The sequence below is a fragment of the Pagrus major genome, chromosome 15 (genome assembly GCF_040436345.1).
Source record: "Pagrus major chromosome 15, Pma_NU_1.0".
In the NCBI taxonomy this organism is placed as follows: Eukaryota; Metazoa; Chordata; class Actinopteri; order Spariformes; family Sparidae; genus Pagrus; species Pagrus major.
The window spans coordinates 5,735,505-5,994,727 of NC_133229.1; the positions used below are offsets into that span (position 1 = coordinate 5,735,505).

Sequence of the window (259,223 nt, forward strand, 5' to 3'; positions counted from 1 at the left end):
GCCCTTGGAGAGAGGCATTTAAATCCGCAATAACGACGAATGGACGAGGCGCTTCTCAATCTGACGGCTTTTCTGGCTCTTTCACGCCAAAAGCCATGGCAGAGACGGCGTCGTGTGCAGCCTGGCGAGGCTGCCAGTGATATGAGGGGATGGTGGTAAACACAGCGACAGTGAGAAATGTTCCCAGCCCTGCGACCTCTCTCAGCCGTCTTCCATTCAGGGATCCCGGAGAATCGATTTCACTTTCTTTAAAGCGCCAATCGACTGTGACAAAATAAATAAATGACACACACAGACACACACACACACAGGAAGATATCTAATTTGAATCTACACTCAGCTGTCGCCGCAGTGCCGAAGACTACATGTTCTTGCGGGCGTTTTCGTTGTCAATTCTGCGTAAAAAGGACGAGCGCTCGGGTGGATGTCACCGTCTCCATTCGGTCCCCTGCAGCCCTGGCACGGAGCGGCCAGCTGAGAGCGCCTGTCAGATCCGCTCCAGAGGAGAGCGGGGAGATTTACAGGTAGGAGGGCGGAGCGAAGCGCTAATAATAAAGATGGACAGAGGGGCAGTAATACCGCGACGATGTTTATTCCAAGTGCCGACCGACCCGCCTCTCCTCTGCTGCTGCTCGGGTGTATAAAAGAGGTAGGCTACAAATTGCGCCTTTGCGTCTCTAATGCGCGCCAATGACGCACGTCGCAGAGACACGAAGAGGCTTTTTGAAAAGAAATCGATCCGAGATAAATGCAATGATTGTAGCTTACTATATAAACATCACAGCGAGTGATGAGTCCCCATGGGGATCTTTAGGATATGAAACGACAATAAAGCGAGGTTATATTGACACTGTCGGTCCCTGTGGAGAGGTTGTTGTACTGAATTTTCATTAAGGATAGTGCCACAGACTCTTTTCAATTACAGAGTCTGTGGCTTTTCATCCATGGATGATGGGCGGCCCTGTTTTCATTTCAGGAGAAATGAACTCACACACACACACACACATACACACACACACACACACACACAGAGGGAATGTTATGAATGTCCTTCCTGGTCAATTACTATAATATGCTCACACTTTTAGCTCACATGTTAGGTCAGAAACAGGTGTGGATTGGTGATGACGGTGAGGCATGACTAGGAGTAGTTTATGGAGTAGCCAGCCAGACCCAGCGATATGGGGAAACAGCTGGCCCCGGGGCCCTGAATAACCACTGACCCCTGAGCACCAGACCAGGCAGGTGCACACAGCCACCTGTGTCACAAGGCTCCAGACTTCTTGGAGGTTGTTTGCAATAAAGCCTCAATGCTTTGCCCCCCCAAGTCCTCCTGAATGCGTCCAATAAGTGACAGTTAAAGGTTTATGATTTGATCAACACATATCTGAGCCCGTGAAGTGTGTAAATATGACACCTGATCCCGAGCACAGATTATGTGAAAAGTAAACACGCCTAAGTAAGGTGTGAGGAAGCTGCGTGATTTATGTGCAACAGTGGTAATTTATTGTGTGGGAAATATTCCTGCTTCTACAGAAATAGCTGCTGTAACACAATCTTTTAACCTGGGGAGGGGAGACGAGCTGTAAAACACTGAAGACAAGGCAATCTGTAAATTATAGCGCTCCAGAGTTATGAATGTCTATGCAAGCATTTTGACTTCACATAAAATACAAGCAGCGCAGGCCAACACTGCTATCCACCATTTGGTTAGTGTGTTGGGTCTGAGTGGCAGCGCAAGAAACTGGAGTGTTTCTGACATTCCCACTGATTTTTGGTGCCCAGTTCACAACAATTTTGCTTCATTATGAGCCTGCAGCTAAACACCGAGATCAAAATCAGACAGCCAAAACAAAGCTTCTGCTGCATGCACTGTGAAGCTTGATTTATGACTTGTGGTACAGCTGAACAGCATCTGATCACACTGACTGTCAGGATGGGCCCTGAGCTGCAGCCCTGAAGTTGTCCTCCTGCTGGTCAAATGGTGAACTGTCACATTACACGCAAATGATGCTGTTCTACAGCAGCCCAACAGGAGGATCCACTTACATTTTTTTTTTATATGACAACATTTTGAAGGTGACACCACCAATGGTACATATTAAAGGTGCACTGTGTAGTTTTGGGGAAGATATTTTAATCAGAAGAGAAAGATCTTCATTGACTGATTTTTTTCTGCCTAAACAATCTAAATAAACAAACTCTCTTTGTTTTCATGACTGAATAAACTGAATAAACAAGCTGACCTTAAAGGACAACACAGTTTCATACTGTTTTACTGTTCTGGGGACCTTATTTTCCAACAGCTTGTTTATTCAGTTATGGAAAAGATAAATATTTATTTTTGTTTGTATTATTACCTCATTCTGAGTTTGATTTATTCTCCAAAACTACATAGTGCTCCTTTAAAATGTGTTATAGCAGTATAAAGCCTTTTGTGGCTCCAGAGGAAGCTGCTCTTGGTTTTCACCTGCCTGCCTCAGTGTCTGCATTTGTCTCCCTTTGAGTTAAATCTGACAAAAAATCAGAGAGATATCCAACACAACGTCACAATATCAAACCGACATAATAGGTCTATTGTCAGTGACTTAAGATTTGGTCTATTTTATTACATTTACAGTGTCAACTAATGTGTCTGGGGTCCACAGTGTTATATACTATATCAAAACTTGTTGTATACAAGTTGCTAAATATCTCTGGAAAGTTGCATGTTAGTGACTCACTGTACCTTTCTCTTTGGCCAGAAGGATACTGTGCTAACAAGGGCTTCAATGTGATCATATCCCTTTGAGCAGCTGTAATCCATCCTTGAACTCCAGTATCTTTTTGGAGACATAGTAAAATAAATCCGTAATGACAAATCCAACAATGAATGTCTTCTGTGATCATTTATTCATTTTCTTTGTTGAAAACCATCATTGTTGTTGTTAGCGTGATTGTTAGCCGTTCTTTTAGTGCGTTCATGCACAACACTGTCAACCTATATGGTTGTTTTTCTGAATATATCCCCTTTTTTAAAACATGCATTTTCCTCCTTTTGAAAATCTGGCGCTTACATTACATTGACATCGCTGGAGGCTATTTATCAGATTACATGCAGCTTCCTCTGGAGCCACAAAAGGCTTTATACTACTTTTTCACTTAAGCAGTAGTACTATAGTAGACCTGTAAACACACTTTAATGTGTAAAATTGGTGGCATTACCCTTAAAAAAAAGAAATTAACATTTTTGCTCTAACTTACGGAAGCCCTAAAGGGCCATGCGTTCATACATTTTATTTCCTCCGTTTTCCCGTGATAACGAGTTAATTTCATTTGTTTTCTCGAGTTATTATCTCGAAATAACAACTGCCGTTTTCCCGAGATAACAGGATAATTTTCTCGAGATCTTGAGAAAACAAAACGATAGTGTAGTATATTAAATCATTGCAGGAAACATCATTCAGTGTAGCAATGTCAGAGAAGCAGGAGCGTATCGATCACCACGTCACATATCTTTTCAATCAAGGCCTGACACAGGCTGAAATAGCATTATGCCATTACAGATAATATACACATAAGTGTGCATAATCTAAAAAGACGGTTAGCAAGGCTTCAGCTATATCGGCGGTGCAATCTAAGTGAGCCTGATGTCGTCATTAACTACATAGCTGACCAGCTATGTAGTTAATGAGGAGATCTCGAATTAATTATATCGTTATCCCCGAAAAACAAAGTTTCGTTATCTCGAGAAAATTATCTCGTTATCTCGGGAAAACGGCAGTTGTTATTTCGAGATAATAACTCGAGATCTCGAGAAAACAAATGAAATTAACTCGTTATCACGGGAAAACGGAGGAAATAAAATGTATGAACGCATGGCCCTTTAGGGCTTCCGTACTAACTGAAGTAATCAGGAAATACAGTAATAAAGCCAAGATTAACAGTGCCTCATGATGATGAGATGTTTAATTAATTAATGCTCATCTTGAGTGAATAAGTGATGTTATTCGCAGGAAACACTGAGGTGTAAATCCCAGTAAGTCCAGTTAACAGAGGCCTTCCATTCAGAGCAATAATGTTTATTCATGTTGTCGATTCACACAGAATTACAAATATATCTGCATATAATTTATGCTGCATAGTAGTATTGTCTGACTAATGGGAAATTATTTACATTTACAGTACATAATGGAGCCTATTGAGTTCCAATCTTAAGCAACAATAAGCCCCGGAGAGGTCATAGAAAGTGAGAGCGTCAGCAGCACATGCTACATACATTGTGTGTCATAGTAAATCTCTGCTGGTGTTTATTGCTGGCCACAGCAGAAGGGACTTGAATTGATCATCCCCCATGAAAGGCCAGCTGTTGGGCGAGTGGCTCCTGTGGGCCAGCGGAACTTCTGCTGTAGGGTTGTGCTGACAGATGAGGAGATTAGCATGAGAGCAGTCGGCTGGTCATCCCGCAGGACGTTTGCAGACATTAACATGCAGGAGAAGCAGCAGAGGGCCGAACCGGACCAATTCAACCCATCATGCAGAGAGATGGGTAAAGGCCACAGCTTGCCGACTCGGACTACAAAGATCCTTCGCTGTCAGACTTAAGACTTCTCAAGTTCAGTTGAGCTGTCAGCAGCTGTCTTGAAACAGACACCCCAGCAGGAGGGCTGGAGACCCTACCCCTTTCTAAAACAGGCGAGAGGGTACTTGGAGGACATTAAGGATTGTAGCATGGCATAGCAAACATGCACCGACAAGTGTAAGAGATGTAGTGTGAAGGAATTAGTGACCGAAACCTTGAGAAACTCTGGAGAGCCTTAAGTAAAGTCACTGTGGTTTTATTAAACAATGAATGTTCTCAACTATAAGAAGTGAGTTTGCAGCATGAGACATGGTGGATGTTTTGGAGGCACGGGTTGCTCTCTTGCCCCAATGAACCTGACAGGCAGCTGGAGGGTGGTCATTCACTGTGACATCATTGGCCAGAGGACCATGTGAACCCGGATGCGGAGCTCAGAGGAAACAACCTCAAGCTACAGGCGTCCGCCCAATCAACCAGCAAGATGTGGTGCCGCCACAGGCTGTCCAATTGCATGGAAAAGAACTCTCACAGAATACTGCAGAAATAAAGAGAAAATATGGAATAGACTGTATATAACATAAAGTTGGGCCCATATTTGTCAAACTTTTAAGAATTGCAATAAAAGAAACAGTTCACCCAAAAATTAAAATTCAGTCATTGTCTACCCCGCAAAGCATTTCTCAAGATTAACTGCAAAACAGTGTTGCAGCATTATTTCCTGAGGTAGCTGGGGACTTGTTATAAAATGTGAAAAAACAAGTGAAAGAAAACAAATGGCTCCATACAGCTTAATCCAAGTAATTCAAATTGATTTGAAAAGAGGTTATTAACACCATATAGGTGCGGTCGAGCTTGTAAACGCATGTTAGACAGGGTCTGTGCTAATGCTTTTAGCTTAGCAGCTACAGTGAAGATTTCACCTTAAAGGAGGGTGTGAATAACATTTGTTCAAATCAATTTGGGATCTCTAGGCTTCCAGAGACCTGGATAATGTAGTTATGTAGTTTGTAGTTTACTCTCCCTACAGATCTGGAGCTGCACCAAAATGACTCATATCTGCTTGGGTATACTTGTAAAACTATGAAAGATGTGTTAAAACCGTTGGTACTGTTTTGAATCCCCATTATCTCATCTTAACTAGTTGCAGGTTTGTATCCCTATTTGTTACAGTGTAGCAGCTGAAAAAAGACTATCCTCTTTGAAAACATATTTAAACCTGCTAGCTCCAGATTTTTGGTGGTGTTCACATCAATCGTACTCACTCATAGATACCAGCCACCTAAATATGCCTTATTATTTCATCAAGGTCCATAAATTATTCCCTGAGAAATGCTGACAAATACTCTATCTTGCAATGTTAAAAAAAAGTGAGAAAAACAATCCTGGATCCAGACCAAAATGTAATAGGGTTTATTCTGGTCCAAGGACCATCCTCCATCCAAGTTTTGTGGAAATCCATTCATTAGTGAGCACAATCCTTATCTTTATTGTATGAGTGTATCGGGCATCATAGAATCAATGTTCTGTTGTGAGAACAGAACACATTGAACTGTCATTGTAAAACATGATGCATGACTGTGGAGCTGCTGAACAACAGATACAGAGCCGCAGCGTCTTTAAGTGTATATAAACCCAAGAATGCAGCTGTCTCAACTCTGAAGCAAGGCCACGTCTTTATCGCTCGCTCCGAGATGGTGGCAGATATTGTCACACTACCTTATCTCAACTCAGGAATTGATGGCTATTTCATCGGCCACTTTTTCATTCACCGCTTACGGCAAAATGGATTCACTTTCATCATTATACATCTCTGAAGGACACAGTCACATTTCAGCGAGACATTAAAAGAAAATTTGCTCTCATCTCTGCTTTCATCCTCTTCTTTAAAGCATAACCTAAATAATAAAGGAGGACACAGAACGTCCTCTCGTCTCACTTTGACATTTTTTATTACAGGATGTGGGAGGGGGGACAAAAATTTCAAGCATTACACAGAAAATTTTACGAAGACAAATAACTGAGACTGAGTCCATGTTGTGATACAGAAAATGAGTTTTATTCTCATGTTAATGTCTCAACATACAAATCACATTCTTTTTAATAAAAGAAAAGTTCAATCAGTACCTGGCATCTAGACCCTTTCTAAAAATACAACTATTTCACGTTGTATCCCTCTGTCTCTCTCTCTGTCTCTCTCTAACATATGCTATCTACTCAGAAAAATAGTAACATTACAGTTTACTTCTGCTTACTCTTTTTTTAGCCCCATAGTCAAACTTGTGGACCAATTTTCCTTTGAAAAAACTGTGCAAGAATAGATCCCTTTTTAATAATTCAAATAAGAAGTGATCCTTTTTTGTTCTAATTAAGAATTAAAAAGGCCATCGATGAAATGAAAGGAACTGATGTGAGAGATAAAAACGTGAATTAGTTACAGTAGAAATTATAGTACCTTTTTTATCGTCAACTGGAAACCTAGGAACAGTTAAGTGTTTAAGGTTAACAGGTAAACAAGTGCAAAACAGAAATAAAAAGGATAAAGTTGCCTTAGTGGATTTTGGCACAATAAGATACAGGATATGCTTTTTTTTTTCTCGAGGAAGGGCAGAATATTTTTTTGTCAATATTTTTTGCTTCCTGAATAAAAAAATACAATTAAATAACAATGAAAAGTCACTAACATTTAAACAGATCAGAGGAAAATCCTTTAAGATATTACCCTGCAAAATTTTGCTTCATAGTGTCTCTTTTAATGAGTACATCGATAAGTGACTGACAACCAACCACGAGAAAACAAAAATAAACTAAAAAAAAAACAAAAACATGCTAATACCTGCTAAGACATGACTTAACCGCCAGACGTTCCTAGGCATATGACCTAGTGAAAATACATGTAATATATATTTATATATATATTTGTTTTTTTTCTCAGTTGTATCTGCATACTGTATATGTTATACTCTATATTGTTGTTAAATATATGTTAAAGAGATAGAATGATAGTTACACAGTGGTCTGTCTAGCCCTGGAGTGCATTCTGAGGAGTTAACCCGTTGGCCGCCTCTTCGGCCTACCCTCAAATCCTCGCCATTGTCATGCGCTCTACACAATACTGGTCTCAAATCAGCCCCCGAAATCATCTAGCCCCTGATGTGTGAAATGATGCATTGGATCCTCAAAGACAGACTCTTAAAAATCCTCTTAACGTTCTGGCTAGGTGATCAGGGGCTGGTTTCAGATCAGGCTTCTTCTCCGAAGGCACTTCCGAAAGGCCCATAAACTGTCCACACACCCAGCTACTATAGAAACACAATGCATAGAGCAAACATCGATGTGTTTTGAGTTGTCAGTAAGACCGCAGCTACATACTTCAAGAGGTTTGATGCTTTTTGCACATTTGTGATGAAAACATCACGTGAGGAATGTGATGTCTGATCCTGGCATTCCATTTCTATAGCATCGTACTCATGCTAACAAACAGCCGTGATTCAACTCAACTGAAATTGTCGTTACAACAGTCATTTCTCTCTCACAGTCACACACACACACTCACGCACGCACAAAAACAAACACACACACAATTAGTTGTCAGTCGTCGTCAAATGGGTGCATAATTCTAGGGAAAACCACGGATGGCATTTGGTACACGGGTGGGTCAGAGGGGGCTGAACTTCATTAGTGTTGAGGTTTGTGTACACACGGAGAGGGACACGCATTCAAGCAAATACTGAACACCAATAGTCAGACTTGTCTTTTGACTGTAAACGGACGCTTACTATGCAGCATTACAATACACCACCAGAGACCCTTAGGGAAGACTGAAGGAACTTTAACGCGGAGATCCAGTGCTACTAACCTGCTCCGCAAATAAAAAGGAGGCTCTGATTATAAATCATAACAAAAAGACAAAATAAAAAAATATCAATAATTTACATAACTAGCTTGCTGTAGTGTACCTATTGGTATAGTGTGAAAGGGTTAATTAGTGTTTGGGGGAATGGAGGTGAAAGCCGCAGCTTGCTGTAGTGGCAGCCAGTCTCCTCTAGGGGCAGCCGAGTGGAGTCCACAGGACTTTACTTTGTTCTTGATCAACTATAGTCATGATCTGAGTGCAAATGTACGGGAGGGTGCCGCCTTGGACAATACCTGCAAAGAGAAGGTCACTCTTTGGTTGATATTGTAAATACATATTATCCATGTTATACGTTTGTTTTTTGTTTTTTTAATGATGTTTTGATAGCATACGAACCTGTGAAGAACTTGCTGTACTCCTGCTCTATCTTCTGTGCACTTTCAAATTGCTCCTTGGAATGTTTTTGAGATACTTTGTCCCGCAGATAAACCGGATCTTTCTGCTCCCTGTGGAACAAAAAGGGGACATTCATCAAATACTGTAGAGGTATGAAACCACTTATCTGTCTTTTATTTTGATTAAGTCCAATTAAGATTTTATCAGCCAGTGAGGGAATCTTTTCTGAAAATCAGTCACAAAATAGGCAAACTTTGTCTGTTGTTCATTAGGTATTGAAATACTTCTTTAAAAGGGAAGACACTACAGGTAAACATTTGGACTAATAGATATCAACTTAACTTTACCAGTTGGTTACTTGCATTAGGGCAATTATTTTTTTGTATGAAATTTTTTCTGGTATTTTTTAATTCATCCTCTACACTCTTTCCCTGTGAATGTAGTATAAAAGGACTAAAACCTTGTTTCATTTTTGACAAACAAATGACAAATTAACCTTGTACCTTATACCTTAAACATGCAAATTGAGCTTAAATGCATATAGTATATTTGCAGAACAGAAATCTGAATATATTTTGGGATATTCTTCTTTTCCCTAATCTGATAGACGACATGATGTGAAAGCCCAAAATCTCAAAATGTATCTATGCAAGTGTTGTCACCTGTAGTGTCTCCCCTTAAATAGGTCACAATGTCTGATGAACCCTGGCACATCCTGGACATTTCTAAACATACAACAGACACCAAGTGAAGAAGAGATACAGCACTTAAACTGAAGGACTTTATTTTTAACACAAAGACAAAAACCGGAATGTTTCACCAGCTGTTTGGGATTATGCAAGAGTTTGTGGTGGGGTGGGGCGCTTTGACAGACACGCCAAAGGGTTCATGGTGAGATGAAGGCTTATTGCGCTCCATCCACACACATACATAGGGAGTGCATATGGCACTGTGCTAGGACAGTGTGGGCGGTTCAAAGAAACAATGAAGGAAGATGTTTGTGCAGGCTGCTACTTACTTGATCTGCTTGGCGTTTTTGTAGCGGACGAAGACAACTATTGGATAAATGTGAACGCTGTGGAGCCTTTCGATGGCGTGCGGGGCAATGTCGAGCAAACAGTGACAGCCCTGCATCCAAAAACAAAACAAAACAAAACATGACTTTAACAGGCAAACTTAATTGATTTAAAAGTCATGACAAACATTACATCCAGCCAAAGGACTGCAGTTGAAAAATAGCCAGCTGGCTAACACTGGCACGTGTACAGAGATGTTGATTACTGTGAGCTATGGTTTGGGAATAAATCACTAAAATGGACATTTGCTGTCAGGAGCAGGAATCTTGCTTTTCATTTATCGATATCTAAGACTGAAGTGCTGCGAGGCTGATAGCTTATCTTGGGCACACGCTGAGATAAAAAGACAAATTGAACCTACTTTATCTATTCTGATAAAATCTGAAGAGAATGAAAGGCACTGACTAAATACCTTATCTGTTATTTCCTTTATAGAAGCAACAGTGGTCACATCAAAATGGCCACTCCTGCGTTTGTAGTCGATGAAGAGGCAGTCTTTGACGCCCCTCTCGATGGCTTGCTGGGATGCCTTCATCACCTCTGCAGACGTGACAGAAAGAGTCGGAGTAAAGAAAACAGTCTATAGGACACGGCATGGATATTTCTAAAAGATGCAGTGTTAAAAAAACTAAAACAGTCCACCCATGTCTTCAACTTTGAAGTCGTATTTCGTTTAAGAGTTAACAAACAGCTATTAAGAACTTCGGTAAACCATTTGCTTTATTCGTAGGACTGACAAACATCTGGATGAGGTCGACTCACCCAGTACACATCTGCAGAACTTCCCGGGAGACTCTTTGACCAGCATCTCCTTGGCGGGGTCAGTAAGCGGTCCGAGGATGAGTACCGGTCGTGGAGAAGTGCACTCCACCTTCTGGACTCGCTGGTATGCCAGGCTCACACAGTCTGATGCAAACAACACACAGATCAGTCAGATATCATACGTTTTGCTGCTATTTTTCAATCCAAAACATCCAAACCGTTCCTCTCACCATCAAGGAAGGGGATGGAGTCTGTGCTGATGGCGTCCAGAGCCACCATCTCTTTGCTGTCTTTGGAGCTGCTGCGCTTGTGTTTCTGTTTCCTCCTGAAGAAGGATCTGCGGGCTGCCGCAGAGAGAGTCTTCCCGGAGTCTTCCTTCATTTCTGTCACGCTGTGTCTGCGGTAAAACTCTTGGTCCATCCTACACCACACATAAAAAAGATTCAACAAAGAGGAATCACACAGAAAATGGCTGCATGTGCATCAGCGTTAAAAAGGGCTAGGACTGTTTGATAGATGTCAGGAGAGAATGTGTGCATTAAGATGAGAGTTAAGGTTCATTTAGTTTAATGCTAATGACTCAAGCTTGGTTGGACAAAATAACAAATATAAAAATATAGGAGGAAATGTGTTATTTCAGAATTCAGTATTAGTATAGAAAGTATTATAAACATATAAGAAAAAGAAACTTGGGGTAAAACCTTTACAGGTCAGAAATTTCACAATAAGTAGGTGGTAATTACTCAGCATCATAATCAAAATTTCTTTGAAAATACCACAATAATGACTCAAAATGATTGAAAATGACCTTTTTCCATTTTCTTCCAACAAGCAATAAATAAATAACTGGTAATTTCTTAAATCATTTTTTCAGGACACTTCTGACTGGTTTCTGCTTAACTTCAGCTGATCATGCCAAACTAACTAATGTTTTTTGCTTGAACTTGAGTGAAGTGGTGTGAAGACATTATTTTTAGACTCAATAGGCAATTGAAACTTTTAAAATGGGAGATTAATCACTTGATTCTTGATTATGACGTTGTATTTGTCAGTAACTACTAATTTATGGTCGCTAACGATAAAAAATTCTAGGCCATTTAGTGTTGTTTCAAAGTTGGACTGATCTGCAGAAATGATACAAATCGGTGAAAATGTAAATAGTTAAAAAATGTACTTCAGTATTTATTGACCTGCAGAAGTTGGACGTTGTAAATTGTAAATGAAAATGACATGATCAGCAGAAGTTAGGCAGAAACCAGTTGGAAGTTTCCTGGAAATGTATTTATTTACTGCTTATTGTAAAATAGCAGAACATTCTTATTATATCATGTTGCTGTAATTTTCATTTAATCTGTAAAATGAAGTGTAACCAAATGTTGTTCAGTAGCATTAATGCATGTCTGCAGAGTCACACGATCAGAGGATGACAGGACTGAGCATTAAGGACAGTCCACAACATATGGAAGAGAAGGGACATTACATACGATGCCTACATTTGTAGCAGTATGGTGTAGATTGTTGCCACAGCTGTTACAAACTGTCTGCTAAAATGTAGGTGTGTAAGCGTGCGCTACATTCTCCACCCACATGTACTTGCTGGGGATCTGCCCCCTCTGGATCTGCTGCGCGTTCTCATCTAGCTGCCAGGCCATCCAGGTCCCGAAGCTGCCCTTTGGTAAAGACTCATCCACGAACAGGATGTCATCCTTCTTAAAACTGAGGTCCCCCTCGGCCTCCCCCACCCGGTCGTAGAGTGCTCTGGTGGGGAGGGAGAGACAAAGATAGATGGGGAGTTAAGCAGAGCAGGGCAGGACGAGGGAGAATAAAGTTGATAAAGTGAAAAAGGAGGTGAGATATCAGACGAGAAAGGTGTGAAGGGGAAAACATAAAGGATCAGGGAGATAGAAAGGAAATGTAGAGAAATCTATTGACAGAACAGGCCTTGCTTGCCTCCTGTTGGAGCCTCATAAGTCACTGCCGAGCAGCCTATCTGTGACAGCCAGCCAGGCTGAGTGTATTAACTGCCGATGACATCACAAGCCCGCTTGCCTATATGACAAGTGACTGCGGCAGCTGCAGTAAAACGCCCCAACAGGCTCCCAACAATAAAACGTGACTATTTTAGCTCTTCATTTTCCATCCATATACAATGTATTTCTAACAGCCTGGAAAACACCCAGCGCTAAAACGGACACAGTGTTGGGTCTGGTGTGTAGTGAGCAGAGAGATTAGATAACCTAAATTTGTGGTGTGATTAGCATCATTGCAGTCACACAGTGGATCTGGGACATAATTGGTTAGATGAGAAAGATTCCAGCTTGTCCAAGGGGCGCTCCAGTGGTGGTTCTATATATAGCGGCAGCACGGACAAAGATGAGGCTGCATGGGGAAAATTAGTGCGGTGCTTTCACAGAGCTGTATCACATTAACGCCCAACAACATGATCCATGTGCGTGTGTATATATGCATGTACCTAATATAAAAGCCATCTCCGGGGACGTCTTTGAGCATGGTGAAGTCATCTGGACGATGCTGCACCTTGAGCGTGACCGTCTCCGCAGGCTTCAGCATCTCCACGTACGCCTCTTCTGCCGTCTTATTCTTCATATTCACCGAGTTGTACTGAAAGACAAGAGATGACGAGGAGAGAGTGAACTTCAAACCATGAAAAATAAGAAACTCTGAGTGAAATCTGAGCGAGTGTTTACGCTCCTCTGTGAAATCATTTGCCGTGCCGGTGAAGGTTCCACTAGACTACATTTCCTCCGAGCTTTCAGCCGTATTAAAGTGTCGCAGTATTGATTTGTGCCATGTATGTGCGGAAGAAAACAAACAGGATGGAAGATTGAAGGACAGACTGATGCTGCGCGGCCTGATGACAAAGCTGCGTGGCAATTCAGATAGCAGGCCCTTTGTGGCGGAGGGCTGAGTGGGAGCATGCCAGGAATCGTCTATTATGAGTTTGCGGTGCTCTGGATAGATCAGCAACGTGGAGCGAGAGCGGACGTAGATGGGGAGAGGATCAATGAAGAACAATGACAGGCAGGAAAGAAATGCCAATGCCTTCTGTCTGGGCTCAAGTCTACCATATAAGATGTTGGAAAGCTTGGTGTGCTGTTAAAGAGTTTAGTTTTTAGATCTCTTCAAAAAACTGATATTTACACCTACAACTGTTTACTGCCTTACAAAAATCAACAGCTACTCCATTTGTGAAACTGAATAAAACTCCCACTTAAAAAGATCTGTCTCTGCAGTAACTCAAGAATCAAAAACCTACATAAATCATCACCTGTTGCACGGTGTATTGCAGTGTCTGTGCATTATAACAACTATGAGGCAATATATTGTATGTATGCACATGTGTTTGAGTCCGTACCTCCAGAATGAGGTCCCCAGGTAGCAGCCCATCGGAGCCTCTGGCAGGACTGTCCTCATCCAGGCTCTCTATGTAGACGCCCCGTAGGTTCCCTCCACAGAGCGTGACTCCCACCTCCACCCCAGGCCTGCGCACCGTCACAAGCCGTGGCTCAGCCATCTTCCTGCCGCCCTCAGACGGCATTCTACAGGACAACGGGTGGTCCGTTAGAGCAGCGTGTCTACAGGTATCAGACGCTTAAATCTAAAGGTTTTTAAAGCCTTCGCAAGATCATTTTTAACTAAACTTATGACTGATTTTCAGACAAATCATCTTATTCAAGCATTGCAGGCAAGAATAAAGGTAAGTGTGCAGAGGTAGGTTTTATGTAGGAATATGCTTATTTAATGACTGATATTTATAAAATTGAATTGAAGACATTGAAGACATTTTAAGGACCTGCAGACACTCTGTAGAGATTTTCAGAAGTGTAATGGTGTGGCACTGGGGAGAGAATTTCTCTCATACCAAATACATTATGATGATGGGGTGTTTTCCTTCTTTTTATCAATGTTTGTGTAGCCCATTACCTGATGAAATTTCTGGGGCTGGTAGTGGGTGTGGTCTGCTTGGAGGAGGGAGTGAGCGTGCCCTCGTCCTGTTCGCTGAGTGTATCGATGGTGGAGTGATTGTCGGGGGTGGCGGCTCCGCTACCCTGGGGAGTTGACTGAGTGCTGACTGGCTCCAGGCGGGAGCTGCAAAAAGTGAAAAATAGGAAAGATTTGGCTCCATCAATAAAATTACATTACACAAAGCTTCAGATTTAATGCACGTCACTGTAGAGGAATTACTCAAATGGCTTCCTGATCATCTGGGCATGTCGAACAGCTTTATCATTCTGACCCATTCCATAAATAGCTCAACTAGAAAGTGATGCAAGATGCAGGTTTTCCCATTTGCTCCCTTGTTCTCTGCTTTGTTAGAGCTATGTGAAGTTTTACATGGTTAGTATTATTTGTCACAATAACCAATCAACTCTAATTCAGAGAAATCTTATCAAAAACCTATGTTATTTGTTTCCATTATAAAATGAATAGAAGCTGAAATTCTTTGGCTCTCAAAATATTGGTAGCAGATTCTAACATTTGTTGGGCTCATGCACATTGTTAATATTTAAAGAGGAACAGCTATACAGTTAATTACATCTTTATACTTAGCACCTGGGTGAACAACTGCTGTTCAGAGATTCCTTTATGTTCATTCGGCAAAAAAAAGTGTGAGTGCAATGAAAATGTATCATCTGGCATTAAAAAAACCAACAACTTCTTACAGATGCATTTACAGGACACCTGGCCGCATCAAACAATATAAATATCCATGTAATTCTTTAACTGAAACACTTACTGAGAACTGATTCAGAAATCAGTCAAGTAGCACACCTGAGAAACAAACTCCACACTGGAACATCTCCTGTTTATTACTACATGAATCATCACGTTACCTGGAGCGAGAGTGGTTGCCCAGCTGGTACATGTGTGGGTTGTACTGGGCCATTATGGTGATGGTGTCACACTGCTGGCCGATGATGAGACGAGCTTGCTGCTCTGTAGCGTTCCGCAAGTTGATGCCATTGTACTAATAAAGGAAGAGAAGTCTGATTAGGGAGAGAGTCTTAGACAGATGAAATTTAGCTAGTAGCTAATTCTGGTACGGCTGAGAGCCGTGCACTGTCCCTGTTAAATGAACAAACAAATAAATAAATAATAAAACAATATGTGCCCACTGCCCAGTCCATTCATGGGTTTAGGTCATTAGAAGTAATTGGTGAAGAAGATACTCATGAGAGTAGACAAAGGATTTGTTTTACATCCATTTTTCAAGTCTCAGAAAAAGAGTGCATGCTCCATCTTCTAAAAGATCAGACAGCCATTACTTGCCTTGCAACACTGGTAGTCCTGTTTGCAATATAGATGTGCCAAAGCAATGAATGATTACAATGAATATGTAATGATTACATATGTGGATATGTAATATAACTAATTCATATTAATGAGTTTTTTGTTTTCATCTAAATAATGCATGATGCAGTCATTCTCAACACATCATTATACTGAACAGTTACAGGTCAATGGGATGTGATTTCATCTTTAACCTAGTGACCTTTAAGCTTTACCTAGTGATAAAAGGGGAAACAAGTCTGGACAAGATTTCCATGATTGTCTTAGAAACAGATATGTTAACAGATGGATTTATGACTCTTTTATGTTTTTTGAATTACTGTAAAAAATGGCCAGTGCACATTGCTCTAGAGCAGGCAACTTACATCATGGCCTGGGTGTTTAAAGTTCCCACATTTTGCTGTTTTTCAGGTTCATACTTTTATTTTGGGCATCTATCTGTCTGAACACTTTGTGAACACTCTCTGCTCTGATTGGTCAGCTCACACAGACCTCAGCAGGCACAGCACACTGCATTTTCACATAAGCTCTGCTGGTGATTTTTCAACCACGGCTATGCTGGGGGCATTAATGAGGACGGTGACTGTATAGTCGTGACATCACAACCTTACACAAGTCCTGACAGCCCAGTTTAAAAGGCACCAATTCTAATTAGGGGCTGTGTGGATTTCTCCGTGGACTGAGCGTTCTGATACTTTCACAGTATTTATAGAGCACCTAGACCTGCTAAATAATCAAAAAAGACAGGAAATCTCACAATATGCGACCTTTAATGGGGTTGGGTCCACAACCTTATGGGGTACTTGCTGGTTAAGTCTTGGTAGGATAAATTCACCTCCTACTCCGTTTTTCTTTTTTTCTTTTAACTGAAACGGTGTGCCACCCACAAGCAGAGTATTTGCCCTCTTGTAGAGACACTGCAACAGAATTTCAGCTTGCACAGCCATTTTATATTTAGTGAAAACACCCTTTAATTAAATGGATTTCAATATTAAAATACTGGGAACTGTGACAACACTAATGAATACAGTCTTCCAAAAAACAGAATTAAAGTGTTGTTGTCAGCAGAATGACTGAGCCTTTGACGGAATCATGTATTAAGTCAGTCATATTAATCAGTTATAGACTACTCCTGAATTTTTCTGCTCTGACAGGCATCTGGTATTGCATTTGTATTCATGCTGATTGAAGCTGTGAGCTTTCCCACATGCAGTAGGTTGTTCATACCTCCAATAATTGATCTCCATACTCCAGTCCTGCCTGGTGGGCGATGCTACCTCCAGTAACTTTAGAGACAAAGATCCCTCCGTTCTCCCCACTGACGATGGAGATGCCCAGAGGCTCCGCACCTTTGTGCACGATGACATTGCGGGGTTCCTCCAAGTATGGCCTGGTGGGAAGGAGAAATGAGTATAAATGAAAAGCATCCAAGAAAAGCGGTTACAGGATACCACGCAGGATCAAGTTGAGAGGGTGTGGTGATGGACTGACCAACTTATTTACAGCTCTGGAGAGTTAGTTGCTACCCAGGCTTTTGCTTCAAAATCATATCTGGTCAGAATTATAAAAATCATCAATAGAAAGAAGAAGCTGTCCCCTCCCCAGGCCTGTAAATTGATCATCTGCACGCCTGGCTTAACAGAAGAAACTGGACTTGTTTGGAGTACAGGGAGAGTGTGTGCAGCATCATAAAAAGCACAGGCAAGTGAAATCCCTTCACATGAAGGAGATTTGCATGAACTTTGTGGGTCTTCATAACAAGTTGGCTTTGGACATGGCAGACAGTTCTATGAAGGCAGATAAGAAGAATGGATTAGCAGCCAGAGACGAGGGTAAACAGAGTGGTGGTGTACAAACAAGACCATGACCCTGAAGCTCCAGGCTGAATAATAACAGTAATAATAATAATACCATTGCATAACATACATACTGCACGCTAAAGGGTGACTTTAATATACACATGCATATCGGCCATGTCGTCATCAGAGGGCATGGACGCTGCATGCAATATCTGAGGTTCAAGTGGGTTTTCCGACATGGAGGGAGACAAGTGCAGACATATAAACATAACACTGTACCTTTGAAGTTCAGCAAGTGTAGCTAATCCCATCTTTATAGTGTGCTTCCTAAGGCACTGACACTGTGGCATGCAAATGACTAGCAATCTAATAATCAAACCACACTCTTGTGGAGGGAAAAAAACATCACAAATTCTCCTTTTGCATTCTTGCTCTTCTGTGTTTTCTACCCAACTGCACTGAAGCATGGGAACGACGTGAAGTCAGGGGAAGGGTGGAAGGGGGGGCATTCCCTTGATTTTAGCACTTTGAGCGAGAACGAACCTGAGGCTCCTGAGAGAGGAGAACCTTGGCCTTGCAGCCAGAGGAATCCTTAGAAAAGATCGGTTACGGTAAAGAGATCTGGAAGCGGAGGGTTGCAGAGAGACAGGCAGGAGGAAGATAAAGAGGAGAATGGAGGACAGATATCATACAGAGACAGCAACAGTGAGAAAGACTGAGAGGTGTCAGTGACACAAAATGGGACAGAAATGTTGAAAATTCCCCAGCAGATCATTGCTTCTCTCTCTCGTTCTTAAAAGGCTTCTGATAAAGTATTAAAAAGAGTTTTAATAGGATTTCAATCTGAATTTCAATGAGGGATTGCACAGCTATGACCGTTATAGACCTGTTGCCTGGCAACGCCTTTTGAAATAGCCTAGGAGGATCCCAGAGGGCAGATGTAGGCCATATAGTAGCTGCCTCTGAAGTGATCCTTAAAATCATTCTCTCCATCATTCGCCCAACATCTACACCATCAGTAGAGCCATCCTCTCAGTGTCCCACCAGTTTGATCAACTGGACGATGATCTGGTTAATACTGCGAACAGGTCAGCTGTGAGAGGCAACTTTCAGTTTTTAATACCAGATCAGGAAATTTGGTCAAAAATATGTGAGAAAATGAATTTGCAGCAGCGGACAGTATCACGATAGCGCCCAGATGTCATCCAGCTGGGCATGGACAGCACTGTTATATTGCTTTTAACCCTCTAGACCCCAGTAGACTCAGTTCACTGCAAACACTAACTTAAAATAGCATTTTCCTACTCAATCCAAACAAACATCTATCTCAAAAAAAAGAAAGACATTGACAATCACAACTTGTTAATTATTATTATTATTTGTTAATTATTATTTAAAACCTCTTCTTTTATTCACCTAATGGCACAGGTAGATTTTTAGACCAAATTTGACGCTTTTAAGAAACACCAGAAAAATAACAACAAATAGAACTAAAACTGTAAAGAACTATGAAGGAATGCATCTCTGTCTACCTAAATGAAGAGACAGTAATTTCATAAAGAAGACGAGATCCCCAACCTTTCCTTCACATTCTGACAACAAAACAAATTCTTTACTGAATAAAGCTCTAAATCAAAAATTAATTCAAATCAATTAATTATAGTAAAAGTAATTTTATATCTCACAATGACTCTATATACTCTATATATATTTATATGTGGAAAAGTCACCGCAACCCAGTCGGTGCTCCCTATTGAGTCTTTGGTAAGCTTCCCCCGAAAAACAGCGTCCCTCTCCCACAGTGAGAGACAGCCAGGTCCCACCGTTTACTGAAGGTGATTATGTGATGCGATTTTGAGCCAAAAATTTGAACACCATCTTTGTCACTATTCACGATGCTTGGAAGGTCAGGATCTCAATCGTAACAAAGAAACTACAGCATCCACAAGCAGAGACATTTTTAGATTTACAAGAGGAAAAGAAACCACAGATCTCAACATTACAAGTTTATTTCTGGTTCTGATTATTGATGAAACCATCTACTATGCAAAGGTCAGGATTTTTTTTCCCGTGTTTAATACACTCTCAGGCGCTATAGTGGGTCTGGAAGGTTAAAGTGTTTTGTCTGTGAGCAGTCGTTTTCATCATACCTGTCTTTCCTGCGCTCCCCTATGGGCACAGGGCTGACTGAGATCCGAGGTAAAGTGGAAATGGAGCCTTGTGATTGGCTGCTGGCGAACGAGGATGTCTCCAGATTGAGTGGTGATTGTGGAGGAGTGATGAGACTGGGACTGCTACACTCAGAGTGTGAGAGGGAGCCTGGATTCAGGGGAAGAATAAGACAGATTAAGATGACATTTACATCTCACATGAAGACTTTAATCTGATTATAACTGCATTCACACCATTCTGTGATACACAGAGCTTTTATGTAGGACAGTAAACACCTCGTCTTACTTGTCCTACATCCAGAAATATCCTAACACTTCATTTTCACGCTCAATGTAAAAAGATATGGCTCTAACTACCTGAGGAGGAGCTCTGAGTAATCAGATCTTGAATTGCCTGGAGACTATTTACAACTGGACACATTCTTTTTTTGTCTAAACACTATCTGACCACTTAGGATGCGTCATAATTTGGTGGTAACCAAAGACTAAAGACTCTGACAGGCTCAAACTCAGGTGTTTAAATGAGATTTCAATTTCATCTTTCAATATCAAAGTGGCAGCTGTTTTTCTTCTGCCGGTTCTGAAAAACCTCAATTTAAAACTTTCATCTTGCAACTCAGTGAACCTGACAAAGTAAAACCTGGGGGTCATGACTTGAAAATGATGGCTGGACCCATAGCTGCTGGTTTGCAGTTTGACCTCAGGTGCTTGAGTATTTTAATACCAGTGTGGTGAGTGAGAGCGGTACCTCTGTCTGACCCCAGCATGGAGCGGGGGTAGCGGGGAGTGGAAGGGATTTTGATCCTCTCTGTGCGGTACTGGACATTATTGGAAGAACCTGGCAGAGGGATGAGATGATACAGGAATGAGCGCTGTGACATAATATTCAAAAAGAGACAAAAGGGACATCGAGTCTGTGACCTTTAAGTGTGTGTGTGTGTGTGTGTGTGTGTGTGTGCTTGCGTGCGTGCGTGCCAGACTGACCGAGCCGTGCGCTGGAGGGCAGTGAGTTTGTACCGTGTGAGGCTCTGCTGCTGCGTGACGAAGAGGATTCAGAGTAGTCGCCTGCGCGCTTCTGCTGGCTCAGGTCCAGGCTCAGACGACCCTGGTGTTGTGGGCTGCAAAAGCCAAAAAAAAAGAAGAAAACATGCCTTAGGAAACACTAATTATGGATACAATGCTTGCAATTATTTGAACATTCATGATATTGTAAAAGTCCAGAGTTAATTAAATCGATGGGCTAAGCCAAATCACAGCGGCACAAAAAGAGCAACAGCAGGAAATTATTTTCAACCAAACCCGAAATTTAATTATGTAATTTTGCCTTTGGGAAACAGGCTAATTAAAAAATATTAGTCATCGTAACAAGCCGGTCAGAAACAGACAATTAAAGAGCCTGTGACGTAACCGCCGGTCTTAAAAAGGGGGGTCGAGGAAAGGTGAGTGTGAAAATGAAGAGTAACCTGGTGTGGGTGTGCTGGTGACATATCTGGGAGGCGACTGATGGACAGTTGCTGGTATGAACGCGGTGGCTGCGCACGGTGTACACTGGATTCCTCATCACAGCCGTCACAGCGGGGCAAGGGGACAGACCCCGGTGGGCTGAATCTGACAGAGCATAGACACACCGCCATGTTAGAGAGGGGGGGAGTCTATGATTATGGTGAGAGCAGGAGTTTATGTAAGCGTCGGAGAAACTCACTGGGAGGTAGGGTGCCGTTGTAGACTGTGGGGACGAAGCCGACGCTGTGCCTATGGGAGCGGCTCGGGGAGGAACGCAGCATGTCCCTGGGCTCTGGTGAGTGCTCGTCGTTAGAGTAGCTCTGTGATGAATGACAGAAATAAACGGTTACCATTTCACCCCCTGCAGGGTAACAAAACACCATTATGTCTTGGGAGAAATTCTCTACCCTACCAGACAAGTACCATATGAGAAAAATGACAGAATGAACATCCCACACTGGTAAAATGAACATTTATCCCCCCGCTGCATTCTCCTGTGTGTGTCGGGGGCCTGAGGACGTAGCCAGGCATGGCTGTCTGAGCCCCAGGCACTGACTCAGCTCCTGGGTCTGGTGGCTGTGCCGGTGCAGAGGCATCAATCACTCCGACACGCTGGCTAAGAGGCAAGTCCCAGAGGCATTACTCTGACGGGGCTGTAAATTCTATTACAAAATGGATGCTTTGGCCCACTGGGATGATTTGAAATGTTGGTCCTGTTCTGAATTCAAACTTAAATGCATCATGTTCTCATATCTTTATCAGAGAAGCTTCTAATCAAACTTCCGTAAATTGGATTTTAGAGGAGGATATGCACAACATAAATTTTTGTTTGTGGCCTTAAATGCACTCACTTGGAAGGTGGGAAGAGTGATGGTCTGGGGGGTCATCCTACGTCGAAGAGCGGGAGCAGATTTAGGACGCGGCCTCTTCACCTCCGGCTCCTCCCCTCTAGTTCGGCCAATGTCCTCGTCACATGACTTCCTCGAAGTCAGGACCTTGCCATCGAGGAAATAGTGGTTTCCGTTCCTGTCTCTTTCTCGCTCGCTCCTATCTCTGCTCTCCCCTGCTGCCATGGAGATGGCAGCCTCTCCCTTGCCGTCTGAGGTGATGGTGCAGTCGGAGGCAGAGCTGCTTTGATGCTTGTGTTTGAACTTAAAGGAGTCACTGCGGGTAGGCGGGGTGGGAGGGGTTGGGGTCGGGGTGGATGAGGAGGAGAGGGACTCTGTCTTTGAAGGCTGTGGGGAATGGGAAGATGCCGCGGCAGCCGTGGCTACTGCTGCAATCTGATTGGCTGCCATGTACTCCATCTTAGAGGAAGGTGTTTCGGGGCGTTTGAAAGTGTCTGGGTCAAAGATGGACTTCCTCTGCTTGGGTGATTTGTAGATGGAAAGCTGGGCTGCTGCCGTGACTGGACTAGTGTTATCTGGTGCGACTGACATGCCTCCCACCATCATCTTGGGCCACGTGCCCCCGCTGTGCTTCTTCTCCAGGGTTGTTTCCATTGTGATGCAGTCTGAGGCAGAGACGGGGTCAAAGGGCAAGGAGGAAGGTGCCTTGTTGTACGGACAGCACTCCTGGAAAGCACTGGGCCCATAACGACCAGTGCCCAAGTCTGAGGCCGGCCGAAGGCCAGTGGCGTGGAGGGAACCTGTGGAGAACGGCTTGCTGATGTCGCCGTACACCTCGTCAGATTCACCTCTGACCTTCCTCCTCTCCCCAGAGATGCTACTTGTGCTGGTGCTTCCAACATCAGGGCAGAAGATGTCAGTCTGTGTGGAGCTGTTGTGTTTGAGGTTGCGGCTGTTCCGCGAGTGGATCTCAGACAGGTGAATGCGCCCGTTGGACTTCTCTGATGACTCACGCAGACTCTCAAAGATGTTCTGGCCTGATGTGCTATGAGGGAAGAACTGTGAGGAGGGTAGAAGAAGGAATTAGCCACCAAATGATACGCTGGCAAATGAACTGGTCATAGGGTGTCACAATTCTCTTAATCCCTGATTTTGTATTTCATTTTTAATTTTAATTTTTTTACAGCACTAATGGCTATGAAATAACTATTATACCTAGTCATTTACATTTTCAAATTCTTCTTTAAAACATAGGGGTATTTCACAACAACTTGACTTTATCCAGGTGGCTTTTTGGGGGTTAGGGTTAGGCAAGTTCAAATAATAATCATCAAAAATAAAGAATCCAGAGTATCTCGAATATGTCTTGATAAACCTTCTTGCCAAACAAATCAATAAAGGATCTCTGGTACTGTCATCAGTTCTGTGCAGTTTGTTTTTTTCCACCATGAGTAAAACCGCTTCCCAAGCAAATCAATAAAGGATCTCTAAAAAGTAAAATAAAGCCAGCATCTTCAATGCTGTCGGAGTTACTCTGAGTACCAGATAGGGGTGGAGAGAAAAAAATACCGGGACAATTGCCCAAAGCTTTTGATTTTGATGCTTGAAATTGAAAGCTTGAATTTAAATCGTGACGCCCCTAATTGGTAATGTGTTAGATAATCCAGTTGAAGTTGTAAAACTGCTATGTAGGGCATGCAAAAGTAGAAAGAAAGGTTGTAAAGAGTTTCGGCACAGGTGAAGAAGAAAAGGAGCTCAGAAAATGAGACGAGTTTGGCCCACCTTCATGAGAGAGAGGCTGAGAGAGTCCCTGCAGCTCCTCAACAGAGCCTCACACTCTGTCACAGATTTGTTATCCAGAGCAATGCCATTTATCTGGGGAGTAGAGAAAGACATTGGAAATAAGGACAGGTCCTTCAGCACTGAAGCAACGCACGTTCGTCTTTTTGATCCTCCTCTGAGGCGTGTGTGCATGTCTTGGGTGGCAGTATTATTAAAATAGATGCACATCTATAAACACGTACAGGTGACATATCTCCTGAACATGAGCGTGCCGGGGGCCTGAGATGCATCTCACTCTGCTGCGGCATGGAAACCACAAGAAATCTAGGCCAGCACATTTCAGTCTGAAGAAGACTCACGCTGCAATCCGCACATTTCCATCACAATGGTCTCGACTTGAGAAGAATCTTTTTTCTCAAATGGTCGGAGATATTAAAGGGCAAAGTGAGTGATATATTATGGCAGAGACTTATTAGAAAATGAGAGAAGAACTTTCTGCTTCAACCTAGAACACGTCTGAGACGCTTTAATCCAGAATCTCTGATCTCACCTCCGAGCCAAGGAGTGCAGCTAACGACATCCAATTGCATCCCATGCATATTTCATTGCAGATTCAGCACTCTGGACTCTTTTTTGCATTTAAGCATTTAATAAGTTATATATAACCCGATACACTGATGTGATTAACATCCACAAGGGCATGATAAAATACGATACTCTCCCACGATTGAGATCTCTTAGCACATCATCTGTACTTACCATTGCTAATTGTGGTTGCAGCTGAGCTATCATCTGGCATATCAGTTCCCTGGCTACATGGAGGAGACGGCTATGCTGCTAAATGGTGAGCGGAGATATCTAAGTCCTCTAGGATTTAAAAGGTAATGCAGAGATTTCATGCTTATTTTAAACTAGCAGGGGAGTTAAGATTGCTGCAGCTCCTGGCCCTATTAGGGTCACTTTCTGAATGACTGAGATGCACGGTTCCATTTCTGGTATTTGCCTTTTGTCCTTCTTTCCCTTGAGTGGGAGAATATTGCAGCTGTGTGTGTGCGAACACAGCTCCACCTAGCCCTGTAGAGCTGCAAGTTTCTGGAGGATTTAATCAAAGCAGGAGACTTTCCTATTTCGACTTCACATACTTAACTAAATCCCACCTTATCTGGGAGTTTGGAGTGTGGATACTAAGGCCTGGATTAGAAAGCCAAAGGCACCTGTGTGAGCTGTGCTGAGGTTGATGTGGAGGAAGGCAGTATAAAAAAAGAAATTTAAAGAGGATTTCTAACAGGCACTCACAGCGATCAGTCTGTCCCCCACTGTGAGAGAACCTTCTCTGGCTGCTGGACTGCCCTGGACGATGGCGGTGACGTAGACGCCGCTCTCCAGACCAATCCCACTGTCTGAGGTTGAGAAGAGAACAACAAGAAGCATAAACTACCAGACGGCATTTAAATCTATTTATAAGCAGTCTAAATAATGTAGCACTCTGATGCACCTTTGTGTCCCACGAGGTTGATGTGAACGGGAGTGACAAGCCTTCCTCCCAGAGACTTCCTTCTTCGTACCACCATGTTGATCAGCCCTCCGCCGTTAAGCACAGCCTTCACCACCTGCTTCCTGTCCTTATTGGTCAGGTCCATGTCGTTGATCTTCAACAACCAATCATTCACCCTGGAAACACAAAGAGGATGGATGATGAGGCACTTGATAAACAGTTAGGCCAGAAAAAGGGCACATGATAGCTTCTTGAGGCGTACCTTAACCTTCCATCTGCGATACTTCCTTTGTCCACCCTTGTAACAAATATCCCACAATCCCCCGGTAAATACGGATCATTTACCCCTTCAGCGATATCAAACCCAAGTGCCTTCAAATCCATGTCATCCTGTAAAAAAGCCAATAATATAAATGTCAGTAAAGTCGCTCATTTTGACAAACTTATTTCGATATCATCAAAGTTTTGGCAGTCTTTAGAGCTCTGCTGGTGCTCAGCAGACTGGCGTGTCACCAAATCACTCTCAGTAATAAAAGCTGAGCACTGCTCTTACCCTGTCCTTCTCAAACTCCACCACCTCTGTCTCCCACTCCAGGGAGTCCGTGTCGATGGCTGAGTCGTGAGAGCTGTGGGCCATTAGCTGACAGAAGCGGGCCTCCTTCTCCAGCTGGCTTTCCATCTTCTCCCTTAACAAAAGAAGACGTCGCACACAAGGTTAAATGTCAGTCGCTTGAGGAGGAACGGGCAGAGCCACAGAAAGAAAGGGTCACACACAACCAGTCTGTATACTGGGCATTACAGTGTGCATTATTATGGATGTAGAATCCAGCGATAACATTGTAGACATGTTTTGACCTTCTTTTTTTTATGTCAAAATAGACTCAAACTCACATTTCATACAACCTTTCTCACACTTCTGTTTTGTGGTTTAGGGAATCAAGTTTATATTTACACAGAAAAAAACTAAAAGTAGAATGCACACAATGCCCCACTGTCAGTAAGATATATGGTGTTCTACTGAGGCATGCCTTGAGGGTAGCTGTGACATTAAAACCCCAATCTTGCATTGTTCTTTACAGAGGATGAAACTCTCAAAGTCACAGGACACTGCAGAATGACTCAAAAGTGGTTGTCATATACACTTCATCCAGCAGAGGGAGCCTTTACATACAATATAAACACATGTATATGCAGGGAGGTACAGAGAGACAGTGAGAAACCAAACGTGTGTCCAAAACACTGCTGCTTTTTCGGGATTACACTTTTAATCTGGGCATGAGGAAATGGCGCCAGGCAAAACAAATGAGCGCCATGATGTCTCCAGCGGCAGCATATCACACCCTGCCACACACTGAGTACAACAGCTTATAGAGACAAAGAAAGTCAACAAACACGCAGTCAGCCAAGTAGAGGCAATAATGTTCTGTGCTCGCTCGAATGTAGAAGGATTTTCCTTGTATACAAGTGTAATTAACATCATGATTGAGGCTTCAGAACCAGTTCGAAGACTCACTTTAGTTCTTTGAGCTCTCGCAGCGCATCGTTCTTCTGTTTCCTCATATCGTCCAGATTACGCAAGGCATCAGCCAGATCGCTGACAGCCCGGTCACGTTCCCGCCGCAGGTTATCACACAGAGTCCTGGAGAGGGAGAGGAGAGAAGCGTATTAGGAGGAGCAGGTATTAGCCGGTTATTCTCGAAGATCTACAGCTTTGCGTGAGCCCTCCAGCTCTGTCAAGAGTCTTTAACAAACCCACACACACAGAGACTGACCTTATGCTCTCCCTCTCCGCCACTATTTTGTCCCTCTCTTGAAAGGCCCAGTCCCGTCGACATTTGGCCACCTCAGCCTCCTGTGTGGCCTCCTTCAGCTCCTGGGACATGGCCTCGTACTGTTTCCTCAGCATCTCAATCTCCTTGTTGGCTCGTTCCATGTCCAGGGTGGCAGAGTCTTGTTTCTAGAGACATTGAGTAAACATGAATAAGATTATACATTATTCATAGCATTTGCATTTGTTAGAACATGCTACAGTTTACAGCGTCTGGTGTGAAAAATGCTGAATGAAATATTAAAAAACGTAGAGACTATCCAGATGTGTGACTTTAAAACAAACCACAGCTAATTGTCGAGTATAAAGGTTCACATGGCCTGCAGAAGGACTGTTAAGAGGGCCATCTAGTGGGCACATACAGGTGTAACCGAAATCTGCTTGAGGGTCAGTCCTGACATCCTGTAACCATGTGCCTAACCTTTGACCTCATACTGTCAAATCCAACGTGCGGTGTGTTTGTTACCTGTCTGGCCTGATAGTACTCTCGGAGCAGCTGATCCCTCTGAATGATGGCCTCCGTCCTCTCCTTGCGGGCCACGTCCCTCTCCTCCCGGACCATCTCGATGTCCTTGCAAGCCTGGCTCAGCTCCTTCTGAGCCTCCGCCTTGTCCTTCACCTCGTGGCAGTACTTCTCCAGCAGCTCGTTCCTCTCGCAGATGGCCCTGTCGCGGTCCACCAGTGACGAGTTCAACTCCTGTCACAAAAACAAAGTGTGGGGGGGGGGGGGGGGGGGGGGGCACAATGGAATGAGGGCATCTCAATACTGTGAGTCATTAATGCAATGTGAAAATAATATTTGAGGGCTGATGCGGTGTTATCCAACACTAGTTGTGAATCTCTTTTGTCTGTCAACCAGAGTGTTCAGAAATGTTCTTCAAAAAAGCCGGCGACAGGGCTGAACTATTTTTGTCCAGTGTTCTGTGTGAAAATAGCCTTTGATCTGAAAGTAGATGTCTGGCCAAAGTCATGAACAGACACCTAAAAAACAGACAGGCACATTTTGAAATGGAAGGAAAGTTTGCTCAGTAACTCTGAGTAAGACAGAAAGTCTCTTGGGGAAAGCTGTGACTGATGAGTAATGACAAGCACAACTTTATTCCAAAAAGCTTCATATCCGACTTTTAAAATAAAGTCTAAAGTTATAGGAATAGTTTGGAAACATGTACTTCGGCAAATATATACCTGAAGCAAGCAACCGTTTAGCTTAGCACAAAGACTGGAAGCAGCTAGCTCTTGTTTAATAAATTTGTAGAAAAACTGAACTGTAAAAACAATATTTCACCATTTTATTAGGTGTTGTGAGCTCAACTATTTCTTGGCATGGACCAGTAATTTCCTGGAGTTCTTGCTGGGTGCATGGCAAATGGGCCCAGACAAGAATTAGTCCAGTACATTACCATTTTGGATAAAAAAAACAAATACATAAAACAAGAAAGGTTGGACATAGCCAGGCTAGCCATTTCGCCCCTGTGCCCAGTCTTTATGCTAAGATAATGCTTACCAACTTCAGGCTCCAGCTACAGATTTACCAAAGTGACATGAGAGTGGTACCAATCATCTCATCTAACTCAGCAAGAAAGCTAATAAACATATTCCTCAAAATGTAGAACTACTGCTAGAAGTTTTTCATTCAACGTGTCTCTAATATATATTGTGTACTGTTTGATATTTTTCATACATTTTTTTGGCTTGATGTTTTTGACATCTATATCTTTCAGGTTAAGCCTCCATCTTCTTCATGTATAATAATAGTGCATCAGCTGTATCTGATTCTGACTCTTCAGCCTCATACCTGTCTGAGTGCCTCCAACTCTTCACTGGCCACCACCCTCTCTGAAGACGTGTTTTTCAGTCGGGCCTCGGCCGCCTCCAGTTCCGTCTGCAGCTTGTCCAGCTCCTTGATCACCTGGTCCCGCTCACTCATGATGAGCCGGTACTCGTTGAACACGGAGTCCCTCTCCTCCTTGTACTTCTCGCAGTCCTTGGATGCCTTCAGCTGCAGGTTCTTGTAGCGCGTGACCTCTGACTGCAGTCGCTCCATCTCTCTCTGCAGCTCCTTGTTCTGAGCCGAGGACTTGTTCAGCTCCTGCTGCACCGAGTCGAACCTGGGAGGGTGCGGAGGAAGATTGGGATGTTTCAGTGAACACTTTTACGTGATACCCATATAAAGTGATGTTGGCTGCAGCTTCAGTGTCACTCATATGAGTACTTGTTACTGTGTGTGTGTGTGTGTGTGTGTGTGTGTACAGTTGCTGGGTAATATAACATGATTTTCCCTGAGTTTCATCTGATGTGATTGGCTGACAAATTCTCTCACCTCCTCATCGAGGTGGAGTACTGCTGCTGGTAGTGCATGGCCGAGTCTCTCTGTTTGAGCAACGCATCCATCTGCTTCTGTAGCCGCCGGTTCTCCTCCTCGGCCTGCTCCAGGCGACTCAGGTCTGTGTTGTGGTTCGCCACCTTCTCGCTGTAGCGCTTGCTCAGGGCGTCATACTCCTTCTTTACGCCCTCCAGCTTGTCCATCGCGGTGTCATACAGTTTGTTCAACACCTCTGATGAGCCCTTCTCTCTCATTACCTGAGGAGGACAACAAAAGTCATATATAAAGTCATTATAAAACTGCTGATGGTGTTCCTAATGTTGGTGCCATCAGATGAAATCCACAAAGCCTGTGTTTGCTGTGCCACACCTTAGCAGCAGATGGCATCAATGTGTAGGCAGGATTCTATTTTTACATCACAAGCAAATCCTGTGCCAGCTCAAACAATGGCTTTTTTAAGAGTAACTGCAATTTAGGCACGGAAACAAAACCCCAAATTTGGCCGGCAAAATTAGCTGTTTTATGTGTAGAGTGTGTCCTTCAGCCTGCATTATTCATTCCCTGTGAGACTGGATGTCTCATTATTGCAGGTTTTGCTGATTTAGTGCCTCCTGATTACTGACAGGGCTGCTCTGACCCGAGGGCTGAATTGACCGCGTCTACACAGCATATACTGCTTATATACTGATCTTGTAGCGACATGGTTTGGGTCAGTGTGCCCTTTGCCCGAGCCAAAGCCCTTTCCTTCTGCGCTTGCCCTTTTCTGAAATGCACTGTGTGCATTTCCCTCTGCTTGGCTGCCCTGTGCTCTTAGCTACGGCAGTGTTCCCGTGGGTGCTGTGTGAGACAGTACTGCACAGTCGTCCAATACGGGTCACCGCACCCTTGTGCTGTTTAGAACAAAGTATTCAGTGCACAGAAGAAAACAAGCAATACTGTTTGATGTTCAAAAATGAATGACTTTGAAATATGAAGAGGTGAAACTCCCTCAGCACTTTTAATAATGTGTGATGCTGCAGCACAGTAACAAGCAGTTTGATTTTGCAGATTGCCTCCAGCATCTGTTCCAACCAAGTAAATCTCTGAAGGCAATTCATGCCCTTATAACATCTGGGCAGCTACAAGCATATGTATGTGCGTGTGTGTGTGAGAGTGTGTGTGAGTGAGTGGATCGTACCTGCTGTTGCTGCAGCCGGAGGTCAGCCAGCTCTTTCTGGTCTTGACCGTGCAGTCGCTTGAGCTCCTCGCAGTTCTGTTTTAGGTGGTTGTGCTCTCTGACAAGTTGGGCGTTGTCCCTCCTGAGTGTCTCCATCTCCTCCTTCAGCTGGGTCTGTTCGCCCAGGACGCGGCTGTGCAGCATGCTGGAAAAAGTGGGACCGTATGTTTATGTATAGGGAGATACATGGGAGAATAATACATGACAGAAAGCAAACTTTAAGCATGTGCAATGGCAGCCTCAAGTTTCCACATCAGACTTGTATAAGTTGCAAACTGGATCAGGATGAATAAGGGTTGCCAGGTTAATAAACTCATGACAACATCTGTGTTACTGATTAAACCAGGCGTTTTACAAGAAAAAATGCTCACCATTTCTGGAGCGTACTTTGAAGTAGGCTTGCCATAGAAAATGCAATGCATTCAGTGACTTTAAGATTGCAACTACAGAGCAAAACAACAGTCGTTTTCAGTATTTGTTGACAGTGGATCAGTTTGAAATATGTCAAGGAGTGGTTTTATACAGTAGGAGTAATGGAACTGAAAGTTGCTGAAGAGATGAAGAGCTGCAGGCGACAAGCTGCGCCAACCAGCTGTAACCAACTGCTTTTGCCTCATTAACGTTATCAGGTTCCCTTTTTGTATCTGGTTTAAATCCGAAATAATGTCAAATAGGGAAAATGAAATGTGATTCCTGCTTCTCTGTGCTGTGACTCTGCTGCTGCAGACACTTAAAAGTAGAGGCGGTGGGAAAGTAATGCAATTGGTGTATGCTCAAGCACTGTGTAACACCAGTCAAACCGACTGCTGTGCCAAGCCTACTATAAGCACAGAGAAAATGTATATTTTTAGCAGGTGAATGTGAAAAAAGCTTTCTAGTGTCAAACCCTGCATATCCATCATTCTACACAGTGAAGCTCTGCAGGTGATATGCAACATGTAAAACTTAAAAAATGAACTCGTTTCAGACAGTATCATGGAGGTGGAGGCTATCAGGAGGGGCCCTGCCTTACTGATAATGAACGAGACAGCTCAGAACAAACTGACTTTGCACGCCAATATTTACATTATTTTTATTAAGCTTGAGTCAATGTACTTTTCTTTTAGCCAAACGCATACAGTTATTTATATACTGTATAAATGTCTACCTAATGAGGAATTACCATCTTAAATGTGACAACTTGTCTTTTGCTTCCCTCATTTTGGAAAATAATTCTAACTGGCTACACTGTCTAACAGCTAATACACCGTATGATCAGTTTCTATGCTCCAGAAATTTTGCCTCAGCTTACGAGCTGTTAGGCTGAATTATTCAATCACATAAATGCCTTTATTTCCAAGCTTTGAAAACCGTGCATGCTTATTCATTTATTTATTTATTTATTTTTGTAGTGCCAATTCCCTTTGAATGTGAAAGCCAGCTGTAGCTCCGAGGGATGTTCTTTCAATTAGGTTAATTGCAACACCATGCCAGTATTTGCAACAATTCCGGTAAAACAATGCAATAAAACGTAATTATTTCTACGCTGAAAAGCAGCAGGTGGCAGGTGACAGGATGTTCATCCTACGCTTACAACACTGGCACACCAGTCCAGACACACATTCACGTGGAAATCTGAGGAAGTAGGTGCACTGCTTGTACACTACATAATACTACATAAAAGAGTCCCAGACAAATGGATACGATGTCATAAGAAATACTTACTGGTAGAAGTCAGCCTCTTTTACAGCCTCCTCGCACCTCTTTAGTGTTTTGGTGTGCTGGTTCTGGAGAGACTGCAGATCTGCCATGGCCCTCATGCACTGACTTTTCAGACGCTCATAGTCATGACTGGCTTTGGAATTTGGCCTTACGGAGAAAAAGCAGAAAGGAATCAAACAGTCTACCCAGCAGCAGCCTTGTACGATAGTGTGGCTCAGACAGGAGGATAGAGAAGACAGGGTTGACCTTGTATGACAGTTCATAAGATGGGAATGAAATGTTCAACTAAATGTAAACAGCATTAAAAAAGTATGCACTGGTGTAAGCAAACAGCCTTTGTATCATCTGTTGCACAAGAAACATCTGGTGAGGAGAGCACATTAAACTTAATTAAGCAGCCAGTGTCAGTACCCTGTGTCTGTAAGGTAGAGTCAAGACAGCAGAGAGTAAGTGGATGAAAACATGGCAGCCAGAACTGAGGACACTGACATCATGACTTTAGCAATCTAGAGAGAGTAAACATTACCAATCATAAACTTTGCTGCTCTGAGAGCAATGAATCATAGGTCAAAGTCAATAGTCTGGCCTGATGCATTTAATTTGGGGATAAAGAAAACATGTATAATTACAGTAGACACATTCATAGACATCAGCCAAATTAAAGTGTTACCAGAAGGGAAATAACAGTAACAACAACAACAACTTGGCAGCAAGGACAGGATTTGCACCTGCAGTCGTCGAAGGTGGTCCCGGGCGATGCCAACGCCAGACGCTTGCGGAGCTCGTCCCTCTCCCTGGTCACCTGGCGGAGCTGGAACAAGATTGTGTCCAGGTTGTCGCCGGATGGCCGGTTGTCGTTGATGGCTGGGGGTGGGGAGGACGCTTCACCGTTAACAGGCGAACCTGCGACAGTGAGCACATTACCGGAGGCTGGGACTATTGATCAGCACACACTGGACAAGTTCCTCAGAAGTAACATCATATAGAAGTAGCTCAGATGCCACTAAATTAATCAATTTGAAATTAAAAATTTGAGCACTATAGCTTGAAACAATTTCAGGGCTGCAACTAACTTATTTCCATTTTCGATTAGTGCGTCAATTATATTCTTGATTAATCAATTAGTTGTTTGATCTATAATATGATAGAAAAGGGTGAAAAATGTCGACTGGTGTCTTTCAAATCCCAAGATGTGCCCTCAAAATGTCTTGTTTTTCCACAACCCGAAGATATTCAGTTTATTGTCATAGAGGAGTAAAGACACCAGAAAATATTCACAGTTAAGAAGCTGGAATCACAGAATTTTGACTTTTTTCTCCTAAATTTCTCGAACTGATCAACTGACTATTAAAAGAGTTGGCAACTTATCAATTAATTGACTTATCCTTGCAGTTCTAGACAATTTATCGAAGCATTAAGATTACCCAGGCAACCAAGAGTTAAATCCTGCTCAGCGGTCAAGGTAGCAACTCTGTGCTATGCAATTTCTACATAATCTGGTCAAGGTCTGTTTTGTGATAATTTGCTGTAAATTTACAGGATTGGATCTTGAATTTACAAGACTACACCATTTGTAATCTCTGGCATGAGAATGAAAGGCAGAAAGAGGAGATAGGATTTGGACTTGATGATGTTCTGTGTGGCTTAAGTGTATCCACATACTCTTTGGTTAAATTGAAGCACCTCGAAAGCCAATGAATTTGAAGCCTTTGTAAAAGAACCCCACACTGAAATACTTCATCTATATAGTTGTTTTCTTCAATTCAATTTCTTTACCCTGGCGTTGTGTATCCATTACGAGATCTGGTGGTCCCATTCTACCTGTCATGACCGAGATTAAAAAACAGAGGAGGATTCGTCATTGAAGTCACGAGGTCATTCTCTTTCACTGTGTGTCCTTCCCAACAAAAATTATCTATCAGCATTGTTTTCTTTATTAAAAAGAACACCCATGGCTGGAAATCTGAGGATTATGTCCATCTTTGGCTCAACATTTGGCCCTTTTGGAGGTTTATGTAACACAGCTGAGTCATTTGGATCTTTGTCAAAACAAGGAAAAGGCAAGCGTGGCTTCCTCAAGGAAAGGGAAAGACACAAGGGGAGTGTTTTTGCCCCAATCCCAAACTCTGTAACCCAGCAGACAATTGAGATTACACAAAAAATCAGTGTAAACACGATCCCACGTGTCGTAATTCAGCCACGGTGATGGCATTTACTATGGTGTGTTTGGAGATAGTACAGAGCCTGTCTGACCTGGCGTGACACACACAGCATTAACAGGCATCTTGGGTCATTATACATACCAACACTGCTGAGGGAGCTGCTGCTTTCCGAGTCGGATGGCATAGTGGAGAGAACGCTGTATGTGGAACCTGCCAAGAGACAAAGGCCATGAGGAGAGATGCATTCGGGAATAAAGCCTCGATAGATTGATTAACCAATTACACACAAGCCTGAATTAATTGCCTGTACAATGTGGAAAGAGGTGAATATTACACAGTCAGCTTCATATTCCCTGCACAGCTGTATGATAAATTTCGATGCAGGGTTTATACTTGGAATAATAACTTCAACACTCCCTCTTAGCGGCTCTATATTATCGCTCCGCACCGCCGTTGTCATTAAAACCTCCTCTCCCTCACTGTGCACTCTGCCTCGCTTTTGATGTATAGTCCCTGTATGTTTCTGCTACACAGGCAGAATGTCACGGCTGAAATGGGATTTTCTCTTTTTATGTCAAGCACATGGTGAGAGAGAGGGAGAGAGAAAATGATTCTCTATCTGAATAGCTGTACGCTACACACTGTTAAGCTGGCGGATATTTCACACAGGCGGCCACAATCCATAGGAGAGAGTATGCAGATCCCCATTATACTGCAGAGTCCCTGCTCCAAAGGGCAATGTAAACATGGTGGAGAGCACTGACAGAATCTTTTATAACACACATCTTAGACTTGTGCTTACTGGAGAAGGCATCAACCATTGTATTGCACACTGAAAGCTCAATTTCTTTCCTTATTTTTACCAAATAGTCGGGTTTAAACTGTTTTCTAAGTAGAGTTTACAGCCCCACATATCCACAATTGCTGTGTTAGCTACTGTAATAAGACACTAATCACCACAATTAATAGTGAATAAGGTCCCCTTAAAATCAGCACAGTTTAGAAAATGCCTCCAAAAATAAAAACTGAAAAGAGAAAAGAAGAAAAGAGATGATATGCTGAGTCTTTCTATGTGAGTGGAAACAGTGCTAGCACTGCAAATGGTACTTTCTACACGATTTTTCACACCAATCTTCAAATTTATTTAAAAAGAAAAATCTGATTTTTATAAATACAGATTTGTCATTATTGATAAGCCTGCTGATTATTTTCTCAATTAAAACATTAACCGTTTAGTCTCAAAAAATGTCAGGGCCACATCTTTAAATGTCTTGTTTTATCTTGCCCACCGACCAAAACTCAAGGTATTTAAGAAAAAAACAGCAACAATGTAATGTGAGATAAAAACTGAATATTTAGAACAACAATCTGAGCTTTAAATTTAAAAGAAACACAGGATAATATCTACATGATATCAAGGAAATGGGGAAAAAGAACAAGGTGTGAACATTTCAGAAGATCAATAGTTGCATCTCTGGAGAACATAACAGTCTACGACGTCGTTATCATACCCACAATTAAGAGTAAATACTTCTGTCTATGTCAACGCGGGGCAATACATTTAGAGCATTCCCATGTATTTAGGCTTTACCCTGAAATTGTACAGTTTTGGAGAAATATTCGACAGACTGTCAAAATTATGGGTGATGACACATCCAGGTCATGTATAGTACTGTACTTTGATAATATTACAGTAGATATTGTGTTAAGAAGGTGCAATGTCAGAATTAGCCACCTGTCAAATTCATACTCAAAACAAAGAGGGTGCAGCATATCACCAGAGTTAAACTGGTATTCATACACATTCCACTGATAATGTTAGTTAATTCTGTCTTCAACTTAAATTCGTACATATTGCCAGATTAAGAAAAGACAGATATTTGCTAAAAGTCAACTTACTAAAAGGCCATTATGAAGAGATGCTACGAGGCTGAACCACCGATGTAAATTTAATGGCTGAACATTGTGAATGAAATCTATGATAATGGACAGTTAACTTATAGGATAAGAACTCAAGAGGAATAATATCAAGAGAAATGGTTGAAATTGACAATGTTTACATGTCAACAACAATAACAGAGAATGAACCACTGAATATGGAATAGATGGGAATAGATGGGTTCTGTGGAGACGGGGCAATCCAAATCTTTACACAGCAAATTCTCACATGGGAGAAGCTGGAAACACAGTATGTTTTGCTTTTTTACTTGAAATATAGCAAAAGAATAATCAATAATAAAACGTGTGCAGAATAAATTTTTTTCTATTGGAGGCTGATTATTCATCCAATTATTTCAGCTCCTAATAAATGATGGGAAGTCAATAAATGATGTACACACTGATAAATAGACTAATTTGAACCTGCATGAAACAGCCCCCTGAGGCACAGATAATACTAATGTAATGTGATAAATGCACACTAAACACATGGACAGAGGCCTTGCTGTGTACAGGGTTTAAGAGAGCAGAGGAATGGTAGCTGACTTTGTCAGCAGCAGGCAATAGATTGACACCAACTGTTCTAGATCTCCATCTCTGTCCTTGCCTCCCCACTGGGTTTAGGCTACAGCCCTCAATGTGTGACAAGGCCAAGCCTAATTAACTATGAGCTCTGTGCGACTGAGCCACTCCATCTTAGGCCCCGCAGACAGAGGAGAGGAGAGAGGGGCAAGAGGGGAAAAGAGGCGAAGGCATGGAGCAGAGGAGGACAGATGAAAGGAGATAGCCTAACTAAGTCGCAAAAGAGATAAGGAGGGAGTGTGTTTGAGAGACAAAGAGGGAGAAAAGTAAGAGGAGAGACAGTGAGAATGAGGAGAAGGGCGGAAAGGCTTTTAATCTGTTCTGACATTCCCTGATGCTTAACACTTTTACCCTGCGAAGTGCTCCGAGCACGCAGCTTTGATTTCATATTGTTCCATCAGACATGATGAGAACCACTCAGGGGCTGCACAGCATTAGTCCTCTACAATCAACTCACCGCTTTACAAAAGGCTCCTGCTCATTTGCATGGCTGCACTGAAAAGCAACGAATGACTTCTTGAACCTTGTGTGACTGACGGGTGTCTTAGTTAAAGACACTGAGAGGTATTATGCCATCTCAGCTGCAGGATTAATAAGCCTATTTTAAACTACTGCACAGAGTCTGTAAAAGCCAGAAAAAGCTGGAACATGTAGCTTCTTTAACGTTCCATCCCTTGATTTGGAAACAGAAACACTCAAATGAATTAAAATCCCAGTAATCTCTGCCACTGAGGACACTCGCATAAAAAAAAAAAGAAAAAACACAGCTCTAACTCCCACGAAAGAGGCAGTTCTGGGACAATCCTTGGCATCTCGCAATCTGATTTGGCTGCAAGGACAAGTACGTGCACCACAAATTCCCATATTTAGATCAGTGTCATAGGCTGATTAGTTGACCCCGTAAGCGCAGCAACAAACGCAGCATGGACTGCATGTCAGATACAAGGCCGCTATATCTGGCGGTCGATTGGTCAATGGCATTAGCCTTTTCCAACAGGCTTTTAATCATCAATAGCAATTAGCACCAGCCATAGCCAGTGAGGCTGATCATTTGTAAACAGGTTCACTGTGTCAATAAAGCATGCATCTATTAGGGTAGCATAGATCTGATGATCTACAACGGGAGAATGCACCAGTCACTGCCAAAAAAAAAAAAAAAAAAAACTGAGCAGACCTGACAAATCATATCCAACATTCAGATTCAATTCTGACTCGAGCTGCAACAATAATACCAATAACAGATGAGACTATTTTGATCATCTATTTGTTTCAGTAATTACGCAAAGAAAGTCAAACAGTTGCTTGTTGTAGCTTCCTAAATGTAAGGAATTGATGCTTATCTTTGTTATTAATTCTGGTAAATTAGGAGTCTTTATTTTGAACTCAAAAGAAGCACTCTGAAGATGTCTCTTTGGCATTAGTCACTGTTTTTTGACATTTTATAGACTCAACGATTGATTAATTGTGAATATAACTAATTATTAATTGAAAGAAAATAATCGTTGGTTGCAGACATATTTCTAACAGATGGACACATCATAGCGGATCTCATCAAGAGCTATTAGATATGATAATATGAAGCAAGCATCTGCTACCGACTTCCGTCAAGGGATGCACTCTAAAAGGTGAGAAATATTCAGTGGAGAACCTGAGGCGACTGTAACAAAGGCCCGTCGCTGTGATCTAAATAGGTCAGGGGAGTGCTCCCTCTACCTAAGGGGATCCACCTCCCCCAACTCTCCCTTCCGCTTTCCCTCCCAATCAAGCGATGTGCTCAGCAACCAACAGTTGCTTCAGACAACCAGATTATGTTCTCCAGCACATAAAGCAAGATGACACGCGTTGCCATGGTGAAGCTGGATGAGAGGAATAGTAAATCCTACAGCATGGTGGAAAAAGAAGAAGAAGATCCTGAGGTTGGGGGGCTGGTGGAGGAGAGCCTTATCAAAGAGAGATGCGAAGTCTGGCTTCCACCGTCGGGTGAGACTAAATTATTCATCAGATCCGGAAAAATTCTCTTATCTGACAATGAGTGCGTCTCCCAAAACATTAAACACATACGATTATGATCGCAATTGGACTCTGCTGCTGCTTCAAACTTTCCTTTTATCAGAACACGTTGACAAGCCTTGAAACTATGGATTCCACGCAGCCGAGGTGTCTGATCTGTTCCCGTGAACACAAGAGACACAATTTTCAGGGCCACTTGGTAAAAGAGCAGCATTAGCATTCCAAAAATAATACTGTGTGCTATTCTTTATTAGCCGCTGTCAGCTCTTCTCACTGTCAGTGAGCAACAGTGATTAAAAAAAAAAAAGAAGTCATGCACCAAGAGGCGAGCCTAAATAGTCTTTGTGGTCTTTCTCCTTTTGTGTCCTCAGCTTCACAACCATTAAAACTACAGAAGCGCAAATAATAGCAACACTAATAATACGGTTGAAAACTACCCACTCATTTTACAGTGTGCTTAAGTGAAGCTGAGGGATGTGTCAGCAGTACGCCAGAGAGCAGAAAGCATCTCTTTTACTCTGACATCCCAGGCCTCTAAATCCTGCCGGTGGTTGTGTTCACAGTATGGAGGATGTAGTTTGAGTTAGAGATGTACACAGCATACCTACTCTGTGTCAATAATGGCTGTAATACCTGAACTAAGGATATTCACTGATACTGGAGAGGTGAGAGTGGAGAGGTGGCAGTAAGATGGACTTTATGATCAAAGTAGCCTTTTTAGTCATCTGGCCTCGTCTTCCTAAATTGTAGAGAAGGAAGAAGAATTCTCATACTTTACTTTAGGGCTGCAAAATGACTTGAATTATTATCAAAATCACAATATGGTCAAGAGCAGTATCCAAATCATGGAGGCTGCAATTTTTTGATAAAGGTTAAATGTGTGACATAACAGCATTATAATGAAGTAGTGTAGGACCGCAGGGATGCCCTGACCTCAGTAAGAATGCATCATATTTTATAAACTAATCACATGTTTGTATGTGAAAATAATTATATCTGTGAAATAAATGAAGTAAAACATACAATATATGCCTGTTTTACAGTTACAATATAGCAACAGTGACAGAGAAACAGTACTTACACAGCACTGTTCCTGTATGGCTGAATAAGGCAGACATCATTGCCATTCTGATCCAGCATATTTGAGCGTCCTTATTTTAGTTGGGACGCTTCACTAGGATCAATGAAATGGAGAGGAAGATTTGACATTCCTTCTCACACACCTGTACCATCTCCAACACCTCAGCACAAAACCAAGACCAGTCAACAGAAACTGTGGTGACTTAATCAGCAAATCTGCACAGAAACACAACATAAATTCCCCTGTCCAGTCCTTTCCCTCCACTCTGGGACTTCCAGTAAGCCATGTAGTGGGCCCAACTTCTGTGCAGCCAATGACACCACCGGCCAAGAGTCTGGGCAGTGTGCCAGTGAAAGCCCTGCTGCCGGGCTCAGGGATTGATCATCTGATTTAAGGAGTCTACACTAAGCATAAACATGAAGACATCTAACATGATGAGTCCATGAGGCCTGATTACTCCACCGCACGCACATCGCCTGACTCACAGCTCCATGTTCATCGAGGCCTATGGTCAAACCCACCCACTCTGTTCACTCATAGGTCCAAGTCGGCCCTGTGGCATGTCTCAAAATAAGATCTGTGATACTGTTGTAGTCCTTTAGTCATTTTGGATTTGTGCAAACAATCTTGGACATGAAGGGGATGCATAGAGGAAGACCATAAAGATCCTGCCAGAACTGCTGAGCAGCACCAAAGTCCAAAAAAAGCCCCTGAGTGCAATCCAGCCCAGCCGATTATCAGCATGCCATAATGGGCTTTCTCTCTGCAAAGAATGCTAGCTCAGCATAAATGAGACATAATTTCTTTTTGAACAGCTTGCCTGTGCCAAGGGTTGGGTCAAAAACAAAAAGGTTAAAGATGTCTGCAACACGTCCTCCAAATGCTCCACTGCTACATACCGTAGCTCGTACAAATAAAAGCCAAAACGCTGCCAAAAAGCCCGTCTGTGTGGAGTAAACCCACTATTGGAATTTGGGCAATCTTTGTGACATTCCTTTCATGTTTAATCACAGAGGAGACTGCGTTGATCCACAAAAGCATTTTCATAGGGTGTTGAGATAATTCAGTGATTAAACAGCACTATACTTTTTTAAAAGGTCACCGAGAGAAAAGGACGCCAGTGTAGAAGAAAAGTCTACATAATCATAAGTGAGACCGTGAACACTGCGGATATGACAGGTAGGTCTTTTCTACTGTATACAGCAATTATAAGCCACACTGCAGTCCCAGATATCCCACATTAATGTAAGCTTGGTGACACATCTGAGTGATTCTAGCTCTTTTATGCAACTAAATAATTGTACCTTTTTAATTAGGTATAGGAGGCGTCATATTTCTGACAAGTGAGTCATCCTAATGCTCCAAAACAACCTACGAACTGTAGCAGACAAAAACCAATCATCCAAAAGTTCTCATTTGGGATTTGGTTCCCAGTCATGCCACTGATATAACAATATATGTGAGCTGATCATACTTCTGAGCATTCCTATCCTTGCTTGTTTGTTGAAAGGTGCATGAAATGTAACTAGGGCTGCAACTTACAATTATTTTCATTATCTGCTCATCTTTACTGTCAAGATTAATAGATTGATTGTTTAGTCTATTAAATGTATTGAAAAATACTCATCACAATTTCCCAGTCAACTACAAATTGCTTTCTTTTTTCAACTTGCAGTCCAAAAAGCCAAATACTTTACATTTACCAATGCCGTCATAAATTACAAATACAAGCAGCAAATCAATTAACTATTAATTCATTAACTTATCAAACAAGAACAATTAAAACAATTACCAAAATACCTGGCCTATCTTTTCTGTCAATGAATCAACTAATCGTTGCAGCTCTAAATCTAATCCCAAAATAGTTAGCCAGAATCTTCTCTTGTCATGTGGCCCATCTGTAAACTAGAATGGCACTCTGGAGAGCACATACCTCTGCCAAGGCCCAACAGTCCCTTGTAGTGATCACTCATAGACACCAGCCACTTAAATACGCCTTAAATAAAAAATAAAAAAATACAGGATACAAAACAAAGTGAGGGTCTATTCTAGGCCAAGACCCATCTTTCATCCAAGTTTCGTGTCAATCTGTTCAGTAGTTTTTGTGTAATCCTGCTCACAAACCAACCAACAAACTGACAAGGGCGAAAACAAAATCTCCTTGGTGGAGGTAATAAAAGAGGAGGTACCAAATGCAGTAATCATGGCCATCACCATCACAGTCACAGTCATTTGCTGGTGATTACAGAGGACAAATTTGATCTGGGCTCTGGTGCCAAAGACTGAAGGACAATTGACTGCAGGTGTTAGCAGGACAGATATAGAAGTTGAGAAACAAACAGATGGTAAGACGAGGGAAGTAGAGAGAGGGAGAGAAAGCTATGATGTCATGATGGGAGGAGAGCAGAGGAGAGGAGGGATAGACAGAGAAGAAACAAGAACAAAGCATAATACAACAACAAAAGAAAGAAAGTAGGAGTGGGGGTAATGGTGAGGAGGGGAGAAGCTGTTTATTTCCATGACTTCATAGCCCTGGTAAACATTTAGATGCTGGCATTTCCTCTACCTTGTGGGGTAATTAGGATGTGGAGGAACATGTGTAAAATGGTAATGAAGTCCTGTTGCGCAGTACAGCCTCCTGGCAGTGGTTCACACACACTCAGAGCGTAGAGAAACCTGCCATCAGATATTAATGCTAAAGTGAAAAAATATACAGTTTTTACACTAGAAAGAAGCAACACAATTCAACTGGACCAATAACACCAGCAATGTCCCGGTCAAGTCCTGCAGTCAACCTCACATCTGCCTGCAGCATCTCAGGCCTGGATTGGATTTATTGAGCAGCATTACTGACAGTAAACCCTATACCATTAACACTGCATTACAACTAAACTAAGGCCACGACCCATGATTTAATTATTGATTCATCTAGATTCTTCTTTCAATTTTTTTGGATCATCGTCTTTAAATTACCCATTTTGTACATCCAGGACACGAAAGTCTTGGATCCAAAAATATTTTAAGGAGACACATTATGCCCATTTTCAGGTTTATTATTTTATTATTATTATTATTATTATTATTATATTGGCCTGTTGCTACTGCAGCGGGCATGGCCAGTTGTATAGAGATGCTGCAATGTAATAAAACTCACACCAACAACTCATAAAACACAGTCTACTCAAATGTCATCAATCACACCTAAGCGGAGACATCGGTTAACAGCAGATGAATTGATGGCTTCCTCTACACACTGAGAAGAGAATGAAGTCAGGATGAGGTACCAAGGGTGTTGAGGGGAAAGAGAGAATGGGCCGATGAGGTGACGGTGTGCGTCACTGAGTGAGTGACACTGACAGACAGAGAGAGGGAGAGAGAGAAAGTGAGGCCAAGTCCAGCCCATGGGAGATATTTAAGAGCAGCGGTCGTGACAAGAGCGTCAGGGTCGTAACTCATTCTGTCTGTCCACTGTGGTTTATGGAGTGGGACAGAAACTGGTTGACAGAGAGGAGAGGAGAGAGACCCCCCCCCCCCCCCTCCTCCACACACACACACACACACACACACACACACACACACACACACACACACACACACACACACACAGGCCTATGTCCTAGGCTGCTGTACACAGAGCAAGCTGCTGACTGGGCACTTTGGGCCTGCTCAACTTCTCAACAAAAGGCCTGTTGTCTCCCTCTCTCTTGCTCCCCTCTTTCTATCACCCTCCTCTGTCTCTCTGGCGTGTCCCTCCATTTAAGTGTGTCGAGAAACTAAACCACTCGGCGGAGGGGGAAAGAAACAGAATGAGTCGGCGAAAAGAGAAAGAACGACAAAACAGTTAAAAAGGGATGGATGGTGGGTCAGAGCAAAAAGACAATAAAGCAAAACAAGAAACCAAGTAGATGAGAAAAATGAAGTTGAACAGACAGCAGAAGAAGAAGAGTGTGGACGTTGCATCCTGTCAGGGTGAATTGTGTTGGCCTTCTCTCAGAGTGAGCTTAAATCACTGTAACGGTCCCTTGAATCTGAAAGGAGCCCCGGATGGGGGGTGTGTGTGCAGGTACATCTCTTCTACAGCTCTATTCCTCCAGGTAGAATATTGTCTATGTAGCGCATGGAGGAGATGAGCACACAACCCCAGGCATGTAATCAGCTTGATTGCAGCCGCCGCCTGGATTTATGAAATGAATTCAATTCTGTTTGAGAGCACAGAAATGTGCTCTCGCTCTGCAACAAAACTTCATCCCCGGCATTCTGAGTGAACGCTCCGCTCGGCAGTTTAATCAGAGTTAGAGAATTTGTTCAAAAAAAAAAAAGAGGGAGCCACAGTCCCCGAGCATGCTGGTTCACAAAACAGGCTAAATAATGAATGATTTGTTTGCATGTTCTCTACAGTAAATGTGTCAGAGTTTGCCAGCAAAACACTAATAATTTAGCGAGCCCGGGCTTTAAACAACTGAGCATTTCTGTGTGCATCTGTATGCTTTTCCTCTGGGGTGGGGAGAGGATGTTACTTTGGAGTTTGGATGATTTCATAAGTGTGCGTGCACGGAGGCTCGGCTGGCAAACGATGCGCATCTGAGAACAAGAGCGAGGCAGGCGGAACGCGAGGAGGTTGACTTGAGTGCAGGTTGCTATCAGCGGGACTCATCACACACCCTCTCTCTTCACACACCCTGTTCACAGACGCATGGGGGTTCTCAAGATTTCATCCCTATGTGCTGTTCCTACCAGCCTCTTTTGCCTGGAGGTACTCTGTGTGAGTGGCTTGTCTTTGGTCTCTCACAAGTGTGGTTAAAACGCTGTAATCGCATCAGCCCGAATCACTACACTAAAGATAATAAGAAGCACATTAAAAACAACACTTGAGTTGAAACAGAAGGAGCCAAGAGCGTGGCGGCTCATGCAGGGGACTGTGGAGGCACGATAAAGCGTGTCTCGCAGAGAGAGTTTACGCCAGAGAGAGGAGAGCAAGGCCTAATCCTCTGTTGAATAACCACAGGCTGACTAGCCAGACTCACAACTGGTACTCACTCTCTCCTAGCACAGGGACAGGTCAACTCTAAGGCCCCGGTGCTACACTCTATAAAAAGGTGTGTGTAGAAAAGCCGTAATCCACATTGTCAAGTCCAGCCATAGTCAAGGGGCTAACAGAAGAGCAATTTTGCAGCTGCTTACAGGTAAACAACTGTGTTTCAGACCATCTCAGGATCAGTGATATTCTGCAGCAGAAACACTCAATACAAGGAAGTAATAAAGCTTAAGGAGGCATTAGCGATCCAGTCAGCGGAGCAGCAAGACACCAGCTCAGCATTACCTGCTGCAGTCTGCTTGATAGTAGTACACGGAGACAACTTGGCAGCTGTAAACTACGGATCACATGGTGTATTTAAAAAAGGACTCAGACGTGTGTTTAAACTAAAGCTTGAGCTGTGTCAAAATGATCTGCAAGATATCCCTCACGGTTGTTTTACATGTGGGATATGTCAACGAGAAGCACTGCCCTGCATCTCCTCCCCACTTTTGGATCTCAAGGCTCATCCAGCATTCAGGCCCTGAGGGCATGACGCTGGTTGTGAGTAAGCCACCGGCTTCAGTCATTCAGACAAAGCAAAACAGGCAAAACTAGACAAGGCTTTTACACTTGGTTGCCCTTTGTCTCGGCGCAGCAGCAACAGCAAACCGAAACCCGCTGAAGTGGAGGCGGTTGCTGTGAGGACACAAGTGCAAATCAAATGTGTGTAATTAAAAATGTAGCATTAATGCACAGCTGGAGGAAAATCTGCTCCAGTCTGCTGCTGTTGTGTGGTTATCTCTCCACACATGGGAAGGTGGCCTGATCACGCTTGAGGTCGGTGAGCATGCATGGGTAGGCTGCACGCACACACCCACGTTCAGGTCGATATGGACCAACATGTCACCGGTACACCCGTTGTCATGGAAACAAATCAGGCTACCTAATGTACCATAAGCATATCATGCCACTGAGAACAAATTGGAGTTGGTGCTGGATATGGGTGAATTGATCTTGTTCTTCTTGCACAAATATCAAGACTACATTTAGTAGAAACCATCACACATGCAACAGTGAATGGGAGAGAGGATGACAGAATAGTCCTTGGCTGAATTAAGCACAAGCTGTGCATGAGATCTGCAGGGCATGGTGAATATTCAGTTTAAAGACACAGGCCAGTGCATTATGTTTTATACATCTAAACAAAGCATAACGTTGCAATCAGAACAGTGAGTCCTGATTGCAAATGTGCAGCCACGTTGTGAGGAACAGTCGCCTGCTCTTGCAACCTTCACATGAACCTTTATTATCATTTCATACAGATGTGGGGTGATAATAAATCCAGCTCCATGCCCTGCTGCTGTGTAGCTATCCACACACGGTGCTCTTGCGCCAGACCACCCAGACTGTACTAACAGCACGGGTCATGCAGCGGCTGCCCGCCTGCTCCACTCGTTTCTACCTTCACGTGAAAGCCTGTTTGCGAGCAGCTCTTACCGGTGGAGTGGTCCACAGGTCCCCCGCCGTTGTTGCCGAACAGGGCAGCGTACAGGTCAGGGTATGCCTTCTCCAGGGCCACACACAGGTCGAGGAAATGGTCGCTCTCCTTGTTCATCAGCATCTTCAAAAGGTGGTCTACTTTCTCGGCGCTGGACGAGCAGTTCTGGTCCAGCTCGAACCTATCGAGTTGACTCAGGGTACCAGAAACTATGAGCAGCTCGATGACTCGGTCCGCATCTGTTATGGACTCCAATAAGTTCTGGTGGCACTGGTCGAGCAACTCTTTGTGCTTTGGCTCCATTGCTATCCGCTGTAGTTCCGTAGCTTCCCCAGCTAACCCAGACGGCCAAGTGGATGTAATATCCTCACCGATCAAAAGTACCGAGCGACTATCGAACTCAACTTATCGCGGCTTGCAGAAGTTAGCCGGAGCCACCACGGCATTAGCTTGCACGCGAGATCAATTTTTATAGCATATTGAAAAAGGCACAAGAAGCCATATTTGTTGCCCAAGGCTGTTGACTGCACTAAACAGCGATACATTTTTCCATCTTACTCGTGTGTGGCAGTTCGGCTCGTTTTTGTCTTCCCCTCGCAGTACGCCTCAGCCCAACACATCGTCCTCTGGTTCTGTATCATGTAATGCGCCCTTTGACGACTCAACTGCTGGGAAAACTCACGTAACTCCGCCGCTGAGCCTCAGTTACACTGTATCCTCCGCCATGTCTGAGCAACTCAGCAGCTGCTGCCCGCTGTCAATCAACGGTCCGTTCAGTGACCGTATAAGGAGAAAATGGGCGGGGTTTGATGAAAACACGCCCGTTTCTTCAATGGGCGTAAACATCAGCCCGTAGTACGTCGAAAATCCCAGGCGGAAAAAATGAGAATGGAGAGAATGTGCATGAAAATCTGGAGATGTATTTAAAAACATGGACGTAGTGGTAAAGCTGGGTGAACAGTGACCTCATGCTTAGAGTAAAGCAAACATCTAGCAACAACATGCATGTTGTGTTGTCTGCACATTTACTCTGGTCATGACATTTTGAGATAGTTGTACTTTATTTGAGCCCTTTCTCCACTAGATTTTAAAGTGGTATATTCTAGACTTTATTTACTGCACTGTTTTTATTTTTAATTCCAAACACAACAGTTTATTCTCACAGGCCATCACTATAATGAACAGTTTCATCAGTCAGAGTCAATGACCCTGTAACACTAAAACAATCACCTTCCTACAGAATCTAAATGATGTATTTACATCTTAAAGGTGCAATATTTAGTTTTTCGAGAAGATACTTAAACTCAGATAAGTAATATTTGCAAAATAAGGTAATAATAAAAACTCAGAAACATTGATTTGATTAATATCTTTCCATTAGTGAATAAACCGCCTGTCCTCAGGGGTAAATAGGGTCCCCAGAACAGTGTTTGAAGCTAGAAAGGTGGCTGCTTAGAAGCCTCCCGCAGATATAAACAAAGTAAAGCAGTATGACATTGCTTTGTCCTTTGAGGAGTTTGTTTATTTAATCTATTAAGTTATGAAAATCAATCATGTCCAGCTTGTACATATCATCCATCATTGTCAGTATAAATCCTGCAGGTTGTATATACTTTGCATTACTGTATTTACTGTACATAACCACCCACTTCATGTATATCCATTTAATATTTATTTCTTTGCATTAGTTAGTATTTTTTGCAATTAACAGAAACACTTGACTTGTGTTTGTATATATACACATATTTTTCACCTGTTTTATGTACATAATAACTATGTTCATTTTTACTTTTCTTTGTTCAGCTTTTGCAGTCCTTGTTTTTAGCTATATATCTATTTCTATCTTTCCCGTGAACTGTGTGAAAGTATATAGAGATCAACTAACATATGACAGATTATAATGATTTGACAGATTGAACTACCTAGCAGTATATAAAATCATTTTAAAAAATAGCTAAACTGCAACCAACCACAACAGCACGATGCTAATTACAAATGTAATGTAACATAAATACCTATCCATTTCAATACATAATAGTATAACACTCTGTGATGACCCCTCCCACTCTGTTTGTGGTTACTTATGTTTTTACCTGTTCCTGTTAAGAGGCAGAGCAGCTGGAGAATGAGCCACACCTGAATTAACTTCTGATTGTTGTTTCTGATATAAGAGGGCTGGATATCACCCTCTCTGTCTCCTCTACTGTCAACAAGCAGGGTTTTAGTTTGGTTGTGTTTTGCATTCATTCAGTTTTCCTTTTTGCTTTACATTTGGTCTCATTTGATTAAATGAAATATTCTTTAAATCTTTGCCTTTGTGTGGTCTCCCTTGTTGTTGTGATCTTCTGAGCTAGGTTGTAACAAATCACAGGAGCCATTTTCATGCAATATGAGCGCTATTATTTTTATATAGCAATATTATTACATTTAATTTTGAATACGTCATCCATCTGTGGTTATCTGTTGTTTATTTTTGTGTAATTTCCTCAGTGTGATGTCACTCATTGTACAGTACATAGGATGAATTTGCCATAAAAATAATTCTCACCACATAAAATCAGCAGAACCCTAATCAGTAGTCATCCTCTCTGACTAAATTAAGTATTCTATTTAAGGAAAAATGCGTAATGCAGTGATGAAAATATAACCATTTTATTCAGTCGTTGCATAATACTGTAGTTGTAGCCACAGGCCTATGCTCCACGTTTCTATTTCCAAGATGCACTGCAACCAATCTCAGTGTGTACCGCATCTGTGTGTTAGATAAGATAGAAGAGGGCAGTGAGCCATATGTGAACACACAGGCAGTATGTTAGGGCGACAAATGAAATGTGTATTTGGATAGGATTCGTGAAAATACAATATGATGATGACGGATGCACTCCGCTTCCAGTCCACAGCTGAATAAAGACTGTTGGCACAGGGGCAGGCGTCTGCAGGCATACCTCTCAAACCGTGACCTTATTCATGCATGCACTGAATCTCATTGTGACATCTACAACTCACTCCCTCTCTCTCTGTTTGCCTCCCATGCTGGCTCCATAGCTTGTGCAACCATGTGCTATCCCCTTTAGATGAAAAATTAATTACAATTCATTCATATCAAAGGGAAGCGAGTCCCCACAGCTGACACAGATTGGACGGCTGTGTCTGTACCCTTCTTCTGAGGACACACGTTTTGAATAGAAAAGACAGCCTGATTGCTTTTATCTTGGGGGTATGAACGAGTTTATTATTTAGACTACAGGGGTGGTGCTTCTAGCTGTCTGATTATTTACTAAAATATTATTAAACAGATTTGTTTATCAGACAACCCAGATCAGGGAAGATAATGGCTTTATCTATTATTGAAGAGACTGTCAGCAAGCATATCCATCATTTATCCTGGACAAATAGTGGATTTTTTATTTTGTTGTCAGTCTGAATAGAGATCTAGTTAATGGAATGCTGTCCGTGCTAAGGGTGGAAAAACAATAACTTTATGATCCACTCACATTTGGCATGTTTTATTTACTCCATCTGTGCATAATTCATTCTCAGCAGTGGCGCATCTATTTAATCTCCATCCCTGAGAGAATGCATGACAATGATAATGTTCCCAAGGTATTAAATGAACAATTCAAGGAGGAGAAAGTGACAACATGTTCGATGAGAATACACTGCCGGTGTCCCTCATCATCATACTGACACTTTTAATGTAAAACTATCATCTCCCCACAATACTTCAAACCTCAAGGCACTGGGAGAGGATTCCCAAATGATTAGGAGTTATAATAGTCATTAAATTAGGCAATCGCTGACTTTTAATTAACAGTGAATTACACAGCCTTCAGCTGGATGCCTGCAACAGATGGCAGGTTTTTGATCATAATGATATCAAAACTACAATGTTGGCAGAAACACTTTGAAATAACCTTATAAAACTCATGGAAGGATGTTTAAATTATCTTCTCAGAACCAATCTAATCACATTTAATCTTCATTAAAATTCAAGTTATTGTAATCTCAACATCTATCTAAGGCCCTCAAGCCTATTATGTCATTTCTGGTCAATTTTAACATGATGTGATCAAAAATTACCCAAGGGGTCCCCCTCCCTGACAGCACTGCAGACATGCTAGACTTGTTTAATGTGGCCAAGGCAGCTTTATGGATGCCATTAATTCCATGGGATCCCCCCCCTCCACCACCATCCAACCCCTTTCACAGAGTTATTGATCATAGTGCAGTTAGCTCACACACATTATTGTGGCCAGTGGAGCGCAGAGCCATGTCTCTACAGTCAAGTGTGTTCAACAGCATTTTAAGTGTAGCCAACAGGACGTAATAAGGCATAGAGAGCTCCATGTGCAGCCACGCACGCTGACCTTGCTCTGCTCAAGCAAACAGGAATTATGTATCTGTACCGAGTAAAATGCTATGGATTTACCTATTGGTTTTTTGCACTGACTGAGACTTCCTACATGTTCAGCATTGGAGAATGAAGACACTTGTTTTTCATGTTGCCAGTATAGATTTAAACTGAATTGTGACCATGGTTATTGATCTAATGCCATCATATACTGATCCATATTCTTCACAGCTGTGGGTAGGTCTGCTTGTTGAAATTCAGTTTTGATGTGGATGTTAGGGTTCAATGAAAACACTGCCCTCTACTGGCAAACTAAGTCTACTACCAAGTGCTAACAGCATCAGAGCAGTCATGAGAAGGTCATGACAATTTTGGAAGACCTTATGTAATATGCCACCTGATTTGTATTGCACACAGGGATTCATTTACTTGTGAACCACTAAAGAGATATCACAAGATATTACTTTGAATTTTAGAGGGACATCTTTATCTAAATAAGGCCTGTTTTACATGTGTCTTCTGGAATTATTTTAATGTATTTTACATATGAATACTGTCACATACTTCCAGTGTGGGTTCTCAATGTTTATTTTCTGACTCTCATGAAGATAAAACAACAACTTATGAAATGCAATTCTTGAGTTTTACATGTTACAATGAAAGATATGCAATATAGAAATTAAAGCGTCTGCTGCAAAAACAGCACAAAAATGATGAAGAAGTCAAGTGTAGACAACATATAGGATAGATGATACAATTGCAAACATTAACAAGACAACTTTGGTACTTAGCTGCTATGTATTCTATGTCATACTTTATTCAGCATTGCTGAAGATTAGGAAATTAGCCGATAAACGTGTCAGATATTAGATATCTGATCATATTAGCACAATTGAAATACAATGTCTTAAAAATATATAGCTCTAAAAATTCATATGTAATCTCTTGCAAATCTATCATATGGCCATATATGTTCAAATGTAATATCCAGCAAAGATATCACAGGTGAAAAAAATATAAAACTTTGTGTGCATACAGCATACAGTTTAGAAAAGAAAGACAATATGTAACGATAGTGATGTTCTTTAAAGTATGTAAACATTGCATTGAGAGCACTGGCATGGCATGCAGGTTTGCAGTTTGTGTATAGTGCATATATATTTGGCATTAATCTGATATTTATAGAAAATATATATTTCTATAATGTAGTGGACACCGTTTCCTTTTTAGTCACTGCCCCCACAGAACTTCAACAGGAGTTTCTTGTAGTCTCCTGATGTGTCTCCCTGTAAATTAAAAAAAAAATGCGTAAACAAATTTAGACCTTTGTCTCACAAAATCATGTGTACTTGTTGCTTAAAATGTGGCTATAGTGTTATTTGTATTGATTATAGTATATGACAATGAGGATACTTACAGAGATGTGTGTGTACAGCGACTTGCCGTAGTTTTTGACATATTCCTGACGGATATCCAGCATGTCAACCTCAGAACGGGAGACCATAATCCGGATCAGGGTTTTGTCTTTGGTCCCAGCTCCCTGAACACATGCACACACAGGTTGACATAAAAATTAAATATTATGCTACACTTATATACAGTAGTAATGTATAGAAAATGACTATCCAACAAGACTCACCTTCATGGCCTTGTAAAGTCTCTCAGCAAAGTAGGCAGGTGTGTTCTTAATACACTTCACTGAAACAGAGAAAATACTCATTACATCACAATGTAAACATTAATTTATACTTTATGTCCTTCTTGCATTTGATTTAAATACAATCACTAAATTACTAATCAACACATTGCAGAGAACACATTCTAATATTTATCACTGCAAGGTGAGACGGAGTGAAACTAAGACAACAATATTTTATTCATGTGCCATCTGAAAAGTTTTGCACACACCAAAGGAATATAACAGGATGGGAACAAGCAAAATTAAAGCTGCATTCATTAATATTTCATCAAATGTATGTAGTGAAACTATAATGTGGACTGCCCTGCCAGTGCAGATAGACTCATCACTTACAATGACTATCTGCTGCTCTACTGAGCTTTTAAGCTTGTTGGAGGCCAGTACATTAACCATCTGGTTGAGTTTTAGTATTTTCATCAACACAACAACTAACAACCACATTGCCAGAAGCAGGCGGCTGTTTTGCTTTAAGCATGGTAACTTATTTGTTGGTCATAACAATTTTATAAAAAGGTGATATTAACTCAGGGCTGTGTTATTGGCATTTTCTGCCCCCTAGTGGCCAAATATTGATTAATGCAGCTTTAAAAATTTAAAAAATGTCAATGAAATCAGAAACAAAGCATTGTCAAAACAAGTGAAATGAAACACAACGATGGCAAACATCCAACACTGCAGTGCACACCACTTCACAATGAAAACGATCTGACCGGAGGTGCAGATCAATGGAAGTTTTCAAATTAAACATCTTGAAACAGTTTACTGTACCATAACTCTGAGAAATGTTGGCAATAAAGGAAAAAACAAAGATTAAGCAATTAACAGCACTCCTTCCTCCAGCACTGTCTACTTTCCACAGTGTACTAAGATAGCTGTAATGCTTTATGTAATAAAATGACTGTGGAAAATGTTTGATGGTTAAATGTTACATCACACATGTACTGTGGAAAAAGCCTCCACACTTGTAATAAACTAATTATGTGGAGAAGACTCCGACTCACACAATAAATGGGCGTGGCCCTTCTAAGAATAGACTTGAATATGTGCGTCTGCGTATTCTTACCCACTGCCAACATGCCACTCTCCAGATCTCCTGACATCTCCCTGCTGATGCTCTTCTCGATGTCTCTGCCACACATTTTCTGGTACTCAAGAAACACTACACACACACATACACACACACACCCTCAGTATTGTAACAACAGCTAGCTGATCTTGATATATTTAATTGGTGAACCATATGTTTGAAAACATAAATAATACCTGTTCTGAGATGGGGTTTGCTCCTGGCACACAAAATAGCATTAAACTTGGACTCATCTGTCCCCAGCTTGTTCTCTCCTGCAGAATACAGGGCCTATATGGAGAAAAGCAACATATACTTATCAACATATCTTTAGGTCAAGTAATTAACAAAACAGTTAAAGAATGAAGCAGGCTGTACCTGAGCATCTTGTTTAGCCAGAGAGATGTCAACAGCTTCTCGTTCGTCACGATTACCCTACAAAATACAGAAAAGCATATTCAAAATTCAATCTGAAAAAACAGTTGCCAAGAGAAGTGAGGTATACAGATAATTCAAGTGTATCATATCTGTACCTGGGCGAGAGCGATCAGGAGCCTGCGGAAGTGGCCTGAGGTATCCCCACTAATTTCATTCTCCAGTGTTTTCTTGTAATCTGAAATGGAATAAAAATAATTGTATAAACAAACAAACAAAAACAGACCACACACTAATACATGGGTACAAGCAATAGAGATATTTTGAAGGCTGATAATCAATTTTTTTTTTTTTTATTGAAGTTTGTAATGATCTGAATATTTTGTTTTTACAACCCAATTTACTGGGTAAAAGGAAATTAGGATACTGTCGATAAGAAGACTTAATTAAAAGCCTTTCTGTAGTTGCAGTTAGAAAACCTTGATTTAAATTTCTTACGCTATAATTAAATGACTCTATGTGTATCAGATACCTAGCCATAACATCTGAATTTACATTATGGTGGCATCCAAATCCACATACTCTAAGCTTATCTACTAAATAAAACCATTTCCACACTGTTGTGTTGCTGCGTGATAGAGGAGAACAGAACAGTAGGGGGAAAGCAGCATTAGCTGCCCTGAGGCCTCTCACCTTGTTTGTAAATACGGTTAATCTCCTTGATTTCAGCGTTGGAACGAGAAGACAGGATCTCTATCAGACAGGCTTCATCGGTTCCGGCGCCCTGTTAGGAAGAAGAACAAAAGACAACCTGACAACTTCATCCTCTGGCCTTTTTCCTGTTTATCTGTGTTTAGTGAACCTTCATTCAAACCTAGAACTAATGCAATTCTTTACAATAATGTAACGTGCTTTTTTTAATCTAAGAACACTTTTCATAATAAGAAGCATAATAACCAGGACTATAAATCAGTGTTTACCTTTATGGCACTGTTGAGCTCATAGGCATCAAACTCAGCAGGGGTCTTCAAAGTGGCCATGACAAGCTTCCTGAAGTCTCCAGACAGTTCTGAATGCAGGTCCTTAATCAGATCCTGAAAATGGAAACATGCTTGGAATAACTCAAAACCATCATTAACTGCTGCTGTGAAAAACTTTCTGCAAGAGGCTCTGCGACACAGCTATAATGAGCTCTGAGGACATCCAATCCCCTCTCCATTTTACTGGCAGAACTAACACCTGTTCTCTGCTTGTCATTATTAGACACTGCGAGGTAATGCACACTGAGCCACATAGGATTCTATATTGAGTGTTTGTTCTGTAAACAATATTTTTTTATGTAGATACTCCCCTGATGGAAAATTGAATCAGGTATCACATTCACAAGGTATAAACTAAATAATAAGTATGAACAGGATCGTTACCTTCCCATAGGAAGTTTTGTAGGATCGGAGCAGAGGTACACGCTGCCTGTTGGAGCGGCTCCCCAGTAAGTCGATGATAGCTTGCTCATCAGTTCCTGCACAGACAAGCCCACAATGTTTAATGAGACACATATCACAGCTAAAGAAACATGTCTGCACTTTCAATCCAAGACATTCCATTTATACTTACAAATATCTTTCTAAATACAAAAGCTATAATCTGAAGAAAATTAAAGATATGCTACACAACGTCTCATATGGACAACATCCAGTGAATCATTACAGCTCAGAAATAAATAAGAACGACAAAATAATGAGTAGAAGACTGCTCTAAGGCTCTGTCAATAGCACTCACCAAAGCCCTTCATGGCCTTTCTCAGGACCTCCACATCTCTGAGTGGGTCAGCTCCAGGAAAGTCCCTGATTGTTCCCCTGAATCCTCTCTGACAAAACAATGCAGCAATTTAAGTAACACAGCAAGTGTTGTTGAAGTGGGTGTGTATTTAACATATCACAACAGAGAGGAATAATAAGAAGACAGATATTTCATCATTTTTACCAATAGGGTCAAAAAGTATTACAGTATAGTAAAGTATTATATTACATTGATTGCTGGAGCTACTGGCATGGCTCCTCCTCCGTAAGCTGGCATGGATGGATTAGGTGAAGGGACTTTTGGGTATCCTGGCATGGGTGCTGGTCCTCCTCCATAACCACCAGCCATGGGTTGGTTGGGTGATGGCGCTGCTCCAAAACCAGCCATTTGAGGGTTGGGTGATGGTGCACGGGGGTATCCAGGCATTGGCTGGCCAGGGTAGCCCATCCCTGGGCCTTGGGGTTGTGGCATGGTCCCTCCGGGCTGTGGGTACAGGCCATATGACTGTTGGTTAGCGAAGGGGGTACCATACCCAACAGGTTGAGGGGCAGTTGGGTACCCCCCAGGGGCTTGGGCGAACATGGATGGGTTTGGAGTAAAAACCCCCATGCCTGCAGCGAGCTGACTGGCCTGTGATTTGAAAAGATTGGCATTTCATAGTATGTGCACAGATGCTTGAAGATAATTTAATGCAAAGGAAAGATAGCTAGTCACACCTTTTTTGGATTAGATTTTTTTTTTTGGATTAGATTTATTTATGGCATTGATCAAAGCTGAAAAATGTTCCCAAGTTATTTCCCCAATTCTGGAAATAACTTCAGAGGAGCAGCTGAAGTTAATGTCCCGGATTTTTTAAACATTTTCTAGTTACAATAAACATGTATCCAAATAAAGTGTGGCCATGCTATATTAAAAGATGGAAATGTATATATCTGACAACACAAATGAGAATACAACATAGACAAGACATTGACTCAGGAAAGTAAAGGGGGTAAAAAAGTTGCGTCAGATTGAAGAAGCATGGACAAGAATGAAGTATGTGACTGTTTTTTTCATGCAAGAGATCTAGAAGGAGAAGCTGACAAAGAAAATGGCGACGCTGAGGGTTTTAGGATGCAGACTTTGGAAAAGTCTTACCGTAAAGGTACAGGATGTGATAGTCCGTGAATGGCTACGTAATTCATTATAACTGGAATATTCAACGCATTAATCTGATGATGTTTCATTACATTTTTATTAAGATTTTTTTGGGTGTAGGTAATGGGGATACTAGGCTAAACTTACCATGCCAGCGTTGTATCCAGGGTTGGACATGTTGTCGAGACCAATGGAGGGATATCCACCAGTAGGGCCACCTCCCCAGCTGCCTGCAGCAGACAACAAAGATAAAGCTGTTCAGAAATGTTGAGGATGTACTGTGCTACTAAATATCTGACAGAATTGAGAATTTTAGTCAGAGACAGGAATGACCCTTCTTGCTTTTTCTCACTTTCCAACTAGTTAACGTGGAGGTGAAAGAGTGCTGGACAGAGAAAGGGAGTACTATGAGAAAGATGGACTGTGGGACCTACATCTCTTAGCAACAGCAGAGGTTTGTTTGTTTTTGAGGGAAAGAAATTCCACTCTTGACTATAAGTCTCATGATCCATGTTGCCTACAAACACGACATTTGTGACTCACTCTTTCTAAACTAGGCAGCAGAATACCTTGACCTTGGCACACTGTTTTACTTCAACTCACATATGAATCATCTTATGGGATGATCTTGTCACTGTGTGTGCTAGATGAGAAAGTAGCCATTTTTAACTAATGTCATACCATAACAACTCAATAAGGTACTACAACAGGTTATTGCTCTGAATTCGCTTTATAGTGTTCTTGCACCTTGGTGTACACCCGATCACCAGACTAACTTTTTTCCACCACTTTCAGTTTTATTCATATAGCGGCAATTCAGAACAAAAGTTAACTTGTGACATTTTTCTAGCTCACTGAGAGTTTGATGGAAGGACAGATATCATTCTCACATCTGCATCATAACTGTGACAGCTAAAACCAACAGCTTGTTAGCTTGGCTTAGCATAAAGGCTGGAAACAGGGAAACAGCTTGCCTGGCTCGGTCTAAAAGGCAGCAAAATCTGCCTACCAGCACTTCAAAGGTGAACTGATTGGCATGATACATCTTATTTGTTTTTCCAAACAAAAAAAACCCTGAAGTGCGTCAATGGTGACAGGACTCCAGGAGGTCAGTGCACCCGTCCAAGAAAGAGTTCAGCACATAACCCCTTGAAAAACCACAATGTGTCATTTTTACACCAACAAAGATATAATGCATTCATTAATGAGCTGTACAGGGGTTGCTGGTAGGCAGATTTTTTAAGTTTCTCACAGAGCCAGGCTACTTGTTTCCCCCTGCCTTCAGTCTTCATGCTAAGCTGAGGAAACTGGCTGCTGATGGTAGCTTCATATTCACCATACAGACGTTAGAGCGGTATCAATCTTCTCATCTAACTTTCTGCAAGTGAGCAAATAAGCACCTTTCCGAAAGTGAGAAACTATTCCATTAACAGTGTGGTGCGATGGCTTACCTGTTGGTGGTGCCTGTGGGTAGCCTCCAGCCTGCGGTGGATAGCCTCCTGCTTGTGGTGGATAGCCTCCTGCTTGTGGTGGATAGCCTCCAGCCTGCGGAGGATATCCACCAGCCTGGGGTGGATATCCACCAGCCTGGGGAGGATAGCCACCAGGTTGAGGAGGGTAGCCGCTTGGCTGCTGAGTGTAGCCTCCAGCCTGGGGAGGGTAACCAGGCTGAGGTGGGTAAGCACCAGGCTGTGGAGGGTATCCGCCTCCCTGCTGGGGGTATCCAGGGTAGCTCATGGCTTTAAAAATAAAACAGGGCCGTCAATCAATAGGCTGCCAGACAAGAACTATGACTGAAAATGTGAAGAATCATCTTGTGTGGCAACTTAAAAATTAATTTCTGGTGGAGACAATGAAATGAAAGAACACTGCACTCTTAATGGCACCCTTAAGGCCCATTGAATGCATTGACATAGCAACAAGGGACCTGGAAACAGTAGTAAACCTGTCCCTATTCAGCCTTCCCACTGGGCAGAATTCTCTACTGACACAAACAATTTGAATTGAATTGACAGAACTGGTGCATTTATATTGTATGTCTGCATTGAAAAATGCAGATCTCACCTACAATAGTTATATAGTTATTGGTTTTACTGGATACAATCCTAGTCTGCTTCACAGGTCAGGTTCATTGACTTAGTGTAGTGCTTTAAATGCACCATCTGTTCACAGTCTTTGCTTTTGAATGCAGCAATGAGTGTCACACTGTCACTGCGAGCTAATGAAGGGCAAACTTTTCATTCCCGGGCAGTTGGATCAAAGACATTTTTAGCCGAGTGGTGGGGTAGTGAGGAAACTTTCATTATGGTTTTGCTTAGTATGAAAAGCCTGTGTTTCCGTCAGGCCCTCTTGTTCCATGGTAAAACTGACTTCAGTGGACTTGAGTGGAACGGTCTTCTCTGCTTTGCATTTTATAGATGCTGCTGTGTTTGAATAAGCCCACAGGGCAAGATGGCTACCCTGTGAAGCCATGACTTTCCACCCTACTTTCAGATTTTTGTAGGCAAAAGTCATCCAGTCACAGGTCAGACTAAAGTAATTAAGTTTAACCTCTCATACACTTCCTCCTCAAGTCCTGCAGTAGATGTTGAACAACGAGACATTGTGTGATACTTCTCTAACGGTCAGAACAAATGTGGTTTGTCTACTTCAGGGTTCTTATACTTCAGGTTGAAACAGATCTCATATAATTGCTCTCACACATCAAACTGTGAGAAACCTGTGACCTGTCAAACCACAATGCACAGCTGCAAAACCTAACACCTTTGCACATTCATATTTGCTAAGGGAATTGGGGGGGGGGCTAACAAAGACATTTATTATTTCAGGGTCAAAGATCTCGTCTTGTAATAATCAATAGGATGGAATTACAACCTCCCAATGTGTTGCAAGACAGTTACAGTTGCTATTAGCTAATCTGTATGTGAATTTCCTCCTGGCTCCATGTTGTTTCAGGACGCTAGGTGTGTCAGCTCCCTCGCTTTAAAACTTATAAAAATTGCAGCCAAACTGCATGATATGCTCAGCAGATTATGTAAGTAATCAGAAAACAGACATTTAGCTAGTTTATAACACGGGCAATAGTTTTCGTTTTGGACAGTGGGCTTGCTAATCCTGTACACGGCTGCTTCAGGCCTGTACAAGTCTCCTTAAGAAAACTACTTAAATTAGCGTTGCCTCCTAATCCCATTCACTTTACATAATGTTGCATTATCAGCTCAGTCAACCAAACTGTCTCTGCCTTTCTCCCGGAACTTAGCTCGCTAGCTAACCGTACATAAACGAGCTAAATTCAAGCAGCAAAACGAGGCTAAACGAGTATTTTACAGCCCTGCTAAACGCACTGGTAAATCCGCATTGACGTCGGCAGGCTGACTGCTCCGTCGAGAACAGCAAGACTCTAAAAATAGTCGCAATTTATCCAAGTGTAACTTCTACCGTTTCACGAACATATCGTTCATTATTCTAGCTAACATGTTTGAGTAGTTGTTTGATTTTAACACTTACTTTAGTCTGTTTTCAGTCTCTTCCTGGAAGCCGTGCTTCTTTGACAAGTCGCTGTATTGACTGTATTAAGTGTTGTGGGTGGGACTCATAGTTTCCATGTAGGGAACCCACCCATCGGTCTGACTGGTCTGAGGTCAGTGACATACAGCCTCCTCTTATCATGTGACAGCAGACTTCAACATACCTACTGACTCCGAGACAAACGCGCACAGGGACCGTACGTTAATGACAAACTGCTGGAAAGTGTGACGTCGCCAAATATGTCACAATAGGTATTTCATCTGACAGGTATGTTAACCAGACTGCACCCTGCCCAGGTGAGCCTATCAAGATCTGAAGTGAAACTAATGTGTTAATGTTGCGTTTACTGACACACACACATTCACAAAGTCTGATTACATTATAAAGTAAATTAATTACATATACTAAGAAGTGTTGTATATTATTTGACGAGAATAAATCATTAAATGTTATAGTACTCATACTATTGACTGCCTTTTCCCCTCATTATTAGATAAATAAATAAAAAACTTAAACAGAAATGTATAAATGAGTCAGTATAGTTCAATAAATAAATATGTTTCTAATTCTAAAAAGGACTTTTTTCAAAGGCCAACTTTTACTTCTATTTCATAAGAATATGTATGTATTTATTTATTTAATATTCCATAAAATGACAGTTAAAATATTATTATAATGGGTCTGTAAACGAAAAAAAAACAGATTTTGAGACTAGAATCAAACTGTGTGAGTGTGAGTGTGCTTTTGTCAAAGTGTAGGAGCCATACATTTGCGTTAGATTTGTTTTTTGTTTATTCTCACTTATTTTGGTGTGGTGACGTGATGTGGGAGGGGACCCCTTGATTAACCTATTTAATTTCACCTGTCACCTGGATTTCGGTGTTGGAGAGAGGGGCTGACCTGGGAGAGCACATTTTCGTTTACCGCACGTTTAAGCTTAAGTCTTTACCAGTGTTTCGTTCTCAATAAAACCTTTCAAACCAGGAGTGGACATTAATCATTGGCCGGCGCGTAATGGAAAGGTTAATCCTCCCAGTTACTGGTTAAGTACTGCGTGTCTTGTTTTTGTTTGTATTGGTGCGTGTGATCTGATGATGGTCACAAACAAAGAAAGGTATTTTTACCTGCCTCCACGTCACTGAACTGCCTTTGTCATGAAGAGGCACTCACACATTGATTATGTCAGGAGTTTCACAACTCTACCGTGTGAGCGAGTGTGTGTGAAGGGATTTGGCCACAAGAGGGCGCCATATTTAAAGCTTTCTCCACATCACACCAGGGCCTGTCTGCCACCTTCAGGCTGGTTTGAAGGCTGAGACTTGCTTCACACAGTGACTGCCCCTGAGAGGCCTGAGGCTGCTGTGGAGACTTTATTGATTGATTAACTTATATGATGATCACTGTTAAATAACGGTAATTATACACAAATGATCCAACTTATTTCTCGTTTGCACGCATGTAGAAATATTTTCAAAGGCAACTGAATGACAGTGAAAAAAGTGGAATTGAGAAAGCTGTAGTCCTGTTTTAAACAAACTCCACCAATTTCACACAAAGTGTTTTTACAAAAAAAGGACATTTAAACAATGTGTTTACAGGTCTTGGGGAGCACTACTATGGTAAGAGGTAGTGAAAAGCTGCATGTAATTTAATAATTACTTCCAGCCTCCAATAAGTTGCATTGTGGGTCATGTAGGCACCAGGTTTTGAAAAGGAAGAAAAATGTGTGGAATAAAAAATCTCTCTGCTTCTTCTGTACAGACTTTGATCATTTGTTTTTCAACTGTCTATAATGAGTCCGACAATGTTATAGGAGTGCAATGCTACACCACTGCTTTTAAAAACCTGGTGCCTACGTTACCCACAATGCAATAAGCTCCTGACTAACATCACTGGAGACAATTTACCAGATTACATGCAGCTTCCTCTGGAACTACAGATTGATTTTTTCATACATGCAGTAGGGTCCCAAAGACCTGTAAACACACTTTAATGTGCAAAATTGGTGGAATTACCCTTTAATACGCAGATAGGCCTTTACTACACTGAGACTCACCTCTGTTCCTGAACACACAAAACACCTATACACACACACACACACACACACACACACACCTCTTTTAAACACCTATAGACAAAACAAACATTAATGATAAATATAAAAATAAGTAAATAGTAAACACCAACACGTGGCTCAGAGATAGTATGTTATGTAAATGTATTAACCTTGTGGTAAACTGTTTAGTGAGAACAGGCAGATGAACCGTTTGTCTCATCCTGTATGGCCTCGATGAATATTCATACCAACCAGACGCTGATTGGCCCGCGTCCTCGGTGACGCAGAGCCGTCCTCATTACATATTCAAAGAGCCTCTCTCTGCCCCGCTGCAATAAAGGCAGATAGCGGACCATGGGGAGCAGGGGAAAACTTTTTATACTGACATGTTAGCGCAATGACTTTTGAGTAACATCTAACTGGGACGAGGCTCCCGGCGTGAGGAGGACAGGGCCCTTTACGGCAAGAGAAAAGGAGCACTTGCCATCTGCCGGGGTACGGGAACGAAAAGCAAAGACGGCAGAAGAGTTGAGACCAGTCCAAGAATCAGCGGTGGAAAATCCAGTTGAGCCATTTGAATTGAAAGATGAGCTTGTTGTCTGCCATAGACACGAGTGCCTCCGTGTACCAGCCTGCGCAACTTCTCAACTGGGTCTATCTCTCTTTACAAGACCCCCACCAGACCAGCGCCTTTGACGCGTTCAGACCCGAACCCAACTCTTCCCACCCGGATCTCAATTTCAGCAAGACTCCCGCAGCGGCGGACTTGAGCTCTTCCCTGAACTCCAACTATCTCAACAACTTCTTCCAGCTGCAGCGGAATGAGGTGAAAGATGGCATGAAGCATGACATGTGTGGAGTTTTTACAGAAAGTAGTTGAGTTTACAGTCAGAACCAGAGCTGGGCTCTGATGTGTGGGGCTGCTGCGCGTCTGTGCAGCAAATGTTTGAGCATGTACAGCATGGGCTATTCTGGTAGGATACACACAACCGCCATGATATTTCTAATAAGCACAATAACTTCAAATAGTCTTATTACATCAGTGTTTTAGGTTATTAGCCTTGTGGATGCTGTTGGAAAACACTTTTATTATCAAGTTGTTATTATCCAATCTTATAATAGTTTATAGAAGGAGGCTGTAAAGATTACTGTCCATGAGAACTGTCAGCCAAGAGAAACACTGTTGGGAGATCATGTTTGTAGGATACAGGATGTAATCAGTACACCAACATAGTGTCACAGAAACTTGTTTTAGTTCAGGTAAGTTTATTTAAGCTTAATTATGCAAGTCAGACCCTTACTAGATAATTAAATAGCTAAATATTAAACAAGGTTTATTTGTATAGACAATTCCTTCATTGTCATTAAATAATTCAGGATAAAAAAGTGTGTCGTCAGCATACTGATGAGTTTAAATTAAAGGTCAGAGTGTTGAGCAGAAATATGTTTTAATGGACCGTGTAAAGAGGGATGAATGGAAATAGCCTCCCCTGCACGCCTCTGTCTGGAGAGAGCCGGCCACTGCAGCGTCCTGCTGAGCTCTGCCATCTCTGGCTTCCTCAAATAGACCTGGTTGTGCAAACAAAATCAATCCTTGTTTACATATTGTCTATTTTTGTAGCTCTGTGTAATTTTAGGGACAAACATGCTGATAATGTACGCAGGGTGCAAACTTGATACTGCAGACCATACAGTGCAAAGAGGACACACACCCCTCAACCTCACCCTTAACCCACACACACACACATACATGCATACATCCAGCACACACAGAGACAATAATCATGTGGTAATTTAGAAAACATACAGCGAGCGACTCAGTGTGTTGATTACACTGCAGCTGAGTGGAGGTCTGGTGTATTCAGCCAGTGTCCATTATTATGGTGGTAACCATAGAGGCCTTTTGAAGTCGTTTAACATGAAACAGTCCTCTGAAAATTGGGTGTGCATATTATACATTACACGCAATTGTGTAATGCCATTCAATCCGCACGAGTGCAAAGTGTTTCAGACTGAGCACATACAGTCTGGAAACGGTTTAAAGGGTGGGGGGTTATTTTGCAACTCACTTTACCGACCGAGCCAAGTCAAATAAACCACTGCAGAGATGTGATGATCAGATGAGTAATGCTAAATGTGGTTGTTTTTGCACTGAGGGATCACACAACAGTCTGCTTACAGTGAAATAGTGAGAAATATCATGATTGTATTGTTGATAAGGAGTCAAGCATACAGACCTCAATCACATCTGCAGACGGCTCTGTGTGAATGTTCCTTTTTCTACCTAATTAACTAGTTAGAGGCTGATCACTGAGCAGACGTCTTAATTGATTTTTGAACATTTATAACGAGAGATTGACCGGGCCGATACCCATTCTTATTAATCAAGTAGATTGATAAACAATATTTGGTACTAAAGTACATTTGTCAGTAAAAATAAAGATTTTAGAGTCTAAATGTAGAATAACCAGTGATGGAATGTAACTAGATACAATTTACTCTATTACTATACTTAAGTACACATGTGAGGTACTTCACTTTAGTATTTTCCCTTTTTTCTGCTACTTTATACTTTAAACTTCCACTCCACTACATTTATTTGATGACTTAAGTTATTTTGCAGATTCAGAATATTCAGTGTTGATTGGCTGCTGCTTGTGACGTGCAACCAATCAGAACGTGTTGTGGGCGGGACATTGAGTCAGTGGTGAGAATGTTGCATCAGTGGCAAAGTGGCACATTTTTAAATTCATTTATTTCATCAGCAATCACACAAAAAACAGAAAATACCGATAATCGTCCCTGATAATCAGTTTCCTGTTGAATCAATTTTACCTCAGATCCGTCACCTTTAAAGTTTCAACCAGACACCACAGGCCTGCTTTAAACATATTGGTGCAGGATCCACCCCTGCAGACTGACACCTCATCTGGACCCGTCAGAACTGTCTGCTACAGTTGTCCACCTCACTTTGGACACACAGTGACTGGTGCTGATACCAGTGTAGTCCTCATTGTGTTGGTAAATGCATACACATACCAAAATATACACTCTCTTCACTCACTCACTCACTCACTCACTCTCACAGACACACAAAGTAAACAGTCTCACCCCGTCATTAGCAGATGTGTGTGAAATCAGTCGGTCAGAGGTTTCATGTGAGGAGCATCAGCTGAAGCAAAAGTTTCCTGTTTCATATTTGTTAAAACAATTGAACAATCCGCGACTTCAATCTCAAACTTAAGTCCAGCAAACACACAAACGTGCACATTTCCACGAGGAGTGGTAATATGAAACACAGTAATACATGGAGCTGAGGCGCATGGCAGATGGAAAACTTGAGAAACTACAGAGCAGCGACGGCTGATTTACGACGGCTACATGTAATAAATGAACAAGAGTCTTAAAGCTGGAGCTGGTTAGCAAGACAATCTTACAGCCTGCAGATAAAGATTTGGCTTTAGGTCCGGTTGGGTTGCCAAGTGTAAGGTTTCTGGTGCTGTGCAACATTTAACATCAACAGTAACATTACTTCACAGAGTCAAACCTGCAGCTCGAGCAGAGACAGTGATGTGGAGGAGCTAATCTGTGGATTTCATCATGCTCTTACTTTGGTGTGATGTCTCACCAAGTGTTAAGGCAGATGTTTGTTTAGCGCCTTCATCACACGGGTCAATTACGTGACCATCTGAGGAAAATCATGTCTGCACTAAAATCAGCAGAATTTCACCCAGAGGTCAACTCCTGCAGTCCTCTCTGGATTGTGTTTAAACAGAAGGAAGGCCTGAATGAGAAGGGAAATAAGAGGCTGCAGGCGATGCTCTCCCTGTTATTAATATTCAGACGGCATCTTCCATGAATTCACTGGGCCTTGTGGCATGCAACGCTGCGTCCTGTGGCTCCGAGCAGACTACAAACACTGACCACGGCTAGTTTACCGCCAACAGTGCATGGTGACATTGCTGATGTTCCACAGGCTGGCGAGGGAACATGCCTCCCGTCTTGTTTACAGTGAGTCATCCTCTGCGAAGTCCTGTCTTTCTCTGTGGACATGCTCAGTACTTTTCCAGCTCATGAGCACAGCTGGGCCTCCCGCCAGATGTTCTGAATTTAATGAGTGAAATGATCTTGGAGGGATTTTTTTTTTTTTCTTCATTTTCTTTTTTTTTTTTTTTGCGCAACACAAAATAGGACAGGGAGCTCTGAACGGAAATTGGTGATTAATCTCCACATTTTATATCACTTAGGGCCAGAAATGCAACATTTTATGTGATTATCATTTATGTGGTAATGTCGTCCTGCATACTCTGTGTCAACAAGTCACACTCTGCTGGGAATTATATGTGAGTGAGAGAGCGCTTAAGGTTTTTATTTATCTTGTGCACAATATATGATCCTTGACACATTTTAGAAGAACTCTCTCTTAAAATTGAACCTTTTGTGATATTTTTCTTCTTTCGCAGGCCTTAAACAACAACGTGTATAAGAATGTGTCACCCTATGGCTCCCTGAACAACATCGTGGATGGACTCAACTCCCTGACGGACCATTTCTCAGACCTCTCCCTTTCTTCAGAGCCAAGAAAACCCAACAAAAGACCCCCACCCAACTACCTATGCCACCTGTGCTTCAACAAGGGCCATTACATCAAAGACTGCCCTCAGGTGAGACTTGTGACATATATTACATAATCCAGTCCTCAGACGACACAAATAGCTATCTGATTACTCATTATGTGTAACAGCGTGACTGTATACTTCTTTGGTTCATACAAGCCAACGATGGCACTAAAGCCTCCCTTCAGCCTAATGCCTGTCTCCCTCTCTCTCTTTGGCTCTGCTCTGACCTACTTGTTAAACAGGCTGGCCTCTGTCTTCTGTAGTCATGTGTGTGAGTGTGTGTATACGTGTGCTTGTGTGCATCTTAACTGCCGCTGCATTACACTACAAGAAACCAACCAGCCATCCGTTACAACCAAGATACATAAACTTGTTGGGCCGGTTCAAGAGTCAGGTGAAACTGTCTTGTCTTTGCGTTGGGTTGCCCTGTTAGCTGTGTTAGCATGTTTTCAAGAAATAAAAAATAAAAAACATGAATAACAGACATCTTTTTAGACATGTGGCCAAAGATAGATTTTTCCACAAAGTCACAGTTGCATTCCTCTGCCTTCTGGTTTCACACTAAGTCAGTCTGTTATGATGCAGGGGTGTATTTGCAGGGCATCGTGGTGAATTCCTCAATTCAGAGCTGGTTGGTACTTGATACTACAGGTGGGTGCAGGCGTGCAGTCATTCATCTTCTACATGTACATGAGAGAAAAACCTGTTCATGTACAGATATTGTCTTCATGTCCAATAACTATAGTGGAAGTGAAGTGATATTTCGAGGACTGCAGGAGTTGTTGAGAAAGGAATGGGCTATGAAATTGCTGTGGTGGATCTGTCATGTGCTGTTATATGGAGCCTTGTAAACTCCATGGCTGGGCCTGTGGCCTGGAAGTGATCTGATTCTGATCGGAGCACAATGGCACTTTCCCTCAGAATTGAGGAATTTTTACACAGAGTTGTGTTTTGCTGGACTTGTGGTGCCTAATAATCTCCCTCCTCTCATTCTGTCTCTACTTTGCCTCTCCCCTTATTTTTTCTCTCCCTTTCTCCCTGGGTGAGGTGAAATAGCCTATAACCCCAGCCCAGAGTTTCTTTTGCATGGAATGGTAATGAGGAGCAGATGTGAGATTAAAATGCTTTGACTCGCTTTATGACATATGATGACTGGTCTCGAGAGCTCTGTAAAAGACCCGTGAACTGATGAAATATCTCCTGGACAGCTCCGAACTGCAACGTGTGGGAATTAGATCATCTATTGACAACTCCAATGGGAATTTTAGGCCATAGTATAACTTTTGCCTTGGTTTGTCTTTTAAGTGATTGATACAAGGATTCTTCTTCTCTACATCGGAGCAGGTGTACATTAAGTAATACATAATCTAATATGTTTATTACCGTATTTCTAAACCCACATGCTGTGCAGATTTAAACTAATCTTCACTGTAAAAAGGTTAAAACGTTTCTTTTTGAACAAAGCCCTCTTGGCCGGTTGAAGCCGTGAAATCACTTGTGTTGTAGATGTTAGCGTTCAGGCGTGGACCTCAAAATTACAGTCAGCCGTCTTCTGGTTTGTATTTCAGCTGTTCGTTAAACTGCCAACAGTAAGTCAAAAAGCAGCAGAGCCTCTGCACCTACACAGTTCAACACCATCACGGTTATTTAGCTCTCCTCCGGGCTTCTTCTCCCCATAAATTCACCTTCCATTTGTGCTACATCACTTGCACTATTGCCCAGTCACCTGTCATTGCGTGCCTAAGCCAAGGATAGCTGAGCCTGACTGAACCAGCTGAGGACCCAAATAACAGATGTGACACACATCTTGCAACAGAAACATGAGTTTTTAATGTCCAACCTACGTGTTCGCCAAACGCTATTCTTTTTGTCTGACGTTGCTGTGCAGTGATGAATTGTATTCTTCTCACTGACTTTCTGGTATCTGTTTGTTCTGGAATGTGTTTGAGGATGAATGTGTCCGTAATAGTTTGTCCTGTCCGGAGGTGCTGTGCCAATGAAAACAGAGGCTCTTGCTTCACAGAGCGCTGATAAGTATGTCATCCTGGTCCAGCGTGGAGAATCACAGTCTGATGACATGTACAGACTCTTCTGCTCCAGCTCGGCTTGTTTTACTGTGTCGTGTAGTGCTGCTGTTGAGTTTAGGCGAGGGTGACTAACAATTAGCTTCCATTAGACAACAGATCATGTTAGCATTCCTAGCTAACATTACTGTTTGATAGGGAAGACATAAATTAATTTTCAAATATGTGAAAGTGAAAAAGCACTGGATGTTATGAAACAGTAAGGTTAGCTTGGAAGCACTTGAATGCTAATGTTAGCTGTTGTCTAATGGTAGCAAATCAGATGTCCTACATTTATACAACTGCTACTACTGGAGCACAGCAGTATAACATAATCCCACCCTGAGCATGACGTCAGAGGGAATTTGGCCGCACTGTAATTTTTTTCTGAGTCAATCCCAAACAGCCTTTCTGCTGTAAATACCCATTAAAGCACCAAATCTGTGTTAATCCACAGCCGCAAATAGTCCCCAACAAATGCATTAATTTGCCTGTTTGCTTCCAGTTGTTTCAGGAAATCACTTTTTTTTCTTTAGTTTCTGACCTGCTTTTAATATTCACCTCAGCTGGAACCAACAGGCGTGTGCCACAGATGTGCCGGGCAAGTTATATAAAAATATTGAGAGACAGACTAACACATCTTTTGGAGGTTTTGGATCGTTTTGACACAGAGAAAATTACAGCGCAAACACACCTGCATAATTCTGTAAATATTTGTGCACACCACAAGCATCCGTCCATCATGTGACGGTACTTTGCACTGAATTGTTTTCATTAGAGGCTTGAAAATAAAATAACCTCCATTTTCATTTATTGTGTTGAAGAGATGTCTACTGAAGCTAACGTGTTAACCAGCTAGTTTAACCCACCCGTCTAGTAATACCTGTCTCCGGTGCCCATTCCAGTGCCACTGGTTCTCCTCGGCCCCTGGGCCTGAAAACCTCCTCCTCCAGGTGGTTCAGAGCTCCAACCAACCAACCAAGCCTCCCCCAGTGCTCCGAGCTCCCAGTCCAGGCATAGATTGGGAAACTAGCTGCACGGCTAACTGAGCTAACGTGCTACATTTAGCAGTAAGCAGGTTTCTCTGGTGATATGTTGCCCCCTGTTTATTTGGATTATGAAATTGAGGCAGCCAATTCTTACAAGTTGCTCCTTTAAAATCACCTTACGTCTGCCAAAACTATTTTTTAGCAGGTGAAGGAGATCTACTGAAGGATTTAGACACTGGTGGATCGACCCATCAGTCCCTTTAAGTCACTGTCGTTGATGGTTTCACTGCCACTTCTCATTGCTTAGTTTAATTGAATAGCTGCGGTTCCAGAAGTGTTTATGAATTACTGAAATGTAAGCCCATTTTTCTTGTTATAACATGTTAATATTGGAAACACAGTGCGGAGGCTCGCGGCCGTGCTGAGAGAATGATTTTTCAGGGAACTCTTGGTAGTTGAGTGAAAGCCACAGGCCTGGCAGCAGCTGCCCAGCGCTCCCCGTCATGGGGACAGAGGTGTTATGTAAACTGGCTTTTATTCGGAAAATGAGGTCGCTCCCCCAGTTATGAGCAGAATGCCCCTCGCTGCCACGCTTTGGCTCCCTTCCAAGATGTCTTCCACTTGCACTCATGATTTGGTTCTGCTCGGTGGACTTAATCCTCTCAACAGTTGGCCCTCGCCTCTGATTCGAGTGATCAAAATGATGCATTGAATGACATCTTCTTGCGATGTCTCCCTGTAGAAAGATTAACTCATGGAAAATGTCTTTGCTGGAATGCAGGTTTGTGGGTATGTGGGGGCGGCTGCTGCTGGTGTGTGTGTTTTATGTGTGTCTCTGAGCTGCAGTGGACTCCTGAGTTACATTCCCCTGGTTCACTGTCTCACAATTATATAGTTCCCTCCACGTGTTTTTTTTAAATTCTTCTGGGAAATTTCTGATATTATGAAACTGGTAGAATACTTATTTTTATAAGAGCTTAGAAGCCAGAAATGACCGGCGTGACGTCCATCACTACTTCTGTTTTCACCCTTTGCCTATTTCTGTTGAAGAGTGACAATCAAAGTGAAACTGTGTTAATCTGTTCATCTGAACTGTCGTCTCATTGTGAATCAAGTGTTACTACATCCTGACTGGAGCAAAGGGATGCGTGACTCAACAGGTAACAGTGATCACTAGTGTGCACCTTTCAGATCTCCTTCAACAGCACACTGCAGACTTTTGCACATTTCCTGGTGAAAACTCTGCACATTACTGTTTCATTTAAATAACATATTTTACATATTGTTATTGTATTCTTCATATTTTATATTTTATATTTATGCTTCTTGAGTTACAGTACTTGCTTTTTGTCTTTATATTTATTCTCTACTATATTTATTGTTATGCACCACCAACATCTATTAAAAAAAAACAAAACTGTTCAAACTTTAGCAGAAATGCGCCCGCTCGCTTTCTTTCCATGAGTTGGATGAGAAGATTATTTGTTGATCAATATATTTTAATGAATTTCAGAAATGTGCTATAACGTGTTAAGATGTAAATTAGTAAGCTTTACAGGGCCGAGCCTGGCTAGCTGCTTCCCCTTGTTTCCAGTCTTTGTGCTAAGCTAAGTAACCCGCTGCTGCCTGTAGCCTCATACTTAAAGCTGCTGTAAGTATTGTTGTGCTTTTAACTAACTTCCTGTCCATTTTTGCAATTAGTGATCCCCCTCCCTCTGCACATTCAGGGACAGGTAGGACCACCTTGTCATGGAGTTCTCTGTCCTGATTGGATAAAGTGGGCAGGGATACCTCTTGGATTGCATAAGTGGAGGGAGAAGAGACATTGGTGTACTGACCAAACACTCTTACTATTTGAATAAAGAGGTATTTAATATTTATTTTAGTAAAATATATAACTTCAACAGTTTTAATGAGAGCAGTATCACTCTGAGCTACAGCTCCACTCTGCATGTCTCCCAAAATGCTGAACTTTTGCTTTAAGGAAAACTGTAGCGATGAAAGAAACTTTGTTTATGTTATGTGATATTTTCCATTGTGTTTATAGCATCGATAAATAAATACAGCTGAAAAAGCCAGTGATGGTGCACAGATTAGTGTTTTTTGGCAAGCTGTGACATAAATTAGATTAATAAAACTTTAATCCAGCGACTGCACTGGAATGTTCTTTGTGTTCACATCTGCAAATAAAGAAAAGAAGCATCAGTGTTGATCAGAAACACATGCAGCTCATTGATCACATGCAGAGTGCTTCTTTATGCAGCAGGATAATGTGGCTTTTGTTCCGTTATGGTGGCTGAATGTGTGTATATACAGTATCTCTGTAGTGATATCTGACTTCACATGGTGTTTACAGCGAGTGGATCAAAACGTGTCCTGTGTGAGACACATGCTGACAAGTTACTGTACTCCGCTTCCTGTTTGAGTACAAGTGCTGACATTTCCTCTCACCCCAGTCACTGTCTCTCAGTGGAGCCTGTGAAACGGTCATGTCTGTGTCTCCTCCAGCATGCATCTGATGTGTGTCTGTGACCATATGCCAGTTACTGCGATGGACCTCACACCTCACGCGATGGTAATTGTCCTTTGTGACAAATGGTCACCATAATCTCCCATAACAGCGTCGACACCTGAGACCTGAGGCGAGCCGTGAAGCGACGGCCTCTTCACACCAGAGTAATCCTCACACTTTGAGTAATGTGTGACTTACCAAAATGTGCTTTTCCTTCGGTTGTGTTGTGAAACTTAATGACTTGTCATTACTGCAGCCCACTTTGTCTAAAACAACAAACATCTGTGGTTGTTGTTGTTCTGACTATTTGGTTTGAATCTTGCAGTGTTTGCTTTTGACGGAGCAGTGATCCTTTTTCCGAGTCGGTTGGCAGTCATGCTGGGATAATTGTATTTTAATGTTTCAGTTTGTTTTTGTACTAGGCGACGGCGGATAATGTGTCAAACACACATCGCAAGTTTGTAATTTGCCGGTGTTACATCTCCACAGAGCGCCTCCGTCCGTGTGCTTCACTCTTGGAAAACAATTTTGGACCTGTGTGGGCACACCCAATTTCCTGATGTGTAATGGCTTAATTGAATCAGGTCGAGGCCTGTAGATGTGTTCCGCCTTTCCAGCTTGTAATCACTACTCTACCTTTTCTCTGTCACATTTATTCAGAGCAAGATTTCAGGGGATGTGGAATAAAATAAACAGTCTCTGTAGGGAACAAACAGACTTAATGAAAAACTTTGGAGAAAATTCTGCATGCAATCAAACAGAAGATGCTTGAAGGAGACCAGCAGCACCATGAAATATCTTTCAGTTTTTATTCAAACTAAATACGACCAATATGTTTTTTCTGATACCGATACTGATACCGATTATTAGTAATCAAGGGGACTAAGAACTGATGTTTGGAAGATATAGACAATTGCAATAAAAGTAATTATCTAGGTGTCAAGTACATTTCTCATGTACTGTACTTTTGAGGTACTTGTATACTTCAGTATTTCCATTTTCTGCTACTTTATACTTCTACTTCACTTTATTTTGGTGGGAAATATTATACTACTTGATTACTTAAGTTACTAGTTATTTTACAGATTACATGCTGCTTCACAGCCAAAGAAGAACATTTTTAAATTTATAACACACTGATGAATTCAGAAAAATGCTGAAGTGAATATGAATGTTACTTTTACACAAGTAATATTCATATGGGTGACTTTTAATTTTACCAAAGTAAAATTTGAACACGATATCTTTACTTTTACTCAAGTATGACTTTTGAGTACTTTAAACAACAGAGTACTCAAACACTGAACGTACAACTTTGAGGTTCTTTACTTCAGTATTTCCATCCTCTGCTGCTTTATAGTTCCACTCCACTACATTAAGTGATAACTTTAGTTACTGTTTAATTTAGTTACATTGCAGATTCAGAGGCCATTACTGATGTTGAACCAATCAGATGATACTGTGGGCGGGAGATTGAGTGAGACCACAGAGGTGTGTGCTGACTATCGGCCCTGATAATCGGTCCATCCTGAATACAAAGTTTCTTGAGATGAACATTTGCAGAAGGAGGGTCGGTTACCACACTCACATGTGGCGTGCTCCCATAGTGTTTACTGTTTCAGATGTAACAGTTAATCAGAAACAGTTTAGGAGTCTTACTTGTGGCTAACTGAGGAAAGCGCTGTCTCATCCACTTCACCAAGGTCATTTTAAAGCAACACTTTGCTTCACAAACTGGTCTGTAGCTTCCTGTAAAATCCACATTATGCATTCGACAAAAGAATTCCTGCATCTAAAGTCCAGTTTAATATTCCTGTGTGCAGCTTCTCTCCCACATTCAGCCTCTGGCAAAACATTTGTCAACTCTTGTATTGGAGACATGCCGTTAAACTTTTTGAAATAGCTTGCTAGCCCTCTTTGATGGTTATTTCAGCGCTGATTATTCAATAGTTCAACAGATTATGTGGGTTTAACGTAGCTGGAGACGTTAGCTGTCCCCTGGAGGCTAATGTTCCTGGGAGGAGAGGGAACATAGATCCTACATCTGTCCTTTAAATTTCCTAATCTCTATTTTACCAACCTCCTGCCTTCGCTGAAATATATCTGTAGGGGAATCGAGTATTTAAATCTTCCTCCGCCTCCACCAGCTGTTTTCTGTATTCTTGTCTTTGTTTCAGTCTCCCTCTCTTTATATGCCTCCCGCAGTTTGTTAACCCTGTCGATAAACAGTCTTTCAACACCGCAGTCACACTTCAACATTTGTCATTAGAGAATGCTTCACATTTTGCCCCCATGATCTCTCCACCCTGGGGCCAGTTCTGACATGGCTGCAGTTATTTGTCGAGGCAGTTGGGACATGTCGCCGTCATGTCACGGAGCACTGAGTTTATCTGTGTCAGACACGGGGATGGTATTGTCTGAAAGCCTGAGAGGAGCACAAGAGCCGAGAGACAGCAGAAGGGGAGTGAAGGCACTTCCCCTGAAAGGAAATCAAAGTTAAAAGCATGATAAAAGTGCGGTTTCCTGCCAGCTGGTTTGTGTTCTGTACAGAAATCCCATTCTTCCTCTCAGATTTTGCTGAGGCAACAATCACACCACTTCCTGTTTTGGTAACCGTGACACCTCTAACCCCATCTCTGGGAGGCGGCACACTGCTACATTTACTATAGTCAGGTAAACTTATAGCTGCTCTCTGATTCAGCGATGAAATGAGGTGGAGGCTCCAAACTGCATCAGGAGAAAGCTGCATAAAGACACAATATACCATCTACAGACTTAGTGTCAGCTTAACCTAAATTAAAACATACAGTTGAGCTTGTTTTAGGTGAAGCTAAGCTGACAGTAAGTCCTTCCTTTCCCACTCAGACTGGGGTGTTTTGTTTTGCTTAGATGATTCTATTTATTTTGTGGAGTTTCTTATATAATCCCACTTATATGAATCTCTTTCCTGTCATACTGCTGAGCCAGCACTGTGGAACGAAGGCTGGAGTTAATAAAAGAAAATAAACAATAATGTGTTTTGGGCCAGTTGCTCGTCACATTGCTTTACTGTATGTAAGCTCGGCTTTGCAGCATGAGAAACCAGGTCACTGCTCATTTTCAGTTCTAGTCTCTTTATATTCTACTGCTTTTATTTTCCTTTATGTCTTATAGTACCTCAGCACTCACCCTTTAAAAATGTTACCTTTCTATTCTCACTTCAGAAGCCAAAACATCTGGAATATGTTAGATATAAGAACATTAATCACACTAAAGGATGATGGTAAGTCTCTTGTACAGGTACAACTCTTTGGCTTGTGGTCTGAACACAGTGACAGTGTTGTGGGTGTCAGCAGCCGTACAGTGAGGCCCCAGGAACCAGAACAGGATGGTTCGCCTCTCACTGAGTGAGGAGGGAGGGATCAGGGGGGTCAAAGGTCAGATTTTCACTACAGCATGATGTCCTGTTAGCACACCAGGGCCAAATGGGTTTTGTTAGCTCATGCTAAATGCTTTTGTTTTCGAATGTAACCTCCTCTGGTAAATCACATATCATCACATGAGTGTTGTCAACCACTCTGGACAACTCTGACAAACATACTATATACATTATCATCAATATTATCAATATGTTGAATCTTGAGAATGATCTCATTCTAAAAACACTAAAATCTTTGCATTGTTTAGATGTTGATGCAACAAGATTCAACGGTTAACTGTTTAAATATTTCGTTGATTGACAGAAAATAACTCAGACAACTTTTCTGATAATTGATTGATAGTTTTAGCCTCTTTAATGCTTTCAGTTTTTCAAATATGACAATTTGTGGCATTTCCTGGTTTTTCACACTGTAAAATTGTCTATTTTTGAGATTTGAACTGTAGGTTATACTTATAAGCAATTTTAAGATGTGAATTTTTGATGGATCCATAATGAAAATAATGTTTATTTTCATCCGTTGATGTATCTATTTGGATTTAGATGATTTGGCCCCTGTGGATCTTGTTTATTTCTCATAGCGCTGAATAAACGTAACATCTTTTAAAACAGACAAACACAGCTAACTGGAAGTGAATCTGATTAAGACGGTTTACATGAAGTGTCACATTATTTTCCACACCCTGACAGTCACCATGAACTTGTCTTTTTCCACTGTCACTCATTAGCAAGCTCAGAAAGGTAGAGTGAAACGGACTTCAGACTGGATTTGAGTTCCACACACCACCAGCAAAAGACTCAGACATCCACATCAGACCGGCAACTTTCGTGCTTATCTCCTCTGGTCGATCGCTATGTGGTCGAACTAATCGCTCCTCGTAGCGGCACCGATTCTTGTCACATGTGAACAACAGAGATTCTTCCGTGATATGAGACAGACGGACAGAGGGGACGGACAACCAGACGGACAGGCAGGGACACTGTGAGGCTGCAAGTGCTGGCACACAGAACTGGATTTGGTGTCAAGAGATCAGGGACTGACACTGCTGGCTTTGTGTTGTGCTTGAATGGGCACCTTAGGGAGAGACTGCGGTTCTGAATGGGCACCATTGGGGAAAGCCCAAGTGGTGGGAATGGAGGCTGGTAATTAAGGCAGTCATTGTATGTCTGTAGGATCTGTTAGACAGAGAGGTCAGGAAGGCAGGCCTGTATTGTTCCCCCAGCAGGGCCCTCACTGCATCACAGTGGTGCGTCAGACTCAAGTATGTTTGGATAGAGCTTTGGATCTTACAGAGGAAAAAAAAGAATTACAACAAACCACACAGGCGGTCCTATACAGTCATCTTGTCTATATGTCAACATATAGGGGCCTCCTCTGTGGTCTTGATTTTGCAACTGTTTTTTTTTCTCTGTCTTTTTATGTTCAAGTATCTTGAAGTCCTTCTCTGGCAGGCAACCCAGGAATCAAGACTGTGTTAACCATAGATTAAGACATGGATGTGGTCAATATGTGACGTCACAGGCGTGTGTATACTTAGTAGACATGAGCTACGTGTGCACAAAGTTCTAATTACTTTGTACAAGTTAAAATCAATTCTTGAAATGCAAACACCAAGTCTTTAAAAGTTTAAAAGAAGTTTCTTCTTCCAACAGGAAATGGGAGCTTTTCTTTCGTGCATGCATCCCTACCCCAGCCTTACAAACTGATGATTAGTTGGTTTGTGTACACCGCATCCATGACAATGCATATAGCTGACAGTGACAGTGAGTAGGAGTGAGGCTGTGCATCAAAAACTGCCGCAAAAACCCAAATCAAGATGTATATTCCAATTGTGGTGTATACATGTTCAAAGAACGTTCCCAAAACCAGAATGGTATTGCTGTATTTCATATTTCTCAGTCGGAAAATATGATCCTCGTAATAAGCCCTAATTTTGAATATCAAAATGAAACGAACTGTTTACACGACCTCTATAACATTTGGAATATTGTCATATCTGGAAAAATTGTGGAATATTAATGTACATGTAAACGTAGCGAATGTTAAAGATATATGTAGAGTGTGTACTTAAAGAAGCAGAAATTGTAGGAGGGAGGTTCAGTCGTTTGAAACATGTTCTGTCTGACCATTTTTGAAAAAATACACATATTGTGCCTTTATCTTATGGAAAACTGATCCCTGCATGCAAGATTGTTTGGAAGGATGAATAATAGATTGTTAGACAGAGAGAAATGATCAGAGTTGTGTATCTTGGTAACAAAGGTACATCTTTTGAAAACATTATCCTAAAACATCCTCTCACTCCCTATTTCCTGTCTGCCTCCTCACTGTCAAACTGTCCAATAAAGGGAAAAATGGCAAAAAAAGGAGAAAGAATTAAATTAACCCTGTACCACTTGCTGCACTTGCAGGATTTCAGCCCACGGTACAATGTTTAGACTGCTAATACCATGGAAAGTCAAATGAATATAAACATGCAACACAGACTTGCGTTCTCTTTAACTCAAACCTAATTGTAGGTCCTATTTTTTTCACAAAACTCATGCAGTGCCTCGGTAACGTCCAATTGAAAATAGATTTCGGTGACTGCCCCTTTACTTACTGTAAAAAAAAAAATAACCTGCATTTCACTCAGAAGCTTTTTCTGTCCCTCCTCTCTTTCTGTAGTCTGTCGGGAAGTTTCTGGCAGGGATGAGGGCTGGGGGGAGGTGCACCAACATGGGAATGTTTTTACTGGATGACCCCTGATCTTCCTTCCAGTCCCAGCGAAGGCTCTGAAGGCCCTGCGCCTGTCTCTGCTCTAACACTCACACAGACAGGTTACCAAAGACTGAGAGTGACTGTCCTGTGAAAAGATAAGGCTTATCAGGGATGCTGGAGACATCCTGTATGAGACAGACACCCATCCTCCCTGTGAAAAACAGATGACACTACCTGTCAACATATTTTATTCTTGAGGAGTTATACAGAGAAAGAACCTTTATAGCGAGAAACCATATAGGGCCATAGGTCCGATATAGCATTGACACCAAGAGACACTGAGATTAGCAACACACGTGTACAGTATGTCTGGCGGAGTGGCTTACAGAAATACACACACACACACAAACACACACATATAAAGACATCAACCCACATACACACAACTACAGGCATTACATGCAAACATAGACAACAGCAGCAGTGTGATCGTCCTGTGGCAGATGACGAGATGTTTTGTGCACCTCTGTATGCTCCAATCCAACGCTCAACCTGCTCTTGTCATTCACTGGTGTGGTAACCCAACGCTGCTGTGCAGCTGCACAGCTCGTTGGGCTTAGTGGGACCGGAGCTAAGTCCAAGGCTACGAGAGGGCAGGGGCGAAATTCACACCCACGGTCCCACTTAGCATTAGCCCTTAACGCCCTGTAAATATGGTAAGTGTAGCAGTATGGTAAACTTATCTTAATGTCTGTGAAAAGAGGCAGCTTCCACGTCAAGCTAGTGCGTTGGCGGAGCTGAGCTTTCGGGTTCAACCGGGACAGATTCCACAAGTCCAGGCCCAGTTGGCCCGGATTTGTGTTTTCTATGAATGAAGCATGAAGACAGAGAAAGGATTCTGTCAAAAACATCAGCTTAAAAACAAGAGAGTGTTATTGGTATGAAGGAAAACACCCACATGCTTGACTCTCAGGGGTATCCATCAGTCATCCAAGAACATGACACCGAGATCCGTGGCCGATTAGGGAAGCCGGGTTGTGGAAATCTAGGAATCTGGGAATAGGGTTTTGGCAAAGAGCGCGCTGGCATGGTGATATGCGTCTGCAGCTGTCTTGGACATGAATGACATGGGTCTGTTACTGAGGAGAAAAACCTTGACATGCACACACATGCACACATATGCACACACACACACTGGGGCACTGGTCTGCTGGGGCACAATCATTATATTTTAGTGAGTAATTTCCTTGAAAATAAAAACCCTGTCATTATTTGGTCAGCCAAAATCAAACATAAGCATATTAACTGTCATAACATTGAAATCAGCTCGTTACAGCAACTCATAATACAAGACCTCCACCTCCAGTTTATCAAAACAAGCAGATATTGCAGGTCACCAAATTTCATTTGTAAGCAAAAACATCATTAAAGATGACTTAGCAGAGATTTGTTTTGATCTAAATCAACAGATCAGCATATTGACGTCAACTTTGCCAATTTCTTCTTCACAGCAATTGAATGTTACATTGTGTCCTACTACTTGACCTTTCTACTAAAGTCTAAAAAATCTATTGGCAAAAACACATGGATGTGAAGCAATCGCTTAAATAACCGTATCACTGTTGTGCCAGTAATGACAGGAAAGTTCACCGTCGAGTGTAAAATTGCGATTATAAAACAAAATAAAAGATATAATCAAAATGTGTTCATGTTGTTGGGCAAATGCTCTAAAAAAAACCAAAAAAAAACAAACCTTTTGATAATGTTATCAGTTTCCCTGGAAATACATGGGGTCTGACTACAAACTGGAGAATTGCATTGCTAGTTTGTTTTTTCCATGTAAAGATTTAGCTACTAAGTAGACCCGTAATGGGGTATGACTAATAACTTCAGTGTAATGAAACCGAGTTTACTTCTTCAGCAAGCAGCCAGAGTAACAAGCTAGCAACAGAGACGATTTGTAGTCCCTGCTTAGTCAGCAAGCTAACTTGAGTGAACGTTACTGCTTTCTAGAGATTGCGAGACATCCCAAACTGAACAAATACCTCACATATATACACCAAAATACTTAGCTAGCTCAATCTTGTTGTAACTAAGATATCTGCTGAATTTTAGTTCTGTCCATGGACAGATTTAGCCGCTACGAGGGTCACATTTGTTTGCTATTTATTCTATTTAAGAAGGACAAATGCAAATAAATTGAATCCATAACAATATTATGATCCAGCAGACTCTTCTTGTAAATACCCTTCAGCAATTTTCCTCGGTTGGGATTGGTGACATTTAAAAGTACAAAATACCTTTTTTGATGGTTTCTGGCTTCAGCCTCTTCACTTATCTACCAGACTGACAGCTGTGGGATGTTTTATCTTTGGAACAGCTGTCTTGATTTACCTTTTCCCTGCGTGATATCTCAGCATGTCAAAGAACAGACTAAACATAAGTGATATGCCCGGTACTGTCAGAGAAAATGTTAGGATCGTTACAGACAGCATTTTGTGTGTGTGTGTGTGTGTGTGTGCATATATGTGTGTGCACGAGCGCTCTGTGGCATCATTCTCTTCCAGTAGAAACACACACATACAGTACACAGACACACACATACACAATCACAGTGCACTTACTCTGCCAAGCAGAGGCCCTTTCCTAGAATGAACTATTTTGGCGTCTCCATGGAGCTGGAAATGGACTTGTGGTTATTCTTTAAAACAGTTTGAGTGGTTGTCCTCTGGAAATCCTCCCCTCTGTATCACAGTGAGATAACAGACCAGTTTATGAAGGCTTTGGATCACAGCGGTCAAACCCAGAAACCCACAAGGGAAAAACTTGTGACCCTGAGTGTCACTGCTCCCTCAAAGATATTTAGCTCCAGGTCATTTTAGAAGCATCACTGTCCACCTTATTAAGACTGTGCTGTCGATATTTGTTGCACTGCTTTGTGATCCCTTCAGGAAGTGATGCCTGTTAGGATTGAAGCTTCCAAATAGCTGTGGATTTGATTATATACGGAGAGTGTTGTGGTTCTTGTCAGCATCACACATCATTTCACTCTCCTCTGTCTCTGTATTCCACCTGCCGGAGGATAAATGCAGCAAAATACTTTACGACAGCACAAATGCCTCATGGGCATATTTGGCGTGGAAACAACCGGGATGTGCTATTGTGAGTAAACCGCTTTTTATAGTGTAATGAAATGTCAAGCACTTATGAATAGCTCAAATAAAGAGCTTCTAGAATATGAGACCTTTTTTTAAGAATAGCAGCCTGACCCACATGGGTGCAGAGCAGGTTCAGACGGGCGAGTGACCGACTGCTGATGGGAAACTTGAAGGAGAATTCATATCTAGTGAGCTCACATACCATTCGATGACTAATACATATTTGTCTTTGAGTCTATTTTTTCAAATACATTTCCACATTATAGACTGACAGTTGTATTTAAAGTGTTTTATTTATATGTGCATGTATGTATTTTGCACCCAGTCAGAGGAAAGTGTTAGAAATAGCTTATTGCTTCTATGCTTGTCATCACGCTTTCAATGAATGAGTAAGCTGAAGCTTTAATACTTATTTTCCTGTATGAAACTCGGTAATATAAACCAGTGGATATGGACAGATTATGTGACATTACAAAATTAGTTGAGTCATTAGACATTTTCACTATATTCTGACTTTTTCAGGCTAACGATGAATTGCTTGATCAATAAAATTAGCAGCAGATTAATCAATAATGAAAGACAAAGTTAGGCCTGATTCAGTGTGTGAGCGGTGGCTTAAAAAAGCAAAGACAAAATGAAGAGTGTGAAGTGTTTTCAGGACAAAAACCTTTGCAGCAAATACTTAAGTGATAATTTCTTCATATTGTGCTGCTGATATTGGTTTTATCACCCGCAACATTTGTTTTGAGACAATTTACCCCCCTGGTGTTAAACTGTGTATTTGTGTGAGAAAAAGTTCATTTTAAATGTCAAGTGTGTATAATTTAGTGGCAACTAGTGGTATGGTTACAGATTACAACCAATTGAACGCACCTCCGAAGGCCCTTTCTAGAGACAGTGCTTGGTTTGTCTGTTCTGGGCTACTGAGGAAACACAGCGGTACAACATGGCGGACTCTTTGGAAGAGGATCCTTTACTTCTGTAGATATAAAAGGCTTATTCTAAGGTAACACAATTATTATATTATGTTTAAACATTAAAGCAACATTATGTAGAAATTGGCATTTTGTGCGATTTGGGTGCAACAACATTGTCTTAAATTCAAATCCCAGGTCTGTAACAGTTTGTCAGATGTAATGTAGCTGCTAACTACTAACAAAGCTCATTACGTCATGACAACGTTATGTGTTGAAACTTGTATCTTGAAGTTAACATGTATGTAACACTGTGATCCGACCCTCTCACTGAAGTTACATAGTGCAGAAACAAGGGATACGGGGGCGGAGTGGCTGAGATATAGACACCATTCACCCTGTTACAAGACACTGTACCATCAACATGATTTTGAAGCTGTTATTTTAAGGTAAAAAAGTTGCATGATGTTGCTTTAATATGAATATTATATCCATTTCTGCCATTAGAGCCCCCCAAATCCTTCACACTGAACCTTTACATCGGTGGGACATGCATATGTGTGCTTTCTGGAACAAATGTTAGTGCGTGCACTAACCCAAGTGTGTGTGATAGAGGTTGTGAGCTGTACACGATTGTGTAATGCTGCGGTTTATATTTAGTGACAACTGTACGAGATAAGAATGCTTATCTCAGCAGTTGTAGAGTTGGAGCTGTGGAGCAGCAGGAGGAATACGAGGCAGTTAAAAGCCACAGTGATCCCCACATTGTGGCGAACACACGACACTAAGTCTCTGAAATATCTCATTACACATGTAGCGGCACATACTGTTTGTTGAGTTAAAGATTGTAAGCACAGTTTAGAATGAACAATGATAAAATACATGGCTTTCAACATGCTGTCTTTTTCTTTTCTGCTGCAGCAGGTTGGAGCTGCTGCCCTCTGTGGTGTGTTTACAGGCATCAAAGAGTTCACTTAAGTGTGAGGTTCAGTGTTTGAGCGTTCCATGAACCACATCTTGGAGCTTTCAGCTGCATTAAAAAAAACCAAACCACATGATTAATAGATATATGGTTACTCAAACACTATTATGAAAAGTTCAGGAAATATTTCCCTGTCGTGTCTCAGAGATGGATCAGCCATGATTGATGCTTTGATCTGTTTTGATGTTTCACAGAGGAGAGCCAGTTCTCAGGTCGAAACCACATCCAGGTTCCTGCCTCTCCCCCTTGTAGCATTCAGCAGACCGCTACGGCTAGCACGCTAACTGAAACCACATTAAAGCAATTAGAAGTCTTATCAGAAATGCTACGGTTAATGAGCAAACCAAACAAAAACTCCAAAAGACTCAAAGCTAACATTGTGGACTGAACCCCTTCCGCTGTATCTGTAAATCTATCTCTTTCTGAACTGCAGCCAAACCAAATAGAGATCCTGAGATGAGGACACGAGAGCAGACACAGATATGCGCACGGACTCGCTCACATGCACGCGGAAATGCAATACACACGGGTTTTTCGGGGCCGGTTTGGTGTTCTTGTGTTGCTCTCTGAGTGATGTCCTGGGGGATGCGGAGAGGCAGAGCGGGGCCTGAGCTCCTCCGCTGCTCCTTTGTTTACACTGATGGTTTCCAGATGCTAGCCAGTGATCGGAGCGCTACGGAACGCTGGGGGAGCAGCCCAGCAGTTTGGGGCTCGAGCCAGCAGGCCAGGATTAAGGCAGCTCTATCTGGGATACTTGAAAAACACAGCTTAGCTTTGTAATAACTTTGCAATTGTTTCCAAAGGTGGAAAGCGTTTGAGAAAAGATCTTAAATAACACAGTGTCACAAACATTGTCCTCATTATTTTGGGGCCAACACATGCAATGACGTCTTTGGTCATTAAATGTAATCATTAGTCACAAAATGTAGACTTGGATTAATTGCATCTGACTTACATTAGCATATTTGTTTTACTCAGTGATGTGATTGTGGCTGTGGCCTGTGGCAGCATGAGCGCATTGTCTGTCTCTTCTCTGCAGCTCCGCTTGTGGCGAGATTGTTTTTACAGACTGAGCATTGTGCTCAAGCGAGGGGGCAAATTTATCACTTAAACAGCACACCTGTTCCTCCCGTCACTTTCAGCCTCGGCCACTTTTCTTTACAGGCATTAGAAAGAGACAGCTGCACCAGCAAAGGAGCCGTCCAGAGAGAGAGGGAGAGAGAGGTGAGAAAGATGGCAGTGAAAAAAAAAGGGGGAGACGCACAAGAAAACAGTGGCTGTATTTAGAGCTTGTAGTGCATGGTGGGATTGATAAATAGCCCCCATAATGCACCTGGCTGAGGTTCTGGCACGGGTTTGGGGCTGTTTAGTCCAGCAGCGGAAACAGCCGATAAAAAAAATGCTTGTTCTGTGTGCAGTGAGACACAGCTGAGGTGGTGACAGTGTCATTCTTGTCAGAGACTTGAAGCGGTGGCCATCTGCACGCCCTCACTTGGCCCTCAGTTCTGACTAACAGGCTGAGGACTGCACTCTCAGATCTTTATTCTTTTAGTTGCTGTGATGTTAGATAACGTGAGCAGTGATGGGCAAAGAAAAGGAAGATTTAACCAAGACACAGTTTTGGGAAAAGTCCTTCTGAATGAGCAGGATCAAAGAGCTGTTGTGTTACCCACACAGGATAATGAGATGTGTGAAAGAATGTGACTATTTTGCATATTTTTCATGTTTCCCACCAGAATGGCCTTGATGTGGTCGACCCCAACCAAACCGTGCACTGAGAATTGTTGCACAAGTATTATTTGTCCCAAATGACCCGACAAATGCTGCGCTCCTTCTGGTGTGGTCTGACAAACAGCCTCGGGCTTTACAGTGCACCTCTCTCTTTTGAATGGGAGGCTTATGCTGTGAGTCACTGACCTGCCTGGGTCTGTGATCACGTAACTCTACGGTGCAGTGATGGGAAGATAAAATCATGTGGAAGAAACTCACACAAGCCTCGTCATCCCTCTTCTCAAACGTTTAGGTTTATTTGAAGACATTTTAAACATTCAGATACTGCATTATTCATACATTGCTGAGCCTGAGACCCTGCTGCCCAAATCCAGATCATAAAGTGGTTTCAAACAATTACTACCAAGCATTTTCCAAAGCCTCAACGTTGTTTTACCCTCCAAATCCCTTGTTTTCTCAAAGAAGCGGACAAACCGCTGAATGGCATGTGACATTAGCATAAAAACCCAAGCCTCACTGTCAGCACTGTCTCTTTGTGTTTGTTGTCTGTGGGCAACATATGGAGCCCAGATCAACTGTAGGTATATGTCCGAAAGTATGAAATCCCACATCCACAACCTTGAAAGTCTTTCAGAATAGTTCCTCTTAAGTTTGGCTTGGAAGGGACGTCTAATATTAAAACCAAGGCTAACCTATCCCATTGCTGGAGACAGAGGATTAAGGGTTCAGGTTTTTGGGGGCGAGTGTCTGAGAGTGTACAGTCTGGTATCTGTCCAGTGGTCATTACTCTTAGTTTGGAATGTAGGAACAACACAAATGCAAGATCACCTTTAGGCCCCAGACAGCGGTCTGGACCACATTTTTCCCAGTGGTCAGTAATAGACATCTTTGTACGATTTACACTGGAGCAGAATTACAAGATGGTTTTGTGGCAAAATGATATTCAAACTGCAATTTCAGAGGTGGATGCCTTGGCTGCATACCTTTTGATCAATTTCACGGTATTAACTGAATTACCCTGAAATTGAGAGACGTCGCAGTGGGTGTTGTCTAGACCGGGATAGCTCGTTTTTTTTAAGCGCACCTCTTCAGATTCAGATTCAGTACCTGCAACAGGACGCAAGCTTCAAATTCCTAATATCTGTGTTTGTAAAACATATGTGTCTTTAAAATTGACCCTCCAGAGAATTCACATTCCTCCACATGATAATGAGTCCAATCTTCTATAGTTGTGGCCAGAGCTATAGTACAGCGGCTAGTTAACGCTGTTTTATCCCCCACCTCTCTCTCTCTCTGTGTCTCTGAAATGTATGGCCTAATTGAAAGCAGAGCAGTGATTTTACGACGGCTCTCAGTGTTTCTCGTGTTCTGCCCCTATGGAGGCCATCTGCTTTGGATTTAGATTTCTTCCTCCCTCTCTTTTCTCTCTTTCTCTCAGTTTCTCCTTTTCTTTCTCCACCCTCCTGAGAGGGGCTGATTTGGAGGGTCTCTCCACACTTGGCTCGGGCGACTGCGGGGCTTGTGGTATTTGTCCACTTTTCTTTCTCTTGCTTGTGTTTTATGTGATTCTCGGGCAGCAGGTTTTTAGACCCCCTTTATTACAGAATCCTTCTCAGTGTTTCTCCTGTTTCTGTTCATCGTGTTCTCTCGCGTCTCATTCTCGTCTCCCTCTTGGTTTTACTGTCTCTCGCACAGCTCTGTTTATTCTATTTATTGCAGTTTGTGAGCTCATTAATCCTGCGATATAAGCCAAAGAATGATCTGTGTCCTTGTAGAAGGACTAAACTCTTGAGTGGGAGTAATGCAGGAAACCGAGACTTTCCAGTCGGGTCTCAAGAGTGTATGAAAACCTGTGGATGTGGAATTAGTTGACAGTGTGTGTGTGTGTGTGTGTGTCAGGGGGAGAGAGAGAGTGTCATTGTGTGTGGCCGTGTTTTGCGTACAGATTGCATCAGTGAATGTGTGTATCACATGTGTGTATATGCTTCATTTAACAGTTCACTGACCCGTAGAGTGCGTGCATGTGTGTTTGATATGATGAGTCCCTGCTGTGATCTGGACCAGAGGAGGATGGAGTCAACGAGTTGTGCTTATGGAGCTACCCCGTCTCCTCTGTGGACACTGTATCCTACACACCCACACCCACACCCACACTGACCCTTATCTCAACAGCTCAAGCCTCGGGGACATAAACAAACATTGACTCGACGCAAGCCAGCACTGTCAAAGTGATATGACAAACACCAACGACACAGACGCCATCAGCCAATTCACTGTTTCAGAGCTTAGCTTCCACTTTGAGGACGCCTAAAACGCTCTAAATGGCTCAGATGTGTCCATTACCCTGGCATGAGCTCGAATGGCTTTATTTGTAGAGAGCAAAGGAAAACAAAACACATCCTCCTGTGCAGGCTCATCACCACAGTGTTGTGTGGTGTGATGACGCAGTTCCATTAAATTAGTCATTGTGCTGTGTGTATTGTGAATGGTTTGTAAATGTTGCTTTAAAGGCAGCAAAGCATGGTCATTTTCCTGGAAATCAAACCTCACTCAAACATTTACCCAGGTCATTCTAGTGTTTACATCTGAGGGCGGTGATTTCTAATCCGATGCACCGATGTAACTGTAAAAACAGGCCCTTTATGTACAGTATGTTTGTATGTATGTGAAGAAACCCAACGCTTCCATCATTAGCTTCTGCTGTAAATCTAGCTTTCTTAGCCTGCCTCTGTTGGCAGCAGTGGCACAACAGTCCAGATGTTATTGTGACATTTGTTCCCACGTGTTTGGGCATTCATGGGAATGTGCAAAACTAACTGCGGCTGTAGAGTTTATGAATTCAGAGAATCATCTAAGACCTCCAGGAGAGGCAACTTGATGCAATGGACTGACCGCAGTGTGAGTATAATACTCTCATTTGTAACTCCAAATGTCCAAATAGGTTTGGGGTTATTTTGCAGTTGTGTAATCTGAATGTGCATGTGCAGTATGAAAGGCAGAGGTGACATATTTTGCAGAGGGAATTGGTTCGTTACCTCTGCCAAGAGGTTATGTTTCAACCCGTGTCCATTTTTTGGTTGGTTGGTTTGTTAGCAGCATTACACAAAAACTACTGAACAGAATTCCACAAAACCTGGATGGAGGACGGGTCTCATCACAGGATAGACCCCATTAACTTTTTGGTGCAGATCCGGATAAAGGACAGATCCAGGATTTTTTCCTCACTTTCTTCAGCATCGCAAGATAGGGCATCTATGAGTGAGTTCTAGATCTGGTCAAGCAGTTAAGGGTGGTTTAAAGGTGCAATATGTAAGAATTTTTGTTTCAAACATTCAAAACATATCTAAAATAAAATTATCAACAGAATGTGAGAGAATAACAGTTGTGACTTTATGACTTCTGTGTATTGTGTTGAAAAGCATGTTCAGCATGCTAACCAGCTAGCCCATCCCAGTCCAGAGCTCCTGTGCTAGCAGTGTGAACACAGACACTTCCCTGGTCCAGACTGCTAACTGAGCTAACTGGCTAACGGCAGATACAGTTGGCAGCAGATAGCAGTTACTCTGGTGATGTTGCACCTTTAAAGTGTAGAGTGGTACAAGGCTATCAAGTTTGTTATTGGACTAGGCTTGATTGAATTAAAGGGGACTGTTGGGCCTTGGCAGAGGTATGCACTCTACTAGGTGGCATTCAAGTGCAAGCCAAAACTTATTTTACCAACTTACAGTCTGTATTTAAATTTATCAACTGGTGATTATTTTAATTATTGATAAATCTGCATTGTTTTTCAATTTGTGGTTTTATCTATTAAATGTCAGACAATAAAGAATGCCTATTAAAATCTCCCAGAGCTCAAAGTGCCACATATAAACAGCCTGTCAGATCTTTACCCAAATACATTCACTTTAGTATCATACAAGACAAAGAAAAGCTTCAAAACTGTTTTCTTTAAAGATATACTGATTAATCCTTTGGAAAGAACTGACCAACCCTAATAGTCATTACATTACATCTACTTTTTCATCTGGATTAGATAGAAAGCCCATTATCTGTGTGCATGTCAGCAGCATCTTCGAACTGATTGCAACGGCTTGTTGTATCGAATCTGAAAGCACTCAGCTGCAGACGGAGCATGTCATGCAGCCAAAGGCCAAGGCTAAACCCTGGAAACAGCATGGAGTGGGAGAGGAATGATCATGAGGAGGATGAGTGCTGTTTCTGTCCTGCTGAGTCCTGGCTGAGAGATTTTTCACTCTCGAACAAACGGGAAATTTGACTATGTCAGAATTTCCAAATGAATAACGAGAGGTTAAGGTTGTAGACCTCCTGGGTAGTACACGTGGCACCATCATCACAGTTTGTTTTCAAGCTTCACAACAGACAGATGTATTAGTGGTTAGTCGTACTGCAGCAGAAACCTAGAAAACGTTGTGTATCGGTGTTTTTAAGATTGAGAATGGCAGGCTGTTTAAAATTGCATCACATTTAGTAGATCATTCTGAGGAGGGCGTCCAAACTAAACGTTGCCATGGCATTGTCTTTGAGATTGCCCTCTGATTGCATCAAGACATCCCTGTCGGTGTGTATATGCTGGTGTGCTGCAGGCCAGCAGAAGTCAGATTTTCCAGCCTGCGTGCTGTCACAGTGGGAGATTCGAAGCTGACAGTGGGGTTGAGGTCATGCTGTTGAGGGGCCAGATTGAAGCACAGCCGCTCATACTTAGGGTTGGCTCGCTGGTGCTGACGTCTATTAGGGCAGCTCCAGATGCTGCTGATTAAAGTTCCTATTAGTCACACACAGGCTGGGACAGGGACCAGGGATACATTGTCTACCCCTCCTCTCACTCTCATTGCCCTGTACCTCCTCCATCCACCCCGAAAACCTGCAGCCCATCTTAAAGTAACTGTGCAAACAATCTGCAGTCTTGCAGGAGGATCAGGACTGGACGGGTCTGATTTCACTTTGAGTCTTTCCTAACTTTCTGGACAGCTGCCATCAGTTGCATGCTGCGCATTAAGATTACTTTTTTCTGTCATATCAGATTTCCATCTATGCATGAAAGCAACAGTTCACCCCAAAATCAAAATGACATATTTTTCCTGTTAACTGTAGGGCTTTTTATCCATCTAGATTGTTTTGGTGAGAGTTTTGGAGATATCAGCCATAAAGATGTCTGCCTTCTCTCAAATATAATCAAACTAGATTGCCAAAACAACTATTTCTCTTTTCAGAAATCATGACCCCGCTACTCACTAAGATAATCCACAGACCTTGTTGTGAGCAGTTTCATGTAGGAACCGTTTTCTTTCAGAAGAGGGCGTCACATCTCCTCATGGACGAGAGGCTAGCTAACTAAGCTAACACTACAAGTCGCTGTAGGAGGACGCCATTAATGTTAACATCCCGTGCTGTCGCAAGCACAAGCCCCTCGGCCATAAGCAGATGCATGCTTTCGGCTGCACAGTGATCCAGTTGGTGTGTGTAGTTTCATAGAAGATAAAGTAATGCAATTCCTCCCGACTCCATTTACAATGTTTATCTTCCACATAGAAGGATTTTGTTCACCAAAGTAACCACGCCCGGGCTGATAATGACTGTCACTGGGCTGACGTGTGTTCTGACGGGATTTTTTTTGATGGCTGCAAATTGATAACGACAAGCTCTGACAAACTTACTAATCAGTTTACATATGGGTTCCTTTTGATTACATCAGCAGTACATTTGTTTGTGACATGATTTTCAGGGAAATATGAGTCTATATTCCCCCAATGCTGTTATAGTGGCCTAAATAAAGTCATGCCAACATGAAGTCATCGGAGCGGCTCCTCCCAAAAAGTATTGCCCTGCAGGCTAGTGCTTTTTCATGGCTGACTGACTGTTCGTAATCATCTCCCTCATGAGAATCAGAGGAGTAATTTAACACAGCTGTAATGGAAGTAAATGTCAATTACACAACCACCGATCGTGCCAAAATTGTGTGTAGGAGTGTGCTGTATGAAAGTTGGATATATTAGCACGACAAGTGTGGACACACCCTGCTGTCAGAGCTCATCATCCATTATCGTACAGCTCAAAAAATGTAAAGCCGAACTCTCTGCACAGCACTTTTCTCTGCACGCCTCAAGTTTGATTCGTCTGTTCAAGAATGCAAAAGTAAGAGTTTTTATTTATCTTCCTTTTCAGGCCAGACCCAAAGGTGAGGGGCTGACACCCTACCAGGGGAAGAAGAGATGCTTCGGAGAGTACAAGTGCCCCAAGTGTAAGAGGAAGTGGATGAGCGGCAACTCCTGGGCCAACATGGGACAAGAATGTATCAAATGCCACATCAACGTCTATCCACATAAGCAGGTACTTCAGCGTACACTGTGACACTCACTTTCTGACAATTTGCAGTAATGTCTGAAAGTAAAACGCATTACTCATGCTCTTTGTTAAAGTGGGAGAATGAACCGTCTCTACCAAAGTTAACAGAGTCCAGACTCTGGTTTGCATGGCTGCAAATTGTCTTGAGGATATTCCAGATGGCCTCATTAAAATAGAATAAAAAAATCATACCACTAACAATTGCGTTTGCCTTGGTAATAAACCAGCACTGAACAAACTAATTACATTTCCTGACTGATAAAAGTTTAGGATTATTTACTGAATGTCATCAAGTTTTAAAACAAATATTTCTTTATTAATGGTTCCAAGACCCAAACTAACTCCGGGGTAATTGAGGCTCACAGCTGCAGAAATTCCTCTCACATGTAATAATACGAAAAAGTGAAATCATATTAAGCGAGATGCCGTGGAGTGACTTTCCGAACAGCGAACACTCAGAGGGAATTAACGTGCTGGTGAGCTGTCTGTTCGGCTTAACCTCGAACAGCCTGTTGACTAAAGAGATGGATCGCCTGAGAAGGAATCCACGGTTCTCTTCAGCGAGAGATATATTTATGCTCAGCGCTTCATCTTTTAATATTTATGCTTTTCCACATTCTTCCAATTCCAATTCCTGAAATAAAATTAGGATTACCGCTTGAGGCCCTCTTCGTTCTCTGAATACCACGGCTGACCGTGCTCCACTCTGTTAACACTTGCATCAAGTGAAACAGAGAAGGCAAACTGCTCAACAAATATCCCCTAAATTTTCTGGCAAGGAGTCGCAGCGTTCCCCGACAATGGAAACTTAATGCATTATTTATTCCAGATCATTTGTTTATTAGTTTACATCTTAATCAGTGTGAGATCTAAACCAGTAATATGAATGAAAAGGTACGTGTGGAAGACTGCAAGACGTCAGTATCAAAACCATTTTGTTCCACTGAGTTCACTGGTGAGAAAACCTCACCCTTCCTTGCCTCTCTGTCCTGTGGCAAAGCTACACACAGGCAAGCAAATTCCCCGCATTTGCAATGTCACCCACTTAACATATTTCCCCCTGTCAGCGTTTGAAATGGACCACTAACCTCCGTGTCCTCGAGTATCAAAGAGCTCAGCCTCTCAGCACGGCTCCCTCCTTCCCTGCGGATTCCCATAAATAACCTGAAAATGTATTTTCCAATCCCATCCACATGTATAAAATAGGTCTCTCTTAGATGAGAGATTCCTGAATGCCCAGTTCATTTGGGTTAAATCCAGAGCGTGATTTCCACTGGGTATGAGAGGGAGATGGCGCCCTTTTTGATATCATATTTTTAATAGTTAATAACATAATCTGATGAGTAGATCCACAGAGTAGGTAAAAATGTCGTCAATTGTTACCATGTGCTCACAGCAGTATTAGGCTAAGGTCTGGTCATACATCTTCTTTTGCACGTCGTGACAGTGCTGACCTTTGAGGGAAAGGAGCAACCAAAATGGAGGAAGCTAACGTAGCGTCTTAGCTGTATCGCTATTTAACCCTCTTCTGTTGGAGCGAAAAAGTGAGACAAGAGTCAGTAATACAAATACGTTTTTTTAAATAAACTGTGAACTTATTTCCCCTTCAAACTAACGAGCATGCTAACTGACAGTTAAAGCCAGTTAGATGACAATAGGCAAGCTTGCTAGCTAAGAATGCTTTTTTGCCACTTCAGTAACTATAATTGAATGACATAATAAAAGCTTACCTGGCAGTGGTAAAGTAAGTTATTAGTAAATCTGCACAATTTTTTGTGCGTTGTGACGATGCTGAGTGCTTTAAGGGAAGAGAGCAAATAAATTGAGGAAACTAACGTAGCTTATTAGCTGTATTGGTCTATACATCTTCCTGTAACCCTCAGAGTAAACACCTCCACAACAGAAGACTGGTCATAAGACTAGAGTCAATGGTACAGTACTTTTTTAAATAAATCATGTGAATATTCCCCCTTAAAGCTAACAAACAATCCAACTGACATTTTAAGCTAGTTAGATGACAGTTACCTCGATTGATGACTCCGAGAGCCTTTTTTCTTAAACAACTCTTTGTTGAATTATATCATAAATGTCACATTACAGAGAAAATAGAAAGAAATTATGAGAGCTACTGACGAGTGCTAGCATGTTCTTGGCTTGCTAGGGTGTTAGCCATTAGCTCACCAATTACTGTAGTTTGTTAACTAGGCTAGAGAGTAGTCGCTGGCCTTCATCACCAAGCATATAGCACAGCATTTTACAAACGTGCAGGTGAATTTTGCGGTACCACTTTCTGTTGTGACCAGTGAGCAATTTTATTTGCACCTATTTTAGCCCCTGCAGCTACACAGGTTGTGTCCTAACCTTGTGTTTAGTGGAAACTTTGCAGACACAAGTCAAAAAAACAGGATTTACATGACCCAACCACTGGAGCATCAGCCAGTGCTAGGACCGTAAAAGGCAATGTCTTCAGAAAACTATAGATTTTAAGTGAATAAAATGTGATTTTGTCATTTTTGCAGTTATAGATGTAAACCAGCATTATCTCAGTCTTAGTTCTTTATCAGTTAAACTAGATATATGTTTTTTAGGGCCTGCGCATTTCGTTTGTAGTCATTTTTTCGACCTGTGGACTGCATAACAACAATCTCATTATTTGCGAGGTTAAAATGACATTCACACGTGTACAGTATATGATTTGTTCCTTGGACACTTCAGCAGGGACGATGCCTGCAGCACAGGGTCTTGAACCCAGCTCCTTCTAACCGTTGAGGGGACCCCATAAAATATACATCAGATTTTCCAGCTTTCCTCGAGGACCTAATGTCTTTGACGCACCGATAGTAAAGTCTCAGTACTTCCTGGCAGACTCATTAGTGGACGACTGAAATATCTCCTCCTAGTGACCCATGGTAACCTAGTTTCCTTTAGTTAGACCACTTGGAAATAAATAGCGGTTTTGTTAAAAGCTCTAACAAGAAGAGAACAATAGATGGGAAATTTAATTTTCCAGACGGATTGTGAAAATAACCTCTAAACCTGCTGGCCTAGAAAAATTCCCTTTGTCTTCAGTAATGATTCCAAGAAAGCCATTGCCATAGCAGTTTGCTGATATTTCCATACAGGTCGTCATGATCAAATGCATACTGGATCTTTTTCTTTAATACCAGGTTGTTAAAGTGTGCTGCAAGTTTCCAGAGCTGGTGGTGTGTTGCCATATCTCTGCAACTAATTGAGTTTAGTGCACGTCTGGTCTGTGAAGAATATGGGAGTAATGCTGGAGGCCAAGGTTGTTAGGCGTATAGCTAAGATGAATCTGGTGCCAAATAGACTGCTTGCAAAACTCAGAGATTTACACTGTGTGGGTGCTGCTTAGTTTGCTTTCTCCAGTGTTTAATCTGACTCATTTTTGGTCCTTTTGTTTGTATCCTCAGCGTCCTTTAGAGAAGCCGGACGGCCTGGATGTTTCTGACCAGAGCAAGGAGCACCCGCAGCACCTGTGCGAGAAATGTAAAGTCCTGGGCTACTACTGCCGCCGTGTGCAATAATCCTCTTTATCCAGAGTCAGAGAGCAACTTGTGTCCCAAGTCCCATAGCTCATCCTCCATCAAGGCTGTTAAACTTGCTCTCTCGCCCCGGTTTCCCCACATCCCTGCCATGCACACAAAACGGCGTCCTTTCCTCCTCACGTCTTCCCCTCCATCTCTCAGAAGCCTTAAATACAGACAGTAGCTCTAACCCCTTCTCCCTTCTTTTCTCAACCACAAGTGGAACACAGATTTTAGCCCCTATGTTTCTTTTTCACTGACATTATTGAAGATTACGTCGAGGAATAAGAGGAACATGTTAAAAATCCACCTCCTAAAGTGATCTTCACCGAGAGAAAAACTTACCAAAATCAGTGACATGTTCATGCCTCATGCATCATAACCCATTGATCCGAACTTGATGTCTAACAACAGCTCTTCATTGTATTGGCATGTATTTCATCGGTGTCACTGTCAGTATTGGTCTCAATAGATTACCTCGCCTTTGGGGTTTGTTGGCTTTTGTTTACAGAGATCTGCCTTCCATTTCCCTGCCGAGTGAAGTGTGTGGTAATGTGACGAACGTTTAACCCGGGCCTCTCACGATGGTATAATGTATAGGAGGCCTTTGATGTCTTGCCGTATTAGGGTCAGCAGCACATCTTATTAACTGTGAATTAACTGAGGGACAATGTGCCATACATCCCTAGCTTACACTTGGCCTATTTATTTTCTTGTCGTCTAGTGTGCAATTTGAATTATAACTGGGACATAAAGAAATGTTTTTTTTTTTGTATGTTTGTATATCACATTATTGTGTAACTGCTTCCACTTGTCTTTAGAAACTACTGTAGGTTCAGTCGAGTCGCTCCTCGTTTAGATTTAGCGCGTTACCAACAGATAAGGTTTCATTCGCCCACTTCCTAGAGTATTTTTGTTGTCACACAAATCCTCAATTATCTGTAGATGTTGTTTAGATAGGAACGTTGTGTTATTTTCAAATCACATGGAGGTCAACTGAGAGCATAACAACAGTAGTTTCACTAAGATTGATCTTTGCCGTCTGCACAGTTTCTTGCCAGTGTCGAATATTCCGTTTCTCAATGGAAAAAATTGCTTGCCACAATTTGATTTGCATTATGAAACAATCGAGCTGTTCATGTGTAAAGCCAGATAACCCCAAATTAGTCAAATATGAAAGGAGATGTTTGTTTGGGAAGAGATTCAAAGAGATATTTTGAGTTCACATTAATGCCATTTGATGACTCGCAGCCTTGGAGGAGCGAAACGGAAACTTTCCTAAAGGCCTTTTAAAAAGTACGTCAGATGAAAGATTGCAGTGTTGAGAGTGTTTAGAGGGAGGTGAAGAGGAGGAGAACTGCAAATGGTTTTCAGGTTGGTTGAGAGAAACAAAAAGATTTGATAAAGAAGGGCTGATTTGCGGTGTGGTGAGGCTGAAGACTCGAGGATATATTGAAAGTGACGATGAATTAAAGTTTTCACTTCAATTCATTTTTATGAGTGCCTGCTGTTATAAACCATTGTTTTAAAAAGTAAGAGAAGTACACATCCTGTTTACATATATCACCGTGCACACATAGAGCACTACAGAGGAAATTGATGTATAGAAACCTGCCTTACAAGGAACCTTGTTATAGGAATTGTGAACTATTTTATATGTACTGTATTTGTAGCCTTATAAAAAGCTGGTTGACTATATTTTATACTGTAACATACTGTATGTGCCTTAAAAAGATTTAAATCATTCTGAAGTATCAGGACCTGGAGGCCAACTGAAATTGGGTAAAGACGTGAGGACAGGCTCGGAGTTGGAGCAGTATACGTGCATGTGGTAACTGTGACGCAAAGTAAGTTTAACGCAGGTTCAAGATGTGACAAAGGACAAGAAAACGATTCAGCTGCTCTATTAGCAGTTTGAACTGGCACGGTGGGTGTTCGCTTCAGTGCAGCTCGCTGGGTTGGAGGCACGGGCTGAAACAGCATTTCCAGCTGGCAATAACAATCCTACTGTGGTCTGTTGTCATGGAATATCAACAAAGATGTTATTTCTTAGTCGATCCTCACAACAGAACGGAGTCGCACACCAAACTGTGGACCTCACTCTTTGTTTTTTTTATCTATTGTAGTTGTGTTTATCCAAGGAACCGTGGGTTTTGTCAAAAAATATACATGGTCACTTGCCTTAGGGGGAGAGTTTGCAGTGGCTGATAATGGTACCGCACAGTTTTGGGAAATTTAGCTAAATTCCATCTGTAGAGTTAAAAGGGCACTCCAGTGATTTAGTAGGAAGGAAACACTAAAGATTAGTCAATTACAACAGAGGCTGAGATATCCTGACCTCATGCTCCAAACGCTGGATCCTACATTTCCCATAATGCAGCTCAATAGCATCTTTCAATAGACCCTGCTTCAGAGCTGTGGTTGTGGCCATGTTCCAGGGCCACGCATTAACCCTCCCTAATTAGTAGAACAAAGATGGCACTGTGATATGTTCTGAACACGGTGAAATCATATTTCCGTTTCCTCTGAAAGTAGGGTGAAGCTTCGTAGTAAAAAAACTAATGTATTTTCCTCACTAAATTAATCTTATTTTAACCAAAACCATGATCTTTTCCTAAAGCTAACCACACTGCGACTGTTTCACACTGTCACTATGTAACGCACTTAACTTCGTGTATGTGAGCTCCATATAGTCTCCAAACTTACCTCCTGCGTGCACCCATCTTTTAAACTTCACACCACACGTTTGTAACGCAGGCAGTTTGTTAAGAACATGAACAAAATGAGGGAACCCTGATTACATAATTATGACACTGTCAGGGTTATTTTCTCAGACTTGGCAAAGGTCCCCCAGATCTACAGAAGACGTTATACAACTGTGTTCACAGTCCGAGTTTTAACCCCCTCAACGAGTTACCTGAGCTAAAATTGGTGGAGTGCCCCTTTAAAAGAAGGAATTGAGCAGTTGTGCATCTTTATCACTGCAAGTTAAAGACCTAATCTGAATGAAAGATACTCCTTTCAACCCACCACTGTTGGGAACAATCCATTTTTCTTACTGTTACCATCGTCTTTCTTTTGCTCTGTGTGACGACTCTAACCTAACAGGTCTTTACTTCTGTTGTCCACATGTTCTCGTGTGGCTGTAGTGAGAGAAATAGATACCAATGATGCCTTTTGAACTAACCTCATAAACCGATAACAATGTAATTGTGATTCACAGAGTTCTGGCAGAACAGAAATGAGAAGTTTAAGAGTTTGATTCCGCCCAGAGACATGGTATCAAGGCAAATCAAGAGCCAATGGAAGCAGCTGATACAATACAACAACAACAACAACAACAACAAAAAAGAAATCTCTGCTTTCAGACGTAATGTCTTGAATTACATATACTTGACTTTTCTAGTACCTTTTCCGTTCAAATTTGTTATTTTCTATGAATGAGATGTGTATTTTGGAACACTTAATAGATGTTGAAAATTTTAAAGCAATCTGCAAAAACTCAAGAGTTATTTCCCTGACAAAGATAAGACTGTTGTATGTATATATTTGATGGCCATCATTTTCAAGGATAGTAGCTCTTTTAAAGTGTTATGCAATATTGAAGCTTTTTTGTGTGAAGAAGGGCCTATTGCTGAGAAATAAACAAAGCTGGGAGTTTTTTTTTCTTCTCTTTATGTTTTTAAATAATCTGAGGGCTTATCCTGCAGAAATATTTATGGAAAGATTTTTTACAACACTTTTTGTATAGAATATGCAACAAAGTTTCACTAAGAAGGAAATATTGATGTCTACATAGAATATTATTAAAAAAAAAATAAAGCTGGTACATAATTAATACCCTTTCTCAATTATAAGCCATTGTATTTTTGTTATGTTTTATGATGTTATCAGTGTTGAATAACCCACAATGTTATTCAGTTGCTTCATGTAACTAATTATGAGCTGCCATTTACATCCATACAGTCGCATGTATTCATTTTGTAAACAATATTATGAAGATATATTGTGTTAACATGCAGAAACTTTTGTTTTTTTCTCGATTAGTGACGGATACTCACCACTGTATAAGCACGTTAAACTGTGAGATGTAGTTTGCTTAAAGCAGCAATGACAAGAAACTATTATAAAATGTTACAGTGTTATTATTAGTAGTTTAGGGAGTGTATACTTTTGTCAAGAAAGCGTGTGTGACAAAGAACTATTTTAGAGTTTGCATGTGCATGTGTTTGGTTTCGAATGAAATATTATTTTGTGCAATGTATTACTTATTTAAATCCAGTAGTTTGCTCCAGTACATATTGTTTTTAACATTATCAGCAACTTCTGATCGTTAGTAGTCCTCAAGTATTTCATTTACCGCTAGCGTAGCCTCTACGAATAATACATATTTACTGAATGTAATGTGTTAACACTTACGTGGTCAATTTGGAAAGTTGTGTTTGTATTCTTTACTGTCTGTATCACTTGAGATGTTTGTAATGCAGTATTGCAATAATGTAATATTTGAATTGGACAGAACACAGGCGTGAGGTGGGGGAGACGATGATTTTTTTGGGAAACAAAGGACAGTCATGGTTTCGAGAGAAGACCACAGGTCTGTTTTTCATGTCCATGAAACGGCATTCCAAAATGTGCCTTATTTGTTAGTTGGGAAAACATTTTAGTGCTTTAGAGCTGTCGAGAGTTTGATGAATAAAAGTCATATTGAATTAGAAGTGCTTGGATTATGTGGTTTTTGTTGGTTTGGGTCCTCTGTTGAATTGTTGTTACCAGTAACTGGGAGGTGTTCACTCTGGAGTTTGATTTCAGCCAAAAGCAGCACATTGTTTTCTGAGAGCTCCTGTCTGTATAATATTCATTACAGAGTATATGTTTCCATCGTCATGGTGCTCTGGGTCTCTGAGTGCAAGCTTACGCAAGACTCAAGCGTATAGATTATGATAGAGGTTTTTTAAATGGATTATTCATGGTGGTTGTGTAACGCAGAAAGAGCACACTTGTAAAACTTTTTCACTCTCCATGGAAGTGCTGAAAGATAACAGACACATCGAGCTGACAGGACTCCATTTCAACACCTTGAGTCAAAGTGTGGACAGGAAAACCAAAACACACACAAAAGGAGGACACCCGCTGACATGGGTGCTGGGTGATAAAGTAGACATTTACAGCAGAAGAACCAGCTTGTACCAGTTGTAAAGATGTCATTGTTTTGCATGTGAATTAAACGTTGGCCGCAGCGCCGCCGCCTTTGGAGCCAAGTTTCCATGCACAATATTGGACGTGCATTCCAAATAACTAAAACTAAACCAGAGGGTGGGGGACCCAAATTATATCAAGTTTGTTACAACATCTCCAGCTCAAACAGAGCGAGGGCTGAGAAGTCTCTATAGCAACAACGTAATCTGAGAATTCAAACAAACGGTGGAAGGTCAGCGCGCATATGGTTTCATTTAGGGGCAAGAGCTGCTTTTTCACGTCCCTTCATTATTTACTTTCATAAAGTATTAGCTCGATAAGCAGCACCACCCAGTCTCTGGCTCTCAGACATGTCCTGGCCTCCTCCTCTCTCTGTCTCTCTCTCTCCTTCAGACGCTGTGTTTCACATAAAGAGGCAGTGAGAGGAAGAGCAGCCCACATACAGGCTGAAGACATTTTCAGGTTCCTTTATGGCTCTAGCAGATTAAATCATCTGCATTCACTGTGTCCAATGAGGCTGTAGCCCACAGGTCCTTCATCTGTCAACTGCATTCATGTGAGAGTTCAGCTCTGCTGTAGGTGGATGTCACATGATGTCACATCCTGCTCTGATGGACAGGAAGTCGGTCGTGCTGGAGAGCTGGTGTCTAAAAAAAGCTGCTGGATCGTTTCCAGGAAGCCTTAAAAACCATCAGGGCTGGTGGCACATGAGAGCAAATGTCCTGTACAGAGCTTGTAAAATCTGAAAATGCTCATTTATTTGGCAGTAAATGGAGGGTAATTGTACAATAACAACATTTTAAATAGCGGATGGCTTAGGACACAAAGTAGATGGGTGAAGTTAAACCATAGAAAAGCTGGGATGTGTAGAAACTAAGATAAAAATGTATCAGTCTTTCCATTACAAGTGTTATTTATGAGCAAACACACAATATAAACATTTCATACCTTATTTAGAGCACAAAATAGTCATTTTAAAATCATAAACAGTAAAAAATCATCAGGGTATAGGAAAGAACAAAATCATCTGCGACCATTCCACCTTGACTGGATGTGAGATAAAGAAAATGGTAAATCTTTGCATCCTGAGTCATCCGGCAGTCCACGTGTGTCCTTAACTGTTATTTGATCTCCCCACAGTCAGTGATGACAATTTTCTTGATCACACCACCGTCATGCAAACCAAACGATTCCATCTTGGTGACCACGTCCATCCCTTCCTTCACCTGCCCGAACACCACGTGTTTACCATCAAGCCTGTCGGAAAAAGAGAGAAAAAGTGACTTTAGTAACTGGTGAGTGATTCAATGTTGAGAGGACGTGTGGAACAGCTGAGATAACAAATTAAAATGTTCTGAAAAGTATTTTACCATTCAGTTTTAGTGGTGCTGATAAAGAACTGGGAGCCGTTGGTGTTTGGCCCTGAGTTTGCCATTGAGAGCGTTCCTGCAGAGATCGAAAAGCCAACAAGTAAATCAATTAAATGTGTTGCAGTCAAACGAGATCTTGACCTCCTTTTGCCACTGAGCCAAAGAACGTTCAGGCCTCTGGCAAAAGAGAAGCACAACACAAATCAACAACTGTGTGAGGTGAAGGCCTGTTTATCTTTTTCTGAAACTGACGCAAATTGTGATTATGCAACACTTTGAAACGAAGCGCCCAATAATGAGCATGTGGACAAAGTTTATTCAAGAAAGGGGTTATTTTGATTAGTGCTTGTTGACTCGAGAGGAAAGTAGGTCATTCACCTGGGGATTGCAAAATCCATAGAAATGGAGGTTTTAGTGCTGCATGAAATTGGGCACTGCCATCTGGTGGAGAGGCAGCTGTATTAAGATACAGACAAAATCTGGCACATTATACTGAGGGCTCTTCTTATTTATTTATCTTGTGCCCTCTTGACTTCTCTCTCCACCGTCCTCCTGCCTGTGACCTGGAAAACAATCTCAGCATGCCATATTAAAGGATGTCTCACTTCCTAAAATTCTTCCCAAGGACAGAGGAGCGAAGAGAGAGGAGGCTTGCTGGAGGAGCTGAGTGAAGATGCACAGGTGTATCCTTTGCGGAGGTTTTCTAAGCACCCGTGACCAAAAGAGACATTTTACCTAGACAGTCATGCCACATTGTGAATTGAATTTAAAGTAAATATATAAATGTCATGAACACTGTTCTGCTCATCAGGCAGAGATCATAAAATACAGCAGTAGGCTATAACAGAACATTGGACAGATCCAGCTGTGCCACACGTCATATTTAATTGACATCGTTTTAAAACACTGCTCTGAAGCAAGGATGTCTCATTTTTTAAAAATGTCTCTCCTTGTGTCTCTTCTATGCTTCCTCCGCTCGCATCTCATGTGGGAAGGACTAAAACACAAGGAGAGGAGGCGAGGATGCACAGAAATGAGGAGAGGGGTGTGAGGGAGCCCAGGACAATAAATATTTGTCATAATATATAATATATATGAGATAAGAGCTGCAATTTGCGATTATTTTACTTAATTCATTGGATGATTATTGTTTTGTGTTTTGTCTGTGTTCTGTAATGAAGAAAACTGTAAATTAATTTTCTGTTCTGATCTGCTATTCAATTAAGTGACTAATGGTTTCAGCCTCCCAGGCACATATACACTTTTATGGGCCTGTAGGTATGAATATAAGTGATGATAGGGATGGATAAAGGATTGTAGTCTAACTTAAACGTGTGACTGAAGTTGTGGAGATGTACCTGGACCAGTGTGTTTTAACTTGAAGTTTTCATCTTTGAACGTCTTCCCGTATATAGATTTCCCTCCTGTGCCGTTGTGGTTGGTGAAATCTCCCCCCTGCAACAGAAAACACATCAACAACAGACCACATGATGTACATTATGCACCATCTTCACTGTGGGTCTTACCTGACACATAAACTCAGGTATGACCCTGTGAAACACAGATCCCTTGTATCCAAAGCCATGTTCCCCAGTGCACAGGGCCTTGAAGTTTGCTGTGAATGAGTTGAAAACAAGTGAAGGGAAGGTGAAAACTTCTTTAAGTAGTGAGTAAAACAAAAGTATGTTAGCTGAGAAGAATAAGTAAACATACCTGCGGTCTTTGGCACTACGTCTGCGTTCAACTGCAAGATAACACAAATCACATTCAAACAAGTGAAGTGTTGACACTAAGCAATGCCCTTATCAGTGAGTACTGTGAGAGGCTAACGCTAGCTAGCTAGCTACCTCAATGATTATTCTCCCGAGAGGCTCGCTGTCAGCCTCGACGTCCAGAAACACGACAGGGTTCTCGGAGGGGCCACCAGAGGAAAACAGCTTCGCAGCAGCGATGCCTGCTGAGCTGTACTTCATGCGGTTTTTGACTTGTAACATCGCTGCTCAGCTGACAGGGAGAGGAGGACCTGCAGGCCATGGGTGCTGCTGCTGCTGCTGCTGTTTACATGTGACGTCACACAGAGCGGCAGGCACACAGCGACACCACGTGGCAGAACCAGGAAGTGAACGAGCTTCATTTGAGTTGGTCCACTCTGTAGGTGTTGTTCAGGAGTTTCTGTCTGTTGGTCATCATATGAGGAAGTTTATACTTAGATGACGTGGTAACAAAGCCACCTCCATGACAACTGAGCATCTTTATCCAGGAAGGCCAGCGGAAGTGGCTGAAAGCTTCAGAAACAGAGGAAGTGAAACTGATATGAGGATTTTACTTTACTCACATCAATATTGAACCTTTAAGCCCAACTTTAACTTTTTTTTAAAGACAAATTGAAGCGATTTAGGGGTAGATCGATTATCGTCCCAGGCTGATTATAATAATAATAATATTATTATTATTCTGCATTTTCCGATTCTCAGTATCTGTGATTTTTCTGTCAGTTTGCTGATAAAATTAATTTAAAAATGTGCTACTTTGGTTCTGATGCAACATCCTCTCACATTGGTAAAACACCACAATTAATAGCCTTTAAACACTGAATAATCTGAATCTGCAAGGTAACTAGTAACTAAATTATGATATAAATGTAGTGGAGATGAAGTATAAAGTAGCAGAAAAAGGCAATACTCAAGTAAAGTACCTCAAAATTGTACTTAAGTACTTGACAACAGTACTTGAGTAAATTGTACTCAGATTTACTTCATGACTAGTTCTTTGAAATTTTGACAGAGAGTTTCATTTTTACTGCAAATAAATATCAGTCCGACATATCAGCTTTCGTCTCCTTGATTTCTAATAGTCGGTATCGGCACTGAAAAAGCCAAATCAGTCGACCCCTTATTTAATTATATTTATCCACATTTTTTAATCTTTATTTCTGTGTTTATATATATTCATAGCCTGCTTCATAATGATGAAGTTGTCTGAGTTAACCAGCTGTTGTTTCTGATATACTCAATAGAACTGCGAGGCTGTTGGCATAGATGATAACTTTTGCAAATTTTACAAGTCGCTTCTCTCTTCCAGCCATATTTACATTTAAGGGAGCTGTCAACGAAAAGGAGCTTTTCCATTCTGATATCGTTTGCATTCGTGCAATTTGCATTGCTTCAAACTATTCACTGTGGTGTCCAGCTCAACTTTTAAACAAATACTTATTGCTGAACCTACCTGCATTCATGTAAGAGCAGGTATGGATCAGCAGTGGTTTGTGTAACTTTATTATTCTCTTTATTTTTCTTGTAAAGCGGTCATACTGTAAGTGAGGGCCATGATGAAAATGATCATTCTGTTCATAATCATCACAAAATCAAATTTAGCTCGGATGTTACCCAGCCCAAAACTTCATATATTATTTTGACAAACAGTGACGGCTTTGAAACTGCAAATGAATCGTTCTTTCGGATATTTCTAGACAAGGAGGGGTTTAAGTAAGTAAGTAAGGTTAAGTACGATGTTTTACTGATGATACCAGATGTTGCAAAAGTTTTAACAAAAACAGAACTTTGCCATTAGCATCATTAGTGTCTGTATTGTGATCTCAGGTACATTGAACTGACTCAGCCATAGAATAGAGAATATTATTCGCTAAAGTGATTAAATCATTTTATTTTATTTCAGTATTAATTTCAGCTCCTAGGAGAAGAGAAAGCTTGTTCATTTCTAGTCTTTCAACTAGTTATTAAAACTGTGTAACAGGCCTTTTGTCACAGCTCACATGTTGACCTGAAAGTCACAGGTCATAATGTTAACGACACCAGGACCTTGAAACCGGAGCAGCTAAATGGAATTCAGCCATAGTTCATTTTATTATTCACACCTGTTCGTCCTGCTGTGACATGTCAGATTGTCCTCAAAGAGCCTAATGGTTATTCTGTGGTAGTCCAGCTTGTAAAACAAACACTATAAAATGTGGAATGAGTTTTAAATTATTGTAATGTCAAATTCTGTGGATCTTTACTTTAGTATTGAAGACATTCATCACTACAGAATATATAATGATTTAATGGGCTACATGCTGGTTGCTCTTCGTATGTCAAAAGACACAGAGGCCATTACTTGTGTTTCATCTGAATACATATTTATTAGATAAATATTAGGATGTCACGTCATCTAACTACATACAGATTTGCAAGACTAAAAATCACAATGTTTTCTGACCAGTTTCGAATATGAAATGATTGTACATAGAATGTACAAAAACCAAAGAGACAACTGCCACTTGTTGTGCCAATCACTTCAGACTGTACCTTTATAGCATGTTCTTGCCAAATTGCATAAAAATTATAAATTTGACAAAATCTTTTACAAACTGTAAATTTGGAAACAACCCTCGAGAGCCACTCAAAGCTCGATGTCTCCAAGTCCCAATTATACCTCAAAAGGTTTGAATAATTTTGTAGCACCTTTATAAAGTACACAGGTAATAGAGAAATACACAGAAGTTTAATATTACACAAAGGAAAAATGTCTTTTTTTCTTGGAAACCCCGCGTGGAGGGGCACATAAAGTATCTTACATAAATGAACAGGCGTGGTTAGAGAGGTCTGCACAGACGCAATCAAACACAGACTCATTTTGCCAATTCAATGTCTGACAGGAGGATGGAAGCTTTACAAATTCTAAATACACTATGCACACTCCCCCTGGAGAAAATGAATACATTTCTGTTAATGTGTCTCTATTTGTCATTTACATTATATACACGTACATCCCCGACCCCACCCCCAACCCCCTGCCACAACCTCCCGCCTCATAATGCAAATAGAAAGGGGGGGTCTCCCCCTAAATTTAATTTTACAATATTAATTGCATTCTCTTTTAAATCCTCAACTCAATTTCGGACGTCTGCAATCAGACAGTACAATTTGTGTCGCTCAGATTACTATAGACGTGATTCTGTGAAAGGTTACACTTACAGTTACACACTGTGTAGGGAAATTAAACATCCCAATGCGGCAGTGCATTGTCTTCAACAAACATACAGACGAACACAAAAACAACATCTGATCCTCCAGCTGTGTTATATGCAGGTGATGTGATCAGTTTTGAAGATCAGTATTTGGTTCTTCAAATCTCAAATGGGGGGATTTTAATCCGACAACATACAGTATACTTTAAATTCATGAACTGTACTGCATAAAACTGTGTAAACCAAATTATAGCTGTCATAAAAACACGGGACAAAAATAATAACTTAAAACAATATAAAATGTGATGGAAATACATACATTTTTGCTAGGTATGGTTATCAAAAAGCTCATTATTAGGCCTCAAAACAATCCAGAGGACATTTTGCACATTCTCACTTTAAATAAAGAGGAAGAGGTCAGCTGTTCCAATAATTAAAACAAATCATTTTTGGAGAAATGTGGACCTGACCTGACAGATTTGTATTTAAAACAAAATGGGGGGAAAAAACCCTCTTAAACGTGCCTGCAGAGCAACTTAAATATGTCTTTCCACTGATGCATTGTCACAGGGTCATGGAAAAACTGTACACAATACACAGGTACTCAATACGAGGCCAGTGAGAGTGCATTTGGATCAATTTGTTACAATATCGGACTGGTTATGAGGGACTCTGTGTGTTTGTGAGTGTGTGTAGTCCTTGACAGACATACAGTACCGTGTAGTTGCCAGTAATAGATAAGTACAGTACTGTACAGTCACAAAGTATTCACAAAGGGTATATACAACAGCTCTGGAAACACTGTTGGATCATGCAGGATGTGTTTTTTTTTCCCAAAAAGATGCAGTTCAACAGTAACAAAACGACAAAAGGAAAGATCAGTACAATCACACAGACGTTTCTATAAAATACAGTGATTTAAAAACTTCTGCAGACGCCTGTAGGATGTTACACCGACATAATATCCAGGCCCGGACACCTTAGAAAAAGGTGAGGACAACTTTGGTGATGTGTAACTGATTAATTTCAATGTGGGACAAAGATAAACAAACATAAAAAGGACAACAGTAATAAAAAAAAAAAAAAAAAAAAAAGATTTTAAAATAATAAATATAAAGATGACAGAAAATGATTTGATCAAGCACGTTTAGGCTGGACAAAGACAACAGGAGCCATTGGCACACATGCACTTGAGAACAAAATGGTGCTGAGTCTGATGAGGAAGAGCGAAACATTACAATAAATACAACGAGAACGACTGCAGACCGGCTGGAGGAGAAGAACTGAGTCAGCTCGTAAAGTGGATTGTTTTCTCTCTCTCTCTTCCATCCAATATTTTTCTTCCCTCCTCCGTCTCTAACGTTCTCTCCCCGCTGTCTTTCACATACGCTCGCAGGCAAACAAAAGAGGACACGTAAACATACACACACACACAGGTATATACACACACTCACACACACACACGCACACTACATTGCACAATGTGCGCTCTTTTCCTCTGTTGACACTGGAGGACGTTTTAGCTTCTCCTTTCAGTGCTCGGATTCTGATGATTCCAGTTATTCATCTCACACACACTCACACACACACACACTCACACACACACTGAGAAGTCCGGGTGTCGAAGGGCATGGCATGTGCCAAAGTTTTGGAAGAACACATTTCAAATAGGATAAAAACACTCTTACAAGACAATGTTTTCTTTTCACAATGGGAAAATTAAAATAAAAAACAAAACAAAAACAAAGCTACAACACTTTTCTGTCTCTGCTCTGTGTTGTTTACACATGATGATTATAGCTGCACAGTTTTCAGTTGAAAAGTCACAAATATCATATATGTATATATATAATATCACTTTAGTGCCCGCCAACATGGCTGTAAATGGTGTGTTTTTCGAGTCAGGCGGTGGAACTGGTGCGTGGAATCTTTACACAAGGAAATAAAAAAAGGGAGTGCGGCGATCCTGCTTTCTCCCTGCGAGTTCCCAAACAGGCGCCTCTTTTCAGCTCCTATGCCACACATTATCTGTTGAGAGACTGTGTATGTGTGTGCGTGCGTGAGCATAGGAAGCCGCTTGAAGTGTCGACAGGAGGTCAGTGAAGTGTCTGTGGACGGACAGTCAAACACGTCACGACTCCTGTATAGGTGCAAGAGGGGTTTGTGGGGGGGGGGAGAAGGGCTAGTTGTTCTCGAAGAGGGAGAGGAGATCGTCGTTGCTGTTGGTGGGGAGGTCGGGGGGGTCCAGGTATGATAGTAACTCGTCTGGGTTGGCCAGCTCTGGAAGCAGCTGTGGATAAAAAGTAGAGAGAGACGATGAGCGGCGTGGCTAAACAACCTGAAAAGATATTTATCTTTCTAATGCCGGATGACTTAGAATCATGCTCAAGTGTGCACATAAAGACAGCTAGCGCTGCTCAGAAGCAATCTGAGAGTCAAACACAAACAGAGCAAAGAGATGAGAGCAGCTGCACCAGACAATGTTAGCTGTTAACAGGAAGCTCAGGGTGCCCAAGGGCGGGCACACTTACATCCAGGGAGGGTTCAGGCATATCCTGGGCTCCCTGACCCATCTGCCCATCTGAGGAGGGGTTAAAGTTCAGATCGCTGTGCGGGTGACTGTTCTGCCCAGGCTGCTGAGGCTGCGGCTGAGGCTGCGACTGGCGAGGGGGCTGCGATGATTGGCCGCCGTGATGCAAGGGCGGCCCTGACTGGCCACTGTGATGTAAGGGCAGCCCTGATTGGCTGCCGGGGTGGGGAGACGCATGCAAGATCTGCTGCATGGAGTTATGGGACTGATCGGGATGGGACATCTGCAGGTGCGAAAGGGGAGACAGAAAGCCAGAGAAGGAAGAGAGAGTGAAGGAGAGGGTGTTAGGAAGGAGGAGGAGGGGATGCGTGGGAAGAAAGAGAGGAAAAGCGAAATGAGTTCCAGCGTGAATAATATGGAACAGGCCTTCTAAATGGAAGCTGTGATCAGCAGACATGTACAGCTGCAACATTATACGGTGACATGAGCATGTGAGCATGACTGAGCACACATGCTGGCTAGAGGCACAGGCTGCACCTTGTTCAGATAACAAATCTGAGGCTCTTATTTCAGCGTGGCACAGATTGTCTGGAGATTTTTCTTTGACAAACTAAGGCAACGAATTATGCTACAGGACAAAAATGCTCAGCAGTAGATAAATATGAGATGTAAAAGTCAGAACAAACTACTTTCTATTCTCATAAACAGTTATTGGTGCAATGGCTTGAGAAAGCAAGCAGCCCTGGAAGTGAACTGCACTGCAGTGGTGCTAATACCATACTGTTAAAATACTCTACACACTGTGCAGTAAAATGGTCCCTGTCACAGTTTTACTATCACTTTTATATATGATGTTTATGGATTCATATTACTGCTGTATTAATGCGTATTTTGCATTAGATGTTTGAGGGTTGAGCCGATTTTAACTACTTTATATTCTGTTGAGTAGTTTAATCTATAGTGATGCATCAGTTTCTATAAGATCATCATACGTTTGTGAAGGTGACTCTACTTAAAAACATTGAGGAAACCGAGAACTTCTTTTAAAAGTACAGTCAACTTTGAAAATTGACAGTGTAGCGTCACTGTTCAGCCTGTTTTCAGCTTTGTGAAGATGCATTTTCTAAGTAATCCAAGAGGGTTCAAAGCTTAAAGCAGCTGTAAGGAACTTACATTTGTTGTTAATTCTAGCAGCCCCTGTTGACCAAACCAGTATGGGCACCGCTGCTTCCTGTCTAAAGATTTTTGACCCAACATAATTTTTATACCATTTTTCTTTTTTAAACAAAGCTGTGTGCAGAATGCATGGCAATGAGATAAATAACGATAATCTGACGATGGTGAAAAAAAGTACTGTAAACTTTGTTTTAGTGACGTACCAACAGACTACAGAGCACTCCTCTGCCAAAATAAAATACTTTTCATTTTATGACTTATCCAATCCCGAATCTGTCCCCAATCCGGTGACAAGCATTAAGAATAACTATAACAACTACAGAAAAAGAAAATCTTCTCACTGATGGTCTTGTTTGCTCATGTAGGTCACATAGACTCATCAGTATTACATTGAGACTGTTTCATAACCTGTTAAAAGTTCCTCGTAATACTTTTAAGAAGTAGGGGAATTTTTTTCAACCCATAAAGGAACATCTCATCCTTCAGTGTATCTGAATAATTCAAAATTCAGAATCACAACATTTGAAGATGGTTTTGACTAAACAGTAAAGGTATGAAAAATTGTTATCTGAAAAGAAACAAGTAACTAAAGCTGTCAGACAAATGTAGTGGGGTAAAACGTACAATATTTGCCTCTGACACGTAGTGAAATATATGTGTTTTTTTGTTTTATTTATCTAACTCATTATCTATTTTATTCTATTAACTTATGTTTTTTTTGTTGTTGTTAATTTTCATTTCTAAATCTTCATAATCTAATTGTGCTTTGGCAACACGTATGAAATACAACACCAGCAAGTATAATTTATCATAAAATGAAAATACTCAACTAAAGTACCGAGTACAGAGCTTGAGTAAATGTACTTAGTTACATTCCACCACTGCCCCGCTGTACTTACTGCATCATTCATGCCGTGGTTAAGGGGCTTGTCCTGCGAGAGGAGACCACCAGGTCCATCTGGGGGATGGGAGAGCTGCGGGCCCTGGATGAAGTCACTCATAGGGGGACCTCCTCCACCTCCTCCTCCGACTCCACCACCAGAGGGGTTCCCATGAGGGAAGTCAAAGTTCCCTTGGCTGTGGTAAGCGTTGCCTTGAAGGACAAAAGAACAAACACAGTTCTATCAGGAGGCTAAGTGCAGTTTGCTGACTCGTTGATGAATCCCCACTGTTGCAAAAAGTTATCTCTTCAAAGCGGTTACATAACGGGATACACACGCTCTTCTTTTTTACTGTTATCTAACATTTATCAAAGCAATGAGCTACAACATTTTAAAACAGGTTCAGCACAAAACTCTCCTTGGGGCTGTTTCTTTGTTTAATGCACTGGAGGCACATCAGTAGTTTAAAATGCAAAACAGCTCACTTTCCCAACAAATTTATCTACACAGCAGGATCCTGGCTGATTTTCTTTACCTGCTCCGGGGTAATCTCCCCCGTTGCCGCTGCCATGTTGACCAGGGTGAGGGGGGTAGGGGCTGGGGCCTGGTCCGTGGCCAGGTCCTGGTCCTGGGCCGGGGCCAGGCCCTAGCTGGGCGATCATCTCCATCACATTGGGCATGGTCATCTGACTGGGGCTCATGGTCTTAAAGCGTTTGGCAAGTGGTCCGTCGGGGTCCTCTTTGATGTGTAGCTCCGACTTAATGGGGACAGGTCTCCAGCTACATGTCGGGTCTATAGTGACCTCCTCAAACTCTGAGCTGTTAGAGGAGAAAGTGTGTTTTTAATTTTGAAACAATGGACTCAAAGTCATGTCTGGATTTAAGCAGGAGAAAGAGAGGCAGCTTACTTTTGGATGGCATTAAGGATTCCCCACATGTACTGGTCCACCTCCAGACCTTCTAATAATGCTGTTTTACTGAAAGGAGAAAAAAACACATTACATATAATTCATTAGAGGCATTCCTTATTCGTAGTCCCATCTTTACATCCCCTCAAACAGAACAACCTTTCACTTACTTGCACACAGGACACCTCCATGTCCCCCTCTCACAGTTGAGCTGCAGGTAGGACTCTAGATCAAAGCACTGTGGAGAACAACGTCATAATCCATTAGAATAATCTTTCCCTATTTCATGAACCATAAAGTTTAGACGCCTCTTCAAATCTGAACAAACCTGGACATGTTTGCAGTCATGCCCTCGTGCGGGTAGCTGGATGCGTCGGAAGGTAATGGGACATTTCAGCGACACTTTAATGCCCGTCTGCTCCACGCCGTCCTCCCCGTTGAGTGTGGTGTTACCTGCGGAGGCGGCTACACTGCTGAAGTTCCTCTTAACTAAAAAAAACAAAGTGTTTCAGAGGGAGGGGATTACTTTGTGTACACTTGCTGGTGCACTTCAAGACCTTATTTCAAAGCAAACCATACGGAGAAACAGGTGTATGCTTGTGTAATTAAGATGTACTTATGCATATTAACTACACTGAAGAGACAAAAACGAGCCGTACTCTTGGTGATGCAGTGTTCTGCAGGAAGGAGTCTTTTCTTCAGGAGCCCCTGGAGGACGGAGCGCACAGATGGCCTGTGGACCAGCTGCAGCACAAACAGGTGGGACTGCAGAGCAACACGAGAACATGGAGACAAACAGTCTATTTACCAGAACGCATATACTAAGTCAAATCATCTGTGTGACAGTCATCCCATCTGATCACTCTGTTGAGTGAAATAATTACAATTCTGGTACTGTGTACTCACACAACAGCAGGCGGTGACTGTGATCTGGATGGTGTTTCTTCCAGGTTGGCATACGTGTTTCAGGTGCAGGGGTTTGTGGGAGGTTTTGTTGTCCCCCCTCTCGATGGTGAGCGGGGTGGCGTTGACGCTGACCTGGACGGAGGCGGGCCAGTTGGTGTTGCTCTGCCTGTCTTCATGGTGGTAGCACTTAAACTGCAGCTCGAGGTCTGACCTGTGGGAGCAACAGGACAAAAAAACAGAGACCAGATTTGATGTGTTTGTGAGCATTTAGCTTAAAACAGTCACACTCTCTGACTGTAATAGAGGAAATAACGGATCATAAATAATTGACTGATTTTTTTATGCCTAAACAAACTAAATAAACAAACTCTTTTTGTTTTCATGAATACACTGAATAAACAAACACAATTTCATACGGTTGTACTTTACTGGAGTCAAATCAAACAACTAAAATAATTGAAATGCATTTAAAACACATACATATTCATTCTCTATCGCTCCAACATCTGCTAAGCCCCCAAAAGAACCACACAAATGCAGAAATACAACAATGAAAGTATAATAGCAATTATTGTAATTGTTTGGGATACATGTTAGTAGTGATGGAACATTTAGTCGTAATTTTTAAAGAATATTCTGCTTAATAAATAGCATTAGTAATTAAAGCAACAGTATTTGATATTACTGGACAAACGTACCCTTTACAACAGAGTATTTTGAAGATATTTTGTGTCATTTATAGTTGTTTTTTATTGCAGGAATTTCTGTAATACACTGGGATGGCAGTGTTTTCCCTAAGATTGTGGAAGACTATGTGCCGGCGAGTTTCGGGGTCCTCCCCCAAGAACATCTTTACGTTTTTAATTAAAAACATGCAATTCCACATCCCTTTAGAGCAGTATTAATACTGTATCAATGTACAAAAAGAAACACTACAGCCGATAACCCAATAACTGCTACAGAAGTCTGCTGGGGTCTAATTACATCCATTAGATCCATTAGATCTCTGCTGCTTTCCACAATGATAATACAATCATTTGGCTTTATTATGGTAGGGAAAACTCTGTGGTGGTGGTGCAGACTGTGCACTAATAGGAGCAAATCTGCAAATATAATTGAAGTGGAGGCTGTTTGAGGCGGTCCTACCTCCACATGAGGGTCTGGTGGACGGAGGGTCGTAGGTGGAAAACGTGGTTACTGACAGCCAGGTTGTGCTCCAAGCGGAACGGCTCCAGCACCACTCCGTCCCTGACTGGGAATGTCAGCCGCAGCTCCTCATTGGGGTTAGCTGAGTGGGAAGAAAAAAATAGAGGGTTGACTTTTAATCTAACGCTGGTTAAATCACACAATCCAGGAGATGGGTAAAATCCAACCAATGCTTCATCTGAACTAAATGTTTGAGAGCTGCTGGGACACTCACTTGGAGGGGGCGGTAGTGCTGTCATATTTGGTTTCATGTCGGGTGGAAACGGGGGCTTCACATCCTGGTTTGGCGACAGGTATGGAGGAATACCACTTCCTGGGGTCATAGGGGGTGTGGGGTTTCCAGGCACCGGGGAGTGGGGGTAGTTGCCGGGCCTGGGGGGCTGTTAAAGGCAGGAAAGTGCAATAATGAAAACATCTGTAAAACTCACTTCACATATGTGACTGGGTCAGATTTAGCACAAACATACCCCGTTGCCTTGGCTGTAGGGGTATCCACCTCCAGAGAAGTTGGTGCTCTGACCATTAAAGGGCTCTTGCTGTAGGGGACATGAAAAATGAATGATAAATATAACTAATAATCTGTCTGTTCCAGTCTTGCACAGTGAATGCTGGTGTAGAAAATGGATGGATGAATAATGTGGCATAACAGACCTTATAATACTGGCCCATGGGCATGCCAGGTGGGTACTGTCCTTGGCCCTGCTGCCCTGGCATCCTCTGGCCGGGGTAGTTAGGAGATGGCAGCGGCCTGGAGGTGTTTGACGTGGGGTACTGCCCCTGCTGTGGTGGGAACTGACTGTTCGGCCCGTACTGCTGACCCGCGTAACTCGCCTGGAAGAAGAAAGTTAAAGGAAAAGACATTACACACGTTTTGTAGGTGTTCAGTGATACAGAGGGCTCCGTTTTCAAGAAATATGGTGCAAGTGCAAATGTAAGCAAAGGTGCAAACAATCTGGTGCAGCAGCACAACAAACCAACAACCACAAATATATACAAACATGGCTGCAAGTGACAAATCAGAACAGAAAAAATCCTTTTGACATGAAATATTTTGACTCTGAGTTTGGACTTGAATTTTATATGGAATATGTGAGTCATAGCATTCAAGTCTGATTTTCACAAAAACACAGTATGTTAATAATTAGATCCCCAGCGGTCCTGTCACCTTGTCAGGAGATTTCAGTAATTATCGAGGTTCCACTGCACCTCTAGCAAAATGAAATACACGCAAAAGATCTGACATTCTACAAGTTGTGGGAAAACTCGCTGCTTTAACACAACATTAGTCTCATGTGAATGATATGATGGGGTAAGAACCTTCCTCAAACATATTAATCTTGATGCACATCATAATCTGCGTGATATTAATCACATACCTAATCTTTTGTACCAGAAAAACAAGTGTGAGGCAAAAAAAATAGATCCGTGCCCCCCAAAAAGTGCATGTTCCCTCGCGCTGGCTTTGCTTTAATTTTTTGTTTAAATTATGGTATATTTCCACTCACCTCTCCAGGATACGGCCTCTTCATCCCCTGCATGGGCATCCCCTGTCGAGGTCCTCCGGGATACCCTTGCTGTGGCATCCGTTGGCCGTGAGCAGCGAAAGGCCCCATGCCCGGGGTACGAGCCTGGTTCATGCCCATGGGAGGCCCGCTCATATTAGGGTTGTTCATGGCTGATCCCATGCTGGCTGGATTCATACCTCCAGGGGGGCCCCGTGGGCCTGGCTGGTTCATGAACTGGCTGTTGTAGGCCTGAGTGGGGCCCATTTGGAACGATGAACACATCTGGGGGCAAAATAGAAGGTTGCAGTGTTTAATATGATTAGTCTGAATCTCAGGAAGGTGGTTGGACAATAGGTTCCTGTGTATATTTCTATTTTATTCTGTAAACATCTATTAGCAGGTGTGCACTGTACCTGTCCATACTGGTTCATATCTTTATTCTGGGTTTCCTGCAGAGCTGCTACCGTGGCTGTCGCCGTGGCTGTTGCAGTGGCAGCAGCGGCAGCGACAGCAGCAGCTGCAGCGGCGGCGGCTGGCTGAGTGAAGTCACCAGCAGGACGTGTGTGGGAGGTCATTCCCATACCACCTGGAGGAGCGTTTGGGCCTCCAGAGTAACTGTAAAAAAAATCACGTTTCAATCATTATAGTAAAATTCACTGCTTGATTCTTTTAAAAATAGAGTTGTATCCAGTCTCTTACCTCCCACTGTATCCCCCAGGACCTCCGGGGTAGCCAGGCCTGCCGTACATGCCCTGCTGCATGTACGGTTGGTTGGAGCCTCCTTTGTTTGGAAACTGTTGCTGCTGAGCACTGAACTGGGGTGAGTTGAGCCCTGCTGCGCTGGCAGACATACCTGATCCCATAGGGTTGCCTCCAGGATTCATGGGGTTATTGCTATTTGCCATTGGGTTCCCAAGCACCTGGATTTAATAGGGCACAACACAGGGAAATAAAATATCCATTAGGTTTGTAGAATAAACACAGAAGATAATCCTTTTGAGTGAAGAACTTATAATGAGAGAGTGGATGCTGTTCATGCACGGACATACCTGACTCTGTGACGTATTGGTCACACCCCACACTGTTGTAACCACAGACAATGACCCAGGGGGCTGGTTGGTGTTTTGTTGCCAGGGGACAGAGTCATAGGGAAAGGATCCATCACTGGAAAGTAGATCAAAACAAGAACATGTGCCTGATGTCACTTGGAGTTTCGACAAGCCAAGAAAAGAGCCAATAGAAAGCCGACAGGGTTGCAAATCAGTCCAAAAATGTGAATAATTTGGGAATTCTTCTCGCCAAAACGTTAGGCAATTTAAAAACGTTTGGCGTTCAATTTCAAAACACGTTCATCAGCCAGGATATGTGCTAATGGCTGCAGAGCGAGATGAGTAAAAAAGCTCCAAATGAGCCGATAAGGAGTTGAATGCCCACACACACACACACACACACACGTAAAAACTAAATATGATTAAATTATTTCTTTGAGTTGTTGATAGGCCTTTGGATATGGATAGGTAGAGAGCAGTTGGAATGTTTAGCATTCAGATTAAAACAAATATCAGGGCAAAATGTGAGAGTCTGTTACATATAATAAACAAGCTAATTCCTCATGGGGAGAGGCAAGTGGCCAGTGGAGTGGGAAGGAACTGCTGTTTTTGGAGAGCAGCTTGTTTTTGCTCAGAGGTTCGCTCTTGGAATGGCCGACGTGTTCAATATTTCCTCATAAAGGCACAACAGTATCCCATGATCCTCAGCAGAGGCAAACAGGACTGCTGGCTAACTCCAAGCTTTCTTTTAGAGTGAGAGAGCACACAGTGTTCTCTGAAGACATTACTTCACAGCTCTCTTCCCTGCCGGCTTGTCGCTCCACCCCAAATCACCTCAGCTCCACTCGATGTGAATCTGGCTCTCTTCCAAACCATGGAAATCCTGTGTGTCTTGTGTGTTACACAAGCACTGAAATCAAGATAATACCTTAATAAAGACCAGAGCCGCCACGGCACTCAGTTTCTCAAATATACTAAAGTGAACCTTGACACAATTTGTGAGAATGCATCATCTAAACATCTGGGGGGAAAGCAGACAAAAGGCTTCCCTGAAAAAGCTCCAGGAAAATAGTGGCAGGTACCAATTTGTCTGTCATAAATAATTTAAAATCATTTATTGCACACAAGCATATAATTTTCTTTTCTTACATTTCCCTTCTCTCTCTGTGTGTGTGTCTAGGGAGATGTAGGTGTCAGAGAGGATGTACAGTAGAGACACACACACATTCGCACGCACACACACACACACCTACCCACAGCACACATCTAAACACAAACCACCACCCAACACGTATTTCATCTTGTCTGTTATTGTCATTTGTGTTGTGTTAACGTCTGTTTAATAACCTGTTGTGTAATGTTATTTTTCACAATAAACAAAAATATATACATTATAACGCTGTATAACTTATTTGTCATAAATCATAAGAGACTATATGATTTTTTCCACTGTTATTTTATACAAATTGCAAAAACAACACGGGTAACACTGTGCAACATCATTAATACATGGTAAGTTTAGATTTAACTAAACTTTAGTTAAGAGTTATTTCACTGTTTGATAATAAAATGCTTTATAAACAATGTGCATATATATGTATGTATATATATATATATATATATACATACATATATATATATATATATATACATACATATATATATATATATATATATATATATATATATATATACATATATACATACATATATATGTATATATATATATATATACATATATATGTATATATATATACATATATATATATATATATGTATATATATATATATATATATATATATATATATATATATATATATATATATATATATTTATATATATACACACACACATATGTGTGTGTGTGTGTGTGTGTGTACTGGTGTCTATCAAACGGCTTAATTCAGGTTGCCTGAGTTTTAACCTCACCTCTGTTGGCTTCTTTCACATGACTGTCTGCAGTAACAGAGAAATGATGGATGGCAGAGTCAAACAGTGTTGTGAAAAGTGCCCAAAAGTCATACTTGAGTTAAAGTAAAGGTATTGTGTTCAAATATTACTTTGGTAAAAGTAAAAGTCACCCATACGAGTAGTCTTAAAGTATCTGATATTAAATGTACTTAAAGGTGTGATATGTAAAACTGGCCAACTCACTCATAGTCCAAACAAATTGAGGGCAACATGTCACCAGAGTAATCGCTATCTGCTGTTAACTGTAGCTGTCATCAGTCCGAACATGGATCACGGAGCACCAGGGAAGTGTTGGTGGTCATGCGGTGTATTCAATATACTGTATACTGGGGTCATCTAATTATTGGTCTAGCCAATGATCTCTGACCCGAGTTAGTGTGTTTTCAGTGTGTGTTTTTTTAATTTGGCTGCAGAGAAAATAGACAAAGCAGTACTTTGGCTCTGAAGCGGCATGTTGTCTTGAAAGTAACCATTAACTAAAGCGATCAACTACATGTTGTGGATTTAAAGCACTATATTTGCTTCCAAAATGTCATGTTTAAGGATAAAGTAGCAGAAAATGGAAACTCCAGCAAAGCAAGTCAAAATTGGACTGAAGTACAGTACTCGAGTATTAAGTATTACTTTCTTTCACTGCAGTCACACATGTAGTATCTATAGCAGGTATCATTTTGCACTTTGATACTGTATACATGTGGGACAGATGTAGCCCGGGGCTGATGTGGATTATCATATAAAAATATCTGAATCATAAAGAGGTTTATTGAGAGTATCGTGCATCTGATTTTACTACATCCAATGGAAATGTGTAGAAACAGCCATATTAACCTAATATATTCAAATGTAAGTGACTCATATCAGACGATTCACTCTTTTTGCGCTCTACAGTTTTTGCGCCCTTGATACTTCTCTTTTTACTCTTTTTTGGGACACATTATGACCCAAGGAAAAGAAAGCCTCATTTCACTGGTAAGGTGCAAAAAGCAGTAACCTTGAACTGAAGTCAGAGTCTGGGGTTTAGTGTAAGATAAGCTCATTCTTTGTTCATCTGACAGGAGATGTGTCAGAGACTCCCCACTGACCTGTGTGTGAGGCCGGGCTTCATGCTGTTCATGCTGGGCTGCATGGGGACTTTTCCCTGCGGTTCGTTCTGCCTGTTCTTCTGGTGACGCAGCAGGAGGAGACGACCCAGCTCCTCGCACCACGACGACAGCAGGGCTGCGAGGGAAACAGACACACACACATATGCAAATGCGTTAGTCTCCCGTCAGCACACACACATACACGTTTTGCCTGCATGAACATGGGTCTGCTCTACTGACTGTTTAAGGCTCTACGTGTGAATGATCACACAGAAAACAACCAGATTATCTTGTTTTGACTTTTTAAACGTCAGCCTCAAACGATTAGATCTCTCAACAGTGCGGTATCCTGGATCTCATGCCTGTTTCCTGAGCCTGAAGTTATTGCTAAAGCCTCCAGGGGGCAGCCTAACTCAATAAGCCTGCATTGATTATTTGCCTGTGTCGATTTCCCAACAGTTACATCACACCATCTCTACCTGCAGAGTAAAATATAAACTGAAATCATTCTCCAGCCCAGAGGACCTCCCAGGTTTTCTGCTACAGAGAGGGAGAGGCTGAAATGGAGCGTGAGACAGAGACAGAGTGATCGGGGTTACAGATATGATCTATGTAGGAAGTAACAAACACTGCTATCTTCACTTTCTTCCACTTTCTTCCCCCACAATACTACGACATTTTTCTACACACTTTAAACGTCCTCTCATATCTCTAAGGACAAATCACGCTGAGCAGCCTTTCTCATCCTCTTCATGAAGTCGAGAGTAAAAGAGTACGACTATTTTATTTTCTTGTGCCAATTTTTATTTTTATTTCTCAAAAGCCAATCGACTTGTCTTTCTTGGATCAACCGTTTAAACACACTGTCTCCTGATTGAAGAAAGTTGTCGTGACAAACAAAACAAAAGAACGATTACTGTGTTCAGCACCTAATTAAATAATTTAAGATGCTATTTTTAGCTTTGTAGACCCAGATACAGAAGCTTTCAGGATGTGCTGTTACCAGGTTTGGGGTTTGCGAAAAGGAGAAGAGAAGAAGAGTTTCTGAAAATGTCGCTGCCCTGAGGTTTAAATGGTGTGTGGCATTAAAATAGGTGTTGTATTGTGAGGATTTACTGTGGAAGACCATAAATACACAAATGTCTATTCATTTTGATTAGATTCAGAGAGCTATGATGCAATTTTAAAAATTTCTATACATGGTTTGTTTTTTCTTTCAACTTCCTATTTTTAAAACATGCCATATTTGGAATGATCCATCATTAAGTTACTGCAGAACGTGAACACATGTTGAGGTTTTTTCATTTCACCTTCCAACTGGTTCAGCTGCCAGGAACGTACAGCCCGGTCTTACAGAATTGCTACAGGCGATCATAATGTCAAGATTTGTTTGTTAAACATCAGATTATTGACTTTTCTGCATCAAGATATAATCTCTTGAATTGATTTTTCCCCCCTAACCCTCTGTCAAAGTGCCATTTACCAGAAATAAAAATAAAACATGCTTGTAAACACAAAATGAAATTGACACCCTGTTTGAATTTTACCAGTCTCCAGTGTGCTGTGCCATCTGTAACCCAATCTAAATTACTTAAGCTAATGTATTATAATGTCTGATCTGACAAGTGCCGAGTCACAAAGACAAACAAAAAAGGAGAGAAGAAGAAAGAAAAGAGAGGAAAGGAATGAAGAACAAAGCCGAGGAGCAGTAACATTTTCTTCTGGAGGGTGGAGAGCGCCAAGCCTCCTAGTTAAAGAGGAATTATTCCACCCTGCCATTACAGAGAGCTTATCTCCCCACTAAATCACCACCTCCACACCGAGGGACTGTCTCTTCAACTGGCAACCCACCATTTAGACCTAAAGATCAGCTTCGAGCTCAAGTGATGGAGAGGGAGAGAGACAGAGGAAAGAAGAGAGCAGTGGTGACTTATCATATCAGTGTGGCTACGAGCGACTGAATCTAACAAGCGGCCAAGGCCAGGAGTCATTCATAATAGAGTGAGGGTCCGCTCGGGGCGACGTGCATATTTTAGCGAGCTTGGTACAGTGTACATGACCTTGTTTTCACCTCACAGTCCCCTGTGTTAAAATCCCTGCCAACACCATCACACACCCACAACTATGCTACCAGACTCCTCTCAATTTATCTCTTCACTCACCGTTTAAAGGCCTTATCACATGTTTCACCCACATTCCTCTCAGTCAAGTCTCAAACTTTTTCTTGAGAACTTCAAGCTCTGTTGTGATTAAATCTGTAACGTTTAATTGATTTATTGATTAGTTATCAACTGTTAATTTAATCGCTAACTATCATTTCAGCTTTTTAAATGTGGATATTTTCGACTGCAAAGCTTTGAGTTATGAGTAAAACAAGACATTCCAGGACATATTATGTTTGGCATGTTACCTAAGTTATTTTTAATAAATAAATAAATAAATAAGTTAAAATATGTTAACACTAGGGACACAAACATAGGACTCATAGGAGTAAAAGTCCTGTGTTGGACCTATCAATCCAACTTGGAGCAACTTGAATAAACACAATCTTGCAATCAAACTCATGTGAATAACACAAGTAGAAATTTGTTTGTCTTTCTGTGTGAACACAGCCGACTTGGTAGCCATATCTAGCCTTAGCTGACCCTAACCCTCAAACTCTGACCCATAACCTCATTGGAAACACCTTTATACTACATCATCTGACTTTTTTTCTCTCTTAAACATTCATGCATAAAATGACACGGGAAAAGCAAAAAATGTGTTGTGTTAACGTGCAAAATGACAGAATACATTGGCGTGTTATTCAGTCACACCATTTGGTGAAACCAGGAAGCCTGAACAAATGTACCGTTTACTTCTATTTGAGTCACCTTTGGTTAAAACTGCAGCGCCACCCTTTATGGTTATTATTTTGCCTTTTAATCGTGTAAATTATCGTCAGATTATTCAACAATGAAAATAATCATTAGCTGCAACCGTTATTGTGATCCATCTGTTTAAATGATCATTAATTAAGATGTTTTGCTAACAAGAGGATCAGATGAAAAAAGCACAGTCGACACAAGAATATCAAGTCAAGATCCTCCTTCATATTTCCCTTTATCCCCCTTTCATTAACACTATTAACCACAGAGTTAAACCACTGAATTCATAGTGAGGTGATAGTGATAGTGAGTGACCTTATTTAAACTACATCGCCTTTACATCAGAGGCTTTCACTGTATCAGAAAAGCTCCAGAGTGTTTATTAAAGCTGTACAATGTAAAAGAAGTAAATGAACTAAGATACAAAATCGAATCCCTGCAAAGCAAAATCCTGAGATTGATTTACAGCATCATAAAAGAGTAACCTTAGTTCATGACGAGCAAATTCTCCAACAGGCGAGATCAAAGATGTAGCTCAGTTTTTGAGGGAAGTGATTCTAGTTCTTCCTCTTCAAACAGAGCGGGATGTTTTCCTTGCGTCTCTGCATGCAGTTTGAATGTTAAATGGCGAGCTTTGCTTTGCCCAAACACTGGATATCTAGTGGATCGAGTAGCAGCTCTGCAGAACGTCAGTGCTATTTGATATTTGATAATGTGTTGACATGACAGTTTACAGCTGGGTAAGAAAGTAGCTACAGTATGTCGCGTCAAGCTTATCAGGAGCTGGCAGTGTTGCCTGGAGGCACCTTCTCCAGCACTGAGGGTTTAGAGTTGTTGGTCTAATATTAATAATGTTTTCACCCCGAGTACATACAAATAACACCAAGGATAACCAGCCTGTAGGAGCATGTAAGGAGCAGGCGGTTGGTTACATGCTGTATTTTGTTTTCTCTGCGTCTGTTTAAATATGCAAATAACTTCACAGTTTACTTAGACATGCCATCCCTCGTTGGATATGTTGAAAGGAGTACTTCCCTACTTTGAGAGAAGCTGATCCTAGTAAGAGTTTATCTAGGCTAATCTCACCATGCATACCTTCAAACAGAACATGCTCGAATGCATTTCAAACTATCCCTTTCACTAAGGGACTACAGCTCTGGCTGATAAATGTGACAAGTCTCAGTCTGTGATGAGGTGTTTTCACTTAAGACCTCTCCCTAACAAGTGGTCTGTTCTGCCTCCTGAACAGAACAAAGGCTGATTTTTAAGGAAACTCTTCCTGAACCTCTGCGAACAGCTCCATTTCCTAGAAGCTGGAGCTTTTAATTGAGTAATACCCAGAGACATATGGGCCCTCCTCACTCAGGCTGTATTTAATGCCGTATGGGTGACTGATAGCAGGAGGCCCGGCTCGTTCTCCCCTCACCTCAGCCCCTCCGGGAGCAGCAGGGAGGTAGAATAAGCCCTGGTAACAGGCTGCAAGGCCCATTAACTAATGACAGAGTGTGTGTACAAGTCCTCTTTTACAAGGAAACCCCTATGCTAATTACTATGAACTCTGATAGTGCTGCGAGAGTGTGTGTGTGCGAGCATTTGTGTGTGGTAAAAGCCTTTGAGCGTATCATTTTGCCAGTTAAATCACGACAGATTGCTATCTAGAGATTCTAGGACACTTTAAAAGTGTCCAACATAATTCAGTTAGCTGCACGATAGTGACGCCACTTTGTTGATGAACACTGAAGCCCTACATGCGCCACATGTACGCAACGGGAACATCAAGGTTTAGGAAGGTGACGCCCTCGCCTATCTGTGTACTGCTGTGCTCTTTAGCAGCAGCCAGCAGCAGAGGAGTGTCATTGTGCTGGACGGTTCACAGGTGTGAAACCGCTCAGCTAAATGTGTTATATGACGACAGAGAAAAGCCTAATTTTAGTTTAGCCTGTACAGCTGAGAATAACTTGCTAAAAAGGCCATTTTTTTTTGTCAGTACGTGTCAAATCCACCCAATGAAATGACAATGAAATGACAAATTCAAGCAGGTGCAAGCAGATTTTATTCCCTCCTGCACCCAGTCAGTAAATTTGTGACTCATCTGTGTTAAAAAAACAAAAACAGTCCAACCAAGTCTTTGTGCATGCTCTGATAGGCTATGTACCATATTGACATACGTACAAAACATGTCATATCAATCCACATTACATGTTCATGAACTGACTGTCATGTCGAGTGGTGGAGGGGATGGTGGTGGAGTTACAGGCGAAAAGGCAACCAAGCCAGTGACTGCAGTTCAAGACTGTGTTTCAATATTTGTAACTGTCAAAACCACTGGATACTTTTTAAGGAGACCCCAGGACATTTCCAGCTGTGTTTGTGGTGACCCTAACCCTTTTTTTAAGCCAAAACATGATCATTTCCTAACCCTAACCAAGTGGTTTTTGTGCCTTAACCTAACCAGATCACAAGCACGGCATCGTCACAACATAAAATAGAAAACTGACTCTAAAGAAGAATCAAGTTGAAACATATCTGTGGTTTTGAGAAACCTGCACTGCCAACATTTATTCTGGTGATTGTGACATTAATCACTTAAATATAACAAAGTATGGAAATCACAATAATTAACATGTGCGGGAGAATCAAACAAGATGGTGTCTGTGTGTTTTGCTGGGTAACATTTTACATTAATGGTATCCTGAGTGAAATATCACTGACCTGCCAGCTAACTTGAATGTGAATATAATATTTACTCTGACTCTACAAACAAAGGTGTCACTCTCAACAGCAGAGTACAGAGAGAGTCTACGACCAAACCAAAACCCTGTACTGCTTCGACTGGATTTTCTCGAAATTGATTACAGCCATATGTTTGTTTCCCTAAAGCAAACACAAGAAAAAAAGCAGCACTCGAGTAGTAAATATGAAAAGAATCAGCTCATGTCTTGATCTTTTTGGTGAATTTTATTTACAACTACTTGACTGACAAAACTGCTGATGAGTTTTGGCTTCAAGTTTTCAAAGCCTTCATCATAGTGACACTTTTTCCTGAACTTGTTTTGGGGAAACAAAACAAACTTTTGTTTTGTAAAAGTGGAGAGAGAAGATCTTTGTTGTAGCTGCATGAATTAATGTGCAACTAGGAGGCTCAGTTATATAGCTATCTAGGTTTGTTTGCTCTACAAAGTTTGTGAGGTATTCTGCAAGAGCATCCTGATAATTGTGCAAGATACAATCGCTCTCAATAAATAAGATAAATATACAGTCCCTGCTCTCAGACTGAGCATCCTCACATCACCTCTGGTCCTAAAGTGACTATAACTGGTCACACCAGGCTTTAATAGAGACATATAATACCGTGCATGCAGCTCTACTGTAGTTTTGGTGATAACAACACAGACAAAGGAGAAAATACTAAATGAAAAATTACACTTTCTGAGCATGAACACCGCAGCACTAAACATAAAAGCCTTCTGAGACAATGTGTGGGATGATAAAAAGAAGCAATTTATAATAGATATCATAAGCAGAAGTCTGTAAAACACTGGCAGGTAGTGTCTGTGCTGTGTGGGTACAAAATATTATGCAAAAGACAAATATGGAGGGGATATATAATACTGCGAAATAAAAAAATACAGTCATGCTTTTTGCAGAAGTGTAATGGAAGCCATTTAAGCAGTCAATGATATCCCCCATCCTGCCCCCGCTCTGTTCAGCCAACTTCTTCCAAGAGAAGAGCATATCAAATGGGCTTTAGTCTCAACAGCTTGGAGGCAGAAGAACTCAAACGTGCCCTGCAGAGAGACAGCTCTGTGTCAGCGATCACACTCAACCAAAACCAGGCCTTTAAAGTAACTAACTGTTCGCACCCGTTACAATATTCCAAATCTGAAACAGCCTCAAACTTAAAATATGTCATTTTCTATTCAATTATCTCAAATTTCCATTTTTAAATTTTTTTTTTGTTGCTCATTTGCATTGGTAAAAAGCGGTTCTCTTATCGGGCTGGTTTGACAGAATTTCATCCACGACCTCTGGCAGTACACCAGACATAAGGGCAGAGGGGGGGAGAGGATGGATGGAAGGATGCTAGACAGAGGACAGGTGGAGATGGAGGGAGTGGGCAGATCCCCTCCTCCCCGGGATGTGCGTGGGTCACAAGCCAAAAGAGATGCTGCAGCCCAGAAGGGAGGGTAGCTCTACCTGAGTCACTCTGACATCTCCTGCAGGTGCTGGTTTCTGTGGGGTTCAAATTACACATTTTTAAACGGGGCAGAGTTATAAGAATCAGCATGAATACACCAAACATAATGCAGCATATGACGGCTGGATCTCGCTAAAGGTGCAAAATGTCGGAGCTCGGGTGGGAGATGTGGGGTCTTCATGTCGTGTGTGGCCACAGAGAACACAAACACATTTTTGTGTTCTATATTTTTGATGAGTTAACTGTTTGCTCTGTGATTGTTTAGTAGCAGTGGTGGCTTGGGGTATTTTTTAGTATTTTTTCCACATCCTTCAACACTAGTGGTTGCAACACTGATATTGTTCATATTTGGTTACTTCTGCACTCTAATTCTTATGCTTGTTTCTTATCTAACTGTGTTGGTCCACCTTTCCTGAATGAATGTCGAGGACACACTGGTTCTGTTGGGTGTGTCTAGCCAAACTAAGTATGACATTTCTCGAAATTAATGCAGCTTTAAATAGTCATTCTCTTGAGTTAGATACTCTCAATGTGTGTGCTGTTAAACAAGGACAAGCACTACGATATGAGGCTCATATCCTTTGCATACTAATTAAAGTGTGTTTACAGGTCTTGGGGAGTACTACTGCATATGTGAAAAAGTAGTATAAAGACTTTTGTGGCTCCAGAGGAAGCTGCATGCAATCTGATAAATTGCCTCCAGCGATGTCACACAGCACTGTTGCATTGTGGGTAGTTGCATTGTGGGTAGATGGCAGGATTTGAAAAGCAGTCCACTGGCTCGATTAGATTAGACTCCTATCACACTTTTGGACTTAAAAAACAAATAATCAAAATCAATACAGCAGAACCAGAGATATCTCCTTTTTTATTCCACGCAGTCTTGGCACCTACATTACCCACAATGCAATTTGGCCACTAAGTGACATCGAAGGAGGCAATTTCCCAGATTACATGCAACTTTCTCTGGAGCCACAAAGGGCTTTATACGACTTGTTTCACATTTGCTGCACTCTCCAAGACCTTTACACACCTTAATGCGGAAAACTGGTGGAGTTTCCCTTTAACGCCCATTTCCAAATTGAATTAGGAAATGAGTGGTCTGTAAAGTTTTCCCAAATTTTACGCCAAAGCAAGCTCAAACCTTGAGATACTTCCTTTGTTAAATAAAAAAAAATGAAAATTAGGGTAAAAAATAAAGCATACCAGATTCACTGCAAATCTATTTTCTCTCTACCAAACTTCAGCATATCAACACTCAGATGGAAGCGTGCATCCAATCATGGACAAGAGGCTTGTTTCAACATGACATGTAAACACTGATGGCGTCCTTTTAGCTTTGCTGTAACTTTAGCTAACTTCTCGTTCATGAGTAGATGCATGCTTCCTTCTGTGCTGTTATACAGAAAGAAAATGGTTCGTCCATGAAAGCACTCACAGCAAAGGTCTTTATATGATCTTGAGTAGCAGTCATGATTTCCAGAAAGAGACACTGCTGTTGAGGTTTTCAAATTCATTTTTGGGTGCTTTGAGCACCACAAGCTGAGTGTCATCTAGTTCGATTATATTTGAGAGAAGCCAGACTTCCTCAAACCTCGGCTACTCGCACCAAAATCTAGATGGATAAATACAACAGGTAAGAGGAAAAATATGTATTCTGGGCTGAACTGTCCCTTTAAAAACCAAATCAGTTATCGAAATAGTTTGACAAATGTTCCTTTTATCAACTCATCGTTACATGTTTTTTTGTTTTTTTTTGGCATGACATAACACAGCTCATCAGTTACACACACCGCTTCATGTTTGCTTCGGATACATTTGTTACGACAGGGGTCACAGCACTGACCTACGGATCTGACCCACTTCCTGACCGGGAAATGAAATCAGGTGTATCTGCGTCACATGCTCGGTGACTCAGCGCGTCCTGCTTACAGTACTGAGCCCGAGGGGGTCACGACCACTCAGAGGACTGTCACAACACTCGCAACGATCCTACATATGATCACACACCCATTATCCACGTCTGAGTCACATGGTAAATATGCATAGTTACTCTCAAAGGCATGTCAAAGCAAACAGGTAAACGTTGGCGAACAGGTATGTGGACACAAGCATAAGTGCAGAAAAAAAAAAAGCAAAGTAAATATGGAAACTGAGGGGTGTGTGTTGGTGTGTAAACAAACAGCGTGTGTGAAGATGTGCTTATACAGTGAAGCTCCTCGCACGGCATCAGAGAACAACGAGCTGTGAATGAACTGTTCTTATCAGCCACGTGCAGCTTCCCACCACTGGAGGGGAACTAGTAAATATCACATGCCTAATTATAACCAGACACACCACTCGTCTCAACTTCCACAATGCGTCTTTCATCTCGCACTGTCGTCGTCCCTGCAATGAAATCATCAGGGTGAAAAACACAATCAGGAATTCTGAGATTTCCTGCGGCTGCTGTCTCATAATAAAGATACGGTGGTTAAAAAAGTGATGCGATTCCAGCTGTGGCGCTTTACAGGTGGATTAGTGAAGGAAGATTTCATCAACACACCTTGACTTGACTAACGCACTGTTTAGATATGGAGGTGATTAACAAGACTGAAGAATTACTAGTGTTTCCTGAAACACATCCTGCAAGATTCCTGTATTGCCCGAGGTGCTGAGAGCTCCACCCTCCGCTGCTATCAATACTTCACATCAGTTTGTCCTACCAGGAATTCCTTCCTCAATTCTCAACCTCACTGGTCCACATGCTTTCAGCGGGAGGGGGGGAGGGGTGTCGAGCAATGATTCACAGAAGAAGCAGAAACAAACGTGGGCCGCACACAGTACAGTTCAAAGTCAAAATGTCATGAATGAGTCACTAAACAGCCTGATGGGAAGTAGCCAGAGTGCAGTTGCAGCAGGTCAAAGAAGTGTGTCGAGAGAGAAAGGAGGAAGTCGAGGGGGGGGGGTTTGTGAGGTGGAGGTTGAGGATGCAGACGGTTTCAGCAGTTTACACCATGCTCGGGCTAACAGGAAGTGCTGCAGCTCCACAGCTACTAGCTGGAAGTCACATTGTGTTATAGTGTTTTCTACAGCGGTCAGTGGAAGATTGTGTGATTGTTTGCGAGAGCTAATTAAGTCGTGAGTTTTAAGGTTAGATCAAGCACTGATTGAATAGCCTGCAGCATCGTGTCCCTTTTATTACCCAACTGCCCTTTTACTCATTCATGTGAAGGAAGTGTTGTTTCCCTGTATGTGACATTTGACAATGAGAGGTACATTAAAGACTTTGAGAAACAAAGAGCAGGCCTGTCTGTGCAGCGGTCCTTCCATGACTACACTCCCCCTCCTCCTCTCCTAATGAGCGGACAGGCAGACAGGCTCCAGCTCCAGCTCCGGAGCACAGGTCAACAACTTTAAAAAAAAGAAGCCACAGTGGAAAAGTGGGTCATCTTCTCCTGACATAGAAACACATACACTGACACACACTTGCTCTCTTCGCACCAACATGGATACGCGCACCTTCAGATGTTATAAACTGGAGGAAGTTGTTGAATGTATGATGTACAATCTGTATTCTTTACATCAGGGACTGGAATGGAAAATAATCATTATAGTGTAATCTGATCTGAATAATCTGTTATTTCCTTTATTAAAGGGGCACTATTTAGAAAGAAATTCAAACCCAGAATTGTAATATTTAGAATATTAATAAGGTAATAATACAAACTCAGAAAAAATTATTATTTCCATAAGTGAAAAAACAAGCTGTTCTCAGAGGAAAATAAGGTCCCAGAACACCTTTCTTTGAAGTGAGAAAGGTGGCAGGGTCCGCCATATATTAACAAAGTAAAACAGTATGACATTGTTGTCCTTTAATGTCAGTTTGTTTATTCAGTCATGAAAACAAAGAGAGTTTCTTTATTTAGTTTGTTTAAAAATCAAATCTTTCTCTTCTGATTAAAATGTATTCCCCAAAACTACATACTGCACCTTTAATCGGTAGTTGTTTGGTCTCATTATTGTCAGAAAATTGTGAAAAATGTCAATCAGTGCTTTCAAAAGGCCAAGATGACATCTTCAAATGTCCTTTTTTCACAATCCATATATATGTTTACTGTCATAAAAGAGCAGAGGAACCAGAAAACATTCACATTCAAGAGGCTGAAATCAGATAATTTATTTTTCTATTAAAAATGATTTAAACTGATTAATCGACTATCAAAATAGTTGGTGATTATTTTAATAGTTGACAGCTAATTGATTAATCATTGCAGCTCTAATCAAATCCACATGACCCACAATCTAAACATGACCCACGATCCTGTCAACATAACCTAAATGTAAACCCATCTTATACCACAAGCTTAACTAATGTAATGCCCAAAACAAGGCCACAACCTCGACAGACTCACAAAACTCAAAAATAAGCCAAAAACTCACATAACATCAATGTATATTTGCGCACAGTGCACACAGACAAAAAGCCACTCAGTATGACGCCATGACAGAACAGCATGTAGGTCAACCTGTGGTCAGCTGATCTGTCCTGATCCTGTCTTGTCTGAGCGGTCAGTGCTTTAGACTACAGTCACACACACGGACAAGACAGAAGCAAATATCATTCATGGCCTAAATTATAAAAAGCACAGTCAGAAAACTAATTCTTTTGCATCTAGTCTATTAAACAGAGTGTACTTTAACATGAAAACCAAGCTTCAATTAGTGAATTATTAATTAATACATTTGCATAATCTCAGACCTAAATCAACTGCTCAATTGGCCTCCATTAACCCCTGATCCGGCCCCACGCACACTCAAATAATATGCCACATAGTTTAGTGCAGAGATACACACATGGACACACACACACACACTCACACTCACACACATGCATGCACGCACTTACCCAGAGCCAAGCAAAGTCCCTGCACATCTCATCTCATTCCCTTCATAGCGCAGAGAAAAGACTCAAGTGTCACAAATGCTCCTGTTCCCGCAGAGGCCAGTGGCAACTCTCAAAGCTTTTGCTGCTTCCAAGCCTCCTGCCTGCGCCTTATCACTGTCACTCTCTGCACATATCCCTTACTCTGCTCACTCTTTCTTTCTTACTTCCTCTCCTGTCTTTCTCTCTCTCGGTTTTTTTTCTTTCTCTTTTGCTCACTCTCTTTCTCCTGCCTTGCTCTCTGATCTGTCTTTTTCCCTTGTCCAGCGTCTGCACAATGCACATCAATTATTCAGAGGCAGTCTCCCGGTTTCTCCGGCTTATCCAATCAGAGCGGGGCTCCGCACTAATGGGCTCCTGCTGTACCTGCTACCGGCTCCAACCCACTCTCGAGACAGCGGGGGGGGAGGGAGGGAGGGAGGGAGAGAAATAGACAGAGGGAGCAGAGGAGACAGGCGAGGATGAGAGGAAGAGATAAAGACAACGAGCCGACGCAGACAAACAGGAGTAGAGATAGAGAAGGCAAGATATTCTAGTGCTTCTCACCTCTGTCGTGAGGTGCTGTTATCGACGTGTTCGGCCTAGTCTGTCTCCTTTGCCTTGTTTCTCTAAGATGCCATGACAGAAACACACATGCACACATCATAAGCTGGCAATACGACCGGCATTTTTCAGGAAGGGGAGAAAAAAAAAAACAGAAGAAACAAAAAAAAAAAAACCTGCAAGCTCAGACTGCAAACTTGCATACATGGGAGGAGTTTAAAATGCTGTTCGGGCTGGCTGGAAGCCAATGAATGAGAGAGAGGAAGTGGGAGAAGAAGAAAGTAAAAGATGTGAAAATCAATCTATTCAAAGGCAGACGGCATCAGAAAGGGGGATTCTCCGGACAACCTGACAGCGTCACCCTGTCTTCATCAGAGGCCACTCTGTAAATCCAACCAACAAGACACATCAGAGACGAGCCGAATATCTGAGTGCGACTGAATCAAAGAGGAGGCAGGTTGAGGGTGAATCAGAGTTCAGCTCCACTTCGCCTGCCCCTGACATAACCCAACAATCTGGATGAATGAACCGGAAAGACCTGTGCTGTCATCGTTCTCCCTCTTCTTAGCAATAATGTTGAGATGTGCCGTGCAGCCAAAGAGCGGGAAAGCCCACTGGCCTTGTGACAGCAGAGAGGAACTTGCCTTTCGTGTGGCTTTTGTGTGACAGACACACTCGCGTCAACAGTTTCACAAATATCCCATGCAGCATCGAAACACACACAACTGAGGCATTGTTGGACAGAAATATAACTTGAAAAGGGTGTGTTAAAAAGCCCCTGAGGGGTTGATAGGGCTGGGGGGGGTTGAGTCCTCTTGAGGTGTGGGTGCCAGATCAGTCAACCCTGAACAAAAGGAGGATTTGAATCATTTGCTCATCCGGTTTTGACAAGAAAAGAGTCCTCTGTGTACTGAGTGCGACTGCTGGGATATCACCATAATGAATTTACTTGCAACTGTGTAAACCAAACCAATTAGGAAGCAAGTGATAGAGCACCCAATCAGCTAGAGGCAGCAAATGCAGCTTAGTATTTCCCCATGAGCTTTATTTCTATAAACTTAACAGTGATGTTCTGAAGGTAGTTTTGGGTTGCAGAGGGGTTTCATCATCTAAGGCGAACCACTGGAGAGTGTCAGAGGAGAGGCCCGCCTGCTAAAAATAAACCCTGTTTCCTGTTAATAATTCAGCGCGCTGCTCTTACTCAGCAGTAATTAAATATAAAAGTCTGTAAGGTTGATTGGGTCAGTAACAAAGGATGCCTACACCTTCCTCTAGTTCTACACACACAGCTCAAAGATGGAAGGAAAGACGGGGTGAGAAAATCAATCAAGTGAACGTAAATTGAGACAGATAAGTGGAAGACATGTTGTAGGCCAAAGGAAGAGAGAGGTGAGTGTGTGTGCATGTGTGTGTGTGTGTGTAGAAGCACTCACACACTGTGCAATGAGTCTCCACAAAGTCTAATGGGAGCACTTATTTTCAGTTCATTCTCTTGCACTGCCAGCTGAATAATGGGAGTTATGTGTTGGTGAAGTGGGTTTTTTATGTGTGTGTTTGTGTGTGTGTGTGTTTTTCCGGAGGACACGGGGTGAGTTACAGCCACACCCTGGAAGTTCTCTGTCACTGTTGACACAGCAGTGTGGCTGTTTTCCTGATGTGAAAGACCAGATCACCCTGTGAGCACGCTCTGTTGACTGACCGAGCGATGACGGTTCTGCCGTGACTATCTCTTTTTAATGTCAGAGGGAGTCTGTCAGAGGGAATTTACCAGTTTCAATCGTCATATTGTTTTTCAAACACTCATTCTTAATCAGCAGAAGCCGGAAATCTAACATAAAAACATCAAAGACAACTATCAGTTGGGAAGATCTTTAAAAAATCTGTTGCTCTTTTACCATTTTCAGTGAAGTATTCACCACTGGAGCTTCACCTCCTGTGTGAATTCTGATAACACGTGATGTCAGCATAAATCACTGAATCATTATTTCTTTTTAAGCGAGACAGACGAAGAACAAGCAGCAACCTGCATCTGACTTAAACATTAAAAGGAGCTTTTTCAGAACATAGCGTTCATTCCAGGGAGGAGCTAATCCAGAGCGTGTCAAGTCATGTCGAAAACATAATACACAAACTGAGCCGCACTTAACATTCACTTTCATCTCATTAAAACTTAAGAGGGGACACTGCCACAGAAGAGCCAACAAAGTCGTCATAATGATCATTTTGTGGGGTTATTATTGGAGCTAAAGAAAGAGAATGAACGGCTGTGAGCGTGGTGACAGATTCACTGAGGAAGGAAACAGTAAAACCCTTGAGAGATTATGTGGCTAATCTGATTTGTTGTCTGCTGAAGTTCACGGTAACCCAACAGCTCAGAGTCTATTAGGGTTGTGTGTGTTTGTAGGGCAGCAGCGCACCTATTATCTAATGAACCTCGCAGCAGGACGTCTGCATGTAGCAGACTCCAGATTATTAGGAGGAAAATATAACAGGTCTAAGAAGATTTTTAAAAAAAAGGACTGTGGATTTTAAAGGATTTGAAAAAAGACCAAGCAAGACCACACGAAACAATCTAAACATGCAATTCGTTCCATTTGGAGCATCGACTAAATGTTGCAAGGCTAGCTGCTACAGCCATATGCTAACGGCGTTAACGCTGGGCTTTGAGGGTTAAAAGTGCTAATGCTAGCTCGCCTAACAGCAGATAAGTCTCTTCACCGGCTGATTCCAGATTAGAGCAACACACTAATCCCACAGGCCTCACTGCAGGGTCACAGTCTCCAGACAGCTCATCGGCAGCAGTCTGCTGGTGCTGAAAATCTCTCCATTTCACTGGAAGGGTGGCACAGGGCAACAGTTTGTGCTTTTCTGGTGGGAGGAGTGCAAATGTATTAAAATCACTAACTAAAAGTCAGATATTACTGAGTACTTAATACATATTTAGTTATTATTATGTAAATAGTCTTCATTACCACCTAGTATTTGTATTTCATAATAAGGTTGTAAGAATCGATTCTTCAATACTTTTTTGATACCAAGTATTTAAAATACACCCCAACTAATATATCAGTTAGTCAGTATTACCGCTGATGTGGTCCAATATGAAAACTTTCTGTTTATGGATTGTAAAGCGTAAAAAAAGTAGTATTAAATTCCCAGTTAAGTTTGCTGTTCAGTCATTTTAGACAATCAGATTTGAGGGATCACTGCAAAACATTTGTCTATATTAGCTGAAATATCAATATGACAATTCAGACATTAGTCAGGCACTAGTTTAAAAAGATCAACAATCAGACTTTCAACTCAAGGCTGCACAGATATTAACATTATTACAAATGTGTTTGTATATATTCAGTGTCTATTTTGTGTACCGGCACTGTTTGCAGGTTGCTAATTGAAAGACATTAATAAAAATTTGTAGATTATCATTTATCATGCCAATGTTCTATCAAAGCTCCACCTTCTGAAAAATACACAAGTAAACTTTATTTTGCAGCAACTCAAGTTGTCAAACTGTTAAAAAGGAGGGGAGCAATAATTGTTTTATCAACTTCCTCTTTAACAGATGCTCTGAAAGAAAGCATCAGTGTGATTGATCCTTTGAGTCTTAAGAGTCTCACTCTTCCCCTGAGGAGCCCGCAGAGAGCATCCCAGACTCCTTGGCCCTCAGTCTGGGCTCTCAGGTGTCAGATCTGCGGCTCTGTGTCGCCATGTAGGCTGTCAGAAGATTGTGCTGGAGCTGCACAATTAGACACACTTTCATGCACGCACAGACACACAGATAAAGACAGACAAAAAAAAAACATATCATAAAGACAGAGCTGATGGAGCAGTAATAGCTGAATGCTTCTCTGCATCCTTGTTGATGCATTTGTATGAGCGCACGCACCTATCTCTGAGTTCAAGTGTGCATCACGTCTCCTCTGTCGCCCTCCCGTCTGCTTTCTCAGACAGACGTCCTTGTGAGGGAGGTAAGACGGATGCTCAGTGAGTAAGATCTGCCTTGAGTCACATCTGCCTCCCACCCCGACAGCCTTCCTGCCTCGTTTGATGACTGGCCGCATCATATCTCCAACCCCACCCCACCCCCACCACCAACCCGTGTAATTACACTACAGTTCCCATTTGTCCGCTGTGCATAAACAGCCCTTCCTGAAACCCGGTGCTGTCCTCTATTAGATCCCAGAACCATCAGCCGGCCTGAGGATGATTCTGACTGTCAGTCGGGCTCAGACAGCCAGCCAGTACGAGCCGTGTCTGCACAACAATCACATTATCCCGACACACGAACACAGACAGAGAGAGAAACACAGCAATCAATATTGTACACTGACGTCTGTCTGACCACTTAAGTTCCTCCCAACAAGATGCTTCCCACCACAACTGAAAGAGGAGATTCAACTCGAGCAAATGTTCATATGGAAGGAACATATGAACAAAAAGGAACCCGGCAGACATGGACACATTTCTGCATATTCAGTTGTAGCTCGTGTGAGGAATTATGGGATAAGTTTTCAGAGCGTTACTGTCAGTGCCGTCACTGCAGTTCCTGTTATGAAACAGTGACATATGCGCCCTGTCAGAAAAACAAAGAAATCAGACAGTCGAATCAAAATATTTGACTCTCACTACTCCCACTTACGTAATCGCCGAACAAAGGTTTATCTGTGCTCTGACTGGCTGGCTACGGCTTTGTCAGGGTCCCTGTCAGGCAGAGTGAGTGGTCCAGCACACATCAGCAACACCTCCCCAGCCATCCATCTCTTTCTCCCTCTCTCTCCTCTCTGTCTCTCCCGCCTCTGCACATTTCACTTTGACAAATGTACAAGAACAGGCCGCTCCTGCAGGACTGTGGGAGGCGGGGAGGGGAGGTATGGATCGGAGGGGGATTGGATTTGATAGATAAATGTCTGAGGGTAGCGTTACTGCTCTTGCCTCATGTGTGCGTGCATGCACATACGAGCGAGGAGGGCCTGTGCGGAAAGACTGTTGAATAGACGGTTTCTGTGAGGCTACCACCCGGACATCTCATCTCAATAGCACATTAATGTTTAATGGAAACTAAAAATATCTGACATTATAATGCCCTATTGGCTTATTGTGTGATGTCTATGGTCACAGTCTTTGGGAGAAAAATTTCCAAACCACAGATTCATGGTAACTTTAACAGGCACAGAGAGGAACTAAATGCTGTTAGTATGATTATAAGATTCTCTCTTTTGCTTGTGACAGGATCACGGATCTAAGCCATTCAGCAACTAGTTATAAAACTTGTATTTCATGAAAAAGAGAATCATCTGTAGCTCAAAGAACAAGGAGCGCTGTACCGTCCACTGTCCTGCAAGTCATCAGCAGTAAATGGGATGATGTATGAGCATGCATCTGCTGGCATTTTAGTAAAGCGGTGGGTCTTACCTGCAGACTTGGGAGTGAATTTGTCTCTGTTGGCGGCGCACACAGCCAGCAACCTGTAGCCCAGGTCCAAGTCGAACCCCTGCTGAGCGGCAACTCGACTCACCACCTGGAGGAAGAGCGGCAGAAAGTGAGAATCCTTCAGGCTCTCTGTTTATTAATCATTATAGGGCTGATTGTTTCCACAGTGGATGATTATGCCAATTTACTGATTAGTATATCCTTAAAATGTTTGAAAACTACTGACAGTCTGTACTGTCAGAGAGGGGTAAAAAATAACAGAAAATATTCACATTTAAGAAGCTGGAATCAGGGAATCCTTACTCAACACATTATGTTCTTTTTCTGGTCCATGATTTTATTTTGGGTTACTACTATAACAGGTTTACATGATTTAATGCTCACAAATCACACAAGTGTTCCACCTCCCTCTGTTTTAGCTCCTGTCTCTTTAAGGCCCTCTCCTGAATACCCTGTCTTCTCTAATTGGTCAGCTCACACACGCCAGAGCCAACACCGCTCAGTGTGTCTCCACTCGGCTAAGTCATGTTTTCAGCTTCACTTCACATATCGGCCTAATAACGCAAATATTTGACATGGTGACATAGTGTGATGTCAAGAAGTCACGGTATTAAAGGCAGGACTACCGACGAGGTGTTTCAGAAGCAGTGTTTTCTGTGGGAGAGAGGAGCTCTGGTTGCCGCAGACTTTGGGCTTTTGAACTTTCAAGACATTTTACATGCACAAAAACATTTAACACACTGAAGGAAGGTATCAAAGGTCGGCTTTAAAAAATGACTCAAACCAATTAATCAGTTCAAATCATTGATTCATCGCTGCAGCTCTAAATTATTACATCATTCATCACTATAATAAAGTGGGTGAATTGCACTTTTCTTATGCACTACTGTAAGATATTGATCTTATCTTAATCCTTTCACTTTCTTAATTGTGTTAATATTTTGAGCCTCTGCTACCATTTAGCTCACAAACACACAGGCACAGTGGGATTACTGTGGAGTCTGCAGTCTGGATTGCTCCACTGATCCACAGTCAGGTTGAGTCTGATGACTGCATCAACCTCCAAGAGAGGAGAGAGAGCCAAACCACAGTCGCTCTGCAGAACGAGCAGAGCCTCTGAAAGGTTATCCTCAAACAAGCCCGCTCTGGCCCTAAAGTGAACAGTTTGTCTGCTCACTTAAGGTTGTTGGTTCAATCACCCAAACAGACCATGAAGTAAATGGTGAACAAAGGTTAAACTCCTGCTTTCCCCTCCAATTTCTGAGAGGAACCAGCGTGTTAATGACTTCAAAAAGATGTTGAACATTTATAGGACATGAAGCAGGAGCCTCCTGGACTCTAATATAACGTTAAAGGGGGATGCTGAGTGACGTTAAACAGGACTCGAGAGACGAGCTAAATCATTATGAGAAGGGAAACCCCTTTGCTTTTATCTGCTAACAGATGACTACTCCTCTGCTCCCTCTGACCTCAAAACACACATTACCGTTAACAAGGTCAACTGGGGTGCCTTTAAGACAGCCAACATAACAGCTAGCAGTGATCATAAAGTGCCTTTGTCACAGGTAATACAGCTGCCTGAGTGCTCAATGAAATTATGTCAATAAATAAGGGTTGTTTGATTGTTTTGAACAAGATATGATTATACATTTGTTTGAATCATGTAGCATTTATCTTTTTAGGAGACACAAATAAGTCATTTCAGGGTTAAATACTTAACAACATCGATGACTAATCCAACCACATTATGCAAACGATGACGACTCAGACAAACGGTCGAATCATGTTGTGTCAGTCGTTTCATTTCCTGCGTGACTGACTCTGCCCTGCAGTTTGTACAAGGCAGGCAGCCAGCTACAGAGGCTAGCATAGATTCAACATGGATTTAACAGTGTTTCACCTCATAAGCCTTTTTCAGCATAATCTCCCATTGAGGATGTACATCCAGGCCCATATTCCAGTCAGTATGAAAACAGTGCTGTAAGAGGTCCTGAAGGGTTACTGGGCCATTCAGAAAAAAAGAACCAGTTGATAGTTTAGTAGTTTCTTTCCGCTTGTTGTTGAAACAGTAGTATGTGAGAGACAGCTCCGAGTGAACTAAGTGGGCGATTTTAGAAAACTGTGGGACTAGAGGCAGAGATAACACAGATGTCTGCGTGCACTGACATTACCCACACACTCTTGATACAGCATGCATAAAGAAAGTAAAAAAAAACAAGCAGACAGAGCTAACAGTGCAGCCCTGACAGCTCAGTTATGTCATCTTTTATTGGCTCTAGAGTCGATACTCCACCAGGGATCGGAGGATGACCTCCACATGTACAACATGCCAGAGGGAACAGGCGTCTCCACACGAGGCAGACATTCAATTTCACTCAACAAATCTCAAGGGCTGTGATTGAAATAGAAGCACTCTGATACATAACAAGCGAGGTAGCGTCATGATGAAGGCAAAATCCCTGGAAGAATGCGTGGACTTGTTGCGTGCCGTAATTCTCCAGATAAGAAGCCGTTTGCTCTCCGAGCCTGATGAAACAATTTAGCTGATGGAAACGGCCCCATGCTGAGAGGGATCTCAGTGGTGGGCTCCATTGTATAGCTCTTTATCAGCCTTTAAGAGGCTTTTATTGTGATTTACACATTAATGAGCATTTATCTGTTTGCTCACGCTACCACTTCAGCTGGGGACAATGTGCCTTCAGCGCTTCCAAAGGCTGATCTCTGCGATAAACGCGTGAAACGTTCAATTCTTTGCTCTATAGCCTCTTTCGCACATGTGACTTTGTATGTAAGTGTGTGTGTGTGTGTTTTCACACACACCTGGTGCAGGGCAGCTCTCTGGCCCTGTGCCCAGATCGATGAATGGTAGCTGGTGAGCTGAAAGGCGATAGCCAGAGGTGACTGGCTACCCACAGTCCTGTTCAGGGCTCTTTTTCATTGTGTGTGTGTATGTGTGTGTGTGTGTGTGTGAAGCACAAAGTGGAGAGAGGCAGTTGGTGACAAGGACTTTAACCTGTGTCACTGGCCCCCGACGGCCTAAGCAGCTGCCTTGGATAAACTGCTGGATACTACTGCTACTAAAAAAACAGGTTTAACCCAAACAAAATGAGGATAAACACCTCAGAAGTGGACACATCAGCTCATGTTTTTTTCCTAACGACCCAAAATCTAATTATTGTTTTGCTCCTGTCTCCTAAAAAGCACCTGAAAAACCCAAACAAAAAACCATAATTAGTGTTTGCGTACCGTCAGACATCCCATGAGGCTTTGCTCGAAAGGTCGCTGGAAGGCCCGGGGATCTCCACACCAGTCGAGCAGCTCTGTGGCCGCTGAGTGGAAGTTGGCCGGGTTCTGTAAGTGCTGTGCAAACACAGAGAAAAGAGACAGCCATTAGAAACAATGGGAAATAATGAGCGTTGTTTTTTTTTTCAGATTAAGTACAAATTGGAAAAACACTGAAACCAAATAGTTTTGCAGCCTTACGCTCTCCCTCCAAACTGCCTCGATTTAATGTCTTGTGTTTCTGCGCAACCCTGTGAGGACCTTGACTCCTTCCAATGTACGCCCACTCAGGGTTCCGCTGCATTGTGGGAAGAAGATCACACCCATATCGACAATGATGCCAGTGTTTCCAGTTAATCTCTCTTGGCAACACCCAGCCCTCACCCCCATGACCCGCACAGCAACCAAACCTTTCCCTCCAATCCTCCTTCTTCTCTCTCTTGCCCTCATTCATTGCCTGTTTTCAGAGTGTAACAGAGCCTCGGCACCAGTAGTCCACTGGCTGGCTTGGCTGTTCACAAAGAAAACAACCTTGGTCCTGGCAGCTATGTGTGCAGACTCAATGCGCGCCGTTGGTGTGTTGTCTAATCTCTTTCAGTCTCTGTCTGTCTCTCTCGCCTGTTCACTGAGGCCTGAAACAGTTGAGTCTTTTCTTCCCAGTGTCTGAAGGCTACTCAGGCTGGCAGGACACAATAAGCGGTTTTAAAAATTGGGCTCCCTTTCTTCACGGCTCAGGAGGTTAATAGCTCTGAAATGGCGCAGAGCTGCGGCTTGTTCAGTCGGCGAGATTGAGCCCACTTGAAAGTGTTTATTATTCTCATCTGGAGCTGAAGCGTTTTGTTTTGTGTGTTCTTGCAGAGAAGGTAGAGTTATTGTCTTTAGGGGGCAGCAGAGGTGAGCGTTTTCTGAAAGGGCAGCTTTTTGGCGCTGTGTGACAAAAGGGACTCTTGGGTGCAAACGAGGCATAACATGTCAGGCCCTGCAGAGAAAATCTCTGAGAGCCTCCAACGATACCATGAGCTTCAAGAGAGGCCTTGAGTGACTCATCTGTTCTGATGTGAAGATTAGCCATTATAGGGTTAGCTGCGGACTCTCGCAGGGGTTTGACTGATGACGACGACAAAAGCGGGGAGAGCGAGAGAGAAAGCGAGAGATGCTCTTGTTGAGTGAGAGGGAGGAGAAGAGCCTGCTCTAGATGAGTGATATAATCTGGCATTATTGCTGCTTGATGGGAGGCGTATCAGCCTCCAGCGCGAGAGGAATCAGAACTAGCACAGCAGGGGCTGTCTGTCTAGATCTGAACTCACAGCTCCTCCTGCTGCAGCGCTCGCCACCGACTCTGCCTGACAACCTCGACTCTGGTGTGAGGGGGAGGACAGCGGAGGGAAATAGCTCAGGCTAAGTTTTGGGAGGAGGATGGGGCCTGAGCTGTTCTTGTTGTTGTTGCCGTTCAGGGTTGGATGAGGACAAGAACGGGGAGGTGGGGGGGAGAGGGCTGAGCGGCAGCGGCGGCAGCAGCAGCAGCAGCAGCGATGGGGTTTCAGCAGACAAAGAGCCAGACGTTTGACAGACTGTCCTCTGTGAGATGATGGACTGACTTATCCCTTTTCAGGCCATCCAAGGATCAGGCTGTTCAGCGCCTACCTGGCTGAATGAAAAACAGCATAACACCTGGCTCTGTGCCAGCGGCTTTCCCCGAACCAAAACAACACCCTGCTAGCTCAGAGCTCACTGACTAACTCGCTGCCTTTGAAGTCTGGTTTACTACGAGTCTATAACAGCCAGAGCCGAGGAGTATATAAACCAAACTACAATTAGAGCGTTTATTAAGCTAGACGTGTTAACTCAGGCTATTTAGGGCTTATCAGTGACGCCTGAGAAAATAATTGAGGAGGCTTTGTGAAGCGAGTGGTGTCAATTCTGCAAAATTTGACTCATTGGAGAAAACGCTGACATTTTGGAAATGAGGCTTTTTGACGTCAAGCTACATGGAGAGGAGCAAAGAATGAGCCTGTTCAGATAAAGTTATTATAATGGGTGCTCAGGAGTTCAGGTGGGGGTGGGACGGGAGGAGGTTTAACAGCAGGCGCAGAGAAAAGGGATATGTCACCTCATAATCACGAGCTCAAAGGCCTATCATTCACCGATTCACTGTAAGGCATGGTGTCGTATGGATGTTGGGAGATATAAAGGATCACACCCACATAGCATAAACAAATAAGCCCACAGCCTGCCAGCCAGCCACTTCTTCTTGTAGACTATTAATCACAGGCAGAGGCGGTAGCCCTGGGTTATGTCTGTCTGTATGACTGTGTCTTTTCTATCTGTATCTGTCTGTGAGGAGTGTCCTGAACGCTGGCAAGTCAAGGAAGCATTTAAGCAAAACCACAACAAGGGCCAGCATGCGTCAAGAGTAAGGAACGTGATGTAAGGGAGCACAGGACCTAGAGGAGGGGGGAGGCTGTTATGTTGCTCGCCTCTTTGAAGTCTCTTCTTGTGTTCGCTGCCAGATTTGCCTCCCTCTCTCCCCGTCTCTCTCTCTATGACCCTGTGCAACATGATCTGTGTGACTGGAGCTAATGGCCAGAAAAACTGATGCCCATATAAGGTGCTGAGAGGAGAAAGGAGTGTAGGAAAGGAGAGCAAATGCAGATTCCTCTCGAATCCACGTCCGCATAGCGCTGAAAGAGGCTCTTAATACACACCTGTTTGATGCACTGCAGCCTGTCATTGGTCTGCTGGATGTGCCGGTCCATCGATGGTAGCGTGTTCATCTTGATGTCTCTACCGGAACGCCATTAAAAGTTCTTTACTCTGCAAACGAGAGAAAGAAGATGAGGGTTAGAACAGTTAGCTTGTAGCTTATTAAGTTAAAACAACGTTTTAGCAGCTTGACAGATTCTCAGGTGTGCTGGTGCACTGACTCATTGACGAGCTCGATCTGCCTCAAGATCACTATTTGGGCAAATGCATGAAACAGAGAAAACATGCCGAAACATGACAAAACTGAAAGAAAACTGTATTGTTTCATCTAACGCTCGCTGCAACAGAGAGGGGACATCGACTGTTATCTCCTTTGAAAAGGAAGCACACCTCGCAGTCAAGGTTATCAGAGTGGCGTGGACATCTAATTTATGCCCACATCTACCAGCAGATAAAGTTCAGCTTCACAGCATCTCTTTCTTTCTGCATACATCTTGTTCTTAGAGAGCAATTTCGCTCCTGTGCGCACTACTCGGACCATCTTGGAGAAACGGGCAGAGCCTGGATTAATAGGCGCCTTGCTGGTTTGCCAGCGAGGCCTCCATCCCTCGCCATCCCTTCTGTGTTTATCTCCATCAGTGTTGGTCCGCCTCGCATTCCTCCACACAAAAGCCAAACTGAGAAACCACAGGTGGGAGAGGGGGGGGCAGGGCTCTAGAAAGCTGTTCAGTACTGATAAAGGGTCCCCCAAGATCCCCCACTGTGACAAACAGAGCGAGAGAACGAACACGATGGAAGCGCCGAGCTCAGCCGGGGAGTTTGTGCTCAGTCTGGTGGGCTTATCTTAGAAAGACTATTGCAAGTATGCACACTCTTTTTCTGTCTCTGTCTCACACACACACACACGCTTAAGAGCATGTAAACACAAAAGCCTGAATTCTTCACTTTGATTAAGCGTGAAGGTAAAACTTCAAAGGAACACCTTGAGAATAAGAGTGTATTACTAATCCTCTGAGCTTAAGCATTACCAGAGTAGAATTACCTGGAGTGCACTTGCACAAAGTCTTAAACATCAGCGGATACATTGCTGGCATGAGCGAGGGGGGAATTCTGGAGCAAATGTGGTCAAATGGTGGGCGGCCGAACGCCTTGCGTCAGGTTACACAGACATGATGCTGCAGCGGTTGCTGACTGTCTGTGAAAAGTCCCTACAGAACAGCTCTGCAGGGCACAAAGCCACTCTGACCGCGCATAATGTGACCATGACTCTGGGTGGCCTAATTCTGCTGTGCTGTGCCTCCTGGCGTCCAGCAGATGTCTCCCTCTCCTGTTGCTAACCAGCATGTCTCTTTCACACGCTACACCCAGAGCAAGTGGTCCAGAGAGGGCTCCTTTAAGCCCTGACAAGTGCTACAAATCCCCTTCAGCAGCCAGGCAGCTCCACGGACCGCTAACAGGGCACACTCCTGCCCAGCGCTAGCCGTCTGACCTTGTGGCTATTGATTAACTGTTTCTCCTCCAGCTCCCCTTCCTGCTGTCCCAAGACCAAAGAGGGAGGAGGAGGAGGGTGTTTGGAAATCTGCCTCTTTTACCCAATAATCTTTTCTTTTTCACCCCTCCTTCTCACACAACACCTCCTCCTCCTAAAAAAAGGCCTTTTGTGAGTCAATGAAAAGATGGGCCCTCAGGTCCTGAAAAGGAAAAATGAGTGAGGGAGAAACACGACTGGCTGGCAGGACTGCATTCAGTGAGTCAGTGGCGTTGTAACGGAGATAAGAAGTCAATCCACCTGACTGACAGACCGACTGTCCAGGCTGATGACCTGTTCAGGGGAAAAATGTGTTGCATAACGGGCAACGCTTCAGTGGAAACATGGCAGAATCCCTCCTCATGCCCCACATCCTGACCCCTCCCTGTTTACTATAGAAATAAAACAGCAATCTGTCAGATCATCACAGGAAGGGAAACAAAGTGTTGACATCCACAGATTGACTGATTACAGCTGGACAGAAAAAAAGGCAGCAGTGAGCAATTTTCCTTCTGTTTTCCAGATTTTTCAGACTTTTGGGGCTTCTGCTGAAGCTACTTGAGCAGGCACACAATGAAGACAGGCCCTGCTTAATCTTTATTGTCTTGCAAACATCTTAATCAGCTCCACTCAGCACTGCTTACCAGAGGTGCAAAGCAAAGGATTACACATCCAATTATGCTGTGCATATTACAACCTCCCTTTAAACAGCAGTGGGAGGATGCTGCTATGAATCAGAGAGGAGTAACAAACCACAAGTAATACCAACATCCAGACGAAGCTTCTGTTTCATTCTCTCACATAGACGGTCTCACTTTTTGTTTCCCTCCTTCTCTCTTTCCTGAGCAAAACAAGCTGAGGGAAGTGGGGCAAGAAATAAGTGCTCAGAAACAAAAGCAAAGTAATATGAAAAGCAGTGGAGTATGTCAGGGAGGGGGCAGAAAGGCCGGGCTCAGTGGGGAAAAGAGAAAGAGAAAGAAAACGAGAGTGTTGAAATTATCTCTTCATTATCAGCAGCACACACACACACACACACACACACACTTATTCATGCACACACACACGCGTGATCACTCATAGCATGAGTGATTTCTCATTTCAGACAAACGACTACCACCTTTGTCAAGTGCAGCTTGCTTTGTGAATGTGATCATTCAGAGGGGTTGCATTGAAGCGCTTACACAGGAGCTCATAGGTACTCCAACACTGTGTATTATTGTATAGGAGCACGTCAGCAGCAGGTCAGGATATTAATATGGATATTTTTCAACATCAGGACGATGCACATGTATGCAAATACACCTCTAAAATCATCACAACATTCAGTTTAATCAATACTACATTTTCAGGCAAGCTAGTTTGCAACACAAGTACACAGAATATAATCTAAGATAAAAATACGACAATGTAAAATAGAGCTGAAATAGGCAAGGGTTGAGGACAGTGGCTAATCCCTAATAGACAGCAAACAATGTCCAACACTGTGACACTTTATGACAAAAAAGGCATTTATCAATCTATACACATGGAAAAATACTGCAGATGCTCACAAATCTAACAAATCATTCCTTTTGCTTTATATACACATCATTTTTAACATTTTCTTGACAGCATCAGCCTATAGAAGTCGGAGAAGGATATGTTGACAATAGTCCATGACTTTTTGAACGTTTTCTCAGTATTAGGCTGTGCAAAGGATTTCACAGCACCTTGCATTTGGATCTTGTCCTTTTGACTAATGGATGTAAAATAGCAAATACCGTATGTGAGAAGGTTAGTACATCAGAACAAACTCTTCATAGGTGTGAAGTGTACTGAGAGTCTGCGCTCAAGTACAAGTACAGTTACATTATTGACATATTACTCAATTACAATGATACTCGAGTAAAAGTACAAAGTATTCTTCTCAATCATACTCTGAGTATTAGTTGCTTGTTGATGTTTGATGCATTATCAGTAGCAGGCATTCAATCAAAGGGCTTTCTGTTTCTCCAACTCCTGCGCTGTCATGGTCACCTCTCCAAACCTGCACCTGCTGCACGGTTTGGGGTTTTTGTCTGTATATCAGGGTTTTCATTGTTCATGCGTTCATTGATCGAACAGTCTTACTGGCTACAAAATTGCAGATGAAAGGTTTAGAGATTAATTCAAATTGTACTCTGCACTCAATTATTTAAATGTGGTTTTAAGGCATATCAAGTAAGAGTAAAATTACAGACAGACAGAAGTACCACAAAAAATGACTTTATTACATTAATTTCAGTAGATGGAAGTAATTAGTTACTTCCACCACTGTGTAAACAAAACCTTCAATAACTTATTTTGTTGGTTTTGAAACACAATTTGCTCATTTTAATCATAAAATGGTAAAATGACATGAGCATAATCACCAGAATATGATCCTGTTGATATCAAATTATCAACAAGTCCTGCAGCCACATCAAAGCTTAAAGTCTCTGGGTTAACATACCTGAACGTTTTCTGAAAATCATTTTGCACTTTATTGCCACATGCTTTGGTTTGAATGGGTGTTAGAGACTCTAGAGGAAAAAAAGGATAATCTGTGCAAACAGGATTTTCTGTTTAAGTTAAACAAGTACAGGTTTGTGCGCTATGTTATGAAAAACAGCATCTCTGGTTGTGTTTCCTATGGTCTCTTCTGCATGTAAAGTGTAGAGGGCAACCAGATGAAGCCTGCCCAGAGATCATCATCATTATTCAGCAACAGTCTGGAAAAGGAGATCACAACTATAAGTCCTGCACTCTGGACTCAGTGGGAGACCTTCTCTCCTCCTGCTCCTCATCCTCAGTTACATGGCCACAGCTTTTCTTCCCCTCACTGCTATGTGCTTTTCGCTCCCCCCTTTTCTACAGCCCTCAGACATCATTAGAGCCACCCAGCATGCAACTCCTTTCCACCACCTTCCATTTTCCGTTCTATCATTTTCCTCTCCCCGTCCCTCATATCTCAACCCTCCTGCCACTCTTCCTCCCTCCCCCTTCTCCTTCCTGGGGCCCCGTGCGGGAGCTGCCATAACAGGAGGTGGAATGGATTCATTTGCTCTAATGTGGTTTGGGCTGCAGCGTGGCACGGCACAGAGCGACACTTTCTCCCAGCGCACAGAGCTTCTCTCCCTCTCTGTCTGCAGTTCATGTGTTTTCAAACAGGCCAATCAACACCACTCAGCTGTGCTGGCCTCTCTCTCCCTCCCACAATCTCTGCTCTCAGTGTGTCGGTAAAAAGCCACCAGCCCTCTCTCACATACAATATTATCTCTAGTGGCGAACTCCCATAGCCAGACTGTCCCTTTTTCTTGCCTTTATTTTCTCCACTCTATCCTCAGCTTCATTTTTTTCCCCACAACATCACATCTCTGTCTTTCTGCCTTGTTTTGTTCTTCGCATTATTTTGCTAATCCTCTCCTCCGCTAATCTCTCCTCCCTCTCCCTTTTTACCCTCCCAGCAAAGCCAGCCATTGGCCACATCGCTCCCTCCGGCCTTTTTAAAACTCAACCCCTCCTCACAGCATCACAACCACCAGCCTCTATAAAAATGTGAAATGATGTGTCCCAGGGGTGGAAAAAATAAACTCTAAATGTTGCTGTTTGTTTATCTTCTGTTTTAATGTGACAACCACAGGAGCAGCGGGCAGATATGTGACACCCAACACTGCAATGCAAACAGCTGTGATGTGGGGATATGTGAGCTGCTCTGTTGCCGGCTATAAATATGGAGCTTCAGTTGTGGAGTATTACAGGTATGCGCCACCAGATACCCTCGGGAGCAGCCGATTATTTCACCACTCAATGTGTGAGATCACAAAAAGAGCACTATGTACTAAGTGAGCACAGAGGTGCCCTCGCTTTAATGAACGCTGCACATTTAGGGTTCTATTAGGGAGTGAAAACATTACAATACTTGATAGTGAATTGCCAAAAGAAGATATTAAGTCAGCATGTAACAATTAAAAGGTACCATGGTATTACATTTGCAGTGATAGAAGACAGAAAAAAGCAACTAATTCTCTTTTTTTATCCTGATTCGTGACTCTTCACTGATAATCTAAACTGCTGTCGATTACATTTATTTTCTTTAACTTATTTTTCCTTAAATAGTTGGGGGAGACCAAAAATGGAGCTACTGAAGAGTCATTATTGGACATTTGCCTGTACGCTAATGTTGCTCCATGTGCGCTGGATGTGCAAATTAATTACAGCTTTCCAGAAGAGACAATCTGACATTATTCACTCCCAATCCACGCCATCATTGGCCAGCTGTGCAGAAGAAAGGAAAGAGCCAGGGTTTGAAATGACCTCTCACGCATTCCATTTTTCATTCTTAAATTCCTTTAAGAGAATTCAGAGTGAGACTTCTCCTTCGACAAGACTTGTGATTCAAGTTGCAAAAAGGTCTCCCTTTGCAGGAATCATTTCCATAATGATGTCAGAAACTCAGAATAGCTGTGTCATGGTTGCCGGCTGATGCAATCTACTGGACCGATTTCAAAACTTTTGGTAAGTATGAATCACTTACACACAAAAACATGTAAATATAGGGCCTACATTTTTTTCACTTTCCATGTGATCAACGAAGTAGGGTTAACTCCTTCTGGTTGGTTGTCCGATTGGTTGGTCAATACAAGCAATCAGATACTGTTCTGTTCTGTTTTGACATCACATAAATGGCTGGAAATATCCCCAGATGGCCTAAAAAAAAGCACTGGCATGACACGAACTGCGGTCTCTTTGGCAGCCTTGTTGGCTCGAAATAACGCCACCTCCGTACCCTCCACCTCCCGATGTGACAGTCAGCTAATAAGGACGCCATGTTTGCTACAAATGTCAACCTAGGAGGTATCTGTGGTTTGCAGAAAAGTTAACTGCAAGCATTATATCCTGGCGACTGCGCTGGAAAAGTAGGTACAATATCAATTGACCAAGATTTTTCTTTGGTTGACTGCAGCCCTACAACTACGAAAAACACTATGAATGTCTTCCAGGAGAGACTGTCTAAAAATGTGTGCCTTTCTCCCCTTATTTAAAAGATATCAACCACCCTTTCACTCCATCTTCTCATGTGGCCGCCTGGAACAACACTAGATTTCTGTCGTGGTTGGACAACGCGTCATATGAAGTAGTTGTAACCATTACAGAAATCCAGACGATGCCTCTTCGCATGCTGTATCATGGCTCCATATTGGATCTAAATATTATTCCTGAGGCTTTATGCCACTTTCCTTTTTCTTCTTTTACACTTGTGTGTATGTGTGGGCCCACGCTGGTGCACATGTCTATGTTTTTGTTTTTATTGTCTCATGTGCATTGATAGAGAAAGGCCATCTATCTAGCCATGAGATGCGAAATCAGGTCACCCATGAGCAGAACGGAGCTTGAGCATCACATGATGAATGAATGAACTCCTTATTCCATACAATGTTCCAGTTGCTGAGGACTATAAATACCAGCTGGGGAAGAGTGTATGTCCTGGCTGACACATACGATTTTCCACTGTCACGAAAGGCAAGATTTTTATCACTCGTGATGCACAAGGGATGAAGCAAGTGTGTGTGGGGTGAACACAGGCTGATGTGTAGCCTTTATCACGGCACCAGCCGTCATAGGACTGCCTGAAATACTGAGCCCTTTCAAAGAAAAAGCGTAAATCTCATAAGCTTTATTAAGTGGAATAACAGCAGTCATACATTTTTTAAGAGGAATATGTGAGTAGAGATGACAAGGGAGAGGAGAGGAGAGGAGAGGAGAGGAGAGGAGAGGAGAGGAGAGGAGAGGAGAGGAGAGGAGAGGAGAGGAGAGGAGAGGAGAGGAGAGGAGAGGAGAGGAGAGGAGAGGAGAGGAGAGGAGAGGAGAGTGATTGACAGTGCAGTCTGACAGCCTTGTGTAAAGCTAACCTTATGGGCCTGACTCCAGCAGAGCTGTTAGCTCACACACCGCCCCCTGCGACTGCTGAATGGGTAAACTGACAAATTCCATGTCCTTCGGTTTCAGCACCGGCAAACTGCTGACCCAAATGCAATTAAACAACATCCACTAGGGTGAGTGTAACACATGAACGTACGGTAGCATATGAATGTGCATGTGATAGTGTATGTGAGGGGAGAGTGATGAAGGGTGTGCAGGAAAGAGAAACGGAGAGACAGGGGCAGAGAGTGAGACTTACAAAGAGCGAGTGTGATTCAATCTGCTCAGTAAGCCATGAAATGGTATTGGTGTCATTAGGGAGAGCAAAAATATATCTGTGCCAGTCTGCCCTCCACTCCCCTTGTCTTTGACGCTCCAAAAGCACAATCCACACTAAAACAGCACCCAGCCCTGCCTCTCTGCACTGCAGCTCCTGCAGAACAACCTTTATTTCTCCCTCTGATCTTTCATGAAACTACTCTTTGGCATTAATTATAAGAAATAATGCTGAAATCAGTGTGGAATAATATACACAGAACAGCCAAAATAATACTACAAATTAGGGACGTGCATGATTAGTCGGCTAGTTGATTAAACGTTGCTAATACTCATGGTCGTATAATGAGAGCTGGATACAGCGTCAGAGGCAGATCTCTGTTCATTTCTATGCTCAGTGCTACATGAGGGTACTAAAGTCAGACTTCCTGCGTACAAAATTATCCGGATCTTTCACATTTTTTGGGGCCCATGAAGCAGCCGCATGTGGCAGTGTGTTTTTTCGCGCAAGCTCTGACATCATCATCATCATAGATCATCATTTAAAACGTGGGAGCATTTCACTCTTAACTTGGCCAATAAAGTTGTGAACTGCAACGTTTGCAAAGCTGACCTTGCCTGGCATGGGAGCACATCAGTTACACTGGAGCATCTGAAGAGGAGGCACGCTAGCTCTCTGGATGATGAAGACTCACCTCGGTAAGCTAGCTAATGTTAATGTCAGTGGTGTAACAGACCATAGTTGATCCGTGATCCTCACCGATACCGCACGACGGTTCGGCACGCATGTTGTGTCGTGGGTAATCAAGCCATAGCTGTTTGGCCGGAACAGGTGGCGTATTTAGCTAGCTAAAGTTAGTCCACCTAATGTTATATAGCTTGCGAATATGGTAACTTCATGACTACTGGAGTTTAAGAGTAACAGTAATGTTACTCTTTTACCTGACACTGATATTTCTGCATGAAGTACTCATCTTTATTGTCTTTATTGTCAGATAGCTCATGCCTAAAACAACCTCAAGCTAAATGTAAAAGCTGATAGCTAAATAAGAGCCGTTGAGTAATTTTGCGATTCACAATCTGAATAGTAATAGATTAATTGACTATCAAAGTAGTCGTTAGTTAGTCCTACCGGACAGTGTTCTGCTAAATTCTGACTGTTTCCTGACTGTTTTCTTACTTTCTGACCAGTCAACCAGTCTCAGTTTAATTTTCCATTTCAACCTCAGCAAAATTCATGAATGTCAAGAACGTTCCTAATACATTACACACTATTTGTTAGAAGACAAACAACAACAAAGGCTGGATGGCTGTACAAGGACTGCTTTAATAAAAAACCTGTTTTAGCACAATGAGTGATAAGTGATGAAAAAACAAACACAAATCAGAAAAAAGACCAAATCTGATCAACCACACAGAACACAAAGTCATTTAAACAGACAAAGGACAGAGTTAGTGGATGGCTGATAATCTAAAAATACATAATAACAACAGACAACTTAACAAATACTGTGGCAATCAGCTGTCAATAATGCAGATGAGACCATCTGGATCACAGATAGATTTGCTCTCTTGTTTTGAGAGCTTGAGCGAGGGCAGAAATGAGCTGCACGCATCAGACAAGGTCGCTCACCTCTGCCTCTGGATTGCGTTGCCAGGTACCACGACACACATCCAGCAAGAAACTAAGACACTCCATATGATTTGTATTACTATAAAATCAGGCGATTAACGGTAAACATTATCAAATCGGGAGCACAGCAGGAGAAAGGATTAAAAATAGGGAGTCTTCAGCGAAAATGTTCACAACATATTGATTTTTTGACCTACAGTGGCGTTCCCCTTGACTTGGTACAGAAGAAGGCACTTGTTCAAGAGCACTACAACAAGACTGGTGTTTGCTAGCACATGCACCAGGTCCTCTGATAGGAGATGTAACCAGCGATGTAACAAATACAAACAAATCATGTTTTCAAGCTTTGCAAACTGAAATCCTTTGACAGAAGCTTTTTAGAGCGAGACCTTCCTACACGGGTTAAGGGGAGAGTGATGTACTCATTCATCTTGCTCTGTGTGTGTGTATGTGTTTGCTCACCACCCTGTGTCAGAGTGAGGGTGTGAGTTGCAACGAACACAAAACATCTGCTTGCTGCAAAAATGAAACAGCCTAATGGTGTCCACAGAGCACCGGTTTCATTCACAGAAGGGACAATCCACACAGGTACTATTTGGCACAGCGAGCACAGAAAAACCAGTGTCGACAGGCTAATGCAGCTCTCACAAAACACTCTTTTGAGCGACAAAGCGCCCCACCAGCGAGTGTGGGTTTATTTGTGATCTCAAGCATTGTTACACAAAGTCCGTTCCATCAGCTTATCTTCACGCATGCATGTGTGCGTAACATGTCGGAATGACGTTTGACACAGCAGGCAGCTGCAGAACACACATCTTCAAGCCTCAAGAGGCTTTAATGTGTGTAACGGTGCTCTGATATGCTTCCTCTCTAAGATGTTGTTCTACTCTGCTTGTGAGATTTGAGGTATGTAGAAGGGGGAAGAGAGAAAAACACTCGTACGACATATTACATGTGGTGGGAGGCTGGGAGAGACGTGCAGGGAGAGATAGGGGGGAAATGGTTGCAGAGCAGGAGAGAGATGGCGAGAGGTCATCCTTGGGTAATTTGTTTTGGTCCACTCAGAGCGCAGACACACAGGGAGCAGGTAAACCAATTACAGTGTGACATGAATCACTAAGACCTACAGGCAGCCGCGCAGCCGGCCGGCCAGCCAGAGCAGCCGGGTGCACGCTGTCTCTTTCCCTAAATGCTGGCCAGTCACAAGCCACAGCCGTCGCTCCTCCCTTTGACCATGATTGCACATCTGGAGGCAGCTGATGAGAGAAAAACACAAACATAATTTCCCGCCACGGCTTCAGCGCTGAGAGATCCTGTGAGGCTTGAGCTGCGTTTTAGCATTTATCTTCAGTGCATCTGGATGTTCTTCTGGAGAAAAACACCGCGCAATTGTGTATTGATCCCCACCACAAGAAACTGAATACGCAGTGAATTTTTACCCAAACTGGGGCTTCATCTGAGATAAATCTAATCTGACAGTGTGCGTTTTGGCTCTTCATCTCCATCCCATTTGAAAAACCACAAACAATAATGATAATGATACGGCTTCTTTAGAGAGGCACGAGGTTGGATGTTGGATGTCGGATCCCAATGGATGTCAAGCCAAATACTCCAGGGGGAGGTTCTAAGCATTTACATGACAAAGACTTAAGCAATTACTTTAATTTCCTTAATCGCCCGATGGCTGTCAAAACGATGTTGTGTCAGGCCTCAGTCACAGTAACGCCACTGGCTATATAACAGAGAGGGAAAGAAGGAAACAACTCGTAAATAAACAATCATGTAGGTCCGTCCCTCCACAGCCCTAATCCTCGAGTTGATGCTAAACTGACAGGAGCGTCATGAAGAGAATGAAGTTGACGATGAGACGGATCGGACTGGATTAGATATCACCCTGGCACTTTGGTTTGTATCTGATGCGGCCTTGGTGCGCGTTGTAGATTCAGGACGGGTTAATATTTGATGAAGGGCGTTATGGTGTCGGGCTCGCCGCTGCCAGGGGCTGTTCTGAGGGAGCGACTAATAAAGACGGCGGCAGGCAGGTTGTCGATCACCGCCGGGGCGCTGGCTGAGCCTGAGAGGCTGGAGAGCCGAGCGAAGCCTGACGCCCCCTCAACGTGTTTACCAAAGCACCGTGTCTTCTAATGTTAGCTCAGCAGGCAAAGATAGCTCTTCCCTTGACTGTACATCAGTATGCACTCTCATGCATTTTCACACACAAACACACACACAGCACCAGTGGGGCTGCAGCGAGCCACAGTTGGAAGAGATTTCCTAAGATGTTAAATCTACCATCTTGCTGCCCCTTGAAATTAATAAGGGCCTCTGAACTGCTCTCTGAGAGCCACTAACTGGCCATTTGCACTGTCTGGCTCCGCTGGAAAAGACACTCCCTGCCTCCTCTCACGAACCCTTCGCGCTCTTCCTCCATTTTTTTTCTCCCCTCTCTGTCATCTCCCCATCACACCCGCTGCTCTCTTCCCTCTCAGTCTGTTTCACCCCACAATTTCCTATTTTTCTTCCCTCCATCTCTATTGTCTTCACTCTCTTCATCTCAGTCCCCTCTCCTCCTCTTTCCACCAACCAGCCTCCCCTCCCCTCCTCTCCTGACTCCTTGTTCCCTCCCTCCCACCTCCTCCTCCTCCTCCCCTCCTCTTTTCTCTCTCCATTCCTCTGGCCCTAAAACCAGCCCCTCGGCCGCCCGCTTGCGCTCACTCAGATGGCTGTTACCATGACAACCCTGTTCTTTCAGCTCTTGCAAAATAATGAAGACAATGTGTTTTCCATTTAGATGAGTTTTCTGGCGCAGCGGGGAGATATGGAGTGTCCATCTTGCCTCCTCTTTCACTGCGGAGGAAATGTAATAAAAAAAAGGGTTTCTAACCTCTCTCTCTCTGACACTCCTTTCCTCTGCCTCTCTCCCTCTCTCCACACACACACACACACACACACACACACACACACACAGGTTAGGGTGCTGTGTAAGCCAGCTGGGTGGTAAAGTGAGCTCAGTGTTTTAGCCACAGCGGCAGCAAAGGCTAATGTCTGCTAAACCCAAAGGCTGCTACTGCAACAAAAGCACATCATCTGCAGCATTTTGTTGTGGTGTCATCTCAGTGATTGACATGAAGGGGTGAGACTTTGATGATTTAAAAAGAAAAAGAAACGCTGTTAAATCACAGAGGACAACTTGTCTGTGATAGATTACAGACTTTCTGCGCCCTGTTGTCAAATCCAAGCTCTGACAGTGATAAACTGTGAACATTTCAAGTCTTATTTGCTGTTTTTTGGGACTTATCGATGATATTTTCACAGCACAATGCTCCAGTGCAGGAATAAATGCCATGACAACTAAAATTAATGGAAAGAGCTTTTTCTCGCTCTTGCTGGTGTGGATTTATTAACTCACACGGCTCGCAGGGGGAGCTGCGATACAACCACTTGTTACAGACTGAAAAGCAACATTTACGCTGCTCTGAGAGGTAATTTTCAACTTCCTGGCATTTTTACCCAGGGGTTCAACGCAAACAGGCAAATCCTGTTTTTTCATTGCTTTATTTCTAATGACAGCAGTGTTGCAATGAAAAGCTTTGAATGTGAAATACTGACTAAATAAAGAGTTTTGCTCTTTTGTTCTGAGCCGTTTGTGTCCCTGTACACTGTGAAAAGCCTTTAAAGGAGCAAGCCTACATTTAAAAGTTGAGGCAGCTGATCTGCATAGGTCAGGACTTGGTTTTCTGGATCGCACACTCTGGCATGCTGTACGCTCCTCTGGGAAAATATATAGCCGTCTGCCAGAGAAAGAGTAGAGACACATATGAGAGGAATGGAGAGAGGGAGCAGTATAATATGTGTATGTCTGCGTGTTTACAGTGGAAATAGTGAGTCTGGGACATTTTCTTTGGGTCTCTTTTCCAGTGTTTATGGAGAGCGGTGAGGAACAACACTTCCTGAGAGGAAAGCCAGCTTTCCGAGCCCAAACCCTCTTCCAAGCCCCGCAGACGGGGAACGCTCTGTCTCCAATTTATGTTTTCCACCCAGTGCGGCGTAAACACGAGTGTAGAAAAACTGGTGCGCATGTGTCCGGGTGTGTTTCAGATAATGCACACAGCACGCATGCAAAACAAAGAGGTGGACTAATCACAGACAAATGAGCCAAAACATCTCAGAGCGCAGTGATAGCCCGGCGCTCCCAGTGTTTACCAGCTGTAATAGACCTTTCTCATGCGGAGCTGCGACAAGAAGACAAGACAAAGAGGGCCAAGCTCCATCAACAACCCACTCCACTGACCTCCTCTTACTTCTCACTCAAGCTTTCTCTCCGCAGCCTGTCAACACTGGTGACAAGAGGGATTTAAAAAGAACACTGGGAGGAGACACTCTCTCTCTTACTCTCCCTCTCACTGTCTCTCTCCCTGCCGGCCGCCTTTCGCTCCTTCTTAATTACATCCAGATCAGACTATTAATGAAGTCAGTCTGATTTTAACAACACCTACAGGGAGTGAAGGAGGGCTTTCCTCAGCCAGCGAACATATCAGATCAAATCTGGCTCCTGGCCCTGACAGGTTCCTGGGCCAAGGAAAATGACACTCTCAAGCTAAATTGATTATTTTTCTGATTAAAGGAGTCCTTCCCTAGTAGTCTCTTTATTCAATGTGTTTTTCTTGCTTGCTTTCCTACAATGCAGCTCAATCGCCAATAGTGCAGTCTGAGATCTAGCCATGTTATGCTAGTAACGGCTAATATAGCTTCCGACCGCTAGCTTCAAACAAAGATGTGAACCTACAGACAACTCCAGCTTTTTTGATTTTCAAACTTGTAGTCCTTGGACCTAACTGATGCTGCCTCAGGTGACATCACTTGAGACTTTTACCAGCTTTTCAAAGCTCCCTCTAAAGCTCAGATGAAGTGGTTGACTCAAGATGGATTTAGTGCCCTCTCTAGAGCCATGTTTGTCTGTTCTCGGCTGTAAAAACACGGTGGTGCAACATGATCCCCCTAAATTCTACACACTGCACCCATTATATGTAAAATTGGTGCAGTTCCCCCTTTACTGATGAATTGTTTTGTCTTGGAGATGCCACAACATAGTGAAAAATGCTGATTGTAGTCGTCATAACTCAAAAATATTCAATTAGCAATGATATCGACTGAAAAAAGCAACAAATTTACACCATTCAGATGCTGGAACCAATGAATGTTTGCAATGTTCGCAAACTATTTTGATCATTAATTAATCGTTTAAGTCATTTTTCAAGCAAAAATGTAAATCATTTAAAGGTTCCTGCTTCTTCAATGTAAGGATTTGCTTTGACTGAAGTAATCAGTTTTGGCTCTGGGAAATTGTGCAGTTTTTTTTATCTTTTATAGACTAAACAATGAATCGAGTAATCTTGAAAATAATCTGTGGATTAATTGATCAAGAAAACAATTGTAAGTTGCAGCCCTAATCGATTCATCCACTAATAATGATTAATAGACTAATCATGTCAGCAGTGAAACTGATTCCAGCACACTGGGGGACCAGCTGAGCGAGTTTGTATGAAGGCGTTTGGGCAGGATATATCATCCGCCCGCTCTCTGCTGTTTGAAGTGCCGAGAGGTGGTGACAACTCTCCATGTGTGCTGATGTATACGTTTAAAGAGACCTAATCATCAGCTACAGAACGGCATCATATCACCATCTTTTCTGACGCTGCTTACTCGCCTGCTGCGAGGTAAAACTACCCATGTTTGATCCTCAAAGGGTACACCGCCAGTGATGCACATACAAAGCGTGTACAAATACAAGGTGGGGGTTGTACATTATAGAGTGCCATATGTATACAGTGATGGTGGCCCTTTGATGAGCAGGTTGCCCGTATGGGGGCTTTAAAGTGTTCCAGTAATGCAGTCGCTTCCCACGTGCATCCATATTTGATGTACAGCATGTGGTGGGAAACAGCTTCAGTGCTCCAGGCGCTCTGATCTTCTCAAGACACTCCTGTCAAAAAGCATGATGGCACGATGTGCGCTGGAACAGTCTCATCTATATGTTTACACATGAGGTGTGTGTCTTTGTCTGTGTGTGTGCTCAAATGTCTGCCTCTCTCTGTAATACCATTGTCCGCTGCCACCTGCAGAGCGCGGCAGTATTAGCAGCCCCCCCACACAAATCCCAGCAGATCAAAACACTGCACTCCATCAAATCCAGTGAAAAGCCTGTTTACTGATGATCTGGTGTGAAGACAACAGGCGGCTGGACCGGGAGATGGAGAGAGAGGGAGGGAGAAAGAGAGAGGTGAGGGGTGAGAGTGGCTGAGGCAGTGAGGCAACCGGGGAGTGGCCGACTGCAGAGGCTTTTATTATCAGCCATTGTAAAAGGAGCTAGGTGGGATAATTGGTCTCCTAAGCTCAATGCGCAGCATGCATTTTTAATGAGCCCACACTGTTGCTCATTTAATATATAGGCAAGAGATTGCAGATAAGGAAGAAATGCTGTGAAATGCTTCTGTTTGTAGAGGAGAGTGGGCTGAGGGAAAGATAGAGATGTTTCATTATTCCTCTGTTTTGGGTTGTGTTGTTAACAGTATTAGTAGTTAGTTTGTAATTGCGGTATAAATGCCTCACTGTGCCAGAAAGACCTCTTCTAAATCAATTGTGTAAACTGAGAGTGGTACTCTGGACTGTATGTGCAGATTTGTGAGCATAATCGACATAACAGTCGTACACAGTTGATTGCTTTGGACGTCAGAGGAATTATTTAATGTTTGATATTAGATACATTTGTACTATACTGTATACATAGTGTTTACCAATAAAGGAAAATTATCTTTATTAACATGATTGATTTTAGGTCTGCATTTGCATTATTCAGGATGTAAACAGGTATCAGACACTTAAATGTCATGCCTTTCAAGATCATTTTTAACCAAACGATTGATCTGATTTTTGGACAAATCATCTTTTTCTTATTCAAGCATTGCAGGTAAGTATAAAGGTAAGTAAGACATGTGTGGTCATGTGCAGAGGTATCTTTTGTGTAGGAATATGGACTTTATGGACTTTTTTCAGCCAATATCGATAACCGATAATTACGTAATTCTCAGCTGGGTGTGAATGGAGGGGCATCCCTCCCTGCTAACACCCGGTCTGTCCCCTCTCCCTAATTCGGTGTGTTTACTGAGGAAAGTACAGGTGGCAACGCAGACACACCAGCTACTCTTGACAGTGTAGGTTACGCTGCAGATTCTGTGTAGAGCCTACATGCATCCATAAATGGATAATTTAATATATCATATTAAGATTTCTTGTGTTTTAACTAATGACTGTTAAGCCCAAATATTTATAAAACTGAAAAAAAGTCTTTTTAAGGACTTGCAGACACCCTGATTATCACTTAATCTGCTGATGAATTTCTCAATTAATGAAATAATTGTTTAGTTGATAAAATGACAGAAAATACTGAAACATTTCCATCACAGGTTCCCAGAGACCGACAGTCCAAAACCAAGAGATATTTATTTCTATTTGTTGCCGCTGGTTGATTTTCTTAAATGATCCATTAATTGCTGGTTTCAGCACTAAGTGATTTCAAATGATGACCCGTCCCTTGACTCCTGCTCTTACAGCCCAACAGTAGATTATGTCAACAATTTTTTCTGACGACCTCTAAAAAGAAAAGCATCATTTCATTATCTTAAGTGGGACTGAGCAGAAGGATTAGCCACTATGGACTTGAGAGGGTGACTGAACCTCACCGGTGACTAGTTAACTCGAGAGTCGGGATCCAAATTCAGTGCCTGTAAGCCGGCTGCAGCTCAGAGAGGCCAAGCCTCCCAGCCAGACGCTGTGGGGAAGTACAGTTGGCGAATAAAACACACACCAGTTCCAGCCAAGGACTTCTGACCTGTCAAAGCACCTCGTAATGTTCTTACTGACCTCAAAGCAACAAAAAGAGCAACCCCTTCGCATTACAGCAGTCTCAGGCGGGCATTAGAGGGCTCCGCCGACCAGGAAGTTAAGAGGCTGGTGGCAGAGGGCAGAAGCACCCGAGTTTAAGTGAATTAAGAAAACTAAGTCGTGTTTAGCCCCGGCATGAGTCCATCTCTCCTTGTTGGAGGGCATGGTGCCTGGACTGCCACCTCGTAATAGCATTAAACACCTCCCAAAGTAATGTTTGGGAGCGAGTACACTACAACCCAAAGGCTGTGAAAGGTCTGCTTACAATAGGGGACTGCACTTGGACTTGAACAGAAAATGGTTAGGAAGAAGGGGGGATTGAAGAGGGGTGGCAGCAGGGATAAAGAGAGGACAGGAGGCAGAGTGGAGAGGTGGCAGGTGGAGGGAGGGTGATTAATGACAGGTGATTCTGCCTCTCTCTCTCTCTCCCTCCGCTGTTCTACAGTGCTTCCTTCAGGGACGCCACAGACCTCCTCCAGCATCCTGCTCCCAAGCCCTCCATGAGATCTTCAATCTGGGTCCATCCATCAACGCCGCTCCCATCCTGAATGTACTAAGCCACAACAGAGGACCCCGCTCCCCTCTGTAGTAACCCCAACTCCTCCGACTGTTAACACAGCCCCTGTCTGCTCTCTGTCTTCACTGGAACTAATGATTGCTCTCATTTTGTCCAACCAGCAGTCCAAAAACCAAGTATTTCAAGCATAGTGACAAAATATTTTTGAAAAAGTTCTCCCGTTATAATTATCATAATTCTCCCATTTAAGTAGCGCTTGCTATCAGCGCCTGACATGTTTTCATACAAAAACCCTTTTTACATTTAGTAAAGGGTCTTAAACTCTCAAATGTGAAACACTGTCCAAACACACGAAACCATACAAATCTCTGCCAACATTCAATGGAGTATAAAGTAGGGCTGCAACTAACACAATCTAAAAAACTAAAAATCAATTATTCAATTAATCGCTTAGTCACGTAACTAGCAGCAGTGAGGGGCTCTAGATAGCAACACTACCTAGCTCGCCCCTCCCTTTCCAAAAACGTTGGCAAAGCTCCAGAAGCTACGGTGGCCCTCACGGACAAGAAACTAATTTTCTAAATATGGACTTGATCACAACAGCGTTAAGTATTTCTACTAATTCAAGTGTTGAGGTAAAGATGTATTTAGTTATTCAGTCTATAAAACTATAGGTTATATTTAAAATAATAATAATAAGAAGAATTAGAATCATACAAAGAAATTATGGAGCATTGTGAAACATATTCACAGAATGTATTAACACTGTGATGAGCGGGCTTCTCCTCAGTTTATCTGTCACACTATATCATTACATTGAATGTCTTTGGCACACTCTCAGCCCTAAATGTCTTAGTTAGTTATCGCTCCATGTGTTGTCTCACTGCAACAGACAAGGAATACATCTCTACAAGCTCTCTGAAAGGCACAACCTCAGACTACAGTGTGCTAATATTCAACGTTATACATGCCGGCATTTCCTATTTCCTTTATTAATAACAAACAATTAATCATTAAGAAGAAAAACATGTTCACAAATGATTTCCTGTCAAGCTATCAATCAATCAATTAATCAACTAGTCCTTCACCCCCAAAATTCAGTCATAATGTGTTGCCTTTTGACTTTTCCATCTTAAAGTTAGCCACTTATGGACATGCTTGAACATGAAAACATAATTGACTAAAGCACTTCCTGGTTATTAGAGTGAGTTACTTTAACCTGGTCAACAGGTAAGTGCAAGTGTAAAGTAAAAAGACAGTATGAGGTTCAGTAGTAAGTTTAAAGATGTGTTGACTTTCACACAGAAGAGCTGAAGTCATTTTGTTAAAAATGAATTAAAACATGAATAAATCAAATTAAATAAAAATGTCTGTGGCAATCAAGAACTCACAAATTGAAACAAATGACTTTTAAAGGCCTAATATTTATACAATTTAAGACATTTTAGGACCTTTTATGAAGCCACAGAGACCCTGTTTTTGCTCTACTCTGTCAGGGTGACGAAACAGGGTTGGTAGTCATCAGGCCACGGCCGTTCTCTTTGATGCGAGTACAAAAGCTGCCTAGCGGATGTGAGCTAGCCCCCACTTCCACCTCCACCTCCTCCGCCACACACCCCCCTCCCCTCACCCGGCCTAGCGGCCAATCCTCTCCTCTGACTGAGCAACACACACAAACAGAGACGCAGAGAGCTGAGCATAAGCATCTGGATCACACAAATGAATTCTATTTTCTGACAACAGACAGACGGACCCGCCGGACGGCCGCCGCTAATCTGCCACCTCCCCTCCTCCTCCTCCACCCACCACCACCTATAATCCCTGACAGAGAGACAGACAGCGAGACGGAAAGAGTTTAGGACAGTGAGAGAGAGGGAAAGGGAGGGACACTTGCATAATGGTGAAAATAGGCTTGATCTTATCCCCGTGCCTGAAATGAAATGGACTGCCCACTGGCTAAATAAACACTTGTTGGCCACTTTGTTAATGCTACTCAACACAATGGAAGACGGATGATGTTTCATTCATGCTCTCGGCTGCCTTGTTTGATTTGCTGGCACAGTGCAGAATGTATGGCAAGAGTAATAATAAACTTTGCAGGCCGGTGAAAGCTGCAGTAGCAGCGTAGGTCTCACTCAAGTCTTGTTCGGTGACAGAAGAACGCACAGCCAGAGACACATTTCTTCCAATTAAGTGTAACTGACTTGTAATGTAGCCCAATCTCCTGTGAGCTTATATGTGACCCCGCCGCAGCAGCGAAAGGAGAGTGGACGTAAAGATGAGGCGTATGAGTGTGTGTCTCGTGTGCTACAATATGTGCTTTGTATTCATTGCAGATAACAAGAGGCCGTTGGAGGAGAGAAAACAGCAGCCATTGATTTTGTGTGCTGGGCAGGCGTTTCTCCATTCCAGCGTCTGGTCGATACACACACACCGAGAGTGGGGAGCACCGGGGGGATGAGGGGGTTATACAGCACTCTGGACACTGCACACACACTCACACACAAACACAAATGCATGTATTGGCAGTCAGCAGTGAGAGGACACAAGGTCTGTCAGGTAATCGCAACCATGCATGATCAGAGGCAAATACCACCACTTTGCAAACACAAGCTTGAATGAAGGCAAAATGAACAAATGGACTCAATAAGGCAATTTCTTTACTGTGAGTGGAGCGGGAGAGGGTGGGGGCATGTTTCAGCATTAAATCCTTTATCAAGTAGCCGGCAAATCAAACATTGATTTCCATGAGCCACTGTGCCGAGGGCAATAAGGATCTCCCTCTTCAACCGAGGCCACACACACACACAACAATAAGTACACAAACACGCCGACAGCAGGCACTAAATGAACTTTATGTCGAATAGTAATTGCCGCAATCTGAATAGGAAAAACATTTGCGAGGCTGTGTGGTTGGCCCGGTTTGGAGCCAGAGGGAAACACCGGTCAGCTTTGATCAGAGATTCACTGCCTTGGCTGGACAAGTGGCCATTAGAGGGGCACACTGACGTTCAAATCATCTTTCTGATTCTCTCATCTTTCTGCTGCTTTTACTAGAATGGCTTCAAAGGTGTTTTTCTAACTGGTTACCACTGCTTTTCTGCACAAGTTGTGACGCATCAATAAGTAAAAAAAAAGGTGAGAACCTCTTTTAACTTGTTGTAAACTTTTGTAAGATTACGTGCTCTGCTTAAGAAAGAATGGGTCGACATGTCGTTAGGTGTAAAATAAAAAACATCTCGCTAAAGTGAAGGGGGTCAAGGCGATGTGACATGTACAGAAAGGCAGACAAAATACATCCATTAAAGGTGATGTTACACAGTCGAGCGCAAAGGAGGAAGTTCCCCTGGATGGCTTTACGTCGAGGCTCTGAGGCAGCTGGTGGAGTGTGACAATTTTCCTCCCAACTATTGAATTATATGAGCTTTCCTGCCAATATATGCCAATGAAATCTTGGAGGGAAGAAAAATAAACAGTTGTTAAACCACTCAGAATATGAACAGAATACTCATTTTATATCATCTGCTTGTTGCATATTTGACCTACAGTATAATTCACTTAAAATTTAAAGACATATATCTTTTACAATTGGTCATGATTCTCCAAATTCACCATTCAATGTGGCTTTTACTGCTTTAAAATTCGATAGTCAAAATTGAAAGCTAATTTCATGAAATCGAAATTATCGAATATGGCTGACAAAACAGCACTATAATGAAGTACTGTAGTGCTGCAGAGATGCCCTGGCCTACAAACCTTGTTCTCCAGATGTAAGAAAACATGTTTGTTTGATACAGACTGTAACAAATCACATCATCATGATTTCAACAGTTTTGTTCAGGGAAAATAAGAATTGTAGTACAAAAATGCTAATTCTAATACTAATCATGAACTATGACGTGATCGTAATATCTGTCAGGCTCGCTAGGCGTTTATGTTTTTATCATACTGTGCAGCCCTACTGCTCATGCATAAAAACATTGCTCTACATTGCTGCTAGTGGTCAAAAACTGTAAAACAAATCTGTTAATATCAGCGTTAATACTCATGTAAAAAAAAAAAAACGTTACTAATCTTTCTGTCCAATCTAGAGATATAACAACACAGATGCCCATCAATAAAGCCTTTAAACACACTTACTGTGATGTAAGCACATCAAGCTGCAAAAGTCGCAACCTGACACAAACTCTGCCGAGCACACTGGGGTCATTCTCAAACCAGCCTGTCCCCGTTGAAATTAAACTGTTGTGACATTTTAAGCTGTTAGCTGAGAGCCAGTCAGAGACAGAGGATGACGAACAGGCACACACAGAGGAACACAGAAACATACGCATGTAAAAGATACACGCAGAGGGAAGCAAAATGGAAAAACAGGCTCAGGAAATTGGCCAGTTCCTGTATAAGAGAGGTAGAGAAGGAGAGTGAAGGGGGGTCTGATGGAAGAAAACAAGAGGCAGGGAAAGATTGAGAGAAAAATATGAGTCTTATGTAACTTAAGTGTTGCTGTCATTTTGTGACAAGACACACCGACATGTCAGATTGTCATGAGTTTCCATTAATAATCAGAGCCGGTTTATTTAAGTCTTCTGGGGAAACATGTCGTGGTAAGTAACTTGGCCACATTGTCATTTTTGGATGAGTAGTTCAATGATGAAATAAATAAAAGAGAAGAATGGCTGTGTGGCAGGAATCAATTATAAGTGGCTGATCTGAGTCACAGATTTCGAATCAGAAAAAAACAGGAACAGAGCCGTTTGAAAAGTTTGATGAATACCAACATTTGAGAATGAATCAATCAGTGGGTTAGTTAATTAATTAACGGGTAAGTTGTCTGCAAGATTGTTCAGAGCTGAAACAATTAATGGATTAATCAATGACCAAGAAAATAAATCAACTATTGTGTGTAATTAATCAATTACTTGAGTCATTTTTAGAACACAAAAAGAAGACACTGAAGACATCCCATTATCTCAGGTGAAACTGTGAGCCTTTTTATTTTACCTGCAAAATGATTACTTTATCAATATGGGAAATTGTAGTTGCAGCACTTGGATGATTTGCCCTTCTACATGTTATGTTTGTGTCGGGTGTTTAGTGTGTAGTGTGTGTGTATGTGTGTATGTGTGCGTGTGTGTGTGCGTGTGTGTGTGTGTGGTTGCCTAGCCAGACCTTCCCTTCCCTCCCCGTGCCTCACCAGAGCTAAACTTTAACCTCTGAGGCCCTCGGAGCAGAACAGATGACCCCGGCTGTAATCTGAGCCTTTTGGTTTCCACTCCAACGTGAAACCAGACAGACACCTGACCCTCTGGATTCTCACTGATGCGTGTGGACACACACACAAAACACACACAGACATGGATACACGGACACACAATCAGAAACACCTGTTCAAGTCGTCACAGACACACACTAAAGTACACACGGGACACAAACAATTCAACAGGCGCATAAAGGCGCTTTCAATGATGCACAAAACCTGTATTCAAGTGACTCTTGTGTATCATTATCCTCGTACACACAAGCAGTTCTCACTTTAGACAAGCATTTCTCAACCTGAGTAGCAGATATAACTATGAGTTGGACTATTGTATCTGCTGCAGTGGGCGAGTGGGTGTGTGTCTGCTTGTGTGTGTGTCTGGAGAGAGTAACAAAAGAAACACAGTTAAGTACGCACTGCTCACATTTCTCCAGCGGACGTGTCAAGTCTTTGTCAATGGGTGGACATTAACAAAGACAAGTTGACAAGAAAGTACAGAGAAGAAAACACAAAGAACAAACATGCAGAGATGACGAGTTAGACACATCACACATAAACACCAGGGCTGGGTGTCAAACCTCAGTACTGTGCCTGAGTCAACTTCTATAATCAAATATATCCTGAACTAAGTCTTAATGTACCTTTAAAGCTTTGCTGAATTTTATTTACACAAAGTTCTTCCTCAGCAACAACATTGAACACTGTCAACAAGTCCCATCCAAGGACAAAAACAATGCATCAGTACATCCCTCAATATTTTCCAACTTCCCCATCCTGTCTGTGGCACTCAATCCTCAGCCCATTCATTCCTACTGAAGACAAAATCTTTAAAAACAAGTCACAAATATATAGTTTTGCTTTTTAAAAAAAAGGGTGAATAATTTCCTAAAACAGCTGGCCATTGTAGTTTTTAGCAAACGCTACTTAAACAGAAGTAAATCGTGCATTTGTTGGGAACTATTTTCAACCGAGGATTAATACACATTTGATGCTCTAGCGAATATTTACAGCGGCCGGGTTGTGTATGTGAAATGGAAATAAACTACAGTGCCCAGGTTCATCGTGATGAGGACAAACGTCTCCCAGTACAACGGTGTGGCTCGTTGATGTGTTTTTAATGGATCTCTGGCACAGAGATAAGAGCAACGTCAGGATTTGGCTACATGGGCAGGATCAATGCCTTGTTATTTTTTTGTCCTTTTATGGGATTTGTTGACAGTAGGAAAAACTTACAATATCAGCAGATCATCAGCTTTAATCATTACTCATAGTAAGGCATAATTTTGCTATTGGTAACAAAACTCAGGTATCTAAACTAGGTGTTCATGTCGTTATCAGACAGAAATGGATGAGAGAAAATGAGTAGGTGGAGTAGAGAATCATTCATTCATTATATGAATGGACTGAGGCTAATAGATGGAACCTATCTTAAGTATAAATGGCTGTGTATGTACACAAGCATGTCCTTTTTTTCACAGTTCATTAAAAAGAGCCACTTCACCACTGGCTGTTGTGAAAGGGGGAGCAGCAGCACTGAGCTCATTGTGGATCCACTAATCCTTCACTTATCTGAACCACGTCAATACTGCTGCTGGCCCCCACCCTCCGCTCCATTCTTTCATTTTCTCTGCTTCCTTCTCCTCAATTTTCTCCCTCCAGCCATCCTCATTCCAACCTTGCCCCCCCTCCTGCCTCCAGCCCCCCCAAGGTGCTGCTTGAAATCCATCCTATCTCTTTTGCTTCCTCTGGACAAAACAGAAAGGGTACAGGGAGTAATAAGACAGAGCAGCAGGGGTGGGATGGCTCTAGTAAGGTTATTAAGCCTCGCACACAAACACACGGTTCGCCACAGGGCCACTGAGGTGAGACCCCTGGGGGGGTTGGGGGCCATTTCTGTTTGTGTGTTATGTGTTGAGAAGGCATTTTATGTGTTCATGGTGGGAGGGGTGAATGATGAGGCCACCCACCTTTTTTTCCTGGTGCTAACAAACAGTGTTTGCTTGATATCTGCTTTGCTTAATATCCAGGAATGTATCATTTTAGACCAAGCTGCCAATATTCACCGCTTTGTGCTGTTTGTCAATATCTTGAAATTGGATCGTATTCATGCTGAAAAAGATCCAAATTCTGCAGAAAGAAGAGGGCCTCTTCAAACACAGCATTTAGGCCATCGTGTCATGGCGAAACTCTCCACAGAAACCTAAACAATTTCAATTGATTTAAGTGGGTTAACAGCTCCTAGAGGCAAAGTGAGACATGTTTCATTGCAGGTTTTACAGACTGTCAGCCCCCTTTTCTAGTTGAGTAAAAAACTCCCACATAGAGCCGTAAAGAGTCTCTTGGTTTCCTCTCACAAAGTATATACTGTACATGGAAATTATTACTGGAATCAGATCAAAATGTTGAAACCAGACTGACCTGGACCTACTGTGGTCAGGAGAGGAGAGGAGAGGTGAGGTCCAGTTGTAACTAGCTCTATCTTTCCAACAATAAGGATAAAGGCTCTTTAAACAGGATTTGGCCTGACCCACCTCTCTGTAGCTGGGAGCTGATACAGCAGTGCACGGCCAGTGGTGGATCATTTCTCATCTCCAAATCTGCTTTGGCATGGTCAGGAGTGGCAGTGCAAGTGTGTGCATGGCTTGGGGGGGGGAGCATGGCACACGCACAAAAACACAGAGGGACTCTGAGAGGGGAGGGGCTGCCAGCCAGGGTGCATTGTGGTCCGTCTCTTGTGGGGTTTTTATTGGTGCTATTCTGACAACACGAGGCCGGGTCTTCCCTCACTGCTCAGCTGAGCAATCAGGTCACCTCATCTTGACAGACACAAACACACGCACACACAGACGTAAACACACAGAGACACACTCACGCGTAGACACGCAGTGCATGCCGCCTGCAGCTGTTGCCAATGATGTCAGTCCTGATTTGGCCAAACTAGCCTTTTGTTTCCCAGCATGAACACAGGAGAGAGGAGGAGGCTTCGTTTGGCAGTGCAGCGAGAGTTTTTCTGTCTCGTAGATTGTTTGGATTGAGGATTAGCTACTGGTTGCTGACATGAATGTCTGAAAGCAAAACAAAGACATTTTATGTGCTTGAACGGTTATAGCTTAGAAAATTGATTTAGCTTCGGTAACCAATAGGGCTGCAACCGGATTTGCTTATTATTTTCATGTTTAGTTAATAAAATTAGAGCTGCAACTGATAATCCTTTTCATTGTTGATTAATTTGCTGATTATTTTTTCAAATAATCGATTAGTTGTTTGGTCTATAAAATGTGATTTTGACCTATTTTTCTTTATAAAATTACTTAATAGTCAGCTGACAACTTATCAACTGGCCTTTGCAGCTCTAAATAAAATGTCAAAAAATTGTAAAAATGCTCATCACAATTTCCCAGAGCCCAAAAATGACATCTTCAAAATGCCTCTTTTGTACAACCAACAGCTAACAATCCAACAACAGACTCTTTATTTACCATCATAAATGACAAAGAAAGGCAGCAGATCCTCACATCTAAGAAGCTGGAACCAGCAAATGTTTGACATTTTTGATGAAATATGAAAAATGACTACACACAGAGTTTACATTTGAGGATACAGCTACATGTGTTTGTGTATAAACAACACTTAATCTTGGAGAAACATCAAACAAAAGCACCTTATAATCAGGTATTGTTGAGATATTTTTGGATATAAAGTGGTGTAAACCAAGTTATATAAACGGTAAAGTGAGTAGAAGAAAGAAACATCAACTGCTATGTGTTAAATTGTCAAAAAACACACAAGCATAAAAAGCTAAAAGCTCTTGATAATTCCCAGCCTCTGCAGCAGGTTACTGACACCTCACTGTAATGAGTTGTTGATAAACTTGAAAAGCATGAAACTGATTTTTTTGGAACACAAAGTTAGAGACCACTGCTCTCATCGAACGCCCTCATACCCCCTTTCTCCGACACAAACACACACAAATACACTTTCCGCCTCCAACCCCCTGATGACTGTTGGCAGATTTGTCTGAGGAGCTTAATTGGTGCTTTCTCATTTTTTCCTCTTTCTCACTCTAACTTTGTCTCTCTCTCATTCAGCAGTGTGTGCGTGTGAGTGCACATGTGTAGAAAAGCACCAGCGCCTCTGTGTTTTCATGGCAAGAGGACAACAGCGTGGGTGCCACTAAATGAAACAGAGGCTGAAGCAACTGCACACTCCGTGGTGATGTGATCGGGCGAGCCAACTCGGTTAACCAAATCTTGGAACGAGCTTCGACTGAACAGAGCGCACACCACTCAGACACACACGCACACATGCAAGCACAGATACACACGCGCACGCTCACAAGTTGTCCTGGTGCCCAGGCAGCTTTCCTGCTGCCGATAATGAGGAGGTTTGGAGATGTGCATTTGTTTGTGCAGATCTAAAACACACACACTTTAATGACTTGAGCACTCTGCCAATCACACACCAGCTTCCAGTCAACAACATCAGCATTCTGCTTACCATCACATTTGTGCACACACCCAGAAACACACACACGGGAGTCACATATCACACCTGCTGACATGAGATACAAAACATAGCATGAGACACTCTTCCACCGAGCTATTATGCTGTCAGTGACATTTTCGAAAAAATAATCCGACTTCTCCTGACATTTCGAGCAGCGGCTGGTTACAGCGTGCGCTGCTGTACGAGCAGCCTGCCTCTTGATCTGAGATGTGTTTCGTGAAAGCCCGGCAGCCAGGGCTGCTTGTTGGAGCAATGATTTGATTAGGTCTGCGCTGATTACAGCCTTGTTGGTTACAATGTACGGCTCTATCAGAGAGAGTAAGAGGGAGGGAGAGGGAGTGATCGAGAAGCGGGATTGTCAGTTTGTCCAGCTGTCAAGAGAAACGGCGCATTGTGCTTGCTGGGTGTGCGTGAGTAGCTGAGCAGAGTTTTGAAATGAATCAGCTGATATCAAAGAGCACCAGTGAGGATATTAATACAAATCTGTTAGCAGTTATCAGCACTCAGGAGAGCGATACAACGCTTTCCTTGAAGTGGCCCCTTTGAATCGGATCACGGCTAAAGGAAAAGGAGCAGTGCATCTGAACGTCTCCCATTTCACAAACAACGCTATCGCAGATAAACACTTTTAACGGCAAGTACCTCGTCTTGGCATTGTGCTCGAGAGCTGTAGACTTTGCAGCACAGCAGCAGCTCAGCCGTGGTGTGTAATATTGGCTAAGAACAAATAATCTGAAAAGCCTCAAATGCCCTCTGCCTTTGTAAGCTTTATAAAATATTAACCAAATTAATCTACAGTCTTTTTTTTTTCCAGAGAACATACTGTACCGCACTATAAACCAACAATCATTCCTGAGATTAATTCTAAGAAATGCAGCAACATTTTTGATCTCTGAAAGCCGGGGACAAGGTGTAATTATTCCTTTCAATATATTATGTTTTCTCTTAATTAGGTCTGAGCCAGTGAACGCTGCTCCGCGTGCTGAAGTGACAGCCACAGAGCCACAGGCGTCTCTCAGCGCAGCTTTATTCCTAACAGCAAGTGCGCCGGGTGGAACAAGCTATTATAACATTATGGGGGCTTAACAGATAGCAGTGCAGCATCTGATCGGAGGTCAGATTCGTGTTGTGCCTCGTGAAGATATTTTTAAAGACCGATATGATACCCCGTGTAGTGAAGCAATTGCTAGAGGCCTCGAGGCAGAACAAAAGGGCAGAGTTCACCGAGAGCAGAAAGCGCTTCACTCCGAACATGCGACCGGAAAATGAGGGCCGCAAAGTAAAATAGAAAATCATTTGAAGGGATTTTATAGATTGCAGATTTAATGTCCGTCTGATGGGAAAAAAGAGAGAGAGAGAGAGAAAGAGAGCGAGAGATCAGAATTAATCCTCTTAGCTGTTTGTTTGGTAATCTGATTTAGTCTGATTTTTAGGCTGCTATCTCTGGTTGTGGTTACTGATGCTGTCTCTGGATTGACCACAGCCATTTTCACCTTCAAACACTGCCCCCCCCCCTCCTTCCCCCTCTGGTATATTAGGGTTTGGGCTTGACATATAAACAAAATATCACTATATGTAAGTCCCCAGCTCACCAAATCCAGCAATGTGTCTGCTTATGAAATTCCCCACTCTGACATCGCTCCAGAGAAGCACACTACAGCTGTCCCTGCTCCAAATAAATGACCTACTTTGCACATTAACACACATTTACATGCAGGCAAATTCCAGGGCAGCTTCATCGTTTCTGTTCCCGGCTCAGACGCGTCTCGCTTTAAGTGCGACGTGGCTCCTGTCCAGTTCTTAGAAAACGCTGCTTCTTCTCCTTCTTGCCATCTTTGAGGGGATCACTCTGAATGGTGGCGGCTTAAACCGGGCTTCTTTTGGGTGAATAATACGCGCGGAGGTCTCGAGCAGAGTCGTGCTTTGGTCGTGCGAGCCTGTTAAAAGGAAGGTGAGGCTGGCACAGAGGCCCACCTAAGGTGCTCCCGGCTCAGGCAGAGCTATTTCCAGACCACCAGCCCCTCCCGTCTCCTCCACCTCCACCTCCACCTCTGGTGGGGAAACCACACCACTGCTCAGGCCCCAGTCACAGACATGACTCAAGAATGGATCCATTATTCACACAGGCTGTTAGGGGACTGGCACAGGAGGGTGGGATGTGGTGGTGGGACACAAACGCTCACTTTTACTTAACTTAGACTTGCTCATGCAAGCAAAAAACATGATGAGAGTGAAGTATTTTTAACAAAAAAAACAGGTAGCTCAGCAGACTGTGTATCATTAGACAAGTATAGTTGAACAATGTCATATAAATACCCAGAGTGTGATTTGAGTAATTCAAACAGCTCCAAACGAAACAGACTCACCACTGTCTCCATGTTTATCAATGCTGAAATGATATGTGTGAACTATCGGGGGCCATGTGACTGTAGACGCACACGCATACAAAGCAGTGCGACACAATAGTGCAATGAAAGTCAACACAGCTTTATACACACACGTCATATCAAGTTCAGAGAACGCTCGACAGCACAACACAGCTCCACACAACTCGACATGGATGAATGTGTAAGTGCTCTCCCTCTCCTCTTTCTCAAACACACACACGCAGAGGCCAGATTGTATACGCGTTTGCTCACGGACCATGATAAGAAAATGTGGTAAATGCGTAATCTGATATGCATGACTTGAGGTTTCTCTCTGCCTTTCTTTTCCTCTTGGAAATCGCAGGTTGCATCCATAATTTACACCAGCCTCCGTCTGTTTCTCTCTTCTCCACTCTCTGCTCCCTCCCTCTTTTTTCTCCCTCCATCTCCTCTTCTCTCTCCTGGCAATCTGGCTTTTGCAGCTTTGCTCATTAGCATATTGCAGAATGTGCAGATGCCACCAAAAATTATTCACCTTCCAGCGCTTTGATGCCATTTCACATGTACACAAACTACGCCGTCGACATTTTGCGCAGCCTCCCAAACAAAAGGGACGAGGTCTTCGCTCACTCATAGTGCGACGTCCTTTAGTCTGATGTTTCCTCACATCCTCATCACCTCAATTACATCATCAATCACTTCAGCCAGAGGTCTTTGACACTGTGATGACGATTGATGGAGTGTTTCTTCCCAGTCAAGGTTTAAATGAACACTTAATATTCATGCAGTCCAAGTGAAAACTGAACACATAATATTCAGGCTGTTCAAAGGCTAATTGAACACAGTATTCATGCATGTTTTTGCATTAAATGGAGCGTCGTCCTGCAGGTTACGCAAGCAAAAGACTGGAGAATGGGGATTAGCTGTTGTCCTCCTCCTCTTGGGAGATTTATATTGGTACTGATAGAGCAGATCAATAGCCATACATGGTAACTCACCATTGCTAGCACTGCTGCTGTTCAGGTTTCACACCCTAGGGGCAGATTGAAGCAGAGCCAGAGAGGTATCACCGCTGAGGTACACATGCGAGAATGTGATCTTGTAAACATCCTCAAAATGTTGGTTTTTTTTCTGAATCAACCACATCAGAGGAAGAAGAGTGATATAGTGGAGCTTGGCAACACAACTTGTTTGGGTTCTTGTGACTGACTGCCCTGTTACCTGACAAGCGCCAGCTGTCTAACACGCAAAGAGGAAATGCCATAGCCCACAAAATCCAATCCCTATCATGTAAATCGTCACGAAACCATGTGCTTTCATTCAAAACAACGGCAGTCTGCCTCTCATGGCGATTAACTCAGTATGTTCTGACGTGCATGTGGTCCAGTGTTGTCCTCTCAAAGCGTTTGGACAATAAAACAAAGCGCAGTATCAATTTCAGTATCACCGGGAACTAACAGATGATTTGAGTTTAAGTTTTAGGGCCACAACATTGCAAAAGTACATTCTATTTTCCATTCAGTCGACGCCTCAGTTACTGTACAACATAATCACCATCAGTTAATTGAGTTCTAGGACAAAACGCCCGCATGTTTAGTGGCAACACAAGACAAAATCCAAACAGCAGCTGTCTTATCTTGTTCCTAAAACCACATTGAAGCATATCTGTATCACCGCTGATGCTTGTGACAAGGGGATAAATCAGGATTCTTACCAGTTGTGGATGAGGACGTTCCTGCGTTTCCTATCAGGCAAAATCGGTTTCTTAATCCTCATCAATCACAGAGCGCGCCTAAAATGAGACAAAACAGAATGCAACGCACATCAGGGAGTGTGACAAAACACAATCTGCTTTTTAGTGATAGGAAAACAAGACTTAGGTGGCATCATTTATCGAGATGTAATAAAGCACCCTGTCGCGCATCTGACAGATTGGAAACACATAACAAGGAGTGACAGAGCTGGAGAGAATGTGCGTCTCTAATCCCCGGCAAAATATGAAAGATAAGATACTTAAATGACAAATACGAGTTGATTTCTTGTGTTTTTTTGAGTGTTTTTGCGCCATTCTTGTTGCAGAAGCAGCTGTCTTTGAACTCTCCAGGCTCTAATCAAGGAGGAATATTTCTCCTCTGCTTCTGGCTCTTCTCTAACTACAAACTCCTAATGGGACGACCACTCGCCAACTATTAATGCGCTAGCTTACTTTACAGGACGGCATCTTTGACTGCTGTATTTCTGTGATTGAAACTCCCACATCATTTCATTAATATTCTGCGAGACTTCTTCCCAAAACTGTCTGGCTCACATTTTTTTCCACATGTGTACTCGTACAATAGGTGGAAAATAGACTTGAGCTATCTTCACAGGCTACAGATTGCCCAACATTTAATTACTGTTAACACACAAGCTAAGTACGCCTCCATGATTTATTCATTTTCCCCCATATTTGAGTCCAATTAAATTAGTCATATGGGTTTAATTAACTAAATATGATCTGATATTGTAATTTCACACTTGGACATGGGATACAGAGAAGGGGTACTTGAGCACAAAGAAAACCACGGTAAACCACTGCTCATTATGTGCAGTCATGTTGGCATTACCAACAGCAGCATTAGCTGAATGACTGCTCCTAATCAAGGTTTACACACTGGGAGGTTACCTTTATTCCTAAAGAACTAGGATCGCTCTGCTCACACCATTATTCACTGCTGCTATTAGTCATCGAACCGTAGCTAATACGAGGAACACCCCTCAGCTTTTCTGGGACCTGTGCTCTGCTCATTATGAAGACCACACAACTGCAATTAGGAAAAATAATAGTTTACTCCTCTGGTTTGAAGGGTTGCTTCACCTCAATGTATGTTGCATATATAAACACATTTTATGTTTTACCTCTAGTGATAGCTATAGAGAGAGTTTGGGTTTTATTTGGCTGAATTTGTCTGCCTTCATTTAAATTTTTTACTATTTCTACTTACCCAATGAAGTGCGACATATTTGTTGCTCACTTCCTGTCAATTTAGCGAGTGACTTCAGTTTTTAACAATTAGCTTTGTAAATATTGTTAACTTTATTTACAGTTCATTTTTGTATGTAGTCTTTTTTTTAATCGTTTTGTTAATCAGTGTCTTAGATGATAGATGATGATAGATGATAAGATAAATGATTGAAAATGCTAAAAACGCTACACAAAAACATTGTAACATGTATATGTATAAACATTGACAGTTGTCGTGCTGTGTACATTTGCTTACCTGCAGTATTGAATTCTATCATGTAAGTGTTAAAAATATATACAGTAGATTTAAAGTTTGACAGTTTAAAAAGCCCCTCCTGTTTTAGCCTAAAAACACTGTTGCTGGTGTTGGGGTATGATTCTCGCTTAGGATGCGAGGGTCCCAAGTTCAATTCCCTGGCGAGCTTCCTTTTGGTCACAACCCGGCTAAAGGCTGGACAAAGAAGGTCAAACCACGCATGAGTTGTAACTAAAAATACATTTATTTCACACAACTAAAAGGGAACTCAATGTAAAGACAAGCTAAATACAACAGAACCAAACAGGGTGGATGCGAGTGGAGAGTCTGTCCGACTTCCACCAGCTTATGTAGTCTTACAGGCAGACCGGATGAACCAAATCTCCCAGACGACACAAGTCTGCAAAATGAACCCAAAACAAGATATCTGCTTTGCAAAGGTTAGTGAGAAAATCTGTTTTATTACAATCGGCCCTCGTAAGAAAAATGGCGACCAAAAACACACTTTTAAAACAATTCTCTGCTCGAGAGAAAAATTGCATTGTATTCCCTAAACACATTATTTTTTATATTCAACCATTTGTAAGCGCTGGTGTCAAGGAAGGTCGTCCTTTAACAGCAAATCATTGATGCTCATTGATGCAATAACTGATACACACTCACCACAGGACCTGTTGTGGGTTTTCCTTTTCAATTGCACCTGGTGGTTTCTATGCCTGTGTGTCTTTAGTTGACTGAGTAGTTCTAAAGCACAATGTCTAATGCTGGTGTTATTCCCCACTCATACAAATGTACCATCATGGCGCTAAATGAGCTGCAGCGAGTGATATAAAAAAGCACACAGTAATTTACTGATGGCTGGTAATGAAACATGAGGCCGGTGCTGCATGTTTTCTCACTCTTGCCGAGAGGAAATATTGCTGCCGAGAGCTACACCGGCTTGCGAAACACTGTCACATCGCCTCACGACACAGGCAGAATTATCAGAGAAAAACAAATGGAGGCAGTGATTCACTAGTTGTTTATTTACAGCCCTCTCCGGAGAAGAAATAAATTCCCCTGTTGAGGCTTTGTTTCCCCATCATACGACACAACGGGATGCACGAGAAGAGGGGTGAGCAGGCCACACACACAGAAACACACGTACGAGTGTAAGCCGGCGCGCGCGAACACACGCGTAAACGTCTTACATCTGGATTAATCTCCAACGGGCGTCATCACAGATGCCATTAAACGTAGCAGAAGGCGAGAATCATGCAGGAAAAAGAGGCTGCCATCTGAATAATTTATTCGGAGGCTCATCTTGTCTCACACCGGGGGGATTTCTGCTTTCAATTTACACTGTTCTCCTCCCTGTATTCAAATCAGGGAGCAGATTTGTTGTGATTGGCACACGGAAGGTCAACGTTAGCAAGCTAGCGTCGATGCTGTCCTCGGTGGGCCGGTATGCTGGTCTATTAGCACACTGGGGTAGTGTGTGTGTACGTGTGTGTGGCAGTCTTTGTTTACCTCAGTGTGCGCTGGGTGACACTGGAGAATAGGCCCGTGGAGCGCAGAGACAGCAGTGTGTGTCTGAGCTTATTAGGCTGCTTTCCAAGGACACAGGAGGCTCTAGACATTACACTGGCTGGGGAAAAAACACTATTGCTAATCATAGCAGGAAGATGTTAGGACTGCAGACGCAGAGCGAGGGGGGTAGGGGAGGAAGACAAAAAGTACAAGAGAGGGAAGGGAGGATGAGAGAGGGAGGAGGCAGGGAAAGGAGGGAGAGCGCAGGATGAAGTCATGGCTCTCATGCGTGTCCTCACTCTGGGTGTCACACAGGGACTGAGAGGAGGACAGAGAATGTCTCGGTGAAGCACAGGTCATCTGTGACAAGATGAGCTGCCATTAGCCAAAAGGCACACAGAGCGACTCGGCAAGCAGAAGGAAGAGAAAAAAAAACTCTCTCGGAGTGACAAACTGTATTCTCAAGTCTTCTGTTTGAAATTTCCAGCATCCGAGGCAGCACAAAGGATGTGTTTTGTTGTTCTGCGCTGTTGTCGTACGATTCCTTGGGGAACAGATCAGTCTATTTCACTTTGCACTAGATGTACATGCAACAGAGACAGAGAACATATTCGAGACGTGAAGGCTGTGTTTGTCTAAAGACGCTTGCTCTCGTTCTCTGAACTGTAATCCAGACAGAAAAAAATAAAAGAGCCGGTTACGAGGTTGCTCGAGGAGAAACTGTGCTTATCCAGCAAAATGCCCTTGTCATTTCCAGTAGTAAATTGGTATGTGCTAGCTAGCTCTGATGACAGGACTTGGCTGTTTCTGCCGTTACAGGCATGAATGGCCCTGTAGTAGCCGGGCACAGTGCAGCGGTTCAACAAGGCCTCTTTAACCAGCTGAATGACAGGCAAGCAGACGGGCCGTGAGCCAACCACAGACATTCAGCTCTGGCTGCTGTAATGATGCCAGTTCAGCCAGACCAGGGAGGCCATGTGACGAGGGCAGTGAGGGAGAGGCGAGTCGAACTCTATGACAACAGTTAGGTCATGTTTCTTCTCCAATTTTTCACAATTGTCCAACACTCCTCTCGTGTTTACTCTTCAAACTGTTTTGTTGTCTTTGTGTTACCGTGGGGAGTCTATGAATGAACGGCTCGCTGCCTTGTTAAACTTTAAATGTCAGTGTCCACAGCCCTGAGCATTGCGTCAGTAGCCCTTTGCACTCTCCCTGCCTTGTGGAAATCTCTGTGCAAACTGAGGGGAAACTCGGCACCAGTATGACACAGCATGGAGGAATGCACCAGCGGATGTGGCTCTCTCTCCCTCTCTTTCTCCTTCTCAGTCAACCCCCATCTCCTCCTCCTCGTCCTCGTCCTCGTCCTCCTCCTCCTCCTCCTCCTCCCCGCTGTGGGCAGGTCCATATGCACCCAGTAATTATCAAGGTTATTTTCTCCAGAGGGCCAAATCCCTGTTTATGGGCATGAGCGTGTGTCACAGGGCCCTGGCCGTCAACCCACAGGACGCTGACTCTGTAGACAACCCCAAAGAAAATCCCAGCTTCAGCGACACTGCGGTTGTAGGATCCTGCAGTTGCTTTGCTCCCATCTGAGAATAAAATAACATTTGTGATTTTCGGTAGCTGTGTCATGACCTCAAGTGAGACAGCGAAAATGTTTCGTGTGAGCTTCCACCTCAGCTCCTGCCAAAACCGAGGAGTTATTTCTGGAAACCACCGACTTAGAGAAAGAGAGAAAAATTAATACTCAGACGCTGAACCCCAAAAAATAGCAGAATCTTCGATTTAATATGAGTGCTATTTATTTACCGCAGACATCAGGGCAACGAGTGTTTTAGGTTAGTTCTGCTGAACGGTAAAAACGCAGACAAATTTCTACTTTCATTGGTTCGATTCAGTCCCTTCCCAGAGCCAGACACCCTGGAGGATTGTGACCTGGGCTACAGCACACATTTCCTTTTGGCAGGGGCTACACAGGAAGTGAAGACTGTGAAAGGCCAGTGGTTAACAAGCCCTCCAACAAGCTAACAAGCTCGCTATTTTACCAGTTAATTAGAGGCAAACAGGAGGCAACTTTGTCTTCTGGATGGGACTCAGAGTAGGCTTGTTCTTGTGCTACAGTAGGCTCGTCAGCAAACAAGAGCCTGGAGGAGCCTGAATTACAAGCTCAAAAGTAAATCTGCATGTAACAAACTGTTAGCCAGGGTCAGCAGTGCATACACACACACAGACACACACACACCGAAATCGGCTGCTCCCTTCACAAAAGCTGCTTCCTTTCCGTTTCATCACGCAGGCCAGGCTTTGTTAGTGTGCGGAAATGCCTCCAGAGGGAATGAAAATACTGGCAAGTCCCTGCAGCTCTTTCTGGAGAGAGACGGGTCCTGCAGCTGCAAGATCACACACATGCACGCAACCACACACATGTATGCCAAGAAGTGCCCGTGTAGGTTGAGGGCTCAGGTTACGTACAGAGATAACCGTGTTAACCTAAAGAACATAAACACCGGTGTGTGGTTACAGGGCTGTCAGGGCACCGGAGAAGTCAGGGCGAACGAACACTGACTGTACAGAATCTAAAGTTGGACTAATATTGTCATGGCCGCCACAAAATTATAGGCAGTGTCACTGTGAAGGCTCATAACCACTGCTAAAATCATGGGGTTTTCCAGCCTGGGAATTACATTTGGAGAATTAAGTGACTCTGCTTCCTACATTCATTAAGTCATACAAGTATCGCTGTCTGGCTGAGAGATACAGAACAGTCACCAAAAGGCCAAGAAAGAAAAGCCATCTATCCGTTTTCCATACCCACTTATCCAATTCAGGGTTGCACACATTCACACCTTCAGTGCAGTTGCATGAAAACCAGAGCAGCCAAAGAAAACACGCCAGAGAACGTTCAAACTTCACACAGTCAGGGAGCAAACCCTCGAACTTCATGGTAACCACTGAGCCACTGTGCAGCCTGCTACCTTCCACACGGTCTTAAATTTTTTTAATATTCCATTACCTCACTCGATGGCCATCTCAGTTGGTGAAAAACACGTGTTTGTAATCAGACGACAGCGCTCCCAACAACAGATGATTGCAATCAAACAGTCGATGGCGTGCACTTAAGGCAAAAATACACCATATTAGTAAGAAACAGAACCCTGTGATTCGAAGGAACACGGGATGTTTCTGAGAGATTGGACCATTGTTGCAGTAATAGAAGTGCAGACACATGATCATCCACGTGTTTCATGTTAAATGATAGCAGACATAATGACTAATATTATCCAAAATATGAAGTCAAACTTTATAAGTAAACAGTCATCAGTTGTATTTGTTATTTTTTCCAGCAGATTCACAAACTGTAAAACTGAATATCTTTAATATAAACTAATCAGACAAGCAAGGTTGATTTTGAAACTATTTTGGGGAAGTAACTACGGCACACAGTGAATTTAAGCTCTCCACCGTCTCACTACGCCACCCACACTAACATTCAGTTGACCCCGGAAATTTAAAACAGTTCGCTATTTCCATTTAATATTTCATGTAAATTGTACCTCCTACACAAAACTGACAGACTCAGCCGCCTACCACCATGTCTTTTCATTACAGCTGCTCCAAGTTTACTGAGATGATACTTCTTTATTTCATCACTATATGCACTGTATGTGAATGGTACATTCTGGTACTCCAACAACTGGGTCTTATTGTTGTAGGTTTTAACTAATGCACAGTATCTAGAAGAAGATAGCATATTGTAGCACGCTGTACTAAAGAGCTTTACTACAGAATCCAACAGAGTCAAATAAATCCAACTCTAACACCGGTTCAACAACAAAAAACATTTTTACGTTTGCATTGTTTGGGATATGGACTGCACTTATTGAACAGTTTCAACCTGAACAAATCAAAGCACTTCACAAAGCCTATTTTTCACTCAATGGGCGCAAATTGTTCATCTAAAGCAATTTGGAGCTCAGTGTCTTGCTCTGTCTTCAGCCCCAAATCGAAATCAAAGAATTGGCAAAAACGAAAGCCGACTGCAACTGTGACATTGCCGGTGTCTCGGCCGAAAATCTGCACTGGAACACAACGCACTGACCCTGGCATTCAACAAAGGGAAACCAGAAGACTATAGACTGCAGATATACAAACCAATGAAAAGTTGCAAATGGCACTGGCGAGGAGGAGGAGGCAGAAATTAAGGAGAAACTGCGCTAAATGGGTGAAATCATTAAGCTTAGGGGGGCTTTCCCTTTTTTTTTTCCTTTCTCTTCTCTCGCACTGCTTCCCTTAGCTGAACAGTCAATCAGAGTGCTTTCTCTCACCAGCTCGCCGCTGATTCTACTTGTTCAGTCGGACAAAAAGCTGCCAACAAAGGCCAACAAGTGCTAACACTGCAAAAAACAGAGCCATGGACACTCACCGACGGCCCCCAAAATTGTGTGTCAGGGCCGTTTGATATGCAAACAGATATCATGATAGGGATGCATGGATGGAGCATTGGCCAGATACCAATCCCCACGTAACACGAGTCATTCTGTTGACTGGAATTTGTCTAGAACATCGAAATCTTTCGGGACAACTAGACTGAGTTGAGGTATCTGAATTGGTGAACTCGGATGGTAGTATGTCGAGGATCGAAACCCTACCCCCACAATTAATTCGAGCCTCACTCTACCACCTAAGTGGTTGTATTGCCAGGTCGAAGATGTCAGAGTAAACAGGTTGTAGGTCGAACCCGAAACTCAGCTCTGTATTGAGAAAGACAGCTGGAATAGATAACACAGGTAATGATTTTTTATGTTTACCCACATTTAGACCTTCAAATAACTGCTTTTGCAAGTTAGGTTGGACTCACCTGACTCACTGAACAGGCTAGAAGTATGAAATTAAAATGCTTGTTGTGAAAGAGAAGAAGAATTTCTCTTCAAATATAAGCACAGAAACCAGGTCCACTTGGGACATATGGGTATCTACACTGTTTATGATCTCATCACTTAACAGACAATCTGTCCAACATGCTGATTTCCCAAAAGTGTGTGTTCCTTTAACAGCAAGTAAAAGGTGGACTTCTGACCAACACAACTGACTGAAATGCTGTCTTACCGGGGAAAGTATCAGGGGAAAGCAGATTCAAGATGCACTGACAGAGTGGAGGAGCTTCCAAGACAGCTGCTCGAGTTTCTCTCTGTCACTCTCTCTCTCACACACACACGCCCATGCGAACACACACACACTCCGCTCCCTCTCTCCTTTTTAGCCAGTGACAGCAGGCACCCAGCGATGACATGAGGAGTGTCTCTGGCAGCCAGTAAGGCAGCACTAAACAGACAGAAATATCTGCTCTGACAGACGGACAGACCGTCACCCACTACGACATGCATGCAGCTGTCACTGAGCTCACCACTCCTCTTCCCAAACCCTCTGGTCTTGACTCTCTCTCTCCACTCTAAACACTGCCTCCCTCATGTTTTTTTCTTTCTTCCAGCTATCATATATTATATTGAAAAGCTACATTGTGCTTGGCTCTGCTTGGCTCACGGCCAGAGAGCAGGAGGTGGAGGGCGGAGGGGAGGAAGGAGGTTCGGCTTTCATTAGGGCCAACTGTTGAGCCACCTTCCCCTTGATCAGCACCGGCCTGCACAGGTTTAGCTCTTTGCTCCTTTCAATCTTTTGTTCTTACTTTCCTTTTCACTCTCTGTTCTCTTTAGCTCTGTCTTTCTAAGCCACAGCCGTTCTCAATTAGGAGGGTCAGGGAGCGGAGCGGAGAATAACTCAGGCTCTGGTTTCTGGAGCTGGAAGGACCCAAAGATCAGCAGCAACCAGAAACCACTGCTGTAACGCGCTGCGCCAAAGAACTGGGCTGTGGCTGCCTGTGTGTTTGCACGTGTGTGTGCGCGCATGCACGGGCGTGTGCGTGCGTGCGTGCATGTTGCATAAATCTTCTCCGTGTCAACAGGTTGTCACTGACCTCTGACCTCCATATTTAAGCAGACATGAATATGACAGAACTGCTAATGTTGTGATTGGCGTGTAGCTGTCCTCTTGCCTGCCGGGACGTAGATCTCGTTAATGATTCTGGCGTTCAAAACAACGGAGAATCTCTCACACACACTCGTGCACTAGCAGGCACACCCACGCAGCATATCCTCGCCCCCATGTAGAGAGCTACTTTAATTGCTTTGTTTCAGTGGTCCCCTCTGAATGGAAGAGAAGCTGGGGGCTGCAGTTTACAAGACACATCTGCAGGTGTTGCATTTCAAACTGAGAAACTCAAGCTGTGAGAAAGAACACACACACCAAACACAGGCACACAGACAGAGGAATATACAGGCTGTCTCTTTCCTCCCTCTCATGCACACACTGCAGGTGCAGCGCTGCTCAATGCTTTCCTCCACGGCATGCAGCCCGAGCATCTGAGCAAGGTCGTTGAAAATCTCCAAACATCTGCGTCTCCCTCTATAAAAATACTGACTTTAAGGTGAGACAATGCAACATAAATGACAAGTCAAAGCTGAGGCGCGGAGTATTGAGCGCAGACGTGTCAAATCGAGAGAAAGAATGTGCCCCTGCAATGTGGCTGACGCTTCCCAGCAGGCATTTCACACTAAAAGTCTGACAGAGCCATAAATACCAGCAGCTAATGTGGCTAAGGGTCATGTAGGTTTTAGATAACCTCTCTACGGACGGTACACTTTGTGAAAAACTACTTTACTCTGTTGCCACACAGCCACTGGTACACAGTACCTCCCCCTGCTGAAAATAGCTCATTCAGAACTATTTTCACCCATTTAATTCGAAAAACCTCTCGAAGCGGAGTCTCCACGAGAATCAAATCTGTTTGTTGTAACTGAGAGTCAAGTAGTTTGAAGGATCTTGGGTAGCGTTTCTCCTAATTCACAGGAAAGAAAGAGCAATCAGCTAAGCTTCAGATGGCATCCGACTGATCCAATCTCCTTTTTTTTTTTTTCTCGAGCGGCTCTATTGTAATGTTCCCACACACTGGCGCACATGCCGCATTGCACACATTTCTGATAATCTATGCAAATAGGCCACAGATGGACAAGAATGTATCTAATTGAGAAACATATGTGTCGCATTTTTAAAAATAATCATTCTTACATCTCCCTTTGCTTTTTGTCCTCATCCTGTTTCTGTCATCCTTCGTTCATTCATTAAGAGTTACGTGTGGTTGTGATGCTGGCGTCTTGCCACACCGTTTGTGAAATTATTCAAATGAGGATACCATGTTTCTTTTGTTTACCGCCTTGAATGGCGATGCGAAGGCAAGGTTGGCGTATTCATGAACGCCATTTCTCACCCTAGCGCTACAACTGCCACCTCCTTCTCCCTCCCCCTCTCTGTGAATCCATCGGTAGGAACGTCCCGGGCATTATGAGAAGCCATTAATGAGTGTGTGGCGTGGCGTGTTGTGATGCGCGACATATTACAGCCATTCATCAGAGCCGGGGAGACACTTGACAGGCGGACAGCCAACAGGTTGTGTAATCATATAACACAGCCATGTCAGGCCTGCCACGGCTCCGTGTCCCATTCAGGCCTCTAATGTTATTTTCCTCTGGGTAATTGACGACGCCAGACAGAGACCCAATGATGGATAACATCATGGACCGACCGGCTTACAAAGATGGCCGCCTACCGGAGTGATGTCATTACAGATTACATCAACATTTGGAGATACTTAAAGGAAAATTGCAGTTTAATACAACTTAGGTCTGATTTTTGTAGTTTTGACCAATGTTTACATTAGTTTTGATAACTTTGTTATCAGCTGTGAAGCTCCAGAAATGTTCTGTGGACTACAAAAATCTAGCAGCCTTTCTATTGACATGAAGGTCAGTAGATGATGACTGAATTTTCATTTTTGGGTGAACTTATCCTGTGAATCCAAAACGACTGCACCCAAATGTTGTTAATAATCCCACATTGCACAAAAACAGAACGTTTGACGAGTAATCTATCCTTTTTTTGTTTACAACCTGTATGATCATCTGATCTGACTGCTCCAGTTTCTTGCCCCATCTGAACCGCTTTCAGCAGATCTCCGCACCACAATGTTATTATTACCTATTTAGATCGCCGGACTACAAAAATAAGGCCAAAGTTTATAAGACTGAAATTGACATTGAACGAAGCGTGAAAACAAAGCCAGGATCACAATCATATTCTAGATCTGTTTCAGCTGCACACTAACTCCATGAAGATTACTTGTTAGATTTAATGAGGCATAATTGTGTAACGGGGAAATCGAGTCATCTAATAAACCATTATTAGTTATTAACCTTAGTTACTGCATAAATTATGTCAAAACATGACAAACTTCAAGTGTTACTCTGGTAATTATAGTGTACTAGGAGTGCCATCTGACACTGAGGAATGTGTTGCAAATATTCCAACTCCTCTGCACAACACAACTCTCAGCTGCATCAGAGGAGAGGAGGTGGCCCTGAGGCAGTGTTAGACGTTGTTAAGGATAGCAAGTATCCTCACACAACCTGTTCTGCTCTTGTCCCTAAGCTGGAAAAGAGAAGACAATGTTCTCTCTCATCCTCCCACTCTCACCACTTTATACCTCTGCTTGTTTGTGAGATGCCTCTTGCAGTACACAATACAAAAAAAGGCCAGCTTGCTTGTGTGTGCGAAAAATGGGCCATAAGACGAGAAACACAATGACTATCACCAGCGAGGATAAAAATACACATTCCTGTCGTTTGAGTATCATCACAGTCTCCTAAGCTACAGCACCCTGAGGTGAAACTCCTTAGAGAATAAGAGTCTTGATTAGACTCCGGTTCTCTCTCATTCTATCTTGGTCTGCATCTCACCTTCTCTGTCTCACAAACATACAGTACGGCCTAATATCTACATGCACATTTACCTCTCTGCAGAAGAAACAGATGGAGGGAAGGGAGGAAGAAAATGCGGGACGCATAATGGAGGGAAAGAAACAGACAAGAATGAAAAAGATGGCTGGGAACAGGATGCTAATTCCCTTGGTGTGAGTTAATCCCTAGAAGCTCCAACATCCTTTGCTTTATCTTGGAACACCATGTGGCACTGACAGCTGAAAGAGCAAAAGAGCCGAACCCAACCAGAACACGCTCCGACTAGTTCCACAGATCATTTGAAGACGCTCTTAATCAGACGGTGTGTGTCCACAGGAGTGTTTTGGATTGTTGTTGCATGTTTATTCTGCTTGGTCTCAGCTGGTTGAACTGGTTGATATCACCGTTTAAATGAAATAAACCACTACAGGTTAATGACGACATCTGTATTGAGTGATCATATCAGGCCAGGGTTTGTGTGGTTATTTCCCCGCGTTCACGCTACAACGCTGACGTTTCAAAACAAATCCACTCTAGATTCTCATGCTTTGGGTTTTTGGTTATTTCCTGCTTTATTTTGTAGTTATATCCTCTTGTATTTTGTTGTCACTTTCTACTTCCTGCTCACCTGTGTTCCTAGTGTTCTTTTTCCCCACCTGTGCCTCTGAACCTGCACCTCATCCCCTCGTTAGTTTAGTTTGCATCTAAGCCTGTGTTGTTCCCTCACTCTTTGTAGGTCCGTCTGTTCTCGTCCTCACACCAGTCCTGTTTTCATCCTGTTTTCATCCACGCATCTCCTGTGCTTGTTCCCAGGTCCTCATGTGTTCCCTGTGTTCCTGATTTGTTCCTTGTGGTTTTCTGGTTTGTCTGTTTCTTAGGTTTTGTAATATTTTTGTATTGTCCTTTGCCTGCCTTTCTCTTGCCAGTTTTTGTCGCCTGCCAATTTATTGTTTGCACTTTTGGATTTTGGATTTTTTGGATATTGGACTTGGATTTTGATTAAAGCTCACTTTTTGTTTTACTACCTGCCTGCCTGTGTGTCTTGCATTTGGGCCAGCTTAGTGTGGACCAAAATATAGAAACATTTGTGTTGATTTAAGATGGACAAACACTGGATCCAAGAGGAGTCCAACTGTACAGTACACCTGTATGGAAGGCAGTGTTGGATTTTACACAATGATAGCACCGCTGGAGCACCTGACAGATGTGATGTACATAATCAGGTCGTATCATGCTTTAATTATATTCCCAACAGTAACTGGGTTACTTTACTACCTTCTCATCACTGATGAGGAGACTATTCTGTGCAATCTGCATATTTATGTCATGAGCAGTGAGTGACTGTTATTTATAAATGGTACATTTATAGTTGGTTACACTTTAGTTATTTGAATGTTAACAAACAATAACGTGCTGTATAAACTATTCATTAATTTGCAACTGATGATTATAATACTTTGTAAATGGTTAATAAATACTGTGTAGTTCATCTATAAATATCATTACATTGTTTATATGGCCATCATAACATTGCAACTGATGTTAATAAACCTTACAAATGCTTAAACAATGGTTTGTATGGCATTTCATTGTTTGTTATCAAGTGTATAACTGTTAATTCAAGTTTAATTAACTATAAATTTACCATTTACTAATGACTGTTATTATAAAGTGTTACCAAGCACTGAAGATTGAAGGCAGAGCTTTCATCCAACTCTCATTCACAGCAATTTTTAACAGCATTGGAAACTTGTAGGAAAAAACATAAGCACCCTGAGCTGACCAATCACAGCTGCTGCGGCCTCCAAGTGGCGTCTACATAGTCACACTTCAAGTACAGCCTAGGTACAGCAGCTAGGTGTGTCGGCTCTGTAGCATAGCTGTAACCCTGTAATGCAGAACTATAAATTTAACCTATAGTGTGGACACAACACACTGAACCATTACACACTCGCACACACAAACACTCGCTCTTCCTCTCTCCTCAATCTCAACTCCGTCGCCTCACAACGGCCACAGTGTTCAGTGTCAACAGTGGTCACACTATGTGGCGCTAACATTAAAAATGCATCCAATTAAAGCTGCAGGGGAAAATACAGCTCTGTAAACGGCAACAGTCTGTAACATGTTTGCAGCGATGATAGGCTTTCTAAACAAATTAAGCCAGAGGAGCTCTACATTACTCATCCTGGCTGGCTGTCTGGCCAAATTCTGCCTCAATTGCACAGTTGTTTGATCAACTGCTGGTGCGCTGTGTATGTGTTAATGTGAGAGGAGGAGGGGAGGAAAAAAAGAACAGATATGAGTGCATGGATACCAGGCGAGATGAATGTGGTACGACAGCAGCAGAGAAACACAGTAAAACTTCCTATACTTTCATGTGTCTGCAGTCATGTGCCGTCACACTCTGCGGCTCTGTTCTGTCGGCTGGCAGCGCCTCTCTCCCTCTCTTTCACCGTGCGTTGCTTGTCACTGTTGTGCGAGCGTGTGCATGTGTGTTAAACCTGTCGCTTTCTGTGCTCTGACGTCCGTGTGCTTATCGCTGCGGCTGATCCCTGCTAGTCGGGCATGTGTGTGTGCAGTATCTGTCTGTCTGTCTGCATATACGTGTGCATGTGTGTGTGTGTGTGTTTGTGTGCGAGGCAGATGTTCCCCGGGCGGTGCCATTGCTCAGCGTTCACACACACACACACACACACACACAGACACACACTAAGGAAGATTAACCAGCACTTTATTTATCCATTTGCTTCCTGGATCTATCCCCACCCACCCTCCAAACCTCCCACAATCCTCCTTAATCCCTGGTAGCAAAGAATACAGGAGGGAAGGCAAAACGAGTGTATAATTGGAGCTAGGTGGCAGAGTTTTGCACTGCTTTGGACCTACTTAAAAAATCACTTTCTTTTCTTGTTTGGGCCACGGCAAACATGCACACACTAAAGAACAGGGCTGCCCAAAGCTGGGCCTGTGAGCCAAAATGGCCCACCACAAGGTTATATTTGGTCCCTCAGATGTTCTGAGTGAAAAAATAAATAAATTATAATATTGTTGATGCTGTTTTGTTTAAAATGCGTTTTGAATATGAAGGATCCCAAATTATTTATTAGTTTTTCATGATCAAGTCAGTCAGTTAAAGGAACTTTGAATCCTAGTACCATTTTGCATCTTAAAAATACAATAGGTGTTTGTATGGAAGCCCAATTCAGCCAGTAAAGATTAGAAAAAACAAGAAAACTAAGCTTGATGGGGAAAAAAATCGGTAAATGTAAAATATTCCCACGATAAGTCACAGATATTAGATTATTAGTAAGAATTGTGAGATAAAAAGTCGAAATTATGACTAACCATGGGAATATTTTTTCATCTTGGCTAAGTTTTCATCAATTTATTTTCTTTAACTGGCGGAAATGAGCTTCCATATGTTGTCTTTCAGACCGTGGCCCATCATTAAGTTTCAGTTTTGGCCGCCAAAGGTAAAAGGTTTGGGAACCCCTGTACTAGACCTTTGAATTTGTACCACAATAAACTCACAACAAACCCTCCAAGTGTCTCAATTCATTGTGATAGTACATTGATGATATTCCACTTTAATATCAAAGTACTTTTATATGCCACCTGGAGCTCTACTAAGAACAAAAAGCCAGAAAAAGCAGCCTACAGATCATTTAGACTCGAGATTTAAGGTTAAAAACAGGAGTGGGTTAAAGTAGGGTTAAGTTTAAAGAGTACTTTTTGTCACTTGAAATGTATTAACACATAAATCTTTTTCCCGACTCCCCAGGCCCACATCTGCCCACTGTAAAGAACAGAAAATGTGAGTTTTTTTGGAAAGAAACGGAGCTTGAATCACAGCAACGTGGTTTTTGCTCTATTATCCAAGTATTGACACTGGCCACAAGCTTCTCGGTGGGGACTGGCGTTTTTTTTTTTTTTTGGTTTTTCTGGACAGAGCCAAACAAGATCCTGCACAGCTCCTCATAAACAGCAGCTGCAGACTGCTCAGTTCCCAGTTCCTCCCCAGCCGCCAGCCCAGGAGGGTCCAATCAAAACCAGCCACATTACTCCCTCACTTTGCCTTTGCGTGCCAAGTCTGCTCGGCGTCGGAAAAAAAAGAAGCAGTCAGAACTGCACCAATTACAGAGCTGTGGATTAACAGAAAAAATCTGTTTACCTGTTTTGAACTTTGACCTCTCTGGTGCTGCTTCTGTGGTCGCCAACCCCTCCCCCACCCTGCCCTTCATGTATTCCTCACGCACGGTCCCTCAGTGACCCCTCCTTAAGCGGTGATCTGAGGGGAAGGAAGACAGAAGAAAAGGCTGTTAAATTTCTTTAATGGAATGCCAGGCAGAACCTGGTTCAGACAGAGGACAAATGTATCACAGAGAAATACACCCGTATGTAGGAAGGCAGGAGGGAGTTTGCTATACTGCCCCATTTACTCTACCTCCTAACCCTGCCGGAAAGCCAATGAACCAATGAGCAACTGCACCACCTATCACACTGCCACTGCCGTGCCTGTACACTGCAGCAGTCCTGTATATCCCCCCACGCGACCCCACCCCCCACTGCACAGGAACAATGTCCTTCCTAAAGGTTATCAGCAGCCTGGCTCTTGGTCAGCCCTCATCCTGAGTCCATTACACGCACACACACACACCCACACACACACATACAGCGGCAAGATTCACTGCCTTAATACACCTCTCTTAGTCTCTCTTCACTGCTTCGCTGCACACTTTACGGGCTGATACAAATCCAGTGTAGGCCCAGAACACTTACACACAAGTTTGGGATTAGCCTACAAACAAGTTCTGCAATGCAGCTTAATTCAATGAAAACTGTGACGAACTACAAAAAATATCACATTGCATGATTTTGAATTTAAACCCTATTGCCATAACCATGTGTGCCACACTTCCTCCAGCCATGCTGGTGAGGTTATTGCCATCAGTGTCCAATATTAATGATCAAATACCTGTGAAACTAAAAGCATTCCCACCAGCCTCAGCTGTAAGATGTGTAAGCAAGTGCCGCTAAGTTTAGCTTGCTAACAGGCTAAACTAAGGTGGTGAACCAGGTCAATACTACATGCTTAACATGAGCATGTTAGCACTGTCACTGCGAGCGTGTCAGCATGCTTATGTTAGTATTTAGCTCAAAGCAGTGGCACGGCCTCACAGAGCCTCTAGCATGGATGTAGGCTAGGGATACACAATATGGATTCTTTTCAGTTTCAGCTGATATGGATAACGTTAATTACTTGCTTCTCATGTCCAATAACGATACGATTTCACACATTTATATTTCAAAAAGAAGTTCCTGACCTGTAGTTTATGCACACCTCAGGGTAAGAAGGGCTAAGATATATTGAGCAAAGATGGATGATGTATTATTCCACCGTTCTAATAGGGTTTTTAATGCTAAAAGTCTTTTCCTCGCCTCTGAACCATTGCGGAACAGGTGTTGTAAATAATAATTGTGTTGTTTTCCTCTGAAACTGTAAACAAAATGTCCACACACGCACCGACATGTTTGGCTCTCTAGTTGACTGGGGTCTTCTTGTTTTTTTCTGTGTTTATTGGTAGCTTGAAAAACCAGCTTTCAAGGTGCAAACAACCAGCAACTGTGTCAAAGTTTGTAGATGCTGCACTTGTTAAGTCACTGAAAGCAAAATCACTTCGGCTCGATCTATCAGCAAGAATGGCTGATAATATACATTTCCTAATATTAGCACGACAGTTTAGCAGTTTGTGATATAGACGCTTATTTTATGGTAAGGAGCACTTCATTACTTTTAAAATAAAAGGCAACACATCTATGAACAAAAAGAAAATATGTAAGCGAAGAGGTCACAATTATCTCCTGACTCCTCATTTAGGAATGTCATTTCTAATTACATAAAAATGGATGAAATGAAATAAAGACTATTTTCTTTGCAGTGCGTTTGACAGAAAAGCACAGGAAGAACAAAAATATGCGCGGACAGCTGATATCAGTGATAGTGAGAGGATCTACAACTAGATGAGTGAACTGCTTTAGTACATATTTGTTTGTTTGCACCTTGACAGTTTATCTTTTGAAAACACCATGCCTGCTCAGAATCAAGGTAAACATACTCCACAGCTGAGTGCTCACACTTAAAGTTTCAAATATGAAAAATGACCAAAATTCTTTCCTTCTCAGGACTGAATCTAAAATATCTCCTCTTGATATTGAGAAAACAATGCATGGATGGTTTAAACAGAGGGGGTTTATGTATGGAATGGGGCCCCCCGTACGCCCGAACACCTGCTCGTTCATTTAATCCACGAGAAGAAGGGAACATACTGGAGAACATACTGTGTGAAGAGGGGGTTGACTTTGGACGGAGGCCAAAAAGAAGAGGACAGGGCGGAGGAGAAACCCATAAATACGCTGGGAGGCGAGCAGGTGTCGCAGACAAATGTGATTTACGGGGTCTACGTCCTGCACAGTGCTGACAGGTAAGCCTATTAGGTTGATATTACCCAGCTATAACACGCACCGATGGACCCTCTTAAAAACCTGCGTGTGCAGCGAGTGTGTAAAGGTTATGGGTTTAAGAGAAAGATTATAATATCCGATTGTTAAGTCGGTCATACATTAAATTCTGGATATTCAATTATTATGTTAAAGCTGATTTGCAATTGCATCGTTTCTTTTAAGGTGACGCCATTTAGCCACCATACAAGAGCAAGAGAGCTACGTTCAGCTTCCTTGAGGTTGGTAAAACAACATCATTGTGTTATTACAGCCGAGGATAGACTGGATTAGAAGAGCAATACTGGGTAAATGACATTGGCCTTCAAAGCTAAAGAGTGTGAGAGGGAACTAAATAGTGAGACGGCAGTGCGTTTCTGCATATTGGAAACTGCCGGGGAGCAATCACCGAAGAATGCAAACGTTTATGAGAAACTAAACGCACTAGAACATCGAGCAGAGATCTGCAATCGAGTTTCACTTGTAATACCGTGCGAGAGACACGAGGCTACGGGAAAATTGCTACCACTTGAGCAGCACACTACAGATGGTGTTGAGAGCAACACAGCACAAAGCAATGTGTTCCTTAATAATGTGGTGAATATTGCAGTGAAAAGCTGAGTGCTTCGTACGAGCTTCTGCAGACTCTGGCTTTTTTTTTTTTTTTTTGCTCCCCTGTCGGAAGTGTGAACTCTTTCATCCCGGATATAAGAGGCTGCGGTAAAATCCTCAAAGAAACTAATCGTGTTAAATGAGGTTTGTGTCTGTATCTATGACTTCTGAGTGTGTGTGTGTGTGTGTGTGTGTGTAGGCTGTGGGGGGTAACTTATAGGTGTCTCAGAGACTAAAAATTCCCGTCGCCTCTGAATCTAAACTCTGTGTCAACTCTCCACTCGAGCCAGACGTCTCCTGTTTCATTTACTCTTAACGCTTCAATCCTGGTAATCGTATCTGATGATGTGGCTGCTCATTGACTGAGGTAAACCAATTTTCTGCGCAAAGACTTTAAAGTGATTCAAATGCTGAAGATGACAAAGCCCAAGTTTGCCTGTTAAAAGCCCTTAACACCACAGCGTTTACTTTAGCTTCCTGGGGGGGATCCTAGTCTCAAGCGACTGCTCAATTCATACAGACAGACTCATGCACACACTTACATGCTACACACACACACACTCATCTTATCATCCAAGGCTGAGGAAGCAGGAGCGTTATAAAAGCCGACCTCATCTCCTTAAAACAGGCAGGGCTGTCCCTGGGCGTCTTAACACAACTCATCAACTGTTAAACCAGAGAGAGAGGCAGAACAGTAAAAATCAATGCCCCCCAACGCGGCAAACAGCAGTCGATGATGTTAGGTGGAAGAGGAAAGAGCGAGAATGTGCAGCAGTGTCTCGAGAGGTAAGGAGAAGCAAGCAGGAGGGAGGGAAGGGAGGAGACAGTCCACATTGAGCTGAAAGCAGTAGGCTAATATATGTAATTGATGACCTCTATGCAAATAGAACAACTCTAAAAACCAGAGAATGCAATTTAAAGCGGCAGAGACTCTGAAATCGATTGGCACTGTGAGTGAGAGAAGCCATTTCCCTCCAGCCAAGATAAAACACTTTACTAGGAGCTGTCAGATACTTATCAGGAGGAAATTAGCAGAGGAATACCATTTTCCTAAACAAACAGGTCAAGTGTTTCTTTCTCCTCCTCCTGGAGTGGTCTCTCACTCTCCTTCACCACTCTGATATCATCATCTGTTATTTCCTCCTGTTTAAATGCCAGCAGTGAGGAGAACTGGGGCTGCGTTTCATTCAGATCATTTGTAATAAAAAGGGAAAAAAAGCCATGCAGGCAGGCCCTGTGCGCCGGCGGGAGCAGGTTGCCGTTTGAAACGGAGAAGATGAGGTCTCTCCAGTTCACCTCGGCTCCCAAGAGCAGCCCAAAAGGCCTGCCAGCACCCGCACGTACACACTGACGCAAGTCCGTCCCGAATCTCCATGCCAGATCTCACCAAAACAATATTTGCGTTTTTTTTGGCCTGCAGTCTGTGTTCCTGGCTGAACAGAGGGGGAAAAAAAGAAAACGAAAGAAAGAAAACACACACACAGAACACAGCACAAAGAGATGTGTCGAAGGCAGCAGCCCACACAAGACAGCCTCGTCGGAGAGAGAAGAGGGCAGCTCGGCGTCAACATCAACACCGGTTCTGCAGTCATCGCTCAGCAGGTAATTATGATAACAACGTGTTCCCTAGGCAGCTTCTCTCTGATTTAGTTTCCGAGCACTTACCCTTCCTAAAATCTCCTCCCGATAACATCTGATATGATTACAAAGTCAAGATCCTTTTCAAGGAGCGCCCACTTATGTGCCTCTAATTTGGTGTATAGTAACTCTCCCTCTTGTGACTACTCAGTGATGCTTCTCATCTTATTGTGTATGCTTAGTTAAGATGTTCAGGTTTTCATAACATTTTGAAGAACGCCATGACATAAATGAACCTCACCTACCAACACCATCTGTTATTGAGCGCTCCGCTGCCTGCTATTACCTTCAATTGTAAACACAGCCTTGCCCACACGGGGGAAATACATCATTTCACTGTGTCTGTTATCATCCAGTTTTAACAGTGGGAGTTTGGCCCTGAATGGAGTCAGCGAAGTTGACCCTGTGATTACCTCTGCGATGCTGCATTTTCCTCGGCTGTCATCACAGCCGACCCCTTAAACAGCCAGTGCTGCTCCGCGACGGGGCCAGGCTGTTGACATACTGAAGACATTTAAGATAATCCCGGAGATGTCTCTGTGTTTTCCAAGATTACATCTTCAAAGGGGAAACGCGGCCGGCAGCCTCTACTTGAAAGGGAGGGAGATGCAGAGGGCTCTTGTTCTGAAGGAGGGGGTGGAATAGCTCAAGAATGCAATCATGGTTTTGGAGTGGAAGAAGGCCTGTCCTGGCTAGCTAAGCTGGCAGGAGGGTGAGAGGATAGGAGGGAAGGGGGGGGGGGGAGTGGAATCAGGGAGAAAACACACCTGTTGGATGGGACAAAACACAGAGAGGTAAAGAAAGGACTCTCACCTGTGTGACCTGACAAAGGCTGTAAATCACACGGCTCATCTATGGCCCGGCCCTGCCTTTTATTACGTTTGGTATGCTGACATGTTGAGGTTAAATGGTCAGGTTTAGAGGGCAAAACACATACAATAATACATGATATATAGCCTACAATGTCATTACTTTGTTCATACATACTTCTCCTCAGAAAAGTCATGTGTTTCTCTGCCTGTCTACAGTTTTAGCCCATGTCCACAATAATGTCAATACACTTGTTTTTGTCTATATGCCATTCACAAACAGCTGTACAGTCTGTGGCGACAGTTGTAATTTCCTCTGTGGCTCTGGAGGAGCTTTCTAAAGTATGAAGAATAACCCTGATGATGTCACCAGGGTTATCTCTGTTTAGTACCCCTTTAAAGGAGGTACTAAAGTGAGAGTGTGTACAAATCTTGAGGAGTACTACTGCATATGTGAAAAAGTAGTATAAAGCTTTTTGTGAGCTCCAGAGGAAGCTGCATGTAATCTGATAAATTACCTCCAGTGATTGTGGGTAATGTAGGCATGAGGTTTTGAAAAAGTAGAAGAATGCGTGGAATGTGATATCTCTGGTTCTGTTGCATCTTTTTTGATCATTTGTTTTTAAACTGTCCAACAGTGTTATCCATTGGGCTGCTTTTCAAAATCAGGTGCCTATATTACTCACAATGCAACTGAGTGACATCACTGGAGGTAATTTATCAGATTACATGCAGCTTCCTCTGGAGCCACATGAGATTTTATACTACTTTTTTTCACATATGCAGAAGAACTCCCCAATACCAGTAAACACATTTTAATTTATATATTTGGTGGAGTTGCCCTTTAAGTATGTTTCTACTGTTGGTCATTTCAGTGCAGATGCCAAACTTTTGGAAACAATCTGAAATGAATGATAGTATATGCTAGTGTGTGGACCTTCAGACTCTTTAAGTGCTCTTTTGGATCAAAATGTGACAAAGTGTGATGTCTGCCAAGTATAAAGAAGTCAGAGTTATTAATCCCTGCGGGAGGTTATGTATGCTGCATGTGACCCATCCTGACTATTTAGGACTTAAGAACTTCCTGGTCCCCAGGCTCTGTACTGTATGTGCTGCAACTCCAGTTATCATGACCTGACAGTTCTCTCCCACAGAGTGGTTTACATACTGCATCACCACAAAGCTTTTTTAGATACTTTGCATGACATTTGTGGGGAGCTGTGAGCTGCTGCGCGACCACTTTACATCTCCAAGCATGAGACAAAATTAGAGATGCTAAATGATATGTGTCACACACACAAGTGGCTTGGGGAAGTATTAAATAAAAGCAAGAAATTATGACTCACATCGGCAACAAATGTCAGCAGTGACGTCCTATGTGGCTGTGAGCATCTCTTAATGACTCATGGAAGTGTCGGCTAACGCAGCTCTGACGGACATAGAAATCATTCAGCAGTGTCCTTTCTCTAACTGCTGAACAGCACTGTGTTAACATTAGTGCTAATTATAGGACAGGAGTAGGAGAAGGACAGAAGACGGGGGAGAACTTGTGAAGAACACAGAAGTAATAATAGCAGTTTCTACTACAGTATCAGGCAAGAGTTGAGCCTTCTTCGCGCCTCCGTTCTGCTCAATCCTGCTTCTCAGCTGGCTCTGTGACATCATCATTGAGTCAGCAACCGGAGCCCAGAGCTGGGATCAAAAAGCACAGAGTGAGGTCTGTCTATTATCTGCTGTGCATACTGTACGCCATGAGAAGGCACAAACACCCAGACAAAGAGGCACACAAGACGCACAACCACCAGAAGGCTATTTTTGAGCTGTGGACGGAGGAGAGACGGAAGAAAACAAATATGTCATCAGCAGGAGGCCGGGGCTGAGTAGATGAATCAGTTGAATCATGATTGAGTCTCACAGGGAGGAACTTATTTTAGAGTGTGCGCGGATAAACGGCGATGGAAGTGCAGACAGACTAAGCAGCAGCGTTATGCACAGCATCCGAGCGAGCTCTGCGGTGGGCCCCTCCTCCGTCCCTCCAGCCTCACTAGCCACGTTTGAAAAATTAATGCAGCAAACTGACAACACTAAGGACCTCCCTCTCTCTCTCTCTTTCTCTCCCCCCTCCCCTTGTACCAAACAGGATCAATTACCAAAGCAGGGCTCCACTCAGTAGAGCTAAAGAAACAAGAGGCACTCTCCATCACAGCTGTGTGTGTGTGTGTGTGCACGAGCAAATGTGCAGGCAGGCTTATGATGAGCAGAAAGAGGAGGAGGAGGTGGTAATAGTCTGTTTGCTTCTCTCTAATGACAGCAGCAGAGTGGATTAGTGAGCCTCCTAACCCATCAGCATCACTCCTCCCAGTAAGTGACAGAGCATGTAAATAACCGGTTGTGGCCACTAGCAGGAGGAAAGAAAAGGAGGAGACAGGGGGGAGTAATAAACCGAAAAATGTGTGTTATGTGGACGTTTTTTTGGCGCGGCTTCATTTGTATGCAGGTGGGGATTTTCGAGGAGTTCCATTTCTACAACATCAGCCAAGTTATTCAAATGCAGCACATGTGACTGGAGAGGATAACATAAAGAAAGGCATCAGCAGAAATGGCAGCAGCAGGCAGTAATCCCCCGGCCAGGCCACTTGTGTTCGCCACGCAGGCAGGATGTGCTGTCAGTGGCAGCACCCATACGGGCCTTATCAGTGGCAGCCATAGGGCTCCTCTAATAACCCTGCTGATGCTCCGCGCTGCAGGGACAGACAGGGGAACGGACAAACAGACCGACAGGCAGACAGGTTTCACTTCCACACTTAAAGAGAGCGCCTGAGCGCCAGGTATCAGCCTGTCGCTGTGCTTGTGTGCATGTGTGTGTGTGTGTGTGTGTGTGCGTGTGTGTGTGCACAGACTCTGAGTGCATTTACTCATTTCCCTCACTTTGCAGCGTGTAATGCTCTGACAGCTTCATACGTGCTGTCACTTCACCTAAATGCACTCCAGTGTTGACCGCCCCGTCTATTAACCCCACACACGCACGCACACACGCACGCGCACATTTTGCATTTACGACAGCGCTGTCTAAACTCATGCTGGCGCTGCGGCCCCCAGTAGGAGCATATCTGACTCCAGCATCATTATCGCCATTCAAAAGGTCAACCACAGTGCTTCCAGCCTCTTCTTTGTGATTTATGCCTTTGTGCTATTACCTCTGTTCACATTAATCTCCATCTGTAAATCTAATCAAAGCGCCTCACCATAGCTGCTCCTGGCGCTCTCGGGACAAGAAGCCGTGGCCGACGGGGAAACAGCTTATGTAAATACACGCCGCTGTTGACACAAGATGGGCAGCACCCTGTGCCTCGCCGATCAGGGTGCAGATAAGAACAGCCATCACTTTATTTCTTGTTACTTTTCATTTACTGTCAGTGTTCTTCTCTATCTTTACATCCCTTCCATTTGATATACTTTTCATATCTCCGGGAGCATTTTTCTCACCTCATCTCAAGAGACAAACGTTACTGAGCAATGCAGACACAGTGCAGTAAGACTCCATTTGTAGTCAATGAATAACTTGAATATTGACACCAGTAAATGAGGGTGTCACTCAGGATGACACAGAAAGAAAAAAAGAGAGGCATTTTCTAATAGAGGCGCTGCCAAGCGTGCTCCGCCCTTATGTGAGCCAATAACCATTACCTTCAGAGAGGCTCCACGGCCAATTGAAGTGCCATGAAAACATCTACTCTCGCGTGCCTTGAAGCAGCCTCGGAGCACTTTGAGCAGAGTGGCCGGACGCGGTGGCCACATGCGGCGTTAAGACTTAATCGGGTCTCCTGTGTGGTAGTGTGGCGGTGCTCTCTGAGAGAATTCCCTCTGCAAGGGGATGATGGTGATGGGAACCTTGGCGATGACACAGAGAAGCCCGCGGGCCTGTCAGCTCGTTCTCCAGGCTGCAGCTCGAATCAGCACTCAGCTCCGGAGAACTTCCACTGCCGCACTGACACGCACTCATACACCGGCTGACACGAATCTCCAGCAACACTTCAAACATCCACTCAGTCCCTCAACATCTTACTCGACATGTGGTGTGTGTGAGAATCTTGGCATGAAGGCGGGCTGAATCATTCAAGCTATTAAGTGAGACATTGTGTGGCACACAACCATCTCGAGATGAAGCCTAGATATGCCGGAACACAGAGATGTTTGAGCTGAAAACCAGCTGGACCTGCAGAGAAGAAAACGTTTATCTTATCTAACTCAGGTAAGCCATTAGTAAAACATAAACCTATGATAATATCAATCTGAGTTTTATAAATGATGCCTTAGAAGTCTAGAAATCCTTTGACAAGCAGATAACAGCGACAAAACCGACGCTAATTGTCGCAATCTGTTGTGAGGATCACCTTTAAACAAGCCCCCCCGGATGAGGAGAGTTTTAAGGAATCAATACACAGCCCTAATTCCTTTGACAGATATTATCAACTCAAGATTTCAAGATGGTGACTGATATTTTATGTGCCACCAAATGCAAGGAGAGAGCTTTTAATAATTGATGGTGCTGGAGCAGGGAGATTTTTAACCGCTCTCCTCCTGTTATCAATCATTAATGGAGTTTCCATCAAAAACACTTCAACCCCTCAAGTATCAAATCTCTCTTGAAGGTGGAGGGCCCGGCATTCAAACATCCCACTTAATCAAAGGGCACACGACACGCTCCCCCCTTTCTCTCATTTTCGCTTCCGCAAATTAGGATAATAACAGCACAAATTGCAAAATTGTTCACAGCGCAAGTGTAAAAGTAGGCATTTTAGCTGAGGTCTTCTTGTGAGTGATGAGGGTTAATGGGAAAATTCGAAATGTTTAAATCACAGGGGGGGAAACAGCCTGCCAACCAGCCCTCTTTTCTCTCTTTCCCGTGTATATGCGAGCTGTTTAAAGCTCGATCTATCTATCCGGCTCGCTCTGCTCTGTAAAGCTGCAAGGCCTGCCTGGTCAAAGTCATTCAGGACACGATGTGCATCAGTGACACTCACAAAGAGCCATAACACTGCCGCTACCCTTTAAAAACAACCACAAGGTTACACACAGCGCTGCAGTAACAACCACACACACACACCAGGGGCAGCTAGAGTTTACTGCTTTGGCCTGACTTTAAGGGATCAGCCGAGATCCTTCTATCCTCAAAGTCTGACACCCAGCTGGGGTTACATTGTGTAAAATGTACTTATATCACTGCAGCATCTTCTCCGACAATCCCACAGCCTCACATGCCACACACTCATCACACTCACACTCTAGACTACACTGCGCCGCAGCTAAGTGATCGCAAAAATGATAGAGTATTCCTAATTACCCATCAAGATGGTTTTGACAGTGTTCTGTGTGCCAGTGATCAGTGTCATGGCGCAGCGCCAGCAGCGACTCGGTTCTGTTTGATTTGTAGCTGCAGCTGAGTAACGGGTGGTACACCGGGACAGAGCTGCAGTGGCACTCTTTCACTTTCTCTCCCTCTATTTCTCCTTCTGTCAACTCCCCTCCTCCACCCTCTTTCTCTCCCCACCACACATATACGCTCAGCCATACACACTCGCACTGTCCTGTTTCACTGGGCGACCTTGCCTGTCATCAGTATAAAACACCTTTTCCAGGCTGCTGCATAACAGGCGCACAGAGAGGACAACACTAAGAGGATTCTGTCGGAGAAACTTCTGAAGAAAAAGTGCAAAAGAGAGCAGGATGCATCGCGACACAAGGCTCTCAGCGTGGACAGAGACACGCTTACATATAGTGCTGAGATGATCAGTTGCTTAATGGATTAGCAGACTGGAAGAAAATGCATTGACAGTGACTGATAATCCAGGCACAGCAGTGCTTTGAGATGCTAACGTCAGCTTGCTCACAGTGACAATTGTAACATGCTGATGTTCAGCAGGTGTAAGCTAATGTTTGCTAAGTTGACCTTAGTTTAGCTCGTTAGCATGTCAACATTTGCTAATTACGACACAGCACAAAGTACAGCTAGGGCTGATGGGAATTAGGGATGCACGAAATACTGGCATGTCATCTGTATCAGGTGATAAAAGCTTAAACATGAAATATTGGCATCAGCCTGAAGAGACAGACCGACAGAGCCATGCCACTAGCACAGCTAAAAATTACAATCACTGGATTCAACTTCTCAAATATGAGATTTCTCTGATGGCAGTACTTTGGGCAATAGGAATCTGTAATGAGCATTTTTCACTTTTTAACTGCATTTTTTAAGATCAAATTATTTATCAGTTAATCAAAAATCAACAAACTAATTACAAAGAGTATATTTGCTTGTTGCAACCCTGCTTAGAACCTATAAAAGCTATAAAAAGGTGTATGTGGAAGATGTGCACACACTGATGTAATGAGATACATTGTGACAAATGTGACAAAATAATACACATCAAGGTGAATGGGTGTTACTGAGCACAAACATGAACCTATTAAAGAGTGATTTATACAGTGTAAGCACACTGTGAGCCTCGGTGCTGTAAGTGAACAGAATTAATGCACAGAGCCAGCCAGCTAATATTTGCTCAGTGAATGTTATCTGAAATTTGCAGCGTAGCTAGTTTTTTTAATGTCTTTAAAAGTGTACCTTGGCCACGAGTTTGTCTGGTCATATGAGCCGATCTAATCTTAAACCAGTGCAGCAGCCTGGTATATTAACTCACATAATATAATCTCATTTTAATATGTAAACAGTTATTTCAGTCTTACTTATCTGCACTTGAAAACGCATTGACATTCACATCAAGAGGCCATCATGGGCTTGGGGCCCTGCCAACTAGGTGTCACAGGTCAATTATCTTCCAAAAGATAAGAGCCGTGTCTGCCATTTATCTCATCTCGGCCTGATTTCCATCTCAGGGATTTATACTTAGTAAACAAGATGCGACGGTATTCATTTTGAAAGGGGACAGGCGTCATAAAGGAAACTAATCTGCTCGTCACACATGCTAGCCTTTTACTTGGGGACTCTGCTGACTCACATGAGATGCGCTGAATCAAAGGAGTCACATTCGGTGATTCAGGAGCTTTGTGAAGCTTTGAGTTCATCAAATGGGTCTACTGCTTTATCTTAAAGGACCATACCGGTGGTTTTGTAGCATGGTTCCAGGTCTCTGAATCGCTGCCCACATCTCGGATCTCACTATTCAAAAAGTGTTGTGCTCAAAGACAGCTGAAAACAACAGAGCCAATCAGAGCCTTGTATTAAGAATGAAGATCTCGTCTCATATCATCAGAGCCAGAATAACACAGGCTGTACAGGTTGTTGTAAGTCGACTTACAACTCTTAAATCTGGACGGGGTAAACGTTAAAGGAGATATATAATGCTAATTTTTAGGTTCATCATTTTATTTTGGGTCACTACTAGAATAGGTTTACATGCTTTAATGCGAAAAAAACACATCAGTTTTCTCATACAGTGCTGCACTTCTGTATTCCCCCTCTGTCTGAAACGCTCCATTTTAGCTCCTGTCTCTTTAAGGCACCCCCCTCCCAACTTCGTCTTCTCTGATTGGTCAGCTTACACATGCCTGACAACAACAGCAGAGCAGCTATGTTAAATTAATTCTTATGTGCCAAACTAAAATAAATTATGCGAATGTGTGACATGGTGACATAGTGTGATGATGATGTCACAGAATGAAAGGAGTACTGACAGGGCGTTTCAGGAGCAGTGTTTTCTGTGGGAGTTAGGAGTGTCAGTTGGTGCAGACTTTAACCTTTTACGTGCAAGAGCTTTTACATGCACAACAACCGATATAAAACCCTGAAGGAAATGAAAAAGCATAATATGCTTCCTTTAAGTTAACTGCTGACATCATACAGAATAAAGAAGTGAAAACAAACTGACAGTCAGTCTTGATAACCAGGATAGTGGTTTTGATAGTATGTTGAGCTTCTTCACTTCAAGACCAATTATAACCAACTATTTTAAAAATCATCTTCAATCACAACAATCCATCACAGAGCTGTTGTAACCTTCACGCCTTCTTTTTTTTTTTAATCAAAGTTGCTCCAAACTGTGTGGTATTTTAGTTGCAAAATGGGATCATTTTCAAAACTCTCCAACATCTGAGAGCTGACAGTCGAATGCTGAAAAGCACTGACAAGCTGTGTTGTCGGAAAATCAAGTCGGGAGACATGGATGTGTGCATGTGGTTTCGGTTGTTTCTTGCTTTATAAAAGGTCGCACTCGAATATTAGATGTTCGAGCGTCTTCAAACGCACTGACAGGAGGAGTTTTTGCACTCAACTGTCAGCTGCATCACTACGTTCAGATAACATAACTTAAGGGCAACTAAATACTGTATGTACTGTGATAGATTAGCTATCGCAGTCAAGCCTCTGCAAGTTAAAGTTCATGATTTAGTGAAATGAATAGAGACAAATGGAAGCCTAGGAGGCAGTGTAAGGGATTTGTAGTTTGATTGTGCTACGGCATGCAAAACACTGGTATGGCCCTTTGATAATGACAGCACCTCATTCAACATTTCACATTTCCCCATGAACATCTGAGCCGAGCATTCACCAGTCTTGTCACTTGGCATGAACTCACCTGTTTGGAACAAAAATCTACCAGTGCAACACCAATAAATGTCAAAACACTGAGCGGGATCAATACACAGCCATTAATCTCTCGAGAAGGTATGTGAAGTATCAAACTTGGCAGACACTGCGTATGTCAATCCACAGTAACACTCTCTCTAACACGAGCGAACAGCCGCAATTAACGCCCTTTTATTCATTCTGTCACTGGTTTTGTCATTAATGGTGCTGCCCCAGGCGCAGAGATCCAGTTTAACTGTCAAAATCCTCCTTTCAGATCAGCTGCACATCATTGCGGCTGACGAACAAGCCTGAAACAAGCGACGTATCGCTGCTCTCTGCACCTGTGAGTCGAAGACATGGGACTTTGCCAGCCCGGTTTGACTTAGTGCTACAACAGTCCAAATGACAGACGCTCCGCATACAGACAACAAACAGCTTAATACCCTGGCGTGTGCGCGGCTGTGCGCTGTGTGAATTTTAATGAGAAAGACCAAAAACGCAGAGATAGAGCTCTCAGATCGTCTCCCATGGTGTCTGGACTGGCGACTGCTACTCTTCATGACCCCAATGCTTCGAGCCACACAGATCGGATCAGGGACACTGTGCGACAGATGTCTGCCCTGGCGCTCTGTTCCAGGCATGAGTGCTGCTGGCACACACACCAAAAGAAAAGGGGTGGGGGGGGGTTCAGGAGAGAAACAGGGGGAGCACGGAGGAGAAGATGGATGGCACGAGAGAAAAGAAAACAGAGGGGAAGAGGAAAACAGGAAGGAAGTGGGTGTCTGCCCTCGGAAATCAGACATCACACCACGCAGAGACGAGATCCACTCTGTCATGTTTCTGTCAGACAGCAACCAGTTTGGTCGGAGAGTGACACTACAAGTTTAGACATACCTCAAGCTGTGACTCCCGCCCTCACTGACCCAGGGGAGGAACAGGAGAACTCGCATGCACTACATCCATCGCCATTAGTGCACTTTTCAAAAAATCAGTTCTGAGCAGGCAGGAAGGCTCACTGAATAATGAACTTGTCTGAATCTCCGGTTAAAAGGCTGATAAAACTGAAAGAAGAGAGCGTTCAGAAGCCATCGAAACTCAACATATGACCTCCGCACAATGACTCTCCCACTCCACTTTTGGCTTTGAGGAGCAAAAAAAAGCAGATGAGTAGATGGGAGCTAATTATAGCCTCACAGCAGGATGGCCAGAAACAAACTTGATTATCATCATCGTCAAGAAGGCACAAAGGAAACCTGCTGCCTCCCCCCTTCCACCACAATCCAATAGAGAGGCTTTTAGCCTTCGTAATGATTTACAAAGTGACAAGTCAAACAGATTTACTGTGACAGCCTGAAAGGGACCAGCACGAACACTATTATTGCTCACGTGACCAGACCTCCAAGCCCTTCTCCTATTCCCCTTTCCTCTTCGGGACAGCAAAGAATGAGGCTGGCTCAATGAAGGCAGGCAACAAGCCTATTCAACCCCTCCACCCCCCCTCCACCCGCTCAATACGAGCCCCCTTCAAACGAGAGGGAAAAAGCTCTGCTTTGTGGAAGTTAGTTACTTAAAGCGACAGAGCCCCCTTGATAAGCATCTGGTCACGGAAAACTTGTGGCACGGACTAAATGCAGATACCTTTGTACAGTTTTAACACCATTACCAAAGGTTTATCAGATTTAATGAGCCATGAATGTGAAGCAAATTCTCTGCTTGCAGGAGCAGCTGACGGCGTTCCTGCAGCAGCCTTGGCCCTTTCCAGTGGCCATGAGATGCTGCTAAAAACACTTATTAACCTGCAAAAGAGGATCATTAAAAATGTAAAAACAGGCAATAGCTGCACTAGCTTCTCATTATTAATATTTTTGGATAAAGAAGGTGCTGGCTCTGCTTCTGTTTTCCATCCATATTCATCGGAAGGTATCTGTCGTGCCCTGACTGACAGGATCTACATTTGACTTTCATTTCCGTAGCCCTGAAATATGGAACAAATTTTTGTTTGAGTAGCATCAGTCCCTCCAGGCCCTGAGACGCTTTGCCTGGTGCAGTCATCATTTTTTCTCTTTCTCCCCTCTTTCCTTTTTTCTGGAAGGTGAAAAACACCTTGGCTGTTTCCAAGCTTTGAAAACAGAGCCACCCCTAAAACCATCAGAGCTGGCGGCAGAGAGATGTGTGCAGAGAATTCTCAAGGAGCAGAGACCCCTCGGGCTACGCAGATTCAGTTTCCCCCTTTCTGGCTTCCAAAAACAAAGGAATTCCAGAGAAAATCAGGGCAGGACCTCACCCCAAGCCAACACTGCTGCTGCTGCTGCTGCTGCTGCTACCACCCCCACCTCCACCTCCCTCTCTCCTGCTCTCTCACACACACAGCACAGCAAAGGTGATTTCATGCAACCATCAATGAGACACACCTCCTCTCTTGTTATACAACCATGTTGATTTGATATCCGGGGAGACGTGACAAGGAGGAGAGGCTGCTGGGGTGTGTGTGAATGTGTGCGCGTAGGTAACACACTGTTTGGCCTGAATTCATATTTCACAGCCATGTCTGTCTGCTGATGTTGTTGTTGACCATCACCATTCAGACTGCAGCCTCACATATTAGCGGGATATTGAACAACAGCCTCGAGATGTTGTAGGTCGGGTCTCCCCCCTCACTCCTCCTCCTCCTCCTCCTCCCCCACTCCTCCAAATATACGAGTCAAACATGAAACGTGTGATGTCCTCACGTGTATCTTTAACAATGTCAACACATGCCATTCAGCTTCCACTCAGCTCCCACCGGGCAGCCAAGTAAAGGTTACAGGATGGCTGTGAAAGCAATATATGGCTGAGATGTGTAATAACCGCATTAGCTGCTGCTAATGTATTTAATCTGAGGTAATGGGTCGTTGCTGGGACGGGAGCAGACGCACAGGAGCTTGTAACAAGTTTCATGACTTCCTTCGACTGGATATATTACTTTGAGATTGACTGAAGAAATGTGAATAAAGAAAATAAGTTTGGATGTTTTGGAATGAAAAGTTAGCCAGTTAATTAGAAAAATGATTGGATGCAAAGAGGGGTTCACTGATAACATTTTTTATTCAAAATTTCTGTAGATATCATGATAATGTTGTTATAGTAAATTCTTTTGTCTGCAATAATAGTCCAGTGAAAATCTGATATCTTGACATCCTTAGTTGCAAATAATCTTTCTTAGGGTGTGTTAAGAGTACAAACAAGACTATTTAAACTAAACTGAAACAAGTCAAGAGCCGTGCTAGCAGCCATGTGAGGCTGCGCTTTAAGCTGAATGCTAAGCTAAACCTGTGAGGTAGGTATAGCCTAGTGTTTATACCACGTTTTATCATCTTGGTTTATTGTGTCAACATTTGGACAAATCAGACTTTGACAATCCAGCCAACATTTCCCTCAAAACACCAAAGAAAAGTCAGAGAATCACAAAAGTCATAAGGATTCATCACCTGGGAACCATGAATGTCTGCCTGTACACCATTTTAATACATTTAATAGTTGCTGACATATTTTTAGTCTGGACTTAAGTGATTCAGCATGATTCAACAAAAAATGTGGGAGTGTGTCAGACATATTTCCTGCACAGACCGTCCCTCTTCTTGTCACTTAGGCATTTAACAGTGTTTTTGGAAACTGCAGAATTCAGGTAACAGATGAAGATCTGATGAAATCCACCCAGTGTTCCTCACTCATCTCTAATATCTCCTCACTCGTCTCTAATATCTCCACTCTCACAATCTCCACTTACACAACATGTATGCTGCAAAGGGCACAAGATCTGAAAGGACTTCATCCATCCTCAATCAAAACATATACTGTATAAGTTAAAGAAAAATGATGTACTGTAGGTATGTAAAATCAAAAACACTCTGCTTTTTTCCTTGGCACGTAATGTTTGTGAATAATAACCCAGCCTCCTTTAAAATCATAAAACACAGGGACCCTCGCTGTTCTGTCAATAATGTTTGGCAGATAATTAAAGAGCCCTGGGAGACAATGATAAACATTGTTTAGAGGCTGATCCCTGGCAAGCGCCAAGCAGTGTATCATTGCTGTCTCCGGAATACACACGATTAGCCCGCTCTCATTACTGATATGATAAACGACGGCTTCCACCGCGGCTTTGGTTCGCTGGGAGGACGTACTTGTAACAGGAGGGAGATTAGAAAAAAAAAGTGGTGTAACACATTGGCCCTGTAATAGAACGGGGGTAAATGAGAGAGATGGGTTATCTGCAGATAATGTTTGTCAGTCAGGTCTGTAGTCAGTTATAGTTCTTTCAACCATATATTCTACATTGTTGGGCTCACTGCTTAATAAAGTGGACTTTATTTGTTTCAGCCCCACCTCCTCCATCTCACCCTCTCTCTCTCTCTCTCTCTCTGTGAAGTTAATGCTGCAGCTCGGCCACGGCCCACCAGCCCGTCTCTCTTTACAGTTGGTGTATCCACACAGAGGTTTAAAATATGCCCCTTTATCTGAGCCGCCCAGGCGGGAAAATGAAAGGGATGTCAGTCCTTAGAACCCTGGGAAAGCGCCTGGCTCCAGCCGCCAGTGTCAAAACCGAGGGGAGGGCACCGAGCGGGCAAACACACTGCACACAGTAATAGACTTTTTCTGTCGCTGAGCAATGTCGAAAAGCGGGAAGAAAACAGTCTTAGCAGGGCAGTGGAGCTCAAGATTACATGCCAATATGATTTGAGAGGCTCTCCATAACAACCACGACTGGCAAGTGAAAAATCAACATCTAGCGTAAAGCCTTCCCCAACGTCTGCTTATTTGCATGCACCTCTGCAAAAGAAAAAATGAAAGCCGCTGTTCAATCATCTACCACGTTTCACCCTTTGCACTCTTTGCATGAGTAAGAATTAGTGTTATGTGAGAGCAGATATTGCACGACTCCCTCTCCCCCACATAACAGCCGAAGAATAAAACGCTGTCCCTTTGCATTAGTAAATCCTAGTTAATTTACTTTGTCGGAAAACAAGGAAGTATGTATCCCTGGAGGCCATGTTGGAGACAATTCGGCCGCCTTCAGAGAATCTCTGCCATCACTCTCAGTCTCCCACGCAACCTCCACCAGAAAATCAACATCGCGGCGCACTCGGAGAGACAACAGTGCCGACTAGACAAGAGACTGTTTATAGCACAAATGATATTATAAACACAGCTTGTGGCGTATTATCTTTAGAAAAAGATTCATTACAGCCTATAAGCTAGGAAGATTTGCAGCGTGCTGAGAAGAGGGTGACTAAAGTGTATGTAAAATTAATTCACATAATCTGAAATCCTCTTCAAAACGCATTGCAGTTGTTTGAAAACATAACAGGTTTTGACTTATTGACTCAACCCAGCAGGCGCAGTCCTCTGCTGGACTGGTTCGTCTAATACCTGGCATGAACTCAAGCGGCGGGACAGGCTTGCATGAGAGCGAGCCGGAGCGCGGTCCTCCCTGAGTGGCTGTCTGGCAAATGTGAACCCATGTGGGACGCTGTGTAAGGTGTGAAGACCTCTTGGAGGAGGCTGGAGGAGGCTGCAGCAGTCTGCGCTGGCTCGCAGGCGTTCCCCGGTATCAGGAGAGACAAGGCAAACACCGCAGATCAGTGCTGAAACCGTAAACCCACTGACCCAGCATGAAGAGGGAGAGGGGACTAATTAGTGACTGTACTTACAACTCAAAAGGAGAGGGAGAGAGATGAGGAGAAAGGACGGGGGGGGGGGAGCATACACACACACACACACACACAATACACACAGAGCACGCAGTTGGAGGATGAGGACAATGAGTTTGTTTAGCTTAAACAGGATTTACAAGCCAAACAGACACACGCCAACGCCACTCACTCAGACACATACTATCTATTTTCCTCTCTATCGCTACCTCTTTCTCTCCTCCTCAACAACACAGACACACAGCTGAGACAGGCTCTGTGAGGATTTCATCAGCAGTAAAAAGAAAAAAAAAAACAGTGAGGGTAATTGCTTGCGATGGTGAGAAGTCTTGAGTGCAGGCGGCAGCGGTGGGCGAATGGATGGATGGATAGAGGGAACATTTTGTTCCTCCTGTGCGGGCTCCGGCTCTCATATTGTTCCCGGTGAGGCCGGGTGTCATTTATGATTCAAGGGCCCCAGCCTCTCGACGGATGGGAACAGGACATGGCCATTGTGACGTCCCCTGCACTCGTTTCTCAAAGAACATCAAATCAAACATGCATGAGACGGTGACAGGGGCGGGCCAGCAACTTTCTCCCCTCACTCTCTCTGCCTCTCTGCACTCTGTTTTCACTCTCTTGTCTCAGAAAAAAAGCACTTAGAAGAGGACTGCGTCTCCCTGATGTTGGTGGGGGCTCAAGGTTGAAGTGACGGCTCTTAAGAAATAGGAGTTAAGTTGATGTTTTTCCTATATTATAGCACTTAAACAGATATCTGTCTGCAACACAACAACTTACAAAGACCTACTTCATGCTGCTTTAATTACGGAGGACTTGCCTGAAGGCTTATAGGAAGTGCAATATACCTTTTCCAAAATCTTTATTTATTCAAGGAAGGGTTTCGCTGAGTGCAAACGTTCCTTAACAGCACCGCCCTGTCTCACACACCTTAAAGTAAGCCCAGCACAGCTACTGTTTTCTATGGTCTTCACACAATGCTGTTTGCTGCTACTCAACTGGCACCAGTCAGGTGTTTTGTTATCATTATCATTGTGAAGTAAATGTTGATTGCACAATAACGGCTACAGAAAAATTATACCATTGACGTTTAGTGGCCTGGTACGATTTCTATCTGCTTTTGTGTCTCAATTGTAGACTAAATAACTTCAGAAGCTCACGCTTTTTCATGTGTTGTTTGTAGTTGTTACTCTGAGGAAAACAGAAGTGATCTTGCAACAATTATACCACTTGGAAATGTGTGAGGGTGAAAGCTGTCTGTTTACTCATTGAGTTTAAACGTAGGGCTGATAATAACAAAAATTTTAAAAATGTGTTTTTTAAATCACAATGCGATTACTTTGACTGATAGCGATATGACTCATGATTAGTGGGAATGATCATTGTTGCATCAGTTTTCATTTTCACTGGAAAAGAAAAAAAACGATTCAAATCATGATGATGTGACATTTGCTGGGCTCTGTACCAAACAAACATGTCTTCTCACATGTGGAGAACAAGATTTGTATGTCGGGGCATGTGTAACTGTGTAGTCCCTTTTAAACTCAGAGGACTGCACTTCATTCACAACAATTCTCCTGACTTTCCCAGCCACCTAAGGAGTTAAAAGCCAACCATGTTTCAGCCACAAGCCGAACCACAGAGCAAGCTCTGCAGCTCTGGAGGACAGTGGTGACAGGCATGTGGCATTGAGGTTTTCTTATCCCTGCAGCTCATGCTGGTCCACTTTTGGCTCTCTACACCAAACTGATGTCATCACAGTCAGTCAGCAGGATGATGAGTTACATCTGCTGGGCGCTTCATTTATTTCTCTTTATTAGTTACACTGCATTTACCAGGTCGAGGAGAGCTTAACTGCAGACTTATGGGTAGAATTACAACAGCGTTTAGGAAGCAGTTAAGTGTCTGACACGAGGGCACAACCTCAGCTCAAACGTGAAACATTTCAAGTTGTAACTCCCTCTAAGCACTTATTCTGAAAATTAGACTTTAAAATGCTCTGAGGCAACAGAGTTTTTCCTTATTAAAAGACCAAAATAGGCACATTCAAAAAACAAAGGCTCAGACTAGATGAAAAGTGCTGCCAAGTCGAACCACAAGTGAGACAGGGGGAGAGAGAGAGACAGAAACAAAGGCTGACTTCTGCTCGGGACACGAGTGGGTGGGTTCGGGCTGACGGCGAGACACCAGACTACAAGAATCCATGTCAAGTGAACAGGCAGCAAGTTATTTCACAGCACTCCTCAAACCAACACGGAACAGCGAGATGAAATGTCAGGCTGTCAAAACATTGATTAGCGTCGGCCAGGTTTTAAGCACTTGGCAGGCTGCAGCTGTGCCGGCACGCAGTAAACAGCGGCGGAGACTGTGCAACTTGGTAAATTGCTGAGTAACAAAAAGCTAATTACTCAGACACAAGTAATTAGTTGTTTTTCCTGTATGTACTTCTAATCAGCATTAGCTTGCTGCTTCACACAAGTGCAAAGATAGGGAGTGAGGTGCATTCACTGCCTCTCTGGGAATAATGATTCTGAGAGTTTGGAGACTAGCTGCAGGTGTTTGAATCTGATTTACAGCATACATGTGTGATGTAACTTGTTGCAGCCTGTCTGATCTATTAAAAATGATTGAGTGCTAATAACGAGATGTTGTTAAAAGTTATTAAAGCGCTGATTTCTTATGCAAATATATTCAAACAGCCACATTGGCTAACGCTGCGGCTAGAAGAGCGTAATCTCCACATTCTGTCTTCTTGTTTGGTTTCAGGGAACAAACATATTGTTGCGTATAAACATACGTCTTCTTCCTCGAGCTGCAACTTGTAGCGCTGCCAGTGCATGTGCTGCCTCTCCGTCTCTCCGTTTTTCACTATTTTCACGGCATATTTCCGGCATCACCTCCTTCTCATGGCCAGACTGTCCAGCCTCAGTGAGCGTACTTTCATTTGCACCCAGCCAGCGCCTTCTCCAAGAGCCTTAAAAACCCAAATTTGATTTCTAAGTGAGTCTACTGGAGCCTTCAGCCTGTTTAGTGAATCAGACACTCTTCTGTCTTGTCTCACAGTCTGGCTGGCTGGCTGGTTGCAGAGAGGCCCCATGAGGGACAACAGAAGGAAAGAAAACTCACACACACTCACACACACACAAACACACACACTTCCAAGTTTCAAACAGTTGCAGATGGCTTTAATTCCTCGCCCTCTTTCTTTCACAATTTATCAGGTAACCCGCTCTGAGCGAGCGTGCCTTCTTTTCACGCTTTGCTGAGATGACTTAACACTGCTCCGGTTGATCAGAAGGAGGGAAAAGCATAAGAAGGAAAAAAACAAAAAAAAGTCGAACAGCACTAATTAATGTGGTGCGGCTGACAAGTGTTGCTGCTGAAACAATTTCATTACATCACCAATTTAAATTACCAAAAGGAAGGAGACACTGGAGGGTGCACCCGACCAAGAGCTGTTTACACACTCTCTCTCTCGCTCTCTTAGCGGACACAATAACATGAACACCTGCAATCCAACGCAATACTCCTGCAATAAACACTGACTGTGGGATTTCTAAGGAACCGGCAGCTTTTAGTTGTTTGAAGGATTTGTTGATTTACTGCTGCTGGTGACATTGACGGTACATCCACTTGTCATCAAACCTGCACACTCAGGCAGATGTGTTTTTTAATTACACATTAGATATTGCTGAACATTTTTGGCATCACTAACCACGCTCACTTTAACTTCTGCGCCTTACTGACGAGGGTCCTTCTCTTTCGCCCCCCCTCCCAAAGTTGAGCCTGTCCTGTAGCAGGGTGCACTGTAATGAAAGAGCGGCAGTCTCCACCTCCTCCTCCCTCTTCTTCTCTTCCTCCTCCTGTCGGGAGCCCCCTCTCTGCCGCGCTCTGCCCCGGCTGGCCTCACATCCAGATGGGAGGAATTTTAACGGGGAGGGTCCGCCAGACTTGAGGCAGGAGGCAGCTCATCCACAGTCTGAGAATGTGGTACTGTATGTGTGGATAGACTCATTTAGGTGCAGTGAGGGCTTCGGTGCATGTAAATCAATTGTCTAAAAGAAACATTTACAGTGCATCAGATTCATTCATCTCTCAGCTTGTCCTATCATGGGCCCCTGGGGGTCCCAGTGACCTCACGTTGGGAGTCATTGAATGATCCCTGAGAGGATCCAATCAGTGTTATCAGTGCATCAGGATGGGACGTCACCGCAGCTGCAGTGCATGGTGTTGTTTCAAAGAGCGTAACACTAACATGTTGACATTCCTGCTAATTGCATTACAACAGGTAGCCGATGACACCCCTGAAGGGAGTCAACCAGCCCGGTCACACCGCTGACTGTTAGCTAAGTGACATACATTCTCAGTTTAGCATCAACCGAGCCATCAGCTGATCGACCGAGACGAGACATTCACCCACACACACACACACACACACAGAAACACACAGACCTGCTATCACTCAGTTACTACTACCACATTCCTATCTTCACAAAATACACGCACCTATCTCCAAATAACCCTGCAGCCACACTGATTTGGCCATTTCGCTCCAGCGCAACTACACAAGACAGAGACATGGGACACACAGCGCACACACGCCGGGATATAACGCCGCGTAAGGGCGCTCCGTTGCCGCTCACGCAGCCACAGTCTGCCCCGCTCTCTCTCTCTCTCTCTCTCTCTCTCTCTCTCTCTCTCCTGACACGAGTTCACCAGCGGCTGTTAAAGGTTTCCAGGAGGTCACCCTATTGTTAGCAGGTAGTGTCCGTCCAGCGGGAGGCAAACCCCATCTTGAGCGAAGCACACGTTCAAACCCCGCTCTGCAACCACAAATAAACCAGGCGCGAAACTTACTTTCAGCGAGGACCTCGGCGTCAGATCCGCGTATTGTTTCTCCAAACCTCGTGTTTACGGCGCCGCTCCTCTCGCTCGCTCGCTCCCTCCACTTCACAAAGACGACGCGAGAGCCCCGGAGACGGTGTGAGTGACTGACTGAATCAACTACCGTGGAGCACGGCAAGTTGAAGTGTCAGATTACACTGGCTATTCAGTTACCAGAGAGAGCCGTGCTCGGCGGTCGGTGCGAAAATGCGACCTAGATTCCAGCGGAAGGACACCGAGTGTGGAAGGTGTAACTACACGCTAATAGGCTGCTAAGAGCACATTTCTCACTGGAGCGGAGTGCGGCTCACAGCTCCGGCTATTGTCTGCTCCTGGATCATTACAGTGCTGTTGCTTCAGTGCTGCCTCCTGGAATCAAACCTGTAGTTAGCACTTTATTCAACAGTCTCTGTGATTTATTATTTTAAAGCTATCAGTTAATTATAAAATACATTTGAACTAAACACTTGCATCAATGGTAAAAGCTTATCAGTAACAACATTAACTGCAACAACAATACGAATATACTGTAATAATGATAGTATAATAATAATAATAATAATAATAACAATAATAATAATAAAAGCAATAGTAATGTAGGCTGCAAAATATATTTTTGTATATGTTAATGATGTAATGTGTTATAGTACTAACATAGTACAATACTAATGTTAGGAAAATATTGAAAAATGCCAGGTTTTCATTGAAATACTTGTTAGTGTATTAACTTTAATATTATATAAGACAAAAAAATCACCAATTTCTGGAAGTATTTTAATACAAAACCTGGCATTTTTCACGTTTTTCTGACATTAACATTATTATTATAACATGTTAACATTGTTGCTCTTATCACTAACATATTGAAAAATATATTTTTGCAGCCTAAATTTGTATTATTATTATTATTTTGCTATTATTATTACATTCCTATTCCTGTTGTTGTTGTTGTTGTCAAGTGTTTATTATATTATTATTATTATTATTACATTTGAAAAATGATTTAACCAACGAATAGATTATCAAAATATGAGCTGGTTAATTTTATTCCAGCCTATTAATTCATATATAATGAATAGTAACAATAATAATAACTATTATTGTTGATTTCTTTCTAATGAAATTCATTTCTTAAAGTATTACCATTATTAATAATATTGTAAACAGATAATTAAATAAGCTGACTTACAATATGGTTTCTAGTTATATAATAATACTAACAATAATCTACTACTAATAATAATGTTATTGCTACTAATATAATAACATAACACTGTGACCTGTCTAACATTTCACCTCTAACCTCCCATACACGTGTGAACCTTTGCAACCTGCCGCGCCGCTCCAGCAGGTCCGCAGGCGGGGCTCCGTGTTTTGCGGATGGCCGGTCTCCGGTGGAAGCCTCGGAATAACAAAGACGTGTTTGAGAGCAGCGGCAGGCTGGGCTGAGCGGTGACGTCAAGGAACAATGTCTCCCCTCCATAGACACGCACACACACGCACGGCAGCACACACGCACGCACGCCAGCCAGCACACAAGCTCTTCCCTCTCTCCTCCTAGTCAGGCAAGGCTGAACTGCCCAGAGGGAGGGCCGCTCAGCTCGCAGTGCATCAGATAGAATCACTCACTCCTCATGCTGTGCCTGCACACAGGATTTCTTCACTTGGGTTTTTGGGTTTTTTTGATTTTGTTTTTATTTTTTTCTAAAAAAAACAAAAAAGAAGAACAATGGTGTGGCAGATCAGTCACTGCAAATAAACCATCATACAACAAAAACTAGGCCTGTGTGTGCACTTCACAAACACTTTATTTCCTGTGGCTGATACATTTAGATACCAGATCATCAATACAGGTGACGAGATTAGCTCCGCTGAGAGCTAATTCACAATTTCCCTTCACATGATGTCATCAGTCCTGGGGTCAAATTCCTGTCACAGGCTCCTCTCCTCTGTGGAAGGGGAAGGGGCTGCCATCCTTTTTAGCTTCCTCGCCTGCAGGGCTCCTGACACTGATGCAGCATGGGCCTGAGCGGGGTATCAGCAGTGAAGTGAGGGGGGGTGGGTGTCTATCTCTAACACAACAGTGTCTCAAGGACGCCCCAGCCCCCTGGTCGAAGCAGCTATCCGCACTGATGGGGGACAAATGCGGCCAGTGACATCAGCGGCTCTGGCAGTCACTCATTTTTATTTCGGGGGTGGGATAGTGGTGGTGGGGGGGGGTTGATTATTAGATGGAGATTGGGTGAGCGGTCAATGTCACAACGCTGTAGCTGTGAACTCACGATCTGATTTTTTTTTTTCTGGAAATGGCTTGTTGTTCTGACGCTGCTTCTGTTATTGATGTTTTTCACCTGCCATGTTGCAGCAGCGATATTGATGTCGACACTGTGATTCACGTAAGACACAAGGTTTGTTTCCTCAGAGCTTCTCCTTGTGAGACAATTTGAGCCTTTTTAGTATAAGAGCTTGGGTTCATCAGCTGAGAGACCTATTGTTGGTTGCCATCTAGCTTTCAGTCCTATCACAATATCATATGTTCTGGATCATCCATCAACTTTTTGTTTAATACCAACTTAAGGTGACACCCTGTTATGGGTGTCAGGGGGCCTGCAGCCTGTTGGGTCACTCTCCACTTCAGACAATGGTTTGTCGTCAATAGTCCTCGCTTTTATAGCAAGCCGTGCGTCTCAGCCTCTTCGAAATAATACAGCCAGCTGGCTGCCAACAAGATGGATGGATTATAGGTGGGGTGACTTCAGCTTGACTTGGCTCTGTGTATAATTTCATACGTGCAGTCTTTCAAAGGGCTCAATGAATGCATCAAAGGAGAACAAAGGGAACTCTCAATGAAGCGTGCTCCGACAAGGTTAATGCATATTGCATTGTGTTGGAGTGTATTAAATCAACATATGAAAACTGTTTAGACTGTAGAACATTAGTGCAGATCAAGGCCCGACTTGGCCTCCGAGTGGCGTTCAAATGATTTCTCTCCGCCACCTTGCTGTAGGCTTTGTGCCGTTGACAAGGCGTCTCTCTGTAGAGGCGGCAGGGGGAGTGATGGATGCTGCTGCGGCTTCCTGTAGCTACATGATGGAGGGAGACTTTCAGTTGTGCTGACATCAGCTCTCCCGTTCAGAGAGAGGTGTGATGGTTGTTTACAGTGCCGCCCCACTGTCAACGCTGCTGCTGAAAACACTACACTGAAATACTAATAAACAAGTTCTATCATCACGAGTGCAGACTGAAACATCTTTCACACTGTTTCCCACTGGTGTGAACAGATTTTCTGACCCTGGTTAGTGACATCTATCCTGACCAGGTTTTTGAAAAAAGGTCCAGCACCGATGTGGCACATGATTGCCACATGGGAACTGCGGTACAATGATAATAATAACCGTAATAATAATCATAAACCTTCTACAGGAAATCGCAGCACTTTCAAGCCACTTCCGCCATAATTTCTGCAAAGACTCTTCAACATGAATGTATAGTGTGAGTCACTGCATCAACACTCCAACAAAGAAGAAAAATCCTATGAAGTTGCACCAGAATTCAGCATGCTGAATCCAACAAGCTTAGGATATGTGAGTTAGGTATCATTCACAGGTTGACAATACAGACGCTTTGGGTTTGAACACCAACAACCAATCTACACCGATCAGAAGCGCTGGTATTTGATGATCATGAAATGAAAGTCAACACTAAACAATCATCTCCAGAATCACCCACTTTACCTTTAAAGGTGCACTATGTAGTTTTGAGAAGAAATCCAAAATCAGAATTTTAATATTTATAATATTAAAGAGGTAATAATACAAAATCGAAATATTTATATTTCAGTAAGTGAATAAACAAGCTGTCCTCAGAGGAAAATAAGGTCCCCAGAATACTGTTTGAAGCTAGAAAGGTGGCAGGGTCCGCCACATATAAACAAAGTAAAACAGTATGACATTGTGTTGTCCTTAAAGGTCAGTTTGTTTATTCAGTTAATTCAGTCATGAAAACAAAGAGAGTTTGATTATTTAGTTTGTTTAGGCAGGAAAAAATTAGCCAGTGAAGATCTTTCTGTTGCCCCAAAACTACATACTGCACCTTTAATGGAAGTGACATTCCATATTCTCATATACAGGGTCCATAATAGAGATAAACTATGATTATTTCATTAATGTATCTCTTGATTTTTTAAATATATCAATGCTTAGTTTATGAAATATCAGAAAAATAGGGAAAACCACTCATTACAATATTCTATAATATCCTGAGATTTGATCTTCAAACTGCTAGTTTTGTCTGATGACTGGCTTTATCACCCAAAGAATTATCAAATTTGTCTTTTACTCACTGACTTGTGATTGACCAATCCCACGAATTGACGAACATTCCAGCTTTGACCTTGAGTTGATGGCAATAACCCAGTACAAACATGATCAATAGTCTGTTACGAATGGCAAAACACGAGTTGAACCCATGTTGAATATCCTACATTTGTATGTGTAAGTGTAATTGATGCAGCTGATTGACCGTGTGACTGAGGCAAGATTGGGGAAAATAAAGGGTTAACAGTCAGGACCAGGAGAGGAGAGCTGGGGCAGTAAATGGATCATCTCCTGCAGAGAAAAGGCAGAAGAGCACTATTTTAAAACTGGACACGACAAAGTCTGGTTGAGTACACCATTGATTGTCTCTGGCTGCGAGAAGAACAAGGAGCTGAGAGGGAGACGGAGAGGGACAGAAAACAGATGATACGACTGCTGGCTTCTGGAAGCTTGGACAGCTTTTTATAAATGCTCCCTCTCTCTCTCTCTCTCTCTCTCTCTCACTCTCGATCGCTCTCTCCATTCCTCCTCTGTTTTTTCGCAGTGTATGTCGACTGAGCAGTGGCAGATAAGGCAGACAGCCGGGGCCCCATGCTGACTGGCCCGACTGGCTGTGGGGAGCGCAGAGGCAATCAATGAGTGCTCACAATAGAGCGCCAGCATCCTGATAGCTAACAGCTCCCTGAGGCCATGGGAAGGAGGTGGAGAAGAGGGGGATGATACAAGTGGGGGAAGGAAGGAGAGAAAAGGCAGAGGACGGTGGGTGAAGAGATTTTGCGCTTTAACACATGGATGTCATAGGTTCCTTGGTAGAAGAAAGCAACATGTATGAGGCACTAAAGCACTTATTCCTTCGAGGGTGTTTATGCCCACTAAGGCATGTGTAACTTGAGGTTAACGCTCAGTTCATGAACTTTTGGCTGTATCTGAGCCAGGACTCATCAGTTATGAGATGTGAAGTGAAGAGTGGTGGTTCAACGCTCGGGGTGATGGCTGCAGTGATCATGCTATTTATAGTTGGCTTCTTCTTCCCCTCATTGTTGCACGGTTTGCGTGTTTGCTTGCGTACGTATGTGTGAGCCATTTTTTTTTTTTTAAATGTTATTATGCAATGCAGTATCTGACCTTGGGAAGAACATGTGCCAGAGGGATATAGGGAGAGAGCTGAGTGAATGTGTGACCACTTCAACCTCTGTGTCATCCTTGACTGCACAACTAGCTACCTCACTAGTCACAGAGCAGCTCTCACGAGGAGTTGGAACATTATTATTAATTGAGCTTATCCACTTCCATGCATACGTACGCTGTAGGTTGTAAGTCTGGTACAAGACTGGATGGGTGAAACAGGTGACATTTTTGGATTATTATTAGTTTGTTGTCAGCAGAATTACCCAAAAAGAACTGATTGGATTTCCACGAAACTTATAGAATGAAATAATAATATATAATAGACACCATTGACTTTTGGTGCAGATCCGGATAAAGAGACTGATCCAGGAATTTTCCTCACTTTCTTTAACATTGTGAGATAAGGCGTTTTATGGCATTTTTGTTAATTAATAATATATGTATCTTGATGAAAAAATTCAGGCTCCTTTAGGTGTCCAGTATCTATGAGTGAGTACAAAAGGGGACTGTAGGGCCTTGGCGGAGGTATGCGCTCTACTCAGTGCCATTCTAGTTTGAAATGTTGTCAGCATTTATCATTAAAATGCACAGAATGTAATTTCTGACACTAGGGTTCTCTCAAATTAAGACAACGAAAACAAAAGGAGTAATGTGATGATGTCGTGAAGTAGCGTGGGATCATTGGAGTCCTCAGTGTTAAACACACAACACTGCAGATAAAAATCAATCGTATATTTACATTTGAGAGAAGGTTTCAAAGTTTTAAAGAGACAGGAGCCAAAACAGAGGGTGAATACGCTGCTGCAGCTCTGGGCAGTATAAGAAAATTGATGTTTTTGTGAGCGCTAAAACATGTGAGCCCAAAAATAACATTATGAACCTGATAATATGTCTCCTTTAATGGGAAAATATTACATATGCATGCTCTAACATGCTGCGCTCCAAACTGTTAAAAACAGTGAAAATCCCGTTCAAAACATAGCTCATAACCTTCCATTTAAAGCAGCTTTCAGTGGCAGTCTTGTATTGTAACGAGGATCTTGTGACTGGAGTTAAAAAGGAAAACAGGCTGGCAGATAAGCCACCTAAGCTACAGCCTATTTCTCAGGATGACATTAATATAATAGCGCTGGTGCCCAAAACAACTTTGTATTGATTCGCATAACCTTTTAAGCCAATCGATTGCTGCACTCCAACTCAGAATGCTTAGGCATGGGCATGTTTTCAAGCGAGGATTTGTTGCAGTGTTGCATGTTAAATATTGTGTCTTGTGGTGTCTTTTCTGCTGATGTGTGAGCAATTCATTTTCATTCTTCTTTCATGCATTCTCATTCATGTAGAGATGCAGTAATTATGTCTAAAGTAAGTAATTCATCTCTATGATCGATCATTTGATCTTTTGTGATCTAACCTTATTCTGCCATGGGTCTCTTGGTATTACAACCCTTTTAATTAAGAGATAATAAGATGTAATAAGTACATATGTCATGTCAAACTATAGGATATAAATACTTTGTTGTGACATATGTTGTAAAGTGGTTTAATCCCTGCCATGCTGACTCATGCTCCCCTGGTTTTCAGTGGTTCTGTTGCTTCCTAACATGCTGTCCATGGTGACTCATCCTTAATCACAAATTCTTGAGATCCATTTAGTCCTCCCTGATCCTGGAGGGAGTTCATGAAAAAGCTGAATGGTCAAAGATGCTGGGGTTGCTTCTTTCATTCATTAATTCATTCAGTTATTCATTCTTTATTTTTACTCAGAGATACATTACGGTCGAGACTTGATTTACAATTTAACCCAGACAAAAGCTTGATGACAGCAAGAAACAAAAACAAGAAGCTTGGATTAAAATAGTGACAAAAGTAAAATTAATAGAAAGCCAAACTAGTAAAATAATAAAACCTTGGGAATAAATAAAGCATTGTACCAGAGAGCTCACTGCAGTGTACACATGAGTGCAGCTGCAGGTGAAGTTAAGGGGATGCAGCCTTTCATTTGCAGTGTACATGGAAACAATGCCTGTTCCAAACATGAGATGGTAATAGCCAACACTTAGTTGTTCTTGTGCTAACTCAATTGTTTTTGTGAAACGACATATGTGAGAAAGATATCTGTGGGTTCTTAAATGTTTTTTAGTCTTTCATTCAAGAATATATTAAAGCCTGAGGGTAAACAAGCTTATACAAACCAAGTGGTATATTACTGAAGCATTTTGCTGCCATGCCTGAAAAAGAAAAATAGATCAGTATCACCTTATAACTAGAAAAGTTTAACCTTTAACAAGATCTTTTCCCATTATAACAAGTTAATGTACCAGGGGCAATAATCTTATATCAACTTTGGAGGGGACAACTACATTCAGTTTTTGCAAGAGCAGTTCCTGACATTGAAACCAACAGTTTGCTGTAACAATGCTTGCAAACGCTACATCAACCTCACAGCTGAGGAAAACCACATTGATACATGTGCTTTTGCAAACATCGGTTAATGTTGATGTGGCTCGCAAGCAATTTTTAGCTAACCACTAGCTAGCATAAAGAGTGACCACTAACACATTTCAGAGAAAATGAAGACTGGTATTGATTATAAATATCTAACATACACTTTGTATGACTACTTACTGGAGGTGAGCCACTAAGAACAGACTCTGTCAAAATCACACACATGTACTGGACCTTCTGTGGACTTCAGGGGCATGAGTGCTTGTTTTGCATGTTGTTAATACAATCTTCTTATAACTTAAAACGTTGCAAATTAAGACATTTTCACATTATATTATCACATTATAACATGACAAGTCATGTTAATATAAAGTTATCATGATATAATGTGTGAATCTTCATAAAATGTGCTAACTGTGCATAATAACATGAAAATAACTGTGTTATAACAATAAAGTTTTCACATTAAAACGTGTTACTGGTCTGTTTATCTCACCATAATCATGTTGAAAAAGAACCTGCATTATGACGTATATGAATTTCAGAGCATGTGATTTAACTAGATGTCTTTCATATGGATATATGTGGAATAGATTGAGAGTGGAAGAAGGCATTCATAGCACAATCACTGCAAGGGAACACTAACAATGTCTACTTAGCATCTTAACAACAGAAACATAGCCTGTAGCCTGCTTAAGAGCCTTAGCTATCCCAAATCTCTGTGATTATATACATTAACAATGACTAATCATGTTATACAACCTAACACTCTCCAGTTCTCCAAGGCACTGTGACTGAGCTCACAACCTCTGGTGTGTCTCTGGAGGGCCGCTGCTTTGTGCCTCAGAGTTCAGGCTGGAGCTTGGAGCCGCGGAGCAGCAGGAGGAGGTATTGAATCTCCTCCAGAAAAAATAAATAACGCCCTTGTCTGCAAGTGACCGGTGCTCACTCCCAGACTTTCAAGGCGGCTAGAGTTACTGTGGCCCCTTGACAGGAGCAGACAGGTTGTGTCTGGGAGAAATACCTTCCCACAGATGACATCATTGCGGAGGGAGAGCGAGGCACAGAGTGAGCCGGGAACAAAGGCTCAATACTCAATCAAAACCTGAGATCACATCCTGATCTTTTTTCTCCTCCTAACAAGTTTCGCTGCATGATTTTATCTGCGAGAACATTCTGTCTCCTCTCAGCTGCATCTCTGACCGATCAGGACCCTGATTAGACCGTTATGCGTCCATGAGGAGTGAAGCTTCAATCTTCATTTATTAGTATTCGAGAGGCATGAAAACATGACCTTAATTCCCCAGAGTGGCAATGCTCAGACAGTACAGTCCTCCGTTTAATACGTGCCCACACTCAGAGTCTGTTAGACGAAGAAATACTGTGATCTAAGAAGGCAAGTCTCAGAGATGAGTCTATTGTGTGGGCTGAAATTAGCTCCAACCACCCTGCTCCCAATGAGGGTGGTCTCCCCTGAGCGCTGTGGATGACATTACAGGGATTTGTCCGTGAAGATCCGACTCTATTACTGCAAATAATGCTCTAGCTGGTAGACATCCACATCAGGGAGAAAAGAGTTTTGCTCACAGCTTGTAATCATGTGTATCTCAATTATCTAAAGTAGCCTGATCTATTCATCATCTTCGCTGCTTTAAAAGCAGCACAGAAACATGGAGGTTCACTGAAGGGAAGAAACGTGTGAGCATTCAGTGATATGAATGGATTTAATGGATGCAAAAAGCCAAAATATTTAAACCAAAGAAAACAGGGTGATACCACATAAGACAGCACCACCTGCTGGTTGTGTCTGGTCAGTGTTGAGGGGGTAGGAGGGCGGTGGGTTATCCTCACTGTGCAGAGATCAGAGAACAGGATTAGTTATGGAATGAGACCAGGCACATCCATGACAATCTCATCCAGATGCTGCTCAACGCTGTCTCACTCACAGTTACTGTAAGCGTGCTGCGAGTGACTGAGTCACTGAGCCCGAAGGGTGTAGATGTTCTGGCTGGTGATGAAAGAGTCAGCGGGTTAATAAGAAGACAGAGTGTGTTGCTCTCCACTCCACCAAGACCTTTAAATGGTCCAGCAGAGATGTTCAATGTTGAAATTTGCAGTGGTCATTCACGCTCTCCATGCTCTCATTTGGTCGCTGACACCCCTCTGTGATATGACGCAATAGGTAGTGTTTTAGCTGTGCAAACATCTCAGCAAGAACGGACTCTGGACCGTGATGACCGGGCGAGCTGTAAACCTCCCAACCACCACCCACCCACATGTTGCCACATACATACGGGACCTACTGTACACAAACACAACATGACTCATCCCTGTGTAAGAAAGGAGCCGCCCTGGTCCCTCAGAGAGCAGTATCAGCTCACCACAATCTATACAGCCCATGTAGCACCTGACCCCACTCTCACCTCACCGCTGCTCCCTTGTCCTCATCTCCTAATGCTGTTTGGAATGTCTTGCCAGGCAACGGCCTCTGTAAACACAGCACCTGGCAACTCAGACAGGAAACCTCCATGGCTCTGTGGAAAATTAGATGCCATTACTGTGTGTGCACACCCATTTGTTCAGATAACTGGATATCTGTGTGTGAGCTCTCTCCGTCAATCTCTGCTCTTTTGTTCCTGCTGTAAAACAGTTTATGTCTTGTATATTTTCTAAACAATCAGCAACCTAATCTGTGTCGGTTCATGAGCTCCCGACATCAGCTCCCATTCCTCCTCATTACTATAAGCAGCCTTTCACCAATTAACTCCCCCCTTTTGATTTGCATTACAGAGGTGGCCAAGAAAGTGCCATTACTGGACCTCCACGCTGCTTACCCTGTCCCATCAATTTCCTGTTATTGTTGGCAGTTGAGCTGAAGCCCCAGTATTGATCCCTCACCCCGGGAGAAGATAAGGTGGAGAATCGAGATGGATTCCATATCTATTATCTAATGGAATTCCTCCTCCCAGAAAGGGCTATGGATTTTCTGCCATTGAAGCTGTGAAAATGTGTGTCTATGCGGGCCTCTGCTGTGTCCCTGTGTGTGTGTGTGTGTGTGTGTGTGTGTGTGTGTGTGTGTGTGTGTCCTCTCTCCAAGCACAGAATGACGCTTTTGTGGGATGGATTAATGCGGTAAGCAGAATATGGTGGAAAGTGGCACTGAGGCTTTACGGACTGTTGAAGCATTCAGGGAAATGCACTCTCTATGAATGTGTATTGACCTGCTGCTCTCCAAATGGCCCTCTCAGACAAGTGCACATACATAGGCTCTCATGTGTGGAGCATTGCATCAAATACTGACACACAAAGTGGTGCAGTGATGGGGGCTTTCTCTAGACTGTGACTATCAGAGGTGTGCCACGTTTATTAAGGGTTTATTAGCTGTAACTAATAGTTTTTATTGATGGTTAATAAATAATTTACTAATGCTTTAATGATCAGTGTAAGCCATTAATGGGGGAATGTTTGTGCTGTCAGGTTGGAAAAAAATGGCTATATTTATTATTAATAAAGGGTAATAGGTAAAGGTTAGCAATTATAATTGTTATAAGTCATGAATCAAGAGTCTTTGCAGTAATCAGTTGAATCTGCAGTTGAATGTTTGTTGGTAGTCTACCTTCTATATGTAGAAGGGGCCCGGAGTAGTTTATGTCAAACAACTTAGATAACGCTGTTTAACTCAGTGTTATTTATCTTGAGTCACCTTTAACCTCTGACATACAACCAAAAATGATGACCAGAAAATTTGAGTGTAATGACCCTTTAACACTGTATATAAGCACCAGTTTAATGAATATGTCCCTTAACCTCTACAATAAGAAAAACACCGTTTTAAGATTAAAATAAGTAATTTGTTACTTTAATGATGAGGCAAAGATAAACAAAAATATTAACTTACACTTTAAGTATTGTATCACAGGTTTTCCCTTTAAACCTCACATTTTGAAACAAAATTGAATAGCTTTCCTGTGCTTTTCTTTTTAGTTATAAGTGACCAAAAACACACTATGCACTCATCAATAATCGCTCTACAATAAGCCGGCATAAGGGTAAGTCAAAAATAAAATCATTGCAGGCCTGAGTCGATGCTCGTGAGCGTAGAGACCAAAAACTTAGCAGTCGCTTCACTCAGGCAAGAGCACAAAACCAAACAAAGCAGTACCTCTTTTCCAAATGATGAAGTCCTTCAGAGAAGATTAGCAGTCCATAGAAATCCATCCATGAGCAGGATGGCAGCAGGGGGGGATATTCACAGTTTGAAGGAACCCTGACCATTCCCGGGTGGCTCAGAGCTTTCTGGTTGTAGTCTCTCGTTTTCAGGTTGGAAACAGTCCAGATGAAGCCACGTGTCGAGCTGGGTTAGCTAGCAGCAGCTACAGTCTGTTCACATTGCTAATAGACCACTCACTTCATTCAGGGCTGCTTGCACGTTACAGCACAACAAACTTCATGGGGAAATTCTCTGTTACTAACAAAAGCATGTCCCTTTGCTGATTATCTAACTGACGATCAAAAACATAAGAAAATCCAAACTTTTCCTGTACAACTTCAGACCTCAGCACGAACACATTCACTCCTTATCCCTACTTGATTGGTTTTTCACTGGACTACAGCAGTTAAACCTACATCAACTGTTTTTGCCATTTATGGGCAGCGCAGACAAGCCTTGAACACACATTGACATATCACCTTTTAAATTGATATGGCGAACTTGTGAGCAAACAGTTGCCTATTTACACATCCATCAGATATGGAGTAACATTAGCAAAAAGTCGCCAGAATAAATGTTGGCAATGTAGTTGCAAACCACAGATATGTTGAGCAGGGCTTTGCCTATGGTCTGGTTAGATTTATGGCACAAAAATGTAGACTGGTTGTATAAACCTTGCACTATTTGTGTTACTGTTTTCAAAATCCCTGTCACTACAGGAAAACCAACAACCTTCGAGCTAGCGACCTACAGGCTGAAAATGGGAAGTTACTCAAACACGACCTGGTTGTTAGCAGTACGAAGGTAAACAAAGCTAGTGGCTGTAACCTTTTCTTTTGCTGGGATTTGGTCACGTTAATGCCAGGGTTTGCCTCCCCACGTTTATGACAGGTTCCCCTCAACACTATTATAAGACAATGTGATTGGTCTGAAGAAATACAAACAAGCCAGAGCGTTTTTCCCCTATACCAGAATGATAATTGGTGCAGCCAGACCTTTGGATTGGACAAGGAAAAGCTTACTGTATCGTTAAAGATACCCGGTTCTGTTGCCAGTAACACGGCTGGAAAATGTCCAGTGGTATCGCCCTCGTGAATGTTGAGATGCTATCTCAAACAGTAGTCTCTCGCTTGGCACAAAATATTGATATGTTACATATTAAACCTGCAAATGTAACTTAGCATAACATAACATCTGTGGTTTGCAGAAATGTGCACTGCCAACATTTTATTCGGGCGACTGAGCTGCCAAGATTCACTCACCTTTTTGCTCTGTTTTGTACTCCACCATCTTTTAAGGAAATATCTGGCTCTTTAGCTGCTAAATGATTCACCTTGTTCACCAGCTAGTCTCTAACTGTGTCCGTCTTAACTGAAAACAGCTGCCTGCTTCAACTGGAAACAATACCCACGAGAACGGCGGGAGTAAACAAGACACTTAAAATGAAAACAAAGAGCTGAAAGATGCTAGAACACTCTTTAGAGCTGAGGGGAACCGAGTGTCTGGGGATGTTTATCTGCGACACCTTTCACATACACTTAATCATGTCATCCATCGTTCAGTGTTGATGTGAAAATATTGATTATAGCAGTTATAACAAATGGATCGCAGTCCTTTTCCAGGAGGTCAGAGGTGAAATGGTCAATTGGAGGGGTCTGTTAGATGAACTCAAACAGTAAAAACACAAAGCAAGTGTCATGCTGGAGGAGGATAAACACACACCACAACCTGGCATGAATCAGTAAATGATTTACAAGCCATTAGTGAAAGCAATTAATTACAACCTATAAACACTGGGTGAGCTATTAGAAAGTGGTGCCTATCAGAGGAGGATCTATTCCTCAAAGAACAAATAAATAACTTAAATTGCAATGAAATGTATCTATGACACAATCACTGTTCGCTAGCACCATGTCCCTCTTTGTTTCTTTCTTTTGTTCCCACGTGCAGCACGCTTCCTTATCAGAGCATCAGATAAGCTGCCAGATCATCCTCTTCCTTCATCACACACAGGCACACGCTGACCCTGCGCCGACAGCAGCTCTGATTTTCATGTTTTGATACATCCCATAGACATTAGGAAGAATTTCATCCCCCCAAAACAGCGAGTGCACAGGCGAGGCGGGGGACGCTGTACCCATAATACCCCTGCATCCCATTATGACTTGATTATCTTCCAAAAGAAATTGACTCACGGTGGCAAAAATGTGTTCCGGGCGCATCAGAAATAATGAAGAATCAACAACTCATTGCCTTGATGGCTTCTAGTAGCTGTGTGGCCCCAGAGTACACACAACAATATTTCACAGGAGCTTAAATTGGTGTGCTACACAGCAGAATGCAGGTGGGTCTATGGCATGTTGTGGGATGATAAGTCCCTGTGTAATCAAGCCATGGCACGGTCGCACATATGGTGAATACTGTTATTCTGAGGGACTGCTGATAAGATGGTGCCTCTGCTTTACAACACACAAGTGACAGAGTCAGGGGAAGGGAATTGAAAACCTGCTTTGATTACTGTGTATGAATGGTAGTTGTACAGTCTTTGTGGTTACAGCTGCAGGATCATTCCCATCATTTAATTTACCCTTAAAGGCTGTACTGAATGGACACACATGCACGAACACGTACCCAGAGACAGAAGTCAGTCCTCTAATGGGGAAGGTGATAGCCTTAGTGGGTAAATGAATGTCAGCAGCAATTAGAGGCCTGGCGTAATAGCATCTAACAGAGAGGCCACAGCGCAGCCGGGTCAGGAGTTTACCATGTATCACCAGGATTACATCCACACAGAGCGGACACTTTCAGCCAAGGACGTCTCGAGGGCAGGGAGACAACAGGACAAGGGTCTACACAATATGAGACGAACAGACTCTCAAAGAGGAGGCGATTAATGTGCATACGGCTGGGATTAACAATGTGATACCAGAGCCACTACAGCTGGTCAATTCCCTTAAGGTGTATGCAATAGCTTGTTGTCCTTCATCTTCGGCTGCGGGAGGCTAGTTGTTATATGTGAGCCCTCGGCTGTATGTGGGGAGACCTCAGCAGGTTTAGATGCCAAGCTTAAGGGTGTAAACATTGTGTAGAGGTGAGACAGTACTATAATAAACAGAAAAACAAAGTGACAAAGTGGCCTCTGGGGAACACACACACACATTTACACTGAAGATACGTCTAGAGGAAGTACAATAAATAGCTGTATTTACATACACGCAAATAATCTGTTCACGCCCTCACATGAGAACTCGTCTCAGGGATGCAAAACTGTTGTGCGGATGTTTGTTTGTTGCCTCAGATTTTAATGTAATAAATGCCTCAAAAATAAAATAAGATAAAGACAAAGGTTCAGTTTTAGAGCAGGTTAAAATGTTGTAGTTAGGTGTGAGTGGCTATGGTTATGGTTTATTGTAGTTCAACGATCTGCATCATTCCATCTTAATTTAGAAGACTGATGGTCATTTTTTTTTTTTTATCTTGAAACTTACGCATTTTAAAGATATAATATGCAGGAATTCTGAGAGTTTAATCAAGGTGCTGGTGTGTTTCATGTGGTCGCATGTCGCTACTTCGAGGATACAGAAATCGGCTGACTTAATGTGAATAAAACTTCAAAACAATACCTCACATGGGAACAAACGAAGGTCAGCTCTGCAGATTGCTGCTGCAGTCAGGTTGATAATCAGGAGTGAAGACAAATCTACTTTTTAATCCCAAATGTTTTAAAGTAATCTCAGAGCTCTCCTCCTGTCGGTAAACTGCTCCAGCTCAGAGCAGAATGCAATGTGACTCCAGCTGTTTATTCTCCAGACTGGCTCAAACCCAGAATCTCTGCCCACCACACCACACTTGGCAAACATTTTTTGTTTTGTTTTGGTAAAGAGGCAGAAGTTAGGTTTGTTTTACACTCAAGGACTCACTAAAATCGAGGGATTTGCAGCATAACTACTACAGTATATGCATGTGTTTAGATAAGCACATGCTGTGTTGCTGTTCAAAACTGTCTGTGAAAGCATGAACATGTAGAAGTGCACAAGATAGAAGGAAGGACAAGAGAAAGGGAGTAAGAAGGAAAAATAATATCAGCAAAATAGCAAATCTAGGATCACCTCGGAAAAGAAGGAAAGAAAGAAAGAAAGAAAGAAAGAAAGAAAGAAAGAAAGAAAGAAAGAAAGAAAGAAAGAAAAAATAAGAAAGAAAGAAAGAAAGAAAGAAAGAAAGAAAGAAAGAAAGAAAGAAAGAAAGAAAGAAGAGTGGACTAAAAGGTCTTTCACTGCATATTCAGAGCTTTTCCCATGGGTCCGACACACTGGGCTAATCCCATCCCATGCTGACACTGTGTCTACCAACAGAGAGGAGGTTCAGGGATAGAGAGGAGAAAGGAGCAAAGAGGTAGTGGGGTGGGGGAGGATGATGAGAGGTGTGTAAAATGGGAGGAGGTAGGAGATGGATGAAGGGGCAGAGAGAATCAGGAAGGTTGTTAAGTAGCAGTAGCTGATGATTGAGTGGAACGACTGCACTGAGGTAAAAACCAGTGAGAAGATACCGGAGGTGTCAGAGGAAGGCTGAGATGACACATTAACGCTTTCCATCTGAACACGTCCCTCCCTAATTCAAATCAGGGAGCAGCTCCCAATGAAACAATTATAGATCACAATGTATGTGCATTAGAGACGATCAGACAGCCTTACAGGAATTTAAACCTGTGGTGCTTTAATTTTGCATTTTCTATTATTCCTCCCATCCAGACGCCTTGTGTGGTTGTCATCCCTGACATGTGTAGGAGGTATTGGTGGAAGATGGCATCAGGCCTAATTAGATATAATTATCCCCCTCTCTGTATCTTCAACCTCCAGACCACAGAGCTGGATACTGTACACTCCAAACACATCACACAGCGCCCTCTGTTGGCCGTTTCCTTAGTGTTTACTTGCAGTCAATGGGCCGTATGGAAGGTGGAGAGGTTCCAGTTTTGACGCCATTAACTTTAATATATCTGTCCCTTGGTGCAAAGTGTCTGAACACACTCTCGACTCTGGCGCCAAGCAGGATAGTTTGTCACCTCTCTGAACATTTAAAGCAGACTCTGGCTGTGGAGGAGGAGCAGGTTGTGTGTGTAGCAAAATGGTACCGCAGCAGCACAGGAAGACTAACATGCTGCATCCTCAGAGGACGGAGGCCAGATGGAGGCTTTATTAGTGTAGACATGTGAATTCACTGCAACTTAAGACTCATATGTGTTACAGTTCTTATGCTATTGTAACAGAAGTGCACATTTTATTTCATTTATTTTATTTTATTTTTGTCAGATTAAAGACACACCCAAGAGAAGATGCAACATGGTGCGCATCCAATTTTGTTAACTGGGAATGAAAAGGAGGCAACAGGATCTTATCCCACAGCATTATGAACTCTTCTCATATAACTAAGCTTCTATAGGAAGATAAAAGTAGAGCTGCAACAATTAATAGATTGATGAACTGTGGTACTAGGAACACTGGTGGCTCCCCAACACTCTGTAGTGGCATGCGTACAAATCCAATGAAATGAAATGAAAAAAAAAGGTTTAGATTTAAAACCTTACAAAACTAGCAAAATACTGCAGAATGTTTCATTGACATACTTAAATTGAAATGTAATTTATTATATACGTTTGGTATCTCCTGTAATGTTGTTTCAACACTTGTAATCATGTCATCCACGATTAGTTACCCGCTAAACTGTGAAGTGGTGGTAAAGTGAAAGGTTCAAACACACTCCAAATGGGAACTATTGGGAAGAGTTGTGTGGAGCAGCATGAAAATATTTCAAGTAGGCAATGTTGAAACTGAAGTTGACAAAAGTGAACCGAGCATAAGTGCGAAGGCACCTGCTAATGTTAGCGGCAAAAGGCGGTAACAGTTAGATAATAGAGTAGGTCGACGCTACTGTACTTTAACATCCATCATAATGGTAGTACTTGGTGAGCCTATTATTTTTTGAGGTTGTACACAATGTGAAAAGTTTGAGAAACACTGGATTAATCGATTTATTGTCATCTATTAAATTAAGTTTGAGTCTTCAGCTGCAGCCCACGTTCAATCCATCCATGACCATCTGCTGCATGTCACTTGCATATGCGAGTACACACTGACTGATTGAAGCAGTATATGTTTAGTTCACTGGTTTACATTTAATTTCCTTTTCAGTGATGTTCACTTTGTCATATCCAACATGCTTGCAGATGAAACTGTTTGCATCCCATAATAATTGCCTGTGTTCATGGCAACCACGTTTCTTCTTCTGGTACCAAGGAGCTCAGGTGCGCACTGTTCCTCCACACATCCTGCACGAACACACACACACACACACACACACACACACACACGTACACAGACACACACTCAAGCTAACGTCTCCCCTGACAACAGAGCACAGCTTGCATGGAGTGAATGAAATGAACACCAGAAACACCCAGCAAACTGTTACATCAACCCTTTTCTGGCAAAGTCCTCCCATCACATCTGCTTTTGTTATCGCCTCATAGGAGCTCCCTTCTGTTGAGTTTGGGGGTTTTGGGGGAAATTTGTTCTTTTTGTTTTTCCTAAAGACAAGTATGGGGCTGCCAAGATGTGTAATACACGCTCAGAAGTGTAGAAGTCAAAGCAATTTAGCCATCTTTTTTTTAATTTTTGGCACCACATCTTTTCCAGCACAGGTAGGATTACAGAGGATTTCAGGTCACGGTGGACACAGGATGGTGACTGACACTCAGAAGATTGATACTGTCTTAGCTAAAAGGGTCTGTGTCACCCAGAATACAGAACATTATATTATAATGCTCCTCGTGTCTGTTTGCCGATACGACCTTGACTGTCAAAGACTCCTAAGTGGCATAATTGCTTGTACAACCTTCAGGAGGTTGTGCATGCTTGTCCCACATTAGATTCAAGCATTTCTGGACAGCACATGGACAGTGCAATTTAAGAGCAGTGTCTACTCCCTTCTTCTCCTCCTCTCCGCCTTTAATCTCTCTCTCCGATCTCTCCATCCCTTTCTCTTTTTATGAGAACTGTCACGTTCATTCCCCTTGCTCTCCTGGCGCGAGTGAAGTCCCAGCCAGCCGCCAGTCTTTGCCTTAGGGTGTGTGATAGAAGAGCTTTCATTTATTAGCGATTATATCACTAACACAAACCAGACCAAAGAGCTCCTTTTTCTGCTCAGGAGCAGCGCTGGTCAGAGGCATCGGTGGAAGTCCCCACATGGTTGAGATCTGATGGGTTCAAATGAATTCTCTGATCAGCGCGTCAGAATAGACGAAAGAGTTATTACATCCAGCCTGCGTGCTTGTATCCATAGTCAAAAGTCACAGGTTAACTGGCACACTGTGATCAAAATGTGTCAGATGTTCTTTCTTGTGTTGATGCATGAGAACAGTTTGACATGAAATCTCAACAGTCCCATGAAATAATGATTTTCCCTGTCCATTGGTGTGCAGCAGAAGCTTTCCAATGGTGAGGTGCAGACAGATGAAGCAAAGATACTGCATGAGGTGAAAGGGACAGGTGCCTGCTGGTAGTTAGTTCTTGTAGTTTGGCCCAATGATTTGGCCCTCTTATCAACATGGTAAGCAGTTGCAGCTGGTTCAGTGGCTGTGACACATGGAGGCTATTAAGGTGCTTTAAAACTGTTGGCTTCTGATTGCTGCAATTTGTGTCTGAGGTCGCACTCCTTCTATATAATTCAGTAACATACAGATATGGTACACATATTTTTAGATTCGGTGTGACTTACACTTTCTGATGATATTATGTTTTATTCCACTGTGAATTAACTTACATAGATCTGCTTAGAAATCAAAGCAGAAAGACGCTCCTTATCACTTCAGAACTTTCTTGAGAATCTTCAGGTTTCTATGTTTTCTTTGCTATCAAAGTAATCCCATAGTAGTTACCTGTACATCCATGGATACACTGCACACACGTACAGCTAATAACTAATTCGGCATTCTATGGCTCCACTTAGGCCCAAAACTTAAAGCATAATTATACCCTTAACAAAAGTAACAGTGTTGTAAATGATCTTTATCTACCAAGCTGTGGCTGCTATCTAGCTAGCTACAGTGTGGTTACGGCAGAATCACACATTTCATTGGCATGATAACAATTTTATATGATAAAACACAGGTCAAAAAGTCTGGGGTTAAATCAATCTCGCAGCTTCGGACCTGTCATTTTATTTATTTGTAATCCTTTTTTCATATCCTTTCTGCTTTGGCCTTTGTTATGAATGTTTAAATCAATTTCCACCAAAACAGTAAGGGATCAAATGGAGAGTGCAGATGATGGAGGAGGCAAGTTCCCCTGAATGGCTGCTGTCAGTTTGCATTTTACAGTTTTTGTTTCATGCAGAACTTCTTCTGCAGAAAACCTCAAAACACATCAGAGGGCTTAGGATTAAACTGTGGGTAAGATCCACATAGAAATAACTGAACCTGAGCACAATTCAGCCCGGATGTAACCAATTCCAAACATAACCACTCATGCAAAATGATAGTGGAGTAAACATGTACTTACTGTTTTGGCGGCATGTCTGGTCACACCATTACATTACTTACCAGGCAAAGGTGGAGCCAACACAAAGACATGTTGGCTTGCTGGCAGACTGGCTGGTCTAATGGTTGCTCTGTTAGCCTGCAGTAATCCAGCCCAGCTCCCCTGTCTCAGCAGCCCTCCATCTGTCATTGGAAAGCCGCAGCGGTCCCCCAGGTGGGAGCGTTGTGTCAGCCTGGCAGGGTCATTACCGCAGGGCCTGGGAGTGCCGCTGGTGCAGCCTGCTCCACTGCAGCCCCTGCCCAGATCTAACCCCTGCCAGGTAGCAAGATCTCACACAGACCTAATGTATTCACACTAATTAAACTGTGCCAGGCACCACAAGCGCCCAGCTGTTAAAATAGAAAGACCAACTGTTTGTATCAGAGGATGGCAATGTCAAATTCTTACCCCCAATACCACCTGGATCACCTGGTTCTGAGAGAAACCACAGAGAGGCCTTGTCCTTTTAAATGTCTAACATTTCCTTTTTAAAGATTTTTGCGTTTAGTAGATAATAGAGAGAATAGAGAGCTGACAGGAAATGAGGAGAGAGATGAGGAATGACACACAACATAGGTGGCCATAATATAAGAGGGATGTTGTGGCCCCTGTGCAACCAGAACAGCTTCTGCTTAACTTTGTAATTTAAAACTCCTTATAAATAACCTTTACATTATAATATTTATTCTGAGACATAAATACCATAATACAATGACAATAAAGGTACCGTGTCGAGTTTTGATGACTAACAGCTTAATGGAAAAATGTTTTAACAAGTAGATCCCTGTTTCATTTGTGTTCGGTCTGACTGACTGGATGTAGGCTGTTGGTATTAGCCTGCCATTTGGCGCCTATTTCAGGTGGCATGTCCGCCATCTGCATGTTACAACAATGACCTCCGAGCTAGAAATGGCAAATCACCCTGACTATAACCTGGTTGCTAATGGGACAAACCCAAACAAGCTAGCAGCACTTACTTTTTCTTTTTATGGGGATTCAGCCGACAAGTTACCCCCAACCCTATTTTGCAGAGCCACCATCACTGCATGCTGGGTTTAGCAGCACCCACGATGATTGCAATTGGCTTACAGAAGTATAAACAAGGCAGTGAGTTTTTCCCCTTACGCCAGAATGAGAACTGGTGCAGCCAGACTTATCTTCACAGCTGTGTCATTGCGAGACTGTATGGTGCAGCAAGCATACAGGTAACAGGATACACACTCTTGCCACGGGCCACAAAGGCTTTGAAGAAGAGGACTGCGAGCCAGCAAACATGGATATAAACTACACATGATGTAAAATATTCAAATGATTCATGCAAATGCATTTAAAACATGTAGGCTTCAAGGGTTAGGAGAGTTTTGGTGAAGAATCTCTTGAAATTGTCTAAATAGACTAAATAAACAGATGTATTTACAATTAATACAATGTGTGATAATATAATATAAGGTGTGTTAGGTGATGTACAGTTCAGGAGCTGGGTCAGGTACATTAGGGCAGTTTTCCTGGGTCTTTGTGTCAACTCAGTCTCCCATTCAAATAGAGTTGCCCCATGCATTTCCAGTGGCACTGTGCTCCATGGTTGCATTGAGTTATTTGCATTTCTATCTGGTCGGAGTCAGGCTCAGGTTGAGTTGAGGTCAGGCGCTGCAGAAGACGACTGGTTGGGGTTGTGGTAAAAGGGAAAACAAATTGATTTGGAAACAGACTTTGACACAACCGGGGAATAGTTTGAGATCTGAGAAAGATGTGGAAGGAAGGAGTGATGGTGGGGGTGGTTAGTGCAGAGCAGAGGGGCGGATGAAAGGGAGGACACAGAGCAGTTGCAAACCTGAGCAGTGTCAGTGAGAAGCCCGTCCTTTGATCCAAGGAATGGCTGTGAGGAGGCACATCATGTGTAATTGTAGGGTGTGAGAAAGGGTGAAGCAGAGGGCAGAGGGAGTTAATGGTGCTGGTCAATTTGCCTCCATATATTTTTGTCCAGGCTCCCCAAGTCTATGGAGCACCAGCCAGCTGCCCCATACCCAGGAAGCTCCATCTCCCATAATCATGACATGAAGATTGTAAAAAGAAGAATTTTGGGGAGACTTTCCATCTATAAATATTGTGTTTCAGGATTCCACAGAGATGAATAATGTCATAAAAACAGTATATTGTCTGCTTCTCCAGTCGAGGAGGATGCACTTCTATCTGACAGTTAAAGTGATCAATGTGAGAATGATGACGTGATTGAGAATAGTTGCTGTGTGGTTTCCTGGTTGACACAAAGACAGGGAGAGCTGAATGCAATAGTCCAATATGTTAGATTGCTTATTAGCGATCTCCTTCCAGAAGTGTTGTTAGTGTGGACAGCGCCAGATTGCACACAAGTAATCATCTAAAGTGTTTGGGGAACAAAGTGAGCAGGTGTTTGATTGTGAGAGATTCATTTGGGACAGATTTGAGTCCAGAAGTTGGCAGCAGACGTGATTGATAGATATTTCTCCCATTTTGTCTTCTGGAGAGAAGCGGAGGGGCCTGTCTGTGTTGTTGAGTGTTTAAACTTGTAATTTATTCAGCAGTAATGGGTGTTGGAGATTGTGTTGATCTATATCGAATTAAAGGCACCCAGTGTAGTTCTTCTGCCACATTCCTTCCTTATTTCTGTCTTTTTTATTTTTTTTTATTTTTAAGAGGTTTTAATTTAAATATTGTTTCAATTTCAGCTTTTATCTTTCAGCTGGTAGTGCTATCAAGTGTTCCCAGCTGTGTGCTGCTTCTGTTGACTTGCCTTTGTACACTGTCCCAATGATGGTCTTACCACATATCGCGGCTGACCCAAAAGCCCTTTCCTGCCAATTTGCATAAATCACAGTCTAGATCTGACAGTTACTAGGCAGCACAGGCAGGGAGATGCCCAGCCCCTGTGCAGAAACCAGGCCACCAACCCAGAGAAAGGGAGGCCTGCCTGCCTGCCTGCCTGCCAGAGTGACAAATGTGTCTGTGGCCTACCTACTCCAACTGCCTCCTCCTGTGTGAATTGTTAGTGTGTGAGCACAAGTCTGCATCTGTCTGCAAACGCATGGGTACGTCCCTCTATGACATCACATATAAAGGGTAATAGGTACACCAGGGCTCAAAATAAGCAGCTTAACAAAACAATACACATACGTTGCCTTAATACAGTGAAATCAATCTGGTGTTAGAATATACACTGATGTTATTCAGTGTTTGCAGAGCTTCAGTGTAGCATCGGACAAACAGAGCCCAAAGGACATTGCCGCATGGCACCTCTGAAGCTGTGAACCATGACCAGCAGGTTGAATGAGGTGAGTCTATCCCACTGAACCCTCACAGACTCCGCAGCGACCCAAAGAAACCAAGCTGCCTCAAATAATCTTCCTGCAAAAGTCTCCATCCTTGACACAATACACAGCCAATGATATGTAGACAATGAGATGATACCATTTAAAAGAGCGCTAGTTGAACCTAAAACTACTTTTATTATTCTATGTAGAATAAAGGTCAATGAGGCATTTATGTTTTACCGATTTTATGTCTTTATGTTGCAACTTTACATTTCTTTACAGGTAAAATGTTTTATCTTATCTTGTGACAATGCTGTGCTTATGATCTAGTTAGATTTAGGAACAAACACGACTTGTTTTGGGAAAAGGTCATGTTTTTGCTTAAAATACCTGCTTTGGTCCCCACGAGGTCTCCTTAAAAATATCCTTTGGTGTCACCCTTACAAATGCTGAAACACAGGCTCTAACTGTGGCCACTCTGGCCTGTAACTCCGCCACCATCTCCTCAACCTCTCGCTTTGAGAGTCAGGTCATAAAAATGTAATGTGAACATGGTGTGACACGTCTTGTAGAACTGCCAGTTTGGTACGTATAATACATGATATTGAATCAGTGCTTTGCAGAGACATTCACTGGCAACATTTTATTCTACGGACTGAGCTGAACTAAGAGGCCTATCCCAAATCATCACGTACAGCCTCAGACAAAAGCATAGAAAGGTGTTTGGACATGGAAATGATCAAAATAGTTCAAGAATATCACTGAATGTGATTATAAACAGAGTTTTGTATCCCATATTTTGTTTGTGGCACCACTTATATCTCAAACAACAGACACAGATGACTCTCATCAGATCACTTCATGTGTGCGTGTCTATGTTGATGGTACTTGTCTGTGATATGAGAATGTCAGGTACAGCTAAAGGACCACGTTGGCAAGTTTAATGAGTTTCTAAGTGCTTAAGTATCCGCATTTGGACACACCACAGGGCTTGAGTTGTCACCTCTCCAATTAGATATGAGCAGAGGCTTACTGTAGTGTGAGGCCAATCTAAAGTGACAGTCAGAAAACAACATGGCGGGGATTGAGGGGATGAAAGATGGAAGTCAACCAGAGCGTGACAGGCTACTCATTTCCCAGAGTAGAGCGCTGACACTCATGTCTCTCTCTTTCAGTGCGTGCAGGGTAAAAAAAATACAATAACACTGATTTGCTGCAGTTATTTTAATCACAAAGCCGTGGATTATACATCTTTGGACACTGTGATAATGTGAACTCCACCAGAAAAGGTCTTCGTAACTAAGGGTCACTGTGATTTTCCATGCAAGTCGTGCTTACACTCACATCGTCTCAGCTACACAAGACGCCTGGAGTCTTGTGTGCCCAGCGCTGACATTGCAGCTGTTTACACATTCCCCACGGAGGACCACTCTCATCGCAACACCCAGCCCCTGGGTTACATAATGCTACGTACGTGCATGTGGGTAGTATGTGTGAGAAAGAAAGGGAGGCGGTTGGTGGGGGTGAGGAGAGGGAGAAATCTACACACTGCTCAAGCTGTGTGCTCAGGCTGAATGATGATACAATTAGACATATCCTCCACTTTGATACTGTTGTTTTGGTTGCAGATTAAAATGCCAGACATGAGCCAGTGCATGGGCAAACACAGCTGTTCATCCCAGAGCTCTTTCAGCATGCGTAGAGAAAGTTTACGTTTCTGAGGACGAGAAGCACATTTTCTACATCGACCCCGCTTTTGATCGATCCAAATGTTATCCGAACAGAAGTATAATCCGCCATCTTCTCCTCCAGATGATGGCTGTAAACCAATCAAGATTCAGGTGGAAACGTTTAGTTGTCTGACAAAAAAACAAAACAAAACAAAAAAAACACCCACACTTCAAAAGCACTTTTGATGTTTCCCCCCTCTGTTTTTCCAGGCCACTCATGCATCAGTAGTTTTGTGAAAAACACAGACTCTGAGACAATATTAGAAACGATGCCCGCAGGCGATTCTTTGAAGCTGAACGCCAAAGCCGCTCGGCCAGTCAGCCCATTGATAGCGTGCTACTCTCCCCACTAGTTTGTATGATGCTGGTCTTCAGCCGGGCTAGAGGGAATACAAAACAGCTTTTTCGTCCAACCTATGTCAGCAGCGATGTTAAATCTTAATATTGCGGCCCGGGCTTCAACGGAGGCCAGTGAAAATCTTGCAGTCATTTGCTCAACAGAGCATGTAACATTTGGCATGGAGCAACTCAAGTAGCTCATAATGCACTCATCTCAAGTTAATATAACCAAAGCCGTGGAGTATCCTGGTGCTTTAGACTTCTGAAGTATTAAGTAAATATTCATGATGGCACAGGGTTCACATTCAAGATCATGCTCGCTCTTGTTCTCACTGCTTTTCTTCATGGCACTAGCGGATATATCCCCAAAAAGCCCAAAGCAATAATACCGTTCAGTGAATAATGTTGCCCTGGCAGTAAACATCAACTCCACACTGGCTGTGCAGCGCTCGCAACACAATTCCTTTTCATTGTATTTGATCACGTTTTATGTTAAGTCTTTGCATTAGATGTCTGAGATTCTGGGTTGAACCTCAATGGGAATAAACATCACCGCTGGGATGCTAATCATAGCTGTTGCTCTTGGAATAGCTGCGCCAGCAGGCATGAAATCATGCATAAGTTAGAGCAGCCATTAGGGATTACCTAGGTGTTCTATTTTATACCACTTCTCCAACAAACACGCAGAGGGAAGTACTTAAAGAAATTGTTCCTCACGTAATGGATGCTAATTAGCTTCGTATTGATATATAAGACAGATGATGGTCTGTGGAGATAATTACTGCTGTCGTATATGAACATGATGACACAGAGTGAGAGTGTATAGGAGTGCGGTAGTCATATATCACAATATGTATTTCCTACAGCAATTACAGCACACCTGACCTTCAGTAAATGTGATTTTTACTCACAAAATATGTCCAGCCTCTGAGGAGACAGAAGGTGATTCTTGAAGTCAATTTTTGAGTCCTACATTGCATCATTATACCAACGAATGAGCATTTCCCTGTTCACTTTCCTGAACTGCTCTCTTCCTGATATCCATATTTCATAAGCACCTCTCACCATTCATCCCCTTCTCCTCTATCCCAGCTCATTTTCTTGTGCCAGTGCAGTTGACTGCACAACAGGGAGCAGCTTATATTCTGGGTTCCTCTTAATTATTAATGGGCTTCTCAACACGTACCCTAATCCATCTACACAACTTGAAATACTGACACAGGGAGAAATCACTCTTTCTGAGGTGTAACTTTGCTTCTGAGATTAGAGGTTGACCCATTTTCACCTGGACTGACAGTAGATGCCATCCAATATGGAATTAAAGTGTGAGGCTGACAATCAGAAGCATTTGAAAATACATTTTTAGGGTTAAGTTTTCTTTAGGTTCATCCATTTCACTTCAGGGAAGTCTGTGGTAAAATATAAAATCACTACATGAATGGCAAGAGGAAACAGCCATTCACTTTAAAGAAATACAACATTCTGACAGATTTCGGCCTATATGGATTTGCTGGCTTTGATGGAACGGTTTCATGACTAGGCCTACTAATATTCCCCAGTATCTTCACAGTGACTCCACAACATGGAGAACCAAGAAGGAAGGATCAGAAAGATTTGAGGAGAAGAAGAGTTTAAGAGAGTAAGAAGAAGAGAGTGTTTATCATGTTGTAGCATGCTAACATTTACTAATTAGCACTAAACACAAAAAACAGCTGAGGCTGCTGGGAATATCATTAGTTTTGCAGGTATTTGGGAATTTAGTAAGTTAAGTATTGGACAAATTAAAATTTTGATGGCACGCCAAAGTTATCACAGTTAATCTTGAGGTGAACTTTAATATCTGTAGCAGTTACGCGGCGATTCATCGAGACACGTCTGAATATTTTACTCAAAAACAAAAATGTTAACCTCATTGTGGCACAAGAGAAAAAGCGTTGAGATAGTTCTTTCTCCACCAAAGTTGCGGATCAACCAAACAACGCTGCTAGTAAAAACATGAAAAGTGAGCCGTACTGTGCAGCATTTATAAGCCTTGCACATTAAAAAGTGCTTGTGTTTGAATTTGTATGGATGGTAAATGGACTTGCATTTCTATAGCGCTTTTTCCAGTCTGCTGACCGCTCAAAGCGCTTTACAATACTTGTCACATTCACCCATTCATACACTGATGGCAGAGGCTGCCTGCCATGCAAGGTGCCAACTGCTCATCAGGAGCAATTTGGGGTTCAGTATCTTGCTCAAGGATATTTCGACAAGCAGCCGGGGGAGCCGGGGATTCGAATCAGCAACGTTCCGACCACTGCTCTACCTCCTAAGTTACAGCTGCCCCGAATTAGTAACATTGGAAACATTGAAATAGTGCTAAATAGCACCAGTGTTTTACAAATATCTGCTGAGATACTGCTGCCCTGCTGGCTAAAATCATATTGCCCACAAGTACTCGACTGCTTCCCACAGCTTTGACTGGTTGCTTTAGTAGTCGACTAGTGCTTGTACAGAGACAGCGGAGGACATACTGTGTCCTGATGGGGTCTCAAACATAGCTTCTGACAGAAGTAAGGTCAGAGCCTATTGATTTTTAACACTGCTCAATGAGACAGCAGGCTGCTCGGTGCAAAAGATACCCCTATAGAGCCAGTGTAAAGAAACACGGCCTCAGTTCAGTTACACCGGCTGTTACATCCATTTCATGTAGGTGTACTGTAATGAAAAAGCAATACAGGGGATCTCTATATGATTGGCTTTCCACCTGGATGCTTTCATCCGTTTTATCTCTCAGATCAGCAATCACCTTGAAGAAGAAAGGCAGCAGAAATAAGGCAGGCTTCCATCGCAGCATCATGCACTACAGCGGAGCAGCCAGGACGACGGCCTTTGTGTGCTCTACAGTGAAAATGGGAGGGAAAGTGGGGCACGGGGTCTTTAATGTGCAGGGCGGTATTATATATCCTTTTAATCATGCTCCCCCACCCAGCAGCAGTTTAGGATGAGAGTGACGGAGAGCCAACACAAAGCTAATTCCGCCCCTGTCACATCCGATCGTCTCTTACCTCGCAAATGAGCTGCAGTAATGACACTCGCCTGATGGCCCACGTTCATGCACATTTGCAGGGGTAATGTTTGATAGAAATCAATCCGTGATAATATGGTGGATGGCAGCGCTGGGGTGATTTTCTGGAGAGATGTCTTTGGTGCAGTGATTCAGGCATTGAGGACGTCTCTTTTGGCGAGAGAGAGCGGAGCAATATGCTGTATTTCAAGCATGTTTAACCTCCGAACCTTAAATGCACACTAGATGGTTATGGTGTTTAGCAGTGCTTGTTATGGTATTCTTTTGGGAGTATTTTACGTTCATTAAATTGTGTTTACAAACAGCAAAATGATTTTTGTAAATTGAAATCATACAGATAATCTTGCATTGTCATTTAAAGGGAAAGTTCACCCCAAAATCAAGAATATATACATATCTTTCCCTCTTAGCTGCAGTATGTTTTATCTATCTAGATTGTTTTGGTGTGAGTTGATGAGTTATCTGCCGTAAAAAATGTCTGCTTTCTTTCCAATAAAGGAGATGGCACTAGGCTACATTAGACGTTTAATTTCTTTCCATAAAACATGACCTGGTTACTCAAGATAATCCACACACCTTGCTGAGAGCAATTTCATATAGGTACTATTTTCTTTCTACGGAACTACAGCCACAAAACGTATCACTGCACAGAGGGTAGCGTGCATCTACTTATGGATGAAAGGCTAGCTAAATTAGCTAGCTAACATTACGGCTCAGCCAAGGACGAGAGAAAGCAGATATCTCTAGGGCTGTTGTCTGCAAAACTCGGCAACTCAAACCAAAACAATCTCAATGGATAAGTAGCACCACAGCTAAGAGGAAAAATCTGTATATTTTTATTTGGGGTTGAACTGTCCCTTTAAATAAAGGGGATTACTGAGCCACCAAGTAAAACTAACACTAAAGCTAAGCAGCAGACAGCAGTGTAAAGATGTTTGATATAGAGTGCTTAAGAATCCAAATAAAGATCTAAAAATCTGGCAAACCAGACAGAACAAATATTCAATTTTAGAAGCATGTATGTAAAATATTAGACAAATATGCCATTATTTTGAGTCAGCAAGTACAAAAATATGATGGTATTATAGTGGAACAGAATGTATAATAGGTCACTTTATACTCACTATTTAGCACCACACAAAACCAGCAAATCCTTGTAGAATATGGCATATAATTCTAGACAAAGTTCAACCTGTTATTAAAGAAGTATTATGTGGGCATTGCTGTACATTAGCTGTAAGCCAACGTTAGTTAGCAATGCCTCACACACAAGTAAAGTACATTTCTTGACAATGGAGCTCACCTTCAGAGATCATTGCTGCAGTCAGGTTGATAAACAGGAGTGAAGATAAATCCACCTCTTAATAAAATAGTAATCTCTGGGCTCTCCTCCCATCGGTAAACGACTCCGGATCAGAACAGAATCTGGTGTGACTCCGGTTGTTTATTCTTCAGAGGTTCTGGCTCTGCACCTGACTCTCTAGCCGGCTCTGAGGAGCTGAACAGCGGCTCTCCCCCGCCACTCTGCAAGGCCCTCAAAATAACTTCTGTTTTGTTTTGATAGATTTGAGAGCCCCCTAGAGGCAGAAGTTACATAGCTTAATATTTAGTCTCCTGTGCTGAATAACCATTTTGATGTTTCTAAAAACGTTCTATATCTCGACAAGCTGAGGCTCTGGATTGCCACAAAATGGTCCAGCAATAAGATGATCAGTCAAACGGTCGTTATAAGATCTATTACATTTTAATTACTTGGGTAAGTGTTAAAACTGCTGTGTAAATCGAGTCCCAAACTTCAACAGAGTACATAAATTACTCCAACTATGACCTGATGTAGTGAAGACAAGTAATTAGACTTTTTCGCTCATTTCATACCGCTCTATGTACTGTATGTGTGGATACGTCGAGAGAGCCACTAACAACACCATGAATTATGCATTTCTCCAGCGACAGAACATATTATGGGATCTGAGAGGCAATATGAGCAAATCTCCCTTTTTATTCATGCCAGTCCTGTTTAATGAATCACTGGGAGATTGCTCTCACTGTTGCCATTAATCAGAGCTTCTCTGCTGCTGATTGAAGAGGGTAATATGAACAGGAATACCAATGAGTGGAGGAATGTGCACGGGCTGAAAAATGGCAGAATAACTCAGCCATGCAGACAGCCGGGTGCTGTGTGTAGTCCAAACACAACCTTGTCCCATCCTTACCAGGAATAAAGTCCATTAGAATTTGACCGTGTTCTCCGCTGATATACAGAGACTGTATCAAACTGCTGCGCACCCACAAGAGACTGAGACAATTTGGTTTTCGACTGCTATTGGGAAACCATGTACCACAGTCATATTGGTACTTTGGAGGCTGCACAATGCAACGTTAAGTCCCAAACACAAATTTGTTTCATTGATTGAAGAAAAACTGGACCAGACTCGTGCTCGAGGGAGCATTTTGTTCATAAATTGAATCTATAAATTTGCCCTTATGCAGTTAACGTCTCTAGAATAAGGATAAGTTAGAAACCATTTGGGTTTGTGCCATGTCATTTTTTCTCTTTGCTTTTCAAATTATGTTTCTTTGTGTATCCCTACTGGATTCACATAAATGTCATGCTCAAGCCTTTACAAGAGAAAATAATTGACTTTTGAAGAGTGCGACCAAGAAATTTAAAGCAATAGTTTGGTGTTTTTTTTAAAATAGGCTCATTTGCTTTCTTGCCGAGAGTAAGATGAGCTGGATGCCACTCAAAGGAAGCCTTATCCATCAGTTGTTTGGGTGTGAGTTGCCAAATTTTGGAGATATCAGCCATAGAGATGTCTGACTTCTCTTGAATATATTGGAACCAGATGACTCTTGGCTTGCGGTGCTCAAAGCGCCAAAAAAAAATGAAAAACTCAACAGCAATGTCTTTTATCCAGAAATCATGACCTGCTTACTCAAGATAATCAGCAGATGTTTCCTCATGTCTCTATTTTTCTTTCCATGTCACAGCGGAGAAGGAAGTGTGCTTCTACTCATGGATGAGAGGCTAGCTAACTAGGCTAAATATAGACATTGCTGATATCTTCAAAACTCAGCAACTCGCACCAAAATAATCTATATGGACAAATAACACTACAGGTAGGAGCAAAATATGTCGTCTTGATTTTGGGGTGAATTTTCCCTTTAATCGATACAAAATTGACACATTGTGGTTTGATGATGGGTTGTGTGCTGGACCACTAAAGAAATGAGATATAATTAATAAGTGGCTTTTAGTGGTGCTGGTAGGCCGATTTTGTCACCTTTGGACAGAGCCACACTAGTTATTATCCTGTTTCCAGTCCTTGTGCTAAGCTAAGCTAAGTTAAGCCTGCGGTAGCGTACATGCATGAGAGTGGCGTCGATAAGCCCATGATTAGCAATAATATTAATACTAACATCATGTCGAGAACAGAACAGGCCAACAAGAGCTTAGCACAGCCACGGCAAATATATCTGAACGATGTAATGGTGGATTATTTAGTATTTTGGTTTAATTCAGTTTTATTGGCAAATTGATGGACCGTGATGAATTGCCTGGGAAATGGTGTGCAGGGCATATAACTATATTTTTGCACAAACCTGATAAGCCTTTATCGAGTATCCTTCTTCTAAAACCCAAGGACACACACATGCACACACACACCTCCCAGTCCAGAGAGTACAGCATGGCTATCACACAGAGCATTCCATCATACTGTCACTCACATCTGCTGCCCTTTCTCATTACCGCACCCTCCCGATTCTCCCTCTCTCCTTTACCTCCCCTTCAGCCAAAACCCTTTTCTACAACCATCCATATAATTCCCCCTGCTCCCCTTTTCTTCCTGCTTAACACACTATCTTGCCATGCCAACAAAAATGAACAGAATTCATGAGGATGTAGGTGGGTGTTAGGGAGGCAGGTGAGCCGACACGCTTTTACACCGGTCTGATGTCCTCGGAGCCTCTGACAGCATGTTCGCAGTCTGAAAAAAGGCCACAGAGCGGTTTCAATACACCTCACATGATTGGAACCGAGAAGTGATTTTTCACATGTGCACACCGGTTAGAGTGCTAGAATTAGACAGCAGGTATCATTTCTTTCACCTCTCGCTGAACCTGTGAAAAGGGATTGATGGAAAATACTATTGTTGCATTAAGCAACTATACTGTGTCTGTTTGAGCAGATGTAGGGTTTGCTGCAGTCTCTGCTGTATTTTTCCCTCCTCTACTGCTTCCAGAGAGGGATAAATGACAAAACCATGTCAGGCTGGTGATGCAAAGAGGATAATTAGGATTCACGAAACACAGTTTGTCCTCAAAAGCAAATCACTTCCCTGGTGCTCAGGGGCTACCAAGGCACAGATCATTTTATATATCAGCACCTAGCAACTGGCAGATGGAGTGAACTTAGTGCAGGCTGCCAAAGCTGATAGGACACTGCAGGACTGCAAAATGAGCTGTGATGATTCCCCTGCTGAGGCCAACAAGAGAGACATACCTCATTAAGATGCATAGCATCCTCGAATGCCCGGACACACTTTACAGCACCAAGTTGCCCCGTGCCGAAATGATCACAGCGACGATGAAAACATACAGTTTGGAGCTGATGGTTGCAAAACAAACTCAGGACAGCTTGGTAATTATAAACCTAAATGTGGTAGAACGCCAAATATGAAAGAAATATAAACTAAATCACTATGTAATATCATTTTTAGAGCTGCATTGTTAGAAATTAATGAACTGCAGTACACAATATTGAGATCATAGTCTTTGACATCTATTGACACGTGCATGGACATGCTGGCGAAAACACGCCGTGAGTCATCAGGAATTCTGTTCATTTTCTCCTTATAATACCACAGCTCAGCTCTCTGCATGGAGAGAGACAGGCCATTAAAAGTGCACCTGTTGTGAGGGCGTAAACATGTGTTCCTCATAACCATCTATCATGAACCTGAGTGCAAAAACACCTTTGTTGTACATGCAGGCAGAGGAATATTCCCCCTTCTTGCCCGAAAGGAAATCAGAGGTGAATGTAGACCTTTATCTGGTTTTATTTGGTTTATGTGGGGGTCCCCGGGGGCCTTTGGCATAGTCTCCTGATGCTGAGGCTACGGCTACCGTACAATGCATACATCGTACATCATCGTCTGAGGGATTACCTCTCATCTTCATCCTCACATCATCTTTTTTGTCCTCTTTTTGCTTTATTTCTTCCTGCTATTCACTCTAATATCCTGCTTATTGCATTAGCCTGCTCATTATCCCTCTGATGTCATCCTCCCTTCCTCTTTTAACAAAAACACAGGAGAAGCGAGGAGGGAAACTGATTTCATCCGTCCCACACAACAGAAACAAAGGAGGGAGGTCAGAAGATAAGAAACAGGAGCAAGCAGAATGAGTGAGAGAACCTGAAAAAAGATGCTGCGGGGAGAGAAGAAAAGAGACAGAGAGACAAAGACAGAGAGGCAGAGAGAGACTCCTGGGACGGAGCGACAGGGCTGTGGAGAGAGGAGCTTAATTTCCCAACACCATCTGTTACCATTCCCTGGGTTGAAAGCTCCACTTATGTCAAACCTCCCACAGCCACACACCAGTAGAGCACCACAGAGCCACAGTTCTCGTCTGTCCCCTGCACCTTTTTTCTCCTCCACACACCTATATGCAACAGTCACCCACCCACTCGCATCCTCCACAGAGGCACAAACACACACTTCAGCTGAGATAAATGAAGCTGCCTGCTGTTTTCTGGGTCATAGTGGGTTTAAGATTCTGTTGAGGAAAAATAAAGTCTAAGTATTTGGGCGCTCTGCAGGAAAATGGATTCAGCTTTACACCAGTTCAATGGGGTCTTGATACAGTAACCTCTGTTCCTGTTGTGTCTGAGTCCAAATTATCTTGACAAACTGTCAGTGTTTAATCTTAGCCGGCTGGCATCGATTGAAGGAAAGCCCACAGGGGCTTCTGGGTATATATATAGGCCTTCCTACTGGGAAAGAAGAGCCCTCAACTCAAAATGTGTCAATGGAAGTGCCTCCAAGCTACTGTTCTTCCTTTTTTTTTTGCTTCTGGTGTAGACACTGAGGACTGTGGTGGAGAAATGTCTGCCCTACATTTGAGACTTAGTAGTGGCATGAAAATATGTCAAATTACAGGGTTGGAGACATAATATGTGTGACATAGAGGGTGAAGGGGGTCTCTAACAGGATGATGTTGCATTAATATGGATACAGTAGTCACAGCACTTTGGATAACGCTCTTGGGGAGGGTGTTACCTCCATGAAAGTGAAGGTTACAGAGGTCCTGAAGTCCACCAAAGCGATTATTTTTTCTTGGGCAAATTAATTATTCATCTTGTAGGCAAGTTATAGATCTTGCACACACAAGATTAAAAAAATATCACCTTTCAGGACTTCAGGTGCATCACAGAAGGTCAATGGAGGTTGCAAGTTGTCATTTTTAGCATTTGATTGCATGATTTCAGGCAAGATTCTCGTAGCATGCCATCATTCATTATTAATGGAGTCAATACTACATCATTGATTAACATTTCTCTTCAGTTTCTTATGAGAAATTAGCCTGGTTACAGCTCCTGCATGTGGAAACATTGATATCCATAATAGAATGGGAGAAATTGGGAGGAAGGCATGGGGATAGAGGGGGAGGGGGGTTACCCTGAGGACAAACCATTCCCTGGCATTTTAATCACTTCATTTACACACTCTCTCAGGGTATTTCTATGCAAATTATCTTAAAAGGTCACGCTGTACAGACGGATATCCATTCTGTTCCAAAAGGTGTTTATAAACAGGAAAAGTCCACACACACTCACATAGACAAGCCTATCTGTGTGAATTAGTACATTTTAACCGTCAGGGGGTTTTGCCTCTAGGATGAATTAGAGGTGAATACTTTATCCAACAGGTAAATACTTTTAGTGACGGCTACAGTGTGTAGAACAAGTCTTGTGTTTTCTTCAACAAAGGGAGTCCTCATGTGGCCTTTTTGGGTTACTACAGCTGAATCTTCAAACAAATTTAAAAGCATTACTGTGACAGTGGTAGAAAATGTTTGTAAAAGCTGAACAGTCCTAAAGTGGAAAAACTACCAAAATATGTATATCAATAAAGACAAATTATTAGGCACAAAACAGAAATAATGTGCCTCAGATTGGTCAGCATGTTTTGACTGAGACTTAATCATATAAAAACAATAAACAAGATCTTTATAATCTCAGTATATCATTAAGTTTGACATTACCATGCCAAGTTAAACAGTGTGGACAGTGGACAGCTGAAAACAAGATTAATTTGGCTGCTTTGAGGTAATGTCATTAAAAAACCACTAGATGTCACTATCAAAGTTCAAGTTTAATATTTCAGTCAAATTGCACAATCAAAACCAAACTAGAATGGCACTCACTAGAGTGCATACCTCCATCAAGGTCCAACAGGCCGCTTAAATTCAATCAAACCCAATCTAATACCAAACTTGATCGTTTGTATCACTCTAAATTTTAAAACTACCCATAACTGCTGAACCATAATTTAAGATCACCAGATCTAAATCAAATTGTACTCGCTCAGATACCGGGCACCTTAACACACCTGATTTTTTTTCTTCATCAAGATCCATGCATTATTCCCTGAGAATATCAAAAGTTAACAGGGTCTATTTCTGGGCAGAGACTCATTTTCTATCCAACTTCCTGGAAATACGTTCATTATTTTTGTGTAATCCCACCGACAAACCAACAACAACCAACAACCTCTTTGGCGAAGGTAATTACGTGTTGTGAATAGTATACTTTGTACTGGAAACAACCCTAGTTTCCTTAAAAATGCAATACAACTCGAGCCATATACGTTGTTTGTGGATAGCAATCACTCACAAACAAGCATTTTTACAGACACACCTTCAGACTTGTTTGACAGTCAAGATATGAGCTCAACTCAAAATATAGGCATCAGAAAGTAGTTCAAATAAATATACCCAGAGACCACATTTTTTTCTGATTTTTTCCAAATTTATTTGATGACAATATACAAGAACATCTTGAGCATGGAGACCCTCCCTGGATGTCCGGGCTCACTGTAGGGAGAAAAAAACAAAATTAGTACAAGAGCAGAAATAAGAAACTTTGACAATACAAGCAGTTAAAGTTAAAGAGTAACACCACAAAAGGTATACAGTATTTTCAGACGACATCATACAAGTTTTGTAGTAATTTTTTCATGAAAAAACACTGTTATCACGTTTAAGATGTTTTAAGAAGAAACGGAGAAGAAAGTGAGAAATTCATACAGTGGCAGGATTTTAGTTTAGCTGCCCCACACTCAATACACTAAGAAAACTAAGATCCACATCCTACACCCAACTTCTGCTTCTATAAACTACAGATGAAGTGTTGTTGAAGTAGTTTAAAGTAAGCCAGGGTGATCAGAGCCTAATGGATATACCTGTCTTAGCAGAGACAGTAGTACAAAGGAGTGGGGTAGGCAGGGGAAAACCTATTAGCAGGGATTTTGAAACGACATGGGAAGGAAAACTGCAGGGGAAAGTAGGGCGTGACATGCAGGGCACTGCTTTATCAGCTTATGATGTGCAACACAATGGCACACCATGCCTTTTCTGCTTCTATATACCTGCACACTGACACTTCATTTCTGCAAAAGAAATCCATGGGAAGCAAAATCAAGAACAAAAGATGGAACAAAAATTATGTTAACATGTTGAAATTTAAACATGGAATAGAAAAGATCTCTGAATGGATGTGTAGTGGATGTTCTACACAGGTCATGTTCCACATTTAGATCCAAGCCAATGAAAAGCAAGCTAGACGTCGTTGGACATCATTGATGTTTTACAAGACAGTTGTTACTGTGGCTGCAACAGTAAAGTATCAAAATAGTCCAACTAAGTTTTGAAATTCAGAGATCCATTCTTGGTAACTTTAGGCCAGTGACTGGACAGGAGTATGCAGGGTTTGATTGAAACAAACACTACACTGGGGGATTTCACTGATTAGTACTGGATTTTTAAAGTACTGTCCATTATGAGCTGTGGGATCTCCTCGCATTGTAATTAGGTTTCAACAATAGGGTGTACAACACTATTAGTTCTCAGTTTAAACGTGTAGTCATTAGTATTAAGACAAGGAATCACTGGTGGGTCAAATCCTTTCATATCAGATGCATCATGGATGCATCATGTACATCCAGAGGGACAAGCATCAAGGCTCTCAGGTGGGTAGGTGATGGTGTAAAGGGAGGAGTTAGCTTGTATCTATAACTCCTGGATTATCTGCACACTGCAGTTAGTCTATGTATGAACAACATTTACCTTCTACAGTTCCAGAAGAACATTTGATAAGATTGGAAAGATGACAAAAGAAAATTATAACAGTAAAAGAGTTGTGGAAAACAAAGATTAGCAGGGTTGGAAAAGAATAGGTGTGTAATGAAATCAAAGAATCAAGGGCATTAGATTAAATGATGACTTCCCCTTAACAACACATGAGGAAAGACAATCCCTTTCCCTACGACATACTATGACAGGAACACTTAGTTTAATTTTCTGTACGGGACCAAGAGGACACTGTATACATGGTTAGTGATAGTTCACTTGGCACCAAGTATATAAAACAGTCACTATACCTTTTTGCCAGCAGCGCCCACACTGGCCTTCTTGATGCCTCGTACTTTCTTCATTCTGTTCTTGCGTTCCTTGCGCTGTTTCCTTGAGGTCTTCTTTTTCTCATAGAGACCATGCTGAGGAACACAAATGAACATGTTTGATTTTACCAGAATATACTTAATACGTTAGTAATCATACTGTACTATATCACAACAATGAGTTCTATGACAAGAAGCAAAAATTGTGTATTACAACTATTAGGGGTCTACATAGGTCCTTGGATGATTAATTTTTGATATTAATAAAATAACTTGAACTGTGCACATATCTACATTACAGTAAATTACTCAAACTGCTTCCAAATCAGTATGCAGTTTCTGATGTCAATTATGGATGATCAACTTTCATTTTCTGGTACAGCTTTCAATACCATCACACCTTTCAACTGTACCCATCGTACTAACCAACTTCCATGTGCTGCTCTTCTGCAAACTACATAGCATGCTGTACAGGCAATGTGGTACATGAGCACTCAGAGGAGAGTTTAGAGCCTCTACAATATTAGCAAAGGCCTTCAGACAAAAGCTGTATCACATTAAACTACATTTAATGTCCCACAAGACATCTGTAAGATGAGTGGGAAAAAAAGGATGCCTTCCACTCATAACACAAAACAAGCTCTCTGGTCATTGTGAATAAAGCCATCAAAGCACTGATGTACTCAGTGTACTCACTCTGGCCAGTCTGTGTTTGGGCTCATTCTTCTTGGCGTAGTCTAGGGAGTCGTAAACCATGGCAAAGCCTGTTGTCTTGCCACCACCAAACTGAGTCCTGAAGCCAAAGACGAACACAACGTCAGGGGTGGTCTTGTACATCTTTGCAAGTTTCTCCCTGATTTCAGTCTTGGGGACTGTGGCCTTGCCGGGATGCAGGACATCGACGACCTACGCAGAGGACAGGCAGAGAATAAATTAGTGTATAACAGGAAAATAATTTCATGATGGCGTCAACACAATGGGGAGTTTAAAACCTTACCATTTGCTTCCTCTGAAGCAGCCGGTTCGTCATGAACTTGCGGGTCCTGACTGTCACTGTGTCATTCTAAAGATAGGAGAAGATAGAAGATCATCATTACCACAACAACTACTACATGTGCAGTCTGAACACTAAACCAAAACGTCCTAGCATTTTATTGCAAAGGTATCTCTACACTGTATCACAACACTGTCAACTTCTCTGCCATCACATTGGCTAAGCTAGCTCACTTACCTGAAAACTCACATGCTTCTGCAGCCTAAATATGGCCTGTTTTTACAACAACTGTGTGCCAGTTGTTAAAGTTGGGCAGTACTGTTGTAATATAACATGCTTTCTCACTTCACGAGGGCCCTGCCATGTCTAACTTGGCAGTGTAGCATATGCTAACGTTAGCCGCTAGGACCCATAACTTCACGTTCATAAATAACTACTTTATTACCTCTAAATACTACAATGTGTCTTTGAACAACCGTGTAGCTTTACCGTATGCTGTAGTGTTAAAAAAGAAATGAAAACACATTGTTGTAACTGTACAAGCTAACCCCAAACAGGTAAAGTCAGTGTGTATCACGTCCGGGTGGAAACACAATCAGCATAGCATTGGGATGGAGCCGCTGTATTTCCACTCATATACCGTCGTACCACATCAATATTTATATTTTACTATAAGGGAGACTTAAACGATCATTTGATGGGCATGAAATGTATGTCGATGCGCGGATGGCTTCGATGTTGAACGGATTTTACTAGTATTTTTGCCACAAGACTCACCATCTTGACGCCGGCCTTGCTCAGGGACGTAGAAAAGGAGGAAGGACCAGCAGGCGACCGGATTAATGCCTGCAGAAAAATGAGTGGGCACGTACTTGCATTGCCTGATGTAAAAACGTAACTAAAAAATAAACAACTCGGTGAGATTATTTAATGTTTGTGTCAATACACGTAATATTCAGCTATTGTATTTGAAATGCGTTACATGAAGAAGAAGCCTAAAACATCAGCGCATTATGCAAAGCCTGATATATTTTTTCGGCATTAAAACATTTTTTTCCCTCCAGCGTTCATGCTGTCAGCTCTAAAACACGTACAAACTTTTAAGTATACACACAGGCGGAGGATGTTTAAATTGTAAAACACTGTAGGTAAACTATACATGCAGGAGGTAAACTGACATTTAGGGAAACACCAGCTGCGGTTACTGTTTAGTCCACTAGGCGTCACTCATACAGCACCACACCATGACCACAGCATGAAGTAGCTAGCTGACAATAATAATGAAACTACAGAAGTACACTGTAGTTATGAAAATATACCAAATAATTGTGTGTTTGATGTACACATTTGCTAATGTCCCTAAAATTAATGGTACAATATGTAACATTCGGCCACAAATTCATACTCAAAACAAACAGGGGGCAGTATATCACCAGAGTAACTGTTAACTGCTACTTACTGTAGCTGCCATTAGCCAGTTAGCTCAGTTAGCTTTGCAGCTAGCTGTACGGAGGGGGAGTTCAGAGCACCAGGGGATTGTTGGTGTTTACACTGCTACTGTACTAAAGGAGCCTTGGACGGAGGGATCCTGGGCTAGCTGGTTAGCATGCTCAATTAAGATACATTGCAACACAATGCATACATTCATTCTTTACATTCTGTTGGTAATTTCTTTCCTTATTTTTTATATTTTTGACTAAAATTCTTCCATATTGCACATTTAAGTAGCTTAAGCTACATTGCACACAACAGGTTGTCCATGGCAGCTTCTTAACCAACCAGTAGTGCTCTCCCTGGCCCTTGGGTTACAGTTGGTTCTTGCTTGTTTGATTTAACACAATTTTATTTAAGAATATGCACCATGCGAACACAATACACTGTATGTTAGGTTAAAATGTAGTTTTAACACAATAATAAAGCACCTAAAACTAAATGTTGACACAGTGGCCAGGACAGATGATTTTGTACTTCAGTGGTGTGAATTCCTTAAAATGTGCAAATAATCAAATGACCAAAACCAGTTGACATGCAGCGAACCTGGGATGTCTGAGACCGCTTTTTTATATTTGGAGCCCTGTGGCAGTTGACATTTTTGCCCTGCTACGAGTCCAAGCTTGGATGTGCACATTAAAAAGATTGTTCATAAGAGGATGAAGTAGAAGTTGTTTATGAAGTGTTATTATTACTATAGAGGGCTGCCCCAGAGTGGGGCCTGCTGGCCAAGATTGGCTTGCAATAAGGTTCAATTTGTCCTGCCAGTTATTTTTCTCCCCATAAATACATAAATAAATTAAAAGATTATAATGTAAAATGTTTATATGGTTTTATTATTTTGGGTTAAAATGCTCTTTAAATATGTAGGATCCCTCATTCAATCTGACCACAGCCTGCAGAGTGACATTTTGCGAAGGAACTGAGGGAATTAAGGCAACGCAGGATCCTTTAGTACTATTGTACATATTAAGGATACATATAGTACAATAGGTGTTTGCTTTTGGCACATGGCCCACCATTCCGTCAAACTGAGTAGAGCCAGGCTGGCAGTTGTATATGGAA

The 259,223-nt window shown here is 42.6% G+C and overlaps 6 protein-coding genes across 8 annotated transcripts; 1 reads left to right on the forward strand and 5 right to left on the reverse strand.

The window, feature by feature from the left end:
- Positions 1–6,595: 6,595 nt before the first annotated feature.
- dlg5a (discs, large homolog 5a (Drosophila)) lies at positions 6,596–47,597 on the reverse strand. Its single transcript, XM_073481821.1, has 33 exons — positions 46,915–47,597; positions 34,931–34,999; positions 33,356–33,530; positions 32,631–32,774; positions 30,888–31,071; positions 29,708–29,967; positions 29,183–29,495; positions 27,854–28,084; positions 27,332–27,516; positions 27,073–27,198; positions 26,113–26,245; positions 25,822–25,949; positions 25,560–25,735; positions 25,361–25,464; positions 24,065–24,157; positions 22,286–23,341; positions 21,634–21,754; positions 21,395–21,539; positions 20,916–21,049; positions 20,680–20,769; positions 19,911–20,079; positions 17,189–17,351; positions 15,505–15,638; positions 14,594–14,758; positions 14,025–14,208; positions 13,122–13,270; positions 12,236–12,406; positions 10,879–11,069; positions 10,649–10,792; positions 10,299–10,426; positions 9,829–9,938; positions 8,811–8,920; positions 6,596–8,707 (listed from the first exon to the last, which is right to left on the reverse strand). Exons 1-33 carry the CDS (start codon positions 47,216–47,218, stop codon positions 8,604–8,606), a joined length of 6,093 nt encoding a protein of 2,030 aa, XP_073337922.1. The 5' UTR covers positions 47,219–47,597; the 3' UTR covers positions 6,596–8,603.
- Positions 47,598–51,836: 4,239 nt separating this feature from the next.
- Positions 51,837–60,935, reverse strand: anxa11a (annexin A11a). 2 transcript variants are annotated; one of them, XM_073481691.1, is made up of 15 exons: positions 60,851–60,935; positions 58,795–59,082; positions 57,491–57,573; positions 56,435–56,689; positions 56,186–56,273; positions 55,831–55,925; positions 55,387–55,500; positions 55,100–55,190; positions 54,565–54,644; positions 54,410–54,466; positions 54,229–54,322; positions 54,029–54,124; positions 52,906–52,964; positions 52,684–52,806; positions 51,837–52,552 (listed from the first exon to the last, which is right to left on the reverse strand). In XM_073481691.1, exons 2-15 carry the CDS (start codon positions 59,078–59,080, stop codon positions 52,493–52,495), a joined length of 1,581 nt encoding a protein of 526 aa, XP_073337792.1. In that variant the 5' UTR covers positions 59,081–59,082; positions 60,851–60,935; the 3' UTR covers positions 51,837–52,492. The 2 variants fall into 2 exon arrangements, with proteins under 2 accessions (XP_073337792.1, XP_073337794.1); XM_073481693.1 differs by having other exon boundaries at positions 51,839–52,552; positions 56,435–56,836.
- Positions 60,936–63,281: 2,346 nt separating this feature from the next.
- Positions 63,282–100,640, forward strand: zcchc24 (zinc finger, CCHC domain containing 24). Its single transcript, XM_073481442.1, has 4 exons — positions 63,282–63,753; positions 67,391–67,591; positions 92,198–92,362; positions 95,809–100,640. Exons 1-4 carry the CDS (start codon positions 63,514–63,516, stop codon positions 95,920–95,922), a joined length of 720 nt encoding a protein of 239 aa, XP_073337543.1. The 5' UTR covers positions 63,282–63,513; the 3' UTR covers positions 95,923–100,640.
- A 1,214-nt stretch (positions 100,641–101,854) lies between these two features.
- ppifa (peptidylprolyl isomerase Fa) lies at positions 101,855–104,556 on the reverse strand. The gene is made up of 6 exons (XM_073482550.1): positions 104,339–104,556; positions 104,205–104,235; positions 104,018–104,106; positions 103,850–103,946; positions 102,492–102,567; positions 101,855–102,378 (listed from the first exon to the last, which is right to left on the reverse strand). The coding sequence occupies exons 1-6, from the start codon at positions 104,483–104,485 to the stop codon at positions 102,243–102,245; spliced, it is 576 nt and encodes a 191-aa protein (XP_073338651.1). The 5' UTR covers positions 104,486–104,556; the 3' UTR covers positions 101,855–102,242.
- A 2,048-nt stretch (positions 104,557–106,604) lies between these two features.
- zmiz1a (zinc finger, MIZ-type containing 1a) lies at positions 106,605–216,940 on the reverse strand. 2 transcript variants are annotated; one of them, XM_073482293.1, is made up of 24 exons: positions 216,869–216,940; positions 192,355–192,471; positions 176,280–176,357; positions 144,625–144,733; positions 141,884–141,997; positions 138,620–138,725; positions 120,673–120,808; positions 117,619–117,733; positions 117,269–117,489; positions 116,983–117,184; positions 116,570–116,851; positions 115,716–115,895; positions 115,532–115,600; positions 115,279–115,444; positions 115,005–115,146; positions 113,859–114,069; positions 113,612–113,717; positions 113,281–113,441; positions 113,123–113,190; positions 112,953–113,021; positions 112,580–112,863; positions 112,063–112,256; positions 109,989–110,270; positions 106,605–109,747 (listed from the first exon to the last, which is right to left on the reverse strand). In XM_073482293.1, the coding sequence occupies exons 4-24, from the start codon at positions 144,691–144,693 to the stop codon at positions 109,640–109,642; spliced, it is 3,285 nt and encodes a 1,094-aa protein (XP_073338394.1). In that variant the 5' UTR covers positions 144,694–144,733; positions 176,280–176,357; positions 192,355–192,471; positions 216,869–216,940; the 3' UTR covers positions 106,605–109,639. The 2 variants fall into 2 exon arrangements, with proteins under 2 accessions (XP_073338394.1, XP_073338395.1); XM_073482294.1 differs by lacking the exon at positions 109,989–110,270.
- Positions 216,941–254,003: 37,063 nt separating this feature from the next.
- Positions 254,004–257,527, reverse strand: rps24 (ribosomal protein S24). The gene is made up of 5 exons (XM_073481872.1): positions 257,445–257,527; positions 256,671–256,736; positions 256,370–256,579; positions 255,656–255,769; positions 254,004–254,090 (listed from the first exon to the last, which is right to left on the reverse strand). Exons 1-5 carry the CDS (start codon positions 257,445–257,447, stop codon positions 254,088–254,090), a joined length of 396 nt encoding a protein of 131 aa, XP_073337973.1. The 5' UTR covers positions 257,448–257,527; the 3' UTR covers positions 254,004–254,087.
- Positions 257,528–259,223: the final 1,696 nt, after the last annotated feature.

Bases quoted from the DNA above. Each gene is read 5' to 3' on its own strand.
- anxa11a (XM_073481693.1), bottom strand. From the start codon at position 59,080: ATGAGCTACCCTGGATACCCCCAGCAGGGAGGCGGATACCCTCCACAG. The intron at 56,274-56,434 runs GTAATATAATAC...TTGTTTTGTCAG, and splicing joins CAGTAGCTCCAGCAATCAAT to AGAGGATTCAGGGGAACAAT. The intron at 52,807-52,905 runs GTGAGTCTTGTT...GCATGTGTTCAG, and splicing joins GACTTTACAAGGCCATGAAG to GGAGCTGGGACCAAAGACAA.
- zmiz1a (XM_073482293.1), bottom strand. From the start codon at position 144,693: ATGAACACGCTACCATCGATGGACCGGCACATCCAGCAGACCAATGAC. The intron at 115,601-115,715 runs GTCTGTTATGCC...TGTCCCCTACAG, and splicing joins CCATGGGCCAGTATTATAAG to CAAGAGCCCTTTAATGGTCA. The intron at 113,191-113,280 runs GTTTGTTCAGAT...TGTTCTCCACAG, and splicing joins ATGACTGCAAACATGTCCAG to TGCTTTGATCTAGAGTCCTA.
- zcchc24 (XM_073481442.1), top strand. From the start codon at position 63,514: ATGAGCTTGTTGTCTGCCATAGACACGAGTGCCTCCGTGTACCAGCCT. The intron at 67,592-92,197 runs GTGAGACTTGTG...CTTCCTTTTCAG, and splicing joins ACATCAAAGACTGCCCTCAG to GCCAGACCCAAAGGTGAGGG. The intron at 92,363-95,808 runs GTACTTCAGCGT...TTGTATCCTCAG, and splicing joins ACGTCTATCCACATAAGCAG to CGTCCTTTAGAGAAGCCGGA.
- dlg5a (XM_073481821.1), bottom strand. From the start codon at position 47,218: ATGGAGCCAAAGCACAAAGAGTTGCTCGACCAGTGCCACCAGAACTTA. The intron at 25,950-26,112 runs GTAAGAGCAGTG...GCTTTTTTACAG, and splicing joins TGGAGTTTGAGAAGGACAGG to GATGACATGGATTTGAAGGC. The intron at 14,759-15,504 runs GTAACGTGATGA...CACTTTTTGCAG, and splicing joins GGCAACCACTCTCGCTCCAG to CTCCCGCCTGGAGCCAGTCA.
- rps24 (XM_073481872.1), bottom strand. The intron at 256,580-256,670 runs GTAAGGTTTTAA...TCCTCTGCGTAG, and splicing joins TGCTTCAGAGGAAGCAAATG to GTCGTCGATGTCCTGCATCC. The intron at 255,770-256,369 runs GTGAGTACACTG...TGTGTTCCTCAG, and splicing joins CCAAACACAGACTGGCCAGA to CATGGTCTCTATGAGAAAAA.
- ppifa (XM_073482550.1), bottom strand. From the start codon at position 104,485: ATGTTACAAGTCAAAAACCGCATGAAGTACAGCTCAGCAGGCATCGCT. The intron at 104,107-104,204 runs GTATGTTTACTT...ACTCATTCACAG, and splicing joins CGTAGTGCCAAAGACCGCAG to CAAACTTCAAGGCCCTGTGC. The intron at 102,568-103,849 runs GTACATCTCCAC...CGATCTCTGCAG, and splicing joins GTTAAAACACACTGGTCCAG to GAACGCTCTCAATGGCAAAC.